Source organism: Prionailurus viverrinus, chromosome B1 (assembly GCF_022837055.1).
Source record: "Prionailurus viverrinus isolate Anna chromosome B1, UM_Priviv_1.0, whole genome shotgun sequence".
Lineage (NCBI taxonomy): Eukaryota > Metazoa > Chordata > Mammalia > Carnivora > Felidae > Prionailurus > Prionailurus viverrinus.
The window spans coordinates 133,138,040-133,426,397 of record NC_062564.1 but is presented as its reverse complement, the minus strand read 5'-3'; the positions used below and the strand labels follow the sequence as shown (position 1 = coordinate 133,426,397).

At 39.2% G+C, this 288,358-nt stretch overlaps 4 protein-coding genes across 11 annotated transcripts; 2 read left to right on the top strand and 2 right to left on the bottom strand.

Annotated features, from left to right (window-relative positions):
• The first annotated feature begins 11,092 nt into the window (after nt 1-11,092).
• On the top strand, nt 11,093-62,377 carry PKD2 (polycystin 2, transient receptor potential cation channel). Its single transcript, XM_047854966.1, has 15 exons — nt 11,093-11,784; nt 19,481-19,594; nt 29,909-30,042; nt 31,895-32,145; nt 36,793-37,017; nt 39,560-39,788; nt 44,073-44,240; nt 47,131-47,312; nt 48,446-48,566; nt 52,420-52,518; nt 54,999-55,120; nt 55,380-55,497; nt 56,601-56,764; nt 61,089-61,236; nt 61,606-62,377. Exons 1-15 carry the CDS (start codon nt 11,184-11,186, stop codon nt 61,840-61,842), a joined length of 2,913 nt encoding a protein of 970 aa, XP_047710922.1. The 5' UTR covers nt 11,093-11,183; the 3' UTR covers nt 61,843-62,377.
• A 10,273-nt stretch (nt 62,378-72,650) lies between these two features.
• On the bottom strand, nt 72,651-211,313 carry ABCG2 (ATP binding cassette subfamily G member 2 (Junior blood group)). 7 transcript variants are annotated; one of them, XM_047854971.1, is made up of 18 exons: nt 201,623-201,703; nt 201,365-201,486; nt 201,081-201,226; nt 115,659-115,880; nt 108,896-108,955; nt 108,162-108,276; nt 107,423-107,575; nt 104,100-104,257; nt 97,665-97,816; nt 95,912-96,016; nt 94,417-94,664; nt 88,999-89,081; nt 83,542-83,631; nt 82,285-82,409; nt 80,895-81,049; nt 75,430-75,519; nt 74,462-74,544; nt 72,651-72,855 (listed from the first exon to the last, which is right to left on the bottom strand). In XM_047854971.1, exons 4-18 carry the CDS (start codon nt 115,859-115,861, stop codon nt 72,708-72,710), a joined length of 1,968 nt encoding a protein of 655 aa, XP_047710927.1. In that variant the 5' UTR covers nt 115,862-115,880; nt 201,081-201,226; nt 201,365-201,486; nt 201,623-201,703; the 3' UTR covers nt 72,651-72,707. The 7 variants fall into 7 exon arrangements, 6 of the variants coding, with proteins under 6 accessions (XP_047710927.1, XP_047710925.1, XP_047710926.1 ...); XM_047854969.1 differs by lacking the exon at nt 201,623-201,703 and adding an exon at nt 210,764-211,313 and having other exon boundaries at nt 201,081-201,486; XM_047854970.1 differs by lacking the exon at nt 201,623-201,703 and having other exon boundaries at nt 201,365-201,612.
• Nucleotides 211,314-215,857: 4,544 nt separating this feature from the next.
• PPM1K (protein phosphatase, Mg2+/Mn2+ dependent 1K) lies at nt 215,858-241,023 on the bottom strand. Of its 2 annotated transcripts, XR_007151725.1 has the most exons (8): nt 240,846-241,023; nt 234,104-234,622; nt 232,894-232,994; nt 225,027-225,192; nt 224,730-224,874; nt 222,385-222,519; nt 219,369-219,622; nt 215,858-219,127 (listed from the first exon to the last, which is right to left on the bottom strand). XR_007151725.1 is itself a non-coding variant. In XM_047856991.1 (7 exons), exons 2-7 carry the CDS (start codon nt 234,541-234,543, stop codon nt 219,491-219,493), a joined length of 1,119 nt encoding a protein of 372 aa, XP_047712947.1. In that variant the 5' UTR covers nt 234,544-234,622; nt 240,846-241,023; the 3' UTR covers nt 215,858-219,490. The 2 variants fall into 2 exon arrangements, 1 of the variants encoding a protein (XP_047712947.1); XM_047856991.1 differs by having other exon boundaries at nt 215,858-219,622.
• Nucleotides 241,024-277,307: 36,284 nt separating this feature from the next.
• Nucleotides 277,308-277,697, top strand: LOC125163572 (voltage-dependent anion-selective channel protein 1-like). The gene has a single exon (XM_047855520.1). The coding sequence runs from the start codon at nt 277,308-277,310 to the stop codon at nt 277,695-277,697; it is 390 nt and encodes a 129-aa protein (XP_047711476.1).
• Nucleotides 277,698-288,358: the final 10,661 nt, after the last annotated feature.

Below are 288,358 nucleotides of genomic sequence, written 5' to 3'. Positions count from 1 at the left end.
CTGAATGCTTCTACTCTAAGAACGGGAAAAAAAGAATGAATGTCTCCTTTCACCATTTTTATCCAACATATAGCCTTGGAATTTCTAGTCACTAAAATAGGCAATAATAATAATAATAATAATAATAATAATAATATTAAATTAAATTAAAAAGTAAAGAGCATGCAAATTAGAAAAGAAAAAATAAAACTACTTTCAGACAACATGATTTGCTGTGTACAGAATACCAAGAAACCTACAAAATGCTCCCAGAACAATGAGTTCAGTAATACTGTAGGATTTAAAATTAACATACAAAAATCAATTCAATTCTTGTATACTGACAATAAACCAGTTAAAACCAAAATTGAAAATGGTGCCATTTATACTTGCTCCAAAAAAAGAGAAATATTTAGATATAAAACTAAGAAAACATGTATAAAATCTGTATGCTGAAAATTACAAAATGCTGACCAAAAAAAATGACCTAAATACTTGGGGATTCACAAAATGCAATATCAAAAAAAAACACCAAGCAATCTAATTAAAAAATGGACAGGAGAATGAATAGACATTCTTCCAAAGAAGATATACAGATAGCCAACTGGTACATGAAAAGGTGCTCTACAGCACTAATTATCAAGGGAAATGCAAATCAAAACCACATGAGATACCACCTCATACCTGTTAGAATGACTATCATCAAAAAGACGAGACATACCAAGTGTGGTGAGGATACAGAGAAAAGGGAACCCTTGTGCACTGTTAGTGAATATATAAATTGGGAAAACAGTAGGGAGTCTCCTCAAAAAATTAAAAACAGAACTACCATATGATCCAGAAATTCCAGTTCTGTATATTTACCCAAAGGAAGTAAAATCACTATCAATTCATCAGGAAGATATAAAAGTTATAAATATATATTCACTCATCATTAGAGCACTTAAACATATAAAACAAGTATTAACAGAACTGAAAGGACAAATAAACAGCAATAAAACTATAGCAGAGGACTTCAATATTCCACATTCAACAATGGATAAATCATCAAACATAAAATCAATAAGGAAACAGTGGGCTTGTATAACATTATAGATCAAATGAACATAACAGACATTTATAGAACATTACTTTCAACAGCAACAGAATATACATTCTTTTCAAGCACAAGTAGCACATTCTCCAGATAGATTATATGCTGGGCCACAGTACAAGTCCTAACAAATTTAGGAAGACTGAAATCATATCAATCTTTCCCAATCATGATGGTATAAAACTAGAAATCAATAACAGAAGGGAAGTTGGAATGTTCACAAATATATGGAAATTAAACAACACACTCCTAAACAACTTATGAGTCAAAGAAAAAATTAAATGAGAAACCAGAAAGAATCCTGAGAGAGATAAAAATGGAATAACAACATGCCAAAACTTATAGAATACAATAAAAGCAATTCTAAGAAGGAAGTTCATAGCAAGATGCCTGAATTAAGAAAAAGAGAAAGCTCTCTAATAAATAACCCAACTTTACACCTCTAGGAACTAGAAAAAAAAAAAGAAAAAGAAAAAACTAAGCCAAACTTAGCAGAATAAAAGAAATAATAAAGATTAGAGCAGAAACAATGAAATACTCTCCAGGTGAACAATAGAAAAGATCAACAAAACTGTATTGGTTTTTTGAAAAGATAAACAAAATCAACAAACCTTTAACTAGACTGACCAAAAGAGAGAGAGAGAGAGAGAGAGAGAGAGAGGGAAGACTCAAATAAAATAAAACTATAAATGAAAAAAGAGACATTACAACTGATACCACAGGAATATAAAGGATCATAAGAGACTATTATCAACAATTATATGCCAACAAATTTGGATAAATTAGAAGAAATGATTAAATTCCTAGAAACACACAACCTACCAAGACTGAATCATAAAGAAATAGAAAATATGGACAATTCAATAACAAGTAAGGACATTGAATGAGTAATCAAAAATCTCCCCCCAAAAAAACCTCGGGCCCAGATGGTTTTATGGGTGAATTCTAACAAACACTTAAAGAAAAATTAATGCTAATCTTTCTCAAACTCTTCTAAAATATCGAAGAGAAGAAAACACTTCCAAACTCATTTTACAAGGCCAGAATTACTATAATAATGGACATATGTCATCATACATTTGCCCAAACCCACAGAGGTACAACACCAAGAGTGAACTCTAATGTAAACTGTAGCCTGAATGATGATGTTGCATCAGTGTAGTTACATCAGATGTAACAAATGTGCCTCTCAGGTGGGAAAAGTTGATAATGGGGAAAGCTATGAATGTGAGAGGGCATGAGGGACATGGGAAATCTCTGTATCTTTCCCTCAATTTTGTGTGAACTTATAACTGCTCTAAAAAAGTAAAGTCTTGGGGGCACCTGGGTGGCTTGGTCAGTTAAGCATCCAACATCAGCTCAGGCCATGATCCAACAGTTCATGAATTTGAGCCCCACATCAGTCTCTTTGCTATCATTGGCTGAGCCCGCTTGGATCCTCTGTCTCCTTCTCTCTGCCTCTCCCCTGCTTACTCTCTCTCTCTCTCAAAAATAAATAATTTTTTTTTAAAAAGCAAAATCTTTAAATAGGGGGAAAAACCATAATAGTAGTGAAAAGTTTTAGCATTTCACCTAGGATCACTTAGATCCTAGAACAGAACATGCAGAAATCAACTCACACATATATGGTCAATTAATTTTTAAAAATGGTGCAAAGATGATTCAAGAGAGAAAGGATTGTCTTTTCAACCAATGATGCTAGAACAACAGGACATTCATATGTAAGAAAAAAATTGATTCATACCTCCCACCAGATGCAAAAATTATCTCAAAATGGATTATATGCCTAAATGTAAAACCTGAAAAACTTCTAGAAGAAAAGATAGGAGAAAATGTTCATGGCCTTGGATGAAGCAAGGATTTTTTTAAGTTGTTTTTTAATGTTTATTATTTATTTTTTGAGAGAGAGAGAGAGACAGAGCACAAATGGGAGGGGCAGAGAGAGAGGGAGACACAGAATCCAAAGCAGGCTCCAGGCTCTGAGCTGTCAGCACAGAACCTGATGCGGGTCTTGAATTCACGAACTGTGAGATCATGACCCAAGCCAAAGTAGGACACTTAACCAACCGAGGCACCCAGGTGTCCCTGAAGCAAGGATTTTTTTAAAAATATTACACCACATGTACAATTCATAAAAGAAACAATTTATAGACTGAACTTGATCAAAAATAAGAACTGCTACTGAAAAATACTGAGAATGAAAAGACATTTTTATTTATTTTTTATTTTTTTTAATGTTTATTTATTTTTGAGAGAGAGAGCACACATGGGCAGGGAGGGGTAGATAGAGAGGGAGCACAGAATCTGAAGCAGGCTCCAGGCTCAGAATCCAACAGGGGCTCAAACTCATGAGCTGTGAGATCATGACCTGAGCTGAAGTTGGATGCTTAACCAACTGAGCCACCCAGGCACCCTGAAAAGGCATTTTTAAAAGGACTTCTGGAATGTTACAGCAAAGATTTCAAAGCTGTAATTTAATTATATAAAAAAAGAAAGGTAAGGTTTAACATCCTCTAAAGTTGCTAATCTCCTAACTCTTGCAGAGTGGGAAGCCAAACAAGCCACCCTATATGCTCAGACAAAGGGGCCTGATCATGTGGTCATATAGCATCTTATGCACATAACTAACATGAGTCTTAACAGTCTGTATGGCTCACTTTTATTGAAATCTGTTAATTTTTTAATTACAAGGGACAGAAATCCTAACCTAAAATAAATTAATCAGAAAGGAAATGTTAGGGCTAATGAAGTCCAGGGTTAGATCTGCCTTCAATTAGTGCTGGTTCAGGGGCTCAAATGATACCATCAGAAGCTGGTCTTTCCTCATCTCCTAAGACCCACATAAGACATAATAAATCAGAATCCTTAGGAGTCAGGACTCCAGAATCTTAAAAACAACAACAAAAAAACCCTTTCCAGATGAGAACCATAAAGCACTTATCAGTAATTGTGTTATCTGTGAATAGCTTGTCTTTGCAATTTAATTACAAGTTTCTTGCATGCAAGGACAATTTCCTCTGCACCCTAATTATATCATCTAAGATTGTGCTCGATGGATATTTAACAGGTAATCTGTAAATTCCGATAGATCTAGGGATGCTGTAAGTCTCATTCATGTCAGCATCAAAAGGCATTTGAAAAAAAAATTCTGCTATCCTTTTGGAAAATCTGGGCTACTGAAAATACAGTGGGATTCAAAGTTTTTTTAACAACTACATCCAAATGGAATTAGTGAATAAATTTGAGTTGGTAAAGAAAAAAGCTTCACACAGTATTCCAAAGCATTCTATTCTTAGCCCTACATGGTTCAAAATTCTTTTGAACTTGGATAAAGATATAGATGATAAATATCATATCTGTCACTGACAAAACCAGAAGATGTCAAATGATAAAAATGTATTTCACAATGTTCTTGAATAGCATGGCCACCCAAACATTACCACTAGATCAATTTTGGTATTCTTCCGGCCCTCACATTATACTTATTTTTATGTATGTATAATATTTTTGGCTCCATTTCTCCCATGAGTATCAACATTTTGGCTGCCAGCTTGTCTAGACTTATATCCTTTGACTCTAAATCTAGCAGGAAGAAAAGCTTTTCTTTTCCACAACTTGAAAAAAAGTTCTGTCCTGATTTCCATTGAACAGAACCAGATCCCACACCTGTTCTTAAATACCATTCACAGGGGCCAAGAGTTCATGATGCTCTGGTTGGCACGCCTGAGTTCCACGTTCATCACTTAGGAGCCAGTGCTGGTGTCAGCCCCATCTGAGGCATGCATGGACTCAGAACAGGGGAGCGTGGTTCCCCCATGAAAAACTGATTACTGTTTTGATAAGAAAGGGGAATGTCTGCTGAACTGCCAAAAAACAAACCAAAAAAGTCAGGGTCTCTTCTTCTCTCTAGGAACTTACATTCTACTCAGGAAGACAACTGTTCACAGATATTTGTAATATAAAATGACAAACGTTGAGATAAAGTTTTACAGTGTAGAGGGGCAAGTAAATTCAAGCTAGGGGCCAGGATTATGGCTACATAAGTTTCCAGAAGGAGACGATGCCTGAGTCCAGAAAGATTTTAAGTCTTTACAAGGTGTAGAAGAGGGCTTGGGAACGATGTAAGGATGTTTCCAGGCATCTCTGACTTAGATTTTATCCCCTTGCAGGTAGAATTATGTCTTATCCTTTCCCGCCTTGGGATCTCCCCCGTAACATGGTGCCTGGTGTCTAGTGGATGAACTTGTCAATATTCCCTCATTATATGTTCAGCAAAATTCTGTGGGAATTCGTAAATTAGATATTTAACCACATTATCACAGAAGGCAACTGAGATAGAGAAGTTAGGTCATCAAAATCACAGTGTTACCCAACAACAGTGCGAAGGTAACCAGGCCCCCACAGAAGAAGGGACATATCCAAACCAAACTCTAGACATGAAGAAGAACAGCACAAACCCTAGCCTTGTATTAGTAGTGCAGTAAATAGAGAAATAAAAGCAAGTAAAATTTTCAGTATGCTTAGCAGTTCTCACAAAGCCCAAAACACCAAATTTTTTTCTAATGATTTCAGATGTCAAGTGGTAAAAAATTTATTTTACAGTGCTCTTGAATAAATAAGGACTGGGAAAAAATTGAGAGGGAAACATGTTTGTTTGGGTGGGTTGCTAAGCAACACCACACATGCCAGAAGCTCCTTTTGGATTTCCTTTGGAAGGTGGAATCTGCAGGACCAACGGTCCTTCTGCTGTGTCTGCTTCGTCTGTTCACATGGGGAAATAAAAGCAAAATAGGAAACAAACAGGCAAGGCTGATAATACAGAAGCCAGAGGTGTGGGGAATACTAAGCGTTAAATCAGACCACACTGTTTGTAAAGTTGCCTTTTAAATGGCTTTTCTAAACGGCCACCACGGCACTGAGACAAAGAGATGGGGTTTGTATAACATGTTCCAGAAGAACGTAACCATGCAGATGAAATAAAACCAAATAGTATCCAGCTCTGTTATCTGCCCCACACAATATTTCAGGCCCTGTAGATTATTGTAATATATAATATTATAATAATATTATAATATGGCAATAGGCAATAGGATTGTGGCAACTGGGTGAAGAAAATTATGAGTGTGTGCACCTCATTTATTTTATAAAGGAAAACTTCTTATGAGAAATAACGTTTTAAGATGGATATTAAAGGAAGGAATTCTGTAGTAAGGGAGAGAAATTTATAGCTTCAAGGTCTGCTAGAGGAAAGGCAAGGAGCTCCGAAGGGGAAAAACATGTCAACGAAAAAGCACAGAAGAGAACATTAGTAAGCCAGAAAGAGTGAATGCGTATTTGAGCAGGAAACATATTGCATGGCTGGTGGAGGGTTGATGAAGATGAAGATTTAAATTCGCAGTGAAAGTCCTGGAATGTAGGATTTAGGATGCAGTGCATTAAATACCATCCAAGTTATATTACACAAATAATTCTGTGAGTTTTTAAAAAATCACATTTCTTGTGATAATTTGTAATTAAAACTTGTGTTAAGCACACATTTAATTCTGAATTATCTATGGGTGAATGCATTTTTGTCCAGTCTGAATTCTTTTTTTTTAATCTTTATTAATTTTTAAGAGACTGAGCATTAGCAGGGAGGGGCAAAGAGAGAGGGAGACACAGAATCTGAAGAAGGCTCTAGGCTTTGAGCTGTCAGTCATCCCACAGCCTGATGTGGGGCTCTAACCAGTGAACTGCAAGATCATGACCTGAGTCGAAATCAGACACTTAACTGACTGAGCCACCCAGGTGCCCTGGTCCGTCTGAATTCTTTTGGAGACAATGGTATGGTCTTTAAAAGAATGTTTCAGATTTTGTTTTAAATAATTGACACTGTAACCAAAAAAAAAAAAAAAAAAAAAAAAAAGGAGGGGAGAGCACCTGGGTGGCTCAGTTGGTTAAGCGCCAGACTCTTGATCTCAGCTCAGGTCTTAACCTCAGGGTCATGAATTTAAGCCCCCCATTGAGCTCCATGTTGGGCATGAAACCTACTCTAAATGAATGAATGAATGAATGAATGAATGAATGAATGACACTGTAAATGAAGACACACTATTATCATTATTAATTATAGAATACAGGCTATACTCTTGAACATGCATCTGAGACTTTCCATGATCTAGCCCTGCCTACCTTCCTCTCTCATGCCAGCCTGAGTAGTCTCTCTGCCTCAATCCTTTCTTGTGTTGAAAGCCTTCATACAGACTTAATACTGTAGGGGCCAAGGGCAAGCCACCCCAAAATGTGCACTTCGGAGAACTGATTATTTTTTTTAAAAGTTACTTAATAAATAGCAGGTTACAAGGACACTCAGAAACTTCTCCATCCCCTGAAAGCAGGAAATCCTTCCTGGGGCTCCTGGGTGGCTCAGTTGGTTAAGTGACCAACTTTGGCTCAGGTCACGATCTCGCAGTTCAAGCCCCACATCAGGCTCTCTGCTGGTGGCATGGAGACAGCTTGAGATTCTCTTTCCCTCTCTCTCTCTCTCTCTGCCCTTCCCACACACTCTCTCTCTCTCTCTCACTCTCAAAATAAATAAATAAACTTTTTAAAAAAAGATACCCTTCCTGTACTAGGCAAAAAGACATCACCAGAGATAGAAACTTTAAAGCTGAGAAAGCTGTAGCAAAAACCTCATTACTTTTTTTCTAATCTACTACCTCACCCAAATTCCACTTAGAATTCCTTGTTAATTAAAGTTCCTAAACATCTGTTTTCTTTATCCTGCCAATTCCTCACAAATTTATTGTCTCTTTGTCTAAAGGGTGCCTGAGTGGCTCAGTTGGTTAAGCATCCAACTTCGGCTCAGGTCATGATCTCACAGCTAATGAGTTTGAGCCCCGTGTGGGGCTCTGTGCTGACAGCTCAGAGCCTGATGCCTTCTTCAGATTCTGTGTCTCCCTCTCTCTTTGCCCCTTCCCTGCTTGCACCCTGTCTCCCTCTCTCTCTCTCTCTCTCAAAAATAAATATTAAAAAAAAAAAGGAACTCTACATGAAGAATTAGAAAACCCAGTCTTAATCAAAGGTCTGTCTGTGTGACTGCAAATGATGACACCCGACTAGGTTCACTCAGTCCCTCAACAAGTCCACAGGGAATGCAACTCCCCCGGGGCTGGGCTGTTTGTCTGCTGCACCAACTGCATTCTCTCCTAGTGTTGTGCCTGGTACATAATAGGCGCTCAAGAAGTATTTGTTGGAGAATCCTCTGTGCTAGGCAGCAAGCATCTGTCTTAAGAAGCTCATAATCCAGTCGTGGCAAAAATTTCCAAGTGAGTTATTGTAATAGATGAAAACATTTATCATAATTAAGATATAAGAGCTAATAATAGCTTGCACTTGAGCATTTACCACATGCCAGACAGCGTTCCACCGCCTTACATGAACTCTTCACAACAACACCATAATGGTAAACACTGTTAGTACTCCTGTTTGTCCAGGCACAAGGAGGTAAAGTGACTCACCCAAGGTTACACAGGTAGGAAGTGGCAGAGCAGGATCTGAACCTGGCGTTCAGATTTAGCACACTGCAGGGACAAGACAAAGAGTACCTTTGACTCAGGAACCGTGGAACTTTCTTCTTGGCCTGGGATTCCACACTGATGCATCACAGGTGATAACAAAGCACTAGGAATATGGGAAAATGTTTCATGAAACCCCATTGGCTTGGAATATATTGGTGCTTCTCAAATTCACAACACCCCAGAATCCTCTATGATTCAGAATTTCAGGCCTGTAATCCTGGAGTAGAGATTCAGAATCCATGTTTTTAACATTTGCTGTAAGTAGTGCTAAAGGTCTTCTGATCACACTTTAAAATACTGCACGAGATCTGTTCCCCAGCGGAACCTGTTAGCCCCGATCCTATACTCTCTTTTCAGGCCTGGCTCTCTTCTGGCATGTGACTACTAAGAATCCTTTGACTACAAAGCCTGGTTGTGCTGTTCAGGGCATTGGCATCTTTAGAGGTTGCTTAGATGGCAGCATCATAACCCTTACCCAGGACAGTTATTTGTGGTTTGTCTATTTCCTCCTGAGGGCATGGGCTATCCAGGAAATATCTCGGGAATTAACTGATGGATAGGATGAGCCAGGCCTGTTCTCCAGACCCGCCACCAGCCTTGTCTTTAAGAAGCTCAAAGTTAAGTAAAGAACACAGATAACTAAAGCGATAAACAGCAGAATCGGTGATAGGCAGCCGTGATCTCCTAAATAAAATCAGCATGTTATGAGCACATGGAGAACCAACAAAGGATGCTACTCAAATGGATATACAAGATGGGAAACAATGCTAGAAAAGTAGATTGGGAGCTGTTATGGCCTGAACTATGTCCCCCTCAAAAATTCATATGTTGAAGTCCTAACCCTCAACAACCCAGAATGTGACTGTATTTGGAGACAGGGTTTTTTTCTTTTGTTTTGTTTTGTTTTTGTTTTTAAGATAATTAAGTTAAAGTGAGGTCATTACAATAGGCACTAATCCAATGTGACTAGTGTCCTTATGAGAAGAGATTAGGACACAGACACATATAAAGAGATGACCAGTTGAAGACACTAGAGGAAGACCACCATCTACAAGCTAAGGAAAAAGACCTTGGGAGAAAACAATCCTACCAACATCTTGATCTCACACTTTCAACCTCTAGAATCGTGAAAAAATAAATTTATGTTGTTTAAGGCAGCTAGTCTGTGGTACTTCATTATGTCAGCCTTAGCAAACAAATGAATACAAGGGCAGATGAAGAAAATATACTAACCTAACCTACAGAAATTAAATTTTATCCTTTAAGCTGTCGGAAGCCCCAAGAGGTATCTAAGCATCATGTGACATGAACGGTTTTGGTTCTGAATACAATTTGGGCCTGAGGACACCTTGAAGTGGAGAATGGAGGTGGAATGGACACGTTTGTTGTTCCAATGAGAAATATACAAGAAAACACGGATGAGAGACACAGATCCGATCAGAGATTTGTGGGGCAGAAGTAACAAGATTTAGGGAGATGAGGTGAAGGACGAGAAGAGCAGACAGATGAGGGTATCATGGAGAAGCATAGCTTGGCAAGCTTCAAGTGAGGACAGCGATGCCTCAAATCTCAATTGAGATTACAGGAGGTGACGCAGGCTTAAAAGAAGAGGGGTGAAAGGACAGCATTTAATTTGAGACAGGTTAAGTCTGAGACCATTGCAGAACATCCAGTTGGCTGTGCTCTGTAGAGTAAGAACAAAGTTCTGGCCCCGGCCTAACGGGAGATTGAGACCTGGAGGCCAGACTGGCTCAGGGCAACAGCGAGGAGAGGGGATGGATGAGCTCATGCTGGGAGCCCCAGGGATCAGAGAGTTCCAGGACAGAATCCTTGGGGTCTCCACAATGTGTGGAGAGAGGAGCCGACCAAAGCTTGAAGAAACCATCCAAAAGGCAGCCGCCAGGGCAAGGGACAGGCGGCTGCCAAAATCAGGGACAGGCGGCCGCCAAAGGGCAAGGAAGTCAGCGTTAGTAGTTTGTTGGTAGTTTTCAAATGAACTGAGGATTTCTTTGCCCCTACTGCAGACCAGCGCAGACTGGATATCGCTAGTCCACACCATCTCACAAAATGGTTTTCTCTCTTCTCTCTGTCTCCAATGTGGTAAATCGAGGCAGAAGGGGCTGGCGGTTAAGAGGGACCCAAGCATTATGTCAGGGTCACGCACGCAGCGACAGCTCCAGAAGCCCTGCCCCCCTCCCCGCCCCGCCTCCGCAGGCCCCCCTCCTGTCCAAGCCCCTCCACCCGCACGGAATGTGGGCGCCCGCCCTGGGCGCCGGCTCCACTTGGAACGTGGGCCCCGGCGCAGCTTGCCAACCGCGCCGTCCGCGGGGGCGGCTTCCTCGCACCTCCCCCTGCCGCGCGCCGCGGCCGCTGGGCCAGGCGAGGCGAGGCGAAGGCGGGCCGAGGGGGCGGGCGAGGGACGCGGGACTGCGGGGAGGTCGGGGGCGGGGAGCAGGAGGCGGCGGGCCCCGGGAAGAAAGGAACATGGCTCCTGCGGCGGGCTGCGCCGAGCGCGGCCCGGGGCGAAGGCGCGCCGGGCGCCAGTGACCGCGATGGTGAACTCCAGCCGCGTGCAGCCGCAGCAGCCCGGGGACCCGAAGCGGCCGCCCGCAGCCCGAGCGGCCGGCCCCGGCCGGCTGATGACGGGCGGCGCGGCCGTGGGCGCCGGCCTCGCCGCTCCGGGCGGCCTCCGCGAGCAGAGGGGCCTGGAGATCGAGATGGAGCGTATCCGGCAGGCGGCCGCGCGGGACCCCCCGGCCGGAGCCTCGGCCTCTCCCTCCCCGCCGCTCTCGTCGTGCTCGCGGCAGGCATGGAGCCGTGACAACCCGGGCTTCGAGGCCGAGGAGGAGGAGGAGGAAGAGGAGGTGGAAGGCGAGGAAGGAGGAATGGTGGTGGAGATGGACGTGGAGTGGCGCCCGGGCAGCCGGAGGTCCGCCGCCTCCTCGTCCGTGAGCTCCGTGGGCGCCCGGGGCCGGGGGCTGGGGGGCTACCACGGCACCGGCCACCCAAGCGGGAGGCGGCGCCGGAGAGAGGACCAGGGCCCGCCGAGCCCCAGCCCGGCCGGCGGCGGGGACCCGCTTCATCGCCACCTCCCCCTGGACGGGCAGCCGCCGCGAGTGGCCTGGGCCGAGAGGCTGGTTCGCGGGCTGCGAGGTAAGAGCGCGACCTGCAGAGGCTGATGCACAAACCAGCTGCGGGCGGCTTTCCGGGGCTCCACCTCGCATCCCTCCTGTGTCCCCGCCTCCCTTGCAGGCGCGTACCCCACCTCTGCTACTTGTGCCCTACTTCCGGTACCCATGGCGGACCGCCACTGCGCCCTTGTAGGTGCAAATTTATGGGATACCTCCTTCTTCTAAAAGAAGAAGGTGTGTCAGCACATTTTTACCGCTGGATCTACGTGAAAGCCGTAATAGAATGAAAGGGTACCTCTGGAGATTTTTCTTCTTGTAGAGAATGAAAAAACATTCTAATACAACTGACTGTGGTTGCAGCTGCATATCTGGGGCTTCCACTGGTCTGGATGTCCTATTGCCCCTCATTCCATTCTGGAAAGGGTTAACGGTAGTGTTATCCAAGTTATGGGAGGAGTGTCACTGAGTTGTCACTGATGTTTTGGTGATGTGTGTGGTTGTTTTGGGGAGAGCGAGCTGTTGAGATCACCACAAACAGAATAAAATAATGTCTGAGAAAAACAGTTGTGCAGCCACTTCTAATCTAGGCATTTTTCTGAAATAGTTGCAAAGAACAAGTTACATTGTCTAAAAAACTTGGTAGTATGTTTCTAAATAATTAAATCAATGTTCTTTGAAGTTCCAACAAATCAGTGGAGTCACCAGATACCAGCAGCGTGTAAATGTGTCAGAGTTCGGTGCGCCCAACTTTCCAAAAGGCAGGAAAGGAATTTTCAGATTTGCCAGTGTCTATTTAGAGGACACAGATTTTCCAGAAGCAGATAGGATCCTGTTTTTGCAAAGTTTTGTCAGAGGCATCCTTGGAAAAGAGTTGCATTTGCTCTCACCGTTCAAATTATTTTAATCTCCACTTTTAAGAGTTTCCATGCTCAGTTCTTTTGAAAGTTTCCCTTCCCCTCTCTTCCCTGTCAGTTTTGAAAATCTTGCACAAAATAACCCAGGTGTTTTTACAGCAATGTGATTGAGACCAAGTCAGTCCTTTACCCACATCCTAGTTCCACCACACATTGACCCTGTGACCTTGAGCAAACTGCTTATCCTCTCTGATCCCCAATTTTTGTTTTTCTTAAGAGATCATTATAATACTTAGTTCTTGAGTGGGGAGAATTAAATGAGATGAAACTTGTAAAATGCATAGCATGTCTCTGTCATGTTGTGAGTGCTTCATAAATATAAGTTAAATCATAAATTTTTAATTGTGTACACTTGGGTACTTTCATGTAGGTGCTTATGCTAGGTAATCTGACTCATGGTGTGGCAGGGAACAAAAGATCCTTTTTGAACAACCTATGTGAGTTAGGAAAAAGCCCTAACACTTTTTAAGGTTCAAAACTGTATCCAAACAAATTATATATTACTTTACCTTATTTTAAATGTGCATATTCACTGATGTGAGAGAAGTTTTTTATAAGCTAATGAATAATAAGTCATGATCCTTTTAACTAAGGTTAAGCGTCTGATAACACATTTAACCTTCTTTGAATAAACTAGATAAAAGAATATAATGAAGTGAAATATGTATCTTTGTATGAGTTTATATACAAGTTTATTTCTTCAAAAATTTTTAAATTTTTTAAATTTAAAGAAATTAAAAAGAAAATTGACAATGTATAAGCTCATAGTGAACTTCTGGTCAATGGTCTAATTAGTAGGGGAAGAGACTCAGGAAAATGTTAATTTTAGAAAATTTTAGAATAAATTTTATTTTCTTAAATGTTAAATATATTAAAAATTAAACATATACTTGTCACTTATTAAATAAGTGACATTTGATTTGTTGAATAATTAGCGCTGCATTAGGTGCCTCCCTTCCCCCTCCCCCCTCCCCTCACACACACAAAAGAACTAAACCAGCACCAGCACCATTTTCTTATGGACAGAAACCAAGAAAAGTAAACTAAATACCATGAATGAGTTGTGATTTTTTTTCCCCCTCATGGATACCAATGACAAAAACCTCACATGCAATATGTAAGTAGTACCCTAGGATCAAAGGCAGAAAGTATCTTGCAATTTATAAAGGTAGGAGAGATTACTCAAGCTTGGAGTGGTCTAGAGTTTCCCTGGGGGTCTCCTGCCTTCGTGGTTTTATACACTCACTCAGATTTTCTGGGCCTCAGTTCTGATTTATAAAGTGGAAGAGTTGAACTTAATCTCCAAAGTCTTTTCCAGCTTCAACATACTCTGTGTTGTTCTTTAATGACATGAATCCAATATGGACAACAAATGGTCATTTTTGCTCTTTGTACAGTAGATAGATCTACTTAGCAGAAGTAGGATAGTAAAGAAGAAATGTTTGAGGCCTGGTTGTGGGACACCTTGTGTCCAGCCAAGGAATTGAGAATTTATTCCTAAATATTAGGAAGTGGTTGCAAGTTTTTAACAGGACCAGAACATGCAGAAAGGGGATATCAGGGGGTGTGCTGTGCAGGAGATCTTGCACAGGGAGACAGACAGGAGGGCCATGTAGGAGGCAGCCAGTGAAGAAGTGGTAAAGATCTGGACCAAAGGCAGTGAAAGATGGCTGAAAGATTTAAAGACTGCCCCCAAACTTAAAGACATCCTCACTGGTCTTGCTTACTTTTTTTTTTTTCTTCAAAATCTTTAGAGCAAAAATAAAATCTGATACTTTACATGAGTTATCAAATTTTCTGAATTTCCAGAGTTGAATGTGTTCTATGGATGTATCAACCTGGTAAAGTCATTTCCTGTTTGTTATTTTAAACACCTATGCTTGGGGTTTGGGGTTTTTGTTTTCCTAGAGAAATCCTAAAGTACTGATTGTATTGGTCAGGGTAGGCTAAGCTACTATAAGAAATAGATACCTCCTCTCCCATTCACTATGTTGTATGATCACTGTCCATTTCCAGAACTTTTTCATCATTTCAAACAGAAACTCTACCAATTACCACATTCCCCTGCTCCTGGTGACCTCTATTCTACTTTCTGTCTCTGAATTTTTCTAATGTAGGTACATCATATTAGTGGAATCATATAATATTTGTCCTTTAGTGCCTGACTTATTTCAGTTAGCGTAATGTTTTCAGGATTTATCCATATTGTAGCATGTATCCACATTTCATTCCCTTTGATAAATGAATAATATTCCATTGTATGTATACAACACATTTGTTTATCCATTCGTTAGTTGATGAACACATGGGTTGTTTCCACCTTTCGGCTATTGTGACTTTCCCTTTGTTTTTAATCTAAACCTCACTCTATCACTTCTTCCTTTTATTATTTGCACTATAATTTTGAACAAATGGGATTTTGTATTTCCATAGCTGTGGAGAATTTTTTGAGGGAGGGTTGCTACTGTGGGGTTTGTGGAAAGGTTATGCTAGTAACAGAATTTGGGCAATCAACAAACATTTGATGAGAGTCTCCTTTGTAGTGGGTACTAGGAATACAAAGGTGAATTATCATTCACCCAACTCTCAAAGAGCTCAGTTTAGTAGGAGAAACAGATGTAAGTAAATAATTGCAATGCCAGGTGTCAGGTTTGGAAGGGACCCAATGAAGAGAGGGCCAGCTTTACCTGGAGAGGTCAGAGGAAGTGAAACTTGAGTTAACATTTTGAAGGATGAGGGGAGAATTTAAGGAGGGAAAAAATAGCAGAAGTAAGACCAAGCAAGCCTGTAGCTTCTTGGTATTTTTCCCTCTAAAAAGTTAGAGCTCTTGAGGGCTTTACATGTCAATCTGAAGATGATTCTAGCAAGAATGTAGAGAATGGGATGAGGTGCATAGTACTGGTTGGTGGGAGAATAGGTCAGGAGAGGCTTAAGCAAGAGACAGAGGGGTGAAAAGGCTGCATCCAAGGCATGTGAACTGGGATAGAGGGAAGCTGGCCTGGAGACAGAAGCCATCAGAATTGTGGACCAATTCCATATGAGGGTTAAGAAAAGGGCCTGTTTTAGGATGAAACCTATGTTTCTGGCTTGATACCATTAACTCAAACAGGGCAAGTAGGTTTCTAGACAAAGAAAAATCTCAGTGCATGGGGCATATGAGTATGAACTATCTGTGGGATATACGGTGGAGCTGGCTGTTATCTGTGGTATCTGCTTGTCTGGACCTCAGGAGAAGGCTAAGAATTCAAGATTCAGGAGTCAGTATCATATAAGGTAGCAACTGAATCTTCTATATTAAATGGCCCAATAGTAGTAAAAAGTCTCTTCCTTTTTTTTAAAATATTTTATTCTTTTTTTTAATGTTTATTTATTGAGAGAGAGAGGGAGAGGGTGAACACAAGTGGGGGAGGGGCAGAGAGAGAGAGAGAGAGAGAGAGAGAGAGAGAGAGAGGGAGAGAATCCTAAGTAGGCTCCACGCTGTCAACATAGAATACAACATGGAGCTCGAACTCACCAAACATGAGATCATGACCTAAGCCAAAATCAAGAGTCAGATGCTTAACTGACTGAGCCACTTAGGCACCCATCACTTCCCATTTTAAAGGTGGCCACGAAATTCAAGTAACTATTAGGAAGGATTGTGTTTGTCTTCCTAAACAAAGCCCACAAGTATCTAAGCACAAAAGAACAGGATTCTTTTATGATATAAATGCAATGAGAATTTGGTCAGGCTATTCACGGTGAAATCCAAATTCATATGGATTTGGGCATTTACACTGTTCTGAAATTTAGACCAACTAGATGTCAGAAGTAGGACATTTTTTCAGATTTGCACCTGTTTCTGGAGCTGTAGACAGGCCTCTTCCAAGCACTTTATGTGCTTTACACATAATATTGTAATTCCCAGAGCAACCCCACAAAGAGGTAGTCTTACCCCATTTTCAGATGAGGAAATGGAGCCTCATGATGTTAGATAAGATCTCACAGTTCTGAGCCCTCATTTGAACACAGCCGACTCCAAAATTCCACATTATTCCTCATTATTCCTCATTGTCATGATCAATGAGTCACGAGCATTCAGTGTATTTCAGATGGGACGGGGTTAGTGTAAGGCAAATGATCCACACTGAGTCCTATAACCATAGAACTGAAATATTCAGGATGAAATGATATGATAGCTGGAATTAGTTTCAAAATTCAGAGGAATGGGTGAGGGTTTAGATGAATCAAAGTTGGCATTGAGTTGATAACTGTTGAAGCTGAGTCAGAGATACATAAGAATATGAGGAGTTCATTATGTCATTCTCTCTTTGTGATTTTTTTTTTAAATATTGCAAAATAAAAAGGTTTTGGAAGTATGTGAATAAGACAGTTGCAACAATGACATTTTTTTCACAGTTATTTATGTTTGAGACACCTTTGGTGTTTTGGATTCTCCATCTCAGAGTTCCCCTATATTCATATCAGTGCCACTGCCCAGGGGAATATACACTGTTTAGATAATGTGCTCCAATTTTGGGCTCTGAAATTGAATAAGTGCCTTCTTAAACATGAGAGAAGTTGGATATTGTCTGATTGTCCCCCTCACAGCATGTTCTCCCTAACAGCTGGAGACACTTTATGTACTGAGCGTGAGTACCTAAAATGCCAGGCAGGTACTCCCTCTGTAGCTGGGCCAATTGTGGGAAAAGACAACAGCTGATTCTGAAGAATGCTGCCATTTGGGACATGAGCTCTGTCTTTATTCTTATTTTATCAGCTGTGCTAAACATGGAAGTAGTTGGTTACAAGACAGCAATTATTTTCTATTTGTGGATGTAGCCATTTCTCACCCATCAGAATATAAACAGGTCCCTGTGTTCTCAGACAGACCCTATATACACACCCAGTGGGGGAATTGGATGAAATTTTTAAAGCAATAAGCATTTGAGGAAGTAGACTAACTTAGAAAAAGTCAATGAAATGCATAAAGTATATTAAAATATAAATAAGGGGACTTTGTTTCTTTTTATTTGAAATGTTTCATTTGAGGGCTAGAATTAAATTGCAATAGGCCCTTGCAAGTTTAGCTTGAATAAAATTTGATGGGAGTTTGGTTTTTCTATTTATAGGTCGCAATACCATTTGTAAATATTAAGAACTGTGACTATTCCTTAGTGCATAATTGTTTATAAACCATGGGAAAGAGTGAAATCACTGACCAAGTGAGGCAAGGCAACAATCTTTCCTGATGATAAAGAGACTAGTAATCCCTACTTATGTGTATACTTTAGGTCTGGCCTCCAAAAGAAATATAACCAAAGAAAGAGTGTGATTGCATCCAGGGCTACTGAGCCTAATATTTGGCTGCCTCTGTGTTATTCTGAGTTGTAATTTTCCATGTCATCTAAATTTGTAATAATTTTTAAATATGATAGAGTTTGAGCGAACAAACATTCTGCTTGCTGCATTTCTTCTGAGTGAGTAATTCCCTGACAACTACCAGATCTTGGCAGAAGCAAACCTGGTCATAAGTCATGCTCCACTTTCCGTGTGTTGAAACCTGTGATGCGTAACACAGTGTCTTTGAATTCCGATGTTGATTTTCCTAAAGGAAATTTGAGAGAAAAAAGAAAAGGAAATGAAATATCCAAATTTAGGAGTAAAATTAATGTATTATTCTAAGGCTTAAAAAATACATAAACACTAGTGATGAAGTCATTTTTATGAAGTAAAAGCCTGGATACCGTTTCTCCCTGTTCTCTGTGTGGTGTCATGGTGGCTCCAGTGGCTGTGTGAGTTTCAGTGACTGAAGGGGTTCAACTCTGTGGAATAGGAGTGTGAGGCAGAATGCAGGGGCCAGGTTGGCTGCCATTCATAGCCGACCTAATCTAACTGAGAGGATTGAGAAGTTTGTCTTTTTTGGAAAATACTAAGTCTCTTCCAAGTAACCAGAAATGTGACTTTACCGCACTGTTCATTAATGGGGGTTTTGGATGGCCACCATGTCTGTCTGCTGGCTGAGTCCAAAACTGCGGTAACTGCCTCCAGCAAGCTCACGGAGGGTTATGTCATCCCACTTAGCCAGCCGAACACTTTTTCCATCTGCTAAAATGTGGAACATGGTTGCTGATTTTACTCTTTCTCCAAAGAGAGAGAGAGAGAGAGAGAAAAGTTGGATGATTGTTGCTTTTAATTTAAAGATGATATGTTAATTAGCATTTTAAAAATCTGTTAAGCTTAGCATGTTTAGTGTAGTCAGTCAGCATTGAGTTTCTTAAAGGACAAAGATGGGTACAGAGTAGAGAGATTTTATGCCAGCGTGCTAGAAGTTTAATGGATATTCCCCTAGTGAAATGATGGTCCAACCAGCCCTTCTTTTCATCAGGGTGACCTGAAAGGTATCATGTGCCATGTAGTTACATCATGTACTAACGGTTCAGTAATAGGATAATTGCCAGGTTGCGTCCTCCCCCCACACAGGAAGAGGTGATGTGTTTGCACAAGTATTTAATCTGCTCTTCTAGGCTGCCCTCATTTCCTGTTCTCTTCCTAAATTTTTATTAAGCCATTTTCTAATAGGATTGGGAGTTTAGACAATGATCAGATTGTCGCCTTGTGATTTGCATATTTGGGGGGACAGTAGAGGTTGATATATTCTAAAGTAAAAGGCACTCCTGCTAAACAATTTCCCAGTTACATTCAGAGCATGCCAAAAAAAAGTGCAAGAGAATCTCCCTGAAAGGTTATGCTATTTATTTTATATGTTTTCTCTGCCGTTCGTTATTTGAAAAATAAAATGTCATATTTTTCATTATTTTAAAGGTCTCTGGGGAACAAGACTCATGGAAGAAAGCAACACTAACCGTGAGAAATATCTTAAAAGTGTTTTACGGGAACTGGCCACATACCTCCTTTTTCTCATAGTCTTATGCATTTGTAAGTAGAACATTTCCTCCTACTAAAAGAAAAGTTTTGAAAATATTTGACCTGTCAAAACTATAATTGAAGGGAATTGTGTATGCATCAGAGGGGTTAATTCAGAAGTTCTCTGTTTTCAATTTCAATTTAGAATTTAGTAAAGCCCTCCTCTCTCCTCTGGTAAAGGTTAATTAAAATTCAGCATTATCTGGCCAGTTCATTGCCAGTTGTGACCATTTTCACTATGACACGCATCTCGCAAACTGCCAGACACCAAGAAACCAAGTAAAAGGATTTTTGCATTAGATTTCCTGGTAAATACACAGTCACTATTTTTACATCAATTAATGTAAAGTCTACATAAGAATTATTTTTAGCAAAACGGCTTTCCAAGTGTAACTTTCAGGAAATACAAATAATGTCACCTAATATTGGTGACATTTTATGGATATACATATACATATTTAAAAGTCCCAGTCTTTTGGATTTTGATGTGTTAAATGTGTTCATTTAGTTCTTAATATCTTCCAAATCTTCAGTGAGCACTGGACCTGTACTCTAAGGAAACTTACTGCAGTCTCACCTCTTTCTTCTTCTCTTCTTTCATACATCCATGCGTCCTTGGGGAAAGGAGGGGAGTCCAGACTTAGCCAGAAACAAGTCTTAGAAACCATTTGCTTCAGAGTCCAGAAGGTCATAGACAATGGGTTTTATCTTCTCAGTCAAAGAGCACTGAATGATGGGAGTCCTGTCCTGTTCTCTCGAAAGCCTTTTATGAGAACAGACAAGGAAGCAGATTTATGGCAACCGGGACCTCTTACCATACTCCTGGGAAAGGAGTTCATTCTTACCGTGCACACTTAGAAATGCTGAAAAATTAACGCCAATCTTGAAAGGACTCCCCTTCTTTTTATATGGAAAAAATCAAAATTTAATCAACAGTTTGATAATGCCATTCCTAGTACATTAAAATTGACCACCTTGAATTCAGTTGACTAAGTGCAAAAAGCTTTTTGAATTTATCAGATTTATAAAAGGAATAAAAAAGGTTTCTAAGTTGAACATAAAGGATTGAGGAAACATTTAAGTTTCAGTTGTAATTTTAAGAAATTGAATATTGATTGGGGTGCCTGAGTGGCTCAGTCAGTTGAGCGTCCGACTTCGGCTCAGGTCATGATCTCGCAGTTCATGAGTTTGAGCCCCACATCGGGCTCTGTGCTGACAGCTCAGAGCCTGGAGTCTGCTTTGGATTCTGTGTCTCCCTCTCTCTGCCCCTTTCCCACTCATGCTCTGTCTCTCTCTGTGTCTCAGAAAATGAATAAACATTAAAAAATTAAAAAAAAAAAAGAAATTGAATACTGATTTATTTACTATTCCCACACACAGTTTTTATTAATGCTAGTCAGCTCTTGACGAGCTTTAACAGGGAATGACTTCTTTTTATATTTTCTGAGACTTTGCATTTCCAAGTGGGAACTTAAGCAAAAAAGAAGTTATTTAAGCTACAAAGTTTGTATGTGTCAACAACATCCATCTTCTTGGTTTTTTTTCTGTTACTTGTTTAGAAAGGAAATGTCATTAATTATTTTTTATTTTTATTTTTTAAGTTAATTATTTTGAGAGAGAGGGAGAGAGAGAGAGAGGAGAGAGAGAAAACACGAGTGGGGGAGGGGCAGAGGGCGAGAATCCCAAGCAGGCTCCATGCTGCCAGTGCCAGAGCCCGACTCGGGGCTTGAACTCAAAAACAGCGAGATCATAACCTGAACTGAAATCAAGAGTTGGACACTTAACTGACTGAGACACTCAGGCACCCCTGTCATTACTTTTTAAAACATTCTATCTACGATAGAAATGCTGAAAAGCCTGAAAAGATCTATTCATTACAATAAAAGTTGTAAAGGCAGAGATGTGGTATCTTTAACTTTTATGTTCTAAGCTGTTAGAGCTTAGAATATTGAAGGAGATTTTGCTCCCTGCATAGGAGCTTAAATATTAAGCTACAGTGGCCTTAAATATTAACAGGTTGATTGGGATCATTGTTAAGTTTTTTTAAGCGTGACATAGACACATACATACATATATGTCTTATGCAAAATGTAAGTATCCCTGTAAGTAAGTCTAGGTTTTCTATGCCCACCCCCCGCCCCCATACCAACTGCTTGAGCATCAGAATCACCAAGAGAATTTTTTTTTAAATTGCTGTTTTCCCAGATCTGCTAAATCAGAGCCTTCTAGATGTGTCCCAGAGAAGTGAGTTTTCAGATGCACTGACAAGTTTGGGATCTAGGCCAGATAAATAAACCAAATAGCTAGAGTTTTAGGAAACATGCCTTAAGGCATATAATTAGGGTTCTCTTGTTTATTGTAGAATTTTTAAAGCTTTTTTGTTCTTTTTCACACTAATCACATTTTTTTCTTGTACCAGTAGCTACATATTTTACATAGGCAAAGTTTTATTTTCAGAATATTGTAGAATCTCTGGTTAAGAAGGGATCTTAGCAACCATATGATCAAACCTCCACTGAATGCTAAAATTGCACTCCAGCGTTCCTCTCAAGTGGTCAGGCATCCTATGTCTGATTGAGTAACAGTTTCAAGTTAAGGGACTTACTTCTTTTAAATAATTCATTTCATTTTTCTATGGCTATGTTAGAATGTTCTTCCTTATATGAAGCCAAGTCTACCCCTGTCTAACTTCCTCTCTTAGTGCCCCCTCCAAGCCCACCTTTACCAAGTACCTTTACCAAGTTCTCCAATTTAGCCTATCAGAAGTTTGGAGACAGCCATTCAAGTCTCCCTTAAGACGCCTCTAGGTTAAGCCTTTTCAGTTCCTTTAACTGTTAATCATGTCATTGGCGATATGCCTTTGAGTACCCACACGATAGAAATTCCCCCTGCACATGTTCTGTTTATCAGGTCCCTTTGAAAGTACAGTAGCTCCTGCCTGTGTGGCTCAGTCCATTAAAGCATCCAACTCAGCTCAGGTCATGATCTCACAGTTTTGTGAGTTCTAGCCCTGTGTCAGGCTCTGCACAGCTCCAAACCTGCTTGGGATTCTCTCTCCTTCTCTCTCTGCCCCTTCCCCACTTGCACTGTCTCTGTCTCTCTCAAATAAATAAACTTTAAAAGAAAGAAAGTATAGTAGGAACCTCATGATGAAAGAATGGAAAAAGTGGGACTATGAGTGTCCTTATTCAGATACAAAGCTGTGGCTCCTGCGCCCTCCCATCACCTGACCCTTCACGTAAATGATTCCTCAGTCTCTTCCCCCCAAACTATAAATCACTGTGTCCCCCAGCTAGTATTTGAACACTTCTTCCTGGAACATAGTCCTGAAAGGACTTCCCTTTCAGCTCTGTTAAATTCCATCTTATTAGCACCTGCTTATCATTCCAATCTGTTGAAATTATCTTGGATCTGGAGTCATTCATGTCAGTATCAGCTATTCCTCTTGGCTGCACTGGATCAATAGAGTTGATATCATCCATGTTCTTATCCTGATTAATTAATAATAAATCAAAAAAAGTTTGGTCTAAGAGCATCATCCATTAGTGAAAGCTCTTTGAGTGGAGTTCACTGAATTATATTATCATCTAGGTCAGAATGTTCAAGAAATAGGTTAATAAGAAAGACTTTTTCTTATTAATGCCCATCTGAATAACTCCATCATTCTTCTGCTATCAGCTGTTGGCCGAATCAAAAAGGAAATGAGATAAGTAGACATGATTTATTCCTAGCAATGCCTTACTGGCTCCTAGTGATTGAACCCTTTCCCCATTGCTCAGAAACCATCTCTTTAATTTCTAGTTTTAAAATCTTGCCAACAGTATCAATATCAGATGGCCAATAATATCAAACTCATTACTTTGTGGGTATATGAGAGAATGTACTTAGCCCTATGCCTTGCACATGGGAAGCTCTTGATATGAAATAGATAGGGATCTGGAAGGCAGTTTGACACAGTAGGAAAAGTATAGATTTTTTTTTTTTGCATCAACAGAGATCTGAGTTCAAATTCCAGCTCCACTACTTATATAGTAGGTAAGCTTGAACTAAGTTATTTAACCTTCCTGTATCTGTGAAATACTTATTTTGAAAGATTTTGTGCAGGTTGGGAATAATACACCAAAAGATCCTAGGTACTGTCATGTGAGAATAGTAAAAGCAAAATTCTTCCCAGAGATCGTTGACCGCGGCCGAACTCTTTTATCAGTAGGTTCTAAGAAGTATAGGTTCTAATTGTTTGAGCATTTGAGCCTAAGTGTCCCTCAAAGCTTATCTTCCATTTTATCAGTGTTAGTTCTAAGCGCTTGTATCTTTAAAATCAGTCTGCATAAACCCAGAGGAGAGAAATAACATGGGGACTAGGTAATCCTATTTTCTCTGTAATTTAGAATTTATTCTTACTTGAAACCTAAGGTTGCTATGAATCTACCATCAAAATATTTATTTTTATATGGGTTACTGTTATAAATAGTAAGAGTATTTCTTTGTGTGACTTAGATGCTAAAGTTAAGGAAAGGAATAAATATTATTAAAGATCTTTGGAAACGGCAAAAAAAAGTCTTTGGTGAATCTGTGATAAAAATACATTTGCCTCTTCTTTTTTTCTGCTCCCTCCAGTCTTTAAAGTTTCTCAAATTTCCTATGTTTAGACATTATAATGGAAATCATAAAGAAAAGTTAGTTGAGTTAGCATCATAGAAATGTAGTTTTTGTACATGTCACAGAAATAGATAAGATTAAAAGGCAGAAAACAATTGTAAAGAATATTTACAAGAAATATTACAAAGGGTTAATACCTTACCACATTTGTAACCCACAAGTCACTGAGAAAAACACCAAGGCCTCAGTAAATGTTTTACAGAGTAGAAAATAGAACATATTTCATAGAGTAGAAAATGTAATCAGTTATTGTGAGGAAGTCTTTAACTTTAAACTCACTAGTGTCCAAAGAAGTAATGAAATTGGAGAAATGAACAACATTGTCCTAAAATAGCATGATGTATCTTAGGACAGGAAGAGCCCTTCTAAGAAGTAATCTGTGTGTCTCCATTTCTTCTTCTCTGGAAGAAGATATTCTAGTATTCTAAAAAAATGTTAGTATTCTAAAAAAATTAAAATTAAAAAATGCTTCTTTAAATTTTTTTATTAAAAAAATTTTTTTTCAATATTTATTTATTTTTGAGAGACAGAGAGAGACAGAGCATGAGCAGGGGAGGGGCAGAGACAGAGGGAGACACAGAATCCAAAGCAAACTCCAGGCTCTGAGCTGTCAGCACAGAGCCTGACACAGGGCTCAAACTCATGAACGGTGAGATCATGACCTGAGCCGAAGTCGGACACTTAACCAACTGAGCCACCCAGGCGCCCCTAAAATTAAAAAATTCTTAAGAAATTAATAGTATCAAATCAACACATTGTACACCTTAAATTTATACTATATTATATGTCAATTATATCTCAATAAAAAGGAAATGAATATTTTATTTTACTTGTAAAAATCTTGCAAGGATGGTTGTCTAATCAAGATAGTTTTCCTCATTGCAAGAGAATCCATGGAGACTCACTGTTGATAACTAGGTCAGGGAAATCAAAGGCCATGGGTTAATCATCACATTGGTGGGAAGCTAGTTCAATTTCCGGTGACAAACATTCCAACAGCTTCTCACAGCAAACATATTCAGTCCTAAGATCACAGGCTGTAGTCCATGGAAAGTAACTGTTAAAGACTGCCTATGCCCACAAAGCTCTCTGTCCTTTTCAGTAAACTGAACAAAAACCACATGACAAGAAATGTGTATTTATTTTTCTATAAATATTAATTTATACATAGTCTGTACTCCATGTGCATAGCTTTCTCTTCTTTATGTCTTTGTGATAACATTTATTAATACTACATATCTTTCTCTTGTTTCAAAAGAAGAAGTAATACGAGCTCAGTATAGTCATTTGCAAAAGCACCTGTGTCAGCCTTTATCCCTCAAAGATTTCCATCTCAGTGTGTTACTTACTATTTCCTTCAAATTTTAACCAAAACTGAATTAAAATATTTGGAGGTTTTAGTAACGTTTTTTCACCTCTCTTGTTTATTCTGTGGTCTCACTTCTACTTCTTGAAAGGCCTCACCAAAGTCACTTAGGGACTTTTTTTTTTTTTTTTTTTTTTTTATTTATTTTGAGAGAAAGCACAAGCAAGGGAGGAGCCGAGGCGGGGGGGGGGGGGGGGGGGGGGGGGGGAGGAAGGGGGGAAAAGAATCCCAAGCAGGCTCCGCACTGTCAGCGCAAAGCCCAACATGGGGCTCAAACTCACAAACCATGAGATCATGACCTGAGCTGAAATTAAGAGTCAAAGACTCAACTGACTGAGCCACCTAGGCACCCCACTTAGGGACCTCTTAATTGCCAAATTTTAGAGCTCTTTTCAGGTTTTTCTGGCATTTGGCTTTCTAGAAGCTTCTCTTTGGCTTCTAGGACTCCCTCTCTTTCTGTGTTTCTCCTTGCTCTATTCACTTTTAGTTTTTTTCCTTATGAAATGTGTTTAGCCAGTGTATTCTCTGCAACTGGATCTTTGGCTTTCTCTTCGGGGATCTTTTCCACATTCTCAACTGGTACTTGATGCTGGTGACTCCAGGTCCCCCCTAGACCTTGCTCATGAACTACAAACATTGTGCCAACTTCTATCAGGCATCTCCACTGGTGTATCTCCTAGCAATCTCATCCTTAACATTTCTAACCCTGAACCCGTCATCCTCCCCATCCAAACTTGTTTCACTCATGTTCTCTCTGAGTTAATGTGAACATTGCCCACATGATGCCTCTCCCCAAAGCTACACGTCATTCTAGATGCTTTCCCTCACTTTTCTCATTTTTCCTCTTTAGTGCCTCTCAAATCTGCCTTCCTTCATACATCACTGTTGTTCCTATTTTAACCTTTATCATCTCTGTCCTGGATTATTCATTTATTCATTCAGTCAACTGTTCAGTAATTTAATTAAAAACAGATTTAGGCCCTGCCCTTAAATGCAGAAGTAATATGAAACAAGACAATCGGGGAGGAGGATTCCCCTACAGACAAGGCCTCTCTGGGACCTAAATTAAGAGTGGGAGCCAGTCAGATGCAGAGAGAACTTTATGAGTGAAGGTTCTGAGGCAGGAAAAGCTCAGAACATTCCAGAAACTGAAGACAGTTACTAAAGAGAGTACTATCAGATAAGGATGGAAAGGTGGTCAGGGGCCAGACCCTATAGGTCTGGTAGGCTTTGTAAGGGGTTTACAGTGGAAAGCTGGGTTTTTTAAGTAGAGAAGTGACAAGATTTATTTAAGTTTTAAGATGACTCAGTGACCTTAGACAACATTGTTTAGTATCTAATATCTGCACTTTTAGGACTCCCAGGCACTGCTCCAGATTACTGTCTCTGAAACCAGATTAACCCAGGTCATTCTTCCATTTAACATGCTATAATCCCTCAGTTTCAAGATAAAGTTTAAAATCTTTACATAATAAAGACATTATACAGTCTTTGCTTACCTTCTTCAGACCTGCCACTCCCTATGACTTCTGTTACTTCAACCACACCACACCACTGTGAGTCTCAGAAAGGCCTTGACCTAGGCTGTCACCTTCTTGGTCTGTTCAGTTCTTCCTCATCCCTCAAGATCAGCTCAAGAGGCAGATCCAGTGAGAAGCCTTTATCAACTATCCCACCTCCCTGAGCTGTGCTGAAGTCCAGGCCCACCTCTTTCACTGCAATCCTCACCTTGGATTGCCAGACTGGTTTATGCACCTGTCTCCCTCAGCACAGAGAGGGCGAAAGGGATGCTCTTAGGCACATCTCAGAGATGCCACATAGGTGCTCTTACAAAATGTTGACAGCTTTGCGCATTTTCACTCTCTGTCTTGTTTGCTAGTACTTCTTGCTCCCTAACACAGAACTTTTCCTAATATGGACTCATGGTACAGCTGACTCCTGGAGTGTATGAAGCTGTCTCTCAGAGATATCCCATGGAGAGGGTGCCTGGGTGGCTTAGTTGGTTAAGCATCTGACTCTTGATTTCAGCTCTGGTCATGATCTCAGGGTTGTAAGACGGAGCCCTGCATTGGGCTCTGTGTTGAGGATGGAGCCTGCTTGAGTTTCTCTCCATCTCCCTGTGGCCCCACTCCCACTTGTGGGCACACACTTGTAGATGCTCTCTGTCTCTGTCTTTTCTCTCTCTCTCTCAAAAAAAAAAAAAAAATTAAAAAATAAAAAAGATATCCCATGGCTTATCCCAGGGCCTGGTACAAGGGAGGAACTGAGTTAATATTCGCTGATTCAATGTGTTAGAATAATCATCCCTTCAAAGCTAGATGGCATTGTTTCTCTAGATGTCTGACAGATGGTGCTAAATAGTCAAGGGGACGCATCACTTCCCTTTTAGTGAAGCGTGAAATTTCATACAGGTCCTGAGAATTTCAAAAGCAATCGATATTAAAAATATAGGAAAGTAAGAGAGCTACAATGTTTAATCAGTGGCTAAAATACTCACATTTATATACATAGAGAACTATTGCATATTTATACATCAAAATATTTAAATCATCTGTCATAAATCTTTTTAAACAATAAAACCCACAGGTAAAAAATTTGAGAATGATCTATATTAATGAGTCAATCCAAAGCAAATTCAAATTTCAAGTTAACTGAAAAAATCAACTTAATAATTTTTTATTCAGCTTCGGGCATCCTTCACTTCTTTTCTTTAGCATCATATCAGCTTTGTTCCCTCAGCTGTCTCTGGATCCACAGAAAGCTTCTGTAGAGTTTATTGTACCCTGTCCATCCCTCTATGGGAGCTGGCTGGACAATGCTCTTCCCAGGGATACTTAATAGCTTCTCTTCTTGAGGACAGAGATCACACCTTGCTTATCTTCATAAGCACTCTGTCCCATAAATATGAATGGATTAAAAGTCTAAACCCTTAACTGTGGCCCAGTACAGTTTTGAGAGGTGGCAAGTCATGGAGCACTTGAAGAGGAATGTTCTTACCCTAATTTGTGGGTTGCAGGAGGACAGGTGAGGGAGCCTAAAACTAAGGGGACTGGAAAACATTCCTTTCCCTCCAGATAAAATAGATATGCCGCATGATTGTATGTATTTACTGATCCACTGACTGCTCGAGGTGGACTCTAAAACACACTTATGTTTGAATCACTATTATCTGCTCCTCTTTTTAAATAATCTTAATTATCTATGCTGCTCAGGTGGAGAAGCGAACTATATGAGGAAGAGATTTTATTAAATAGCACTTAATCCCCCTTTTAGTGAAGGGATTACAGGGATAACCTGTAAGTTATCTTCCTACCTCCCTCTAGGACCATTAAGAATGAGCTGATATAATCAGAAAATCTTTATGGAAGGAGTATAGCTTGAGTTTAGAGGGTTCCATACAAGATTTGATAGGTAGATGGGAGGAAGATGTGTCTGTGCTAGCATCCTGCCAGGAAAGGGATGGAAAACTCAAAGTGGTAATTAAAGAACGTTTAATGAAGGCCCTATGTCCAAAGGTGGGGCAGGGTTATGGGAACCAACAAGGGGAGTGAGGCCCTCAGAACAGTTACCACCTCCAGGCCTGAAGGGACAAGGGGAGGGAGTGGCATGGCATGAACCCAGTAAGGCTGTGGGAGGAGAGATTCCCCCAGCAACTATGGCCAAGGTTAGAGGGTCCCCTGCCAAAGTGCATCCAGGTGGTGAGGGAATGGAGGAGGGGTGGAGGAAACAAACCCAATCTATTTTTCCTCAGCCCCCCCCCCCATTTCCTGTTCTGCCCCCTATGGGCCAAATGCATGGGATGTCAAAGGTCAAGGGAGCCTATGTGGTACCATCTGTAGAGGTCAGCCACAGTATGCAGAGCAGAGAAGGGTGGAGAATTGATGTAGAACAGAGAATCGCCTGCCCGTTTTATTGTAGAGAGAATAACAGCATATGCACAGCCTCAGGACGAGACACTCAGCATGGCTTCAGTAGGAACCCATGCAGATCAGCCTCCCTGTGTTGAGGGGCTGATCTAGGTGGGGAGGGGGAGATGAAGTTGAATAGCCATGTCCCAGATGTCAAGTAAAGGCACTTGATCTTAATGCTCTTTAGTAAGCCAGTTTTGTTTCACATAAGCCAATGTTAATTTATTTCTTTTATAGGCTTGAGAGCTAGGGAGAGATCCTAGAAGAATGGTGAAGGGAAGGAAGGCAAGGGACAGAGCAGACTGTTTGTGGATACCTACCCATTCAGTGGGAGTGTACTGGTAAGTGTGTGGGTTCCCTCACAGGGTTTATGTGGCTCTTTCTGTGTTCCAGTGACCTATGGGATGATGAGTTCCAGTGTGTACTACTACACCCGGATAATGTCACAACTCTTCTTGGACACCCCAGTGTCCAAAACAGAGAAAACAAACTTTAAAACTCTTTCTTCAATGGAAGACTTCTGGAAGGTATTTACAAATGACTTTTCTATTTTTGTTTTGTTTTGTTTTGTTTTTGTAAATGACTTTCAAAGTACCTCTTTATCATTGAAAATTATTCATTTGGCTTCATAAATTAATTCACCAGTATATATAGGATCCACTGTGTGCCTAACACCGAGTGAGATGTAGGTTATGGTGAGTTGTTGGAAGTTATGGTCCAGTTGAGAATCTTGTATGTTTCTTGCAGCATGTTGAGTGTTTCATACTTTACCTTCTTTAGTGCCATAGTAACCACACAAGGTAAGTGCTAATGTTGTGCCCCGGGTGGTAGATGAGGAGACTAAGACTCAGCATGCTTACACATGGCTAGGGAGTATGAAAAATGGACTTTTTTTCTAGCCTGACAGGAACTTCTTCACCCTAGTCTATAATTCATTCATCCATTCTTGATTCAATAAATATCTGTTGAGTATCTCCTAGATATACAGCCTAATAAGGGAAAAATTTGGTTATTTAGTCTTGCTTTTTTGTTTGTTTTTGTTTTGTCTTTTGTCTCCTTGTTTATGATGGCATATACTCTAGAACAGCACCTGATATAAGGCAGGCACTTTCTTTCAGAGATCTCTAATGTGAAACTCAATCCAGCCTTCCCAAATTGCACAAGATCCAACATAGTAGCAGAGGATAAGCTATGAGTGATACCATAGGAAAAATGTTAAACTGATCTGGGAGGTATGGTGCTCAGAACCTAGGAAAATTGGAAGGGAAATTAGAAAGGAAACAATTGTTTCTTCCTGCAGAGATGCTTTCTAAAATTTTTATTAAATGCTGGGGTCAGAGCTGGTGGTTGTAAAGATAGAGGAAACTGGACCATGTGGACCCATTAATATTGATGCCTAATTAGGCATCAGGAATTAGAGTCTATTACACATCTTGGCATCCAAATACTTGCATCCAAAGCCACTCTTGTATAATATGAATCTCTCCCCACCTCAACAGAGCAAAGCAATCCATCTCTGTTGATTGTCTGATAAGGGTAAGACACTGAGAAACAGCTTCTTTTTCCCTACAGGCACACTAATGAGAGACTTCTCACATATACACAATTCCATGGTAAAGCAGGGGGAGGGGCAGTTAGAGTTCACAATATGACAAAATAGTCCAGACACTTAAAAGATCCACCAGATGGCAGACTGGTAATCAAAACTGTAGTCTTTTCCTCTCCAAGCAAGTTTGGAACCATGGTTGTGTGGGATGTTATTTTAATAAGGGAAAAGTAAAATGATCACAGTTGTGGATTTATGTAAACCACACCCCCCACCTTTAGTCCTAGGCACCAAGGGTAGCAACCATATAAAAAAATGGATATATATTTTTTTAATGAGTATTATAGATGCAGGAACCTTGGCTCAAAGTTGGATCCTGCTCAAGGCCTCACAGCTAGTAAGCAGGGGAGCAAGATCCAACCCTAATCTTTCTGACAGAGAGACCCACTCTTGTCATGCTACCATGTTCACAGAGTTGCCAAACTGTTGGTCATGCAAACATTCCAGGAAAGTGCAATGCAAGCCGCTAAGCTTGGAGCTTTTCAAAAAACTTTTCAAAAAATGTTTCCTTCACGGGGTGAAGCCACCTGGGTGGCTCAGTCCGTTGAGCATCCAACTTTGGCTCAGGTCATGATCTCATGGTCCGTGAGTTCAAGCCCCTCACTGGGCTCTGTGCTGACAGCTCAGAGCCTGGAGCCTCCTTTGGGTTCTGTGTCTCCCTCTCTCTCTGTGCCACCACCCCCCACCACCACATTCTCTGTCTCTGTCCCTCTCTCTCTCAAAAATAAATAAACGTTAAAAAAAAATTTTTTCAATGTTTCCTTCACTTTCAGTTCACAGAAGGTGCCTTATTGGATGGGCTTTACTGGAAGACACAACCCAGCAACAATACTGACGCCGACAACCGGAGCTTCATCTACTATGAGAACCTCCTATTAGGCGTACCACGTATACGGCAGCTCAAAGTCAGGAACGGGTCCTGTTCTATCCCCCAGGACTTGAGAGATGAGATTAAAGAGTGCTATGATGTCTACTCTGTCAGTAGTGAAGACAGGGCTCCATTCGGTCCAAGAAATGGAACAGCGTAAGTGTCTGTGCCCCGTCACCATGCGTCCTTGCCTCTCACTGACATACATTCATTCATTCATTCATTCATTCATTCATCATTTGTTCTCTAACCCCAACCAAGGAGAAGATGCTGTAAGTGAGCCTTCAGTGCTTACAGTTGAGGCGATAGCCAAATTGACTTTTGGTTTCTCAGGTTTTCTCTACTTTTTACCCCCTTCAATTTCTGCACACAAATTTTTCAACAGGCTAAATTGTTGACACATGGCCCACAAGAAAGAGGCTATTTGGGCCTTTGGTGGTTTCTTTTAAGATGACTCGTTCCTGTTTTTCTAGATCCATTGATATAATTCACTAGGTTATTACTGGAAATTATTCTGGTAGAGAAATTCTCATCTTACTAGAATTTACAAATATATCTTTGTTCATAGTACAGTTATTTAAAGTGTCTAATAAGCTTGGGAGGCAGTTTTTTGTCTGGTTTAAAGCCTGTCCTCTCAAAGATGTGTTTATGATGTTGAGTATGTATTGTCATTGTGGGTATTTGCAGGGATTTTTGGTATTCTTTTGTAACCATACTTAAAATATCTTGTGTATTAAGGGAGGATAGTCATTACTTTTAGAATTATGGTAGTTACTATAAAGATTTAAGAAGAGCTCTCAAGCGGTCCCAAGGTGGCCCTCTTAGGGTCACTGCCCCTGAGTGAGTCATTATGGTTAGAAGTGTCTTCTAAACTTTTCTAACCTAATTCTGTCAGTTCCCCTAGATCCCTTTCTTGGGAACTGAGACACCCACACTCCAGATTTGTCAATTATACAGTGGGGGCAAACAGCTCTCCAATGATCAGATTCTTTGTTTATCATCCGATGCATATTTTATTTAGTCCCAGGGTCCGTAAGGAACAAACTAGGTAAACGTCAGAAGATTTAGCATAAAGGGATTGAATCATCCCAAAGACATTTCTTCCAGGTTTGGTAATGATTTTGTCTACTGCTCCTTTTTCTAGTTCCTGCCCTTAAACTATGGTACCTTGTCTAATATTTTACTCAATTTCATATCATCAGTGAGAGAAATGGATACAGCTACTACCAGACGCTACTTAAGAAGGGATTTCATGCATTATCTCATCTGCTTTTCACAAAACAACTCTGAAAATAGGTGTCATCTCTGTTCTGTAGATGAAAAAACTGAAGCTCACTTACCCAAAGTGTCACAGCACTTAAACCAGTTTGACTCCAAAACCCATGTTTCTTCTAAACCACATTGCTTCTTCTCTATTAATTACACTGTTAGGGTGGCTCCTTGCCACCATCAGCTCCTTATCAGCACTCCTGCTTCTTGAGGGTGGGGACTGTATTTTGTTCACTGCTGTATTCTCAAAGCCTTGAGCACTGCCTGCTGTCTCAAGCTACTCAGTAAATGTCTGCTGGAGGCATGGGTGAGTGGGTGATTTCCATCTACCATGGATGGACTGCCATGTGTCTAAACCACCCCTTGATTCTGCCCTATTCTCAAATTACTCCCATTCCTCCTTCCCTTGAACTCCAAACTTCTGGCAAGAATAGCCTTCACTCGCCACGTCCATTTCCTTACCATTGATTCACCCCTTAAAGCTTAAACCTGTGCTTTGGACATCTCTCTTGGAAGCCACCAGTGGATTTATTGAGTTTGCCAACCCACTTACCCATTCTTGATGTACATCGCATTTGGCATCTCTGCAGAACTTGGCGGTGTTGATTGCTCGTTCTTGTGACTTCTGAGAGTGATGCTTGAGTTCCCTTCATTCTGTAATCCTCCTCTTAACCCCTCCCACTTCTGTCTTATTCCTACGTTCATTCTATATTCAGATCTTTTCTTTCTGTACATTTTTTCCCTTGACACTCAGTTGACTTCCTCTCTCATCCCTATTTGATAATTTATCATTTCTTCATCAAATGTACCGAGCGTTTACTTGTGCCAGGCATTTTCCCAGTGAGGTCTCTTTTTTCTAGAAACGCCCTTGGTGCTGGCTAGGGCAACAAAACAGCAAGAAACAAAACAGAAACAAATCCCCTGTCTTCACAGAGCTTGTGTTCTAGTGACAGAAAACAAAAAATAACACTATATCCCACCAATGTCCCACCAGCTCCTATAATTCAGTCTGACCAAACTGAATTCCTCACTTTCTTATCGGGTCTGTTCTCCTTTGCATTATTCAAAGAGTCTCCAATCATTTTTCAGATGTCACTTCTCCCTTGCCCCAACTTCCAAATCAGAGGCCAAGTTCTTCTGATGGTCACTGCAGTGTCCTATCTCTGTCCTTCCTGTCTGTCTTCCTATCTTCCTATCACTGATCTGGCTCAGGCCTCATCATGTCTGGCCTATTGCAGAGACTGCTAACTGAGCTGTGTTAGGTTCCCCAGGCCCACACCCTGGTTCAGGGATTTGTTGGAAGGATTCACAGGATTTATCATCTAGTCATGTTTGTGGCTAAGGTTTAATGCAGTGAAAGGATAAAAGCAAAAGCAGAAAAAGGTACAGGCATGTGGGGCAAAGTCTGGAGGAAACAAAGTGCAAGCTTCCAAAAGTCCTCTCCTGGTGGAGTCACATAGGACATGCCAAATTCCTCCAGTAAAGAGTCCTAACAATATCTGTCAGAGAGGCTCATTAGAGACTCACTGCCTGAGGTATTTATCGGCTCCTGATCACATAGGCAGCCACTGTCTGGCATGTACCCAAATCCCAGACTCCCAGGAGGAAAGAAGGTGTTGAGCATAAGCCACTGTGTTTGTACAGACAGGCTAGGCACAGTTAGCCACTCTTATGTATCAAAGTTTTATGTCAATATAGGGAGCTGTTTATTAGTCAAGGTTCAGAACAGCCAAGGCCCAACCTTGCAAGCAGGCCTTCCTAATAAAGGGCCATCTCAGACCTGCTATGGCAACTTTTCTGCACATGAGCTGTCTATTCCTCACCACTCCAGTCTTTCCTGCAGCCACCAGAGGAAGTCCGTTCAGTGCCTCTCAGAAACCTTCCCTCAGTGATTCCTTCGTGCTTGCTCTTCACAATCTGATCACAGTCTACCTTTCAACGTTTCTTTCTTCATCATATGGGAGCTGAACTCAACTACCAGCTGGATGCCTTGTACTTCTCCGGCCTCACCTGGCTCAGGCTTGAAAATGCCCTTCTCAGCCACTTAAGCCTGCCTGAATCCTACTTATCTTTCACAGCCAGGTCTGCTGCAGCTTCTTCCCAAAGCTTTCTCTATGCACCTTTGCTGTCGCCGGACCCCAGACAAGGATCTGCCAGAGCAATTTCTCTATACTTCTCTGTTGGATTTATCATCCATCTACCTTGTATTTTAATTGTTTAATTACAGCTTTTATCTTCCTACTTACTATAAATGTGACAGGGAAAGGAACTTGGTCCATCTTTATATCCCTGTTAATGCGAAAGAAGCCTCTGGTTCCTAAGAGAGCCTCTCTCAATACTTGTGGATTAAACACCCAAATGCCCTGTGGAGTATTGTTTAGTTCAGTTGCCAACAGTGGTACTTGATGAACTTGTACCTCTTGGCTGCAGTTTTCTCTGGGAGCCTAGAGTCATCTAGCCCCTGAGTATAGTTACCCAGGGAAGGCAGCTACATAAACTAAGGGCTAATAGCACAGGTTCTAGAGATAGTCCTGGTGTAGGCTCCTGACAATACCTTCAAAAGCATCGAGATTTAATTGACCTCACTAAGCTTCAGGACCCTCATACCTAAAAGGGGGATAATAAGTGTATAAGAATTAAATAAGGGGGTGCCTGGGTGGCTAAGTTGGTTAAGCCTCTGGTTCTAGGTTTTGGCTAGATTTAGTGTAAAGGGATTGAATCATCAGGTCATGATCTCACAGTTCGTGAGCTCAAGCCCTACATCTGGCTCTGTGCTGTCAGTGTAGGGCCTACTTGGAATTCTCTCTCTCTCCCTGTCCTGCTCACATACTATCTCTCTCTCAAAATAAATAAATAAACTTAAAAAGAAAATTAGAGGCACCTGGGTGGCTCAGTCAGTTAAGTGTCCAACTCTTGGTTTCGGCTCAAAGTCATGATCTCTTGGTTTGTGAGTTCAAGCCTCACATTGGGCTCTGTACTGACAGTGAAGAGCCTGCTTGGGATCCTCTCTCTCTGTGTCTCTCTTCTCTCTATCTCTCTGCTCCTCCCCTGCTTGTGCTCTCTCTAAAAAAGAGAAAGAAAGAAAGAGAGAGAAAGAAAGAAAGAAAGAAAGAAAGAAAGAAAGAAAGAAAGAAAGACAGACATTTATGAAGCACTACTCCAAGCACATTACCCAGCTTGATAAGATTTACAGTTATTTATTACATACTCTATCTCACCAGGAACCAACTATCTTTATAAAAAAAATTTTTTTAACGTTTATTTATTTTTGGGACAGAGAGAGACAGAGCATGAACGGGGGAGGGGCAGAGAGAGAGGGAGACACAAAATCGGAAACAGGCTCCAGGCTCTGAGCCATCAGCCCATAGCCCAACGCGGGGCTCGAACTCACAGACCGTGAGATCGTGACCTGAGCTGAAGTTGGATGCTTAACTGACTGAGCCACCCAGGTGCCCCCCAACTATCTTTATAAATGCCACAAGTGTTCCACTGATTTTATCTGTTTGTTTTGTTTTCATTTCATGTTTTAATTAGTTGGATATACACAAGTGAAGAAGACTTGAATGGGAGTAGCCACTGGGGAATGATTGCAACCTATAGTGGAGCTGGCTATTACCTGGATTTGTCAAGAACAAGAGAGGAGACAGCCGCTCAGGTCGCTAGCCTCAAGAACAATGTCTGGCTGGACCGAGGAACCAGGGCAACTTTTATTGACTTTTCAGTATACAACGCCAACATTAACCTGTTCTGTGTGATCAGGTGTGTACCAAGGGCGCTGGTCCCTCTCACCTCAGTGTCTTTGTATGTACATCCTAGTCTTGAGATAGACCAGGAGACCATTGCCTCCGGCTGGCTAAAGGACTGCCAAAGATCAGAGCTGACAGCAAGGGAAGGGTGAAAACCAAAGGCTCAGTGGGATAAATATATTTGGGGAAAGGGAACTAGAATCCTAGAATATTATGAGTTGGAAAGAACCTTAAGACTGGTCCAGGTTTATCCCAAAGCTGGAACCTTCTCAGAAAAAAAGCACTATGTTTTGCTAACATCTCTTTTTACTCATTATAATGATCAATGCTATATGATCTGTTACCATGGCCTCTGGCCATCAAACAGTGACTTGTTTCCCTGAGCTTCCCCCTCTCAAATGATGCCCATGCTATCAGAACACAAGCACAGTAGTCAGAGGGTATGCCTAGGTTCAGTAGGATACCCAGGTACCTGTTAACACTGAGATTCACCAAAGGCACATAAAATTCCTTCTACAGATCCTGTGACATTGCCACCACGATCACATTGGTTAGCAGTGAGGAAACTAACAAAGACCTACTGGCTTGTCTGGGGCCTATTGTTCATTCATCCACTTATTCAGCAAACATTTATTGGACACTTAATATGTGTCAGGTACTGTTCTCAGCACTTGGGCCACATCAGTGAACAAAATAAAGATAGTTGCTCTAGCAGAGCTTGTGTTAAACCAGGAGGAGATAGATAATAGACAAGAAACAATAAACAAAAGAAACAAATAGTAGGTTAGAAGGTAATATGTGCTATAAAAAAAGAAAAAAGCAGAACAGGGCAAGAGTGCACCCACTTTAATCCTCCTGGTGAATGTATCAGCAACACCCAGACATCACTGGCATGACTTACTTTCACATATATCTACCTACCAAATAAGAAGCATGAATTCTCATCCTTATTTTGTGATCATTTTTGAGGCTTAACTCAAATCTGCTTTACAAGGCCAGTTGGATTTTCCCAGACCACTTATTTAACAACTTTCACAGGAAATGATGTCACATTAAGTCAAATAACAGCTATTACTAGAAATGATTGAATAATGATTGCAATTATTATTGAACTTGTCCTAATGATTTCAGGGCAAATAGAAAGAGGATAAAAACAGTCAACTCAGGCAGTCAACTCTGATTGACATTTAAGGAAATATCTATTTATAGAAGGTCTTGAGTATGTCTTTCACTTCCTTCCCATACTTTAAGAGTGAATATTGTCAAGGCAATTACTTCTTTTCTGTATGTTGCTGCCTACGTTTCTGGAGAAGTTAACAGATGCAGGGCCAGAACAGGACAAAAAGAGATTACTTCACACACACAAGCTACTTTCTGCCTTCCACATTTACACTGAGGCTATCACGAGGCTCGCTGTTTCTGTATTGCTCTCCCAGGTTTTTGTTTATTGCCCCTGGTCTCCAACACATCAAATGAGAAAAAAAAACAAAAAACAGTGATTGACAGTGAAGAGGAAGGAAAAATTTTCATACTTCTTTGACCAGTTCTAATTTACCATTGTCTCTGCCTGGACCTGATTATTGCTCATGCTTGAGTCTTAGATACTCAGGCTCTGGGTGTGGCTACCCATCCTGTAACGGAAGAGAAGGTTACACCTGGTAGTTAACTAAAGGTCTTTTCAGAATCTTAACATTAAGGAGGTAGATATTCTATTTCTAGTTTGATAGGGGAACTGCACCATTAAGTGAATCATTTAACTCTCTCAGTGTGACACCTATAAAATGGGAAGTTGGCAAGAAACATCCTCACTTCAAATATGCTAAAGCACTAAGATTCGGTGCCATCAGTATGAATGTAAAAAAAAATCTGTGTTACTGTTTTAGACTATCAGACATTACTGAGCACCTATTAACTATAAGGCTCTGGGAAGGGAAGCAAGAATAGTCCCCAGAACAACTTACTCAATGCCAGTTAGGTGTTACCAAGTGAATGAATGAGAAGCTCAGTCTGTGTATACATATATATATATATATATATATATATATATATATGTATGTGTGTGTGTGTGTGTGTACACACACACACACACACACACACACACACACACACACATCCTATTTCTCAACAGGCCATACATGTTCGAATGCATGAGTTATATTTCTTATGTTCTTCATGCCTACTAGGATTACTTGTATTTAATAGGAGTCCTAGAAAGGCTTCTTTGTTGATTAACTTCCACATTAAAAAAAAAGAACTATAGAGCATTTTGAGCAGTATAAGTAACAGAAAAGTAAAGGGGAAACTGAGGAGGAATAATCTCTTTATGAGGACTTGGGGAGCCTTGTTCTTTTGGGGGCACAGAATTGTACAAGAACACAGCTGTTAGCTGTGATCAAAAATATTCTGCCACTAGTTTGAGGTGACTTGTGGTTACAATTTTAGGACCTGTTAGTACAGGGACAGAGTAGATGGATGTCCTTTCCTGGCTGCATCCATGTGCTGTTGTTGTTGTTGTTGTTGTTGTTACTGTTTTAACTGTTCTTATTGTAATGCAGGTTATTGGTTGAATTTCCAGCAACAGGCGGTGTGATTCCATCTTGGCAATTTCAGCCTGTAAAGCTGATCCGCTATGTCACGACTTTTGATTTCTTCCTGGCAGCCTGTGAGATTATCTTTTGTTTTTTTATCTTTTACTATGTGGTGGAAGAGATACTGGAAATACGCATTCACAAGCTACACTATTTCAGAAGTTTCTGGAATTGTCTGGATGTTGTGATTGTTGTGGTAGGTTTGAGAATAATAGAAAAATCCATACTCTGTTATAAAAACATGTTAATTAGAGTCCTTGATCTATCTCCTCTATCTATTGTGGATCCTGATATTCCTGAAGGAGAATCTAAAAGTTCTCTTTCCTATATATCAACTTCAGTGTTACCAATTATTTTCTCATTTTGTATGAGTAACCCTTCTGAATATAGAAGTGGAGAGGTATTTATAATAAGCTATCAATTAGCCACACAAATAACCAGAATAATGTGGCTGGCTCATTTGGAAGAGCATGCGACTCTTCATCTCAGGGTTGTGAGTTCAAGCCCCACTTTAAGAGATGACTTTAAATAAATAAATAAACTTGAAAAAAAAATTAAAGTGATCGCTATGTGCTGATACACACAAGTTCCAAGACATAAAAAAAGAATAACTTAGTAATTCACATTTGGCTTTGGCATGCCATATGACATGGGACACAGAAAACAATGTTTTGTCTATTCTGTTTTTTGTTAATTATATTTTTCTTCACTGCTAACAAAAATTAATTTGTATTTTTCTGCACATATGTAAAGTTAGAGCAAGAAGAAGCATCTTGAAAATATTTGGGGTGGTAGAGAAAATTTCCTTGTAGTTTAAAATTTCCTGAAAATAGTCCACAGTGTACAAAATACAGGTGAGGGACCATCAACATTTTCTGTATCCGGTGCAAGAAACCAGAAGGCAGCTAGGATAGAGTCGAGACTATGACACCTTGTAGATCCCCTGCGTGCTCTTGACTCTATTATAACTTCTTACACTTGTTCAATATGGTTTCCCTTCCACATCAGCTTAATCACTTCCTTCCAGGGGCTTCCGTAGAGAAATGCATTTTTGCAAACTTTTCTCCCATCAATGAGAACACGTAACTTTTGCGGAGTCCTGTTACACATTGAAGCATATAAAGACATGTTTGTTACATGCCTAAAAGTCCATCCTTTCCACCATCATCCTCCGTCTGATGATAGAGATGCCCCTCTGAAATCTCAGTTAAGTGATGCATTATCCTATCAGGGTGCCCTTTTCTGTTACCCTACTTCTTGGCCACTATTCTCCCCCAGACCCCAGCAACCAAAAATTCGTTTGGGCTTTGTGAAGCATTTACATCAAGTCATTATCAGATCATCACTAGAATTAGTTGGCAAAATAGGGAAAAATATTTTCTGAAATATGTTATTAATATGTTTTAAACATAGAAAAAAATCCTCATGTTTGAATAAAAGAATGCTTAAGACATTGAAAAGAACTATATAGATTTATACTGCACAAATATTAACACGAGCAATAATAATAATCATCATCACTAACACTTTAGAAGTTATGTGTGTCAGACACAGTTCCTGGTGCTTTTCATATACAGAAGTATGTTTAATCCTCACAATAACCCTCTTAGCCACTCTTCTGTTGCCTCTCAAGCTACATGCATGTGCTCTTCATAAAGAGTTTTTACTTAAAATAAGAATTCCTCCAGAATACTGTGTGGAAGCCATTCCACCTTGATGCACAATGGCTTGTGTCACATCACACAATTCCTGTAGGTAAGCTCTTGATCCCCAGAGTCTCAATACATTAATAATAACAGAGTAACAAAGACATTTCGCTATTTAAGGAGGGAGGAAAGGCCATGAGACTGGAAGAATTTTTCAAAATATTTCTGTACTACATGATGGAAGAGTGCAGCCCATCTACATTAAAAACTATTCTAGAAAACAATTATTGTTTGGGACTCCAAGGTTGCAAACCCTGCTTTTTTAGTTTATATGGGTATATTTATAGTTCAGGTCGTTGAGAATAATGGTAAAAGTGTGATAGTATGCTGGTTAGTGGCAGGTTTGTTTGGGTTTTAACCAAATACCTTTAATATCAACAAAAGACTAGTCAGTGGCAATGAACCTTTTTGATTATGTACACCTATACGTGAGAACTTTGACAACACACCCTAATGTATTCCATATATTTGTAGCGTGTGTGTGTGTGTATACACTTGTACAAACATACACAACATAAAATTTGAAAGATTTGGTTAAAAATAAATACAAATAGAATTCTAGCACTTTCTTTTCACTTGGATAGAAGTTTTAATATTTTATTCCCACACCTCAGTGAATCACCTTGTACCTGCTTTGGAGAAAATAACTGATGATGTCATGGAAATTAAGGATAGTTTATTTGGCTCAGCAGCCACAAGATTTTGCAAGTATTTCTTTGAAAACTTGCTTCACTGTGCTATTGTTCTTTTTTTTTTTTTTTTTAACTCTTAGTACTGCCAAGACAACAATTCAGACAGTGTGCTTTTGTAAAGAACAAGGAAGGGCTACTGGAATCCTACTTCTCCTTTGAAACCTTCTCTGACCTTGCAGAAATAAGGGCATGCTTTCTGCTCATCCCCAAAACAAGTCCTGTGCTCCACTGGACCTTCAACCCCATGAAAAAAGCAAAGGTGTTTTTATTTTATCTGGCCCAAATATGCTAAAGCACACCCGAAACTTGAAAAGTAATTATGTGATAAATATAATTACAACATCTTGGAACCACTCGAAATCATTTTTTGTATTTTCCTTTTGTTTCTTCCAACAAAGACTTCGAAATCTGTAGACTTAATTTAGTCAACCGTTTGACCTAAACAATGATCTTTCAAAACTAGTGGAATTACTGAAAAAAGAAGACTGTTAAAAAGTCTAAATTCAAATAATTTTGTTGATTGGTAGGTTTCAAGGGTGATAATTATTAATTTATTCAACAAGGATTTTCTGAGCACCTGCTATGTGTCTGGCATTGTTCTAGGCATTGGAGATATAGGAAAGAACCAAACAGCCCAAACTCCTGCCCTTATGAAGTTTATGTTAAGGAAGGAAAGTTCTTTCGTAGATAAGGATGACAATCCCAAAGAAAACCCAGGACATAACTCAAATGCTTACAAAATCTCTTTTCTCATCTTTTCTCTCATTCTCTATTTTGAAGAAAACATCTCAAGGAAATTTAGTATATTGATATGATATTGATATTGTATAAATGACCAAAGCAACTATACCTAGTGAGAGCTGGGTAAAGGGTTATTGTTATTCAGTCAGTCAACCCTTCCCTCTCAACTAAGTCAACATAGAGAAACATTTTCAGTGTATTCAGAGAGCTCAAAGAAAATAATCCTACCACCAGCACAAAAATACAAGATTTGCTCTGGAAGTTCTTCACAGAAAACAAAAGATGGTAAAGATTGGCATCCAGGCAGGTTTCTGCTATGATAATCACCTGGAGTCATGATCAAGAAGCCATTTCAAGAAGGGCTAATGAAGTGGTCTTTGACCATCATTCATGAGAAGAGAGAAGGAATGGACAGCAAAGGTCTCAGCACCTAGGACAGCACACCTGCTGTGGATTCAGATCCCATTAGGAAGCCCAGGTTGTGATGGTTAACCCCTAGCACTTTCCATACATATACCTTAATCCAGTGATGATGGATGCACGTAGGGACCAATGTTGTCAGTCCGGAACTGAAGCAAAGTTGCATGGTCGTGGGGTAAGGAACAGAAACGAGGGAAACCCTTGGCTCACACATATTCCCACTGCAAGCCTTCTGGAGCCCTCTCTGACCATCATTCATTCCCACCATCCTTTAAGACCAAGCATATTCTTTTTCCTTCGACCACCCCTTTTAGAATGTCTTGTTTCACCCTTCACCTTATGTTGTACAATGCCAACTCCTTAGTAGGCTTTTGGGTTGCTTATTTTTGTGTGTGTACCTGGTCTTGAACCAGAGTGTAAGTTTCTTAAGAACAGAGTTTGTGCATTTTACTTCTGTTTGTTCCTCTTAGCCCCTGGCACAGTGCTGTATACATAGATGTCCACTTATGTATTTGTTAAATAGTATAAGGAATGGATGGCTGGCAACTGAAAAAAAAAAAAAAAAAAAAAGCAAGATGGGGCTGAGAAAGCAGAAGGGTGGAAAGTGATTTAAATGAGAGTGGCAGAAAAAACAAGGCATCCTATTTGAATTTGATTTTGTAATACAGCAACATCTCTCATGTGTTTGTGCACATGGACACATGCATTTATTGGATTTCCGTTCCTAGCAAAGGGAATGCAAACAGCTCATTGTTTTACTTGTATTATGGCTGTGCTCAGCATTTAACATTTGTATGAGTGATTTGGATAAGTAGATTGCTGAGCCCTAGGAGTAATACATGGGTAAAAAAAATAGTCATTTTAAGGTAAGTTGCATATTTCTAAAACACTGTAATAATATATAAATCTTTTGTTTTCCAGCTGTCAGTGGTAGCTATAGGAATTAACATATATAGAACATCAAATGTGGAGGTGCTACTACAGTTTCTAGAAGATCAAAATACTTTTCCCAACTTTGAACATCTGGCATACTGGCAAATACAGTTCAACAATATAGCTGCTGTCATAGTATTTTTTGTCTGGATTAAGGTAATTTGCAAAGTTCATGTTCTGGATTTTCAATAATATTTTTCCCTTTCTTTTTTTATTTAAAATAAATTTTAATGTTTATTTATTTTTGAGTGAGAGGTGGAGGGAGAGTGGGGGTGGGGGTGAGGCAGAGAGAATGGGAGATACAGAATCTGAAGCAGGCTCCGGGCTCCGAGCTATCAGCACAAAGCCCCACACGGGACTCGAACTCATGATCTGTGAGCTCATGACCTGAGCCAAAGTCGGACGTTTAACCGACTGAGCCATCCAGGTGCCCCTTTCCCTTCTTTTTATTAACATGAGTCACACAAAATGTTGGAGGACTTGAGTGTGCTTTTGTGGTTAAATTCAAATGCCAGCCAAAGCTGCTTCATATTTTACAAGTAAGCTAGCAGGATTCATGTGATCTTTCATCTGTGTATGATGCTTCCTACTACCTGCAGTTTTGCAAAACCAGTCCCTGCAGATTTGTTTCACAAATGCAATAAGACACCTTCTCAGTGTCCTTTGGGTCTGTGGCCCTCAGCTACACTAACACAGGGACAGGTTGAGTTTTACCTGATATCGGGTGACCAGGTGAAGGAAAGGGAACTAAGAACAAGTTGGGGAGAATGGGGAGGGACAGAGAGATGCACTGGAAATTATCTGTGGAAGGACTGTCTCTTTCCCAGGTGGAGGCCATATGGCCATATGGCTTTACCTAGAATTGAGGTTGGGACAAATACATACACTTCTGAGTAGTACCTTTATGACTCATCTCCTTTTCCAAAACAGTGTGCATTTCCATGTGTGTGAAAAGTTAGGGCATTTCATACACAAATGAGCCTCAATTCTGGAGATGCAGAAAATTTTAGTAATAATGGGGGTAGCTCCCCAGCTGTCACTTGTCAAATTCTATGTTCTGCTATCAAGACAGTAGCTACTAGCCACAAGTGGCTATTGAAATTTTAATTTTAATTAATTAAAATTACATACAGTTAAACATTCAGTTCATCAGTCTCTCTGGCCACATTTTAAGATCTCAATGTCTGTATATAGCTGATGGCTACTATATAGGGCAATGGAAATAAAGAACATTTCCATCATGTCAGAAAGTTTGATTGAACAGCACTGTTCTAAAAGGTAGTCACCAGCAGTTATTTATTTTCCTGAATTGGTATTCACACCTGAAAGGCTTGAGATTTATCAGAGGATATAGATCTCATCCTCTCTTCCTATTTATTTAGTTACATGCTTGTTCAGGAAAAACCACCACTAATACACCAAACCTTTATCATAAAATAGTAATAATAATCCACATCTAATAGGAATTACATAAAGAAATGTGATTACCACAACCCTCAAAGAAATTTTATTGTGGCCAGAAACAATTTGTAAGAGTTCTTTAAGTAAAATTCTAGAGATTCCCTTTCAATGTGTCCCTCAGGTTGAGCATTTTATTTAGTGTTTTGCTTGTAAACATTCTCCCAAAACTTTAAGAACCATTAAGTTCTTTAAGGCAGGGATTGCAACTTGACTTCTGATGTGTCCTCCCAGCGTTCTTCCCCCAAGACTTATGCCACAGGTTGTCATGCCCCTGGGCTGTGAGGAACATCCTGAACAGCCATCCTTAGTGTCTCGTTTACAGAAATGCTCAATATGATTTTGCAGTCAGATAGCGCTGGGCTAGACGGCTGGCTCTGAGCCCTGGCTGACACCTGGGGGTAGAATACCAGTATTTAAATCATCGCAAAGACCTGAAGCAGTGTACATTGCTCTTTCCACCGTACCTGGCACATCATTGCTAAACAATAAATGACAGTTAATAACATGTGATGAATATTTCCTGGAGGGATTTTTTTTAACTAGTTTTCACTTGTGGGGTTTTTTCCCTCTTTTAATTTATTTTCTTAAAAATATTGATTTATTTATTTAGAGACAGCAAGGAGGGGAGGGGCAGAGAGAGGGAAAGAGAGAGAAGCCCAAGTAGGCTGTGTGCTGTCAGCACAGAGCCCAATGTGGGGCTCAATCACATGAACCTTGAGATCATGATCTGAACTGAAATCAAGAGTCAGATGCTCAACTGACTGAGCCATCCAGGTGCCCCTCCCCATTCCTCTTTTATTTCAATCTTCCTTGGGGTAAAAATATCACTAATCATCTTAATTATGATTTAAACCTATTTTTACTGTATTGTAACCATGTAAAATGTAAGCAACATCAGGGGAGGAGCTTTGTTCTGTGCACTGCTGTTTGCAACTCCAAGAATAGTGCCCGGCACATGGTAGGCATTCAACAAGTACTTTTTGAATGAGAAAATAGAAGTTGCTGGGTTTGGGGACAAAAGCAAGTCATTATTCTCTCTCTTAAAAAAATGTTGGGAAGCTTGGGATTTTCTCTTCCTTTCTCTCTGCCCATCCCCCCACTCATGCTCGTTCTCTCTTTCTCAAAATAAATAATGAACTTTTAAAAAAAATGTTGTAAAATACACATTAACATAAAATTTATCACTGTAACCATTTTTCAGTGTACAATTCAGTGGCATTAGTTACATTCACAATGTTGTGCAACCATCATATATATTTCCAGAAGTTTTTCAGCATTCCAGCTGAAACTGTATCTAGTAAAAACTAACTCCCAATTCCCGCCTCACCGCAGCCCCTGGTAACCTCTATTCTACTTTCTGTCTCTATGAATTTTCATATTCTAGCTACCCCATGTTACTGGGATCATACAATATTTGTCTTTTTATGTCTGGCTTATTTCACTTTAGCATAATGTTTTCAAGGTTCATCCATGTTGTGGCATGGATCAAAACTTTATCCCTTTGTAAGGCTGGGTAATATTCCACTGTGTGTATATACTATATTTGTTTACCCATTCATCTGTTGATATCTTCCCTCTCTTACAGCTCTTCAAATTCATCAACTTTAACAGGACCATGAGTCAGCTCTCCACAACCATGTCTCGATGTGCCAAAGACCTCTTTGGCTTTGCAATTATGTTCTTCATCATCTTCTTAGCATATGCTCAGTTGGCATACCTTGTCTTTGGCACTCAGGTTGATGACTTCAGTACCTTCCAAGAGTGTATGTAAGTATATATGAAATTATAAAAGAAAAATTTAATCAGAGCTGTCCTTGCCTCCTCAAGGATAAAGAAATCTTTATGGTTGCTATTTAACCACCAAGTAGTTTTAAATAGTTATTTAAAAATAAGAATTAATTATCTTTCCCAGAAGCAATTACCCACCAATGTAAAGATGACAATGTATAATACTGATAAACTTAAGGTAGCAACTCTAAAGTCATAAGAGATAGAACAGCTACAGTAAACCAATATGATTACAAAGACAGAGGTCTTCTTAGCACCAAGAGCGGATGGTAGCTTTTAAGAGACCATTTGCCTAGATTTTCATTCTTATTCAATATTGTTGCCATGTATTTTAAACTTCAGGTTATTTTCTAGAAAAAAAATAGTATTTCTAATATTCTACGAGAAACTCAAACCAATGTAGGAATTTTCTGTCCTTTTCCAAAGTTCTCATATATGATATTAAGACTAAAAAAAAAAAAATAACCAATACTACATTTCCACGCCATTTGGAAAGAAGTCAGTCAGGAAAGGAGAAGAGGATTATGATAATGGAAGTTAAAAGGGCTTTTTGTGCTGGGGGATACCAAATTAATGTTGCTGTTCGATGGAAGTCGGAAAGGGAAATGATTTTACTGATTAAGACCCCAGCATTGGCAACACATGGCCACTCAACACCACTTTGAGAGCGTGTGAGGATATTGGATCTTTGAATGCATACAATTTTGGCTATCTTTCAAAGTCTTTTTTTAAAGAGGTTTTAAATTCAGACCCAGGGTGACTGTGGTGAAGTTTAGAGTTAACCATCCATGTTTTAGCCAGATTATGGATTAAATTCTTGTAACTGGTTGCTTTATGAGTCATCTAATAATTATTGTATTTTCTTTTTAACCAAATGGAAATAATGTATTTAGCACAAAAGTATATGATTTTTATTCCAGAAAGCTTCAATTGCTTGAATAGTTAGCAAGAGTTTTCCAAGGAGACTGACAATTTTCTATTATCTGGCAGCTGTGCACACTGATAAAGAGGTCCAAAAGTGTGAAATCATCTTTAGGAAATGTTACATCAATGCTGAACAGTCTTTGTTTTTGTATTGTAGTGTTTTGTTTTGTTTTGTTTTGTTTTTATAGCTTCACTCAATTCCGTATCATTTTGGGTGATATCAACTTCGCAGAGATTGAGGAAGCTAATCGAGTTTTGGGACCAATTTATTTCACTACATTTGTGTTCTTTATGTTCTTCATTCTTTTGGTATGTACACTTTTGTTTACAGTGAGGTGATTTAAACTTCATAAATCACCATCTTCCTTTTTCTCTCATGCTCTAGAGTCCTTATTTTTTAAAAGACTCAGGAAAAACTATAGATGAGAATACATATTTTATTTTACTTCTCATTGATTCAGTTTTAAGTCGCCACCAAATAATCTTTTGCATTGTCTTTCATTTATCCATATATATGTCTATTCAATGTAAGAAAAAATTAGGTCACATGCAAATTGATAGTCACCTAAAATAATGCTTTGCCTAAAAAGTAGACTACTTACATATTTACAGCCTTTTTTTAACACAGATGTCAGCACTTTCGTGATCACTTGCTAGCATGACTTTTCATTCCTCTTTTTCCTCTTTTCTTTAAAAAAAAAGAAATAGGAACTGACAAAGCAAGCTAGATCCAGGATGTCAAGAGTAATATATGAGTTAATTATTGCTTGTCAAGCTTAAGATACTTTGTCTTGAATTACTTATATTTAACACATCTAGAGACTGCCCACAGAGAGTATTCAAATTTTAAATTTAAAACTAGCTAACAATGGATGGAAATTGCTTTAAAAGTTACTTTCAAAAATAACTTTTCATTCTCTTGATTTGGTACAAATGAACATTTTTAACATTTTGACCCTAAGTTAATTAATATTTTTTAAAAGGCATTTTGTTCTTCATCTTAACATTTACACATTTTACTGAGTAATTATTCATTTAAGTTAGCTTAACCTAGGCAGTGGGTGTTTTTTTTTTAAGTTTATTTATTTGGGGCGCCTGGGTGGCTCAGTCGGTTGAGCATCCGACTTTGGCTCAGGTCATGATCTCGCCATCCATGAGTTCGAGTCCTGCATCAGGCTCTGTGCTGACAGCACAGAACCTGAAGCTTGCTTCGGATTCTGTGCCTCCCTCTCTCTCTGCACCTCCCCTGCTTGCACTCATCTTTCTCTCAAAAATAAATAACCATTGAAAAAAAAATTTTTTTAAGTTTATTTATTTATTTTGAGAGACAGAGAGAGAAGGAGGGAGGGGCAGAGAGAGGGAGAGACAGAATTCCAAACAGGCTCCAGACTATCAGCACAGAGCCTAACACAGGGCTTTGAACTCAGTAACCATGAGATCATGACCTGAGCTGAGATCAAGAGTACGGTGCTTAACCGACTGAGCCATCCAGACACCCCAGCGTGGGTGTTCTTTATCCAAACACTAATATTTAAGTCTTTCCTTACATTAATCATCATCATAAGAAAACAACAAAATTGTCTCCGTTTTCAATAAATTTTATAAGATCCTTTGTGTAAAGTTCAGTAATTCAGCATAATATTCCCTAAGTTTGTCCAAGCATTTAGTGGTTATTTACAGATTGAGTATTAGATCTACCTTGGTAGGATTGAAAGAGTCAGCAATATCACGCAAGTCCATTTGTATCTTGCACAAATGTGTTATTAGTTTTAAAGTTAGGCCTCTCTAGTTTCTTTTTTCTATCATATGTTAAAGAAAAAAATGGAACAGTAAGCCTTTTTCATCTCTAATATTGGTAGTACTTTGGATTCTGGAGCATCTGAATCCCCGAATCTCTACTAGGAAAACAAAAACCAGGAATTGAGAGCTCTGCAGTGGACCCTTTAGTTAACTGCTGGCCACCTAAGTTTTCTTTGTGTGTCCTTCTGCCAAATGAGGAACATACCTGTGGCAATTTGAAATGGTCAAATGTGGACTTGTTTGAATGTTGCTTCTGGTAGGCGGTGCCCTGCAATTGTTCAGTCATTTCGTCAAATCAATCACTAGAACATGAAAAGAAGCGTTCAGCTTCTGTCTTTATATTAAAGTAATTTTTTGTGCTGTTACACAAAAAGGAATTGCTCTCCCTGAACTCCACTCCTCTACCCCTCACTCCCCCAGAGACAGGTGGGGAGTTACAGTCAATACAGATTTTTCTTTAAAGAAATGACAAGCCGAGTGCAGGGTTGGCCATTTTTCTGTGATGACTGCCGGGTGTTAATTTATTGCCCTGGCTGTAAAAGAAGCTACCGTGGTGAGAGGTGGCCCAAATGAGCCAGGAAGCAAAATCCTGTCATCACCAGGAAAAGACCTCTGATTGCACAATTAAGCAAGCCTTCTGAGACAGGGTGGAGAGGAGGGGGGCTTCCTCTCCCCACACTTTCAGTAGTCTTTCTCAGCCACTTTCAGTTTTTTAAAAATCTCTTCAGAGGACCCACCCTTTAACCCTACACCTAAGATATTTGCAGGCATTAGCTAACAACCATTTGGAAACTTTTAAAAAGAGAACATTAGTTGCCTGGGTTGGGAGCGAGAAGGTGGGAATGTTGCTCCAACTGCAACGGTCTGTACTCGGAATTAAACATTAAGCCACAAACTTACATGCATCTTATATTTTATTCTCATTTCTGCTACAGAATCTTAAGTAGTGTTCCCCCTTAACTTGCAATGATTTAGTAGCCCATTAAAATAATAGAGCTCCCATTTGTTCATTCATCCATTATTCAATAAATACTTGCTGAGCCACTATTTCCAGGCAAGCTGCTATGTACTGGGGGTACAGTGGTAAGGAAAATAAGAGACCAGCTCTGCCCTCATGAAAATTCCACAGATTTGTGGGGGAAAACAGACATAATCAAACACACAACTCTGAGTCCAAACCATAGTTATGTGTCAAAACGGAAAAGTGAAGGAAGAGCGTGTTAAAGAAGGACTGGATCAGTTGGGCGTGGAGCTTCAAGAAAAACCTGTTGGAAATACAAACCATTATCCTGGGGAGAGGAAAAGTTAGGAAAATGAACTAACCGTCACTGAATAATAATAGCTATAAATATGTAGCACTTACCATGCGTTAGGTCCTGTCCTAAGTACTTTTACATAGATTATCTCATTAATTCTTGTAAAAATCTGTACTATTATTTCTCCCACTTTATTAATGCAAGAACAAATAAATTTTAAAATAAAGATTAGAAAAAAGTTTTTAATGTTTTTATTCATTTTTGAGAGACAGAGAGAGACAGAGTATGAGCAGGGGAGGGGCAGACAAAAGAGGGAGTCACAGAATCAGAAGCAGGCTCCAGGCTCGGAGCGGTCAGCACAGAGCCCGAGGCAGGGCTCAAACTCACAAACCATGAGATCATGACCTGAGCTGAAGTTGGACACTTAACTGACTGAGCCACCCAGGCACCCCTAAAGATTAGAAAATTTGAACAATATAGTCTTGGCAGTGCTAAGACTGAAACCCTAATGTGCTTGACTCCAAAGTCTTTGTCTTTTTCACTAAGCTTTTCTTGACCCTCTTCTGTGAAGCCTACTGTATTTCTATTTGGAGAGATCTTTTTTTAACTCTTCAAAACATGGTCTGTAAATCTCAAGTAATATATAACAACATTTGGAATAAGCATAGGATTCCACTTGTCTGTATTGATTGTTGTAATTTGAAGAACTATGTAGAGTTCTAAATTTCTAATAATTTATGTCAAATGAAAAAAATGTAGAGAACATAGACAAGCAAAAATAATAAAATAGAGTAATACCACCATCCATAAGTAAATACATCAATATTTTGTTGTATTTCATTCTTATCTTTTTTTGCAAAATGTATCACAATATATGGTTTGTAAGTAAGAAAATATATTGTATTTTCCTCTGGCATGACTTAATGGAAAAAATAATTTTCCCAAAGAATATAACAGCAAAACTATTAATTTATGACTTCTTAAGACATCAGATTACTTAAAAAAAAAAACTGAACAAAAATACATATGTCAAATTTTGGATTGATGTTTGGAAAGTATATTTAGGTTTCTTCTTTAATCTCAACTTTCCTCTAATTTACAAACAGAATATGTTTTTGGCCATCATCAATGATACTTACTCCGAAGTTAAATCTGATTTGGCCCAGCAGAAAGCTGAAATGGAACTCTCAGATCTTATCAGAAAGGTATGACAAGCCCTAATTCTCAGAATTGTTTTCATCCTCTACATATAATGAGCATTGTTTCAGCCAGATTTCCACAGCAACACTGATCCATTGTCATTGTTAAAATAAAGAGTAGATTGCTACATTTCAAGAATGATTTAAAAGTTCTCTGTCTCAGAGCTAGAGATGGGTATGCTGTTAACTTGGACTTAAATTCTGGGAACCCGTAAACGCCCTAGAATTAAATTCTCAACAATCTCTTTCGACTCTTGAGAGCTGAGCTGCTGGCTTCATCACCTTCACTTATTTTGACAACACCTCCAGGTGGCTCTCACTTGCAGTTCCAGAATTCAGAATAAATTGGAAGAGAAAAATATAGACATCTCTGCTTTTTTCTATCTCAGATGCAATTTAAAAGGAGAAAAAAAAAGTTTAGAAACAAATATTTTGTAGTCCACCCTTTACCCTTGATCTTCCAGAGAAGTTTTTAAATAGTCAAAGGAAAACTGTCCATGGCATCAGGCCACAGCCTAAGGGTCTGAGGACTTTCACTTAAGCACGCACCCTCTCAGGAAGTTAATTGTTAAATGGAAGGGCAGGACAGGAAAGCTGGGTAACTTTGTTCTTTTCAATGTGACTTCTTTATTTGGTCTAAAGTATAAAACTTAAGCAACAACAAATAACTACATCTGAAGTACACAGCTTGTTCCCTAACATCATTTTGCTAAGATACCAGCGGCTCCTTGACTGATCTTTTTCTGTTGGTTCAAGTCATAGGACTATGTTGTCTGTCCTGTTTGAACAGAGAACTTCCAGTTCTTTTTTTTTTTTTAATTTTTTTTTTTTTCCAACGTTTATTTATTTTTCGGACAGAGAGAGACAGAGCATGAACGGGGGAGGGGCAGAGAGAGAGGGAGACACAGAATCGGAAACAGGCTCCAGGCTCCGAGCCATCAGCCCAGAGCCTGACGCGGGGCTCGAACTCACGGACCGCGAGATAGTGACCTGGCTGAAGTCGGACGCTTAACCGACTGCGCCACCCAGGCGCCCCAAGAGAACTTCCAGTTCTTAAAACAAAATCCCTTCCATAGGACCTGAGATGTGTGTTATCCTGAATTTTGCAACGACAGCTTATTACACGTTAGTAAATCTCCAACGTATATACAAACAGTCCTTACTTTGCGCTCTGGTTCTGGTATGCACAGATTTCAATTAGTTCAGTTAAATAACACCAGCCTCTCAATGCAGTTCATATATCAGTTATCACAGTATATTGACTGTGAATAATAGTATAGAAGTACAAACTTGCAATTCTCACAGAATATCTTAGTTATCACAGTATATTAACTGTAATAGCATGACTATAAACTTCACTGCTGGCTCTTCAGTCTACAAATCATTACATAAGTAACAGATGTGTATCATAACCGGTGAGCATAACATCACTTCTTACAAAGTCTAGGATTGGTCCCTGAGCATCTGCTGTTCAGTTCAGGCACAGAACATGTAGTTGTGTTGCTTCTGTATCTCCCTGTGAAAAACCCATATGACATTTTGCAAGAATGCGTGATGGAAAAGGAGAATGGGCCAGCAAAGATGAAAGCATAGCAAAGAAACAAAGAATGACAACACTGAAAGTGAAATTCAAAACCAGTGTAACAGATTTCTAGGCTATGTAGCTGGGCGTGGAAATGTTGACATTACTACCCTTCAAGGTCTTGAATATCAATGGATAGACAGATATACAGTCAAAGAGCTTAGTGAAGCACATTTATCAACATGAACGAGGGCAGTGGTTATGAGGAAAAGGCTGACAATGTCTTCAAGGAAGTGACACTGACAAACAACTTCACATTAAAGGAATTCTTGGAGATATGTTATGACATGGAAAATGCAAAGGATAAAATGTTGGGAGCTGACCCATATTAAGAAAAGATTATGAAAGCTCCCCAAGACATAGAAAAGATGTTTACTCCATATCCTACGTTATACAGGAAGAAAGCAAGCGCTGTTCAGACTACTCTGGATAAATTTTTTACAAAGAAATAAAACATTTTAATTTTCAGTGTTTCTGAGGTTTTAAATTTCAGTGTACCAAATAAATATTCACCTTACTGTTTTTAAAATTTTCCTAATAAGTTTATAACCAACACCAAGAAAATTTTAATGCTTTGATAAAAAGTTGTTTTTTTAAGTTTGTTTAATTAATCCCCACACCCAACACAGGGCTTAAACACATGACCCCACAATCAAAAGTTGCAAGCTCTTCTGACTGAGACAGCCAGGTGCCCCTCATAAAAGGTTTTAAAGGTCATGGAGCAATCATAATTTTGCCTGTTTATTATTAACATCACTTCACATAGTTCAGGCTTGCATGGTCATTTTTATAATCCTGCAACTACCATGCAAAGCAAGGTCTGCACAGGTAGTTAGTTACTACTGTAAATGGATGGTAAAGCGCATGTAAAAAGAGAATAAACTAAACCAAATCTTTTCAACAGGGCTACCATAAAGCCTTGGTCAAACTAAAACTGAAAAAAAATACCGTGGATGACATTTCTGAGAGTCTGAGGCAAGGCGGAGGCAAGTTAAACTTTGATGAACTTCGACAAGATCTCAAAGGGTAAGAATCACTCTTTCTGAGGCCCAGGGAAATTCTTAATGGAAAGATAAGTTCTTGGTGATAAGGATATTTTTGGCCCAAGCACTTACTCATAGAGATGCTCTTTTTTCAGAGTAGGTGTCTTTCTGGCACATATTAATAAGAGAAGGGCTGGCCCTGATTCAGCAATTTCTCCTTTATTCCTGCATTTTGGTGTCCCTTTGTTTTCACTGTACTATGTACACAAGTGATTTCATCTGTAACCTCTCAATAATTTCAGGAAGGGCCATACTGATGCAGAGATTGAGGCAATATTCACAAAATATGACCAAGATGGAGACCAAGAACTGACCGAACATGAACATCAACAGATGAGAGACGACTTGGAAAAAGAGAGGGTGGGTCTCATTTAGGAGAACATGATTTGATTCAGTACCCACAGTGTTTCAGACACCATGCTAAGTCATGGATTACTGAGAGTCTGTCTTTCTCCTCTCTCTGTCTCAATTTATGTTGTAATACCCAGCTTGTTCCAAAAAGGATATATAACATAATAATATGTAAAAATGCAATAAGTTGGCATCAGTGTAAAACAATCAAAATGAAAAAAATGAAGTAAAACAAAAGTGAAATATAAAACTAGACTAGGAAGCTAAAAATGCTTCCATAAAAATACATGTATGTTGATTAAAGATTAGGCTATAAATCTGGCCCTAAGTTTTCTGGCCATCAGCTTCAAAAGGGAAACCTGAATAGTCACACACCTCACTGTGTCCATGAGAGTGGAGGAAAAAAGATTCCTCAGGAGATGTAAAGCTAATTGTTCTTTAACATTTATAATGAAACAAAACTAACTACTGCCTTCCATTTGAATACTTCTTATGAAATTGTTAGAAGTAAACTCCCATGGTCTTTTATAATCAGAAAGGATAACTAAAAGCTTTAACATTAACATTAAAAATAAATGGTTAAACGAACCAAAAAATATCCATTGTAATTGAGGTACAGAGAATGCAGGTGAATACTATATACCAAAGTTCCTTCTCTATGAGGAGTAGTTTCTAAACTCTGCCCCACCGAATGGTGCCAGCAAGTGAAAAACTTCGCCAGGCATAGTGAAATCACCTTTCACAAGGCTGCATTTAGTCAAAATTTTTACTGTAAGATTATATCCTTCCAACTTTGTAGCTATTAAATGTGTTATCTTTTATGAAAAGGTGATAATATATTTCTTCCTCTATCTTTTTTTCTCTGCTTTGTTCTATTTTTAATGTTCTTTCTTGTCCAAACAAGTTAGCAGTCCCTTGCTGGTCATTAAGACCTGTTTTGAAAATTTGCCAATCCATGAAATTTACAAGTGTGGGAATCACAGTCTGGTGTTAGCCACAAAGAAATCCTAGGTAATTGGTACATACCCATTTGCCATTTGCCCAAGCCCTCAGTGAAGCTCTGTGGGGACTGGGTGTTCTTGCTCCTCACCCAGTGATCCAATGTTCTTCAGGAGGATCTGGATCTGGATCACAGCTCTTTACCACGTCCCATGAGCAGCCGAAGTTTCCCAAGAAGCCTGGATGACTCTGAGGAGGATGATGATGAAGACAGTGGGCATAGCTCCAGAAGGAGGGGAAGCATCTCCAGTGGGGTTTCTTATGAAGAGTTTCAAGTGTAAGTATAAAGGAATTGGCAGGATTTGTGTTGACAAGAGTTTAAATGAGATAAAGCAGTTTCTCCCACCTCTCTCAGTTTAATTCTTTCCATTACTAATCATCAGTTCTTTTTTTTTTATAACTTTTAATGTTTTTTTTTCAATAGAAGTAATATGTTTAAGTTAGCAAGTAAATAGAAGAAAACATTACGATCTCTCCTATTCCCACTAACCCAAAATGTAATTTTGGTGTTTGTATCTCCATTTACATGTTTTTTGTTTTTCATGTGTTTTTTGTATTTATGGCGTAGCACAAGGTATATCCCAAAGAATGTTCCATGAGCACCTGAGAAGAATGTATGTACTACTGTTGTTAAGTGGAGTGTTCTATAGGCGTTTTTTAGGTCTAGTTGGTTTGTAGTGTTACTTAAATCTCCTATTTCCTGTTGTTCTGCCTAGTTTCATCTACTTTTTAAAAGTAGGGTATTAAAGTCTCCAACTATTATTATTAAATTGTTCCTTCATTTCTGTAAGGTTTTGCTTTGTGTATTTTGGAACTCTGTTGTTAGGTGTATAAATGTTTATAACTGGTATATCTTTCTAATAGATTGACCCCGTTTTCATTAAAAAATGTCCTACTTTATCTCTAGTAATTTTTTTTTGTTTTAAAGTCTTTTTTGTCTGATATTACTATAGCAACTCCAATTTTCTTATCATCGCTTTTTGCATGATACACCTTTTTCTGTTCTCATTTCCAGTCTGTTTGTATCTTTGAATCTTAAGTGTGTCACCTGTAGACAGCATATAGTTGGACCTGGTCTTTTCATCCAGTCTGGTAATCTTTGCCTTTTGATTACAATATTTACTTCATTTACATTTAATGTTATCATTAATATATTGGACTTACAACTACCATTTTTCTTCTTGTTTTTTAAATGTTTATTTTTGAGAGACAGGATGTGTACACACATGTGAGCAGAGGAGGGTTAGAGAGAGAGGGGAACCAAGGATCCAAAGTGGGCTCTGTGCTTACAGCAGACAGCTGGATGCAGGGCTTGAACCCATGAACTGTGAGATCATGACCTGAGCCAGAGTCGGATGCCCAACTGACTGAGCCCACTCAGGGGGTCCCTTATTTTTCATTTTCTGTAGGTGTCATATCTTTTTTTGTCCCTCTTTTTCTCCTTTGTTGCTTTCTTTTACATAAAGTAATATTTTCTAGAGCAACAGTTTAATTCCTTTAATAATTTTTTTCACTACATTTTTTAGTTATTTTTTTAGTAGTTTCTCTAGGACGTAATATATACAAATTGATTTATCAGGATCTACTTCAGATTTATATTAACTTAATCCAAGGCGATATAGAAATACCATTCCTATATAACTCCTCCCCTGTTTTGTGCCATATTATACATATTAATCTATGTTACAAATCCAATACAACATTGTCATAATGATCACTTCATATAATTTTATGTCTCTTAAAGGAGACAAGAAAGAAGAGAAAGTATATATTTATAGAGTTTGTTATATTCTTTTTCCTACTTACCATTTCTGGTTCCCTTCATTCGTTCCTGTGGGTTCAAGTTACCATCTGGTGTTATTTCCATATTCCAGTACAACTTTGCTCTTACCCCCCTTTTGTCCTGCTCCTGTCAAATATATTATTATATTTCTGTATGTTATGGGCCCAACAATACAATTGTGTACATATTGTCTTACACAATTGCTTTTTAAATCAGTTAAGAGGAAAAAAAGGAGAAGAGATATGAATTTGTACTGCCTTTTATAGTTACATAATTACCTGTACCCAGTGCTCTTCGTTTTTTCATGTGGCTTCTGATTACTATCTGGATCACTTAATGTCAGCCTAAAGAACTTCCTTTAGTATCTATTCTAAAGCAGGCCTGCTAGCATGAATTCCCTCAGTTTTTTTTGTAATCTGGGAATATTTTTATTTCCCCTTCATTTTTTTCTGGTCTCCATTGTTTCTGATGAGAAGATAGCTGTTAATCTTACTGCTAAGATTAGCAGTAAGATCGTAGCAGTCTTAACCTCAGCAATCTAACCTTAGCAATCTTACCTCAGTGTTATACATAATGAGTCACTTTTCTCTGATACTTTCAAGATTTTTTCTTTGTCTTTGTCTTTCAGTATTTTGACTGATCTGAGTGTGGATCTCTTTGCAGTTATCCTATTTGGAGTTCATTAAGCTGCTACAATGTGTAATATTTTCATCACATTTAGGAAGTTTTCAACCATTATGTCTTAAAATAGTTTTTTGCTGTTTTCTCTCCTTTCCTTCTGGGATTCCTACCCTGTGTTTGTTGGGGTGCTTACAGGTATCCTACATTTTTCTTCACTTTTTGCCTCTTCGGCCCTTCAGATTACATAGTTTCTATCCATCTATCTTCAAGTGTGCTGATTCTTTCTACTGCCAGCTCAGATCTGCTGTGGAGACCCTTAAGTGACTTTTTCATCTCATTTATTGTACTTTTCAACTCCAGAATTTATATTTGGTTCCTTAAAATAATCTGTATCTCTTTGTTGATATTTTCCAGAGCAGACCAGCCTCATCTTAACTGTTTATCACCATAATCTCCATTGTTTTCAAAAGCACTCTTAGGCTTAGTGCTTTGTTCCAAATAAAGCCAGTTGTCTTGGGGGGAAGCTTTGGAGCTCTCTGTTCTGTGGCCTGACTATCCCCTGGGCAAAACCCCTGTGCTACTGCTTCAGAGAGAGGAGCAGGAACAGTGGTCTACTTCCCAGAGTGATACCCCTGTTTCATGAATCAAGCACTGGGCTGGGATGGCAGCCTTCGGTCTTCTCAGCTTGCCTCTCCGGGCGTGGAAACTCCACCCTATAGTTGGCAGATGAGTGGAGGAAGAGAGCCTTATAGCTCGCTGCCACTCTTGTCTGGATTAGATCCTCTGCAATATGGATTCGGGGGTGGAGGCACAGGGATGAGAACTGTGCAGCCCACCCCTTCCTGTGAGATACCAGAGCCCCCCACTGGGAGTAGAAGGGAGTGGGAGCCCTGTGTTCATTGCCTAACCCAACTGGAGTGGCACTTCTGTCACACTGAACTGGGGGAGAAAGAGAGGGAGCAGACTCTCTGAAATTCAGTGGATTTTCTTAAATAAATGCTTCTTCATTTGCTGTGTACCCTTAAGAAAATGTCCAGAGTTTTGAAAAAAAAAATTTTTGATAATTTTCAACAGTTGCAGTTGTTTCACTGGGAGAGGGCTTACAAAGCCCTCCTGTCACCATTCCAGAAGTTGTCTCCTATTTCTATGTTTTTAAAGCATTTACATAAATTTTTTTATTCAAAATAATGGGATCACTAGTGAACAGTGTTTTCCAACTGCTTTATTTACTTAATATATTGTGAATACCACTATTCCGTTAAATATTCTATCACCGGGGCGCCTGGGTGGCGCAGTCGGTTAAGCGTCCGACTTCAGCCAGGTCACGATCTCGCGGTCTGTGAGTTCGAGCCCCGCGTCAGGCTCTGGGCTGATGGCTCAGAGCCTGGAGCCTGTTTCCGATTCTGTGTCTCCCTCTCTCTCTGCCCCTCCCCCGTTCATGCTCTGTCTCTCTCTGTCCCAAAAATAAATAAACGTTAAAAAAAAAAAAAAAAAAAATATTCTATCACCATACAATTTCTGGTATCTCCATAGAATTCCATTGTATAGATGAAAATAACATATTTGAAAATTTTTCTATTAATTATTTAATGTAACCATTTTTCAGTGAACCACTATTAATAAGCAGAACTCTAATGAATATGCTGGTAGCCCAAAAAATCACATATATACTTACTTCCTTCCTTTGGAAAATTTTCAAGAAATGGAATACCTGAATAAAAGCTAAACATACATTTATAAGACTTCTAATACAATGTTGACTTGCAGAGAAGTTGTGCCAGTTAGCATTCCCATCAGCAATATATGAGTTTATAGCTAAAGTTTGAGACTGCTGATTATCATCTTGTTTAAGAAAAATATCTTAGCACTTCCATTTGAAAAGCCAGCTGGGGAGCACCTGGGTGGCTCAGTTGGTTAAGTCCAACTCAGCTCAGGTCACGATCTCACGGTTCGTGGGTTTGAGCCCCGTGTTGGACTCTGTGCTGGCGGCTCAGAGCCTGGACTCTGCTTCAGATTCTGTGTCTCCTCTCTCTGCCCCTCCCGCACTCATGCACTGTCTCACTGTGTCTCTCAAAAATAAATAAATGTAAAAAAAAATTGTTTAAAACAAATTTTTTTAAATGAAAAGCCAGCTGGGCTGAAAAGACAGCCCACCACATGAGGTGGCTTTCCCCCTCTCACCTGTGGTTTCCTGCAGCCTGGTGAGACGAGTGGATCGAATGGAGCATTCCATCGGCAGCATCGTGTCCAAGATTGATGCTGTGATCGTGAAGCTGGAGATCATGGAGCGGGCCAAACTGAAGAGAAGGGAGGTTCTGGGAAGGCTTCTGGATGGGGTGGCAGAGGTAAGTGGTCATCTGACACAGAAACACTGATTCTAGAAAATATCAGGGTAGTCATATTTTGTAGTGTTTCATCTGAGAGGGTTTCTGAGATGTCTATAACTACAGATCAGTGCAGATCAGATGATAGTCTGGAGGTGTTACTTTCTTAATACTGTTCTGATGGTTCTGCCTTCACTGAATGGTAGAATTAAGTCAAAAAGTCACTCCAGTAGCTCAGAGAATTGCTATATATGCTATAAATCGCCAGTGTTATTTAATGTTATTTAATGTCGACAGATTATTTGGCCCCCTGATTTCCTAAGGCAATTTCTAAGTACAAAAGTGTGCATCCCCAACCCCCAACATCCTGATCTCTTTTTCCTTTGTTAGGATGAAAGACTGGGTCGTGACAGTGAAATCCACAGGGAGCAGATGGAACGACTAGTGCGGGAAGAGTTGGAACGCTGGGAGTCTGATGATGCAGCTTCCCAGATAAGTCATGGTTTAGGCACGCCGGTGGGACTGAATGGTCAGCCGCGCCCCAGAAGCTCCCGCCCTTCTTCCTCCCAGTCTGCAGACGGAATAGAAGGCGCAGGTGCAAATGGGAGTTCCAATATCCAAGTCTAAGATGTGTGTTAGTGTGTGTTCCTAATAGGGGAGAAAGGGCTGTCCTGAATGGCCAGAGCAAGTACACTATTTATATGCCCTGACCACCATATGATGCTGGTCTTTGTGACCAAATGTTAATTCTTCTGCACTTTAATTTATTTTAGATAAACTTTGCCCATGGATCAAAGAAGATTTTTTTTTCTCATATAAGAAACCTAGGTGTAAATATTGAGTACAGAAAAAAAAAATCTTTGTAAAGTACATGGAGTGGTCTTCCCACTTGCTACCATGGATGAGTCTTCTCAGTGGACAACAATGTAGCCTTTAAAGCTAGGAGAGAATTGTCAAAAGCCTTCTGAGTTTTATTTCCAGTCACAAAAATCAGTATTGTCATTTTTGCCCAGTGCGTGAAGGGAAAGTAGGGGCATTCTTTCCCACTCGGGCTTGGTTTATGGACGTAAAACATAGCTTGCTTTAAAGAAAGGAACCCTTTGTTTCAACTACCTTCCTGGGGCAAACATTTCCAAAAGATGAGCTGGAAAAGAACTATGAACCATGGAATGGGTATGTAGTCATTATGCTAGAATGTGTATGAATGGTGAAGATACATGTTGAATACTGTGCTTTTTTATCATTGTATTATATTTCATGTCCGTGGGAATAACTGTTTCATTTATTCATCCTGTTTTCACTCTCATTTAAAATGAGCTGCGTGATGGGGCGCCTGGGTGGCTCAGTCGGTTGAGTGTCCGACTTCAGCTCAGGTCATGATCTCGTGGTCTGTGAGTTTGAGCCCCGCATCGGGCTCTGTGCTGACAGCTCAGAGCCTGGAGCCTGCTTTGGATTCTGTGTCTCCTTCTCTCTCTGCCCCTCCCATGCTCATGCTCTGTCTCTCTCTGTCTCTTAATAATAAATAAACGTTTAAAAAAAAATAAAAAATAAAATGAGCTGCGTCAAACCACCAGATTGATTGTAGGTTAAAATGTCATCTCTAGCCATGACATAGGAAAATTAGAAGGAGCCCTGTCACTCAGTTTGACTTTTTCTTTCTTTCTTTCTTTCTTTTTCTTTTTATGTTTATTTTTGAGAGAGAGAGACAGACAATGAGCGGGGGAGGGGCAGAGAGAGAGGGAGACACAGAATCTGAAGCAAGTTCTAGGCTCCGAGCTATTAGCACAGGAGCAAGTTCCAGGCTCTGAGCTGTTGTTAGCACAGAGCCTGACGTGGGGCTTGAACCCCCACACCCTGAGATCATGACCTGAGCCGAAGTCAGATGCTTAACTGACTGAGCCACCCAGGTGCCCCATCAGTTTGACTTTTTTTTATAATTAGTTTAGTATAAAGATTCGTCCATATATTCTCTTCCTGCATGGTTCAACTTACTTGCAACTGAAATGAACGTTGTAACTGGTCTGGGAAAGCCGACTTCCTAAATGTTTTCATTATGTACTGAGGGTTTTAACTCAGCAGATATGTTCGTTTGAAACAAAAATTTACAGGAGTTTTGAAATTCATATGCAAACATTATAAAACTGAACTTTGAGTTTTATGCTGTTTTAAGAATATGGAACTCAAATAGTCTGATTCAGCAGTTCAAAACTTGAATGTATAATCTAAATGGAGCTCAATTTTAATGAGAAGGAATTTCTGGTATTGAAAATTCATTCATGATCAGAACGTATCAGCCACAGATTGAGCTTGCAGCAGTTTTTGGTTGGTTTGTTTGTGTTTTCATTAGGAGAGGGTCCCACCAAATTTATAGAGAAGAGATTATTTCTCAATAAAAAATAAAAAAATCTTATTTTTCAAAAGTGTTGAATGAGGTGGCCTTTTGAGAGAGCTAATGGGACAAGCAAGAGAGAATGCGTTGCTGGTGAATTAACTCTGACTTGGAGAACAACAGAAGGGAGGCCTGTGTTTGAATGCCTGGCTTTAAGTCGTTTACGTGATTGATAGAATAGGTCAGTCAAATCTTCAGTGAAAACCTGAGCAAACAAACCTGCCTAAGCTGGCTTCTATAGAAGTGATACACATTGGGTTTCTTTAATAGTTATTTCTCATGCTTTATTTCCATCTTTACTTTCTTTTGAATATGCTACATGAAGTTCTTTATTACTAGGTACTGAAGTTTGCATTCCAGGGATATTGAGTGTACGTATTTATGTGTGTGTACCATGTTGTTACATGTAAACAAACTTCAATTTGAAGTGCAGCCATTATGTGGTATCCATGTGTATTGACCACGTGCCATATATTAATTATGGTCACTAGAAAATCTTTTTATGTACTTATTATCATCTTGTTTCTCATTTCACCTGTACGATTTTACAAAATTCTTTCTTTTTACCCATAAGTTACATACTTTTTTTCTCTTTGGTCATGGAGAATTCCCTCCTTTTCCCTTCCTATCATCTTCCCCTCTATATCTGTGATTTTAAGAAGATGTTACATATGCAAGTCTCTCGACAATTGAGAATTTCATTAATGTGTAATATTGAGCACTTTACTTCTTAATAAAGACTTGGTATATTACAGATGTAATAGTTGTCTGTTTCCTAAGTAGAAGCAGCTGGGTAATTTGCCTTGTATCATGAGACCAATTACTAAAGGTTTAGACTTTGAAACAGGCATCTTCTCTTTTATGTCCAAAAAATATGATTGACACATTACTTCTTCAGCAGTATGTACCTTCATTAAGTTATTCTGATGACCGTATAGTATTCCCTAATGTGCAACCACATTTTACTTATGCATTTCTATAGTGAATAGTTGGTTTTAATATTTCTGTTATTTCAAAATCTTTGAACGTCAATGTTAATTCCCTCGTTGACTTTTCATGAGTTCCCCCATGGGTATATAACAGGAGTCAGACTGCTGAGTGCCAGGCCTATAAATATTTAATTTTATTCGGAACTCTCAGGTTGCCCTCTGGAATGACTGCATCCGTCCATGATTCCACTACATGCATGAGATTCCCAGTTTTATACATCCCCTCACCAGCACCGGTCCCATCCAGCTTCCTGCTTTTTGTTAATGGCATGGTTTTAAAGTGAGGTCTCATTTTATTTTGCATTTCTCTGATTCCTAATTCCTAAAGTTGAACATCCCCTCATATAAATGTTCAACATTTGGATTTCCCTTTTGCTAAGCTGCCAATTCAAACCTTGAAACTCTTATACTTTGATCTGATGGGAAACAAGTATGTTTTTGTTCATTGCTTATTTTTCTACTGGGTCATGGTCTTTTTTTGTTGATTTGCAGAAGTTCCTTGCGTGGTTTAAATATTAATACCTTATCAGTATTGGACTCTTGTTAATATTTGCTTGTTAATGTCTCTCAACTGACAACTTTGTCAATATTTCCTTAATTTTTATATAGTAAAATCAATTTTTTTTTGCTTTATTGTGTTTGGGGTTTTAAAGAGACCTTTATAAGATCAAAAACTTTTATTTATTAAACTTAGTTTTATCTTTCACATTTAATACATCCCAAGAGTAAATTTGTATAAGGCCCACAGGTATTTTTCTCCAAATAATGAGCCAGTTTTTTATTAAATAAGTCACTTTACCTTACTGGCTCATGATGTCATTTCAGGGTCATGTATAAACTCTTTAGCCTTTTGCAAACTGATCTATGGATATTCTTGCACAACAATTTTTTGTTGGTAAGGTCTTTTTTTTATTATGAAATTGAGCTACTTTTGTGAAACTTTATTTTTCCATGCAAGTGTTCGAACAAGTTTGGTGGGCTCCTATTAGAGGGCGGACAGAGAAAAAGTTCCCATTGGGATTTAATTCGAATTGCATTGAATTTATTGTTTAGTTTGGGGACAACTGACATCTTAACACTATCAGAAACAATTCTTCACTTATTCAGAACTTCTTTAATGTCCTTTAAGTGTTTCTTAAAATTTAATGATCCTATGTATTTATAATATGGTTTTATTGGTACTGTGAACAGAATCTTCTATTATATTTTCTAGTTGGTTACTGCTGATATAAAGGGAAATTACTAATGTTGTATAAATTAATCTTACATGTAGCACATGTGTTGAACTCCTTCACTAGTTCTAATAGATTCTGTATTGATTCTTTGGGTTTTCTGGGGGTAAGGCTAGCTCATTTGTAAGGACAGTATTATGTTGGAGAATAGCAGTAAGACTACACATGCTTGTTTTGTTTCTGGTATTGATGGGAATGTGTTTTAGTGTCCTAAAATAAAAGTCAAGACAAGGACTTGAGTCCACGTAGTTTATTTGGGAGGTGATACTAGGAAACAGGAGCAGGAAACAGAGTGAGCCAGGAAAGGAGGAGATACAAGCGTACTGGTGTGTTAATGAGGTTGCCTCTGTAGGCAACAGAAGCTCAGTTCCGCCTCTGGGAACCCTACAGAATGCCTCTCATAATTCCCCGTCTGAAGAATGCTGGGCTGAGGCTTTGTCCTGATCCCTACCAGTGGAGGGGTGAACCCCCCACACTTTCAGGCTACACTTGCACTGGGGCTGAAGAGTTTCTTTCAGCTTTGGAGGCCTCACAGCAGGAAAGTGAAGAGATTTGTGGTGCAGGTTTGAGGTGGGATGCTATCGACGTGATCTGAGCTCACTTGAGCTATCCACTACAGCTGCAGCTGCAATCAGAGGTGCCAAGGAGGTATGCCACAGAGCACCAAAAACATCTCCTTCATCCACCCCTTGCACCACTCAGATCCACTTGTGTCCACATAAAGTCCACTCTGGACTTTTTTAGGGAGCCCAGCTATGATCTCTAGAAAACATACTACAGGAGGGTTAGTGGAACTGACTCGTCCCCATTGCTGCTGCTGCTCACAAGGCCATAGTTACTCCTTATCTCCTCTACCACCCTTCCTAGAGTTCCTCATTCTTGGCCAATACTTCAGCTCTACAGCATTGCTTGTTTGGTGCAGTGATCCACACCCTCATTGCTGAGGGCTCAAAGTCCTTGTCCTTTACCAGGCTGTGATTGCCTGTTTAGCATACCAGGTTACCTCTGTGAATTCTCTGCCCCATTATACAGCAGTAAAGTCTAGCTTCTCCTAACGGAGTTGACTAATGTGATACCTGCTTTCTTTGCCTACTGATCACCAGTGTGCAAATCTCAAAGTGTCTAAGTGGCAGACAGTTTGAGGTTCAGTGGAACCCTCACTATATTCCCAGGTAAAAGTGTGCTCGCTTCATGAGGATTTAGGAGCTCCAAAAGAGCAGAGCCTCCAGCTGCAGACAGGGAAGCACAAATCCTGCAAATGGGCTGAAGGAAATGATACTGAGAGAGGCCAATATCACTACTATGTAGACCTGTATAGTGTGACTATACTATAAATGCTGGGAACAGGAACTCTTGGTCTAATACAGGGACTGGCAAACTTTCCATAAAGAGCCAGATAGTAAATACTTTAGGCATTATGGGCCACAATAGTCTCTGTCATAACTCCTGTGCCATCATAGTGCAAAAGCAGCCATGGACAATACTAATACGAATGAGCGTGACTGTGTTTCAATGAAGTTTTATTTACAAAAACAGGCAGTGGGCGGGATTTGGCCTGCAGGCCATAGTTTGCCAACTCCTGGTTTAGTGCATAGAACATGTCCTGGAGAATGGTGCTCTTGTCCCTGCACAGGGTGTCATCCGTGAACTGGCACTAGCATGACGCTAATAACCAGTGTGATGTCCTATGGGATGTAGCAGTAATAGCGAAAATGTATTGAGGACATCCTATGAGCCAAGTACTTCCAGGCACTTTACATGCATTACCTTATTTGATCTTCATAACCTCTAGAGAGATAGAAACTATTAGAATCCCTATTTTATGGATAGGAAAGATACACACTGGGGCACCTGGGTGGCTCAGTCGGTTTAGCACCGACTTCAGCTCAGGTCATGATCTCACAGTTTGTGGGTTCAAGCTCCACGTCAGGCTCCATGCTGACAGCTCAGAGCCCAGAGGCTACAGCCTGCTTCAGATTCTGTGTGTGTGTGTGTGTGTGTGTCTGTCCCTCTCCTGCTCACACTCTGTCTCTCAAAAATGAAAACATTAAAAAAAAATAAAAAGAGAAAGATACACATTAAGCTAAATAAGTCCATCAAGGTCACAAACCTGGGTGACACATGAGTAACTGTAGAGAGGCGGCCAAATCATCACCAGCTGTCACTTATGAGAGTCCCATAGGTGCTGTTCTTGGGGGATTTACCAGGTGGAAGAATGATTCCTCAGCTTAAAAAAAGTTTGAAGATCAGGTGATGTTAATGAGCTCATTTAGTTCTAGATGTGAGTCCAGTATTTAGGTGGATACAAAATATATGCCTTTAAAGGCAATTGCCACACCAATTAGATCAAGATCAAATTATAATGAATGTAGGGTTAAATGACCTTAACTGGTTATTACAATCCTAAATCAGTATAATCCCAAAGAATCACCTGGAATTCCTATGCTCACTCCTCAGAGATTTCTCAACAGATGGGGAAAAAATACCTTTTTCTTTCTTTCCTTCCTTCCATAAGCATCCGGATGACCATTGATTCTTACCAGGCAAGCTTGGGAAACCCTGGGTAACCACAAAGAAATGTGGAATCTCACAGTCACAGAGTTACTCCAATTTAGAATAGAGGTATCTTATAGTCATATTGTTCAATGGGGACAGAAAGTAGGCTGCAACATGTGAGTCAACCATATAACAAGAGACAGAAGGCCAGCAGGTACAGCAAGACAGTAGCTATGTTTGGTGGGGTTCCAGGTTTTCTTTGGGATCTTTATTCCACTGAGAATAAGCACAAACCTCGGACGGTGAGGCAGTTACGGATTACCTCCTGCATGGACTTGGTGAGGATGAGCTCTTGCAACGATTCAGGTTTGCTTGACACACAAATTCCTATGGATGTAGTGGACATTGTCTAAATTAGCCTTAAATCCTAAGCCCAAAGACTCCTCTGATTTCAGTTTCGCACCTGAGAGAAGAATGTCACAGGTAAATGGCTATGTAACATTTTACTGTTTAAATTAGTAAACTGGTGCTCTGGTTTACCAATCCCCTTCTGAGGATGGCTCATGTGAATTAATTCCTCAGAGCATAATGCCCCTTGCATACACTGAAAAAAATAAAGTCCCAATTCCTAAACATGCAAAACAGACTCTCCCACAAACCCAGTGAGGCCTCCCTCATCTCAACTGGTAGCCAAATCTCTTATGGAAGAGTAAATTATTAGGAGGCAACATATTTGTTCTGTAATACAGAAACAGGGTTTCAATAGAATATCTTGAAAAGTATCTTAGTAAAATTACCAGAAAATTTCTTAGAAATCTGGTTCATCAACATTTTAACAGCTGAGGCATCAGGAGTGGCCATCAGGACATCAGCATTGGCGAGAGCCCAAGCTTTTGGACCCAAGAATGGCATCTGTCCCAGCTCTGCTAGTCTGATCTGGGGCACACTGAGCAGGCACTGGGGAGGCCTAAAGATTTCACATAAATACGAGTAATGCTGCTTTTCAAATATATGTAAACATTGAGGTATTGAGGTTAATATAATTCAAATCTAAAGACCATGAAGAATGGCTTCCAAGACGAAGAAACAGAGGAGTATGTCCACTGCCCCTTCAACAACTCTCTTCAAGCCACCCATTTTCCTTTCTGTTCTTGCTGCCTCACCTAACACACCACGGAGCCTTCCACAATGAGTCTTCCTGCACTCTTTTGTAAAAGCCCCATGACAGCAATGGAAAGGTATAAACAGTAGCTAACACTTTTCATTTATTCCTGAGATTTCTTTTCCTTTCTTTTTAAAAATTTTAACATTTTATTTTTTGAGAGACAGAGACAGACAGACTGTGAGCAGGGGAGGGGAAGAGAGAGAAGAGACACAGAATCTGAAGCAGGCTCCAGGCTCCAAGCTGTCAGCACAGAGCCCAACTTTGGGCTTGAACCCAAGAACCACGAGATCATGACCTGAGACAAAGTCAGATGCCCCATCAACGGAGCTACCCAGGTGCCCCAGGTTTCTTTTATTTTAAACCAAATTAATATATCTTCTCCCATTACAGATTAGTTCTTCTGACATCCAAGAAAATAAAAACAAAATTCAAAGCGATATAGACATAGTCTGATTTCTAAATTTCTATAAATTAGTATGTTCTTTTATACTTTATAGGATATACGCTTTTACGTTACTTTTAAAAATGGTCCTTAATTTAAAAACCGTTAAGATGGCAAATTTTATGTTATAGGTTTACCATAATTAAAAACAGAATTATATAAAAAGGATATAAGGAAATTGCACTATAAAAGGATGATAGGTATAAGAGGATACATTTAAATTCTTTTTTATTTCATTTTTTAAATGTTTATTTTTGACAGAGTACCAGTGGGGGAGGGGTAGACAGAGGGGGACAGAAGATCCAATGTGGGCTCTGCTCTGACAGGCTGACAGCAGCAAGCTGGATGTGGGGCTCGAACTCAATAACCACGAGATCATGACCTGAGCTGATGTCAGACACTGAACCATGACCCTCTTTCTTATTTAAAAATTTTTTTTTAACGTTTATTTATTTTTGAGACACAGAGAGACAGAGCATGAACGGGGGAGGGTCAGAGAGAGAGAGACACAGAATCTGAAACAGGCTCCAGGCTCTGAGCTGTCAGCACAGGGCCCGACGCGGGGCTCGAACTCACGGACTGTGAGATCATGACCTGAGCCGAAGTCGGACGCTTAACCGACTGAGCCACCCAGGCGCCCCCCTCTTTCTTATTTTAAAAGTGAGTGTTAATATATTGGACTGTTTTGTTTCTTCTGTTAAGTGTATTTTGTGTGTGAAGCACAGATATTACTCTCTGTATGATGGGAGAAGAGTGTATACAGAGAACTATGAGGAAGCCAGAGTTATACACCAAGAACAGGAAAAACTGATTAACCCTAATGGTCACATAATAGGGTAAAAAGAGTGTGTGACAACATGTTACAAGACAGTGCATTAATGAAACATCATTAAAAAAAGTTTCTGAAAAATACAATGTTATGAAATATATATATATATATATAATGTTATGTCCCTCCCTGGACTGATATTGTGACAATATGGCAGGGCACCCAATGACACTAAGTGATACTCCAAGATGACCAGTTGCAAAGGGTCCACACTGGTGATCCTCAACCTCACTTAATTCTGAAAAATGTTTACTTTCATAAAAAGGAGGATTCATTGCAATCCGATCCCCTGAAGTGGATCCTGGAATGACTAAGCATGTTAGTGTAATCTGAATAAAGTGTGTAGTTTAAGTAATAATAATGTACCAATGTTAACTTCTTCTGACATGTACCATGATATATAAAATGTTAGTAAGGAAAGTTGGGTAAAGTGTATCTGGGAATTTTTCCATACTATCTTTGCAACTCTTCTGTTAAATCTAAAATTATTCCAAAATTAATACTTCATTAAAAGGGGGAAGAAAGGACTTAAGTAAGGCTGGACCTATGCACACAGGAACACAAAACATGAGAACAGCAACAAAGAGGAGTATACAAGCATCATTTCAGAAATAGCACAGAGAGAAGGAAGTAGTGATCGGGAGGGGGCACGCGGGGGGCATCCATGTGCTGCTAACATCCTGTTTCTTTGCCTAGATTGGTAGTTCCACCGGCATGTTCCTTTTTTGATACTTCACTGGACTATACTTTTCCCCACATGACCCTTCAATAAAAAAGAAGTTAAGGGGCGCCTGGGTGGCTCACTAGGTTAAGCGTCTGACTTCAGCTCAAGTCATGATCTCACAGCTCATGAGTTTGAGCCCCATGTTGTACTCTGTGTTGACAGCTCAGAGCCTGAAGCCTGCTTCAGATTCTGTGTCTCCCTCTCTCTCTGCCCCTCTCCTGCTCCCGTGCTCTCTCTGTCTCAAAAATAAATAAACATTAAAAAAAATTATGTATAAAAAAAAGAAGTTAAGAAATAGTTCCCTATTACTGATAAGGGTTAGAACAAAGAGAAGATCCATGAATAAGAGATGTATATGTAGCAATGAAAAAGTCTATACGGGGCAGTTTGACAGGTAGTGTATCATAACTAAGTTTTCAGAGGCAGAGAGGATCTTGGAAATGACCAGGTCCTGGCATAGGCGGGGCTTTCTGGAGTAACCCTGGAGATGCTGATGCAGCGGGGCTCACAGGGCCTGGCCATCTGTATTTGAGCAAAGTGCCCCAGGAGGCTCTGATCCTTGCCCTGATCACAGGCCACTGAACTGCCCCAGCAAGGGTCACAACTCCCAGTCCGCCACACCTACAAAGGCCAGCAGAGACCCCTGAGGGGCTCTGATTCCACTAGAGAAATCTCAGTACATTCTAATACTCTTAAAAGGCTCATCAAAGCTTTTTCTATCACAGTGGGTTTTGTTTTTTTTTTTTGCCCTGTAAATAACACTGGGTTTTTCCAACATAGATTAGATTTCATACTTCCACCACTGCATCTATACATTTGTTATTATGATTTATTAAATAATGGCAAATCACAGATTCATCTAATACTGGAGCTGAAGAGCAATGAACCCTCTATTCATTTTAAAGATGAGGAAACTAATACCAGAAATATTAATAACTTGTCACAAGTTCCCAGTATTCAGTTCTGTTTTAGGTTGATAAACTAGATGTCTTCCCCATGGTTACTGTATGACCAGATGAACTAATACACAGTCCATAATATCACTAGTTTATGACTTGAGTTCTTTCATGTATAAATCAGTTCGCTGCGGTTTCTGGAAAAATAATTCTTGCTGAACAGTATGATGCCAAATGAAGAGACGACAAAAACACTTCATTGAATGCTTAAAATAAATCAAGACACTCCCTATTTAATGTGCACATAAATCATGTAAATTCAAGAAGAATTTAAGAAAATTTTTTAAGAAATAACAATTTTAGGTAGGCAATTATAAGGAAGATAACAATCATGCATGCCAAGGCTACGTGATTCTTCCACAGGCCCCAAGGGGAGATATCGATGCCCTGGTTTACCAAAAATTCTTCGCCAGTACATCTGAAATTCAACAGAAAAAGAATATAACTTTATCCTTAGTTATCTGTCAAGTTTTACTCTCAATGTATTCACAGTTCCCATAGGTTCCAAGTCTTAAAGAACTATGCCTTTATATATAATGGGTAACAATGAGGGCTTACAATTCTGCTGGATACTATGCTAAGCAGTCCATATGTAACAGTTTAGTTAATCCCTGAAACAACCCAGTGAAATAAATATTATACCCATTTAAAAAGATGAAGAGACTAAGGTTTAAGGAACTTGGCCAAGTCCACCGATTCACACTTTGAACCCAGTCGCTAATCTCTGCAAATTCATGTTTTCAGATCTCTGATGCTGCTCTCACTCCTGACAGGGAAAACCTCAGTTTTAACAGATGACATCTAAGGCCCCTACCAAGTTGATCAAAGCTCTTTCCAGAGCTCACTACCCACCAGCCAGATGTACAAAGAAACACACGCTAAGAATTCTAAAGCTAGGAAAAGAGGTGAGCGAGGGCTTCCTGCCCCCGCTGCTCTCGCAGCAGGGCTGGAATGAGCACTGCAGATACTCAGCAGCAGGACATCACCAGCAGGCCCACCTAAGCAGGTGTAAGCCTCGGTGGGGGCTGAGCTAGAGCAGGATGGAGCGGCCCTGCCACAGTTTAGAAAAGCGCCTGGTCCTAAAACTACCTGGTGCAGCCATACTGACTACCTGGTACGCCATGTGTGTGCAGCTCCTCCAAAAATGTTATACCCAGACAAAAGAGAGTGGGCAGAAAACTTCTCCTCATACAGGTTTTTCAGAAATACTTCAAAATAACAATTTGCCCTATTACTAAGAATTATTTCTATTCTACTTGAGAATAGTTCATGAGATTCTGGATACCAGCATTCTCTTTTCTTTCATTGATCGATGTAGCAAAATCAAACCATTAACAACAATCATCGACAAGAAAAGGGTTATTCAATTTTTAAAACAACATCCTCTGATTTTATCAAAATCTGCATTTCTGTTTGACATTATGCAAAACAATGGGACTTCTTTCTCAGCTTACTGAAAGGTGTTTCCTCCTTTGGAGGATACATCCCTCAAAAAGGATGTTCTGGGTCAGTTTAAAAGAAAAAAAGATATTCATGTAGACCTCGATTTCATAATGTTTCCTAGTAAATGCAGGAGGAAGAGGCAAGTGCCAACAGCACGGCAGGACAATGATCCTCCCCTCTGCTGCCCTCTTAGCTCTTGCTCCTGGCCTTGGGTTGAGCTTACAGGAAGCCATAAGTTTATGGATCTGTACACTTCACACACTCCATACAATTCCAATATTCCAAGGCTTTGGTAAAATATCAAAGCAGCTCATTTCAAACTCAAGTGTTCAGAAAGTCAAAACTAAAACTCACAATCAAAACAGCCAATGAATCTTTTTTAAAGGCCCCCAATGAACGTATCAGAAACATTTCTCCATCTGAAGTACAATTTTCACGGAAGCAAATGCCAAGGAGATGGGCACTGGTGTACAACCCAGAGAAGTCAGTGAAAGGACTTACACCAGCCAAGCGGCCCAGTGGGCTTTCTACATACACCACAATAGTAAACAAATCCATTACGACACTGAATATGAACTTACGTCGCATAACTACAGGTATTATTTGTTGTTATGTTGAGTCCTGGGCAGAAGTTTTGTCCCAAAAATTCATTATGCTGCAAAGCCTATAACACAAGGGGGATGGGGCAAGGTAAACAGTTTTAAATTTCAAAAAACTTCAAAGAATTATCATGTCCTCCTAGTTTAATCTTTATTGCTATTTCTACAAACAAACCAAGCTTCACGTTCACAGTCTCTGCCACACCAGAGCAACTAAAATTCTTTTCCTTGGCAACTGAGTAGTCTAAGGTTGAGATTTTAGCTTCCAAAACAAAGGGAAGTAAAGTAGTTGGCAAAGACGGGAGACCTCTGGCTCCTTCCTTCTTCTCTCCCCAATTTTATAATCCCACAGTGTACTCAAAATCATACAGCAGTACTCAGTGACTATCGTTCATTTATGGTGAGAATCTTTTGTATTATTCTTGTTTATTTTCATCAAAACCAGTGCTAATTCTTGGGAGTTAGAAACCCAATTATACTATATTAAGACAGTTTTCTTTGGAGTTGATTAGCTTTCTAAAACCAAGATAGTGGCTGTATTATATGCTCTTTTTTTTGGGTTTTTTGTTTTGTTTTGTTTTTTTCTGAATTCAATATAAAATACGTATTCTAGGCCCCCCCATCCTCTATTTTCATAGTGAACTGAAACACAACTATATTTCTTTATATCAATTAGTCAATCTTTCTCCCTCATGAGGAGTTATCTCCCCACCCTTCACCTCCTCAGACAACTGGGTAACTGGGGAAACCTCAGGTGATTATCAAGGTGATCTAAGGCTTAATAGAAAACTCTCCTTCATTGCTCCTAAAAAAGAAACCCCTGGAGACCTTCACAGTTCACAGCGGGAGACAAGGTTGTTAGGCTTTATTCTGGTTGTCCCTAGCTTGGGAATCCTAATCTTAGAATTAATCCTGTGCTAGGATCACAGAGACAGATGAGGAAAACTCACCGCAAAGCCATATCGAGGAATGCTGAAGTACTGAAGCCATGATAGCCAAGGCTGGATGGTTGTGAGATTTACCAACAGCCCTGAAAATATCTACAAAAAGAAAGTACCAAGAATCAGACCTGGTGAGGGGATTTCATGAAGAATTACAGAGAATACCTCCTTTAAGTCCCCTACAACCTTTATAAACATTTCTTTTAAGACCAACTCTGGACATTCCTTCCATTCCTCTTTGCATGAGTATGCCTCTCTATCACTGAGGCTGTTTATGGTTCTCAGGGAATGACAATATATAATATATGTGCCATTTAATTGGAAGACCCTTAAATTTCAAGGCTTCTACTTTCTGTAACTGCACACAATGAAAGGTCAAGAAGTACTGACTGTTCTCACGATACAGACACTATATGTTCCCACCAATACATACACCAGATCATATCCTGAACATCTCATTCCTCTATTTCCAAAACACAGTATGATTTGTTATTTAAAAACGTTTGCATTCTATCTCTGCATGACTATAGAAATAGTTTGGGGGTCAGGATGCATACTTAACCTACAGCCTGGAACTGGTATATAGCACAATGTGGTGAAGTGAGGCATAAAATATGGTGAATACCTTCATTTAAAGCTACCAAAAACCAGGTGACGGGGTGGCTCAGTTAAGCATCCAATTTCAGCTCAGCTCATGATCTCATGGTTCATGAGTTCAAGCCCTGCATTGGGCTCTATGCTGACAGCCTGCTCTAGATTCTGTGTCTCCCTCCCTCTCTGCCCCACCCCTGCTCTGTCTCTCTCTCTCTCAAAAATAAACAAACATTAAAAAAAAAAATTTAAAGCTACCATAAAACAGTATGACAATGAAGATCCCAGGAAGGATTACTCCAGCAACAGATGGCTACATGAGAAGAGGTTCATATAAAATTTCTAACTGGCCCTAGGAATGCTGGGATAGACATTAACCTGATGTCACTGAGGGACTACATATTTTTGAACTCCACCTAACCAGGTGCTTAATATACCACACACTACGTCTCTAAGTAACATGGTTTTATGACTGGTTTTAAAAGTTCTATATACAAACATTTAAATAATGAGATGAAGCATCTAATATAAAACACAAGACATTTTTATATATTGATGACATGTTATTTATTGGATAATATAGAAAATACATGCAAGGTTTATCAATTTCTCAATAATGTTTAGATTTCAAACTCACAAAGTTTGCCAAAGTTTGTGCTGATTATTTTCCTTTTAAAGACATCTATTCCTATTCTAGCAGAAAGAACATGTATATTAATAGACTAAGCATTCCTGTTTACTTCATGTCGTAGGGGGCAATGTGGTAACTAGTTGATTCATGTATTGATTCATCTATGTGCATGTAAAATTAAGGGACATGTAAGATTAGGATTCAGTAACTACTTAAAAAAAAAAAAGGTAAGTAGAAATATATTCATATAAGGGAATGTCAGGAACCCAGAAAGGCAGAGACACAGTACTGTGTGGGCTCTGGAATGTTTCAGTATTTTTAGACACTCCTTTTCAAAATACAGGAGGGACCCAAGACAGACTACCCACACTGCAGACCATTTTGTTTCTCATGGAACTTAGCTATTCCCTTGGAAAGGAGTAGATACATCCAAACCATTAAGTTATTGCTTAAACCAGTCAGCAGTTCTCTAACACTAGCATAGAAGTTGGGCAATTGACTGCTGTTTATATAGGGAATCTTAAAATCAAAACTTTTCTGTTTTTTTTTAAGTTTATATTTAAATTCTAACTAATTAACTAACATACACTGTAATATTATTTTCAGGTATGCAATTTAGTGATGCAACACTTGCATATACCTGGTCCTCATCACAAGTACACTTCGTAATTGCCATCACCTATTTAACCCATCTGCCCACCCACCTCCCCTCTAGTAACCATCACATTTTCTATGGTTAAGAGTCTGTTTCTCAGATTGCCTCTCTCTCTTTCGTTTCCCTTTCCTTGTTCATTCTGTTTCTTAAATTCCACATATAAGTGAAATCATATGGAATTTGTCTTTCTCTAACTTCTTTCACTTAACGCTCTCTAGCTCCAACCATGTCATTAAAAATGGCAAGATTTTATTCTTTTTTATGACTGAGTAATATTTCATTGTGTATATATACCACCTCCTCTTTATCCATTCATCAGTTGATAGACATTTGGGATCTTTCCATAATTTGGCTATTGTTGATAATGTGGCTATAAACACAGAGGTGCATGTATCCCTTCAAATCTGTATTTTTATATCCTTTGGGTAAATACCTAGGAGTACAATTATTGGATCATAGAGTAGTTCTATTCTTAACTTTCTGAGAACCTCCATACTGTTTTCCAAGTGGCTGCACCAGTTTGCATTCCCACCAACAATCTAAGAGGGGTCCCCTTTCTCCACATCCCTACCAATAACTGTTGTTTCTTTCATTGTTAATTTTAGCCATTCTGAAAGCCATTTAGACATTCTTCACAAGATGAAAAGGAAAATTCATTTTGAATTTGTTTTTGTGTATGGTGTACAAAAATGGTCCAGTTTCATTCTTTTGCATGCAGCTGTCCAGTTTTCCCAGCACCATTTGTTGAAGAGACGGTCTTTTTTCCATTGGATATTCTTTCCTGCTTTGCCAAAGATTAATTGGCCATATACTTGTGGGTTCATTTCTGGATTTTCTATTCTGTTCCATTGACCTTTGTGTCTGTTTTTGTGCCAGTACTATGCTGTCTTGATCACTACCGTTTTGTATTATAACTTGAAGTCCAGAATTGTGATGCCTCCAGCTTTGCTTTGCTTTTTCAAGATTGCTTTGGCTATTCGGGGTCTTTTGTGGTCCCACACAAATTTTAAGATTGTTAGTTTTAGCTCTGTGAAAAATGTTGGTGGCATTTTGATGGGGATTGCATTAAATGTGTAGATTGCTTTGGGTAGTATAGACAGTTTAACAATATGTGTTCTTCAAATTGATGAGCATGGGATGTTTTTCCATTTCTTTGTGTCCTCTTCAATTTCTTTCATCAGCGTTCTATAGTTTTCAGAGTACAGATGGTTTTACCTTTTTGGTTAAGTTTATTCCTACATAATCTCATGGTTTTTTGGTGCAATTTTAAATGGGATTGGTTGCTTGATTTCTCTTTCTGCTGCTTCATTATTGGTGTATAGAAATGCAACAGATTTCTGTATGATGATTTTGTATCCTGTGACTTTACTGAATTCATGTATCAGTTCTAGTAAAATTTTTTGGAGTCTTTCAAACTTCCTATATAGAGTATCATGTCATCTGCAAATAGTGACACTTTTACTTCTTCCTTATCAATTTGGATGACTTTTATTTCTTTTTGTTGTCTGATTGCTGTGGCTGGGACTTCCAGTACTATGTTGAAAAAAAAGTGGTGAGAGTGGACATCCCTGTCTAATTTCTGACCTTAGAGGAAAACCTCTGTTTCCCCCATTGAGGATGTGGGGTTTATGTGGCCTTTATTATGTTGAGGTATATTCTCTCCAACCCTACTTTGTTGAGAATTTTTATCATGAATGGATGTAATACTTTGTCAAATGCTTTTTCTGCATCAATTGAAAGGATATGGTTCTTATCCATTCTTTTATTAATGTGGTGCATCATGTTGATTGATTTGCAAATACTGAACCACCCTTGCAACCTAGGAATAAATCCCACTTGATTGTGGTGAATGATTCTTTTAATGCACTGTTGGATTCAGTTTGCTAGTATTTTATTGAGAATTTTTGCATCCATGTTCATCAGGGATATTGGCCTATAGTTGTCTTTTTTAGTGGAGTCTTTGTCTGGTTTTGGAATCAGGGTAATGCCAGTCTCTTGGAATGAGACTCTTAGAAGTTTTCTTTCCTTTTCTATTTTTTAGAATAGTTTAATAAGAATATATATTAACTCTTCTTTAAGTGTTTGGTAGATTTCTCCTAGGAAACTATCTGGCCCTGGACTTTTGTTTGTTAGACTTTTTATAACTGATTTAATTTCTTTGCTGGTTATTGATCTGTTCAAGTCTTCTATTTCTTCCTTTTTAAGTTTTGGTAGTGTATATGTTTCTAGAAATTTATCCATTTCTTCCAGGTTGTCCAATTTGTAAGTATATAGTTTTTCATAATGTTCTCTTATAATTGTTATTTCTGTGCTGTTGGTTGTGACCTCTCCACTCTTTTTTAATTTTATTTATTTGGGCCCTTTCTCTTTTCTTTTTGATAAGTCTGGCTAGATGTTTATCAATTTTATTCTTTGAAAGATTCAGCCCCTTGTTTCATTTATCTGCTGTATGATTCTTTCTTTCTTTCTTTCTTTCTTTCTTTCTTTCTTTCTTTCTTTCTTTCTTCTTTTTAGCTTCTGTATCATTTATTTCTGCTCTAATCTTTATTATTTCTCTCCTTCTGCTGGCTTTAGGCTTCATTTGTTGTTCTTCTAGCTCCTTTAGTATAAACTTAGGTAGTTTATTTGAGATTTTTCTTGCTTCTTGAGGTAATATACTTTCCTCTTAGAATTACTTTTGCTTCATCCCAAAGGTTTTGGATCATTGTGTTTTCATTTTCATTTGTTTCCATGTATTTTTTTTAACTTGTTCTTTGGTTTATTGGTTGACCCATTCATTGTTTAGTAGCATGTTATTTAACTTCCATGTTTTTGTGCTCTTTCCAAATTTTTTCTTGTAGCTGACTTTCAAGTTTCATAGGGTTGTGATATGAAAATATCCATGGTATGATCTCAATCTTTTTTATTTGTTGACCCATTTGTGATCTATTCTGGAGAATGGCCCATGGGCACTTGAAAAGAAAGTGCATTCTGCTGCTCTAAGATGGAATGTTCTGAATATATCTGTTAAGTCTATCTGGTCCAGTGTGTCATTCAAAGCCATTGCTTCCTTGTTGATTTTCTGCTTGGATGATCTGTCCATTGCTGTAAGTGAGGTGTTAAAGTCCCCTACTATTATTGTATTATTATCAATGGGTTCCTTTATGTCTCATTAATAGTTATATATTTTTGGGTACTTTCATGTTGGGGGCATAAATATCTACAATTGTTAGATCTTCTTGTTGGATTGTCCCCTTTATTATGATATAGTGCCCTTCTGCATCTTAGTCTTTCATTTAAAGTCTAGTTTGGTTTTTGAAGTTCCAGTTTATCAAGGTTTCACTATACGTCACCAAGAAGAATCCTTTAAAAACTCATCTGCAACAAAATGCTAACTAAATTTATAGCAATAATATTAGAACAGTAGCCAAAAAGGCTAGGGAATGTCAAGAAAAAGCTGTACATACTCTAATATAAGCTATCCTTCAATACATGGCCTCCTTAAAGCAGAGAATCTAATTTACAGAATCCTCCAAGCTGGTTTCAGGTAACAGGTAAATTTTCAGGAAAGAATAAGGGGAAATAATTTATTCTTAGCGAAGCACAGTTTCTACTCACCATCATAAACACAAAGGAGATGGTCATGAGAAGTGTTGCTATGGATACCACACTCTGGCCTGCTGCTATGGCCAGTGCCATAGAACTGGCTGAATAAGCCACCATCATCAGGGTAAACATCATGATGAAGAAAGCCTCCACAACTGGTTTCAATCCTTGGTTGGGAAGAAAAGAGGGGGTTGAATCCAACCACCTAGATAACAGTGTATTTGAGATTGCTCTGTGCAAATGGCACTATAATATTTTGAGAAACAAATATCAGAATGAAGAAAATTCATCCTCTATCCGACCACCCCATCCTACTGTATAAAGTTATCATACACTTTCTTTTTATACTTACTGTATAAGTACATTTCTATGTAACATCTATGCTCCTTTATATGTAATTATTAACAATTTCTGAGTGCCTGAGATGGACAGCTGTAGGCAACACAAGTGGTCACAATTCTACAGCCATTTCTTCTAAGAAGGAAACTTGTCAAGAGCACATTCGTTCTACCCAGACATCACCACATGACTACTGGCTATAACTGCGTTGTGTGAAGAAACTGGGAAGATGAAGATTATGTGACCTTCCAGTGGTTTCACTATCTGGGGTAGTGTCTCTAAAAGCCAAGTCTCCCAAGACAAATCACCATATAACTCTGGGATTGAGGGTGGGGCTAAATAAATTTCATAAGACTACTTTACAAATCATAATGGACTAATATTATGGGTCATATAATCTGAAGATTTTGGAAGGAGCCTGAGGATCTAGGTTCTATGCCTAAATACTTGACACACCTCTTATTTGTAAAATGGAAGTTTAATTCAATCAGTGAATCTTCTTGGTGCTTTAGTTATGTATATATTTTTTTTTAATTAAAATATATATTTCTGATGTGTATGTGTTTATGTGTATCAGTAAAATACATGGAAATTCTGATGCAGTGAGCCTGGGGTAAAGCCTAAACACAATGCACAAATGAATCTAATAACCACACCTATCAAACAAGTATTTGTATTAAACTAAGAAGCCCCAAAAGTCACATCTTTCACTATCTTCACACACAAACACATGCATACACACAAAAATATAGAGGGTATTAAATATTCCAGCTCCTCCAGCATAGTGTCAAACAATCTTGTGACTTCTTTCCATGTTTGTAAATGATACATAGCATCTCACAGTAAAATACAGTTTTATAAAAAGTTTTAAAAGTTAGTTTGGGACAAGTCTTGAAAAAATGTCCTCAGAGAAGTTATTGAGAGTGTGCACAATGGATAGATGTCTCCTTATCTCACTGGCGTGGTTTAGAGTTTGAGAACCAAAAACATGCTGGTATAAACAAATTGGCCTACCCTCATATCCAAGACTAAAGACACACATACCTTTTGTCATGTTGCTTACCTAACAAGAAGTATATTATACAAGTAAATATAATACTTGGTAATAACCTCATGGGTAGTAAATCAGATATCAGTTTTCCAAAGAAATAAGATGACACTCTGTAGTATCCACTGATATATTCATGTCTGAAAAAGAAAAACTCATCCTACATTAGTTTAGGAAGGCAGAGAACAGATTAGATTGCTCACTATACAGACTTCTGCTGCCACCAGGGGTCTAACAACTACAGCTTCTCACATCCTGGAGGTGAACACCCAGCCTCCATCCTTGTCAGCATCAGGCACCATCTTAGGTGGGGGCCTCTCCTGGGATGTCACCTCCATGTGGGTCTGTGCAACACCCTTCTTCTCATTATAGAACTCCCTCTGAGTGCCGCCCATTCTGCTCCCTGAGCACCTGCTCCCAGTGAGCAGATCTGTCTCTTCCCTCTCTCCCAGCACTGGAGCTCAGCTGTGGTATCAGCTTTACTTTCTCCCCACTTTTGATTATGAAGAAGGTGACACTGCTATCCTCTGAACTTCCTAATGCAGTCTTGGATCACTTCTTCCAACCTCATGATAAAAAAGTAAATGGCACTTCTTCCTTCAGTGATCATATCCTCCAACCATACATCCCTGTCAGCTATGAAATCCTGTTTTCTTTCCTTTCTACTTTTAGATCCCTTCCTCTTCCTGACATCTTCCTCCTATAATTCTAAACTCCTCCACCAACATCTTTATTCTTTCCCTCTGGAAGGATTCCTTTCCTCAGCATGTAGATATGGGCAAATTTCTTCCAACTTTAAAAAACACAAGAAACAAAACAGCCCATACCTTCTTTTAAGGCTGCCCTTTGCCTTCTTCTAGTCCCCCTCCCATTGAGGGCTAAGCTGGGTTCACATTCTTTGTCAACTTTACCTCCTTACCTTATATTTACTGGCTCAATCCACTACTTTCTCTCTACCAAGCCCCTCTAACTTTTCTTGTGAAAGGCCATTAAGACTTATCATTTGCTAAAAACAAAAGCTCCTTTTCAGCCTCTTGATTGCTGGCTTTATCTGCAGCATTTGGATTTGCTGGCTCTGCCCTAATCTTGAACTCCTTTTTCCCTTGGTATCAGGTCCCACAGGTTCATGACTGCCTTTTCAGTCTCTGGATGCTTTTTCTCAACATTGGCAATCCCTAGGAACCACCCTGCAGCCCAATACAGGATATGACCAGTTTGACCAACACCCCCTGATACCAGACAGCCCCCTTCCTGGAACAGAGACCTACTCACATAAAGAGCTTCTTCTCAACCACAAAAAGCTCCACAGCTGAGATACTGCTGAAACACTGGTTGGTCGTGAGGAAGAAGAGCACCCCTGATCTGCAATGAGAGAAAGGAAAAAAAAAAGCACTGCAGTCGATTAAACATTCTTAGATCAATTTTCTACCCATGAAACTCTCTCCTCAAATCTCCACAAATCTCCTGTGCATCGGGCTGTACAGAGTGCTGGCAGTGCAGAGCCTGCTTGGGATTCTCTCTCTCTGCCCCTCCCCCGTTTATGTGCTCTATCTCCTCAAATGATACCTTATAACATCAAATAGAACACTGTTCTGGTTTAAACAGAGGGAACTATGAGCTCCATCAGCTCTCTCCCTACCATCTCTCTGTAGACACAGTGGTACCCCTGGGACTCCACAGAGCACAGTTTGGAAGTCACAGTCCTGGATTGCTATGGATTGAATTGTGTCCTCCCCAAATTCCTATGTTGAAGGCTAAACCTTCAATGAGATGATATTTAGAGACAATTCTGTCTTTGGGAGGTAATGAGATTTAAATGAGACCATGAGGGTAGAGTCCCCATGACAGGATTAGTGTCCTTAAAAGAAAGGGAGAGACACCAGAGTGTGCTCTCTCTCTCTGCCATGTGAGGACACAGCAAAAAGGTGGCCATCTGTTAGCCAGGAAGAGAGCTCTCATCAGAACCTGACAACGGAAGCACCCTGATCTCCTCAACTGTAAGAAGTTGTTGTTTAAACTGTTGTTGAAGCCACCAGACTATGGTTCTTTCTGATGGCAGCCTGTGCTGATGAATACACAGGTCATAAAAATATTATTTTGAATTTTACCTAACAAAACAACAGGTATCATTCCTAATGTATGAACAAAGAAATAGTGAACCAAATAAAGTCTGTAGAGCTTAAAAAAAAAAGCCTCCATTAGCCACATTTTTAAAGTAAAGAAGAAACTAGGATATGAAGAGGCAAAATGACAGGGGAGGAAAACCTCAGTTGACACATTATTATAGACCTCCACCACACAATCGTCAGTACAGCCTTGATATTATCCTTGGTAGGCCATCACCAAAATGGCTTCAAACGTGCTCAGAAAACAAAATGATGCTTATAAAGGAAAAACTTATTTTTGCATCTGTAAGAAAAGGAAGACTACTAATGCTTGTTTCTCAGTAAAATAACGAAGGCTCAAAAAGGAAAGACACTTGGATAGACATATGCATCTTACAAAAGCATGCTAACATCCCTCAGACAGTGTTGGGCTGCCCTTCATAACCAAACCATTTAATTGACATGAGGATGTGAGCTGAAACTGAAAGAGCTGAAGTGACCCATCATTTAAATGATGCAAAAATAAGAGAGAACAAATAGAAACTCAAGTGTACAGCCTCTCAAAAAAAGAAGAAAGAAAGAAAGAAAGAAAGAAAGAAAGAAAGAAAAAAGTCCAGATACTCAGTAATTGTTTTCAATGCCAAAAATAAATAAAACAGAAGACAGAAAACAGACTGTTTTAAAAGTAAATATTTAACCTATAATTAATAAATAGGAAATAGCCAGACCTAGTACAAAGGCCGCTATGCAACCTTCTCCACACAAATAAGCCTACTATCAGAATAAAAGCTGATTTCAGAAATATGGGACATGCAACAATTCAGCTCAATTTGTCAGATCTTATATCTAATCATACTGTTTGTTCATCAGGATTCTGAACTAATAGATAGTGACATTACTTCTAAATCATAAGATGATTTATTTAACAGTAAATACAGCTTTTATTACTAAAGAATTTAAGGTATTCTAATACTTTTCAAGCGGGTAATCCATGTCTGTAATATCTCCTTATTATCCAAATATTTTTAAAACTATCTTTTTTCTTAATATGCATTAATTTGTTTAGCTATCACCACAACCCTGTAAGGTAACTATTAGGTCAAAGAAGCTCATACTCAGGGAGCCTAGGTGGCTCACTAAGTTAAGCATCTGGCTCTTACCTTCAGTTCAGGTCATGATCTCATGGTTCATGGGTTCGAGCCCTGCATCGGGCTGTACAGAGTGCTGGCAGTGCAGAGCCTGCTTGGGATTCTCTCTCTCTGCCCCTCCCCCGTTTATGTGCTCTATCTCTCACAAAATAAATAAACATTAAAAAAAAAAAAAAGCTTAAACTCTATATACTAATAAAACCCAGCTTGTCAGTTACACAGGTTAGAGAAAGAGCAGAGAGCGCCTCTCTGGGATAATTCATTCCCAAAGAAGAGAACCAAACCCCCAGCCTCTTGAGCAATTTCAAATGATGAAAAAGTGGCAGCAAGTTTAAGTCAAAAAACACAAATTAAGGGGCGCCTGGGTGGCTCAGTCAGTTGAGCATCTGACTTCAGCTCAGATTGTGATCTTGTGGTTCACGAGTTCAAGCCCCATGTCAGGCTTGACAGTTCAGAGTCTGGAGCCTGCTTTGGATTCTGTGTCTCCCTCTCTCTTTTCCCCTCCCCTACTCATACTCTGTCTTTATCAAAAATAAATAAAATATTTTTAAAATACCACACAAATTAAAATAAATCCAATGCCCTATTTCTCCAGAATAAATTTGAAGAAACTGCTAAAGCTCTTCTTTATTTCTTTGGATTCTTCTATCAAGAATTTTAATGGTTAGATTTCCAGTTTCCCTTTAAAATGCCAGTTAAGGACAGGTTTTCCAATATTTATTCCAAAAGCTTCCAACTGCACAACACAAAAGGTCCACAGGCTCTATAGATCTTGTGACCTATACTCTGTGCTTGGTAAAAATATGGCATTTACAAAAAGTACAACTCATCAATTACTAGCAAGCTTGGAAGTGACAGAGCACTGTCTGCAGGGAAGAGGTAAAGAGAAAAACAATGACATAACTCTGTAAATGAGCTGCCATAATAATCTCAACGTAGAGTAACACTACTTAATTCCATTTATTTTGGAGATCATTTATTTTACTTGAGTGAAGAATTGACTTTTATGCTTATTCTTTCTTTCATAAACAATCAGCTTTCTCCAGACATCAAAACAGATTCAACTTAAGCTACTGCACCTTCTTCATATCCTTATGGTAAAATGGGGATAATATCACCCATCCCTCTGGGCAGAAGGGTAACCAGAGTCTGTGATTTAAAGCATAGAGCACGGGGCGCCTGGGTGGCGCAGTCGGTTAAGCGTCCGACTTCAGCCAGGTCACGATCTCGCGGTCCGTGAGTTCGAGCCCCGCGTCAGGCTCTGGGCTGATGGCTCGGAGCCTCGAGCCTGTTTCCTATTCTGTGTCTCCCTCTCTCTCTGCCCCTCCCCCGTTCATGCTCTGTCTCTCTCTGTCCCAAAAATAAATAAACGTTGAAAAAAAAAATAAAAAAAAAAAAATAAAGCGTAGAGCACAATGCCTGGCACAGAACAGTTTTACACATGAAGTATAAAGAGAACTCTACAGTCCTGGACATCACTGAGCATCTACATTTGGAGCATGCTAGACCTCATTACAAAGTCTCATTATGAAAACCTATTTTTAAGGGCACATAATGACTAAAACTCGCTAAGGTAGACTAATATAAGTGCTAACCATATAACAGAAAAACCTAAGTCTCATCCACCTCCTTATGGCAAACAAATCAAAAAAATAGAGAAAAAAATTACTCACAAGCAACAAAAGAAAAAAACAGATGGGGTGTCTGGGTGGCTCAGTCAGTTGAGTGTCAGACTCCTGACTTCAGCTCAGGTCAGGATCTCAGGGTCATGAGATAAAGCCGTGCATTGAGCTCTGCACTGACAGTGCAGAGGCTGCTTGAGATTCTCTCTCCCAGTCTCTCTGCCCCTCCCCCGCTTCCACACATACACATCTCTCCCCTCTCTCAAAATAAATAAATAAAAATTTAAAAAAAGACAAAAAAAACCCCAGACAAACTGGACTACATCAAAATTTAAAACTCACGTGCATCAAAGGACACACTCAATAGTGAAGACAACCCACAGAATATCAGAAAATATTTGCAAATTTATACACGATAAGGGGTTAATATCCAAAATATAAAAAGAACACTTACAATTCAACAATAAAAAGAATCCAAATAAAAAAATGGGCAAAGGATTTGAATAGCCATTTCTCCAAAGAAGATACACATGGCAATAAGCATATTAAAAATGCTTAACATCACTAATCATTAGGAGAACGCTAATCAAAACCGCATGAGATATCACTCGACACCAATCAGGATGGTTATTATTATTATAAAAAAGAAAAAGAAAAAAACAGAAAATAACAAGTTTGGTGAGGTTGCAGAGGAATTGAAACCCTTGGGCACTGCTGGTAGGAATGCAAAATAATACAGCTGCTGTGGAAGACAGGATACTTGATAGAGTTACCAAATGATCCAGTAATCTTTCTCCCAGTGTATCCTCAGACCTTACCCACCCCTCTCCTTAGCTCACAAAGGCATCATGTTGCCTGTTTTTGGAATTTCATGTCTGTGTGGATTCCCTGTTCACATGCTACTGAATTTGATTTTCTCCTGTTAATCTGTCTTATGTCAACGTGATTCTTAGTCCTACTAGAGGAACTCTGAAGAGCAGAGTATTCTTCCTCCCCAAAATTCACAACAGCCAAAAGGTAGAAGTAATCCAAGTGTCCAAGACAGATAAATGCATAAACAAAATATGATATATCCATACATTGGAATATTACTCAGTCTTTAAAAGGAAAGAAATTCTGACATGTGCCACAACATGGATGAACCTTGAAGATACTATGTAAAGGAAATAAGTGAGTTACCAAAGGACAAATACTGTAGGATTCCACTTATATCAGTACCTAGAGTAATCAAATTGGGAGACAGAAAGTATAAATGTGGATTATATGGAATAATGGAAATATGCAATAATGGAAAATAATTAATGCCACTGAACTGTATACTTAAAACTGTTTAAGAAGGTAAATTTTATGTACTATGTAAATTACCACTATATATGTATTCATATGCACACATACACATATATATATATAATTACCACTATATGTATACATATGCATGCACACACACACACACACACACACACACACACACATACATATATCCCTCCAGCTTTCAATTCACTGACTTACCCTACTCTTCAGTTTACCTTGTCTCAAATTTAAATTTTTTTTTTTTTTTAATTTTATTTATTTTGAGAGAGAGTGTGTGTGTGTACCCACAAGCGAGCACAAACAGGGAGGGGCAGAGAGCCATGGAAAGAGAGAATCCCAAGCAGGCCTGCACTGTCAACACTGAGAGCCCAATATGGGGCTCAATCTCATGAACTGTGAGATCATGACCTGCCGAAATCAAGAATCAGACGTTTAACCGACTGAGCCACCCAGGCACCCCTCAAATTTAAATTCTTAATGGATTTTCATAAGCTTGAAAGAAGTAACAACCCTTTCTCAAAATCAAGATCCAAATTTACTTACCTATTCTGGATTCCTGTAGAATCATTTTTTAAATCATAGAAAATGGCACCTATAACCAATCCCAGGATGATTGTTACAATTATCTTTTCAAAAAGAAAAAGAAGAAAAGTCTTAATTAAAGGCAAAAACAACACGCCATTTATGATTATTATATGGCTACATAACCAAATTTCTCCATTGAGATAGATACTTCAAATCGTTCAGCCAAAGCCCTTGGGAGAATATGGAACAGTGTATGTTATTAGACCACTTTCTAAATTAAAAAATAATTTATCTGTGTGTTGGGGAGGCTGACAGTAGAACACAGTAAACTCCTAGAACTCTAAGGATCCCCCCACTGATTCACCAGGCCGGTTCAAGGTCTAGTTCAAACTACCAGGCCTGGGAAGGCCATATAGAGTAGGGAAGCAATGCAAGTGCATGGCTAAGTCATTTGAGAAATAAAATAAAGTCCAAGTGGCTCAAGAGTTCTGACCTGAACTTTCAACCTTTGTGCTAGTGAACATGCAGTTTTATATTTGAAGAGGCTCAAGTAAAAACAGGATATCTTTACTCTTTTTTTAAAATGACTTTTAAAAAAATATGTTTATTTATTTTGAGAGAGAATATGTGCGTGTGTGTGTGTGTGTGTGTGTGTGTGTGTGAGAGAGAGAGAGAGAGAGAGAGAGAGAGCAGGGTAGAGGGGCAGAGGGAGAGAGAGAGAAAGAGAGACAGAGAGAGAGAGAGAATCCCAAGCAGATTCCACACTCAGCACAGAGCCCGACACGGGGCTCAGTCTCACAACCGTGAGATCAAGGACCCGAGCCAAAATCAAGAGTTGAACACTTAACCGACAGCCACGCAGGCACCCCAGGATATTTTTACTTTTAACATTAAAAATAAATAAAATGTTTCAAGCACATATAAAACAATTCTAACAATGTTATTTCATGTGATAAGGAAGCAGCGTTAAGCTGGGGCCCGCCTATCTGACCCAGGGGACAGTCTATGCCTGCACTGGAAAAGTGCACTGTCACGGCCACCAAAGCATTCAACCAGCTCTCTCTGAGGGTACCCAAGTACTTTCACTACCCATTCTCTTGTCACTGCTTCTCCAGCAACCTCAGCCCAAGGGCCTGCAGCCAAACGAGTAGAACTAAGCTGCCAGTTTTTTGCCACTCTTACCTACCTTCACTTACTCGGTCTGTTTGAGGACTCAAGTAGACTGGATAAATATCACTTTTGTTTTTAAGATTGACAAAATATCTCTTAAGGACACTTCTATAAGCAAAGGATTAAGGGTTATACTATGACACAATTTATTTAGGAAAGTTCTACGTATTGTACTTTTATGTTGTATTAAATTTAAAAAATGTAAGAAATGGTAATCTGAAGAAAACAAAATATCCTACCATGTATCTTGGAACCTTCAAAGTTAAAAAATAAAATAAAAAATCTCAGTACTACTACAGTACAATGGTATCAAGACTTGAAGGAATTTTTTAAAGCATATTTTGGCATGAAGCAAACCAAATGGGTAAACAGGATCATGATCTGTGGAGGCTAGTTTGTGAAAACCACAGTCTGGAAAAAGTATGATCTGAGATGTCTTTAAAATTCCCTTGCTAATAAGACAGTCAGAAATTTGGAGAAAAAAATCTATTACCCTGGTATATTTTCATTACCCTCAGAATATGCTGTACTTCATGCCAACAGATAAGCTTCCAAAATAAATGATGATGGCTCCATTACCATGTGTGCATGTGTATATATACAAGTCTCTATGTTCACCCAGTATAGCTTTAAGAATGTCTGGACTTTTTAATCTGGACACTCTACATGCTTGTTTCTTTTGCATATAAAAGATACTGTCAATATTACCATTAGGATGTTCGCTAAAGGTTCGATAGTCAATATTACCAAAGGATGTTCGCTATGATCAATCTCATAATTTTGTCATGCTTTTAACAAGGTGAATCCACGTTATTCTTTCTTGGATTACAGAAAAGAGAAAAAAAATAGGCAAACTAAGCATTGCTCAACAGAGCACACAAAGAGGAGATACTGTAAGTCTTGTGCACCTGGGCTCTGTTCCGAACAGAAGGAAAAAAAAAAAGAAAGAAATTCCCTAAATATGTTATTCTGTCTTATTCAGCTGTGTTTAGCAATATATCTCAAGGTGAGTTCTGAGGGATAATTATGGCCGTTACTCAAAAAACATCCCTAGTCAAATGTAAAATGTGCCAGTAGAAAAAATGAATCTTTAAGAGATACGATAGTGTTTTCCAAATTGATTTGATCAGAAAAACCCATTGCACATTAAATGAACATTAAATCCTTCTATACAGATGATCCATTCACTCCCAGATCATTCAAATACAACCTTTGGTTAAAGGGCATTATTAGAAGCAAAGTCTGAATCATGGAAGTGACTAGTTGAAATCTAGGTATGGCTGTAATACAACTGATACAGGATTTATCAGTGGGAAGCCATAAAACAGTTTAACAGCTTCATGTTCAAATACTTTAAAAAGTAAACAACATACATGAGGGTGAAACCACTAAACCGAAGGTCAGCAAGCTAGGGTCTACAGGTCAAACATGGCCTGTCACCTATTTCTGTTCAGCCCTCTAGCTAAGAACAGTTTTTACCACTTTTTTAATGGTTGGTAGAAAAGAAAAGTGAGAGAAGAGTATTTCTTGCCACATGAAATTTAAATGAAATTCAAGTTTCAGTATCCATCAATAAAGTTTTATTGGAACACAACTGTGCTCATTTGTTTATATATTATCTATGGCTCCTTTCAAGCTAAAATGGGAAAGGCTAGAGACAAAGACCACATGGCCCGCAAAGCCCAAAGTATTTACTACCTAGCCCCTTACAAAAAAGGTTTGCCTGCTCCTGTTCTAAGCAAATATTCCAGTATCTACAAATCTGAACAGCAGATACTCAGAGAGATGCAATGTTCTATCTTTATTCTAGGAGACTGCCACTACTCTGAACACTGTTGGGACTCCTTTAGTGGAACTGAGTTCATTGAGGAAGCAAGTAGGCTGAATATGCAACCTGGAGACACTAGGCCTGGGTCTACATCTGAAGTAAGCCTAGCAACAAAAGATGCAGAGTCATGGTGTATTAGAAATAGTTTCACATTTTAGAAAAGGGAACCCTCTTACACTTTTGATGGGAATACAAACTGGTGCAGCCACACTGCAAAACAGTATGGAGATTCCTCAAAAAGTTAAAAATAGAACTACCCTATGATCCAGCAATTGCAGACCAGGTATTCACCCAAAGAATACAAAAACACGAATTCAAAGGGACACATGCACCCCTATGTTTACAGCAGCATTGCCTACCATAGCTAAATTATGGAAAGATTCCCAAATGTCCACTGACTGATGAAGGGATAAAGAAGATGTGGTATATATACACGTAATTGGATATTACTCAGCCAAAAAAAAGAATGAAATCTTTCCATTTGCAATAACGTGGATGGAGCTAGAGTATTGTGCTATGCAAAATAAGTGAGGGAGAGAAAGACATATGATTTCACTTATATGTGGAATTTAAGAAACAAAACAAACAAGAAAAGGAGAAAAAAAAAGAGAGAGAGAGGAAAGTCAAGAAACAGACTTTTAACTATAGAGAACAAACTGATGGTTACCAGGGCAGAGGTGGGGGGGCGAGGGGTTGGGTTAAATAGGTGAGGGGGATTAAGGAGTGCAGTTGTGGTGATGAGCACCAGGTGCTGTATGGAAGTGTTGAATCACTAAATTGTACACATGAAACTAATATTACACTAAATGTTAACTGATTGGAATTTAAATAAAAACTTTTAAAAAAATAAAAAAAAAAATACCTCCACATTCTAATCATATTCTTCTCAGACTACCATATTGTGACTTGGACAAGACACTTGTAAATCACTTTCAGAGGCAAGAGAAATTTAAGTTATTTTCCAAGTAAAAAAAAAAATCTATAAATCACACTAAAGAACCAACTCCATCACATTCCAATAGTGATGTTGGAACAATGGGTAACCAGGTTGACTTTGTTTACCAGACTTGTACTCAAAAGACATCAAATATACTATAAAAGAATAAAAATTTAACCTTGATTGCTAGTACACAGAAGTGTGCATATTCTGACAGAAATGTCAAATAACAAGTAGTAAAAATGTTTGGAGCAACTGGCAGGGTATCTCAAAGAGGGATACAGATTCTTGGTATTAATACTTACAAAGCAATTGTACTGAAGTATGAAAAATATGGTGCACGTGGTAAGAAGTCAGTAATACCTTATTCGTGCCAACAGCACATCATCTTTTAGTACTTGACAGAAATTCAACGATTGACAGTAAAATCAATAAGCCCCAAAAAATAACTAGCTAAACTGACTTCCTTGAAAAGAATGGTCCAATAAACTGGGAATACTAGAGTTTTATATGACAGAGCACCTGAGAATTACAGAAAAATAAAAGAGTAATAATCAACAACTCTGAACAGAGCCAGCCAAAATAGAAAAAGAACAGGACTTCATTATTATTAAAAGAAAGTCAATCTGACAGTGAATACCCTTGTTTAACAGAATTAAAGTCTGCTTACTACACTGTGGTAACTACAAACTGTTGTAGGTATCTTAGTGCTCTCCTAAGATTCAAATCCCAAAATGAAGGTCAATTATAAGGAACATTTGTACACAGGCTCTTCCCTCAGAAAGCAGCTGGCCCCCATGACCTTTTAAGGCATTCAGTGACTTCCAGATCCAGGCTTCCCCGGCCAACCGATTTCAAATGCAATCAACTCCTTTCCACTCTCTCCCTCTTTCCCCCTCCCTGTTCCTTCTACCTTTTTCTCTTCCTTTCTCTGCTTTTCTGCTTAAAAGTTCTCCACAGACCCTTTTACCACCTGACTTGCTATATAGTTAATTTCTGTATGAATTTGTCATCTGTTTTCCTCATTGGAAAATAGGCTCCATGAGAACAGAGGTTTTATTTTTGCCCATTTTGTTCACTGCTGTATATAAGCTCCCAAAATGCCATATGTGATCAGTAAGAACTTTTGTTGAGTGGATCAGGAAATGAATGCATGCAGCTATCAGAAAACTATAGATGTGGCTAAACATCTCCTTTACTTCAAAATTTTGAAGAAAACAAATTTCTACAAAGATTATCCATTACAGCTTGTCTAAATCAACAAAAATTCTAAGTTAGGTAGTAAAAAAAAAAACCCATAAAAAAAGAAAATATTTTCCTTAAGTAAAAATTTCATTGTGTTTTACTTGTTCTGTTGGCTGTTTCTATATCCTAAATGGAGTGGGGATAAATAAATAGAATGTTGAGTAGAAGATAAGCATAATCCTAAAATAGATTATATTACAACCTAATATTCCCACATGATATGTCTGAGCATAATCAGAAGAATCTGTCAGGTTACCTGAGCTATAGAGGCCTGAGGGTTACCCAGTAAGTTTTTGAATGAACGCTTGGAAATCCATCTGAGTTGATGACAGAAGGAGGTGGCATAGGTGATCTCCCGAAAGGCTGAGCTCTTCTTTTTCTGACCCTCTGAGAGTTGATTTAATTCATCTTTTGTTTTTCTGGAGAAGGCAGAGTTGGCATAAAACTCAGCTATTTTTTCAATGAGTGGAATATCTCTCTTGGAAGGTTCTTCAGTCTCCTTGGCTTTGGAATAAAAGTAGATAAAGAAGGGAAACTTTATTAATAGAGTAACAACTGATTTAGCCCATTTTTCGGCAATCCTTTTCTTAGATTCTTCCCTAATACCTTAATTCTAATGCTTGAGTATAAAAAATTATTAGATCTGTCATTGCTCTACAACATTAGAAAAATACAGTTAATTGGGGTGCCTGGGTGGCTCAGTCGGTTGAGCGTCTGACTTCGGCTCAGGTCATGATCTCATGGCTCATGAGTTAGAGCCCCACATCAGGCATCGGGCTCTGTGCTGACAGCTCGGAGCCCGAAGCCTGCTTCGGATTCTGTGTCTCCCTTTCTCTCTGTCCCTCCCCCGCTCATGCTCGCTCTCTCTCTCTCTCTCTCTCTCTCTCTCAAAAATAAACATTCAAAAAAAAATTTAAAAAAAAAGAAAAATACAGTTAATTGAGTGACTACTCCCATAAACTTATGAATACAGCAAACCTACTGACCTTTTCCTAACTATAATATTTGAACCCTAATTCTTTTAAAATAGACATCTTATCGTAGCAAGTTATAATTCCTAATAGAAAAATCTTGCCTTTGTTTTCTTCTATATGCAAATACATAAATTGCCAAGTTTCTTATTTCAAAACACTATAAAATCCATGGGCATTTTTTAAATAAAAATTCCCCTTAGAACTGATACTATCATATAAATGCTTATTTATAAATTAAATCAAAAATATTCTCAACAGTCAAGGAAAACAAAATCTGTGTTGACCAGTGCCATAGAGTGAATGTTTGTGATCCCTCAAGATTCATATGCTAAAACTCAATCCCCAATGTGATGATATTTGAAGGCGGGACCTCTGAGGGGTTAATTAAGTCATGAGGGTGTTGTCCTCATTAATGGGATTGGTAAACTTATAAAAGAGGCCTCAGAGAGCTCCCTCCCTACTTCCACCATGTGAGGAGGCAATGAGAAGATGGTGACCCATCTCTGAACCAGGAAGCGGGTCCTCAACAGACAATGAATCTGCAGATACCTTCATCTTGGACTTCCCACTCCAGAACTGTGAAAAATAAATGTTTATTGTTTAAGCCACCTGTCTATGGTATTTTTGTCACGGTAGCCCAAGTGGACTAAGACAACGGTTATCAGAGGACAGTATTAATATAAATTCACAAAGCCATGATTTAATGAGTTGCCACATTGCTAAACTTCAGCTAATGCAGTGAAGCAATAACCTGTGACTCTCAACAGATTTTCATACCTTCACCCGCCTGGTCCTGTCTGTTTAATACCACAGCAGAGGAGTCTCCATTAATGACATCCAGGAAGAAGTCTGCAGGGTTATTATAGGGCTCACACTGGTAACCTACAAAAGAAGGCAACTCAGGTACACAAACTTGATGGTCTTGGAAAACAGAAACTCACTTACAGGGTGAGAGAGGTGAGGGAGAGGGAGAGAATCTGACAACTTCTCCCTCACTTTTTTTTTTCTCTTCTCCCTTCACTAATTTACCTTTTCTTTTTATACATTCAATCACACAACATTTCAGCAATGCTCTGTCTCCCAGAAAAATACACACTTAAAACCAACCTAGGACTCTCAGAAAGTTCATACTAGGTCCTTACCCATCTTAGTTCATGAGACCTGAAACAGCTATCCTCAGTATGCTCTGAGGCTTATCAGAACTTCTTCAAAAATAGAAATATAGGTGCAAATAAAAATAAGTTAAAAAAAAAAAAGCTGTAGCTGGAACTAATGCTCTTCAAAGCAAGGCCACAAGCAAAGAATGCTACAGCACAGCAGGACTGTCCTTGGGAGAGGCCAGGGGTGTGTTCTGCTCTCCAAGTTCACCTGGGGATGGCCAAATATGCATTCATTGTGCTGTCATAATTCCAATAGGGAGAACAAATCACCAGAGCAGCACTCCCAAGAGAATGTGACTGGCACAACACAGCTGAATGCTTATCTCAGCTTCTGTGGCACAATCCTCTGGACTCAACTTGGCCTCCAGTTTGACTCTAGGTTCATCTCCCCTAAACTCCTTAGACCTGTGTGTGCTTATTAACTTTAAATGATGGACATTAAATGGAAATTTTTAAAACTGGCTAGTGAATATTTAAAACTATATTTGGAGTCATGGAGCATCATCTATAATCGTATCCAAATATCTCTAAAATGAAGCAGCGGCGCCTGGGTGGCTCGGTTGGTTGAGCGTACGACTTCGGCTCAGGTCCTAATCTCACGGTTTGTGAGTTCGAGCCACATGTCAGGCTTTGTGCAGATAGCATGGAGCCTGCTTCAGATTCTCTGTCTCCCTCTCTCTCTGCCCCTCCCCGGCTCATACGTGCACTCTCTCTCTAAAAAATAAACATTTAAAAATTTTTAATAAAATAAAGCAGACAATGTGAGTATTAAAAAAAAATTACATACTTCCATTCTAAATAGAACCAAGCAGTCCAAAACTGTCAGAAATGTCGGTCCCTCAAAGACAACTAGTCATTCTATTAACTGGCAAGTCACTCACACCCCCTCAAGGCCTAAATCTGCAATCTAACGTTACTAGAAAATTTTAAGTAGCATCTTATGAACCTCCACCAAAGGAGACTAACATCTTCTACGAGGGAATACAGTGATAAAGCCTGATCCATAATACAGTCAAGAAGATAACTGGAGGATACTATTAGGCCTTTCCCAAAATGTTCAACAGACATAACTGGCTATGAAGCCAACATATATCCTGAACTGAAGTGGGAAGCAGATCAGGTAAGGCCCAGTAGAAATACTCCTGCACACACATGCAGGCATACTCAACCAGGTCAGGAAAAAGACCCAAAGAACAGGCTAGTGCTGCAAAGAGAAGAAAAATTCTAGCACCAAACTACCAAAGTTGTGTTGGAATGGGGGAAGCCATGGTATGTCTACTCAAAAATCAACAGCATTCCTATAGACCCCTTTTACTCTCTTTAGGATTCTCTTAATAAAGGATCTTACTACATGAAAAAGTCAAGCATACCCATTAATGTAAAGTAACCCAAGGCCTCCTGGGCAGGCCCATGGAACATTAGTCTTCCTGAGGCCAACAAGGTGAGGCTATCAAACAACTTGAAGATAGAGTAACGAGGCTGATGAATGGAGAAAATGATTGTTCGTCCCTGTTCAGACATCCTAAATTAAAAGTGAAAAAAATAAAAGTCATTAAATGTCTGAGTCATTAAACATGTGAAATGTGAACATCGTGGCAACTTTATTCCTGCCTCTAGGTTATCTATTCTTAGTTCGACTTGATTTTCTCTTACTAACTTCTCATTTCATATTATCTATCTGATAGTTAGGAGACCTCAATTCGGTGCTTCTATGAAGCACTAGGGTTTCTAAAGTGTGTTCCATGGGCAGTCTACATCAACCAGAAGAGTAATTAAAAATGCAAATCTCCAGGGTCACCTGGGAGGCTCAGTCAGTTAAGCGACCTACTTCAGCTCAGGTCATGATCTCATGGCTCATGAGTTCATGCCCCGCATTGGGCTCTCTGCTGTTAGGACAGAGCCCGCTTGAGATCCTCTGTCCCCCTCTTTCTGCCCCTCCCCAACTAGTGCATGCACACTCTCTCTTTCTCTCTCTCTCAAAAATAAAGAACCATTTAAAAATGCAGATCCCGGGGCGCCTGGGTGGCGCAGTCGGTTAAGCGTCCGACTTCGGCCAGGTCACGATCTCGCGGTCCGTGAGTTCGAGCCCCGCGTCGGGCTCTGGGCTGATGGCTCAGAGCCTGGAGCCTGTTTCTGATTCTGTGTCTCCCTCTCTCTCTCCCCCTCCCCCGTTCATGCTCTGTCTCTCTCTGTCCCCAAAATAAATAAACGTTGAAAAAAAATTAAAAAAATAAAATAAAATAAATAAAAATGCAGATCCCTGAACATTCTCAGACCTATTGGGCCTAGTGAATCCATACATCTAACAAGCACCCAGGTAGTCCTGTAAGTACACTCAAGTTTGAAAACATATTATAGACTAAATATTAAAACAATGATTGCATGCCCCATTCTCACTGATCATTTAAATCTCTTGGCTCTTTAGGAATTGGTTTTCATTCTTTTCCCTTAATGATACAATTAACATTACTGAGTACTTACTATGTCTTTGCTACTACATACTTTATAGATAGCCTTATCTAAATTTTCACAATATTGTTACAAGGTAGTACCAATATTACCATTACCTTTATTTACAGATAAGACTTAAGAGAGCTGAGCAACTGGCCCTAAGTGTCACAGTTACTTAAGGGGTGGGGCTGGGAATTGATCTAATTCCATGGCCAAAACATTGTTAAACTACCTTTACACAGGAGTTACTACTTACGGGTAGAAAAAAAAAAAAAACAAAGGCCAAATCACTGTTAAAAATCTGTTATTATTGGAAATATTTTATGAGAGGTATCATGTCAATTTAGGCATTTTCTAAGTACCTACTTACTATATGCTAGCAGTGTCTATAATGTTCCTTCCGCCCCAAATAGGAACGGGCCAATAGATCAATCATTTCAATACAGTGTGGAATAAAAGAAGCTGAGGGTTTCTTATAAGCAAAATAGAAGACTATAACCCAGTCTGAAGTAGTGTATCAAAGGGGCCAACCGGAGTAAGCCAAGAAGAGAAAGTGTAGTCAGGTGGAAGGAACATGACAAAAAAAGTATGCAATAACAAGGTCTACTAAGGAAACTACAAGTAGTTCAATGCCATTGCAGAGCCCAGAGGTATGTGCAGGAGTTGGGACTGGGGGAGGGGAAAAAGTTAGTAAGAGAGACTGCATCAAAAAATAAGCCCATGATGAATCCCTTCACTCAGAAGCTGCAGCTTTAGTCAGACGGTAAGAAAGGGCTGGTGAAGCACTGGAAGCAGGAAAGTGGATTGGTGTGAAAGCCTTGTGGTCTGAGGCCCAATGACATCAATATCAGTATCTCCTATTAGACATGTAGACTCTTGGACTCCATGCTGTAGAAACAGAATCTGATTTTAACACAATCCTAGTGATTAGTGTGCACAGTGGAGTGTGAAAAGGACCAGGTTAGAGCCCTCCAACAGGGGGAACGATGCTTGTGTGCTAACTAGAACAAAACATGATAAAACATAACACAGTCAAGTATGCCACATCAATTCACCATTCTCTAATAAATGCTGTTAACATACTTACAGATGACAAAAATATCATGCATTCTCTAACTGAACCCGAACCCCAGACCCATTAGTTGGCATCTTCACTTATATGTGCAACTGACATCTCAAACTTAAGATATCTAAAATCTTCCTATTGCTTCTTATCCTAGCATAGAGACTTGCTTATGAGGGCATGGACATCAGAGGTAGCAAGGTAATGACAAGGAGGGGATGTCATTAAAGGTGATGTGTTTGGTAGCTTTTAAAAAAGTGGGGGTTAGGGAGCAGTCCCAGAGGTAGTGGGCAGAGGAAATGGCCAGAGTGACTAAGAGATTAGTAATATTTAACAGTTAAGTTACTTGGCTGACCAAGTAAGTAAATATATTGAGATAATGACAGCTAAGACTTTGTCTGTCTAAAAAATCATTTACAAACATGGAAAGGGTGGGGCACCTGGGTGGTTCAGTCAGTTAAGTGTCTGACTCTTGATCTCAGCTCAGTCATGATCTCACATTTCGTGAGTTCAAGTGCTACACCAGGTTCTGCTCTGACAGCACGAAGCCTGCTTGGGATTCTCTCTCTCCTGCTCTCTCTGCCCCTTCCCCACTCATGTGCTCACTCTCGCTTTCTATCTCAAAATAAATAAACATTTTAAAAAACAAACATGAAAAGGGAAAAGACTAAAAAGAGGACTCATGTTAGACTAGATTGGAAATTTTACACATTCTTGAGTTTTTTAATACACACATACTAACAGAGCAATAGTTACAGATGTATGTTTGTATCTATCATTCTATTCAAAAAATATATATGTATACACATATGTAATTAATATTCCATATATTTTCCAAATAGAAATAGGTGTCTGGCTGGCTCAGTCAGTGGAGCATATAACTCTGGATCTCAGGGTTATGAGTTTGAGTGCCATGATGAGTGTAGAGATTACTTAAAAATAAAATCTTTGATAAAAACAATATAAAAATATATTTCTGTGTTATATATATACACATACATAACGCACATGTACACAAATATTTCCTAGGTATGTCTGCTAAGTGGGTCTGGAAGCAATGAAACTTCCAGTGTAGTAGCAGCAAGCACACTACACTAAGTAAGCAGATCTTGGTTTCTAAATTCTGACTACACCAGAAGGTACCGGGGCTCCTTAGAGAAACATCTGACACAGGAAAAGGACAAGATGAGCCTGGATCATCTTGTTGACCAGGAAGTAGAGAAATGCTTGAAGAATGATTAGAAAGCATGTCAAAAGGACACAAAGCCAGACTGAAGGGGCTTCCAATGGCCAAATCAGGGCTAATTTAATCATAGAAAATAAGTAATAGCAGACTATAATCTATTGACTAAAATAATATGAGTAAAATGAATAGAGAAGGAGGAAAAGTTCTTGGTAGTAGAATGCCAACTAATATATGTAGAAAGAATGATGTAAATAGAAAATCACTTGGCAACCATCACACCAATAATTGATCGAGGCAGAAGTTGTGAGTACATGCTAAAACTGGTGGGTAGAGATTTGATGAGAAACAGGATATGGACATAATAACCAGTTATCTCCCCTGACAAAATATTAATCAATTACAAAGGGAAAAATAATTACTTCACAGCAGGTACACCCAGCAGACACCAACATGACCAGCTGATGGTCGTGAACATCACCCATGGAAAAGTCAAAACCATGCAGCCCCTCTCCTCGTTAGGGAAATACAAATCAAAACCACACTGAGATACAACCCCACACTGGTCAGAGTGGCTAAAATGAACAAATCAGGAGACTACAGATGCTGGTGAGGATGTGGAGAAATGGGAACCCTTTTGCCCTGTTGGTGGGAATGCAAACTGATGCATCCACTCTGGAAAACAGTGTGGAGGTTCCTCAAAAAAATTAAAAATAGAACTACCCTATGACCTAGGAATAGCACTACTAGGAATTTACCCAAGGGATACAGGAGTGCTAATGTATAGGGGCACATGTACCACAATGTTTATAGCAGTGCTTTCAACAATAGCCAAATTATGGAAAGAGCCTAAATGTCCAACAACTGATGAATGGATAAGGAAGATGTGGTTTATAGATACAATGGAATACTACTTAGCAATGAGAAGGAATGAAATCTGGCCATTTGCAGCAACGTGGATAGACCTGGAGGGTATTATGCTAAGTGAAATGAGTCAGAGAAAGACAGATACCTTATATTTTCACCCATATGTAGATCTTGAGAAACTTAACAGAAGACCATGGGGGAGTGGAAGGGGGAGAAAAAGCTATAGAGAGGAAGGGAGGCAAATCATAAGAGACTCTTGGATACTGAGAACAAACTGAGGGTTGATGGGGGGTGGGGGAGAGGGGAAAATGGGTGATGGGCACTAAGGAGGGCACTTGTTGGGATGAGCACTGGGTGTTGTACGGAAACCAATTTGACAATAAATATACAATAAAATAAATAATAAAATAAAATAAAATAAAATAAAATAAAATAAAATAAAATAAATCACACAGCCCCTGATTTTTGCACAAGAATACAACATCATTTCTGTGGTATCCCTACCAAGAATTCATGGCCTGAGTCTAGTCATAGAGAAACACTGGATGCATCCAGGTTGAGGGCCACTCTACGAAATGTACTCTTGAAGACAGATAAGGACATGAGAGCCAGAAAAGACTAAAGAACTGTTCAGAATTAGAAAATATTTTAAAAATCATTCCTGGAGAAAATTCTAAGCCAGAAAGGAGAAAGAGACACTTTTGGGACAACTGGTGAAGTCCAGCTGGAGTCCATGGGTTGGATGGTGGTGCTGGCAGCAATGTGGACTCCTTGGCTGGGAGGTGTGTAAGATGGAATTGTAGGAGGAGTGTCCTTGTTTCTTAGAGATATACTCCAGAGTATCTAGGGGTGATGGTACATGATGTCAGAAAAAGACTATGTGGGGTGGAGGGACGGAGGGAGAGCAATGCACATAAATGGTAACAGTTGGGGAATCTAGGTAAGAGGACATGAGATTTCTTTGTACTACTCTCGTAACTTTTCTGTTAGGTTAAAATTTATTTTTAATTTTTTTAAATGTCCAAAACTTACTTTTGAAATTTCTCCTACAAACATATTCTTCCCACTGGTGGAATAAATATAAATGCAATTCTTTTCTCCATTCTTCCATTTTTCAGGTCCCAAATTTTAGAAACTCATTCTTTCAATAATCACTTCCCATGTCCAATTCATGAACTAATTCTGTTGGTTCTATCTTTAAAATTGATCCAGAATCCATGACTTCTCACCAACTCACCACTACCATCCTAGTCAAAACCAGCATCCTATCTCCACTGAGCTAATACAGCCTCCTGACTGCTTTCCTTATACTCACCTTGCACTACAGTCTTTTCTCTACACAGCTGCCACTCTTCTGATCTAGAACTCTCTAAAAGTTTCCCATGTAACCTAGAGACAATAAAAGCCCGTTCTTACAGTGGCCTACAAAGCCTTTGTAATCTGCCACCCACTCAATTCCATCTCATGTCCTATTCTGTTATGGACTGAATTATGTCCCCCACCCAAAATTCATGTTGAAGTTCTAACCCCTATGACCTCAGAATATACCTGTATTTGCAGACAGCATCTTTACAGAGGGACTTATGGTTAAACAAGGTCATATGTGGGCCTTAATCTAAGTGAGGACGCAGATTGAAGATAACTATGGACAAGCCAAGCCAGGGAGAAAGGCCTCAGAAAAAACAACTCTACTGACCCTCTTATCTTGGGCTTTTAGATTCCCAAGAATATGAAAAACTAAACTTCTGTTGTTTAAGTCACCCAGTCCATTGATACCACGTTATGGCAGCCCTAGCAAACTAATCGATAAGCAGTCCCCATTCTACCTAGTTCACCAGCATCCAGTCCCTCTGGCCTTCTTGATATTCTAAACACATCAGGCACACTCTGCCTCAGGACCCACTGGCTCTTCCCTCCAAGGAGGACTCTCTTCTCCCAGACATCCAGGTCCTGCTTACTTGCTCGCAGCTCACATATCACATCATTGAGGTCTTCTCTGACCATCCTGCTGTTTAATATAGCACCCCCACCCCCACTACAGCCATCTTTTGCTATGCTCTTACCGTGCTTCATTTTTCTTGAAACGCTTCTATTTGTCGATCAACTGTTTCCCTTGAACAAAGACAGAAGAAATTGCCCTCACTGCTGAATTCCCTACACCAAGAAGAACACCTGATATACAGCAGGTGATCAGATATTCTCTCAGCATGGATGAGAGAATAATGTTCCTATAGCATTTACCTCTTCAGGAGCAAAAGGACAGCATTTGCTGTGCTTGAGTCTAAGCCAGTTGTGGGCTCATCTAGGAACAGGATGGCTGGATCAGTAATAAGCTCCATTCCTATACTAGTCCTTTTTCTTTCTCCTCCAGACACACCACGGATAAACTGAGTTCCAACCTAAAACACAAATATCATTATTAACAATTACAACCACAGCCACTATTGTTTGTGGAGGTCCTACAATGAGCCGACCCTGTAAGAGGCAATATCTCATCCCTTGCTTATTCAAAATAGCAAGTAAATAAAAATATGGGAAAAGAGGTAGGTTTCTCTTTAATAAAATGAGTAAACTGAAGCTCAAATCAGCTAAGTGGCTAAGACTGCTGTGAAAGCCATGCTTAACAGTGCTATATATTCCTTACCAAGTCAAATTAGAATAGTAAAAGATTTGGCCCTGGCATACTGAAATCACAAACCAAAAGGGAGATAAAGGTAGGAGAGAAGAAGGGGAAAGCATCTATAATTTATTAATCTTCTTACACTCTCCCTCCTCACCCCTCCAAAAGTCCTCAGTGTGGTTTGGGAAACAGAAAGTTCACTTTCTATTATACCACATTAGCACCTCTTAAATCACCATAAGGCTTCCCAAATTGACCCTGCATATATCCCAACTCACTGCAGAATTCCTCACTCGTTCTTTCAGACAAATCCAGAAGACAGAACATTCTACAGGGCAACTGTAGTCTTTTCTTTTGGCTCAGTCTTTTCAACTAGTCGATGTCATTGTATGTAGTGGGGATCGAGGGGACAAGAAAGTTTGGGGAGAGGTAGGAAGCAATTCCTACATTAAGAGTCTTCAAAGAGATAATCAAGTGCTACTGATGCCCTTGGCTGAATCTTGTAACAATTGAGCCATAACAGACATTTTGGAGACAATTGGGAAAATGTGAATGAATAGGGGCTTAACGTAACTGATATTAAGACATTGTTAATTTTGTTAGTCAATAATGGTATTGTGGTAATGTAGGCAAATGTCTTTTTTTTAAGATGCATAATCAGTTTTCAGGAGTGAAATATGATATTTATAACTTTCTCTAAAATACTTCAAAAAATACTTCAGAAAAAAAGCTGAAGCACATATGGGATAAGATGTCAACAACTGGGAGATCTAGGTGAATGTTATTAGTATCATACCATTATATTAATTATACCATAATCATACAATTAGGATAGTAATCAGACTATTCTATGTTTAAAATTTCATAAAAAGTAAAAAAAATGTTGAAAGTATTTTCAATCAATTAGATAGATAAATTCTAAGAAGTGAACAACTACCTTCAGCTCATTTCCCAGGAATTCTATGCAAATAAGTTAGGGCAATGGCTGTCTATTTGTAAAGAAGTTTTACCTAAAAATAAAGATTGGAAAGCACCTTACTAAAAAGACAAAATGAAAAACAGAGCCAAAGCAAAGGAAACCCAAACCCATAAACTCATAAAACAAAAGTAGTAAATGGTGGCATCCCGGAGTGCTGCTTCCAAGCAAAATATAGCAAAATACACTTAACCTTTTTTTTTAAATGTCAGTATCACATGAAGCAGCAGCCAGCAGAATGCCCCCTTTCTTCATTATCTCTAAGTCGAGGATAGATTTCACAGGGGGATTAAACTATTGCCACCACAGGCTCAGTTAGTAGAGGGTACAATTCTTTTTTTTTTTTTTTTTTTTAATTTTTTTTTTTCAACATTTATTTATTTTTTGGGACAGAGAGAGACAGAGCATGAACGGGTGAGGGGCAGAGAGAGAGGGAGACACAGAATCGGAAACAGGCTCCAGACTCTGAGCCATCAGCCCAGAGCCTGACGCGGGGCTTGAACTCACGAACCGCGAGATCGTGACCTGGCTGAAGTCGGACGCTTAACCGACTGCGCCACCCAGGCGCCCCTAGAGGGTACAATTCTTGATCCCAGGGTTGTAAGTTCGAGCCCAAAATTGGGTGTAGAGATTACTTAAATATAAAATCTTTAAAATAATAAAGAATGCTAAACTACAGCCACCACAATCTAAAAAGCTCATCTTCACCCAAAGCTTCAAATGTCTTCCCAGCAAATCTTTCATCTCTAGTCATCAACTGTAAAGTTCTCTCATTCATTTCATTTCTTCCTCCTGACTCTGCACAACCACAAAAGGAGTTATTTTTGTCTGTCTGGCCCCAAACTGTTATCTCTAAAACCTAAGAACCCAGCACATAACAGACAATATGTAAGTAAATATTGGCAGAAGAAAGGAAGATATGAAGAGGAGAGGGGAATAAGAGACAAAAGTACCAAAAGAAAGGCTATAGAAAAACGACTGGGATGCTACACAAACTAGAAATAAACCCTAAGTTAGGGGTGCCTGGATGGCTCAATTAGTTAAGCATGTGGCTCTTGATTTCAGCTCAGGTCATGATCTCACGGGTTCATGAGTTTGAGCCTCACATTGGGCTCCTTGCACTGACAGTGTGGAGCCTGCTTGGGATTCTCTTTCTCCCTCTCTCTCTGCCCCTCCCGTGCACACGCTCTCTCTCAAAATAAATAAGCTTAAAAAACAGGAAGAAAATTCTACTTTGACTAAATATAATTTTGAAAGCCAAATTATATGGGGCGCCTGGGTGGCTCAGTCGGTTAAGCGTCCAACTTCAGCTCAGGTCACGATCTCATGGCCCGTGAGTTCGAACCCCACGTCGGGCTCTGGGCTGATGGCCCAGAGCCTGGAGCCTGCTTCCGATTCTGTGTCTCCCTCTCTCTCTGCCCCTCCCCATTCATGCTCTGTCTCTCTCTGTCTCAAAAATAAATAAAAACGTTAAAAAAATTTTTTTTAATGAAAGCCAAATTATAGCAAAGTGAAACGTAGAGCCAGAACCCTTGGATTTTTGCCATTTAAGAATTCCAGAAATATACCTCAAAAGCAATGGAACAAAGTCTCCTGGAGGAAGAGGAAGAAGAGCTAAAAGGGAAAGAAAACAGGAAGAAGGAAAGTTAGTGTAAAGACAGTGGATGACCCATGACAAACGGTGTGGGAAAGCGTCAAGAGCTATCATCACATGGAAAGGGCCTCGTGCTCTTTGCAAAGACACTTCTATATACTAGAGCACACTGCCACACTTCATTTGCAGGGTTCAAACACTTTTAGTTTTTTTCTGGCTAATTTCCATCTCCATATTATGCTTTTCTCATCTTTACACAAAGCAGTCACTTTTGACCACACATATTATAGAAAACTTCTGAATAAGAGTTACACTATCTACACAGGTAAGATCCTATTTGCCAGCTACGATCCTGTCTGTTTTTTCCACATTACCTTGGAATCCGCCACTTTATCCAGACCTAACTCCTGAATGACCCTGTTAATCCGCATATTTTTTTCATTAGTCGTCATAGTTGTTGGAAGCCGTAGAGCTGCTGAGAACTGTAAATTTTCTCTCACTGTCAGAGTGCCCATCACGACATCATCCTTAAAGCAAAATGGCATTTGAATAACACATATTAGGTCTTTTCTAATACCATCACCCTTAAGTACATGTAATATAATCCACAAGAATAACACACTCAATTTAAAGTCCTAGCTAATGATGTATTTGCAATCATACAAATGACAACAACTTCACATACAGACAGCTGAAAAAGCCTGATGGCATAATTTTCATTCTGTATCAGTACACCCAAAGAGACACAGGTCATTATGATTATTACCAGCAGACATATCAGACTGCTTTATACAGGATTTACCAGAAGATCTTTCTAAGCTCGAAGAAGGACAGGGGTAAAGGTAGGGCCAAAAGGGAATTCAGTAATGTCTTATGGAAATGATAACTAGAATGGATACCATTGCCCTTACCATGGTTATATTCCAGATTCTCCCTGCCTTTTCATTTCACACTACTCTGAATCTTACGGGGGATTATGAAAAGCTGGTGGAAAGAAAACTGGTTCTATGAGTATGTCATATAGTCAGTTGGAAGTACACTGAACTATCAGCCAAGGTGCTTGCCCACATAGAAATAGAAGCAAGCTAAAAAAAGAAATGCATAAATACTTACTTGTACCACATAACCTGAATTACATTTGAAATTGGCAGGTCGAGGTGCTCCATTTATCAAAACATCCCCAGATAATCCATGTGGATCTTTCCTTGCAGCTAAGACATCTAACAACCTATGAGAGGACATATACGTTGTGGTTTTTCTCCAATTCAGGCTGTATCTCTCAGCTCCACTGAATCCAAATTCTGCTCAAGTTAGAAAATTAACTGATCAAGAAATTCTATAGATTACCTAAAATTATGTATATTTTTAAATTCTTACCTTCCCTTTTTTAGTATATGCTACAATAAAGCCCAAAGACACGAAACCGAGGCACTGTTGGCTGATCCAGCACAGACTTCCGAAAGAACCTTCCAGGCTGTGACCTTGGGGCGTCTCAAGGCAAGCAATGTGCTCCTTTGTCTAAGACACAGGCCTTAACTTATGCCTTTGGCTCCATCTCCCCACTTTCTATTTTCTCCCTCCTTTCTCTCCCCATAGCTCAAATCATAGCCAATAGCTGTATGCCAATCATGTCCTGTTATCATGTCCTTCCTGTTAGTAAGCTGACCAAATAAGATTTCCCGGTCCTTGAGACAACCACAAGCTAGCACTATTGCACGTTACCCACAGAGCCTAGAACCAGACTCGGTAGGCTGCAAATGCTCAACAAATACATGCTCACGTAAAAATAATCTTGAAAAGCACATTTAAGCTGCAAAGAAAAACCTGACTTATATTATTATACTCACGAAGATTTGCCTCCACCTGTGGGTCCCAGAATGGCATTGAGGCCAGGTCTCATGATGCCACTGTAAACACAGAGACATACCAATTTAATGGCTTGTTTCAAAACTGGTTCTATTAATTTAGGGTCTGCATTTAATACACTCAATGAAAGTGATTAACAAAAAACAAGCACAAACCAACTCTTAAAAGAAAAAGACACTGAACTGTCAATTAACATAAGTCCCACATACAAACGATGTTAATCAATACTCAAGACATCTAAGAAAAATGGCTTGGGTCCCTCTAAATTCCTTTCACTTCTTCTCTAAATCATTTATATTTTTTGAAAAAGGACACAAGGGAGTTCAAGTTTCCTCAGAGTAGCAGAGTCTAGTGAAACATCTCTGTTAACATTTATCCCCCCAAACACAGTGTAAAGAGCTTCAGTCTTAACTAATGTTCAGTGACATTAATTATCTTCAAGTCACCTCATTTGCTACTCAGTCAAGTTCTACACAATTAACGAGTCAATGGACTTCTAGAATCCCCAGTAAGAGTGTTCTCACTGCTTAAGTCTACTCAGACTAAAAAACAATATATCTGAAGTAGAAAGTCAATGGCTAGAATAAAACACCTCACAGGTAAAACAAACAAAAAACACATCACCCGTTCTTAACCCTCACAAATTTTTTACTAAATTAGAAATAGTAAAATATATATTCTCAATATGTATCATTTTCTTCCTTATAAAGTTTCAGGTAATTGGACTGGGAAATTCTCAGTGTAGAAGTGATAGATGCCACTTTCTGTAGGGGACAACTTAAGTTGTCACAACTGTAAAATGGCTGGTGGATGCTAGGGTGAAATGTAGCTTTCACTCTGTTACTCAACTGTGGTGCCTCGCACAGAAACACTGCACAAATACAATGAGTTTGGTAAACTAGGAACAAGCTGTAGAACAGAAAAATCTCTTATTCTTTCAATGACCTCTTCTCCTCCCCCCATCCCCGAAAGTAAAAAGACATACTGGCTGAGTGAACTTTCAAGATGCATTTATCTGGAGCTCTTGATTCATCTTCTTTATTAATAGCTACCTAGTAACTGTTTCTAAAATGACCAGAAATAAGCTTGTCATTCACTAAGACTTCATTATCAGAAAAAATCTCCAGGTTTTTAAAACATTTACTCAAGTAAAGACCAACTAATCCTAAATGATTAGCCCAAAATTGAATGTGAATGCTCTAGGACAATTTTATAGGTCCCCAAGCTGGGCTTACTTTGGCACTAAACCCTAGCATTACAGAAAACAACAATAACATACAACCACAAATGCAAGAAAGAGTTCCAGTTGGGAGCAGTGGCTAATTCTCCCCCCATTCATTCAACACAATTATCCAGTGACTACTACGTATGTACAAGACACTCTTCTAGGACATAGGACAGAGAATAAAACAAAGTCCTAGGCCTCCTGGAGTTTACAGTCCAAGGGCCAGCAAAAGAGCTGGTCACCTGTTTTCTGTTTTCATAAACAAAGTATCATTGAAACAGAGCCACACTCATTCATTTACGTCCATGGCTGCTTTCACACTACAATGACAGAATTGACCAGTTGCAACACAGATGTATGGCCCATAAAGATGAAAATATTTACTATAAGGCCCTTTATAGAAAGTCTGTTGACGCTTGTTCTGGTTTATGGTCTACAATCCCCTTGTTTCCCCACCCTGCCCTCCACTCTACTATCATCCCTCCAAACTCATTTCCCACCCTTATTTACTGCTTTACAGCATGTACATGCAGGAAAATCTCCCTCACTGTATTGTAAAACTTTGTCAACAAGATGGTGCAATCTTGTGTCACCCCCCACCCCACCATAGCATGCAGCACAGTGGTACAATGGGCAGATCACTGAATACATCAGATGAAACCTAGCTAAAGGATTCATGTCACATCTATCACATTTTAGTGCATAATGGTTAATCCTCTGGTTTCATTTTATGAAGAGGTCCATGCCATTCCCACTGCTTGGAGCTACCTTCCCTCCCTACCTTGTTCTACACACACACTCTTCACTCTCTCTCTCATTCCCCCGGGCCTCCAGTTTAGGATTAGGGACTTCCATGGTATCTTCTAATCCCCCTATCTGTCCCTCTAAACAGTAAAGTCCTCTACTTGTATGAATCCACCATTAGACTAGAAGGTTTCTGGAACAGAGGACATAACTGTGTCACTAACATCTTATACAATGTCAAGCACCTCATAGACACTTAAAATTTATTGAATAAATGAGTCTCTACATTTTTATAAATGACAGTTACTTACAGGAAAGCTAAAAAAAAAAGTTTTCAATAAAAACAAATGTCAAAAGACACCTGGGAAGCTCAGTTGGTTAAGTGTCTGACTTTTGATTTCAGCTCAGGTCATGATCTCACAGTTCGTGAGACTGAGCCCCATGTGCGCTCTGCATTGTCAGTTTGGGATTGTCTCTTTCACTCTCTTTGCCCCTCCCCTGCCCCCACACATGTGCTCTTTCTCTTTTTTCTCTTGCAAAAATAAAAACAAACTTTAAAAAAATGTAAAGAAGTAGGAAAAACTTCTTGACAGCTGTAACAGAACACAGGCTGTGAAGGGAGATGGAAGGAACAGAGGTGACAGCTAGAGGGCAGGGTAATTACTTATATTAAGGAATAAGAAAAGTAAGCAAATCAGTAAGTATATTAAGGATAATGAGAACCAGGTTTTTTACTTTTTGAGATATTTTATAAAAATAGAAATGTAGAAAGAACCCTAGGTATAAGATTAGAATTGAAGGTATTACTGAGAAGTCATGAGTTTTAATCTATATACACAAATAGATATAGAAAGCTTTAGGTACATGTATAAGCATGTGTGTGTGTGTGTGTGTGTGTGTGTGTGTGTGTGTGTGTGTATATATATATATATATATATATATATATATATATATATATATTCCCTAGGTCTACCCACTGAGAAGGCCTAGAAGCTATGACATCCCAATGGCAATGAACATTCCAAACACCCAGATCTTGGTTTATAAATACCATCCTCCATGAAAAGGAACAACACCTAGTTCCAGGTCTGAAGCAGGGTAAGTATTCAGGGAGTCTGAAACTTCTTGCTGTGCCAAGAAAATACTCAAATGAGAAAATATATCAAAAGAACAAGGTAAAAAAAGCAAAGGTCTCCCACTGACCCAATCAGGAACAGTAAGATTATCAAGAAGAATAATGATAATAATGCAATACTATTGAATGGTATTGAATATGAAATCCATGAGTCTATACTGATATACAGAAATGAATGAAGAAAGGAAGAATAGAGCTTTTTTTTTTCTTTTAGTAGACTACAATCTAATCCATACTGAAGAGTTGGATGAAGACAGAAAAATCACCTTTTGATAACTATCATAGTGATTGTTACTGCTGACTTGGGAAGGAGGAATCAATGGGGGCTAAAGCTGGTGGGCTGAAGATTAATGAGGACTACAGTTTTGGAATAATGTCAGAGTATCTCCCCTCATAGTATTTATCAATTACAAAGTAGAAATGGTAACATTACGGTGGAAAAGGCTGGTAGACACCAACATGACCAAGTAATCACGGTTCAAGGGTGAGACAGAAAAATACCAGGTTGGATGAGACAAAAGAGACATGATGTGGTGGTTAGTTAAGTATGTTAAGGGCGTGGTTGACTGACAGTCCCTTAGCACCCACCACTGCATTCACTATGAGGCTGCACTTCCCCTGGGCTGCTCCAAAACAATGACTGAGTCGCTATATAAAAGAGGATCCTTAAACACCATATGGACAGCTTGCTTTTAGAAAAATGCTAATGATAATGGGTATATAAAGAGTAAAAGTAACGAGCAAATGCAGTGAAATGTTGACAGGTGGGGCATCTGAGTAAAAAGTGCAAGGTTTAAGTTTAAAATTATGTCAAAATAGGGTCACCTGAGTGGCTCAGTCAGTTAAGCATCTGACTTTGGCTCAGGTCATGATCTCACAGTTCATGAGTTCAAGCCCCACATCGGGCTCTTTGTTGACAGCTCAGAGCCTGCAACCTGCTTTGGATTCTGTTTCCCTCTCTCTCTGCCTCTCCCCCACTCAAGCTCTGTCTCTCTCTGTCTCTGAAAAATAAACCTCAAAACTTTTTAAAATTATGTCAAAATAAATTATGAATTAAAAAAATCCTGAAACAGTATAACAAATTTCCCTGGAGATTAAAAAATATCCACACATCTACTGGTATGGACCATTTTTTCCATAGATCTTCAACCTTCGTGAAGGAAAGCCCAAATACTGGGTATGGGGACAAACTAAGTGTAACAAAAAGGTTTTTCATGAGGAAGTAAAATCTTACCTTTTTTTTTTTTTAATTTTTTTTCAACGTTTTTTATTTTTTATTTTTGGGACAGAGAGAGACAGAGCATGAACGGGGGAGGGGCAGAGAGAGAGGGAGACACAGAAACGGAAACAGGCTCCAGGCTCTGAGCCATCAGCCCAGAGCCCGACGCAGGGCTCGAACTCCCAGACGGAGAGATCGTGACCTGGCTGAAGTCGGACGCTTAACCGACTGCGCCACCCAGGCGCCCCAAATCTTACCTTTTTGAATGCTAATGGTCAGATTTTGTTTTGTCTTCTTCCCCGACAGAGGAAATCAGGTTCTAGTTACTTAGATCTACAAATGAGATTACAAAATGTCCAAAGGAAAAACAAAACTCAAGATTCTCATCAGATTTCTTGAAATACAGTTACTACTGTGAATGCTGGCAGTGCTATCAAACACAAATCAAAAATTAGGTTTATGGAAGCAATCTTTCCCCATCCCAGAAACTCTACTTAGTTGAAATCAACAGATAGGGGAAACATAAGAATCACCGAAGCAAAAACAGGGATGACCTTTCTCAGTGATCCCTAAACCAGACATGTGAATAAACAAGGAAACCAATCCCACCTGTCCTTTTAACTATAAAATTATAAAGAATTACAAGATTTGACTGAGTTTTTATGAACCTAGTTCTGCACGCAAAGATGAACTCATCCATTGCTGAAATGCATACCAGTGAACCATAAAACTTTATGAAGCCTTGAACAGATGACACTTTTACAGTACCAAGTTACTAAATCTAGTAGTTTTAAAACATAAGCAAGATAAATATATGCTTGCACAGCACACATTTTAAATCTATTCAACTTGCACATATTCAGGTCCTTTGTTACCTTCCACTTAGCACAAAATCTGAAGTGACCAACATTTTCTTTTTTGAGTATTAATTCTTTTAAGTTTATTTATTTATTTTTGAGAGAGAGAGAGAGCACAAGTGAGGGAGGGACAGAGACAGCGAGAGAGAGAATCCCAAGGAGGCTCCACATGGTCAGTGCAGAGCCGGTCATGTGGCTCAAACCCACAAACAGTGAGATCACAGGCTGAGCTGAAATCGAGAGTCAGACACTCAACTGACTGAGCCATCCAGGCACCACATGACCAACATTTTCTTGATTATGATGTTCCACAAAAAAATTATCAGCTTTTTAGAAAGGAAACTTTGCATCTACCATTCTTCTCCTATTTTCCTACTCAGGGTTTCTCAACTAACACACAAAAGCAACAAGGAAGTAAGCTTGACAGTAGGTATTACTCCATGGACAAAGTTTTATCTAATCCTACAAAGCACCTGGCCTCCTGGTAACCCAGTCGATTTCAGATCCCCAGAGTCTCCCTGCCCACAGATAAAAGAGCCCGAAAAAGTTACTTTCTTTGTCTAGGAGTAGTTATTGCCTCTATTAAACAAACAAACAGACTATGCTGCCTGAGCATACCTAGACTCACTCCCCCCTCCACAGACAGGAAAAATCAAGCTCACTTCCGTAGACATCAGAAAAACATTAAAACCCTGATGGCTATCATTTGTGAAAGAGTAGAGATATCTGGGACCAATTAGATTCTACATAAATGCTCATTTTTCTCTCCCCACTCTACCGCCCACTCCACCACAACATGATGCATTCGCCCTGCATGAAGAGAATGAAAACCATAGTTTTGTACTGATTTGGATTCTAAAATACAGTTAAATGTATTGATTTGGTTCCTAATTTCTCTAATCACTTTGGAATTCCACTGCATCACTTAAGCTAAGCCATAGTTGTCTTATATTTAAATAGACTCTGTCTGCCTGTGTAATGGGGAGAAGCATTAAGTAAATGGTACAAATTACTGTATAAATGGAACACTCATTTAAAACAAGTGTATTTGAAAACCAAAGTACTTTTACAATATACTGTCATTTCCACTACCTGGCTCTTGCATCTAGGACATAAAGGACATAAGTACCGAAAAGTGTCTGGCTCATAAGGTACAATAGCAGGTCTTCTCTCTGTTCCACAGATGAGAAAACTAAAGTTCAGAGATGATAATTATATCCCCACAACCAGGAACCAGTAAATTATACAGCCATTCCCATTCAGTAAACCACAGGGTGTACCCAGAAATAATTAAACGACACATTAATTGTTCAGTTTCTCAAACAAAAGTTGATGCACATAGAGCAACCACTTTCCCAATTTGGCAGTTCCTTTAAAGTTAACCACACACCTAATATGTGATCCAACCACTTCACTCCAAGTTCAGCCACAAGAAATAAAAGCACGTGTCTGTATGTCTGTATAGAGTTGTACACAAACGTAATTCCTTTATTTGCAATAAGCAAAACCTGTCAAGCTCACTGTAGGTCAATAAAGCTGTTTTAATACTAGTTCATGAACATACTTGATATTTGTTAATATTTCTTTCTCAACTGTTTTTCGACCAAGAAGAAAGCCACTCGTCACTTTTACTCGATAGTTGATGTTATGAAAACTTAACACAGCTACTTCGGTAAATGTCTTCAGGTCATTGGAGGTTGTCCTGGGGAGGTCGTTGGTGTTTCTTCGTGACATTGGGATAAAAACTTCGTCATTACCGGGAGACATCTGGAGAGTTTCTGCCTTTCTGTAGAGGGAAAAGCAACAATAAGTTGATAGTCCAGACAAATCAGATTGTAAATACCAGTTAATAGTACACTTAAAACAAGTCATTTCGGTACACATTTCCAATTACAAAATAAATAAATCCTGGAAATGTAATATACAGCATGGTGTCTACAGATGATAACACTGCACTGTATGTTTGAAAGTTGTTAACATGGCAGATCTTGAAAGTTCTCATCACAAGAAAAAAAATTGTGACTTTGTGATAGATGTTAACCAGACTTACAGTGATCATTTCACAATATAAATAAATATTAAATCATTATATTGTACACCTGAAACTAATGTAATGGTATTTGTCAATTTTATCTCTATTCAGAAAAATTAAAAATAGAGATCTAAATTTTTTAAAAGAATGTAAAATACCCAATTAGTCCTTTTTTTACATGCTTAAGTAAAAGTATTTTAGGTACAGTGGGTTCAATAAAATACACTATTAAACATGTTTTAAAAACAAGTCGATTTTAAACTACAATGCAATAAATAGTTCCATTTCCAATGAACAGGCTATATTGTGATAAGAACAACCATGGGACCTATATTAGGGGGGCAGACACAACTCCAAATGCATAAATTTCAATTAGTTGTTAATTAAACACCTAATAAGTCAATACAGACAATGAAAATTAATCAAAAGTCACAAAACAGGAAAAAGATAAGTGGGAGTTAGACTTGCCTGGTTTGAAAATCATATTACGATACATCTCAAGATTAGGGGCAGACCACATGATTACCATCACCTGTTTTTGTTGTTTCATTTTGGGGTTCTTGACATAGTTATTATTATAAAAAGGGAGTTAATCCAGGCAGTCAGGGACAAGAGAAATTTCTCTGAATTTATTGCTCCAGACTCTATATCCCTGACTGTTATGCTCCCTCAATCAGCCAAGAAGAGAAGCTCCAAAACTGTTTGAGATGACATAATCATTTCCATGATGGGTGAACATATTTAAATTCTAGGAAGTTTTAGAATTAAGTAGAAAAACTATTAATAAAATCAAACCAATAATGAAGCAGGTATAGAATTTAGAACAAAAACAGAGTATTAAGTTTATAAATGGAGTTTAGGGGCACCTATGTGGCTCAGTTGGCTAAGCACCCAACTTTGGCCCAGGTCTTGATCTCGTGGTTTGTGGGTCTGAGCCTCACATTGGGCTCCTGTACTGACAGCTCAGAACCTGGAGCCTGCTTCAGATTCTGTGTCTCCCTCTCTCTCTGCCCCTCCCCTGTTCATGCTCTGTCTCTCTCTGTCTCAAAAATAAATAAACGTTAAAAAAAAAAATTAAAAGATTTAGACTAAGAGTTAAGATGAACTTAACAGCTTGTGAACTAAGTTTGAAATGTCAAATGACCATCAACTTAGTGTTCTGTTTTATTTGTTTTGTTACAGTATAGTTGACATCCCAGTTTTAATTTTTAAAAATCAAAGTTAACAGGGCACCCGGGTGGCTCAGTCTCTTGAGCATCTGACTCTTGATTTCGGGTCAGGTTATGATTCCAGGGTTGTGGGACGGAGCCCCACATCAGGCTCCATGCTGAGCATAGAGCCTGCTTAGGATTCTCAATCTCTCTCTCTCTCCCCACCCCACCTGCCCCTCTCCCCTGCTCACGCGCACTCTCTCTCTAAAAGAAAAATAAATTTAATTAATTAAATTAAAAAAAAATAAAAATGAAAGTTATCCATGAAGAACTTTCTCTCTGGCTATGATGGAGCAGCTGTTCCAAACCGAGCATCCTCCAAAGAGAACATTGTAAAAGTAGATAAAATGTAACATGCAACTATTTGAAGAGCTCTGTGTGATGAGAGTAACCAAAGCAGCCAGGACTTGCAGAAGCAAAATCCTGGAAAGGAGAGAATGCAAAGGCAAACCCAGCATTCTGTGCCCTTTCCTCTCAAGGCAAATTGCAGACACATGGGAAAATTTCAGAAAAAAAAAAACAACAAAAAAACGGGCAGAAAGAAACTGCTAGAGGCTAAAAATCTGAGCAAATATTTAAGCAGCCAATGATAAAGAAAATTTTTAACTTTTAACATTTGTGGACCCTGCTCCTGGGCTCTCAGGGGAAGCTATACTTTACATTTCCCACCAAGGTCAAAATGACTTGGCAAAACCTCAAAGTATAGGCTCTATGTCTGCCTGGAGCACACATTGCATGCCTGCTTCATTGAAAAAACAACCAAAAAGGAACATCAAACATATAGATAGGAAAAACAAAAGAAACCTCTTGGTTCCCATAAGATTAAAATCATACAGCCTTGCACATGCTGAAAACATAAAACAAAGTCTGTAACTTTCTGGAATGCCCTTCATCATCATGATGTGTAACTCTTCATGTAAAAAAACATGTATAACACTGCACCAAATGTTCCTTCCCCAAAGCACTCTCTTCTTTGTCAAGATTATGTATCCTGGGCTATTGTGCTAACTTGGGCTCGTCTTTCCTTTTCTCTTTAAAAATTTTAAAAAGATTTGTTCATTTTGCATCAATGTTACTTGGCATAGAAGGACAGGATATTAGAGAAACTCTCGCAAGACCTCCGAGCAACTCAGGCGCTGGGTACCAGCACAGGTACCCCTGTGAACCCCCAGCACCTCATAGATATACCGGGTGAGTTCTCCTGATATCCGCACCTCCTCAATTTGAGTTAATGGTCCTGACTTTTATTCAAGCTGTTGAGAGTTACAGGAATGATCTCTAGGTGGGAATAACCTACAGGGGTTGGAATTGATGGGCTGGATGTTTTAATTTGGCATTATACTAATTGCTATACCTTCAGTGTAAGGCTTGAGTAAATTTTCTGGTTAGAAATATGAGAGACTGAATCACTCAGCTCTAAGCAGCAAGGGACATTTGCTACTTCTGGCCAAATGATCCTTTCAGATGACTGAAAGCCTGTAACGGAAGTGTCAGAGGATATTCCTCAAGACCTGCAGGGGTCCCATAGGAATGTTCCATCTAATAAGGTAATTAATGATTGGATGGTCCAGGGACACAGACATAAAGACAGATCATCCAGTGCTCCCAGCCCCTTCGATGGTTTTTACCTCACTGAGAGAAATCCAGAGACATCAGAAGGTGTATCACGGTCCTTGGAAGTAACTCTCACAAGCAGCACCCTCTCAACCCACCACACTTGATATCCTTAGATCTTAGTCAAGCCTTATTCTACAAATAAAACTGAAACTAAAACGAATGGGGAACCATGCTTCAAAAGCCTAACACTGCTGGAAAACCAACAACCACCCACAGGAAACTCTGGCAGGCTGTACGTACAATACATGTGGAGCCTACACATGCAAGTGCTTACTAATGGGGAAATTTAAGGATAGCCTGAGTCTCAAATCCCAAATGGGGTTCTTCGACATGTCTGGATTAGTTTTCTTGTGCACACTATCAGAGAAAGCCAGCTATAAGACTAAGCAGCTAGAAACTAAGAAGCCATTTGGTGTAATCAGTGAACCCCTGGCTTTGGGGGAGGACCCAACGCTCACAAAGGTACTCTGGGCTTCATTCGGTTTGTTCGTTGCTGTAGCTTTTCATATCTTTGGACAAAACCAAAACCATTTTGGTTTGGACAAAACCAAAACCATTTCTTACTGGAAATGGAAAATAACTAGTTAATGGATCCAGAAATTATCCTGCTGTCTTGCAATCAGATTTGTTTTAATAAAAGGAGGATATTTGGAAGTTGGGTCTTAGATGTCCTCTCCACAAATATTACTGAAACAGAGGCTAATTATGTGTGCACCTTGTTTGTGTAAATGTCTATACGCGTTACAGATGAGGTATTTTCTCTACCTCCAGTTGGTATTGCTAAAATTAATCTGTAAAGGAGTTCTATTTAATTAGTTTAAAAGCAAGAGCTCTAGAAACTGGGCATTCTAAAACTCAGAAAGATAAAAATAACTCAAATGTTTTTCAAGTTCACATGATCTGGAATAAAATTCCCTACCCTCTGTCTTTTACATTACTCCATAATAAAGATGCCTCACAGCAAGGAACCCAAGTGATGGGCCAAAGAAATAAGGATAGACAAAGACTTAAGACACCTGACCCACTTCTCAATAGTCAAAAAAATGAAGAAAAAGGGAGCAAGACAGGCAGACACCGCAAATCCTAAAAACACCTCTTGAACACAAACACCAGGACCAATGCCCAACCAACCCACTGCCTGCTCCTCCACCTCCTCCAGTGGCCTGAAAAGCAACCAGAGAAAAAAAGCCGGTTTTGCAGGAGGAAAACACAGGAGACGGAGATACAGTAATGTTAGTCCAAACTTTGGCTATGCGTCTGACCTTGCCAGCAGCACTCCTGCCGCCTCCGCCCCGTCCTGTTACTGTACCACCATCCGGGTCTCTCACATAGGCGGCTCCTATACCACGGCCTCGTGCGCTATCCACTCCTGCTCATCCTACCGTCACTGTCGAGGAGCACAAAGCACCGCAAGCTCTTGGGCCCCCTCCTTATGAAGGTCCAAACTGGAGCAGCTCCCAGATCAGCATGAAGAGGCCCGAGGGCTCCCTTGGACTTAAACCACTCACTTGAGACTTCCCCACAGGAGCCCCAGGTAAAACTGACAGTGGGGAACAGGAACAAACTGATTGACTTTTAAGTGAACACAGGTGCAACGTATTCGGTATTAAAGCTAACTCAAGGTGGCTGCTTTAATTAAAATAGACACGTTTTTGCAGTTATCAATATAAAATGTAATAATCAGCTTTTATTCTACCTGAATTTATTCAATTCATGCTCTATCTGTTGCAATTTGTCAGCAAAAATAACTTAAAATGCTATTGGATTTTGTCTGTCTCATGAAGTTCTCATGGGTAATTGTTAAAAGCAAATAGGTTAAATACATAAAAAAGTTTATAGCTTTCAAAATCTCTGGTAAGTTAAAACTTTTGCTAGGCTAAATGAAAAATTGGGTTGAATTCATTGGGTATCTAATTTTCCAAATAAGATAAAATCCAGAAACATTTATTACTAAACAAGGCTTTTCTGCTTTTGTATTATTACCGAGAAACTAAAAATACTTAGATCTGCTGCTAAATGATTTTATCCTTTATTGAAAATTATACTATGAAAAAAACACGTTTCCAAAAACTATGAAATGTGTTCATAAATTTGCCAATGTAAAGAATTCTAGTGTAACAGTTCAAAATCCTAACTACTTAGTTTTCACTGAAGACTAAGGTTTCTAAGAGTGAAAATTCTGCTAAATGTAATGGAGACTGCTGGAAATGACAAAGAAAGCAACTCTGTATGTAGGAAAGTAGAAGATGTGCAAGAAAGATATAAGGAATGAGAATACATTTTTGTTGAGAGAAAAAAATAATTTTGTCCTAAAATAAGACTGATTGTTTTACAGAGGGAAAGCTTACGACAAAGTCTAAAAGAAAAGGAAAGTTGTAGAAGGTCTGTGAAGGGGAAAAGAATTTGATGCATGGTCAGGAATGACTATGATCAGAATAAACAAGTTTAAAAGTAAACTTGTATAGAAAATGAACAACAAACAAAACCTAAAAGCAGAAGGAAGAACATAATAAAGATTAGAGCAGACAGAAATGATATAGAAACTAAAAAAACAATAGAATGAGCTGATTCTTTAAAAAAAAATAAAATTGGTAAACCTCTAGCCACGCTTATCAACAAAAAAAGAGAAAGGACTCAAATAAATAAAATCACAAATGAGAGAGGAGAAATAACAACCAACACCACATAAGTACAATTATAAGAGAACATTATGAAAAATTGTATGCCAACAAATTGGACTACCTAGAAGAAATGGAGAAATTCCTAGAAATGCATAAACTACCAAAATGGAACAGGAAGAAATAGAAAATTTGAACAGACCTGATAACCAGCAAAGAAACTGCATCAGTAATCAAAAATCTCCCAACAAACAAAAGTCCCAGATCAGGCTTCACAGGCAAATACTACCAAACATTCAAAGAAGAGTTAATACCTATTCTTCTCAAACTATTCCAAAAAATAGAAAAGGAAAGAAAACTTCCAAATTCATTCTATGAGGCCAGCATGACCCTGAAACCAAAACCAGACAAAGGCACCACACAAAAAAGAGAACTACAGGACAATTTCCCTGATGAACATAGATGCAAAAATATTCAACAAAATACTATCAAACCAAATTCAACAATACATTAAAAAAATCATTCCCACGATCAAGTGGGATTTATTCCTGGTGGTTCACTATTTGCAGATCAATCAACATGATACATCACATCAATAAAAGAAAAGAACCGTATAATCATTTTAATAGGCACAGAAAAAGCATTTGGCAAAGTACAACAGCCATTCATGAGAAAAACTCCCAACAAAGTATAGGGATAGTGGGAACATACCTCAACATCGTAAAGGCAATATACAAAACACCCACAGCTAACATACTCAATGGAGAAAAACTGAGACCTTTTCCCCTATGATCAATAACAAGACAAGGATGTCCAACTCTCACCACTTTTTTTCAACATAGTACTGGAAATCCTTGCCACAACAGCAGAGAACAAAAAGAAATAAAAGGCATCCAAATCTGTAAGGAAGAAGTTAAACTTTTACTATTGTCAGATGACATGATGCTGTATATAGAAAAACAAAAGACTCTACCAAAAAACTGCTAGAAGTAGTATATGAATTCAGTAAAATCACAGGACACAAAACCAATGTGCAGAAATCTGTTGCATTTCTATACACCAATAATTAAGCAACAGAAAGAGAAATTTAAAAAACAATGTTATTTACAAGTATCCATTAATTGGTGAATGGATAAAGATGTTTTATATATATATATATATACACACACACACACACACACACACACACACACATACACACACACACACACACGTACACTGGAATATTATTCAGCCATAAAAAGAATGAAATCTTACCATTTGCAATGACATGGATGAAACTAGAGAGTTTCATGCTAAGCAAAAATAAGTCCGAAAAAGACAAATACCATAGGTTTTCACTCATATGTGGAATTTAAGAAACCAAAGAAATGAGCAACGGGGAAAAAGAGAGAGACAAATCAAGAAACAGACTCTTCACTAGAGAGAACAAACTGATATTGACCAGAGGAGAGAAGGCTAGGGAGGACGGATTAAATAGGTGATGGGCACTTGTGATGAGCAGTGGGTGATGTATGGAATTGTTGAATCACTACACTGTATACTTGAAACTAATATAATACTAGATGCTTAGCTAACTGAAATTGAAATAAAAACCTAAAATGAAAAAAATTACACCAGTATAAAATTAAAATTTGGTTTTTCTCTCTGTTAAAAAGATAAGACTTAGATTATTGATCTGCTCTTGATAAGAAATTACAACATTTTTTTTCTTTATCTGCTTAGAAAAACAAGGGTTTCTATATTTGTTTTTATCAGGTCTCTAATTACCTAAGAAAACTAAAACTTGTCAATATTAAAGGAGCTGAGTTTTGCTAAGAATTATATAACCTTCTATAGAATCTCTTAGTGCCATTTTGGTTAAAACTTAAAACTTAAGTTTTGTAATGATCTGTAATCCTATTTAGGCATGTGCTTTCAAACTTTTTGATATTTTTAACAAACTTCCCAAAACTTTAAATTCTAAATAAAGGTTTTCACAAAAACTTTAGCCTTGTTTATTTGGATGTTAAGTTACATGGGAAGCACTGTCAAACAAATAATGATAAACCTTCTTAGATTGTATTATGTGGGTAAATGCTATATAACTGTTCCAGAAATTATAGAAAATTCCTAAAGTTTTAATATGTCCTGGTATAATGTCATCACTTCAAATTCTAATTATTGAAACATTAAACTGTTATGTGTCACAGAAATAACTGGATTTCCTTGTCAACTGTATTATAATGAACTTTCATCAGATCTTTAACCGTCTCCATCTTTGAGTCTTTTGTCATTTATAGTTATTGTCTGATGCTCTTACAAAATTTGTTTCATCTTCAAGGAGATTCACGAAAAGGACTTTTGACAAATATAGTTTTCTGATACCCTTAAGATCACAAAACTAAACTAAGAATTTCCAGGACTAACCAAAAAAACTGCACTCAAAACAGAAATTAATAACATGGGACTAAGTGAATTAAGAAAAAATGATTATAGTTTTTACAACTCTAGTTTAAAACTGCTGGTTCTCTGCTCTTCCAGATTTAAGGAAACTTCTTCTCTTAAAATATCTATGATTTACAAAAATATGATAAAATATTCCTTTGTGAACACATAAAAACATTTATCTTTTCTCCCTACCTGAACCCTCCAGAATTTAGAAACTCTCAATAATTATTCTTGCTTTCATGGCAATTATAATTATTTGCAAAAGTTCAATAAGAATCTGTTCTCCTTGTTACAGGACACCATTGGAAACACTGGTTATATTACCAAGGCTCTGACTGGAATGTCGTATTTGAGAGACACATGTGTAGACTCAGATATGACCAGACAGCTTTAAGGAACTGAAATTGACTTTATGGAGCCGATAAAGCCCCTAGGAGGTGTTGGCCTGATACCGTGCTTACAGAGTTCCCAGCAGCTTTACCAGGCGAGTAAAGAATATCACTTCCTGACAGAAGCACGAACCTCAGGAAATGTGGGGGACCTCAAGAAGACAGGAATTCACCCAAATCTATAGGTATTATAGTAGAATCTTATGGCAAGTATTTGGTTTCACTCTTGGCCTTAAAAAATGTTAAAGGTTCAAACTGAAATTCATTACAAAAGTTCCAACAAAACAGGTTTAAAAGAATCTATATATTCAATTACTATTCCTGCTATAAATTCCTATGTAAATACTTAGGTAAATAATTGGGCCAAGTTTGTTAAAACTGGAGTTACTTTACAAACAAATTAGTCTTTATTGGGCTATTTCTGACAGGAATAAAGGTGACTTTAGAGAAAAAGGTTATATTTCAAAAACACACCTTTATAGATGTTAGATTCTAGTTCTGATTAATTATCTTTGAGGGTTTGCTGTTTGCCTATAAAACTGGGCTGGATCCTGAATTCTGGTTTCTTTGACTATCTGTCTATTTGGAGCTATCTCTCCAAACTAAGGTTTCCTATCTTCTCCCATTCTTTTATCTTAAAATCATTAAGAACTAAAACTGCTCTTCTTCCTGAAGTCCTGCAAACTGAAGCTGAACAACTTATGATAAACTTTAGAGAAATTGCCATATATATATATATATATAGACAATATTAGTGCCTTTGCTCTATGGGCCACTCAAAAGGATCACCAGAGACATGTTAACTATAAAGCAGAAAAACCCATCAGGTTTCTGCTGCCTGCTTCCATTCCATTTCTGTATGTTGATTTTGTATCCTGTGACTTTATTGAATTTGTGTATCAGTTCGGGCAAATTTTTATCAGAATCTTTTGGATTTTCTATATAGTGTCATGCCATCTGCAAATAGTGACAGTTGTACTTCTTCCTTATCAATCTGGATGCCTGTTATATCTTTTTGTTGCCTGATCGATGAGACTAGGACTTCCAGGACTAAGTAACAGTGGTGAGAGTGGACATCCCTGTCTTGTTCCTGACCTTAGAGGAAAAGCTCTCAGTATTTTTCCATTGAGTATGATATTAGCTGTGGGTTTTTTGTATATGGCCTTTATGATGTTGAGGTATGTTCCCTCTATCCCTACTTTGCTGAGGGTTTTTATCAAGAATGGATGCTGTACTGTATCAGATGCCTTTTCTGCATCACTTGAGAGGATCATATGGTTCTTATCCTTTCTTTTATTAATGTGGTATATCCAGTTGATTTATTTGCAAAAATTGAACCACTTTGCAACCCAGGAATAAATCCCACTTGATTGTGGTGAATGATTCTTTTAATGTACTGTCAGATTCAATTTGCTAGTATTTTGTTGAGAATTTTTGCATCCATGTTAATCAGGGATATTTGCCTGTAGTTCTCTCTTTTAGTGGACAAATTAGATTTTAAACTAAAGACTGTCACAAGAGATGAAAAAGGGCATTATATCATAATAAAGGGGACAATCCAAGAAGATCTAACAATGATAAATATTTATGCCCCCATCTTGAAAGAACCCAAATATATAAAACAATTAATAACAAACATAAAGGAATTCACTGATTATAATACAATAATAGTAGGGGACTTTCACACCCGACTTACAGCAATGGATCATCTAAGCAGAAAATCAACAAGGAAACAATGGCTTTGAATGACACACCAGACCGGATGGACTTAACAGATGCATTTAGAACATTCCCTCCTAAAGCAGCAGAATACACATTCTTTTCAAAAGCACATGGGACATTCTCCAGAATAGATCATATGTTAACTTCCAAATCAGGCCTCAACAAAAAGATTGAGATCATACCATAGATATTTTCTAACCATAACGCCATGAAACTTGAAGTCAACCACGTGAAAAATTTTGGAAAGACCACAAACACATACAGGTTAACAACATCCTACTAAATAATGAATGGGTTAGCCAGGAAATTAAAGAAGAAATTTTTTAAAAATGCATGGAAACAAATGAAAATGAAAACACAATGGTCCAAAACTTTTGGAATGCAGCAAAGGAGGTCATTAGAGGGAAGTACATAGCAACACAAGCCTACCTCACAAAGTAAGAAAAATCTCAAACAACCTGACCTTACATCTAAAGCTAGAAAAGAACAACAAATGAAGCCCAAAACCAGCAGAATAAGGGAAAAAATAAAGATTAGAGCATAAGTGATATTTAGAAACCAAAAACAAACAAAAAACAGAACAGTTCAATGAAACCAGGAGCTGATTCTTTGAAAAAATTAATAAAATTGATAAACACATATCAAAAAGAAGAGAAAGGACCCAAATAAATAAAATCATGAATGAGAGAGAAATCACAACCAATACCACAGAAATACAAACAATTATAAGAAAATATTATGAAAATTATATGCCAACAAATTGGGCAATCTGGAAGAAATGGGTAAATTCCCAGAAACATATAAACTACCAAAACTGAAACAGGAAGAAATAGAAATATTTGAACAGACCAATAACCAGCAAAGAAATTGTATCAGTAATCAAAAATCTTCTAACAAACAAAAGTCCAGGGTCAGATGACTTCACAGAGGAATTCTACCAAGCATTTAAAAAAGAATCAATACCTATTCTTCTCAAACTAGTCCAAAAAATATAAATGGAGGAAAACTTCCAAACTCATTCTATGAGGCCAGCATTACCCTGATTCCAAAGCCAAATGAAGACTCTCTGAAATTTTTAAAAAGGTTTGTTCATTTTGTGTTAATAGCTCCCAGGGCTAAGAAGGTAAACTTTGGAGTTGCAAGTTATCAGCTGGAATCCCCAAGCGTTTCAGGTCCCAGGAAGGCTATGCCGCAGGAATACAGGCAACCCAGAAATAGACCAACTTCTCCTGATCCATTCATACTTGATTTGTCTGCAAGGAGAAAGTTAAATCCGCTCTGAAAGACATCATCATCCAAATTTTCAATAAAAAATTACCAGACATGCCAGTAAACAGAACCTAATGTTCTAACAACAAGAAAATAGAAATAGACCCACAGGTAATGCAGACTAGAATCATCAGACGGTGACATTAAAATAACTGAGTAATATGTTTAAGAAAATGAATAAAAAGATATTATCACCAAAGAACCAGAATCTATATCGAAAAACAAAAAAATCAATAGATGAGCTTAATAACAGTTTAGACACAGAAAAGAGAATTAGTGGAATTGGTAGACTCATATGCAGCAAACATCTAGTTTGAAACATGGATGAAAATTATCAATATGGTGTGTGTCGGGGGGGGGGGGTCCTCCAGACTGAAAAAGATGAAACCTACATAAAAGAGTCTAAGAAATATATGGGATATGATGAAAAAGGTCTGGCATACATGTAACTAGAGACCTCAAAGTGGAAAAACTGTAGTAGAATCAACATTTTAAGAAATACTAACCATGTATTTTCTAAAACTGATGAGGTTCTCAAGCCACAAACTGAAGAAGCTCGAGGAACATTAAAGCAGGATAAATAAAAGAAAACCAACCTGGGCATATCATAGTAAAGCAGCTAAAAAACAAAGGAATAGCTGAGTAATTGTTTCTGCACCCAGAATCTGCTCTACTGTCATCACATTTATAACACTCCATTCAATTTTGGTAACTGGTAAAGTAGGAAAACACCTAAAGACTGACACTCAGGAAATTAAAGGTAAATAGCTTAGTTTTAATCTATGAACACAATGAATGGTAATAATTAGCCAAAATCCTATTCTCTTAAAGCAGTGAAAGCAAAGGTATAAGGTACAAGTAATCTATAAACTTTACATCTTGACTTTATAAACTTCTTAAGCTATCTCCCCATGTCTTCAGAAGCCAAAATATGCCAGTTCTAATGCCAGCAATCACTTCTACAGTCGTCCTCATTTAATGTTTAGCACTGAGGAAGCCGCTAATCTAAGACTCATTAAGACAATCAAATAACATACCAAATCTAAATAGGACATTGGCTCAAGATGGAAATTTGTAAGAGATTTTTTGAGATTTTTCTACTAATAAAAGGCACCAACTGGAACTAAAGTGCCCAAGAAAGATCATCTATGTCCATACAAGGCAGATGGTTAAAACTTATCAATACAATCACATTTTAGAAGGGTGTGCATACAGAGCGCCTTCATTGTGATAGGATTAAGTTTGTGATTCACACTGTCTAGAAGCTGCTCGGTTCCTCATTAGGATTCCAACAATCTTCCTCAGAGAGACGGCTTGGCTTCAGAAATTCTCCTGAGTCACAAATCAAGAGATTAGACAGGTATAACCTAGGCATACCATCCAGCTAAAGCACATCACACACACACACACACACACACAAAACAACAAACTTTTTATTTCTAACACCATTTGGAACAATGCATTACTCCAAGATGAAACAAAAAATATATAGTAATGATCATAAAATAAAGAAAATACAACAACCTCAGTACCGTATTAACTTCAAAGTGCTGGGTCACCAGTTAATATCATATACTGAGTTTAGATGGGTCACCAAAAGAAACTGCTTCCAAGTAAACATTAATATTTCCCTATGTTCAGAAGCTTTCTGAGCATATGTGTTGCTACCAGTGAATTAGCCTTATCTTCTTTTATATATAAAAAACAACCTAAATCACCTCTAGATTTCCTTATCACAAAAATCATCTTCCCAACTTGCTGCTGCTTCCTTTCTTCCAGAGCATCTGCTGGTCCTAATTGGGTTCTTATCCCTTTCTGTGTCCTAGACCCACTGCAAAAACATTTATTAAGCTGCAATTTTAACAATATTTTAATTCTGTTCTGAAATTCATCTGCAAATACCTTAATGTAACATTGAAGCCAGTGATTTAATAAACAAGAGGCATGTATATATTACTGTGCAAAAAAATAAGCCTTACACATTTATGTCTATATATGATATTTGTAAAGTCAGTTTCCCAAGGCCCATAGAACTAAAGTGTGCACACAGCACATACACACACATCACCAGATTCAAATCAAATGGATTTATATTAAGTGTGAAATTAGATGATATAAAATTTACAACCAGATACACAAAATATGAATTGAATTATAAATACACTGTTGATAATGGGTATAACAATATAATAAAAATAAAAGAAGTATCCAAATGGCTTAAAAATTCACCTGAACCCAGCCTACTCTGTTATCTGGCTTGATTATGTCCCTTAGCCAGGTGGAAAAGCTCTTTCACATATGACTGAGGGGCTTTAATGAGATTCTTTTCCACTTTTCAGCTGTCCCTTTTCTGGCGGTTTACCTATGTCATCTTTACTCTCTTCTTACGGTTTTCCAACTAGTGAAGCCACATTTTTACTTTTTTAAAAAGTTTAAACAGTCTCCTGCCATGGATGCTGGCATATCTATTATAAGAATGATAACCTGCATTTAAAATACCATTCTTCTCTATTTTACTCTTCACTACACTCATAATCTGATAGTCTACTATAAGCGGAATGCATAACACAATGGAAACTGCACATAGATAAGAAAAGCACACAAGTTAATTCTAAAGTTCTCAGCCAGACACCTGTCCACAGTCGTAACTATTGCTCATGCTGGGAGAAGCCAGAGTAGCCTCAGGTCAAGAATTCAGTGCTGTCCTCTTACATTTTTTTCCTAGGGGTAATACTAGTAAATGGAGAGTTTTCAACTCTGCTTCATAGGCATAAGGACATGCTATCTAAGCACATACCTCCTGCAAACATTTACTATAATGCTAAGAGATTAAATCCTGACAAGGAGTTAGGAGTCTCAAGTCACTATCAGGTGATCATTACAAAACTTATGAATGGACAGAAAGCAGAAGCTAGCAGAGTATTGAGCACTGTTAGAAAGGGAACTTTTCGAAAGTATCAATCAATGGATTTTAATGTTATCTAATTTGACACATCCACTTTGAACCATCCAATGTTGACACTATATTCAGGTCCAAAGGCTACTCAGTAACAGAGAGTTAGAATCAGATCGCTGAAGTCTTCAGGACAAGGAAACAATCCCAGTCTGGCACTCTAGGCCCCCACAGCATCACAGCAGAGTGATCTGGGAAACATGGCATGAAGGACAAGATCAGCCAGAGAGGAAGAGACCCCATCATGGAAGGTCTGTACAACCAATTAGACCCCACTGAGGCCTTAGAAGCAGGACTACAGATCTAACTATGTTTTTAAATGACCACTCTGGCAGCACTGTGTGGCAAATGCAGCAGCAAGAGCCATTAGGTGGCTAGTGCAGAAACTAGGTAAAACATACTTGGACAAGGAGATGAGCTGGGTAATGACAGAGGGGACATCAAAAACTCAAAGACTCGGGGCGCCTGGGTCGCTCAGTCAGTTAAGTGTCCAACTTGGGCTCAGGTCATGATCTCGTGGTTTGTGGGTTTGAGCCCCACATCAGGCTCCGTGCTGGCCGCTCACAGCCTGGAGCCTGCTTCAGATTCTGTGTCTCCCTCTCTCTCTGCCCCTCCGCCACTCACACTCTGTCTCTCTCTCTCAAAAATAAATAAACATTAAAATTTTTTTTTTAAATTTTAAAAAACCTCAAAGACTCTGTTCCAATGCAGTTAAGTTTTAGATGTCTGTGAGATATCTGAGAGAGAGATAGCTACCTTTGGTTAAAAACAGAGCCAGGAGCACCTGGCTGGGTCAGCTGGTACAGCATGTGACTCTGGATCTCGGAGTTATGGGTTTGAGCCCCACATTGGGTATAGAGATTATTCAAAAATAAAATCTTTAAAAAAAACCTGAGAACCATAAATAAGACTTGTGGATGACAACCCCCCACCCCCAGTGTCTTGGGGTCTTCATCATGCAATAATGTATTATTTTTTTATTTTTTAACAAAACGCTACAGACCCACATTTGACTGAGCATCCAAATATAAACTGTTTTCCAAGAGGCATTTATGCATTGACCCTGTCATACACGATTGTAAAGTTTAGGATCTTGGCAGCTACACTGAATTTTTAGCCCCTTGACCTTCTCTCCCCTAATGATCTTGTCCTTCCTACTATCTTAGTCCTGCATGCTCCCAACACTGGCACTGTCTTCACATCCACCTATCTTTCTCATCTTTTATCCATCCCCTATCTTTCTGGAGCACTGCTTCTACTTATCACAGGACAACACCCCTAGGATTCCCTCTGATCCCACTGAAAGTTAACCCTCTACTCTCTTCATAATTTCTTTAAAGACATTTGCACATCACAAAGATATGACCTATGCATATCTTTAAGCTACAGAGCTAAAAAAACAAAACAAACAAAACAAACAAAAAAAAAATCCTGCTTTCTTACCAGAGCCTAATAAATAAAAGTTCACGTGTTCACTGTGTTTGCTTCCTAAGCACTTACAGGTCATCATTTGAGAAAAACTGGGAACTTTTAAAAAAACTCTGAACCCTAAAAATTGTATGTATTTCCCATGAGACTAAACCCAAACTGGCAACTACAGTGAGGTCTTCTATAATGTTTGAAATTGAAGGCATTATTCTTTCTGTAAACATGCACTTCTAGGTCACAAATCTAGTAAACTTAAAAAGCCCAGAGTGACCCCAATAACATAGCTAGTGCCCAGATGGTGGTTTCTAATAACATTCTCCAAAAAAGGAACCCATGTCTTGGAGAAATGGTTGATTCCAGGGTTGAGACATGGAAAATATTGAGCCTGCAGCATTCTGTAGTATCAGAAAGTAAGGATAGGGGTGCCTGGGTGACTCAGTCAGTTAAGCGTCTGACTTCAGTTCAGGGCATGATCTTGCGGTTTGTGAGTTCAAGCCCCACACTGGGCTCTCTGCTGTCAGTTTGGAGCCCACTTCAGATCTTCTGTCTCCCTCTCTCTCTGCCCCTTCTCTTCCCTTCTCTTCCTCTCTCTCTCTCTCTCAAAAACAAATAAGCATTAAAAAAAAAAAAAGTAAGGATAAAGCTTTAAAGTTGGGGCAAGGAGGCAGGGGGAATGGTAGTATGTCAAAAGGGCACATAGACCAACCTGAAAGAAAGTTCTAGTGGCCAAGGCTGGAACAGGTTGAGCAGCAAATTAAATAATGACAATATTGAATTATAACCCATAAAATAACAAATAGCCATGAATTTTTACTGATACAAATAGTTGAGTAACTAAATGGGTAAGAAGAATTAGTAAACTTAGAAGGAGAAAAAATTTTAAATCACTATTAGAACAACATAGTACAATGTACATCAAGTTCCACCAATGGATGTTAAAATTAGTGAACAAAGTTTAAAGAGAAAGAAGATATTTGCATAGTCCAAATTTAAGTCTAAGGAGAAACCGGGTATTCGCATAGTCCAGGTTTCTCTCCCAAGATACCTAATAATTACAAAGAGAAAAATAACTTTCCACTGAGGACCTGGCGAACAGCACCTTAACCAAGGTTTACGTCAGCAAACGTAAGATGTCATGTACCTCTGACAAAATGTACTGAGATTCCTTCTGGTATTTTTTTCCCCAAAATGCATAACCTCAATCTAATCATGAGAAAACATCAAGTACTAACTGAGGAGCATTCTATAAAATATCTGACCAGTACTCTTCACAAGTTCCTGGAACTGGATCCTGAATGGAAAAAGGATAATGAAAAGCCAGTGAAATCCAAGTAAGTCTATAGTTTTGTTAATAGTATTACAGTATTGTCCCAATGTTAATCTATCAGTTTTGACAATTTTACTATAGTTATACTAGATGTTACAGAAACTCTCTGTGCCATATTTTTTTGCAACTTTTCAGTAAGCCTAAAAATTATTTCAAAACAACAAATTAAAATCAATAACGAAATAACCCCCAATTTTTTCAATGTTTATAATGGAAGCATGATGTCAGGCTTAAAATGCCATCTTTGTTCTTGAAAACCTCATCAAGAGCTATGCAAACCCAATCACAGCTTTTCAATGCATTCTCAAAAGCATTGTTTTATAAAGGATAACACATCAATAACATCTTTTTCTTGTTACCCTGTCATAATTATGATTAGCTGAAATTCATGATATGAGAGTAATGAGATCCACCTAAAAACCAAGCTTTAAGGGCTATCTCTATAGCACTGAGAAGGGAAGTAAGAGCAGGAAACTTACCTTTTCTAAACTATTCTCCAGAAGTGATTTGTGCCTCTTCCTTATTTAGGTGGAAATTGTGGAGGGAGAGAAGCACAGCAATTTGCCTTTTGTGGAAAAATTCGAACCACTTCAATTTGCCTCTGGGATAGGGTAGCATTCTACCAGGTAAGATGGAATATATCTCCCTGGGGGTGGGGTGGGGTGGAGAGATATGTATCTACATCTGAGGTCAGAACACAATGAGTGGTCCGTAGCTCCAGGGAACAGCTAAGTAGCAAGACCAGATCTATACTGTAGCAACTGGAGTGGGTCAACTGGCCCTAGGTTGCTGGTAATATCCGCATAAATCAATGCTGCGTGTGTCAAATGGATTCTACTCCTAACTTAGATTTGATATGGAAGTGGTGAGTGATTTGGCATGATATCAATAGTACTATTAGATTTAGGTATGAGTGAATTGATATCATTAGATTTTTAACTATAATTAGCCTACTGCTTTATGATTTCTGAAGTACACGTTTTATTTGAGGTAACTATTATGAGGTACACTGGGAAGACATACAGTATCCCCATATGATGGAACAGGATAAAGGGATCAGAAAGGTTATAAATCAAAGTCAGGTGGTAGGTTTGCAGAACCAAGACTCCAGTCTCTAGACTTCCTTGCACAGAGTACGTATGCACTAACATAATGACAAGTATTATTTCCTGGATTCTTGCATTTCCTGCAGTTTTATTCCTTCTGTTTTTATTAGTAACAGGTAGGTATTAGGAACAAGTTATTAGTTACTAAAAGCATTATTTTCAGAATAGACAAGGCATCACCCAAACCAGCTTCTACCAATGTATTAATTAATGCTGCAGACTTGTGCTACCCAATATGGCAGCCACTAGCCACATGTGGCTACTAAATACTTGAAATGTGCATAGTCAGAATTGAGATGTGCTGTACATGTAGGATACCCACCAGATTTCAAATATTTAATATGACAAAAAGAATGTAAAATATCTCAGTAAGTTTACATTGATTGCATACTGAAATTCTATCTTGAAGATATTGTTTATATAGAAAGAGAGACAGATATAGACAGTGTTTAACAGTTTCCAAATAATAGTAAGCTTTATAAGGATCATTTGACCCTCACAAATTGGGCAGTTATTCCCATTTTACAGAAGAAGCTATGCTGGGGTGACTACGTGGCTCAGTAGGTTAAGTGTCAAACTTAACTTGGTTTGGCTCTTGGTTATGGCTCAGGTCATGATATCACAGCTGTGAGTTTGAGCCCCGTGTCAGGCTCTGTGCTGACAGTGCAGAGCCAGCTTGGGATTCTCTCTTTCTCCCTCTCTCTCTCAAAATAAATAAACTTAAAAAATTTTTTTAATTTTTAATTTTTTAATTAATTTTTTAATTTTAATAAAGTTCAATATGGTCTTTTTGTCCCCACTATGAGTAACCCAGTGAACTCTCAGCTTCCTCCTCTATAAATATGGGATTGAAATACTCCCTGGAAGGTTTAGTCTGAGCATCAAATGAGAATGAATATAAAAACACCTGCACAGAGAAAGCACTCAACCACCCATTAATGGCCACTTCCTTTTATCCAGAAGACCTAATGACCTTGTCTTAAGGCATTCCAAACTAATACAGGATGGTTGAATAAAAGGAGGAAAATGAAGTATTTTCTTCTCCCTTTCTAAGTATTCTTTTGTCCCTCCAACTTTTCTATCCCTTCTCTCCCCTGTCCTAGGATACAGTCAGTGTGGAGCCAGGGTTGGGCTGTGCAGGTCAGGAAGCAGATAGGGCAGGACCTCCTGTGTGAAAGTATCCAAACTTTGGGTACCTGTCAGAGAGTTTTTCTTCTTACCTTGTAAGACACTCCACTCAAATGGCCCCAGAGGGAGATCATAGGCTTATTACTTTCTAGAGGCTTCCGGTTTTGCCTTTCCAGATAACTCTAAGAACTTAATACCAGAGAAATGACAGAGAGTTACCTAATGCTACCTGGCCCTAAGTACTGATTTCCACCCAGCTCTTGTCTAAAGTGTAAAATTTTTTTCTGGTTGCAAACCCAAAGAGATTGGGCTAGTGATCAGCAAAAGTGTAAGAAACTTTGTTCAATGGGGTGTCAGATACTGCCAAGATTTGACTGTACCCTTCTGTCAAAATCAAAACTTCTTCATTGAAATCAGTACGTTTGCTTTACTCACATCCACTCACCTTGGGTTTCAACAACCAGTGTGCTACTAACTTTCAATGTTATGATTCTCTGAATGGGTATTTTATTTATCTCTATAAATAAGCTAACTGTGTGGCTCAAAAAATAGATAGCCACTTTGTAACAGTCACTCAGTGAAACAGAATATCTTGCTTCAAAAAAAAAAAAAAACTATGCTGGGGGGTATCATGAGAAGGGGGAGTAACTGCTAATGGGTTTCTAGGGGAGGGGATGATGAAAATGATTCCACACACTGTGCACTTTAAATAGGTGAACTGTGTAGGATATGTGAATTATTTCTCATAAAGCTGTGTTGGGGGGGGGTTGGGAAATGAGGCTCAAACCACCAAGACAATTTATCATTACTGGTTCACAACCTAGAGTGAACGGAGAATGGATATTTTTTGTGGGTTTTTTTTTTTAATGTTTATTTATTTTTGAGACAGAGCATGAACGGGGGAGGGTCAGAGAGAGAGGGAGACACAGAATCGGAAACAGGCTCCAGGCTCTAAGCAGTCAGCACAGAGCCCGACGCGGGGCTCGAACTCACGGACCACAAGATCATGACCTGAGCCAAAGTCGGACGCTTAACCAACTGAGCCACCCAGGCGCCCCGAGAATGGATATTTTAAAGGATAAACTTTAGCTTTCTGTAGGCAGACTTACAGATCCTATATCCTATAGAGATGACAGCCATTCGGTTTTTTAAATTTTCACTAAAAAATCGCAACCCTATCCTATAACACCAGTAAGCAACACAGAATAAGCCTTCCCTCTTGATATAACCTGTATCTGCTGCCAAACTTCTATCAAAAACTCCTGACATAGAAATACAGGGTACTTGAAGAACATTAGGTCCATCTATCCCTCTAAAAAGTCTAGACTCATCCCTGAATAAACCCCAAACCATCAAACAGCAGCATGTATGACCATAAGGTCTCAGCATCCAACAAGGGCTTCTCACAACACTTAGGGCAAGGAAAATTGCAACTACAGCTAGGAAATGTACTACTGCATGGACTACTAGGATGGGCACACGGATGCTCTCCCACTGCTGTTCTTCAATCCCCTCTGCACCTTCTGTAACACAAGACATTTCCCTCAGAAATAAATGCCAAGAAAAGCTTTTCTAAGGAGCTGGTAGGTTTCCGCCTTTATCCTCATTGAATTGTGTGACTATTCATCCCTTTTTATTGTGGCTCCCAGGAGGCAATTTTAATTTGCATAGCATCTGTCCAAGTCCATTTTAACCTGCTTCCCTTTACTCTTGATTGCATTTTATTTTCCACTTGTAATACTTATGCTCACCTCAAGTGCTTCATGGAAGCTTAATAAAAATAAATGCAGAGACAAATTTTGGCTCTAAGTGTATTTTAATGGCATCTTAATACAAAAGAATGTGTTTCCTAATCTTGCTGAATACTCAGGGTTTGGAACAAAGATAACCAATACATATTTGTTACTATAAATCTATTTTTTTCTAAAAGTGGAATGAGCTTTTGTATTTTTACTATTAGGCAAGAAAATAAAACTAGGCAACATTACAGTTCTTGTTTTTAACTGCTATATTTACATTTTGGTCTTGAATTTTTCTGTATTGTTCTAACTTCTTCAGTACTATTTCTAATAAGTATTGTAATAAGCTGGTTAATTTTTTTTTAACTTTTTTTTTCAACGTTTATTTATTTTTGGGACAGAGAGAGACAGAGCATGAACACGGGAGGGGCAGAGAGAGAGGGAGACACAGAATCGGAAACAGGCTCCAGGCTCTGAGCCATCAGCCCAGAGCCTGACGCGGGGCTCGAACTCCCGGACCTCGAGATCGTGACCTGGCTGAAGTCGGACGCTTAACCGACTGCGCCACCCAGGCGCCCCTAAGCTGGTTAATTTTTTGAAGTCAATCATTAAAAATCAACTATCCACAGAAAGAAAATTACAAAAGGGAACTCAATAGCTCTTTAACAAGCCAGCCATCCAAAGTTAAAGTTAGGGACAAAAATTTATGCCCTGAAGATAAGAAAAATACATAAAATATATTGGTTAATCCCTTTAAAAATACTAATAGCAACAAATTTCTCTCCCACCTTGTATTAACTTCCATGTTCAATAAGTTTTTATCCATCTTATACCAACTCTTGTTTCGTACATTTGGAGAAAGACAAGAGTTTCACCCACCGGCTCTTAACACACACCACCAGACACAAAATCCGTTTGCACCAAGACATGGATTTCTGAAAAACCGATGTGAATTCTCAATTGGTATTTCACACTCGTTTTTCAAACGAAAGTGGGAGGGACTAACTCAAACCTAGTCATCTCAACTGAACAGTTTTCTATTTTCAACCAAATATACATGCAATACCCACGGACCACTCAAGCCACACAACATCCCCAGTAGCTTTCGCCATTTACTCACTCGGGTTAATAGTGGTTCAGCTGAACCGAGGGCTTCGATCTCAGCGTCCGTGTGCTCAGAGGAGGAGCACTAACAGTCATTTATATAAACGCCGAGCTGAGTGAGCCAGACCTTCCAGCACACCCTAGGGAAGCAGCTCCTAACAATGGCATCAAGCATCTGTCCTGCGCTTTCTAAATCCTGAAGAGCTTTTCCAAAATCTCCCCGGCTCCTTTCCAGGTTGCTTCCTTCCTGTGACTCCGAAACTCTGCGGGATGGTCCAGGACTCCCACTTCCCTCCTGCGGGCTCTCAACTCGTTGTGTAACGACGGAGGACTCAGGACTCAGCTGGAGCGCGCGGCAGAACCCCTCCTTCTCCCTCTCCCCCTCCCCGTCCCCGTCCCCGTCCGCGTCCCCGTCCCCGTCCCCCTCCCCGCGGGACTACTTTCCGCGCTCTCAGGCCGCGGGCAGCCCACCGATGGTGTCGGCGCGCTGGCGGTGGGCCGCGCACTCACATGCGCCGCTGCTGGCCTGGAGAGGCGCCCGCTCCGGGACACGGTGCAGGTCAGGGGCGGCTGGCAGCGGGTCGGGGTGGCCGGGGTCGGGCGGGGGGTAAGGGTTGCGAAGAGGCGAGCACAGACAGGGCGCACGCGGGCCCCACCTCACTACCTTCGGCCTGCAGGCGGGGAGAGCGCTGGGCGGTGGCTCCCTCGGGGTAGGTGCCCGCAGGCGGACAGCAGGAGAGGCGCCGCCTGCCTGGCTGTCCTAACCGCCCGGCGCCCGAGCGGAGGGCGCGAACGGGTTCCGTGTGCTCTGAGCTGGACATTGGATCGGACCGCTACCCTCCCGCGGGGCCGGGTCACGGAGATGACACTCCTGGAGAGAGCAGAGTTGAACCCAAAACTCCCCAGGGCTTGTACCAAAGGGACAGTGGCAGTTAGCCCTGGTGATCACAGGACGCTACCCAAGCTGATCAATACCTTCTCTGGATTGGGTCACTGTCTGTCCCGCGCCCCTAAGCACCAGGGGACGCTAACACAGTGGTTTTTTTCTCTCACACCCGTTGCTCACCCAGAGAGCAAGTAGGTCGCTATTGAAAGAGTTTATGAGAAATTAGGTGCCTGCGCCCCAGGACAGTAAGTTCAGGAACTGAATCTAAGGGGGAGAGGAGCAGATTTTTGAATAAAAATATTACTATGAACAGTTCAATTGTATTCTTCACACTCCTGTAATAAATACTTCTCTGCAGCAGTGTTCGTGTGGAAAAGCCGGAAAGTGTGCATATTCGAGAAAGAGTTTGGTTATCAGGCTTCATGAGTGTATAAGATTATCCCAAAATTTGCCTACTGCATCTACCCTTGGAAATTAGTACTTTCATCTGTTTTCTGGTTTGTATTTACAAACAAAAATCGTTATTGAAAGCAACACTGGGAATTACTGCTAATTCTTCACCCGTTGCTAGAAATCTTTAGCTAGGGGGCACCTGGCTGGCTCTGTTGGTGGAGTGTGCAACCCTTGATCTTAAGGTTGTGAGTTCAGGCCCTGTGTTGGGCGTGGATTCTATTTTTAAAAAGACAAGTTTTAGCCAGGAAGCCTATATAAGAAATCGATTTGGGGCGCCTGGGTGGCTCAGCCAGTTGAGCCAGGACTCTTCTTTTTTTTTTTTTTTTAAATATGAAATTTATTGTTAGATTGTTTTCCATACAACACCTAGTGCTCATCCCAACAGGTGCCCTCCTCAATGCCCATCACCCACTTTGCCCTCCCTCCCATCCTCCATCAACCCTGTTTATTCTCAGTTTTTAAGAGTCTCTTATGGTTTGCCTCCCTCCCTCTCTTTTTTTTCCCTCCCTTCCCCCCCCCCCCCCCCCCGCTATGGTCTTCTGTTAAGTTTCTCAGGATCCATATAGGAGTGAAAACATGGTATCTGTCTTTCTCTGTAGGACTTATTTCAGTTAGCATAACATTCTCCAGTTCCATCCACGTTACTACAAATGGCCAGATTTCATTCTTTCTCATTGCCAAGTAGTAGTCCATTGTATATATAAACCACAACTTCTTTATCCATTCATCAATTGATGGACATTTAGGCTCTGGACAACCTGGAAGAAATGGACAAATTCCTAAGCACCCACACACTTCCAAAACTCAAACAGGAAGAAATAGAAAATTTGAACAGACCCATAACCAGTGAAGAAATTGAATTAGTTATCAAAAATCTCCCAACAAATGAGTCCAGGATGGCTTCCCTGGGGAATTCTACCAGACATTTAAAGCAGAGATAATACCTATTCTCAAGCTGTTCCAAAAAATAGAAAGGGAAAGAAAACTTCCAGACTCATTCTATGAAGCCAGTATTACTTTGATTCCCAAACCAGAGAGAGACCCAGCAAAAAGAGGACTACAGGCCAATATCCCTGATGAATATGGATGCAAAAATTCTCAACAAGATACTAGCAAATCGAATTCAACAGCACATAAAAAGAATTATTCACCATGATCAAGTGGGATTCATTCCTGGGCTGCAGGGCTGGTTCAATATTTGCAAATCAATCAATGTGATACATCACATTAATAAAAGAAAAGATAAGAACCATATGATCCTGGCAATCGATGCAGAAAAAGCATTTGACAAAATTCAGCATCCTTTCTTAATAAAAACCCTCGAGAAAGTCGGGATAGAAGGAATATACTTAAATATCATAAAAGCCATTTATGAGAAGCCCACAGCTAATATCCTCCTCAGTGGGGAAAAACTGAGAGCTTTCCACCTGAGATCAGGAACACGACAGGGATGTCCACTCTCACTGCTGTTGTTTAACACAGTGTTGGAGCCAGGACTCTTAATATCAGTTCAGGTCATGATCTCTCAGTGGTGCGGCTCTGTGGGTAGAGCTGTTTAAGATTCTCTCTCCCTCTCCCGCTGCTCCTCCCCAGCTTGCTCTCTTTCTTTCAGAAGGAAAGAGAGAGAGAAAGAGAGGGAGGGAGGAATTGATTATACATAATTTTTTAGAATATTAAAAATACCATACTGTATACTTTTAAAGGATTTTAAAGTATATATCCATGATGTGCTCAAACATTTGGGTGAAACTGTTTTTTTGGATTAATTTTGAGACCGTTTAAAGATGCTTAAAGACCCATATACAAATATATTTGTCACTTTAAGCCAAGGCTGAGTAAAATTTTTCAAAGCTCGCTCTTGATAACTGCAAAATTTAAAAACGCCCTCTGAAGAATAAAGCTTTACTGGTATCAGTAAAGATTTTTAAAGTTTCCAGCAAACTCTGAAGGCAATTCCAAGAGGGGAATTATAAAAATGGAAAAAATACACATGAATCTGATTTAAAAAGCACATAAAAAAAGAATAAGTTGAATATAGCATTCTGCAATTACGTAAAATGAAAACAAACCAAAAACTTATACCTAGAAAATAGCTAGCAATACAAGAAAGTGTTATTTTTCTAGGTTATGACATTACTGTTCTTTTTTTCCTTCTATTTTAGTGTAATTTTCTATATTTGTTTCATGCAGATATGCAACCTTTATATTGGGAAAAATAATTTTGTTTAAAAGTAAAATAAATCAATGAAATGTCAGTGTTTTAGTCACTAAAACGTATGTATAAAGACAATGACAATACTTAGAGTCATAACCTCACCCAAAATAGAGCTAAAAAAAAAAAAAACACTAAAAGAATTAAAACTTTCTGCCTGTTTTTAGTCTAATTTTTAGAATAGTTTGATTTTTTCGTATTGATATGTCAGTGTATGTGCTAGTTAACGTTACATTAATTCCTAATCTCACTCTAATACACTCTAAAGATCCACCTAAAAACCAAGCTTTAAGGGCTGTCTCTTTTGCACTCAGAAGGAAGTAAGAGCAGGAAGCTTACCTTTTCTATACTATTCTCCAGAAGTGATTTGTGCCTCTTCCTTTTCTAGGTGGAAATTGTGGAGGGAGAGAAGCATAGCAATTTGCTGATTTCTCTAAAGCTGATCATTGCCATCAATTTGATAAATTCAGACTAAAGCCAACATTTAATAAATGTATTGCATTGTTAATAAATGAGTCATTTTAGCTTATAAGTTAGCATTTTATTTTTGGGCTAGTCATTTTTTTTAATATTTATTTTTGAGAGAAAACATGCACATGTGTATGCAAGCACAAGCAGGGGAGGGGTAGAAAGAGAGGGAAACAGTGGATCTGAAGCGGTCTCTGTGCTGAGAGCAGACAGCCCAACGTGAGGCTCAAACCTGGCTCAACAATCCAGCTCAAACCCATGAATCCTGATCATGACCTGAGCATAAAACCAAGAGTCATTGCCTTAACCAACTGAACCACCCAGGTGCCCCTGCACTAATCATTTTCAAATGCCCTGTCTTCTGTTTTGCTGTTTGGGTAGTTTAGGTTACAAAATATAGGGAGGGAAGAACCTAAAGATGACCTTCCTCATTTACAGGTGAGTCACCTGGTGGAAAGGAGACCAGTTTGCACAGGGTCAAAAGTTAGAGTAAATGGGGAACTCACAGCTTCTAAGACTGCTACTCTCTGCCCTCCACCTTGTAACCTTCCTTTTTTATATTACCAGAGAAGAGTAACTGCCCAGTATTTAGAGAGCCTGATATTGGAATTCTCACTGAATGCATTCTCATTCTGGCACTTTTTCTTTTTACCATATAACTAAACTTATTTTTCTCTCTTGTTGTAATATCAAACAAGATGAAAAAAAATGACTTGGAGGGGCGCCTGGGTGGCTCAGCACAGAGCCCACTTCAGATCTTCTGTCCCCCTCTCTCTGCCTCTCCACTGGCACACTCACTCTCTCAAAAAGAAACATAAAAAAAAAAAAATTACTTTAACCCAGCAAGCCCATACCATCTGCTTTTAGTCTTTTTTTCTATGCATACACATTTTCTTAAAAAACAAAATGAGCTTACATATAATAGGTACAGAGATGAAAGTCATCATCCCAGAAGTCAGATAGCCTGCATCTGTATCCTGGTTCACCCAAACCCTGGAGATTTCTGCTTGTACTAATTACTTGATCTTCGGGTGGTTATTGGTAATCAGTGGAAACAATCTCTTAGGGTAGTTAGAAAGAGTAAATGAGATAATGTGTGTAAAGCCCTGAACAGAATTATTATCACTGGTTAGCACTCAATAGATGGTAACTATTATTATTTTGTAACCTGCTACATTGTAAACTGAAAACATGGTTCCCTGTCATTCAATATCTTTCTACAACTTTATAATTAATAGCTGCATGGTATTCATTTGTTTGTTATATACCATAATTAACTAATCTTCCTATTAGTCACAAAACATTCTTGTAGCTATTTCATCGCACACATCCAGATAAATTCCAGAAGGTGCCTTGCTCAGGCAAAAGGTATTGCTTGTTTTAAAATTTTTAATGCAAAAAAATTTTTCTAATGTATATAGCCAGATTTCCCACAAAATTATTTGTGCCAAATTCACAGTCTCCCAAAATTTAAAAGGTTGTTTGTTCCTCTAAGCTCTCACAAATGCTGGATGGAATAATAATTTTAATCTTTTAAAATTTGATACATGACAAATGTCAGTGTTTTAATGTACATTTCTTTGACTTAGTGAGAGTAAATTTTTTTAATGTTTAATGATCGTTTGTGGTTTATTCATGAATATTCTATGTAAGACCTTTGCCCATTTCTCTCTATTGATTTCTTAGGCTGCAGAGCAAGTAAACAGAAGGACACTGGATCTCTGATAAACATTGATCTCCTGAACTCTCTCCAAGCTAGTTGAAGTCACTGTCATATTTTATGAGCCTTATAATCAAACCACAGAATTATCAAAATTAAGATTTCTTTACAATCCTAATTGAAAGCTTTGGGGCCATCTGGAGTCCACACCCATTAAACACACATTGAAGATCTAAGTGGGCACTGGCAGGGGTGGGGTGTCACCTTATGTTTTTGTAGGCAGTATGCATGGACACGAACAGATAGATAAGGAAGGTGACCTCAGGTGAAGGGAGCAAACAAACTCATTCATGAAATCACTTGAGCCTCACTTTTTTTTTTTTTAACATTTATTTTTTGAGAGAGAGACAGAGACAGTGTCAGCGAGGGAGAGGCAGAGAGGGAGATGTAGAAGCTGAAGCAGGCTCCAGGCTCTGAGCTGTCAGCACGGAGCCTGATGTGGGGTTCAAACTCACGAACCACGAGATCATGACCTGAGCCAAAGTCAGATGCTTAACAGACTGACCCACTCCTGAGTGCCCCTTGCTTTTTGAAAACTCCAAAAATAACTGGAAGTTTTTCTTTTTTTGTGGTGGGCAGGTGGTAATACTCCTTTTCAATAATCACACCAGTGAGGGACTTGCCTGTATGGTTTTCACAAGGGTATCAGTGCTTAATGGAATGTCAGCAACAGACACAGGCAAAGGATATAAATTTGTTTAATGTTGATTAAGGGTATGGCTTATTATACAGAATGGCAAGCCAAAGCAAAATCAACAACAGTATTCTCATTAAAGGATCAAACTTTCTGGGCCTGTAATTCCATGAATCAGTCACCCTACTATCAAAGCTCCCATATAGACGTCTACTATGAGAAGCTCTGCTCATCCTTCTCACAGGATTTTTAATGCCTTCTTCGCCTTTCCCAGCTGTCCTGAGCTCTCAGTCTAATTGCCAGCCTGGCCACCAAGTGCAAGGAGCTAGTGAGGGCTCAGTATATTCCTTAATGCTCACTCGAAGGAGTGAGCTTCTCAGAGTCAATTTTCCCCTATTGAGTCCAGGTTTCATACAGGACTTATTTTATGGACGTGGGGCATTTGGGTTATGTATATAACATCTGTAATGTGTCCAAGGTATATTTATTTTCACTACTTCCAAGATAAAGCAAATAAAAAACAGTGCAAGCAGCTATGTACACCATGCTCCCCCGTGAAGTCCGTGACAGGAAGGTCAGTCTGTAATGACTTGAACACCCATGAGTAAGTGAAGGAATGGAAACAGAGTACAGATAACTCCTCCCAAAGTTTTCACTATAACAAGAAGGTGAGAGAAAGGAGTATCCCTTAAGGCCATCTTGGGTTCAAAGAATATTTCTTATTTGATTGGACAGGCTGGAATGTGTGTGCATGCCAAGATGACAAGTCATAAAGAAGAAAAGATGGTTAACTGGTATAATCAGGTCCCTTAAGAAGGGAATGGAAATGAAATCTAGAGGAATTCACATTACAAAAGAAAAGGAAAAAAGAGGTTAAAGTGGGAGAGAGCCAAAGCATAAGAGACTCTTAAAAACTGAGAACAAAGTGAGGGTTGATGGGGGGTGGGAGGGAGGGGAGGGTGGGTGATGGGTACTGAGGAGGGCACCTTTTGGGATGAGCACTGGGTGTTGTATGGAAACCAATTTGACAATAAATTTCATTAAAAAATAAAAATAAATAAAAATAAAAATACATTAAAAAAAGAAAAGGAAACTTTTTTTAATTGTGGTGGAAGGAAAGGGAGTCAGGATGAGTCATGCAGATTCATGCAGATAAATATTTTCATTAGGGAAAAGAAAGAAAATGGAAAGAAATGTACTTTCTCTCCTAAGCGGGAGGATCTGCTGAAGGTACAGTGTGAGGAGACCAGGGATTTGAGAAAATGATAAACCCTGGAATAGAGCTATATTTGTTTCCTATGGCTGCCATAACAAAATACCACAGACTTAATGGCTTCAGACAACAAAAATTTATTATCCTACATTTCCATAGGTCAGAAGTCCAAATGGGCCTGACTGGGCTAAAATTAAAGATGTCAGCAGGTCTGCACTCCTTTCTGGAACTTTTCCAGCTTCCAAAGGCCACCTGCATTCTTTGGCCTATGGTCCCATTCCTGTAGCTTCCAAGCCAACAACAGAGCATCACTCTGCCCCTGCTTCTGTTATCATATCTCTTTCTCTCTTATCTTCTGCCTCCCAATTCCACTTTGAAGGACCCTTGTGATTGCATTAGACACATGGGATTAAGCCATGATAATCTTTCTATTTTAAAGTCATCTGATTATCAACCTTAGTTTCATAGGCAACCCTAATTCTCCTTTGGCAGGTAACCTAACACACCCACATTCTGGGTATTAGGACATTACATCTTTGGGAGGCCACTATTCTGCCTACCACAAGGGCCTAAGGAAACAAATTGGATACTAATGTAGGGACCCACCCAGCCCCATGGAGTTGGTCTAAAGATGATTTTAAACTGAAGATATTTGAGATGCAGTCAGTGGATGCTGAAAGAAGCCTTCTCACAGCTTCCCTTATCTGACCAAAGACAAAATCTTCAGAAAGTAAAACAGCCATAAAGCCCCTCTCAAGGGAACTTCACTGCCAGGAAAAGGACCAAGCCCTCCCACATGGATAAGAAATTGCATGAACAAACATTATCACAAATGGTCATACTTTCATTTGTTTCCCTAAAAACCCATTTGTCTTTCCTAAAAGTCCTTTGTTCTCCCATGGAAGCCCTTTCTCCTGCCTCCCCCCCCACCATGTGCCCTATTAAGTTGGTATATAAACCCCATAAACCCCATCTTTTCTCCTTTAATCTGTTGTCGGTTAACTTTCAGCTCCTTCCCCACCCCAATGGAACTAAATTGGTAGAGGGAACATTTGTCCTCCCAGTAGTAATAAGGGACCTAGAGAGAGACTGCACAGCAACACTAAGGACCCCTAAGAGTGGATTATACAAATATAGCAGCATCAAAGCCACAAGTGGGCATGGTTTTCCCATTCACAAAGAATTCTCGCTTATGAATTCCCACTAATAAAGATAGAGAAGTTAGAAGGTTGAATAAATCCTAGAATGTGGTTTTGCTAGGTGGATAAAGCAATAGAAAATGGAGCAAGGAGTTGAGTGGGTGACGTGATTCATCAGAAGAAAGTGAAACCAGAGGGATGCCTGGATGGCTCAGTAGGTTAAGCGCCCAAATTTGGCTCAGGCCACGAACTTGCAGTCTGTGAGTCTGAGCCCTGTGTCAAGCTCTGTGCTGACAGCTCAAAGCCTGGAGCCTGCTTCGAATTCTGTGTCTCCGTCTCTCTCTGCTGGCACTCTGTTTGTCTTTCTCTCTCTCTCTCTCTCTCTCTCTCTCTCTCAAAAATAAATTTAAAAAAATTGAAAGAAAGAAAGAAAGAAAGAAAGAAAGAAAGAAAGAAAGAAAGAGGAAGCCAGGAAAAGACAGGTAGAAAGGGAACCCATGGAGGCATCACTTGGAGGCTAAGGAGTGGAAACAGGAGGATGAGATCACTGCACAGGAAATTGGCATTTAAGACTAGAATTCCAGGTTTTGACAAGGTTGCATGGTTTGGACATGACAATAGGATTATGGAGGTGGAAGGGAGGTTTTCTATCAGTTTAACATCTTAAAACAACACTCATTTATTATAGTTCTGGAGGTCAGGAATCTAAGGCAGCTAGGCTCGGCTCTGCTCTGTATATCATGGGGACAAATCAAAGTGTCAGCCAGCTGGGCTCTTACCTGAAGGAAGGCTCTTATCTGAATAACCTGCTTCTAAGTTCACGTTGTTGGCAGAACCCAATTCTTTGCAGGACTGAAGTCCCTGTTTCCTTGCTGACTGTCAACCAGTGCCTCCAGGCTGCCCACATTCCTCCTTATGTGATTCCCTGCATCTTCAAAGCAGGTCCTTCTCAAACACTGAATCTCTCAGACTTCCCCTTCTGCCTTTTAAAGGGCTGGTGTAATGAAATCAGGCCCATCTTGATAATCTCACCATTTAACGGTCAACTGATTTGGGACTGTAATTATAACTGCAAAATTCTAAATAAATAAATAAATAAATAAATAAATAAATAAATAAATAAATAACTGCAAAATTCCTCAGAGCCGTACCTAGATTCACATCTGGGTAAATAACCAGTGAATGAACTGGAATCTTGGGGTTTGGGGAAAAGAGGATCTTTAAAATTGTGCCTACCCTTGGGGAAGTTGAGATCAAAGAGCACAAAAGCCAGGGTGGTGGGTTGATCATCTAAATAAACAGACTTTGCCAAGGTAGTGACCATCTTGGAGAGAAGGGAAATGCCAAAAACCAGTGGTCAAAGTCTTAAAATCATAGAGAAGACAGAAGGTGGCATTAATACAGAAAAAGACAGTGTGTGTGTGTGTGTGTGTGTGTGTCTGTGTGTCTATGTGTGAGTAGCGGTGGGGGCCAGGGGGTGTTAAGAGCCCAGATGTGGAGCCATACTACCTTGGTTCATGTAATTTGTTTCATACAGCAGACTAGAGACCCAGTAAGAAATAATTCATTTGGGGGCGCCTAGGTGGCTCAGTCGGTTAAGCCACCAACTCTTGCTTTTGGCTCAGGTCATGATCTCATGGTTAGTGGTTTCAAGCCCCACTTCAGGCTCTATGCTGACAGCATGGAGCCTGCTTGGGATTCTCTCTTTCCCTCTCTCTCTCTGCCCCTCCCTCATTCTCCCCCCCCTCCCCCCCGCCACAGTCTCTCTCACACGCTTTCTCTTTCTCTCCCTCTCTCTCAAAATAAATGAACTTTAAAAAAAAAAAAGAAAGAAAGAAAAGAAATAATTCATTTGGTTATAAAGTTCACAGAGGTAGCCAAGCCCTAAAAAATGAGCACAGCAAGGAAAAAAAATATGATTAGGTACTGATAATTGACCTCCAGAGTCAGAAAGTGGAATAATAACATTTGTCCTGCAAAATAGGCTAAAATGTTAAAAGTTGAGAGTTCAACAAACTAAATTCCACATATCCATAAAGTCTTTTAAGTAATCTTTTTAACTGAAATATAACATACATCCAAAATAAGTACAGAAAATCTCAGTAAACAGCTTTATGTATATTTACAAAGTGAAAACACCTGTGTTTCTGCAACCCCGATCAAATATATGTTTGTTATATGTCCATTATATCTCCATAGAAACAAACAAAAACCACATAAAACTCATGTATAATGATAAAAGTCAAAACAGTAGTTACCTTTGGAAGGGACAATGACTAGGGTGGAGCATGGAGACTTGGCAGTGTTGATAATGAACAAATGCATATACATATATATGTGTGTGTGTTTGATCTGGGTGGCAGATATACAAGTGTGTTCACTTTATAACTATACATTAAGCTGTTTACTTAGATGGTCTGTACTTATTCTGTATCTATGTTATACGTCAATTAAGAAGTTTACTTAAACAGGGGGTGCCTGGCTGGCTCAGTCAGAGGATCATGTGATTATATCTATCTATCTATCTATCTATCTATCTATATATATATATACATATATATATATGTACACACACACATATATATACATATATATACATATATGTATATATATACATATTTCTTAATGTTTATTTATTTTTGAGAGAGAGAGAGTGTGAGCAGGGAGGGGCAGAGAGAGTGGGAGACACAAAATCCGAAGCAGGCTCCAGGCTCCAAGTTGTCAGCACAGAGCCTGATGGGGGGCTAGAACTCATGAAACATGAGATCATGACCTAAGCCAAAGTCAGACACTCAATCGACTGAGCCACCCAGGTGCCCCAAGGAACGTGTGATTCTTGATCTCGGGGTTATAAGTTCAAGCCTCATGTTGGGTATTTATTTTTAAATAAGAAAAAGTTTAAACAAAAGACTTTATGGATATGTGTTATGAGGAAAAGAAGGATGGGGAAATGCCAGGTTAAAACAAGTGAATTAAGTAGGCTTCATCATTACTGAACAGCATTTATTCATGGAACCTATCCCCCAAGAAGCATCTCAAAGGCTGTATTCTTGGTAACATACTAACAGAAATGTGACAGAATCTTCTGGAACCAAATTGTGGAAGCCTTGAGAGCCAAACTAAGGAGTTTAAACTTATCTTGAGGGTGAGAAACTAATGAAATTTTAGTGTAGATGGATGACATTGTCAAAGTAGTGTTTTCAAAAGATTAATCTGTTCACATACAGAATGGATGATGGGGTGTGAGAAGGCAGAGATCAGTCTGAAAATGAAAAAAAAAAAAGACTGAACTAGAGCAATGGTGGAAAAATTTTTGAGGAAAGGGGCGTGAAAGAAACATTGCAAAGGAGGAGTTTATAGCACCTGGTAACTGGTGGAACATTGAAGGTAAAAGACAAAAGAGCTGGAACTGACATCAAGATCTCACACCTGAGAAGCTGAAAACCTCATGGTGTTGTTAATGGAAATGATGAGAAAGTAATGTATCTGTCCTCAGTGTGTGTTCTAAATATTGCCTCTCTCTGGCCTTGAACACAACAGATAATTGATAAAACTTGATTGATTGAATAACAAAAGTGGGTTTATCTTATGCAATTCAGGGGCCTATCCACCCTTACCTGACTTTGCCATGTTGTTAAAATGGAAGAGGGTTTCATCAATGACTGATCTCTTTCATATGATACATTACTGACTACTATAAACACTTCATTGTCTGCAGAGATAAGAGTTCATTCTTGGGAATGAATGAAGTTAAAGTCTAATGGGCATTAAATGACACATGGTTCATTATACAATGTGTTAGAGTTTTTTTCACATCTGACTGTCATGTTTAATATTATAATGGATGATGTCAATAAAGCCAAACACTTATAACTTCACCCAGAACCCATATTAGACCCAAGAAACATACATTCAATATTCTATGTGTGACAAAGACATAAGTCAATCTAGATGTACCCATGTTTTATCTCCTCTTTAGAGTTTTTGCTATTTGATACTTGGGTGCCTCAATTTCTTTCCACAAATTAGAGGTGATAATATCCATGCTACGGGGTTGAATAAAGATAAAATAGGGGCGCCTGGGTGGCGCAGTCGGTTAAGCGTCCGACTTCAGCCAGGTCATGATCTCGAGGTCCGGGAGTTCGAGCCCCGTGTCAGGCTCTGGGCTGATGGCTCAGAGCCTGGAGCCTGTTTCCGATTCTGTGTCTCCCTCTCTCTCTGCCCCTCCCCTGTTCATGCTCTGTGTCTCTCGGTCCCAAAAATAAATAAACATTGAAAAAAAAATTTAAATAAATAAATAAATAAATAAATAAAATAAAATAAAATAAAATAAAAGATAAAATAAAATAATGTGGGGATGCCTGGGTGGCTCAGTTGGTTAAATGTCTGACTTTGGCTCAAGTTATGATCTCACAGTTCATGGGTTCAAGCCCCATGTCGGGCTCTATGCTGACAGCTCAGAGCTTGGAGCCTGCTTTGGATTCTGTGTCTCACTCTCTCTCTGCCCCTTCCCCACTCCCTCTCTGTCTCTCTCTGTCTCTCTCTCTCAAAACTAAGTAAACATTAAAAATTTTTTAATAAAAAATAAAAATAAAAATAAAACAATGTGCATTTGGAAAACATAAGGTAACCTCGATGTTTACTCAATGCCAATAATAACTTACTGATTAATACTTATTGAGAACTTGCTACTTGCCAGGCAGTATTCTAAGTGCCTTTAAGTTTTGTGAGGTTTTTAAAAAACTTTGTTAATCTTTACAACAATGACCTTAGGTGGATTCTATTAATATCTCTATCTTGTAGATGATAAAACTGAAGCATAGTGAGAGTAAGGAATTTGCCCAAGGTGATACAGCTAGAAGACAATTTATGTTCGCATTATGTCTCTTTACCTTAGTGCTGATGTAAGAAACAACACCACTATTTCCTGTAAAAACTGTTCAGAAAAAAAAAAAATTTTTTTTGGAGAAAGAAGGCAGAATGAATTTGCTCACCCTTCAAAATCCCCCTCCTCCACACATACCAAAGTAAAAGAAGAAAAATAGGAAAGTCTAGGCAGTGGTGAATCCAAGATAGGAAACTCCATGAAAGAAACCCCAAATGATAAGAATTTTACTAAAGCCTGCAGGTTGAGGGACTTGGGGCTGGAAGCAGGTGATGGTGGTAAGGAGTTTGGCTAAATAAAAGGAACTCAAACCACACAAAGCAGGGGACTGGAGTCAGGCTCACTTTTTGAAGCCTCAGGCAGGGATGCTGCTGCCCAATTATAAAAGGGTAGAGGTGGTGAGAAACAATGCTGTTCAACTCTGCCTAGGGATGTGTGGCTGTATTGTGTGGATGGGGATATTGAGGCAGAGACACAGCACATTTGCAGGGGAACCTCCCCAAGCTGCCATCTTGCATCCCTCCCTAGTGCCTCTAGAGGTCTATGTGCCCCCTCTCTGTAAAGAGGGCAGTGGGCACTGAGAGCCACTGGGGTGGACCTTTAGCTATGAAGTGCCTGGTCTCACCGGCTGCCTTTGGGAAGGTCTTCAACACTGCTGGATAAACTCGGGCACCTCCACGGCTCCCTGCTCAGTAACAAGACTTCCCAAATTAGATTCCTCCACAATGAAAGTGTGAGCGACCCAAGCCACCATCCTGGCCTTCCCACCCTCAGCAGTGTATAAGACTGATAATGAATTAAATCATGTTAATCCTGAAAAAAAGGCACTACTAAGCTCTGGCTAGGGATGTAGCCTATGGGCTGCTCCATTCCTAGTACACTCTTATGGGCCTTCTTACATGTCTCTTAGCCCTTACATATTTTCCACATCTTTATCTCTCTGTGTTGGATCTTGCATAATTTCTTCAGATATGTCTTCCAGATGTCTAATTCTCTATACAGTTGTATTTATCTTCCATCCAAATTCTTAATTTCAATGATTAGGGACACTTTTCATTTCTAAAAGTAGTATGTTGTTCTTCAAACTGGCCTAATTATTTCATAGTCTCCTATTCTTGGTCATGTTTTCAGTATCTTTTTTTTTTTTTTTTACATTTTAAAATACTTCAAAGAGAATTATTTTTCATTTCAATTCTGATAATTATAATATCTTAAGTCTTTATGGTTCTGGTTCTATTCTCCATGGCTTGCTTGATGTTTGTTTTGTAATTTTTTAAGTTTTTTGGGCAACCTATATGAAAGAATTCTTTGAGCCCTGGAAAAGTCTGAATTTCCCTCTCTCAGACACCTGGGGATTTTACCCATCCTCATAGCCTTTGAATTATAGGCTTGTGTTTTTGGATCATGCAAAGAATGTACATTCAGGTCCCAAACTACATAAGATTGGGCCAGTGGCTACAAATTCTCAGGGGAGGGTTTTTTTTTTCCTTCTTTTTAAAATATCCGTTCAGGGGCGCCTGGGTGGCGCAGTTGGTTAAGCGTCGGACTTCAGCCAGGTCACGATCTCACAGTCCGTGAGTTCAAGCCCCGCGTCAGGCTCTGGGCTGATGGCTCAGAGCCTGGGGCCTGTTTCCGATTCTGTGTCTCCCTCTCTCTCTGCCCCTCCCCCGTTCATGCTCTGTCTCTCTCTGTCTCAAAAATAAATAAAATGTTGAAAAAAAAATTTTTTTAATAAAATAAAATAAAATAAAATATCCGTTCATAGTGTATGCCAAGATAGCAATGTTGTCTTGTGGTTGGCAGAGTGGGTTTCCTTTCTAGTTTGCCCTATCTGAGGGTATACCTCTCCTGGGTCTAGGTGTTACATTTCCATTTTATGTGAACTCAAGGCTTTGACCCCATCCTTTCTGTGCGATGCAGCTCAGATCAAAACAACCACTGTAGATCTCAGATACCCAATGAGTTAGCTTACTTGCTTGGCCTTTGTTCCATTACTGATTTTAGTGAACTCACCTAATCATTTAAAAGTGGGTTTTAATCTTTAATCAAATATTTTTAGATATTATGTAGCTGGGTAGTTTCAGGGTCTCAAATGCTGAAGTAGTGCTGAAAATACAAGTCCTCAAATATCTCCATCATCTTTTTCATTTTTTCATGGAAAATGGAAAATTACAACATTTCACAAGTTAGAAAGAGATATGCTGAGACTCAATGTAGATATCGGCAACTAGTGGCCAATCTTCATTTCATTCATATTCTCCTTTTCTCCCCCTTTCCCACAAATTATTTTGAAACAAATTTCAGATAGCAAATAATTTTATTCATAAGTATTTTCATACGTATTTCATAAATATTTTCATAATGTGCCCCCCAACCCCGAACACACAGAGTATGTTTGGAAATGTCCAGTAGTCTTTTTGTGGTCATGATATCTGAGAGTTGCCATTGTCACACAATGATCATAAGCCAAGGATGGAAAACATCCTGTAAAATAAGCAACAGTGTCACATCCAAGAAATCATTGCCAAATCCAATGTCATAATGATTTTCACCTGTTTTCTTCTAAGGTTTTACACTTTTAGCTCTCAACATTAGGTCTTTGATCCATTTTGAGTGTTTTCTGTTTATGGTATAAGGAAAAGATCCAACTTCATTCTTTTGCATGTAGATATGCAATTTTCCCAACACCATTTCTTGAAAAGATTATCCTTTTCCTATTAAATTGTCTTTGTACCCCTGTTGAAAATCAGTTGACCATATATGCATGGGTTTATTTTGGGACTCTTTATTCTATTCCATTGGTCTATATGTCTGTCCTTAACACTCATGATTATAGGAGCTTTGTAGTGTGTTTTGGAATCACAAAGTGTGAGACTTCTAAACTTGCTCTTCATTTTCAAGATTACTTTGGCTATCCAGGGTCCCTTAAGATTCAGATGCATTTCAGGATGGGTTTTTTCTACTTCTGAAAAAAATGCCATTGGGATTTTGATAATGATTACACTCAATCTGTAAATAATTTTAGGTAGCACTGTCATCTTAACAATATTAAATATTCCAATCCATGGGCACAGGATATCTTTCCATTTGTTTATGTTTTCTTCAATTTCTTTCAGCAATCTTTTGCAGTTATCAGTGTAGAAGTCTTTCACCTTCTTAGTTAATTTTATTCCTAAGTATTTTATTGTTCTTATACCATTGTAAATGAAATTGTTTTCTTAATTTTCTTTTCAGATTGCTTATTGCCGCAGTACAGGAAAGCAAGTGATTTCTGCATGTTGATTTTGTAGCCTGCAACTTTGCTGAATTTGCCTATCAGCTCTAACAATTTTTTGTGTGTGTGGAATCTTTTGGGTTTCCTACGTATAAGATCATATACCATCTGTGAACAGAGATGATTTTACTTCCTTTCCAATTGGGATGCTTTTCTTTTTCTTGCCTAATTGCTCTGGCTAAAATGTTGAATAGATGTGGGAAAAGCAGGCATCTTTGTCTTGTTCCTGATTTTAGGGGAAAAGTCTTCAGTCTTTCACCACTGACTATGATGTTAGCTATGAATTTTTCATATATGGCCTCTATCATGTTGAGGAAGTTTCCTTCTATTCCCAGTTTATTGAGTGATTTTTTTTTTATCATAAAAGCATGTTAATTTTGTGAAATATCTTTTCTGCAAATATGTTTGCTATATGAGATGATCACACAGTTCTTTGTTTGTTTGTTCTAATAATGTGGTATAGTACATTGTTTTTCATGTGTTGAACCATCTTCACATTCCATGGTTAAATCCCACCTGGTCATGGTTTATAATCCTTTTAATAAGTTTGAATTTGATGTGCTATTATTAAGTTAAGAATTTTTGTGTCTATATTCACAAAGGATAATAGTCTATAGTTCTTTCTTTCTATTGTGTCTGTGTGTGGCTTTGGTACCAGGGAATGCTGACTCCACAGAGTGACTTAGGAAGTGTTCCCTTCTCTTCAATTTTTTAGAAGAGTTTGAAAAGGATTTGTGTTAGTTCTGAAAAGATTTGGTAGAATCTATCTGTAAGCTAATTGGTCCATTGTTTTTCTTTGTTGGGAGGTTTTTACTACCAATTCCATCTCCTTGCTGGTTGTAGATCTATTCAACTTTTCTTTTTTTTTTTTTTTTAAGATTTTAAGTAGTCTCTACACCCAACATGAAGCATGAAGTCACAAGCCAGAGATCAAGAGTCACACACTCCACCAACTAAGCCAGCCAGGAGCCCCTCAGCTCTTCTATTTCCTCATGAGTTGGTTTGGCTGATTATATGTTTCTGGGAATTTGTCCCTCTTATCTAAGTTATCTGATTTGTTGTTGGACAATTGTTCATCGTTTCCTTTTATAATATGTTTTATTTCTATAAAATCAGTAGCAATGTCCCAACTGACGTTAATAATTTGAGTCTTCTCTCTTTTTCCTTGGTCAATCTAGCTAAAGGTTTGTTTGTTTTATACTTATAAATATACCTATAAAACTTGTTTTAGTACTTAGTCCATGACTTTATAACTGCTTAGTTAAATATTTGCCTTAAAAGAGTGTGAACTACATTTTAAGGCCAGTTTCTAGATTTATAAGAGATACTCAACAAATTCATTGTTAAATGAACAAAAGAGGTAAGTTTAAAGGAGTGTACAAAAAGAAATGTATACAAATCATGTGCAAAGGAGGCATGGGGTGGCTTGAGGTAAATGTGCAAAGTTGGCCCTTCTATACTGAACACAATACAATTTCCTTAACAGCATGAGTTTTTTTATTGTTGTTATTATTTAAACAACAGCCAATGAGGTGGACTTCTATTATTAAAGCCTGGTTCCTACAGAGTTCTTCCTCACTTCTCTTTAATGTCTAAATTTCTTTATCATGAGCCAGCAAATAAAACCCCAATCTTAACAGGAAATACTGACTCTCTCTCTTTGTACTCCTGCCTTAGCTAAACTCAATGACTCTTGATGTTTTTGTTTATCTTCAATTTAAGCTCCGCCTCCAGTGTTCCATAAAACCTTGCATACAGGCATTGCAATTAAGCTATTGAGTTTATTTACAAAGTTAGAAGGGCATTCGGTTAATTGTAAGATTCCTTTCAACTCCACCAGTCAGTGATTCTGCCGGAGATGAGTTATTCAGCTTGCTGAGTTTAAAATGCCACTGAAATGCTCACTAGCAGTGGGTTTCAAATTGTGGTCTGACAATCCTAGGATACCACAGAGAGGCTTCAGGAACTCCACAAACCATTTATGTAAATGTTGTTTTTAAAATATTTTAGCCATTTAGAGAAAATATTTGCAAATCATATTTCTGATAACTTGTATCCATAGCATGGATTTTTTCTTCCCACATAAATAAATACATAACATGCATACATTTTCATTCCATTCTGTAGTGAAACTAAAAATGTAAATGGGGAACCTAAGTGTCTGACCATTGTTTTTGGCTCAGGTCATGAACTCACCATTTGTGAGATCCAGCCCACTGTTGGGCTCTGTGCTAACAGCATGCAGCCTACTTGGGATTCTCTCTGTCCCTCTCTCTCTTTGCCCCTTCCCTGCTCTCTCTCTCAAAATAAATAAATAAACATTTTTTTAAATGTAAATACTGCATGTCTTTTTTTAAAACACGTGTACTATAGAACAACTTGTATCCAGAATTTATAACACAACTCAATATCAAAAAATTAACCTAGTTTTAAAAATAGGCAAAAGATTTAAGTAGAAATTTCAGCAAAGATATATGAATGGTCAATAAGCACATGAAAATATGCTCAACATCATTAGTCATTATGAAAATACAAATTAAAGTCACAGTGAGATACCACTTCCTACCCTAAAATGGCTATAACCAAAGACAGACAATAACAAATGTTAGCAAGAAAATGTGGAAAAACTGGAATTCTCATACATTGCTGGTAGGAATGTAAAATGGTACAATTACTTTGGAAAATAATTTGGCAGTTTCTTTTTTTTTCTTTTAATTTTTAAATGTGTATTTATTTTTCAGAGATAGACACAGAATGTGATGGGGGAGGGGCAGAGAGAGAGGGAGACACAGAATCCAAATCAGGCTCCAGGGTCTGAGCTGTCAGCCCAGAGCCCAATGTGGGGCTTGAATTCATGAACCACGAGATCATGACCTGAGCTGCAATCAGACGCTTAACTGACTGAGCCACCCAGGCTCCCCCATTTGGCAGTTTCTTAAAAAGTGAAACATAAATTTACCATATAACTCAGCAAATTCACTCCTAGGAATCTATGTGAAAGAAATAATAACACATATTCACACAAAAGTCTGTAAACAAATGTTTACAGTAGCATTATTCATAATAGCCCAAAACTGGAAACAACCTGAATGTCTATCAACTTGCTAGAAGATGAACAAAATTTGTTGTATCCATACAATAGAACCCTATTCAGGAATAAAAATGAATGATTCATGCTACAAGATGGATGAACCTCAAAAACATGATAAGTGAAAGAAGCCAGGGTAAAAAGAGTACAGGATTCCATTTAGCAAAATGCCTAGAGAGGGCAAAGCTGTAGAGTCAGAAAGTAAGTTAGCAGTTTTCTGGGGCTTGGGGTGGAAAAGGGGAATGACTGCAAATCAGCTTCAGGAATTTTTTTTAAGTTTATTTACTTATTTTGAGAGAGAGAGAGAGCAGGGAAGGGGCAGAGAGAGAGACACAGAGAGAGACAGAGAATCCCAAGCAGGCTCTGAGTTATCAGTGCAGAGCCCGACACGGGGTTCCATCTCACAAGCGTGATCCATGAGATCACGACCTGAGCAGATATCAGGAGTTGGACACTTAACCAACAGAGCCATCCAGGCACCCCAAGGAAGTTTTTTTTTTGTTTTTTTGTTTTTCTGTTTTTTAAATATACTTCCTATAATGCATTTGGCATTCTCAGTTACATCTTCTGTATATTGGCTTAAAAGAGCCCAGCCATAAACCTGCGTCAGTCCATAGTCTAATTTGAGATTTGTTTCCACATCCAAAGTAGATTTTGACTGTGCCAATGGGGACTCTAAGAACCATGGCAACCTGTGCCCCACTGTCATCAAGTTCCCAACACACTTTGATCAGTGCATAAATCCTTCAGTTCCAGCTAGAGAAGAGGGGCTGGACTCCTGCCCTAGGCCTGTTCATTCTTTTTTCTTTTCTTTCTTTCTTTTTGTTTTTAAGCATTTTGTTAGCATTAAGAACCTCCCTCCACATACTTTCCCCTCCACATACCCTTAGTCTTCTCCTCAGCTCTTCTGCTGAAGAATTTGGCCTTCATGATGACAGCCTGTTTTGGGAGCTTTCCTGTCCCCAGAATAGCCTGATTGCATCACCTCGATGATGGCAGCAGCTCCAGTCTTGTTTTTGGCAGCATTTACATGTGTCTGCTCACTAAACAATGTCTACCATTTATCAAGGTTGACAGTTAGGCAGAAGCTCTGCTTCCTCTTTAAGTGGTGATGCCTCATATCAACTTTCCCAAAGTAACCTGGGTGGTAGCTGCTTCAGTCGATCTGGTGGTGATGCATGCCACCGGCATTACACCAACCTCTTGGTGAGTCCCAGTGCTTGCAGGTACGGCAATGGCAGTGGCTCATGTGGCTCTGAAGTTTCTGGGTCTTCCTCTGTCTGAATGGCTGTGTGGAAAACGGTGCTTAGTGAGAAGGCCAGAGGGAGGTGGGGCAGGGGATGAAGCCTGATGGTGTTCAAGGGGCCTGTAGACCTGGGGAGGGAGGATCTGCCCTGTGGCCCACTCAGCAAAGCTGATATTAGGGATTGGCCCCAGGGCTGTTTGGCCTCATCAGGGCTGTGCCAGAGTGCACCAGCCTGCCAGTCTCTGAGGTCTGACAGGGTCTGAACATGCAGCCTCAGGCTCCCAAGCCCAGGCCAGCCCCCTGCCCTGAGGCCCACTGTGGGAGATAGGCAGGGGTGGGGGGCGATGGTTGGGGTGCAACCTGAGTAGAGCTTGTGGCCACACCAGCAACCAAGCAGGGGCACATTTAGAATCCAGGCCTGTTTGTTCCTGAAAGGATAAAAGTATGGGTAGGGAGGTGGTACTGAACGCATTAGGTGAACATCAATCCACACTGCACTGCAAGGGGGCCTTTCCTCTTGGCCCCCATTTCAGCAATACGGTCTTGCAACATGGGGCCAGCCACAGAGAACTTTGTGATCTCCACTGCTGGCTCTCCCGGACAACTGGCAGGGCTCCCTCATTTGCTAGTCAAGGAAGAAGCCTCTGTAGTCTCACTGGGCTTTTGACCTTTATATGACTTCTCCAACCTACCATACTAGTAGGCCATGGTACGGGTCATATAACCCACTGCCCATGGCCACTAAACACTTTATGAATGAGGTCTGTTTCTCTTCCCTAGGGCCTGTTTCCTACTTGCTTAGTCAGCCTACCAGATAAGTGTCACCTGAATTTTTTTTTGAAAGAGCATTGTCACTTTAACACCTCCAGGAAAAGGGAATTTTAAATCCCATGGAGTCAATCTGCCAAAAAGTACTAGGCGGTGTTGCCTCTTTTACCAAGAGACAAATAGGCTGACTTCTGTAGCAGTTTTACAGGAACAACAAGTGTTCTCTCAGAAACAAACACTACTAGAGTTTGTGAAAGACAGCAATTATTCTTTGACTTCATATGGGATTCTGTGTGTGAACCCACTAACAGAAGTTTAAGCATCATAACTGGTGGGGTGCCTGGGTGGCTCAGTCAGTTGTGCCTGTGACTTTGGCTCAAGTCATGATCTCGTGGTTAGTGGGATCAAGCCCCACATTGGGCTCTTTGCTGATCATAGTTCCTGACACAGAAGAATCATCCCATAAATGGTGTCTTTATTAGTAGTAATCACAATTATTAGACTAATAATAACATTGGATCAGAACAGTGTGAAATTTCCAGTCCCTAGAGAGGTTTTTCTTTATTATGGGTAGAGACAGCTCACCAAAATTTTCCATTACTTGGATGACAAAGCTCTTAAATGTGCCCCATTTTCTCTACTCTGATATCTAGAAGGGCCCACTTGGAGATTTGAGTTTCTAAATCATACAGAAGAATGTACATAATAAAATCAATTGTCATTCTAATTCATACCTCAATTTCTTGTGAACTTATTATGAATCAGCAACTTGAGCCCATCAGCACAAGCACATTGAGAAGATCCAGTTTCTAGACCCAAGTAGGTGAGGCCCAGCCTCTTAACTAGGTTGATGTTATGTCAGTAAGACATAAGCACTTGAGCAGCAATTGATCATTTGAGAACTAATTCACACATAGAAACAAACATGGCTGTTGAGGACAGAATTTGGTAGTTAAAACCATTCAAGCAGACTTCCAATGGCCAGTCAGGCACATAAGGACCTTGGAAGTCACCACACTCCTTTAACACCAAATAAAAAGCTGAACAAACTGAAAAATCAATAGCTTTTCTTAGCTCTGTCAGAGAAGTGAGGACACGGAGCAAACTGCTTCCCCTAAAATGGGAGACAGACAGGTGAATAGACAATCACAACTTAATAGGACAAAAACTCACAAACAAAAACTCTGGGAAACCAGTGCCAAGGTAAGAAAACCTGAATTGTAATTGATAAATTGCTGGTGGACAGGTCTATGAGCTAAAAACTCCAAGAGGATCACCTCATTTTTGTGGGTTTTAGCTCCTGAAGTTCTACCAGGTGCTCACAGTAAAGATCAGAGAAAAATCCCCCTCAGGTTCCCGTAGGAAGAGGAACAATTTTGAAGCAAACCAGAGCATTCTGTTCTTAACAAAGCCTGTCTTCAAGAGATACTATTTTATCAGACCCTAACCACCTATTAGGGTTTTATCAAAGTTTAAAATTACCTAGGAAGAGATAAATAACCAACTCCAGCCCCCTCTAGCCATCTTGTCTTCTCTAAGGCTGGGTGGTAGGGACTGAGAAGCACTTGTGAAGTTCAAACTAAGAGCACAGGCTCACTAAAAGACAATTGTAGGACTACAGGATGCTACCCCTCGTCCCACACCTTACCAACAATGCTGTTTACCAGCATTCCTTTTACCCAGTATATAATGTCTGGCTTTCAACAAAAAATTAAAAGGCACACAAAAAGGCAAAAAACAACGTTTGAAGAGACAGAGCAAGAATCAGAACCAGTCTTAGATATGTTAGGGAGGTTGGAATTATCAGATCATGAATTTAAAACAACTATGATCAATATGATAAGTGTTCTAATGAAAAAAGTAAAGCTGAAAAAACAAGTAGGTAATATAAACAGAGATGAATATTCTAGAAATTTAAAAAAAAATGTTAGGGAATAAAAACACTGTAACAGAAATGAAGAATGCCATTACTGGGCTTATTGGTAGACTGACCACAACTGAGGAAAGAATCTCTTGAACTTGAGGATATGGCAACAGAAACTGAAAGCAAAGAGAAGAAAGAGAAAAAAAGGAACAGAATATCCAAAAACTGCGGTGTAACTATAAAAAGCATAGCATACACATAATGGGAATACCAAAAGGAAAAGGAAGAGACAATGACACAAAAGCAATACTTGAAGCAATAATGACTGAGAATTTCCCCCAAATTAAGGTCAGACAGCAAACCATATGTCTTAGCTGTCTGCTACAACAAATTGCTATAGACTGGGTGACTTAAACAGCAAAAATTTCTCTCTCAAAGTTCTGGAGGCAGAGAAATATAAGATTAAGGTGCTGGCAGATTTGGTTCTGGTGAGAGCCAGCATCCCAGTGTGTAAATGGCTGTCTTCTTACTGTATCCTCATATGGCGGAGAGTAAGAGCAATCTCTCATGTCCCTTTTTATAAAAGCACTAATCCTCATTCATAAGGGCTCTACTCCCATGACCTAATTACCTCCCCAAAACCCCACCTCTTAATGTAATCACATTGGCTTAAGATTTCAACATATGAGTTCTAGGGGAAACACTAACATTCAGCTTATAACACCACAAAGCCACAAGAAATGAAGAGAACACCAGGCAGGATAAATACCAAATAAAATATGCCTAAGCATATCATATTCAAGCTGCAGAAAATAAAAGGCAAAGAAAGAATCTTGTAAGAAGCCAGAAGGAAAAAGCATCTTTTATACAGAGAAGTAAAGATAAAAATTGTGTACAACTTCTCTGAAACCATGCAAACAAGGAGGTAGGGTGAAATATGTGAGGTACTGAAAAAGAAAAAACACAAAACAGTAACCTAGAACGCTGTACCCTGTAAAATCATCCTCTAAAAGTGAAGAAGAAACAATTTCTCAAACAAACATTGAGGGAATTTGTTTCCAGTTTACCTGTCTTGCAAAAAAAAAAGTTAAAAGAAGTCCTTTAGAGCGGCACCTGGGTGGCTCAGTCGGTTAAGCACCTGACTCTCCATTTCAGCTCAGATTTGATCTTGGGGTAGTGAGTTCAAGCCCTGCATTGGGCTCCAAGCTGGGCATGAAGCCTACTTAAAAAAAGAAGAATTTCTTTAGAGAGAAGGAAATTGATATAGATCACAAATTTGAAGGTGACCACTAAAAAAAGTTGTTTAAAAAGATATAATTTATATACTAACAAAGGAGAGAAAATATAATTATATAAAATGTTCAATTAAAGCCATAAATGCCATAAATGGCAGGGAAAAAAAGTGAAAGACAAAAATGGGAACAAAGAACAGGGCAATAAAAAGAAAACAATAACAAATAAGATACATACTAATCCAAATATAGCAATAATCATTTTAAGATATCAATGGTCCAAATACAAAAATTAAAAGATAGAAACAGTCAAAGTGGTTAAAAAAAAAAACAAACAAGCCCCAACTACATGTTGTCTAAAAGATAAATCCCCACTTGAAATATAAAGACACAGAGAGATGAAAAATAAATGGATAAATAAAGATATACCATGCTAACACTAATTAAAAGAAAGTCGGATTACTTATATTGATTTCAGACAGAGCAGATTTCAAAGCAGGAAAAATTATCAAGGATAAAGAGGGACATTAGATAATGATAAAGGGGTCAATTCTCCAAGAAGACATAACAATCTTTAATGTGTACACACCTAACAACAGAGCACGAAAATACATGAAGAAAAACTGATAGAACTGCAAGGAGAAATTGATGAATCCAGAATTATACTTAGAGACTGTAATACCCTTTTGTCAGAAATGCACATATCCACAAGGTAGAAAATAAGTAAGAATGTAGTTAACAGCACCATCAATCAACTGGGTATAATTGACATCTACAAACTACTTCTTCCAACAACAGCAGATTACACATTCTTCTTAAGCTCATAGGGAACAACCAACAAGATAGACCACATTCTGGGTCACAAATCACATCATTAAAATTTTTCAAGAAAAGGGGCACCTGGGTGGCTCAGTCAGTTGAGCATCCGACTCTTGATTCTGTCGCAGGTCATGATCTCATGGTTGAGATCAATCCCTATGTTGGGCTCTACACTGAGCATGGAGTCTGCTTGGGATTCCCTCTCTCCCTCTCTCTTTGCCCCTCCCCTGCTCATGCTCTCTCTCTTTCTCTCAAAATACATAAATAAACAAACATTAAAAAAAATGGTCTTTTTTGTGGTGTCTAGGTGGCTCAGTTGGTTAAGCGACCAACTTCAGCTCAGGTCATGATCTCGCAGTCCTTGAGTTCAAGCCCCATTTGGGCTCTGTGCTGACAGCTCAGAGTCTAGAGCCTGCTTCAGATTCTGTGTCTCCCTCTCTCTCTGCTCCTCCTTTGCTCACACTCTGTCTCTGTCTCTCTCTCAAAAATAAATAAACATTAAAAAAAATTTTTTAATAGTTTTTTTTCCACAAAAACAAATCATACAATGTATGCTCTCAGATCATAATGGATTTGAACTAGAAATTAATAAAGAAAGACAACTAGAAAATCCCAAAATATTTGAAGACTAAATAACACTTTTAAATTACATGTGGGTCAAAGAAGAAATCTCAAGAGAAATTTAAAAACATTTTGAGCTAAATGAAAATGAAAATACAACTTATCAAAACTTATGGAATGAAGCAAAAAGTGCTTAGATGAAAATTTACAGCATTAAATGCATATATTAAAAAGGAAAAAAGATATAAATTCAGTCATCTGTTTCAACCTTAAGAAATTAGAAAAAGAAGAGAAAATTAAATACAAAGTAAGCAAAAAAGAAAAATAATACAATTAGAGCAGAAATAATGAAATTGAAAATAGGAAATTGACAGAAAATTAATGAAGGACAAAAAAGCTGGTTCTTTTAAAAGAACAAAAGGGTTTCTATCCTTTAGATAAGATAACTAAGAAATAAAAATAAACAGAAATGACACAAAGCATTAACATCAGAAAGTGTGAACATTACTACAGAACCCATGGATATTATGTAAATAATAAAAGATACTCTAAACAACTCTCTGCCCACAATTTGATAATCTAAATGAAATGGACAAATTCCATAAAAGACACAGTCTACCAAAACTTACCCAAGAAGAAATAGACAATCTCAACAGGCCTATATCTTTAGAGACACTGAATCAATAACTAATAATTTTCAAAAGCAGAAAGCCCCAGGCCCAGGTGGGTTCATTGGGTAATTGCACAAAACATTTAAGGAGAAAATATACCCATTCCCTACAATCTCTTTCAGAAGATAGAAGCCAAGAGAATAGAACTGACCCTTGACCTTCAAACATGGGTTTGAACTGCAGGGGTCCACTTGTACATGGATTTTATTTCAATAAATACAGTATTATAAGTGTCTTTTCTTTTCTTTATGATTTTCTTAATATTTTCTTCTCTAGCTTACTTTATTGTAAGAATACAATATATAATGTTATCAGTAAGGCTTCTAGTCAACAGTAGGCTATAAACAGCCTTAAAAGTAAGTTTTTTTAATTTATTTTTTATTTAAAAAAATTTTTTTTAATGTTTATTTATTTTTGAGAGACAGATTATGAGCGGGAGAAGGGCAGAGAGACAGGGAGACACAGAATCTGAAGCAGGCTCCAGGCTCTGAGCTGTCAACACAGAGCCCGATGTGGGGCTTGAACCCACAAACTGTGAGATCATGACCTGAGCCGAAGTCGGACGCTTAACCGACTGAGCCACCCAGGCGCCCCCAGTAATTAAGTTTTTTAAGGAGTCAAAAGTTATACGTAGATTTTCAACTGTGCAGTGAGTTGGTGCCCATAGCCTGCACATTGTTCAAGGGTCAACTGTCCTTCCAAACTCAGTCTATGAGGCCAACATTACCCTAACACCAAAACCAGACAAAGATATTACAGGAAAAGAAAATAAAACATTACAAGAAAATACAAAACAAGAAAAAAGACCAATATGTCTCATGAATATAGAGGCAAACGTCTTCAACAAAATATTAACTGAATCTAACAAGGTATAAAAAGAATTATACACATTTGGATCACGTAATATACATATGATCCAAAAACAAAACAAAACAAAACTTACTACAAGTCTATAGTAATCAGGACACTGGTAGTGGAGAAAAAAATAGTCAAATAAATTGTTCATGGAACAGAACAGAGAGCCCAGAAAGAGACCCATACAGTCAACTTATCTTTGACAAAAGAGCAGCAGCAGTACAATGGAGCAAAACTAGTCTTCAACAAATGGTGCAAGAACAAATGGACATCAACATGCAAAAAAATGAATCTAGACACAGACCTACACTGTTCACAAAAATCAACTCAAAATGGATAACAGACCTAAACAGAAAGGGCAAAACTAAAAAACTCTTGGAAGATAACATAGGAGAAAATGTAGGTGACCATCAGTATGGTGATAACTTTCTAGACATAACACCAAAAACATGACCCATGAAAGAAATCACTGATAAGTTGGACTCTATTAAACATTAAAAAACGTCTATTCTGCAAAAGATACTGTGAAGGGAATGAGAAGACAGGCCACAGACTGGGAGGAAATATTTGCAAAAGATCTGAAAAAGCATCAGAATATACAAAAAACTCTTAAAACTCAACAATAAGAAAATAACCTAATTAGAAAATGGGCCACAGATCTAACATCTAACAAAAGATATACAGATAGCAAATAAGCCTATGAAAAGATGCTCCACGTCATATGTCATTATGGAATTGCAAATGAAAACAATAATAAGCTACCACCACACACCTGTTAGAAAGGCCAAAATTTAAAATACAGATGACACCAAATTGTCTCTGGTGAGAATGCAAATACACATAGCCACTTTGGAAGACAGTTTGGTGGTTTCCCACAAAACTAAACATCCTCAGGGTGCCTGGGTGGCTCAGTTGGTTAAGCATCCAATTTTGGCTCAGGTCATAATCTCATGGTTTGTGAGTGCAAGCCCCATGTTGGGCTCTGTGTTGGGTTCTGTGCTGACAGCTGGGAGCCTGGAGCCTGCTTTGGATTCTGTGTCTCCCTCCCTCTCTGCCTTTCCCCCACTCATGCTCTGTCTCTGTCTCTCAAAAATGAACAAACGTTAAAAAAAATTTTTTTAAAAGAAAAGTAAACATCCTCTTGCTACAGGATCCAGTAATCGTGTTCATTTACTTAAATGAGTTGAAAACTTAGGTCCTCACAAAAATCTGAACACGGATATTTATAGCAGCTCTATTCATAATGCCTAAACTTAGAAGCATCCCCCAAAATGTCCCTCAGTAGGCTAATAGATAAATAAACTGTGGTACATCCAGATAATGGCATATTATTTGGCACTAAAAAGAAATGAGCTATAAGGGTGACTGGGTAGCTCTGTTGGTTAAGCATTCGACTCTTGGTTCGGGCTTTAGGTCATGATCTCACTGTGGGTTCAAGCCCCATATCAGGCTCCACGCTGACAGTGCAGAGCCTGCTTAGGATTCTCTCTCTCTCTCCCTCTCTTTGCCCCTCCCCCACTCATTAATTCTCTCTCTCTCTCTCTCTCTCTCTCTCAAAAGTAAATACACTTAAAAGAAAGAGAGAAAAAGAAAGAAAGAAAGAAAGAAAGAAAGAAAGCTACCAAGCCATGAAAAGACATGGAGGAAACTTAAATGCCTATTAAAAGAAGCCAATCTGATTCCAAATATATGACATTCAGCAAAAGGCAAAACTGTGCAGACAGTTAAAAGATCAGTGGTTGGAAAGGTAGGAGGTAGGAGAGAGTGAAGGATAAACAGTTAAGTTACAGAGGATTTTTAGGGCAAGGAAACTATTCTGTATGATACTATAATAGTAGATAGACATCACTGTATACTTGTCAAAATCCATAGAACTTTCAACAGTGGGAGTGAACCCTAATATAAAACTGAGGACTTTGGGTGATAAGTGATAATGCTGTGCCAAGGTATGTTCATCACTTGTAAGAAATGTACCACTCTTTTTTTTTTAATGTTTATTTATTTTTGAGAGAGACAGACAGAACCGAGTGTGAGCAGGGGAGGGGCAGAGGGAGAGAGAGAGGGAGACACAGAATCTGAAGCAGGCTCCAGGCTCTGAGCTGTCAGCACAGAGCCTGATGTGGGGCTCAAACTCAAGAACTGCGAAATCATGACCAGAGCTGAAGTCAGATGCTTAACTGACTGAGCCACCCAGGAGCCCCAGAAATGTACCACTCTTAATCGGTATATTGGTAGTGTGGGAGGCTGTGCATGTGTGGGGGCAGAGGTTATGTGGAAACTCTCTGCATTCTCCGTCCCATTTTGCTGTGAATCTAAAACTGCTCCAAAGAAATAGAGCCTATTCAAAGGGAAAGGAAGACATACAAGCATTTAATGAAGAGACATATAGAGGTAAACAATAACACTAAAACGAGTATGACACAGAAATCATGCAGCAAGACTGCCAGGCTTTAGCTACCCGTCTTGCTCATCATGGTTTGCGACCTTGGCCAAATTCTTGCTTTCCTTATCTGTCAAAACAAAAGGACATTTATCTCCTAAGTTGCTGGGAGGAAACAATGAGTTAAACCACCAAGTGTGTGGCAGTTAGTAAGTATACAATAGATGTTAGCTATTATTAAAAGAACAAAATATCAACACAATATTTTATAAAGTCTATCATGCCAGGAGATGTATCTGTCTGCTGAGGGGGGAAATGTTTAGATTTTCTCACTATAAGACAAGTATGGGCCCTAAGATATGACTGAAAATAGCATACAGGAGCACCTGGGTGGCTCAGTTGGTTAAGCGTCAGACACTTGGTTTTGGCTCAGGTCATGATATCATGACTTGTGAGTTTGAGCCCTGCATCAGGCTCTGTGCTGACAGCATGGAGGCCTGCTTGGGATTCTCTGTCTCCCTCGCTCTCTGCCCTTCCCCCACTCACTCTCTGTATCTCTCTCTCAAAATAAATAAATAAATAAATAAACATTTAAAAAAAGAAAATAGCATATAATGACAAAATATGATCTATAGACCAGATAATCTCTTTTGATATACTTAATTAAACAAGGCTATTTGGTGATATTATTATAGTTTTAAGTAGAGTCATCCTTAAAATATGGAGAAATACCATATATAACTATAAGCTTCAGGTTGAGGAGATATAAGACTGAAAATTGAGGGAGATAAAGATTACTGCATAACATGAGGCAAAATGAGATTTTTGCAAATAAGATGTCAAACATACTTGGATGTTTGGCAGGACATATCTGCCACATGACCCATTCTTTCTTTTTGAAATTGAGTAATGCATTTTGTATACCCAATGTTAGACTGCATTAAAATCCATTATTCTGATTTTTTAGTTTCTTCTGGTATTTTTTTCTAGAATTTCAGAAGGTACAAAAAAGGAAACAAGAGAGGCCACAAGAAAGTTACAACAGGCAGGGCAGTCAGACAGCTCAGAATCCACAATAGACCAGGGGTTCTTATATCTTGACCTGCATCAGAATCACCTGGAAGCTAACAAGAATCACAGAGTCCCAGCTTCTTTGAAGCAGGAAGAGGCCTAGGCCTTTGTAGTTTTACCAAATTCCCCAGGTGATTGTGATAGGGACCCAAGTTTGATCTAGACCCTATGACCTCTCCCTTGCTACTCAGGGACCAGAGAGAAGTGGCAGGAATATCACCTGGAAAGCTGGTTAGAACTGCAGAGTTTTGTGCTCCACCCTAGATCTACAGGGTTAGAATATGCATTTTTATCAAGATCCTTAGGTGATTTATATGCACATTAAGGATTGAGAAGAACTGGTTCTCAACCTGTCTGCACTTTGGAATCTCCTGGAATAAAACTCTCCTTGTTTTCCCTTTTCTCTTACACTACCACCCAAATTCCTTAACCCTCAGAGGGTAGTTTCCACTTAAATGTCACTTTCATGAAACTGGTGTTCAGCCAAGTACCAATACAGTGAGATTCCATTCATAACCAATGAAAATTTGATTTAAGAGATTGTATAGCAGGTTATTCAAGAACTAGAGAGGTGAGAACAGAAGGAAGGATGGAACTGACTAGAAGATGAAGATGTGAAAGAACTGAGGGGCGGGGCACCTGGGTGACTCAGTTGGTTAAGCTACCGATTCTTGGTTTCTTCAGCTCAGGTCATGATCTCACAGTTTGTGAGTTCAAGCCCTGCAATGAACCCTGCATTGGGCTCCTCGCTGACAGCTTGGAGCCTGCTTGGTATTCTCTCTCCAGTTCCCTCTCTCTCCTGTTTGTGCTCTCTCTCTTTTTATCTCTCTCTCTCAAAATAAATAAATAAGCAACAAAAAAAATTAAGAAAGAAAGAAAGAAAGAAAGAAAGAAAGAAAGAAAGAAAGAAAAAGAACTAAGGGTAAGACTAGAGAAAGGGAGCATTCTCCTGTTCTTGTAGGTTTTGTGAAGTTAACAACTGCATTCTAGCAACCAGAGTCAATGATCCAAGGCTATAGCTAAGTGATAACCATGGCTGGTTTCCAAAGAAAGCTGTAGTTAACAAACTGTAGGACTGTTGCTTCAGAGTGGTTTCATTAGAGCATTTCAAAACTGGAGCTCCAAAATAACTCGAGAGCTACACCTAAGAAACGAGGTTTTCTTTAAATTTGAGAAAGAAGAGTAACTAAATGTTATTGATGGTATCAAAATAAAATTTGATATCATCGGCACAAGGATCATGTCTACAGATGACCCTGAAATACTTATTCTCTATTTTCACACAAGAAAGTCTTAAAATAGCGCTGGACCAAAGGTTTTAGTTCCAAACCTGAAGAGGTTTGGTTCCAAACCCTCTAAATACAATGATTTCCTTTTAATCACTTTGCAAATCGTCTCGTTCCTCTTCTCTATTTCTCTAGTTTTCTTCTTCTTCAAGTAAGAAAGAATTTTGTTTCTTCTAAAAAACCCCACATCCCCCACCTAGAAAAGAATTTAAGCAAAGCAGTCCCCTGCTGCAAGAATAACAGGTATGTAAAATTGACTTTATTTGGTTAGCGTAGCATTTGGACACAGAGAATGATTTTGCTACAGATGTTCAACAGTCAACAGCCTGGGCATAAATTTGCTCACCCACAGTTGCCACATGGGTCCAGGTGTTTGTAAAAGTTTTGTACATATTCAGTATATTTTGGGTTTTGCATCATTTGGCCTCGCTTGGCTAAGCAAGAAAGCATCATTTTATTTTATGTGTTCTGTTGCCTACAGATAAAGGGGGTAGTTGACAGTGCTTTGAAGGAACAAAGGGCTTCGGTTGCTTTTTGTAAAAGGGGATTCATTACTCACTCCATCAGAGGGACTCATTGCATTGTTTTAGAGGCATTGGCTGTGAGGATTAGGATGCTAACAGGACTACTTGATTTCAGAATCAGAGGAGTGGATTCTGCATGGAAATTGACTTGAAATCCAGGCCCTAAGCTGCTACAATATTTGCCAGTTAAAATCAAAAAATGTTTGAGAAGCCCACAAAACAGGAAGCCCAGGCTGGCCTGAACAAAGCTAGCCAGCCTCTTAAGAGTACTGCCAATTCTTTGTTTTGGCTTTGCTTTCTTTAAAGCAGCTTCCTCCTTGGCCAGGAGCTGTTCATCCTTTCCTGAAGCATATTTACCAGCAGTGACACATTAAAAAACATGCAAAAAATTCCTGTAATTGTGTTTCCCTTCACTTGCACTGGCAGAGTATTTGACAACCTGTCCTCTGTCCTGAAGGACAATCTGTTTATGTCTTGAGCTCTTCTCTACAAAATGGTTGAAACGTCTTCCAAAGCCCCCAGCCGACTGCAACATTCCTGTTCATCAGCACACTCATCCCTCTAGGTATGGGTTGCTTAACTCTCACGAGGTTTATTTGGAAAAGCCAAGATTCTAATCTTAAAATACATAAGAGTTAAACCCCCAGGAATAACGTGTTCCAAAAACATTGTGAGTTGCAAATATTCTTTTCTGTTTTTGAAAAAGTACACTTTTGTCCACACTACCTTCTGATGTAGACACTGATTCCAGCTCACTTGGTGTAAAAAAAAAAAAAAATTACAACAAAACAAAACTAAAAATATAAACAACCTATAGATGTATACTTCATTCTGAAAATTGACCCTCCTCTCTTACTTTCATAAAGACACTCTTAGCCCTCCTTATGTAGTCACCATCCCATGACTTCTTCCTTTACAATGTCTAAGGAATCTCTTTCCATAACCTCTGATCTTGTGGCTTAGCCCTTTCTTATGTTGTATCTGTTTTCTAACTATTTTCTGCCAACAACACTTACTCCTCCAATCCAACCTAAACCATCCGACTAGCCCTTGTCCCCAGTATAATCTTTATTCTAGAATCACTGAAGTCTTTCTTTAGAACACTGCCTGTTGAAAAACCATTCATTCTTTTCCTTACTAAAAGAATCAAGTCCAGGGGCGCCTTGGGTGGCTCAGTCGATTAGGCATCCAACTCATGATTTCGGCTCTGGTCATGATCTTGTAGTTCATGAGTTTGAGCCCCACATTGGGCTCTGTGCTGGCAGCATGGAGCCTGCTTGGGATTCTGCCTCTGACCCTCCCTTGCTCTCTCTCTCTCTCAAAATAAATAAATAAACTTAAAAGAAAAAAATTTTAAAGACATTTTTTAAAATAAAAGAATCAAGTCCAAACTCCTGAGCCTGAGAAGCAGGACCACCACAACCTGGTGTTAGGAGGCTTCTCCCTGCTCTTCTTTTTTAAGAGGGTGAGGTGGCCATGCTAGAGGGTCAACATGATCTCAAACTCATGCATCTTATTTTCTGACTTCCCTTCCTTGGCTCATACTCTTGCTTCTCATGCCTTTCCCCACCCATCTTCAAATTCTAAATATTTTTAAAGCCAAGACTTTCTAAGACTAACCTTCTCCATGAAGCTTTATTTGACCCGTATAGCCTACAGTGGTCTCCCCCTACTTTGAGTTCTTAACACTTTTCTCACTTCCATTCACTTGGCAATTTATCACTTACTGCTTCTTATGTCTCCAGAACCACTGCCTCATATTATCATTTAACTTTGAGATGTTTACATCTTAATGCCCTAAGTAAATCAATAGTTCCTCTGTTACAGGAGGGTGGGAGAGATGCTGGTCCTTGTCTTGTGGAGTCAAAGACTGAATCTCTCAAATAGAGAGTGAGCAAAGTGATAGAGTTTGTTGAGGGAAAGTATACAGCTCTCAAGAGTGAGAGGGGTCCCAACTGGGTTGCTGCTGAGGATTGTTGTCTCTGACTTTTTACTGGGAATTTATAAGAAAGTTTGTGAGACTCCACTCAAGGCACCTTGCCCAGGCAGGTCTGGAATGCGTTTATCCTTCTGCTTTTCCCCAAGCCCCACTCCTGCTTTAGCTTTCCACTTGCAGCTGAAGCCTTATCTATCCCTGCCTAATGTTAACCCTTTCCCCATTCACCTCCATTCATTCAACAAATATATAATAGGTTTACTAAATGCCAGGTACTATGCTAGGTATAGGGGGGAAATCTCTATTTTCTCCTTATACTGTAGTGTTGTTTTTTTATGTTTATTTATTTATCTTTGAGAGAGAGAGAGAGAGAGACAGCACAAGCACACAAGTCGGAGAGGGGCAGAGAGAGAGAGGAGAGAGAAAGGGACACACAGAATCTGAAGCACCAGGCTCTGAGCTGTCAGCATAGACATAGATCCTGGGCTCAAACCCAGGAACCATAAGACCATGACCTGAGCTGGAATCAGCCGGTTAATTGACTGAGCCACCCTGTTGCCCCTATAGTGTTGTTTTTTTAATGCATAACAAGTAGGTTTCAGGCATGACTGTTCTACTAGAGACCCCTGCCACACTCTTCATCATCCAATGGAGAAATATGTCAAGGGTATTAAAGAATATTAAAGGACTAGTCTTTATTAGCTTTTCCTGGGTCTTTAACACCATAGAGTTACCAGCTGTTACATGAATTCAACTTGACGCCCTACCTACTTGATGCTTTTATAGATCACATTTTATTTTAATATATTTTATTTTGAAGTTCATTTATTTATTTTGAGCGGGGGAGGGGCAGAGAGAGGGGGAGAGGGAAAAACCCAAGCAGGTTCCACATTATCAGTGTGAAGACCAACTCGGGGCTCAATTTCAGGAACCATGAGATCATCACCTGAGCTGAAATCAAGAATGAGACGCTTAACAGACTGAGCCACCCAGGCGTCCCTAGAAATCACATTTCAATATCACCATCAGAAGCAGATTCTGCAAGATGATGTGATACGGTATCCTATCAAATGGTATACATAGGGCTGGATCCTAGGCTCCTTCTTTTTAACTGAAATCTTAATGATATGGAGCTATGGACTGTTTGAACAGATGCCTTTCTGCCATTGAGACTAGGAGGGCAAGCAGTCTGCTCCAGGCTGATGAGATATATTAAATTTGAAGGTTTTTTGAATCCTGCTGAGGGACATCTTTGTGAGCTGTAAAGCGTATTCAGGTTCACCTGGGTTTTAGAAATTAGTATTTGACAATTAAAGTTACAAATTTCAGACTCTAGTTTTCCTCAAGCCCTTAAATTCAGGTTACAAATACTATTTTTCTATTTCTAAATGTAGCACATTTTATTATCCACTTCTAAGAGATCTTTCAATATTTGATCTAATTTATAAACTTAGTTATTTAAAATACTTCCAAACATTTAAAACTGCACTTGGAAGAAAAATATACCCTTTGCTTAGTGTTTTGGGGGGGGGTCCCCTATATTCAGAGATTCATGGAAGGATTCTGTATTCATGGAAGGATTTACAGAACTCAGTATATATTTCTACTCACAGCTAAGATTAATCATAGCAACATAGCATGGATATACACTTAGGTAGATCATAAGGAAAAGACAGAGTCTGCAAATATTTTCTCCCAGTCTGTGGTCTGTCTTCTCATCCATTTGATATTGTGTTGTGCAGGACAGACATTTTTAATTTTTATGAATCCCATCTTATCAATGATTTTTCTCATGAGTCATGCCTTTGGTGTTATATCTAAAAGGTTATTGCTATATCCAAGGTTACCTACCTTTTCTTCTGTTATCTTCTAGGAATTTTTTGTTTTTCATTTAGATCTATGATCCACTTTGTTAATTTTTGTGTACGGTGTACAGACTTTATCTAGATTATTATTTTTGTATGTGTGTGAAGGTCCATTGGTTCCAGCACCACACTGTTAACTATCTTTGTTCCATTGTATTGCCTTTGTTCTTTTGTCAAAGATCAATTGACTATATTTATTTGGTTCTCTTTCTGGGCCCTCTATTCTGTTCCATGATCTATTTGTCTATTCATTCACTAATAATACCACACTGTCCTGATTACTGTAGCTTCATAGTAAATCTTGAAATCAGGAGTATCAATTCTCTTACTTGTTCTTTTTCTTCAATGCTATGTCAGCTATTCTGGGTCTTTTGTCTCTATACAAACTTGAGAATCAGTTTGTTGATAACCATAAAATAACTTGCTTGGATTTTGATTGCAACTGTATTGAATCTATAGCTCAAGTTGGGAAGAACTGACATCTTGATAATATTGGGTCTTTCCATCCATAAACGTGGAATATTTCTCCATTTATTTAGTTATTCTTAGATTTCATTCATCAGACTTCTATAGTTTTCCTCATGCAGATTTTGTTTATATTTTGTTAGATTTATACCTAAGGACTTCATTTTGAGGTTGCTAATGTAAATTGCATTTTGTTTTTAATTTCAAATTCCACTTGGCTGTTGCTGCTAAGTAGGAAAGTGGTTGATTTTTGTAGACTAACCTTGTATCCTGCAACTTTGCTATATCACTTATTAGCCCTATGAGTTTTTGTTGTTGATTCTTTGGATGTTTTGCGTAGACAATCATATCACATGCAAACAAAGACAGTTTTATTTCTTCCTTCCCAATTGGCATAACTTTTATTCTTTTTCTTGTCTTACTGAATCATTAGAACTTCCAGTATGATGTTGTAAAGGAGTGGTGAGAAGGGACATCCTTGACTAGTTCCTGATCCTACTGGGATCTTATTCTAGTTTCTCATGATTAAGTATGAAGTTTGCTGTAGGCTTTTGTAGATGTTCTTTATTAAGCTGAGGAAATTCTCTTCTTCTTTATTTATTTTTAACTTTATTTTTTATTTTTTAAGATTTACATCCAAATTAGTTAGTATATAGTGAAGCAATGATTTCAGTAGATTCCTTAATGCCCCTTACCCATTTAGCCCCTCCCCCCTCCTACAACCCCTCCAGCAACCCTCAGTTTGTTCTCCATATTTATGAGTCTCTTTTGTTTTGTCCCCCTCCCTGTTTTTATATTATTTTTGTTTCCCTTCCCTTATGTTCATCTGTTTTGTCTCTTATAGTCCTCATATGAGTGAAGTCATATGATTTTTGTTTTTCTCTGACTAATTTCACTTAGCATAATACCCTCCAGTTCCATCCACATAGTTGCTAATGGCAAGATTTCATTCTTTTTGATTGCCGAGTAATACTCCATTGTATATATATACCACATCTTCTTTATCCATTCGTCCATCGATGGACATTTGGGCTCTTTCCATACTTTGGCTATTGTTGATAGCACTGCTATAAACATGGGGGTGCATGTGTCCCTTCAAAACAGCACACCTGTATCCCGTGGATAAATGCCTAGTAGTGCAATTGCTGGGTCTAGGGTAGTTCTATTTTTAGTTTTTTGAGAAACCTCCATACTGTTTTCCAGAGTGGCTGCACCAGCTTGCATTCCCACCAACAATGCAAAAGAGATCCTCTTTCTCCACATCCTCGCCAACATCTGTTGTTGCCTGAGTTGTTAATGTTAGCCATTGTGACAGGTGTAAGGTGGTCTCTCATTGTGGTTTTGATTTGTATTTCCCTGGCGATGAGTGATGTTGAGCATTTTTTCATGTGTTGGTTGGCCATCTGGATGTCTTCTTTGGAGAAATGTCTATTCATGTCTTTTGCCCATTTCTTCACTAGATTATTTGTTTTTTGGGTGTTGAGTTTGATATGTTCTTTGTAGATTTTGGATACTAACCCTTTATCTGATATGTCATTTTCAAATATCTTCTCCCATTCTATCGGTTGCCTTTTAGTTTTGCTGATTGTTTCCTTCGTTGTGCAGAAGCTTTTTATTTTGATGAGGTCCCAGTAGTTCATTTTTGCTTTTGTTTCCGTTGCCTCCAGAGACATGTTGAGTAAGAAATTGCTGCGGGCAAGATCAAAGAGGTTTTTGCCTGCTTTCTCCTCAAGGATTTTGATGGCTTCCTGTCTTACATTGAGGTCTTTCATCCATTTTGAGTTTATTTTTGTGTATGGTGTAACCCAAAGTGGTCCAGATTCATTCTTCTGCATGTCGCCATCCAGTTTTCCCAGCACCACTTGCTGAAGAGACTGTCTTTATCCCATTGGATATTTTTTCCTGCTTTGTCAAAGATTAGTTGCCCATACATTTGTAGGTGCATTTCTGGGTTCTCTATTCTATTCCATTGATCTGAGTGTCTGTTCTTGTGCCAGTACCATACTGTCTTGATGATTACAGCTTTGTAGTATAGCTTGAAGTCTGGGATTGTGATGCCTTCTGCTTTGGTTTTCTTTTTCAAGATCGCTTTGGCTATTCAGGGTCTTTTCTGGTTCCATACAAATTTTAGGATTATTTGTTCTAGCTCTGTGAAGAATGCTGGTGTTACTTTGATAAGGATCACATTGAATATGTAGATTGCTTTGGGTAGTATTGACATTTTAACAATATTTGTTCTTCCTATCCAGGAGCATGGAATCTTTTTCCATTTCTTTGTGTCTTCTTCAAGGAAATTCTCTTCTATTCCTATACTGAGAGTTTGTGATCATGAATGAGTGTTGGATTTTGTCAAATGTTTTTTGTGCCTCTATTGATATGATCATGTGATTTTTCTTCTTTAGCCCTGTGATGTGATGGGTGACATTAATTTATTCCAAATGTTAAACTAGCCTTTGCATATCTGGGATAAATCCCAGCTGGGTATAATTTTTGGTGTATAATCCCAAGTGATGTAATTTCTTTCTACACATTGTTGGATTCAACTTACTATTATTTTGTTGATAGTTTTTACATTTATATCATGAGAGATATTAATCTATGGTTTTCTTTTCTTGCAATATCTTTGTCTGGGTTTGGCATTAGGATAATGCTGATCTTATAGACTGAATTAGGAAGTATTCCTTTGGCTTCTATCTACCAGGTATTGTAAATCATTGGTATAATCTTCCCTTAAATGTTTGGTGAAATTCCCCAGTAAACCCATCTGGGCCATGTACTCTGTGTTATGGAAGGTTATTAATTACTGAGTCAATTTCTTTCAGATATAGTCTTTTCAAATTGTTGACTAGGTCCTTGTTTTTCCTAAAGGGAAGACAGTTTTATTGTTTTGGGTGGTTTCAATATGTAGTCTTGCTATCTACTTGTTATCAAGAAGAATTCTCAATATCAAATATTCTAAAATTAAAATTGCTATCTTGGGCATACTTAAAAAATTAATTGATTTATGTCTAATAACTAGATAATCTATATTTAGTGACTGATTATAGTTAATATGTAGACATTTTAATTAACAATGTATTCATTATTTATTCACTTTGCTATTCCTTCAAGCTTATAATTTCATTAGCAAGCGGCAATATTTTATAAGTTGAAACAAAAAAAATTATAAGTTAAAACTGATATGATCCTAGCAGTTAACACAGCCTGCTTGGAAGAAAAAGTTGCTGGGTCAAATTCTCCTAGAATGTGCTCTTTGCCCCTTTTAGGAGATGTTTTTATTACAATATTCTTTTTTTTTTAATTTTTTTTAACGTTTATTTACTTTTGAGACAGAGAGAGACAGAGCATGAATGGGGGAGGGTCAGAGAGAGGGAGACACAGAATCTGAAACAGGCTCCAGGCTCTGAGCTGTCAGCACAGAGCCTGATGCGGGGCTCGAACTCATGGACCGCGAGATCATGACCTGAGCCGAAGTTAACCTACTGAGCTACCCAGGCACCCCCCCCCTTTTTTTTAAGTTTATTTATTTTGAGAGACAGAGAAAGTGAGCAGGGGTGGGGCAAAGAGAGAGAAGGAGGGAGAGAGAATCCCAAGCAAGTTCTGCACTGCCAGCATGGAGCCTGATGTAGGCCTTGAACCCACAAACCATGAGATCATGACCTGAGTGGAAATCAAGAATTGGCCACTTAATCAACTGGGCCACCCAGGTGCCCCTCATTTGGCAGATTCTTAAATATAACTGCTGACACACTAACTAAACTTAAACTGATACAACTAATTATAAAACCATAACAGTTGAGCTTAGGCTACATCAGAATCACTTGTAGGTGCTTTTAAAAAATTAAGACTCTTAAGAAACACACACGTCCCTAAACATGATTCATATTCAGTAGATAATAAGTCAGAATCTAGATTTAAACAGGGCACCTGTCTGGCTCAGTTGGTAGAGTATGCAATTCTTGATCTTGGGGTTGTGAGTTTGAGCTCCACATTGGTTGTACAGCCTGCTTTAAAAGAGGGAGAGAGAGAGAGATGGGTGCCTGGGTGATGCAGTCAGTTAACCATCTGACTCTTGATCTCATCTCAGGTCATGATCTCACAATTCATGAGTTTGAGCCCGACATAGAGCTCTGCACTGATGGTGTGGAGCCTGCGTGGGATTCTCTCTCTCCTTCTCTCTGCCCCTCCCCCTCTTGTGTGTTCTCTCTCTCTCTCAAAATATAAATAAATAAATAAATAAATAAATAAATAAATAATAAAAAACAGACAGAGAAATCTAGATTTAAACAAATACTTCCAGGTGTCCCAGGAGAAACAATGTATAGGGGTAAGACAAGGTAGACTTGATCAATATTTCCCCCCTCTTTAGTGTACTAAAAGGGACCCCAAACTGATTCCTAAGAAAATAACTGGCTTTGCCTTATACAGCCTGGTTTCCTTAACATCCATAAAAAAATTTCAGTACTAAATGGTGAATACGTGTGGGCTACATAGAGAAGAAACCTTAAATACACTCTTAATTGGAATGAATGAAAAGAAAAAAAAATATCTGTGTTGGTCAGGAAAGAGTAGAGGTGGGAAACAGAAATAATGTAGTATGTCATGCCTGAAGCTATAGAGGAATGCCAACTGTCATCATTTTGTAAATGAGTCATATTCATTTAAGCTTATTAAGTGTGCGCATGGCTTGGTCAAAATACAGGTGCAATTTTCCAAAGCATTTGCCAACATGAAATGAAAATGAATCTATTTTTTACTAGCAGTTCTCAGAGTCAAGCCTTTCCGAAGGTACCCTCTAGAGAAGAAACCCTAATGAATGATTGTATCTGATGATTAACTACAACTTTGTTTTTCAGTAATTTTATATAAATTTTAACTATTTTAAGAATAAAATGCCCCTATAACTTTGTATTTTATTTCCAACATCATTCACTGTTTTCTGGGTTGTGTCTTTGATGTTCTATGGAAACTATAGTCCAGATTAAACTCCTTTAATTTAACAAGGCAAAACCACTATACTGGAAAGAAGTATAATTAGTCTGGTATGACTGATTCTTACAATCTTTGTCCTAGTCCTCATTCTTTCTGTGGCCCATATACCCATGTACTATCTCTTCAGGAACTGCTTCAGCATTCTGACAAGCCAAGCTTATCAGCTATGTTGCTTGGACTGTGTACTCTTGGCTATTGGCATAACTTGAAATTTCACCAAGAAGTACCAGTGTTAGGGTACAAATAAGGACACATGAATGGTGATTATTTGAATATCACTCATTTATGCCCCTATCTCCATGATGCTTCCAATATTGTCAAGCTAAGGTTGTTTTTCCCTCTAACAAAGCATTAAGACAGTAAGGAGTTCCTGGGGAAATGTTATACTCCACCTGTCTCAACTATTTGTCAATGGGCTACAGGGTTTAAGGAAATTTAACGTTATCTGCCATTTCCTTCTGCCTTTGTTTCCCACATCACTACTGCTTACATTAAGCCCCATTAAGTGATGATGAAGGATGCATCTCCAAAACAAAAAGAATGGTAGAAATAAGTTCCATAATGTTAATACTGCATTACTGACAGCTAGAGATGATAGATAGATAGATAGATAGATAGATATAGATATAGATAGATAATAGATAGAAAAACATACGCAAGAGTTAATTTTTTTTTGAACTAAGAATAAAGAACAGTTTGGCTTATTAAGAAATGAGAGAATGTGATAAACAGAGCGCTTAAGAAGAACCATTTTTAGCATCAATTTCTTAATGTTTTCAGCCTATAAATCATGTTTAAAAGAAGAAATAAACAAGTACAGAAATAATTACTGCTGCTAAAGAACAAATATTCAACCAAGTACGTCTTAAAGACTCTAATTGGTTTTATTAATGGATTCATGAACTAGGCAGCATCCCACCCAGAGAGGGCAGTCCCACTGAGCTGCAGAAAAGGAAAGGTTTTTAAAGGCAGAAAAGGAGCAGGAAAGGGAAAATTATTAGTAAAGAAGCACTGTTCCTCCAAAAGAGAACAGAGGGATCTATGAGTAAATTTCCTAGGACCGACCAGGAAAATATATGTTGACTGGTTAAAGATCATATTCCTGGTGGAGCTGAAACTACAGTTAGGTTGGGTATTAAGTCTTGGTTTACTGACCTGGGGCTCTTAACGTAAGTGACTCCATTTTGGGCCTGTGGTTTTCTTTTCAAAACTACGTAATATAGAAGATAAGGGATATATAGAAAAGAACTATAGGAATTTTTTTTTAGTTTTTTAAAATTTTTAATGTTTATTTATTTTTGAGAGAGAGAGACAGAGCATGAGCAGGGGAGGGGCAGAGAGAGAGGGAGATACAGAATCTGAAGCAGGCTCCAAGCAGTGAGCAGTGAGCACAGAGCCCGATGCGGGACTCAAGCTCACAAGCCCACAAACCGTGAGATCATGACCTGAGCCAAAGTCAGATGCTTAACCAAAGGAGCCACCCAGGAACCCCAAGCACTACAGGAATTTAAAGAACACTTTGGATTACTTTCGAATGGCTGAGATTCTTTGGGGGACTACAGCAATTGGCTTACTTTAAAGTCAAACTCAGATGCCCTGAGGGGAAAAGTGGGAGAGGCAATAAACATCACTAGGGAGGTGGGGTGGAGGAGAAAGTCTTTCTTGATCTCCTCTTCAAGATAAAAGTAGGTCTGGTAATTTTTGTCTTTCTAATCTGTGTGTCAAAAATATTTACAGCAATTTTTGGAATTAGAGCTCTTAGTGTAGACTAGCTCATAATTAAACTGGCCATGCTTATATAGTGCAGAGCAGAGTGTGAGCATATGTGCCAGTTTGCATAGGAAAGTCCCAGTTTGCATGTAGTGCCCCAAGTAATTATTAATTGTGTCCGCTTTCACTCTCAAAAGTAACTGTTGTCCTGGCTTTGGCAGGAGGAAAGGCAAAAATAATCCTACCCTTGCTAGACTCTGGCGCCCTCTTGTGTTTAAAGCATGAAAAGGCTTTACGGAAACCTTTTCCTTGAGGTTACATTGGGGAATTTCACATTCTGATATCGCGTGTTCACACCACAAACCACCACATAATGTGAACATCCCAAAGTAGATCATCTACTACTAATTTCCACACAAAGATCTCAGCTTCGAATTACATGTCATCAGACTTTATCACTGACTGCCTCTCACAGTTGCTGCTATCTTTAGACTCCAGGACTCGCCTGCCCCATTTATCAGTAACTTTAGTCCCTGGTACATGCCCACTGTCTCTAATGCTACGTCTGTCTTGCTTCATGGTAAATTCAATACACACATAGGTAATTTTCCCACCACGCTGACCTCTGACTACCTTAACCTCTCCTCCAACGTCCTTGCTCTCCACCTTGCTTCAGTCAGACACTCCCAGTCACACCATAGACACTGTCATTACCGGTGCCATCTTATCTGTCTTGCTCTCTGACAGCCACATCCCATACTTCCACCTAACTCCTAGTAACCCCACTCCAACAAACCTTTGACCACCACAAAATGTACAATCCATTAATTTTGCTAATACTTCACTGTGCCTCATCCCTCACTGTTCACTTTAGTCTCCATACCAGATGAAATTCCATGATCATTCATTATAATAATACCCTAGCAAACACCCTCAAACTCCCTTGTTCTTCTTTTGCATTGCCATTTGTGTGGCCAAACCACAAACTCTCCTTAAATCCAGATCTCTCCCACTCTTCGCCTATATCCTTGCCGCCGAATGTGCGGGGAGAAAAACACATAAGAATAACAATTCATCTAATTTTTTTTTAATTTTTTTAAGTTTCTTTATTTATTTTGAGAGAGAGTGTGCACACATGTGTGAGTTGGGGAGGGGTAGAAGAGGAGGGAGAGAGAGAGAATCCCAAGCAGGCTCTGCACTGGCAGCATGGTGCCCAATGTGGGGCTTGAACTCATGAACTGTGAGACCATGATCTAAGCCAAAACCAAGAGCTGGATGCCTAACCAACTGAGCTATCCAGGTAGCTCAGCTGATAACCTTATTTCCTACTTCACTGAAAAAACTGAAGCAAGCAAAAGAGACTTCTAGATTCTACCATATCTGCCTATTGACCAGCATACTCTGCCTTCCCTCTTATCACTCTGGCCTAGATGAATGTCCATGTTCCTGTCTAAGGCCTGAGACAATGTCTCCACTTGTCAGTAAATCCCATCTCCTTTCTCTTATACATCATCGCATACCGATATTGATATGGATATAGCCAATAGGTATATATACTATCTATATCTATATACTATATACTGATGTATCTATCTCTTACTACTATATCTATCTCTTACTACTGGATCATTCCCAGCAGCATACAACCATGCTGGTTTTTTCTTTCATCTTCAACAACATATTTCTTCATCTCACATCTTATGACCACTGCTATATTGCTCTGCTCTCTTTTACAACAAAACTCTTCAAAAGAATTCTCTATATTCCCTTCTCCAATCAATCCCTCTCCCATTCTCTCTCACATCCATTTAATCAGAACCATGAGACATAACAACAACTTTCTGTTTAGGCCTCTAGGTTTTAGAGAGTTTGGTCATGCAGCAAAAGAAATTGGAACGATACCTCCAAGAGAGCAGTGGGAGCCTGGCCTAGGCAGGGGCAGCCTATTCCCTAACAGAGTTACATGATTTTGCCAACATGTTATCAGCAGAAGTCTGGGGAGCAGCTGAGCATATAGATTCTAAAAGTGTTAAGCCAATGGGGATAAAATATATTCAGTTAAGCCAAGATCATTGATGTAAGTGCACTCCTCCAGGGTTACGAATATAACATTTTGACTGGAATACTGGGGATAGTGCTACCTGTTTGAAACTGTCGGCTAATGAAAGCCTGGATTCAACAATAACACAGAGTTAATGAGGTTGAAATGCCAGATATTCTCTAGCATACTCTTGGCAAAGGAATGCCAAGTAAAGGGAAAATAAGAATGATCCATTATATGCAACCTCCTCAAACACCCCCTGACTACACCCCTCTGGGAAGGTCTAAAAGACACCAAGACATTAGGAAATGCATTAGTGAGGCAAGCACCAGCATCCCTGCAGAGCTCTGCAGTTCAGAGATATGGGCAGATGAGGCTGCAGTGCAAATGTACCCTTATATCAATAGGGATCGAGGGATTCGGTGTGGTAAAGGCCTGGCAGAGTGCTGGACTGTTAGAAACAATATGGGGCAATGACTTCAACAAGCCACAGATGAGGCATATAATAAGTGTTTTGGGGCGCCTGGGTGGCTCAGACAGCTGAGTGTCTGACTCTTGATTTCGGCTCAGGTCATGATCCCAAGGTTGTAGAATCGAGCCCCAAGTTGGGCTCCAGGCTCAGCGTGGAGCCTGCTTGTGATTCTCTATCTCTGTCTCTCTCTGCCCCTCCCTGACTCACACAAATTAAAAAATTCTCTCTCAAATTAAAGAAAAAAAAAATTTAGTAAAAAAATAAGTTTAAAAAATCAGTGTTTTGACCTTCTGTGCTTTGTGCCAATGGCTAACTGATTTTGGAGTCCCAAAAGTTCATAAACTGACAGCATGCTAAGATGCTGCTTGACATACATATGTGGAAAAAAAGACCTAAGTCTGTTAGGTGAAACCTAACCCAAGTTGCCAAAGTATGCCTTGTGCCCAATATCCAGACCTAAGTCATTTTGGAGACTAAGAGCTTCAATGAAGGGGAAAATCTGTATACTTCTGAGAAAAGATCCTGCAACACAGCCATAGGTGTATGCCACAAATCTTCTGCCAAGCTAGCATTTCTCAGCCTCTGTACTACTGACAGTTTGGCCTGGGTATTTCTTTGTTGTAGGGGGTTATCTTGTACATTATAGGATGTTTGGTAGCATATCTAGTCTCTACCCACAAGATGCCGGTAGCACACGTACCTACCCTCTTCCCCAGTTGTGACAACCAAAATGTTTGCCAAAACATTACCAAATATCCTCTGGAGAGTAGGGTTACCAGATTTAGCAAATAAAAACACAGATTAAATTTGAATTTCAGATTCAAACTATTGCATGGAGATATCTATACTAAAAAAAAAATACTTGTTCTTTATCTGAAATTCAAATTTAATCGGGATCCCTATATGTTATTTGTCAACCCTACCTGAGGGGTAAAATCATTTTGTAGAGAACTACTGATCTAAGACACTGCCTCTTTAAATGTGCTGGGAACTCATTACAACACTGATTCTTAAAGGCCCATTCCCAGGGATTCTGACTTACTGGGGCTGGTGCAGTGCCTCTGAATTTTCATTTTTAATGAGTTTCTAAGTGGTGCTAATGGTCGCTGGTCCAGGAAGAAGCCTTAAAGAGTATTGCCCCAGAGATTTTTGCTGGGTGACTATACACTAGAGGAAAGGAAATACCCAATGATTCTGGGAATCATTAGATATTGCTTCCTAAATGACATTGACTCCCAGGGACACAGTGTGCCACGAGGTTCAAAAATTCAGAGTAGCAACTTATGGAGATGAGCAGATAGATGGTATCTTGGCCTAAGTTAGTCTAAACTTGGACCCCACATGGAGTGACAACAATTATGGCAGGAAGCATCAAAGAATCCCCTGGAGCTGCCCTCCCACTCCTGCCTCCTCTGTACCAAGACATGGACCTAAAAGTAACACCACATCCTGAGAGAATTGCAGGGATTAATACCAACAACAAAAATTTCTGATACTGGGGTGGTGATTCCTCCACCCTTGCTAGGTAACTCACCTGTTTAGCTGGTACAAAAGTCAGATGGATCATACTGAATGACATTAGATGATTGTGGCCTTAATCAGGTAGTAATCCCAATTTCAGCAGCCACTCAAGATGTTTTTTCTCTAGTGAAGACAATCAACACAGCACCTGGTACCTGGTATACAACTCTTGACTTATCAAATGTTTTATTTTCCTTTCTAATCAATAAGGAAAATTAAACATAATTTGCATTTATTTCCATATCAGGAAAAACAGTATACATTTATGTTCATTTCCCAGGGCTATAGCCTCTCTCCCACCATCATAATTTAGTTGAGAGGAACCTTGATTGTCTTGATATCCCAGAGGACATCAGGCCAATTCTGTATATTAATGTCATTATGCCAATTGGATCTGGCCAACAGGAAGAAACAAATATCAAAAATACCTTATTTACATATATGTCAAAGGATGGGAGTTAAATTCCATAAAATTTAATAGGTCTACTACACCAGTGATATTTGTAGAGGCTCCATCATTTGGGGAACGTTAGGATAGCCCTCTATAAAATGAGACGTGAGCTGCTGCACCTTGCACTTCACACCATGAAGTAGAAACAAAACAAAAACCCACCATACTTGCTTCTTTCAAATTTGGAAGCAACACATGTCACATGTAGCATGTTGCTCCGAACCATTTCATTTGATAATTTGTAAAGCTACCATTTTTTTTTTATCTTTTTTTTTTTTTTTTTTTTTTTTAATGAGGCACAGACTGGGCCTTTTATTTATTTATTTATTTTTTATTTTTGGGACAGAGAGAGACAGAGCATGAACGGGGGAGGGGCAGAGAGAGAGGGAGACACAGAATCGGAAACAGGCTCCAGGCTCCGAGCCATCAGCCCAGAGCCCGACGCGGGGCTCGAACTCCCGGACCGCAAGATCGTGACCTGGCTGAAGTCGGACGCTTAACCGACTGCGCCACCCAGGCGCCCCTGTAAAGCTACCATTTTTGAGTGGAGTCAGGTATAAGAAACTTCTTGAAGTTTCAAAAGAAGCTGTCTTGCTACTTGAGCCCTAGGACATGGAGTGACAACAATTTGGTAGACCAAATGGTAGTAGAAGTATATTGTTGTAGAGAAAGATTGTATATATGGCTTGAGGCAGGCTCCAGTGGGATTGTCACAGCACAGACCTCTAGGTGTTTAGTAAGACCACACCTCCTCTGATGACAAATATTCTCCCCTTGAAAAGGTGCTCCTGGTTTGCTACTGGCCCAAGTTTTTGAGACTGAACACATTACCACACACTACCACATGGCTGCATACACTGAACTTCCCATGATGAGCCACAAAGCTGGATGTGCACAGCAACTTTTTCACTGTCATATGGAAGTAGTATATAGGAGACCAGGTCCTAGCAGGTCCAGGAGCACAAGGAATGTGCATAACCACTTGGCTACAACTACTAAGATATATTTTTCTACCACTTTCTTGCCTTTTCCTCAGCCTATGTGGGAGTCATCTTGGGGACTTCCCAGTGAGCATTTCACAGAAGGGAATGAAGCATGGGCCTAGTCTTCAGATGGATCTTTACCTGATACTGCACTGACAAAAAGTGAATGTTCACTGTACTATGACCCATTTAGGCATGACCACAGAAAACCATGATGGAGAGAAATCCTCCAAGCAGACAGAACTTTGAGGAGTACATCTGGTTGATTGTTTTATGGCCTGAGGTACAAAGACCTATAATTATTTATGGGCAGTGGCTGTTGGATTGGACAGACAGCTAGGAGCTAGATGACAAGATGGACTGCATATGGGCCTCTTGGAATGTGAGAATATTTAAGTGTCAAGTATATATCCAACAGAGGGTATCCATGATTGCAAAGGCTATCAAAAATCAGATAATCAAGAGGATCTATTTTGCGAATGTAAGGAAGCCTCCTTCTCCAGGCATCCCAATGCTTGCTTAACACATCCACACACAAAGTGGCCATAGCAGCATGGAAGGAAGTGTGAGATAACAACATGGTTTTTAGCTCCCCAAGACCATTTTGCCTTTAACTACTGCTGAGTGCCCAATCTGTCAACAGCAGAAGCCAATACTAAGGTACTGATACAGTACCAATGTCCAGGGTGGCAGGTGACTACCTAGTAGCAGTTGATTATGATGAACTCTCTTCATCATAAAGGGAACCATTATTTATGTTCTCGGGGATAGCTTCATATTCTGGGTAAAAATTTACTTTCCCTGCCTACAGAGCTTCTGCCAACCCTAGTATCATGAAGTTACAGGATGTCTAATCCATTGCTATGGTATCCCATATAACTGTTTCTGACTATGGTCATAGGTTATGAAAAAACAGGTTTAGAGATAGGTTCATGCTTTCAAAGTCCTCCATCTTGCAGAAGCTTGATAGAACAGTGATCTGGCCTGTTGAAGTTTCAATTGTAGGGCCAGCTGGTACCCAATGTAATGCTAGGATATTGTCCTACAGCACAGGATGCATGCTATAAACCAGCAGCCAATATTGCACAGAGCCACAGTGCATAGGTGTGGGGACCATGGAAAAGAATGGTTCTTCTATCCACACTGACTTCCTAAGGTGTTTCTCTACCATGCTAGACATTCTCCTGCCTCCATTTCCTCTACCTAAATTCTTTCCTCCACTCTATTTTTTATTTTTATGTTTTGTTTATTTATTTTGAGAGAGAGAGAGGGCATGAGAAGGGGAGGGGCAGAGTGAGAGGGAGAGCAAGAATCCCAAGCAGGCTCTGTGCTGCCAGCACGTAGCCTGAGGCAGGGCTTGATCCCACAAACTGAGAGATCATGACCTGAGCCAATATCAAGAGTCAGATGCTTAACTGACTGAGCCACCCAGGCATCCCACCTCCACTCTATTTAAAATTGCAAAATCTCCCTCTGTCTTCCTGATTACCCCTTCCCTTACAATGCTTTTCTCTCTAGCCCTTCTCACCTTCTAACATACTATATTATTGATTTCATTATTGTTTATTATTATCTGTCTTCTCCCAGTAGAAGGTGAACTTTACAAGAGCAGGGCTCTCTATTTCATTCGCTCTTCTACCCTTGGTGCCTAGGACAGTGCCTGAAACATAGTAGGCACTCAAAAAATATTTATAAATTGATTTGAATGAATATCATTAAAGTTCTTGGGGAATAGTAAATAAATATATCCAGTCTATTATCTTTCTCTACATTAGGGATTAGTTGGCAAGCTTTTTCTGTAAAAGGCCAGAGAGTAAACACTTGAGGATTGTGGGCCATGCAGTTGCTGTAGCAACCACTCCATTTTGGCACTGTAGCATGAAAGCAGCCATAGACAGGAAATAAATGAATAGAGGATACATGCAGAAGAAGGAGAGGAATTGCTGAAGGTCTAGGAATTGGGAGACTGAGAAGGGAGTTAATATGGAAAGAAGGGACTTCATACGGAAATACTTTACAGAAATATGTTTGATTCATTTCTTTCTCAGGCCCTTTCATGCCACCATCACAACTAATACTACTGAAGTTAGATTTTCAGTTTGGCTTTGATTTTTGAATATTGTACTTTTATTTTTTTTAAATTTTTTTTTAACGTTTATTTATTGTTGAGACAGAGGGAGACAGAGCATGAACGGGGGAGGGGCAGAGAGAGAGGGAGACACAGAATCAGAAGCAGGCTCCAGGCTCTGAGCCATCAGCCCAGAGCCAGACGCGGGGCTCGAACTCACAGACCGCAAGATCGTGACCTGAGCTGAAGTCGGTCGCTTAACCGACTGAGCCACCCAGGCGCCCCTGAATATTGTACTTTTAAAACTCCCACAGAATCCACTTACTAATACGACCTCCAGGTGGAGCCCTTTCTCTTTTTCTCATTAAGCTGTTTTTATTATAATGGATCCCTGAACATCTTGACGGTTGGGGGTACCCACCACCACTGCAGATGAAAATACCACTTTTGACTCCCCAAAAACTTAACTACTAATAGCCTGCTGTTTACCAGAAGCCTTACTGATAACATAAACATTTGATTAACACATATTTCATACATTATATACAACAAAGTGAGCTAGAGAAAATGCTATTAAAATCATAAGGAAGAGAGAATACATTTATAGTACTGTACTGTATTTATTGATACTCTAAGTTTACATTGTTTATAAGATGAAAAATCTCTCAGTGTCTACATCAATATTGCCTTTTCTTAAAAGTTTTTATTTATTCATTTATTTACTGAGGCAGGGGGAAAGGCAGAAGGAGAAAGAGAATTCCAGGCGGGCTCCACACCCAGCACAGAGGCTGACATGGAGCTCGATCACACGAACCATGAGATCATGACCAGAGCCAAAATCAAGAGTTGGACCCTTAACTAACTGAGCCACCCAGGTGCCTCTTAAGTTCTTATTTAAATTCCAGTTAGTTAACATACAGTGTAATATTAATTTAAGTTGTACAATACAGTGACTCAAACTTCCCAACAGCACCCAGTGCTCATCACAAGTGCACTCCTTAATCCCCATCACCTATTTCACACACACACACACACACACACACACACACACACACACACACATCCTCCCTCTGGAGTGATCATTTTGTTTTCTATAGTTAACAGTCTGTTTCCTGGTTTGTCTCTCTGTCTGTTTCCATTGCTCATTTCTTTGTTTCTTAAATTTCACACATGAGTGAAATCATGTGGTATTTGTCTTTCTCTGACTTAGCATTATTCTTTCTAGCTCCATCCACATCATGGCAAATGGCAAGATTTAATTGTTTTTTATGGCTGAGTAATATTCCACTGCATTTATATACCACATCTTCTTTATCCATTCATCCGTTGATGGCCATCTGAGTTCTTTCCATAATTTGGCTATTGTTGATAATGCTGCTATAAACATCAGGGTACATGTATCCCTTTGAATCAGTATTTTTGTATCCTTTAGGTAAATATCTAGAGTGCAATTGGTGGGTCACAGGGTAGCTCTATTTTTAACTTTTTGAGGAACCCCCATACTGTTTTCCAGAGTGGCTGTACCTCAATATTATCTTATATGATACAAAACACTACAGATGTTATATATATATCACTAAAACTAGACTTTAAAAATGCAAAGATGGGGCGCCTGGGTGGCTCAGTCCATTGAGTGTCTGACTTGAACTCAGGTCTTGATCTCACCATTTGTGAGTTTGAGCCCCATGTCAGGCTCTGTGCTGACAGCTCAGAGCCTGGAGCCTGCTTCGGATTCTGTGTCTCCCTCTCTCTCTGTCCCTCCCCCATCTGTGCTCTGTCTTTCTCTCTCTCTCAAAAATAAATGAACATTTCAAAAATTAACAAAAATGAAAAGATAATGTGAAAAAGAAATTATTTTTATTTATCGATATACTCATGCATTGATAATGAAGAAGCAGCAGTATGATTGCTTTGTGGTAGCCTAGTGTAACCAATATGATTGCTTCGTGATAGCCTAGCTAATATACTAATGAATCAATCACTATAAAATTTTTATGGCATATAGCATTATAGTCATATTCATAATACAGTATTGTCCCCTTTTTTATTTTTTATTTTTTTTTGTCCCCTTTTTAAAAAGTAAGCTCTAGGCCCAATGTGGGACTTGAACTCATGACCCCAAGATCAAGAATCACATGCTCCACCTACTGAGCAGGTGTCCCCCCCATAATACAGTATTGAAAACAGTGTTACATTTTTTTAAAAAAACACTTACTTGTAATGATAGGCTGATATATACTTATTCTGACTGAGAGACACAGACAGAGACAGAGAAGCATCCAGTACAGTAATGTAATTTGCTGAAGGCAAAGTTGTAAAACAGTAAGAAAGCCAGCACAATATTAATTTTATGTTAAATATCACTCATGTTATGCCTGTGTAAGGATAGGCTAACCACTTCCATACAATTCTTGCACACAATGTTCTACATGATGAACGATGAACGCTCAGGCAATGATGATAACGACACGAAATGTCTCAATACAGCTCTTGTTATACAGTTACTAGATTTTCACACAAAGACACGCACAGACATACACAACAGATATTTAGTAACTGTACATCATGATGATTATTTCTATTCATTAAGTGGATGTGGATCATCACAGAGGTCTTCCTTATCTTCACGTTGAGTAGGCTGAAGAGGAGGAAAGAGAGGTCGGTTGGTCTTGTTGTGTCAGGGGAGACACAGATGGGGGAGGTGGAAGGGAAGGCAGGAGAGGCAGGCACACTAGATGCAACTTTATGGAAACACATGTAATTTCTGTCCGACTTTCATGCTTCTTCCTTTCTCTAAAAATGTTTCTATATACCACCAGTCCTCTTCCACCATTTGTTTTAGTTTCAGTGCCCATATCACAGAGGTTCCATGCTGTAAAAGAACTCCAAAGCAGTCTTGAATAGTCAGAACTTTCTGCCCGATTGTTTAATGCCAGCTTGTTTTCTGGCACTGCTTTTTTTACATCTTCCTCCTCGTCATCTGGCACTGGTTTGGAAGCACTCATGTCCATTGAGTCATCTTCTGTTAATTCCTCTGGTGTGATGTCTGTTAGCTCTTAAATTTCCCAAGATCCAGATCTTGAGACCCTTCACCACAACCACCCTCCACCTTTTTTGCCATATCTACAATCTCTCTCATGATTTCCTTGGCTCTGTTGTAAACTCTGTGAAGTCAGGCACAGCATCTGGGCAGTTTCTGTAGCAGGAATTTATTGTTTGGGGTTTGATGGCTTTCGTGGCTTTTTCTGTAACAACAATGGCATTTCCAATGATGTAATCCTTCTAGACTTTCATGATATTCTCTCTATTGTAGTTCTATTCCACAGTATTGACAATCCTTTCCCTAAAGTACTGTGTGTAATGAACTTTAATGATCCTTATGACTCCATGATCTAGAGGTTGAATTAGAGCCATTGTGTTTGAGGGCAAGTAGACCGCTTCAACATCTCATGGGGTTCTGAGTAGACAGGGCATTGCACAAAATCAAAAGAATGTTAAAAGGCAGTCCCTTACTGGCAAGGTACTTCCGGACTTTAAGAACAAAATATTGATGGAACCAATCCAAAAAAAGGAACCAATCCTTGTCCAGGCTTTCTTGTAGTACAACCAAAACAGTAGCAGCTGGTGTTTATCTTTCCCCTTCAAGGCTTGGGGATTATCAGCTTTATAGATAAGGCAGTTCTGATCATAAACCCGACTGCATTTGCACAAAATAGAATTAGCCTATCCCTTCCTGTCTCAAATCCTGGTGCTTGCTTCTCTTCCTTACTAATAAATGTCCTTTGTGACACTTTTTTCAGAATAGGGCACTTTGGTCTGCATTAAAAACCTGTTAAGGCAGATGTCCTTTCTCCTCAATGACTTTTTTTTTTTAAGTTTTATTTTATTTATTTGAGAGAGACAGAGACAGAGTGAGTAGGGGAGGGGTAGAAGACAGAGAGAGAATCCTAAGCAGGCTCCACACTGCCAGTGCAGAGCCCAGCACGGGGCTTGAACTCACAAACCGTGAGACCACAACCTGAGCTGAAACCAAGGGTTGGATGCTCAGCCAACTGAGCCACCCAGGCACCCCCTCAGTGATTTTTTAAACTGTGTCTGAGAATGCATCTGGCTGCCTCTTGGTTGGTGCTTCTCCTGTTTTCTTGACATTTTTCAAGCCAAACTTCTTGTTCAAATGATCAAATCATCCTTTGCTGGCATTAAATCCTCCAGCTTTAGATCTTTCTTCTTCCTTTTGCTTCAAGTTTTCATATAATGACCTCACTTTTTCTCAAATCATATTTGAGTCTATAGGTATGCCTTTCTTATACTAATCCTGTACCCAAATAAGAGCTGCATTTCAATAGGAGATAAAAAGGTATTTTGCAACAAGTACAAAGTTTTCACCCCCGTTGGTGTAGCTCCAGTGACAGCTTCATGAATTTCCTTTTTTTTTTTTTTTTTTTTACTATGTTCCTTACACTGGATTCATTTATCTTGAAATGCAGGCAACCACACTGCAGACCTCAATCTACATGTAGTACATATCAAGCAGCTCAACTTTTTCTTGTCATGTCATGACTTTCCTCTGCTTCTTAGAAGCACTTTGAGCATCACTAGTGGCACTTTGCATGGGTCCCATGGCACTATTCAAGGTTTATAGTGTGGCACTAAGCATGGTGAAAAACATGCAAGAACCTCGAGAGAAAACATTTTACTGTGATTCACAATATACTGGAGAGAAAACCCAGTCATATGAAGACCATCATCACCAACAGCATTTGAAGTGGATACTGGCAACACTTAAGCTCACCATCACAGCTAGGAGAGATGGATACAAAATTCTTGCATAGTATAGTATGTGCTACAGTTAATTTTACGTAGTTATGATTTAATCCTGCATCTTCGCATTTGGTTACATTTCTTTTGACCGTAAACGGCACCATGTATGGTCTGCATTTGTGTGCATCAGTTTTGATAAATTTTAACCTTTTATAATACATTTGTGTATATTTTATGGTAGTGACAAAATAGTATCTACATATATTTTATGCTTTCATGACATATCTAACTTCTTTATTTTTTGATATATATAGGCAATGCAGTTCATCTATGAGTTTTTTTCGAATTGTTACAAATCTCCAAAAATTTTCCAATATATTTATCTAAAAAATCCATGTATAAGTAGACTCCCACAGTTCAAACTCATGTTGTTCAAGAGTATACTGTAGTTTATTCCACAAATATTTACTGGGCATCTATGATGTGCCAAGAACTAAGTGTTAGGATATAGCTTTGATTTAGACAAAGACCCTATCCTCAGGAAGCTTACATTCCATGAAGACAGATAATCAAATATATATATAGTCACTTCAGAGAGTGATATGTGATACAAGGAAGTTACAAAGAGTAATGGGAGTCCTCCTTGAAGAAATACCACTTTTTAAGCTGAAAACTGAAGAATAAGAACCAACCATGCACTGTGGTAAAATATCTACAACATAAAATTTACCATTTTTAAAGTTTATTTTATTTTGACAGAGATCACAAGTAGGGGAGGGGCAGAGAGACAGGGAAAGGGAGAGAATCCCAAGTAGGCTCCACACTCTCCATGAGGAGCCCGATGTGGGGCTTGAACTCACAAACTGTGAGATCATGACCTGAGCTGAAGTCGGACGCTTAACTGACTGAGCCACCCAGGTGCCCCCAAATTTACCATTTTTTAGGAGTAGAGTTTTGTGACATTAAGTACATTAACATTGTTGTGCATCCATTACCACCACCCATCTCCAGAACTTCTCTCATTTCCCCAAACTGAAACTCTGCACACGCTAATCAATAACTCCTCACTCCCCAGTGGCCCCAATGGCAACCACTATTCTCTTTTCTGTTTCTATGAATTCAACTCCTATTAGGTACCTCATATAAGTATAATCACACAGTGTTTGTCCTTTGATGACCAGCATATTTCACTTAGCATAATATCACCAAGTTTCATCCATGGGTCAGAACTTTTAAGATGACTATTCCATTGTAAATTTATACCACATTTGTGGTATTCTTCTGGTGTTCATCTTTGTGCTTTTGTGAATAATGTTGCTATGAATAGAAGTATAAAATGTCTATTTGAGTGCCTGCTTTTAATTCTTTTAGTGTATACCCAGAAGTGATCATACGGTAATTGCATGTTTAATTTTTTGAGGAACTGCTAAACTGTTTTCCATAGCAGCTAACACTGTTTTACGTTCCTTCCAGAAAAGCACAAAGGTTGCAGTTTCTTCAGATCCATACCAGCTCTTGTTTTGTGCCTTTTATTATATTATTATTACTATGGCTATCTATTGAGTATGAAGTGGTATCTCACTGTGGTTTTGATTTATATTTCCTTAGTGATTAGTAATGCTAAGCATCTTTTCATGTGCTTATTGGCCATTTGTATATCATCTTTGGAGAAATGTCTGTTCAAGTCCTTCGCCCTTTTTTAATTGGGTCGTTTGACTTTTGTTGTTAAGTTGTAGGAATTCTTTATATATTCTACATATTAACTCCTTATTAGATGATTTGCAAATATTTTCTGCCATTATGTGGGTTGTCTTTTTACTTTAGTAATGTCCTTTGATACACAGAAGTTTTTAATTTTGAAGAAGTCCAATTTATCTAGTTTTTCTTTTGTTGCCCGTGCTTTGGTATCATTTCCAAGCAATCGCTGCCAAATCCAGCATCATGAAGCTTTTCTCCTATGTTTTCATCTAAGAGTTTTGTACTCTTCACTTTCATGTCTAGGCATGTGGTTCATTTTGACTTAATTTTTGTCTATGGTGCAAGATAAGGGTCTGACAGTCCTTTTGCACGTGGATGTCCAATTTTCTTAGCACCATTTTTTCCAAAAGACTGTCTTTTCCACATTGAACGGTCTTGACACCCTTGTCAGAAATCGTTTGAGCACACACATTAGAGCTTATCTGGGGGGCTCTCCACTCTATTTCATTGGTCTGTATGTTCTTCTTTATGTCAGTACCACAGTTTTTTGATTAATGTCGTTTTGTCGAGGTTAGAGTTTTAAATCAGAGGTCACAGCAATTTCAAAGAACTAGAGTAGGGATCAGCAAACTTTTTCTGTAAAGGGCCAGATAGCAAATGTCTGGGGTTTCACAGGCCATGTGGTCTCTGTCATAATTACTCTACCCTGCTATTATAACACTAAAGTAGCCATAAACAAGACACACTCAAATGGTCGCAAGTGTGTTCCAATAAAATTTTATCTATAGTAACAGGTGGCAGGACAGATTTGCCCCAAAGGCAGCAGTTTGACACTCTGGGCTGGAGGCCACAGTTGGGCCATTTTCAAAAGTCCAAAGGAAGGCAAGTGTGACCAGAATAAAGGTGAGAGAGGAGAAAGGTGAGATTGGAGAGATAAGTAAGAGCCAGATCACAGAAACCTATAAACCACAAGAGGATTTGATTGTTCTCCCTCACCCATTCACTCACCAAACATCTATCAGGGGCCTACTGGGAGCCAGAGGCTGGGACTACATAGGAGTTAGGCTCAGTCCTCAACCTCAAGGAGTTTCAATATAGGGAAGAGGTGTAAGCTAAGGAGTTTTAGTACAGATCAAATTTCCTTTCTGATTCATGACATATGCTCCATTCCATCACCTGAACCATGGGAGCTGCTCTGAGTTTACCCTACTGCTTTGGTTCAAGCCTTTATTAATTCTCTCCAGGATGATCACAAACAGTCCATTCAAACAGCCTCTGCCTGTAGCCTCACCATCTTCCAAACTACCCTCCAAACTGCAGCATTAAACTCCTAAAATGTAATTATGATTGTACTCCCCACCTTCAAACTGTATTGATGGCTTTCATCACTATTAGAGTTAAGTCCAAATCCTGAGGATGACACAAAAGGCCCTGAATGACCAAGCTCTTCCCAACTTCTCGGCATCATCTGCTCTCTCTCCCCTTGGTGGGAAGTGCTAACTGACAGCCTGGGACATCGACTCACACAAATAACACAAGAGCACGTTTGGGTCATGATTAAGTCATGGGTAACATCTACATCAAAGAACATCTGATATGTGTGTGAATTCTTGTTGCTCGTGTTTCCATAGTAAAGTATAATTATGAATTGAGCAAGACTTAGTAATAAAAGAGCAAATTTGTATAGAGAGAGCCTAGCACTGCTAAGCCATTTAATCCTCACAACTCTCTTCTAAGGTAGTAGTGTCATTGTCTCCATTTTACAGATTAGGAAACTGAGGCACAGAAGGGTTAACTTCCCCAGAATTACACAGCTTGTATAAGTGAGGGCATCAATATTCAGACTCAGGAATTCTGGCTCTATAATCTGTGCTATTAAGCACATTAAGCTCCCTCACTAAACCATGAAGATGTTATTTTAAAATACTGACTGCGGCACCTGGGTGGCTCAGTCTTTTGAACATCCGACTTCGGCTCAGGTCATGATCTCATGGTTTGTGGGCTCAAGTCCCGCATCAGGCTCTGTGCTGACAGCTCAGAGCCTGGAGCCTGCCTTGGACTCTGTGTCTCCCTCTCTCTCTGCTCCTCCCCCGCTCACTCTCTGTCTCTCTCTCCTTCAAAAATAAATAAACATTAAAAAATATATATTAAAATACCTACTGAAGGGGTGCCTGGCTGGTTCAGTCAGTAGAGCATGTAACTCTTGATCTTGGCATTGTGAGTTTGAGCCCCATGATGGGTGTAGAGATTACTTAAAAACAGAATCTTAAAAAAAAATTAAAAGATAAAATAAAATAAAATAAAATTAAATTAAATTAAATTAAATTAAAAAATACTGAAGCCGTGCCCATAGTCTAAAAGCATGGTCTCTGGCTAGCAGCATTAGGTTCATCTGGAAGCTTATTAGAAGTGCAAATTCTCAGGCCTGACCCCCGACCCACTGAGTCAGAGTCTCTGGAGGTAGGGCCCAGGAATCTGAGTTTTAGCAGGCTCCCCAGGTGATTTTTAAGCATGACAAAGTTTGAGATTCACTGCTCTAAAACATTTATTCCTGTGCAGTAAAGGCCTTAATGGAGGTAAAGCTTAAGACAAACATGAGAATAATTTTGACAAAAGAAGTAGAAATCGAATTCTTTTAAATTTACAAAGCTTTCAAACTGTGTCATAAAAAAACGATCCTACTACAGAACAATATAGGTTGTCAAAGGTCCTGAGAGGATGCTTGAAAGGATGAATAAAAGTACATGATAAACCTGAACGTCAAGCAATCAGGCCCAGGTCAAATCCACACACCTACTAACCTGCTGTGTGTCTTTTCGCAATTGCTTAACCAGAGCCTCAATTTCTTAACTGACAGGGTAAAATAGTAATCCCCTTGACCTATACCCCATGATGTTTGTGAAAATCAAGTGAGATAATGTATGTGACAATGCTTTGTATGGAAGGATAACATGGTTCATTTTCTGCTGCAACTCGTTACAATAGAATAGATGCATCTTCCCTGCTACTCAGGAAGTGGATAGGAGTTTGAGTCTTGCAGTGACTTAAGAGAATTCTCTTTAGTGTAGGTTGTAGGAGATACACAGCTGGAATGAGGGGTTGCTCTGGCCTTGACAAGACAGGAAAAGAGGGAAGTGTCCTCACTGAGAAAATGGGGCCAGAGCATCGGCAGATGGTGGTAGGAATACCATTATATATCTCTGAACTCATCGGTAGCTTTATAATTTCTCCTCTCATAAATATTTCATTAAAACCTGTAATAGCTTAGGCCAATATTCAGTCCTGAGCATTCTTACGGCCTAGCATTTGCTATTATATGGGCTGTTTACAGTAGCTTCTGTTCTGATTGGTCAATGTTTGTGCCTCTCAGGTTGTTAAAATTTTAAATATCACCTCTGGTTATACTCCATAATAGAAAGAAATGTTATTTGAAGTTTATTTCAAACAGAAGCAATTCTCCCCTTTCTGGATGGTTTAATGGGTTCATCCTGGGCTTCACCAGGCCTGTCTATTCCTCTGAACTTTGATTCCATTGCATAATCGTCAACTTAATGACAAATAGTTTCAGCATGTTCATTCATCAAAACAACAAAATGTATATTTACTTATTCTGTTTCTAGCACATTTCTCTGGCTGAGGAAGACACAAGCTACCATTCTGGAAGGACTCTCATGCATGTGTGGGTAAGAATTTGATATCTAGGGTGGGTTTCTTTTATTCATTTTGCAAAGCTAGGATATCCCAGGCCACCACTCTCTTTTCTTTCCCCCTTCTTTTCTCCCATTGCTATTTTCTCCCTTCAACTAGGGACAGAATAGGTACACTTCCAATCTATTCATTTTTTTCCTTTTGGATTGTCTCTTGGATGAAAAGTGACTTTCAGATAAATGTGAATCACTTAAGATGGAGCTACTACTGGGAGAGTTTAAAGGCCTCTCATAAGAAAACAAAACCTATTAATTATATTCCTTACTCGAACTGACTTTAAGCCATGTAATAGATTCCTGTATCTTACAATCTTCACCTCGAAATGGTAGGTGGTAGGGACACCAGTTATTTTTCAAGCATGCATAATTTTTAATTGAAGCTGAAATGTTCAAAGTGACCAGTAGCTATACTGGTTGAGGCATGACATGGACACTTAATCCCCAAAATTATAACACTTAAAGATGTCTGGCTCTGCTGAATGCGACCCATGCAGTGTAAGGAGCAGCCCAACATTCTCTCTCACTTGGGGTGACTTAGCTTCCCACAGCTAGAACCTGTTTAACAGAAACCCCAAATTCTAGAGATAGTCTGCTAAAGCAGGTACAATCAGGGCAGGGAAGGTGACTGATTTTCTTTTCAGGTGCTCTACATGAATCATGTACTGGGTTAAGTCCCTTCATTCCACCAGCATCCCCCAATCCTTTTCCCCTGAAAAGTAAAAAGCCTAGAGGATTTAAGGCCTTGTTACTCAAGGCATGGTCCATGAACCAGCAGATCTGAGGTTGCCTGCAAGCCTGCAGAAATGCAGGGTCTCAGGCCCAAACCAGACCCACAGAACTCTGCTTTTTAACTAAATGTCCAGGTGATTCATATTCACGTTAAAGTATGAGAAGTACTGGTTTATGTGACGCATTTGTTAAAGCCCATACCAAAACAGAACCAAGATTCTCTACTTAGTTTGAACACTTGAAAAATTAAAAACAGATGACTCACTTCACTTTTGATGTGTGATGCTCGAAGGAAAGCAGCCCGAGCCTTGGTAGAGAGGAAGTGGTGATACTGAGAAGACTTCTCTCCTTACAGGTTCTCCCATAGACACTGCAGCTCTTTAAAGTTCCAGGACCTTCCCTTTGCCAGTCCTCAGGAGGCAAGAGAAAGAATCAGAGAGGAAATGGAACAGCTCCTCAGCCAGGTCCTGCAACAACCAGGAAGACGGAGGCTTTCCAGAAAAACTAGCCTTGAGGAAATGTCCAGGGTAAAATGAACGGTTCTCATACCTCCTTGAGTTCCTTTCTTCTCCACCATCAGCTAGTTACTACCCACATTTCTTTCTCGACCACTGGGATTCAAACTGACGACCTAATGCCTCCAATCAGCCTGGGATCCATTTCCAGCGTTCCTGGCAAGAGGATGGGAAAGGGAGAAAATGCACGAGTCAGAAAGATATTTTTATCTTTCTCTTTGCACGACAGAATCCTGACAACAGTATCTCTGACACAAGCAACAACTTGAGGAAGGGTCAAAACCAATCCTACCAAATAGTTTTGCTCTGTGTAAACTTCCTGTCTTTTGCCAGCTCTGACGAAATCGGGGGGTCTCCTCTCATAGGCCCTGCCTTCTGGCAAAAAAGTACAAGCAGGAAGACAACAGATCTGAAAGGAAGTGAAAGAAAACAAAGCAAAGACAGTGTTAGGTTTCAGGGCAAAGACCCACCAGAGATCCGAAGAGGAGACAGAGGCTATATTTAGAACACGCTAGCCTGCTAATGTTCTCCTTTTCTAAGCCAGAAATAGAATAGGAAGGTAAGACCATATTAGATAGGCATTTTGTATTCTGAAAACATGATGATGTCAAGTGAAATAATAGGACATTTGCACAGTTGACCATTTTGCTGTGCTGTAAGCATGGCAAAGCAGAGGTATCTTGTCTGGAATATAATTAAGCAAAGCATGTGTGCATTATACTAGTAATGTGATTGTATATGGGCAAGGCCTAAAGGTAAAAAGTAGTGCAAAATTACGAACTTCCTCATCAATGGTACGTTTAAAAGAAATGCTGATAAATCCATAGACATGGCTGAAATTTTATTGCAAGGTTTATTCTAAACCAAATAGAGCTAACTTTGCAAATACAATTTTAAGGATAATTTAAATACATATTAAAAATAAGTAATGATGATTCTAAGAATCAGCTAGGCACTGTTGGGGAAAAAAAAATGGAATGTAAGACATGGTCCCTGTACTCCAGGAGCTGACATCAAGTTTGTGTAGAAAAGACTAACACACATGACCTATAACAGCCAAGCTGGCTGAATTCCATATTGGTTCAGGTGGTATCGAGGGGGAGAAGAGACAACCCAGCATAGACTGTGGACCCTGGGTCCTCACTTCCCACTGATACAGACCTCTGGTCAACTTGGCTAAGGTGACCCAGTGAACTCTTAGCAAGGCTCAGAGTAACTGGACTCAAGCTCTCATGATTTCCCCTTATTACAGAGCAATAAACGTTAGATAAATCCTTGCTTAAGAAGTCACTGAAGCTTCTTTTCCACTGAGGCAGATCTAAGTGATCCCAATTTAGGAAATTCATATTGCTTTTTTGACAAAAGGGAACACAAATTTTCATTTTAGTTTTCTCCCATGTTTCATGTAATGTAATTTTATGTTATTAAATATACTATGAAGACAATAGTAATTCAATAAGGAAAGGAGAAAAAGAAAAGGAAGGAAGGTAGCAAGGAAGAGAGAGGTCAAAAGAGGAAGGGAGGGAGGAAAGAAGGAAAGAAATTAGCATCAAGTTGTTTACCAGAAAGGATATGGTTAAATAAAATGTAGCGCAGGCATACAATGGAGTATTCAACAGTTTAAAAGAATGAGGCAGAAATATATGTATTGTCTTGACAAAGAAAGACCTCCAAAATAAATTAATTGTAAAAAGCAAATTGCTAATTAACACAGGACATACAAAATGTTAAAACACATGCACATCCTCACAAAACAAAATTACATGTTTTTATAGGTACCCATACAAAAAAACTTATATGGGTTTTTTTTTAATGTTTATTTTTGAGAGAGAGAGACAGAGTGTGAGCAAGGGAGGGGCAGAGAGAGAGAGGGAGACACAGAATCCGAAGCAGACTCCAGGCTCTGAGCTTGTTGCACAGAGCCTGAGGTGGAGTTCCAACCCACAAACCATGAGACCTGAGCCGAAGTCTGGCGTTTAACTGACTGAGCCACCCAGGCACGCTTATGTGGGTTTTTTATTAAAAAAACAAAAACAAAAACAAAAACAAAAACAAAAAAACAACTTCTAGAGAATCATGACCCAAAATGGCAGCAATCTCTGGGCAGTATGGGATTAGGAGGTGGGGATGCTTTGTTGACAACATACATCTCTGTTGTTTAATGTGTATTCATACTTTCCTATTTCTCTTAGAGTAAAAGCCAAAGACCTTTACAATCTGTATCTCCCACCCCTACTTTTCTGATCTCATTTTCCCTTTGCTAGCTGTAATATAGCCAGACCTATCTCCTTGCTGCACCTCAAATACACATACACTGACCCATCTCAGAGTCTTTGCATTACCTGTTCCCTTTGCCCAGGATGCTCTTCCCCTATTTATATATATGGCTCATTCCTTCATTCCCTTCAAGTTTTTCTTCAAATGGTAACTTCTCAATTAGGCCTGCCCTGACCTCCTAACTTAAAATTGCAATTCCTTTTTTTTTTCTTTAATTTATTTTGAAAGAGAGAGAGAATCTCAAGAAGGTTCCACACTGTCAGCAAGGAGCCTGATATAGGGCTCAATTTTATGAACCGTGAGATCATGACCTGAGCCGAAATCAAGAGTCAGTCAGAAGCTTAACTGACTGAGCCACTCAGGCGCCCCTACTAACAATCTTGATCTGCCTCATCTTATTTTTGATGATAGCACTTACCACCTTTTAACATGTAATTTCCCTATTAATTATGTTTGCTTTTCTCCTTCCACTAGCATGCAAGCTCTATGAGGGCATGGATTTTTATTTGCTTTGTTCATAAAAAAAATCCTTAGTCCCCAGAATTGTGCCAAGTATACCACTGGACAGAGGCTGGATAAAGTGTACTTAATAAAGTCACAAATTTTCACAAGAATATATTCATGTATTATTTGTATATGCTTAAGAATCAAAGATAAACACCAATCTCAAACAAAAAAACCAACTTCTAAAAACTTAGAATAAAATGCCTGAGGCCCTCCTGGGTTCTGTGGAACAAGATTTGAAAATCGCTGGCTCCAAGCTAAATAAGATAGAACACAGGAGACAGAAACTTACTGAATGGAAGTCCTTCCATTGACTTACCACACTATCTAACTATGTGTATTATTTTGCAGTCAACTAGGAGTAAACTGACCATTCCTAGAACCTCTGTGAAATCACCAGCTATTTCTTTACGGAGACAGAGGGTAAGTATTTCTTATAAGGGCAACACTGTGCCAAAGGTGACAAGTTGTGGCAAAAATCATCTTTATTAATTCTTCATTTCTTTCAAAAAATGTATAAGAATGTAGGTGCAATTTAATCCCCAATCTTGTTTAAGCAGGTTGACCGAAGTCCTTAGAACTGGAAAGAGGGAAAGGTTGAAAGCAGCCAGCACCATCCCTGCTTCAAAGAACAGAAATCTTTTACATACACAGGTGATTCTTATCAGAATCAGTAGCATGGTGGTGGAGAGGAATCCACTCCAAGTTACCAAGGGACGGAAGTAAGGAAGGCGGTCCCAGATAAATATTTTGCCAGTCCTATTTTTTCTTGTCTTTAACCATTTCTCAGGGGTCTGAGAGGCAGTAACAGAGACCACTTCTTAGCTTAGCCATTGGAAATTACGAAAGGGCCTTTTTCTAGTATCCCAAACTTTTTGTTTTCTAGCTACTGGCTTGTAATGGAGTCTTCAGAATTCTGTAGAATGAATCCAGAGAAATTTGTGATAATCTATTCCTATGTTCCAGGGTATGGAACAGTTGCTCCAAATTTCCTTTAAGGCTTACAAGTAAACCAAGACTTAGCAACTGTTTATTAAGAGTCAAAAATTCTATGTTCCATATCTTTATTATCAAGGCTCAAAATGATTATTTACAAGTTCCTCAGAACTTACAGCTTTGGTTTCTCATTTTGTCAATTATAAGCTTCTGAGAGTTAAGGACCTCATTTGGGGCTTTTGTAGTCTAACAGCATGGTTCTATTCACACAGTAATTATTTAACTAAGGCTTTATAATCAGCATTATAAAACAAATGACAATATAAACTGAGCCTATAAACATCACTTAAAATAAAATCATACTTGGGGCACCTGGGTGGCTCAGTCGGTTAAGTGTCCAACTACAGCTCAGGTCATGATCTTGAGGTTGGTGAGTTCAAGTCCCGCATCGGGTTCTGTGCTGACCGCTCGGAGCCTGGAGCCTGCTTCGGATTCTGTGTGTCCCTCTCTCTCTGTCCCTCCTCTACTTGTCCAAGCACTCTCTCTCTCTCTCTCTCTCTCTCTCTCTCTCTCTCTCTCTCTCTCAAAAATAAATATATAAACATTCGAAAAAATAAAATTACACTTGTAGCAGAATCTCAAAATGCCAGATCTGCCTCGGTGGCTGCTTCCAAATTTTAAAAGCCAAACAGCACACTAGAAAATTAGTAACTATGACAAATTGTCCTTGTTAACTCTTCATACTTGTTATGTACTGAACTGGTGACACAAGAAGCTCTAAGAAAGGAAAGCTCACATCAAAGGAAGTATTTTTATTTGGCAGACTGACCCCACCTCTCTTTATTGCCTGGTACATTTGTGCTGTTAATAAACATTCAGAATCTGAGAATTCGAGGTACAATAAAGTTTATGATTGGTGTCTAGATCAGTTCCCTAGAGAAGAGAGACTCTCTAGATGGCAACACTGCCTGGTTCTTCCTTTTCTTCGCAAGGCTGAAGGTCTAGACACGAAATATAGTACATTTCATATATATTTCATATAATCATGCATTTGTGCGTTTGTATAGATCTGCTGTGGCAGAGAAGGCAACGGAAAGTGGCATAAGGGAAGGAGAGTTTGAAACAGCAAAAATTAGAAACAATGTGCCCCACAAGAGGGGAACGCAGCATAAACTATAGTATATGATATCACAATCAACAAAAGTTAACAAGTAGATGGTCTACATTAACGCATGGCATATGAACTGTCTGGGGAAGAAAACCTTTTGCTTCCCTCTAAGCTATAGTTCCTGGGGACCTGCAAACTATACTGACAAATGACAGATTAACAGGAGAAAAAAGGTTATTCATATGGAAGTAACTAGAAGCTAAATGGTTAAAGTTAGAAATTTTTCTATTGAACTAGGTAGGGGAATGAGGAGAGTGGAAAAAAGACCTCTTTGGGAAGAAAAAATAAGTTTCTTTAGGAAAGACAAATGGGTTTTTAGAAGAACAAACTGGAGATTAAAAAGTTTGTGATAATATTTGTCTATGAATGTGTGAGTGGTCATTTCCATCTTCTTCATGGCCATGAAGGATTTGATTTATGGCAGGATTACTCTTGGTCTCTCTTCTAGGAGTAGACCCATCCTGGAGAGGGATTTATGACAGCCTCATTTCTAAGAAGTTTCTGCTTTTAATGCGATACAGGAGGCACCAAGAAGGCTTCTTTCTACATCTGTTGATTTTCAGTTTTCTTCAACTCAAAATAATCCTTATGTCAAAGTGGCATATCCTGATCCCCTTCCACATAAAGTTATGTGAGATGAAGAAAAACAGAACTAAAATAACGTAAATGTATTCACTGACTTTAAAATGTTAAAAAAAAAAAGATGCATGATCATGGCAGATATCAAAAATTCGTTTGGAAAAAAGAAAACAGGGTTTTAACAGTTATTATTAAGTTTCTTGTTCTGTAGATATACTAAAGTTCATAGCCATCAGTCATTTTTTAAGTGAGGAAGAGGTATTAGAATATTAAGGATAGGGGCCCTTGGGTGGCTCAGTTGGTTGAGTGTCCAACTCTTGATTTTGGCTCACATCATGATCTCGCGGTTCGTGGCCCTCACGCTGAGAGTACAGAGACTACTTAGGATTCTCTCTCTGCTTCTCTCTGCCCCTCCTCTGCACTCCCTCTCTCTCTCTCTTAAAATAAATAAAAATTTTTTTTGTAAAAAAGAGTATGAAGAAGAAATTCAGTCAGGCAGAGAGAGAAATAAATGAAGAGAGAAAAAGTAGAAGGTTAGTGAAAGGAAAAGAAAGGCACACAAGGGAAAGGGGAAAAAACCATAGAAAGAAAACATTTACCAAAAGCAAAACTAACACCTAGAGAGACGGGAACTAGTGGCAGAAAATGGGCATATGACTGTGTAGGTTGTGTGTATTTCACTGTTTCATGACAACCCGATGTGCTGTTATTAGCCCCATTTTGCAAATGAGGAAACTGATTCATAGCATGGGTTAAATAACCTGCTCAGTTATGTAGGTGAAGAGGGCAGGATTCAGGCAACTGGGACTTCACACTCAAGCATTTTGCCCCTATGCTTCTTATGCAGACATGTCAACATTTCAGACGATGATTTTCCATCATCCTTTTTTTTTCAATTTTTTTTTAATGTTTACTTATTTTTGACAGAGAGAGAGAGAGACAGAGCATGAGCAGGGGAGGGGCAGAAAGAGAGGGAGACACAGAACCTGAAGCAGGCTCCAGGCTCCGAGCTGTCAGCACAGAGCCTGATGCGGGGCTTGAACTCACAGACTGCGAGATCATGACCTGGGCAGAAGTTGGACACCCAACCGACTGAGCCACCTAGGCGCCCCTCCATCATCCTTTGAAATTAGTGACAAATTATTCAGCAACTTAACATAGACCTTTTTGACATCCAAAACATTTTTCGTCCTTTGTTTTGATAAAGTTTACTTTTGAAATAAATATCTGTGTCCCCCTAAAATTCTAAATTTTCCCATCTTTGGAGAAATGACAGTGCCCTTCCCTTACATCTACACCACTATAATAGAGCACATTCATTCATTCCCTCCTTCATTCAACAGATTGAGTACCCACTGTGTGTCTGTCTATGCCTGAGTAAAATTACCTGTCCCCTGTCCCCAAAGAACTACACAGCAACCTCTGGGGTACGGCCTGGAAGCCAGTTCCTGGTTTGGCATCTAACAAACTGTGTAATCTTGAAAACAAGAGGGTTAGATTAAAAAACAAAAAACAAAACAAAACAAAAATGGATTCTTGGCATACCTGGGTGGCTCAGTCAGTTGAGCATCTGACTCTTGATTTTGGCTCAGGTCATGGTCTCACAGTTTGTGGGATTGAGCCCCATGTCTGGCTGTGTGCTGACAGCATGGAGCCAGCTTGGGATTCCCTCTCTCCTCCTCTCTCTGCCCCCTCGCCCCCTTGCTCATGTTCTCCCTCTCTCTCTCTCAAAATAAATAAATAAACATTAAAATAAACTTTATAAGAAAACAGATTCTTATTTTCTCTCAGTTTCTAAATAAGAACTTTGGGGCAGGAATTCCCTCATGAGTTGGGCTTTAAGCTTTGGCATTAGAAATGTGTCTCACATTTATCTGATCTCTAAAAGCAGGTTTAGCATCAGAGAAACATCACAGTGGAAAGATGTTCTTCGCAGCACCTAAGAAGACTCTTAGATTGGGATCTTCTTACATCATAATTGTTTCTCACTTTAAGCACTATAGTCATGCTTTCTCAGCTATGCCAGCATAACTTGCCAACACCGACTGAACAGGATCTTAAAACAATGGTGCTCAGCCCACCTATCCAATTGGGTTGTAACTGAAGAAATTGAGGACTTCACTCCTCTTAGTAATACAGTGATCCTGCTTCTTTCCATCATTCATCTTTTGGGAAGGGGAAGGTACTCTCAAGTTTTAAAATAAGGCTCAGGAAGGAGATAATAACTCTCCCCTATTTGAATTATGTCATTCATGCATTCCAAACTTCTTTGAAGGCCTATTATGTTCCACTCAGCGATAACCGTTAGGGCTATATAGGAAGACCAAGTCCTTGCCCTTGAGGAATCCACAAACTAAAGGTGAAGAAAGGGAAGGAAACACAGTATTATAATATTGGGTAGTAAGTGTTAGGATAGAAGTTAAGTATTGGATGTCATGGGAATAAATAGAAGGGGAACTTAACTCACACGGGAGGAGTCCCAGAACAAACATCCTAGAGGAAATGATGTCTGAATTTTGAACTTTGCCTGTGAAAGAAGTAGGGGGATGTGTTACAGAGAGAGAGAAAAATAGACCTACACTTGCATAAAGCTTAACATAGGAAGGAGATTGAAAGTGGAAGAAATTACACCGGAGCAGTAGCAGAGAACAGACCACAAAGAAAGGGTCTTTCATGCAATGCTGAAGAGTTTTAATTTATCCAGGAGGGGAGACTTGTCCTGCAGGACATTTTGCAGGAAAACCACAAAAGAGGCAATAAGAAAGCTAAGAGAGGAGACTGAATGCCAGGGGAGTAGCCAGGAACACTGAATGCTGAAGAGAGGTCAAATAAAATAAAAACAAGGGGGCGCCTGGATGGCTTAGTCGGTTAAGCATCTGACTTGGTTTCAGCTCAGCACAGGTCATAATCTTGTGGTTGTTGAGTTCAAGGCCCACATTGGGCTCCATGCTGACAGTGCAGAGCCTGCTTGGGATTCTCGCTCTCTCCCCCTCTCTCTCTGCTCCTCCCCACTTGCACGCTCCCTCTCAAAATAAGTAAACTTAAAAAAAAAAAAAAAAAGCTACAAGGAATCGGTGTATTTATCCAAGGAGGTCATTGTGGACCTTTGAAATGAATGTTTCATTGGTGTGGTGGAGACAGTAGAATGCAGTAAATGAGAAATGGGGAAGTAGGAGCCTCAAATGCAGTCAGGCATGTAGCATAGGAGTTTGGTTAACTTTTGTCTTGGTCTGGTGTGCTTTTACTATGTCCTCTCTTTCTTGCCCTGACACATTTTCCCATTATTCTATTCTTCCTGGCTTCCAGTAAACAGCTGTGGCATTCTCAGGTTCCCTATGAATTTTTTTTCCCCATCTAATTACTAATATATACATGCTGATTATTTCTGCAGTGCAAAATAATGGACGCTGGGATGAAATAGTGTTGGATTTGAATCCCCAGCCAGCACCCTCAAGTAGTTACTTTTTGTATTTTGTCATGCAGGAGTTTTGGTCTGTATAGCAATTCTCTCAGATTAGCCATGGGTTTGGAATGGAAGCTCTGTGGGGATGGAGGCAGCTCCTCCCTCCACTTTCCTGTGCACCTTTGGGGAAGTATCTTCTCTCTGCATACTCACACCTAAAAAAAACAGCCTGCTCAGCTTGATCCTAGCTCCTCCCCTTATACAGTCAGAGAGCCCGCCCATCCCTTAATACAGATTTTAAAGACAGAATCTGATTGGTTGTTGACTAGCTAAGGATTGACTCTATTCGGAATGTTGTCCAAACCGCAACTAGTGTCCATTGGCGCAAACATAGCCACCCAGGCCATACATTTTAACAAATTATGAATCGGGCACAGTTCCTGGGAATGAGGGTTTGAGCTGGTCAGAAACCCCCGTGGGACCCTGGGCAAATCCCTCTATCTTTTCAGCCTTATCTTAGTGTTGCTGACACTTAGTGGATGCTGCCTTATGCTTCCAGAACCTACCTTCAGGACTGAAGAACCTATTCCTCCAGCCGCTGGGCGCCCTGCCAGACCACAGCTCTCATCTGCCATCCTCTCCGAGTAGCCCCCTAGGCAGAGGACAGCCTCCCTGCCGACAGCTGACAGTCGTGTCCTCTTTCCGAACAGCCCGCATCTGCTGACCGCTCCGTGCTGGGCTGTAGAGGCCTGGTGCCCAAAGCGGGGCTTTGGAGCGGATGCGGGGGCGGTTCTCTCCACTTCAGTTAGAGGTCTGAGGCGGAGGTTTCGTCCCAGCCGCCTCCCGGGAAAGAAAGAGAGGAAGGAAAGAACTAGGAAAGGAAATAAAAGAGAAAAGAGGAGTCGAAAAGCCACTGTCTGTCCGGCAAATGCCAAGGGAATTAAGGAAATGAGGCTCGGGCGCCGCAGGGCCGGGGAGCGGCCGCGGGGCGCAGTGCCCCCGCCCTGGGAGCGCGGGGAGCGCAGGGAGCCGGCTCAGCGCGCAGCCCGCCGCCCTGGCTGCGGTCGGGTGCGGCTCCCCGCGGCCTGCTCGGCCCGCGCGGCCCGGCGCCCGGCGGGGTGGGAGATACCGCCAGTCCTCGCGGCGGCTCCACCTCAGCAGCCCCTCAGAGCCAGGCGCCAGAGGGCGTGCATCTTCCGCGCTGCAGAAACTGCCGTGGAAAAACGACCTCTGTGCCCCGGAGCCAAAATAGAACACGAAGACAGCGTTTGGGGTACAAAGGAACAATAGTTTCTGTTTCCTTGGCAGGCAAAGGAGGCTGCAGCAGACTAATGCCTTCAAAGCTGCAGACCCGTCGGGGTAAAAGGCTGAGTGGTTTTAGAGGAAAATATGGGATCTGGGCGGTTTCGATAGTAATCTGGTCCCAGCTGCCAGCCCTACGTCTTCAAGGTGGTCTCATGACTAGCGCTGCCACGGACCGTCTAAGTCTCATCACTAAGTATACATTAAGGTCAGCGAGATGTCAACATTCATACAAAGTTCTTGGAACAAAGGAATCTACAGAAAAACAAAGTGGAGGGGAGAGGGGGGCTCCAAGAATGAGGAATAGGGGGAAAAGAGTGTTCAAAGTCAGGTCTTAGTAAAGCATTAGCGTGTGCATCTTAATTTCCATCCGTTTTTACATTTTTTTAGTGGTTTCAAAGGTTTTAGGAGTGCAATGAATGTGGGAAAGCCTTCCCTGGAAGATTGAACCTCTTTAAGCTTCAGAAACCCACACCAGAGAAAAAAGCCTTATAAATGCAACCAGTATGGAAAATTCTTCACCCACATCTTCATTTTCCTTTAACACCAGAGAATTCACACTGAAGCAAAGCCTTGTAAGTGCAGCAAATATGAAAAACTCTTTGGCCAAAGCTCTAGCCTTATTGTACAAAAGAGTTCACACTGGAGCACGGCATAATGAGTGCAGAGTATATGGGAAACTCTGTACCGGTAATGGTGACTTCATTCAACACAAAAGACTTCACATGGCAGGGAGGCGTCATGAGTGTAGGGAATGTGGGAAATCCTTTAGAGCCAGATTTGCTAAGCACCAAAAAATTCCCATCAGAGAAAGGCCTCACAAGTGCAACAAATGGAGGAAGCTTTCAGCTGAAGGTCTAACATCATTCGGCACCAGAAAGTTCACCACCACACAGAAAGGCCTCATGTGCATGGCAAATACAGGAAAGTCTTCAGCCAATGGTCTGCTCTGATCCAGCACTAGAAAGTTCACAAAGCAGATAGGCTTTATGAGTGCAGTGAATTTGAGAAAGCCTTCAGCTGAAGGTCTCACCTCGCTGGGCACAGGAAAGTTCACATGAAGCAAAGCCATAGACATACAGGAAACATGGCAACATGCTATCTCCTTGTTCAATATAATGACACTGAAGGAGAACCTTTATAAGGGAGACATGTTCCTGAAGTTGAAACTCATACATCTGAATATACACAGTGGGGAGATCTCCCTATAAGTTCTAGATATGTGGGAAGCTTCCAGCAGTTGTATTGTACTTCCTAACTTGCCTGGGGCCCTTGCCAAAATTGTCACTGCCAGTTTCTGTGACACAAGTCATCTCAGCTCTACCTGCCACATCTTGGTGGTCACCCTCAACCTATTTAGGGAAGTAGACATCTGTGCTCTCTCTAGAGAATGTAATGAGCAGCCTGAGGCTTTATGGGGACCTGTACCTTTCTCTCTAATGAGGGCACATGCCTAACCCAGTTGTGTCCTAAAGGACCTTATCTCAGTTCTGCTGGCCACTTGCAGAAGAGAGTCACTTTCATAGACATTGTTGTTCTCCAATGATGCTCATGATGTCACCAACCTGTCGCCTACCTCACCTTGCTTTGGTTTGTGAAATAATAAAGGCCTCATTAGTTAAGCCAAAATCAAACAAAACAAAGCAACACTAAAGGGACATCCCAATTTCAGAGCTCCCTGTGGAGGGCCAAGGGTCTCCCCATCACAGCCCAACTTCTCCCCTGCCTCTTTCCCATCCCTGGTACATGTGTTGTTGCCAAGAGCATTCCCTAATAAACTCCGAATATGAACTCTGTCTCAGAGCCTGCTTCCTAGGGAACCCAATCTGTAGCATAGCTTAGTCTCACCTTTCAGTATTTTAGAAAGGAATAAATAAGACAATGTAAGTAAAGGTGTCTTGGACAACTCCTGGGCACCTTTACTGAAAGTTAGCCCTTTTGGCTCTCATTATGAAAAGTTTTCTATCAAGACGTTGTGCTGTCCTAACTGGTATACATTTTTGTGTTGTAGCGTACTCTTCTTGCTTTGCTGATGTGCTCCTTTCTTTTCTGTGCTCTGCATTAACTTGCAAATGTTGCTCTTAGAGTATTTTCACTCAGGTCAGGGCCAGCTTCATGGTGCACAACCTTAGAAGGGCTCCACACTCGGGTTAGTGTTCTGTGTTGTTGTCTTTGAAATTCTTAATACATTTTGAATAAGGGCCTAGCATTTTCATTTTGTACAAAATATATAACTGGTTCTGCCTTTGTCCACTTGCCTTCTTAAGACATGACATAGGTCTCCTGGTCCTTGAAAGAACCTACCCTTGACATGTGACCAAAGGCTTAACGACTTCATTGGTTAGATCTCTTTTGGCTCCAAACATCTTTGCTTTACCTGTCCAGGTGAACACTAGCTTTCTGGTATAACTCGCTTCTCTCACTTCTCTGCCTTCTGACAAAGTTCTTCTAGGGAGATAAGCAAGCAGCTACCTTCCCCAAGCCCTGGTAGGCCCACCCTGCTGTCATACAGATATATGAAGTAGGTTCTCAGTAAATGCTTGTCATTGGTCAACTGACTTATTAGATATCCATAAGTAGTCATCTAAATCCTGTACTGATTAAAGCAGAAATTCTGTTCATTCACTCACAGTTACTCCCCAGTTATACTTACTTGGCTTAGACATAATTTAGTTCTCTACCCTAATTTATCTTTGTGGTATATGCTCAGTTACTAACTCTAATGTATTCATCCATCCACTAAGTTAGAATTTCTGGATCATTTCTTGTAATTCTTTTTCATGTCCACCAGAGAGCCTTCTGCAAAAATGGATGTTTGGTAGTAGTGAATTGGTTTTGTTTTTGGGTTTGTTTAGGGTAGAAAAGAAGTAACACAGATTTTGAAGTCAAAGAGGTCTGAATTAGATCTTGCCATTATTAGCTACTCAAATGCTCCATTTCCTCATCTATAAAAAGGATAATTAGAAAGGCTTCCCTGTGTGATTGTTGTGGAGAATAAGTGACATAATATATTCGAAAGAGACACTTAATATTCATTTCCCCTCTCAGTCTCCAAAAAAAAAAAAAAAAAAGCAAGGTTAGAGTCGTTCATGCAGCACTGCTCTTTTAGGTTTTTGTTCGGAACAAGCCTCTGAACCATATATATACAAATGCATAACTGACTATCGCCTAAGGACACACCAAAAGAGGTGAAATATCATTCCTTCATCATTAAATACTATGTTTTGTGGGGCGCCTGGGTGGCTCAGTTGGCTGAGCGTCTGACTTCGGCTCAGGTCATGATGTCGCGGTTTGTGGGTTCAAGCCCTGTGTTGGGCTCTGTGCTGACAGCTCAGAGCCTGGACCCTGCTTTGGATTCTCCCTCTCTCTCTGTCCCCCACCCCCACCCCCCCGCCCTCACACTCTGTCTCTCTCTCTCCTTCAAAAATAAATAAATATTTTAAAAAAATTTTTAAATACTATGTTTCGCTTAATATTTAACATATCTAATGACTATTTCCCCACTAACATAAAATTAATGGAAGTATAATCCAGTGCACTACATTAACTTATTCAACAAACATTAATGATCAGTGATTCAACAAACATTTTCTCCTCATTGCAAGACCTATAAAGAGCGCTAGGTATGGAGTTTGAACAAAACAGGACAAATAGATCTCTAATGCCACGGAGTTTCCCAAGTTACTTTCAGGGAATACCACCTAGAAGAAATTCTTGTGCCTATGGAGTGCAACTATTCAGTCAACAACAGGGTATGGAAAATTGCTTATGTCGGAGTGCCTGGGTGGTTCAGTTGGGTAAGTGTCTGACTTCTGCTCAGGTCATGATCTCACAGTTCCTGAGTTTGAGCCCCACATCAGGATCTCTGCTGTCAGCACAGAGCCCGCTTCAGATCCTCTGTCCCCCTCTCTTTCTGTACCTCCCTTCCTCTCTCTCTTAAAATAAATAAACATTAAAAAAAGAAAAAAGAAAATTGCTTATGTTAAATGCATAATGCTGAGGTCTGCAGTATCACTGCCAAACACCTATTTCTATTTTTTTAATACAAAGAAATGCTACAGTGAAATATACCACATGCAAAATATTAAAAAATGATCATGACCATTTTCCTCTGATGTACCAACAAATATTTTGGAAGAAGGAACTAAAAAAGCCATATTTTGTTTCAGATCAAATAAAAAAGATTTGAACAGATAAATGTATATATACACTTTTTTCAAAGATTCTTCAAGTTAATTTTGCAAGCATCCTCATTTTGTCTACTAAATTTCCAACCATTCATTGACTCTTGTATATCAGTGTCACAGGAGCACATAATAAATGTTGGAACGTCTGGATTCCAAATAAACACACTTGGATTTTAAAAAGGGCTTAATGGATATACTTTATTAAAATGGTGTTTTGAACACTGAGATATATGATTTAAGTCTGCTCACAATTACTCTAATACATACATTTAAAAGAATGGTCAAAGCAGCAATCATATCAACTCACTGGGAAAAGCACAAAGTACACCCAAGCAGCACTTTGGTTAAATTATAAAACAATGTACACAAGAGCACTTCAGCAGAAATTAAATTAATTCAGAACACATTAAGCTGCTAAATTTTGTACTGGCATCCAGTGGTAGAACCATGGTAGAATTCCATGGTTTCACAGCCCGGAACACTCAGTTGACCATCACTGGACCATTTCAACCATCTAACAACCAGTGGGAGCTGCCAGAGTCAGTCAGTCTCATTCCAGATGCCAAAAGCAACAGGCAGGTCATCACATTTGGCTTCTAAAGACATGACATTTTATTTCTGCTGAGGTCATCCAGATAAGTGAATCTCATGAATACAATAAAATGTAATCCAACCAAAATTTTATGTCGCTTTCTACAGACAAGGGTATGTGAACAACTGAAATGCTAAATTCAAACCCATGTTTGTATTTAACTGTTTGATGCTAAACTTTAACCATTCCTTCCCCTCACCCTGCCTTGGCTCATTTTCTTACTATCATATTACCATGAAATAAATCCTTGTCCTTTTTTAGAAAGGAAATTAAATGTCCTTTCTGATATTGAGGAGTTCACATAGGCCTAATCATTCTCTGCCAGGATTCTTAGACAAAAAAGAATCAAATTCCACTTTGAAAACATAATTTCTATTTAGATTATGTGCTAATAATTCTTCAATGCAAGTAATTTTTTTTTTTTTTATTTTGGAACTTGAGAAAAGTTCACATCGTAGAGTATAGAGATTCTAAACTGATCCCTTCAAAACTAATTTTTTTCAGAAAAAAATTCATAAGACTTTGAAGCACTTCAGAAACACAAAAATCTACAACAAATGAACAGTTGATAGAGAGCAGGACTGCATTTACTTGTGAATATACAAGGTACTTAAGAACTTATACTTGTGAAAAATCACAATGATTTTAAGCATATTTTGCCAAATAAATGTTGGCAAATAGTTTGGCAACACGTCTTATAAAGATGATTTATGTACTACACATAAATGAAAGGCAAACATAAATTACAATGGATTTAAATTTAATTACATTAATATAATCTGCATTATACCTACACCCACATGTTAATAACCACATAGCAAATTCACAGTTATAACTAAAAGACTATATTTAGAACAGTTCTTTTTTTTTCACTACTGTTTGCATAATTCCTTGTAATAGGCCTAGAAGCTGAAAACATGTAAGCTTATTATCTTTTGTGGATTATAATAATCTACAAATGATACTTTAACATTGTGGCTTGAAAAACAAACACCAATATGTTTTTATGCTTAAGAAAAGTTGACTGATTTCTGCTTTTTGGGTAAAGCAGAGCAAAGCCCACCCCAGACCAAGGCCGACACAGCCCTACAAATTTGTCTTTGTAAACCTGGCAATCCACCTCGATGAATCAGTGACTTCTGAGCTTGACGACATCACTCCCACTCTCAGTTTTTAAAGTAAAAGAGAGGAATAGTAATGTGAAGAATTCAAATCAGAAATGAAACCTACATTTTCAGAATGTCATTTTGTGCTTTAGAGTTTTCGTCTGCTTGTTACTTCCTAAGTTCTCCATAGTCCTAAATGACGCTTCTACATTTAGGTGCCGGGACCTAACTCAGCAAGAACAAGAAAGTTTTCCAGCTTTCTTAGCCTACTTTTGGTTCCTCACTTCCCAGACAATGAACAGAAGACTGTTTTCTTTCCTGTAATGTTCTTTACTTTTCACTAAGCTTCCTTGAAAATTAAAAAAAAAAAAATTCAAATATTTCTTTGTCACCTTTTTTATCAAAAGAAAATTCCTGATTAATATATGCAGGAAAACTCAAGATTTATTTTCTTCCATTCCCAAAAAGGTGAGAAGATGTGAATATTTATATTGGGCCCTCTTCCTTCTAACAAACCTTTAAATAAAACATAAAGACAGAAAAAAAACTCAACCATGAAAACCCAAAGTGAAAGGAATAGACTATATCAACTTGACCTTCTTGGTTTCTTTTTTTGTTGTTGGTTTCTACAACAAAACTCCACGCCATTCTTAACACTCAGCATTTTTATTACATCCTATTATTTTATTTGCACATTACCTAGAGCAATGTAGCTTCAAGATGCTAGTCTGCTTCTGTGTTTTCTGCATAATTTACCTGCCATAAAATATCTCTGCCATTTTCAATCTATTTCTTCACCTGCCAATAACCATTTGTTCTCCGCTATAAAGCTGTCCTCCGTCTGTCAAGAGCCCTTGCGATAAACATATTAATAATTTAAATCTCACTGGTGAAGGAGCTATGCAGGATTGTTCCCTTTAATTCTCTATTACTCCAAAATTTACATATGTACATACCTCCACACATATAACAAACTTACATTGTCTGCAAAATAAACTGCAGATATAATTTCAAACACGCATGTAGAGATTCACATTTTAACAGCAAACTTACATGCAGATATAGAGTTTTACATTCCTAAATTACACTAGCAAGCTGAAATATAGAATGCTTTAATGTTTTAGATTTATTCTTTGCTTTGAATCTTAGAAAGAAGCAAAAAGGAGACATAAACCTCACGCTCTCTCTCTCATATTATCAGACAATGTGGTATTATTTTTACTGACAAATTATCCAACTTGCTTATTCTATACAAAAGGTGATATAAACATACTACATATAAAACACAAAAAACAGAGTTAAAGATAACAAATGGAAACTTCATACAAAATACTGGATCCCATCAGTATTTAAGTTTGTATGGCTTTGACCAAAAGATTTGGCCTGTGCATACTCTTCTGATATAAAGAAGTAGTCTATGTATCTATATAACATTCTTAGCTACAGAAAAAGAGGCAATGAAGGGGGTTGGGGGGGAAGGGGGAAGACCAAGTGACACAGCTGACATTCATAACTGCACTGTTGTAAATATGCATACAATTTAGCAGCGCCATATTATCTGAATTAATGTCTTTTGCATTGTGAAATTTACCAGTAAGTGGTCCAGAATACAAAATATAGTCACACAGAACTCTGTTTTCACACTTACTCCTTGGTAGAACTATTGAAAATAAACACTTGCAGCTAACACATTGCAGAGCCGTCAAAATATCTACTAGTTTTGAAGAACTTGAAGGCAAGAATCTGTTCAAATGAAGAAAGAACAGAAATGATCAGACGAAACTCGTAGCTGCCTAAGAGTTTTAAAAATTAGAAATTTAACATTCAGCAAGTGCGTCAGAACCACTTTTCATTTGCTCACTCAACTTAAAGATTCACCACAGTTGAATTACACATATATTTATACTGAGTACATACAGTTGAACATAAATATAAGTTATTAATGAAAAACTACTATGTAAATGGTTACTTAGTTTACACTGACTTGTGTACTGATCTAGTGAGTCACAGAGGCATCCAGGCACAGCTGACTTGTTTGATCTAGTAAGTTTCTTGACATACTCAGTGAAAAACTGTTTCACAGAAATTCAAAGTCCCAGCAAGCAGTCACGCCCATCGTCCACTGGAGGCAAAGCTTCTGCTGAATGAGAAGTTGATTTTAGAGCTCTTGTATTTCCCCCAGGCACCAAAAGGCACTACTACTGCAGTACTGTTATCTTCAGTACCAAACTGTATTGCCTGCAAGGTTTGGCAGGAAGGAAGAGAAAAACACAGGAAATCAGAGTCCGTACAAAGAGAAATAATTGTTCCTCTACAAGGCTATAAACTCATTCAAAATATAGTTACTGGGGCAGCTGGTGGCTCAGTTGGTTACTCATCTGACTTTGGCTCAGGTCATGCTCTCACAGTTCGTGAGTTCAAGCCCTGCATCAGGCTCCATGCTGTCAGTGCAAAGCCTGCTTCGGATCTCTCTACCCCTCCCCTGCTGTTTCTCTCTCTCTGTTAAATTTTTTAAAAATGCGGTTACTAACCCAGATACTTCACAATGGTTTATGATTCATTCAACATGTATCAAGGTCCACACAGTTTATTAGATTGCACATAGAATAACAGATGATTCCCTCCCCCCCCAAACAACCATATTAACTATATCCCACTGTAGCAATTTTAGCAACAGAAATACCAAAAGGACTAAGGTACAAGATATACAGCTCTTGAAGAAAAATATAAAACATTTAGCACAAAGACTAATACAAGGTAAGAATTCAGTGTTAGCTTTTACCTGGCAATTCTGCTTCTAGGAATTTAGCCTAAAAATTAATACCCTAAGGAAATGGATGTGTATAAGATATAATGACAATAAAGTTTATTATGCTCCCTACAAAATGGAAAAGTGGCATAAACTAAATTTTCCTACAGTAGGAGAATTATAAATCAATTTTAGGGACTAATTCAAACAGGAAATGACATAGTCAGCATTGTAAGAAGTGCTTGGGATTATATTCAACAGCAAATGTATTTTAAAAGAATTCACAGCCTGAGGCCAAAACTGTGAAGGAAAGGGTTGATTAAAAATATCTGATATAAAAAGCATCAAAATATAAAAAAGTTTTACAAACAAATTGAAAGACAAAAATATATATACTTAACATATAGGAGGTTTTTAGAATAACTATGACAAAGACAAACATGTCTATAAAAGAATGGAAAACAGCTATCCACAGACAAGAAATACAATGGCTAACAAACCTGTGCAAATCGTTAGTTTCACTAACAAAGAAAAAAGATGCAAACCAAAAACATTAAAATTTGATTTTTTTTTTACCTATCAAATTGGCAAAAAACTATGACAAGAATTTGGAGAAACAAACTTTATAAACATGCTAGAGAAAAGTATAAATTGGAATATCATTTCTGGAGGGCAATTTGGCAAACTTAGTAAAAGTTCTAGATGGAGCGCCGGGGTAGGCTCGGTCGGTTAAGCATTCGATTCCTGATTTCGACTCAGGTCATGATCTCACGGTTTGTGGGTTTGAGCCCCAAGTCAGGCTCTGCACTGCTGTGGAGTCTGCTTGGGGTTCTTTCTCTCCCCGTCTCCATCTTTCTCTGCCCCTCTCCCTCTCAAAATAAATAAATAAACTTAAAAAAAAAAAAAGCTTTAGAATACATTGTATTCTTTTTGCCTAGCAATTTTAAGAACTTCACCTGAGAAAATAATACATGAAGGAAGCAGATATGCACAGAGATACAATAAGGTTTATACGGTGCTCCCCCCCACCCCCCATAAGATGGAAAAGTGAACATAAACTAAATTTGCTGATTAGGGGAACTAGTAAATGAATTATGGCACACAAATATAGTGGAATACCATGGAGTCATTAAAATATCACTACCTATGTGAATGAGAACACATGTATCTCAAAACAGGTAGGTGAAATTAGGAGAGAAGTGATCATCCATGGAATTGGGCCCATTTCTTTAATCTCATGAACACACATAGTAACCAAGAGAATAATTCATGCTCACCCGTCTATTTTCATGCAAATAAAAGTAAGGTATTTTTAAGTAAGGTTTCATGTCTTAATTACAAATATTAGCACATAAAAGCTTGGGCTAAATATGCCTTACTGGTTGCAAATGTAAGAATTGGGAAATGTAAAAAATAGCTGTTAAATTAAAGCATATCTCTAATGATTAAGCAATGGCTATAACTTAAAAGAGCTATTGAACCAAACAGAATATTAAACAGCACATGGAAATTTTGCATTTTCTTCATTGGGTATTACTGGATATTCCCAGTTTTAGCTCTGACACACTAACACATAACCTATCCATATACCTTTTTAAATTTGTTTTTTTTTTTTCACACACCCATTTTTAAAAACCAGAAGTTGCCTATGCTATAGTGTTCTTATACTGGATATTTATTTGGAACAGTTTAGTTTGGTCCAGTGGTTGAATTCAGAAGCTTAACTGGCTGGGTTTGAAGCCCAGTTCCACAACTTGATGGTTTTGTGATCTTGAATAAGTTACTTAACTTCTCAGCTTCTGTGCCTCAGTTTTCCTCATCTGTGATAAAGGATAATACTAGCTCTAGCCTCAGAAGGTTACTGTGAAGATTGCATGAGTTAAATATGTATGAACAGAAGAGTGTCTGACACATACTGATATTACTATTAACTATGATTATAATTTACTGCTGCTATTACTATCTTTTCCAGATGTGTACAAATCCAAAAAATAAACATAGCACATTCCTTGGCATACTAGTTTTACTTAACTATTTGGGAGAATTGTAAAAAAAAATTTTAATTGGAAATATTATGGAGTCAAGTGTAACATTCATTGTAATACTCAGGCTAAAACACGAAATTTCAAAGAAATCTCAAGCCTGTGGCAGCCCCTCCAGGCTGCACCAAGACCTGCATCTGGGTTGTTCTCTCCTCCTCTCCCCCACCACCCACAATTGGGACTTTCTAGCAGAAGCTTTGCTGTGTCACCTGTTCAATCACTGCATGGGCTGCTTCGTTGGGATCATGGCACTGATTGACAAAGTCACAAATCTCTTGACTGTTCACCATGAAGTTAATTCCATCTGTAGTGAGGACCAGGAAGCTGTCATCAGCGTGATGGAGCTGCAATCAGAACCAAATGCATAGACTCAGTCTTTGAATAACCTTCAAAATCCACAAAATTTTTTTTTGTTTGCTGAGTGGTCATCTGTGTTTAAAAGCTTCACATCCAGGCGAAGGGGCGCCTGGATGGCTCAGCTGGTTAAGCATCCGACTCTTGGTTTGGGTGCAGGTCATGATCTCACGCCTGGGGGGCCGTTCAAGCCCCGCATCGCGCTCTGCGCCAACAGCGCAGAGTCTGCTTGGGACTCTCTGTCTCCCTCTCTCTCTGTCCCTCCCTTGCTCACGCGCTCTTTCTCTGTCCAAAAAATAAACATTTTTTTTAAAAAGCTTCACAGTGAAAATGGAAGGCCTATAATTTGGACAAAATTAGCAACATTTAGCATCAACCACCAGGGACAAACCTAACGTTTACTTAGTATCACCACAAAGGAAGAAGCTAGATAGCCAAACGATGAGAGACAGCACATTGTAATGGTTGGGAGCACTATCTCTGGAGCCAGGCTCCCTGGATTTGAAATCTGCCTCTACTTTTTGGCCGGGCAAACACAGGTAAATTCACCCATGCTCTAGAGTTGTTTTCTCTGTAAAATGGGGTGGGGTAGCTATCCTGAACAGAGCCTGGCACAGAGTAAACCCTATGTAAGTATCTGTTTGACAAAATGAATACAAGTGAACTAACTAGAAGACAAGGAATCATTCAATTAACAATCATTCGCTGCCATTATTGGGAGCCTACACTATACTGTGCTAGGTACTAGCACATGCAGAGAGGGAAGTGTCAGCTCACAACTGGGTGTGTGTTAGGGGAAGTGTAGTGTAATGGAGGCACTGATTAGTAGCATACAAAAGATGTCAGAGAAACAGAGGTGGGGCGATTATTTCGTTTGGTGGAAAAGGGAAGTGAGGGTCACATTCCAAGTGGTGGTGACTGGATGATCACGTGTAGGGGAGGAAGGGCAGTAGAGCCATTCTACCAGGTGAATTCCAGTGCAGAGTGAAGCAAAACCAAACCTCACTTCATCGTACAGTAGGCCAGTATCTTATTTTATTTGAAAAGTTCATCTATCCTTCCATAAACTCCTCCTTTCAAAAGCCATGTTGGGGGCGGGGGGGTGCCTGGTGGCTCAGTTGGTTAAGCCTCCGACTTCGGCTCAGGTCATGATCTGGCGGTTCGTGAGATCGGGCCCACATTGGGTTCTGTGCTGACAGCATGACAATCCTGCTTCAGATTCTGTGTCTCTGTCTCTCTGCCCCTCCCCTGCTCATGCTCTGTCTCTCTCTCTCTCTCTCTCAAAAATAAATAAACATTGGTGCGCCTGGGTGGCTCAGTCAGTTAAGCGTCCGACTTCAGTTCAGGTCATGATCTCACGGTCCGTGGGTTCGAGCCCCGCGTCGGGCTCTATGCTGACAGCTCAGAGCCTGGAGCCTGTTTCAGATTCTGTGTCTCCCTCTTTCTCTGACCCTCCCCTGTTCATGCTCTCTCTCTGTCTCAAAAATAAATAAATGTTAAAAATAAAATAAATAAACAAATAAATAAACAAACATTAAAACAATTAAAAATAGGGGCGCCTGGGTGGCGCAGTCGGTTAAGCGTCCGACTTCAGCCCGGTCACGATCTCGCGGTCTGTGAGTTCGAGCCCCGCGTCAGGCTCTGGGCTGATGGCCCGGAGCCTGGAGCCTGTTTCTGATTCTGTGTCTCCCTCTCTCTCTGCCCCTCCCCTGTTCATGCTCTGTCTCTCTCTGTCCCAAAAATAAATAAAAAATGTTGAAAAAAAAAAAATTTAAAAAAACAATTAAAAATAAATAAATAAAATAAATTAAAATAAAACAAAACAAAAGTCATGTTGGTCAGGGGGCACCTGGTGACTCAGTTGATTAAGTGTCTGACTCTTGATTTCAGCTCAGGTCATGATCTCATGGTTTGTGAGATGGAGCCCTAGCTGGGGTTCTGAGCTGACAGCACTGAGCCTGCTTGGGATTCTCTCTCTCCCTCTCTCTCTGCCCCTCCTCCCCACACACTTGCTCTCTCTCTCTCTCTCTCTCTCTCTCTCAAAATAAATGAATAAGTTAAAAAAAAAAAACAAGTCATGTGGCTGCAATTAACAGCCACATGACTATGGCTTTCTTTCCTTCTAAGAAAGCTTGTAGCTGGGAACAATCCTGCATCCATTCTTTGCATACGTAGCAAATGTTTGCAGGTTCTTCGTTACCTTGACCCTCTTTGTTTCTGGTTCTGCTATCACACCGCTGGTTTTAAGATCCAAATCTCCAAGACTCCTTGTCATTGCAAGTCTGCCATTCACATGAGGCTGTCCCAAACTATTCCAAGCCACAAAGCCACCACATTTCTTGATCCTGGTCCAAGAAAAAAAAAAGGCTATGACATGATACCCCAGGAACGAAGGCATGGTTAAACTTAAGATGAAATCAGTTTAAAATTCGAGGTTACATTTCTATCTTGAACTATATAAACATGATCTTCACAGAATGATCAGTGGAGATGGTACCTTTCTTTTTCATCTTTTCTTTCTGGAGTATGGTCAATGGTCAGCTTCATGGATTTTCCTTTTCTACACAAAATAGCCCTGCTGTCCCCAACACTGGCTACAACCAGCTCAATACCGTCTCTCAACAGGGCTACCGTTGCAGTAGTCCCAGAAGTCAGAAGGGTTGCTGCAAACAGTATTAAAAAGAGGGTAAGTCAGTGACAGTCAAATGATTGGATATGGAATTTTTATTACAAAATAAAACACAGGCATGTTAAACTAACACTGAAATGTATCATTCTAACTTAACTAGAGGTATGCAAATAAAATGCAAATGAACTATGTAAGTAAGAGCATGCAGAGAAAGAAGTATTTAATTCATTAACAAGGCTCCATGCAAACAGAAAAAGTTGCTAACCTAATTTGGTAAAAAGTGCATCACTGTCTCCAAATGGCCTCTATATAAAGTAAAACTGACTTGAACATATAATAATTATGACAGCCTGTGTCTACGTCAGCTGTCAGGATTAAAAGTATTTTAATGAAACTGGTTAATACAGCAGGATTACTTTTAGGTATGAGCCCATTCAGGCAAGCTGACTTTTCTATAATCTATGCACTCAGAAGATTTTCTCTTCCATTTCTTACTCCTATCCAGTGAAAGTATTACCGGTTAATAAGCTAAGCAAGAATGCCAAGGGCATACCATCTGCTCTTAAAGTGCTGTATTTTATATTCTTTCCTTTTACAATGGTTCTAATATTATAAATGTTCACCAAAAAATCCTAAAACAGTTAAAGGTTCACATTCTTTTCTACTTATCTTTGTCCTTCACACACATGAAACAAAGTTACAGCCATCATTATATTAGGAAAGTATGGGAGGGCGGAGAATGAAGTTCATTCTAGCTTCCCATATGCTTCCTTGGAGTTCACATTTAATTTTCCCTGACCAAAATCAAAATTAAATGTTACTTGGCCTGAGGTCGTCATTGTTTCCTTCATCCAGTCCAAACTGCATTTTTGCATCTTTCTTTGATTTATTCGAACAGTGTCTGCCCTACTTTCTTTATCATTTGTTACAAATTTTGAAGGTGCATTGAGCCTTGCCAAAAGTGAGAATAAGGGAAAAGTGAAATTAAGGGCTAAAAAGTAAAGCATACTGGAAGAAACTGAAAAAGACAACTTATTTAAAGCAGGTATTATCTTCAATAACATGGTTAATTCTTTAAAGCATCTACATAAAATACTCAGGTGATCATCCAAAGATGTCTTCTACAAAAGTAGGTTTAGGAAAAATGAAGTGCTACTGATTTGACTGCATAAGGCTCAATCTTACCGATTTTTTTTTTCAAAAAGACAATTTAAAAAATTTCATCAGTAATGCATTTTGGAAGGATATATATATACTTATATACATATATATTTATTCCAATTGGTACATTAAAATGCCTGCTTTAATCAGAGAAGTAAAATGGAAAAAACATTAATAAACCCTACTTAATCTTTTATATCCATGCTCAATCTACTTTCTCGAGAAATAGCATTTATAGTTGCACTATCTTCCCATTTATCTTTTGATTTTGGAACTGTTGTGCAAGGTAATATCTCTGCAATGCTAAAACATATTACATATTTGTCACTGTATAACGTAAATGTCTTAGCATAAGTATCAGTGATGTTTACATTATAAAAGTTAACTTCTGAGTTTCCCAAAACATTATGTGATGCAATCTTCACAGTTTCACTACTGTGATTTTTTTCCAATGATGGGAAGAGCCAGGAAGAGAACACAGGCATTTACTTAGATGCTACCTGTCCAGGGAACTTAGTATTCCTCTCCTTTGTCTAAATGGTCAGCAGCAGCTGTTTTAAAAAGTGGTTTTTAATTAGTTACATCAAAAGAGTTAAAATTTCATAAATAAAAACTTCCAAGTTTAGCTGTTTAGGATTCTATTGTAATTCATGGCTCTGCCCCTTAGGAATTTAAAAGAGCTTGATTTTAAGGGCACCTGGGTGGCTCAGTTGATTGAGCATGCTCAGGTCACGATCTCACAACTCGTGAGTTCGAGCCCTACTGTCCGCACGGAGCCACCTTCAGATCCTCTGTCCCCCTCTCTTTCTGTCCCTCCACTGCTCTCTCTCTCTCTCTCTCTCTCACACACACACAAATAAAAGAGCTTGAGTTTTTACCATCCCATCTTTACAGTTCCAAAATCCCAGATTTATGGGAAAGTTTTCAAAACTGACTGTTGATTCTGGCTTGCTAAGCATCTAAGAAGTAAATATTAAATAAGCATTTATTTAATTTAACATTTAACATGGAAGTAAAAAGTCTCACTTTTGCCCTAACAACAGAACTATGAAACTAAGACATCTGTCAATAAGGTCTTAACACTCACTGGACATTTCCTACTGCAAGTCATCTCAACTAATGGGACAGAGAGGATGTGGGAACCTTCCAGTAGTCCAGGCTAGGAACCGCTGGACTCCTTCACCTGGGACAAAATTAAGCAGATCTCTCTTTCCACTGAAGCCCAGCATATAGTGTCCACGGGCTCCAGGTCTAGAGCTGCTGACCGGGCACAGTTCTCTGCCACAAATAACACGCACAGAGGCAAATAGGAAATTCACCCAGGAATTGTGCTCAAACATTACAAACCTGCAACACAGGGGAGGACAGAGAAAGAGCTGCAAAATAAGGGCAAGGGTTTTTATTTTGGTAGAAATTTCACTAGCAAATTATATAATATTCCAGGAGATGCCAAATCAGCGATTCCAAGACTCAGTTTGCCTAAATTGATGGTATTTTGTAGTTGAGTCTATTTTTTCATCAGAGTAAAAGTTCTCAGTTTTACAGCTTCCCAAGGCAGGAAAAACTATATACAAACACATGTATGCAAAACACATATGTTGTATAACACAGTCACACATCTATATACTCATTCTCTCTCTCTCTCTCTCTCTCTCTCTCTCTCTCACACACACACACACACACACATGCACGCACACACACACACACACACTTCAACAGTCCTGAAAAATAAATCAGTACCTTTACTGAGTTGAAAGAAAAAAAAAACAAAAAAAACAAAAAAACCTGTCAATTTGTTTTGTGCTAATATCAGAACGGTCCCAATAACTAACAGGAAAATTCATGGGAATAGCAGTGAATAATTTGATTCTGACAATTTAGAGAGGATGTGAACTACAGTATACCACCAAATTAACTGGGATTTAAATTTGTATCAGGAAGGAATCAAAGCACCTCCTATACCAAGATACAAGAAGTACCATATTTGTTAATGAGGCTTGATGCATTGTTTTGGAATAGAATGATTAATTAAAATTCCTTGTTTGAATATAGGCTAGTGAGGCTCTTGAGTGCTAATGCATGTTTATAAGTTCATGTAATTCATAAAATGGGTATTTCTGCAGCTCTCTCTTTTCCCCGGTGTTGCAGGTCAACATATCAAAAGAAAAATGATCAAGATTTTGAATGGCAACATAAGAGTAAAAGCTGTACTTTTCAAAGTATAACCCCCCTGGCAATTACTGTTTATTGTGTAAACAATTATCTGTATAAACCAATACACTTTCAATATTTATTAAACATGGGTGTTCTGGACATGTATGACTCACGAACACCAAAATCAAAGTAATGAGCTGAAGCAGTAACAGCACAGTAAGTATCTCTTCCACATTGTCCCTATTGTTTTTCCTTTTGGCTGCCCTCAGTGTGAGAAGGGTAGTCAAAAAACCGCCTTTCTAACACTGGTTATTTTGTAGAGATCAGATAATGTGAAGAGCACGGAAGTTTCCAGTGGAACTCATGATGCTATCACCAACATCTCACACTCTGAAATCAGAGCAAGACTTCTCTTTCTGATTCATTTGTCTCTTGGGGAGCTTTGCGGCTTTCAAACCTTATGCAATCTAGAAACCCTTGGAAGAGTTTATAGGACATACAATATATAATCTTAGTTTTCTACCATCCCATTTGTTTTAAGTGATAGTTTGTTCATAAACAGTAGAGTAATGGGATATCATTTGAATTTACTGCCTGGTTTCATTAATTGTAGTAATATATATAACTGGCATGAATTACAAAACATTTAAAGACGATGATGAAATTAGCTTCATAAATAAGGGTGATTTCAAAATGTGTCAACAACAGATCAATAAAAAGAGCCAGCAAATTTGTAAGGTCAAGATTCTTGCAGTTTCTTCATAGGTGGCACTCTGATTTTATTCTCCTCAAACCACCCCACTTTAAACTGAAATAGTAACTATTTTTTTTTAATTTTTTTAATGTTTATTATTTTTGAGATAGAGACAGAGACCAAGCAGGGAAGGGGCAGAGAGAGAGGGAGACACAGAATCAGAAGCAGGCTCCAGGTTCTGAGCTGTCAGCACAGAGCCCGATGCGGGGCTCGAACTCGCAGACTGCGGGATCATGACCTGAGCCGTAGTCAGCCGCCCAACTGACTGAGCCACCCAGGCGCCCCGAAATAGTAACTATTTTAAATGCTAATGGGATAATTGGAAGCACTTTATGCAGATGTGACAGCTTTGGACCAAAGTATTGAAAAGAGGAAAATGTTTTACGTTCACTTTATTTCTTTTACTTCCCCTCCAGAACGCTAATATAGTACAATTTAGGGGTACTTCTCCCATTTATACCCCCAAATTCCACCATTAGTGATTCATTCCTAGGTTTTAACCTGTCTCTTTTCAGGCTCCCCTTACTTAAAATTCAAATCCACCCAGGAGTGATAATTCATTAAAACATATATGTTATATTAATAATTTGGTTAAATCGGCTCCAGGATAATCAAAGAATAAATTATAATAACTTTGGTGAGTGGGGTGCCTGAATGGCTCAGTTGCTTAAGCATCTGACTTGGGCTCAGGTCACAATCTCATGGTTGGTGACTTCAAGACCTGCATTGGGCTCCGTGCTGACAGGTCAGAGACTAGAGCCTGCTTGTGATTCTGTATCTCCCTCTCTCTCTGCCCCTTCCCCTCACACTCTGTCCTTGTCAAAAAAAAAAAAAAAAAAAAAAGAATAAACATTAAAAAATACTTTAAAACATAACTTTGGTGAGAAAGAGCAGGCATGAAGATCAGTTCAGTCCAAATAATCATTGAGTGCCTTCCAGATTCTGTACAGGGTGTTTGTTGAGCACTGGAGATTCAAAATGAGTAAGCCATGGTCCCTACCTTTAAGCTGCTCATTGGAAGTGTTCAAGGACAGGAAATGGGACTGATGCTGATAGAAAAGGTAAAAGCAACTGGAGGGGGCAAACTGCACTTACTTCACCATTTTATTTTATTTAACTAGCCCTGGGTCCTAATATAACTTTGCTAAAAGGAATATTATCCACTCTTATAATACTGGTACCGCTTCAGTTCTTACTAAAAACCAAAACTAAAGTGTTTTAAAGAATAACTTTGAAATCTGAAACGAGGTATGTTCTTTTAATACACAAATGGAAAAGTTAAACAACTTACAGCGTTCTGTCTTTCAGTGGTTTTAACATATTTGATAAAACGGGCCCCAAATATCAAAAGGCAATTTTTAGCAAGGTTGAAAGCCTTGACAACTTACTACGAATAAATCTCAAAGTTGTTTTCAAAATACTTATTTAAACACACACACACACACACCAAGTGATCTATAGGAATACATATAAAACGAGATTTAAGAACAACAATGTCACAGTAGACCCCTTTCTTTTAGCAGCACACTAGGTATCATTCTGTTGTGCCCCATTATACTTGCAAACAAATAAATGGCCATTAAACAAAAGTAAATTTTAAAATATCTTATGAAAGGTCTGAGATAATTAACTCAAAGCATAGGATGGATGAACTCAGTTAAATAAATACAGTTTAAATTTCTTATTCAAAATTAATTATATTTTTATGATTAATTTCTTTGCACAACTGTTTATGAGTAAGGCACCTTTAGAAAGTTTCTTTTAAGGTAGGCAAGTTAAACAAATTCTTTCCCTAAGTTCAAAATGCTCTTTAATTATATTTATTATTTAATAAATGAGAGGGCTCCTCTCATCTTTTGCACCGAATCTATCAGTTTTAAGCATCTTTGTCAATTAGATCCTTCATAGAAGGGCTGACTGCACCCATAAAGGGTTAATGTTTTGACTGTGGGCCACATTCCCAGGATAAACTTGTCTGCCTCTGAAAACCTTGCCCAGCAGGCTACCTGTTTACAGAACAGCCAGGATACCCACTTGCACTACAGCCAGCAAACATTGTGGTGTGAGATACAGCCAACCTGGTAATGGATGAAACAAAGGCACACCAATATTCAGAGTTATAAAGATAAAACTATAACTGTTTTAATGTTCTCTTACATGTTGTTATCCATCAGGGACAAGAGCTAAATCTTCTACCTAAAATGTACCTTCTCTCAACCTCTCTTTTCAAAAGTAAGGAGCCAGCTGGAAGGGAAAAAGTCCAAAGGCATGAAGAAGAGAAAATGGTCCAAGTCAATCTACCAATGAGAAAATAAATCCCTGAACAAAGAGAGTGGAATCTAATGCTTTTCCAAGAAGTACGATGATGGTAAGGTTCTCAAAAAAGGGCAGGAAAAATCTCGTAAGATGGCAAATAGAGCCATCCTAGTCATCTTCTGTACGCTTTATCAATAAACATGCCCATGAGAGAGGCCACTGTGGGTGCCAGGAAAATCCCAGCCCTCACTCTGCAACTGGCCTTATCTGCAATTTGAGGAGAATTTCCATCCCTATGCTCTCTCACTGAAAATTGTGAAATGTTATTTCTATGATGCTTTGACTTCCTTTAAATAAAAAGATGAACCAAACACTGATTAATATTGCATGATTCGCTTTCAAATCAGTTATGAGGTCTGTATGTGTACATTTACATGATCACTGCAGAAGTTTTCAAGATTATCTTTATGAGCAAAAGATTTTAGGGCCAGCTAACTAGAAAACACTAGCTACATTTTTCTGAATGCTTTTGATAAATTTAGTCAAAATCAGAAACATTTTACTTTCCAAATTTAAGGATAGCACACAAACTTTTAAATTGAGCTGACATGCCCTTGTGTTTAACAGATAAAAACAAAAATATCACTATTTACCACAAAGCTGCAAGAGCAGGCTTTTTCAGAAATGGGAGAGGGGCACCTGGGTGGCTCAGTTAGCTAAGCATCTGACTTTGGCTCAGGTCATAGTATTGCAGTTGGTGAGTTCGAGCCCTGTGTCCAGCTTTGTGCTGTCAGCTCAGAACCTGAAGCCTGTTCAGATTCTGTGTCTCCTCTCTCTCTGCCCCTCCCTGCTCATGTTCTGTTTCTCTCTCTCTCTCAAAAAATGAATAAGCATTAAAATAAAAAAGTGGGAGAACACAGATCTTTCTTCTAATTAAAGAAAGTAGTGCATATTAGCCATTGTCTTTTCTTATTTAGGACCAGTTAGTAATTTTTTCTTATCTTCTACCTGGCTAAACAAGACTACCCAATAGTGTATTTCAGTACTTGCTCATCAGATTCATCTAAAAAAACAAAAACAGTAAACCCTCTCATAGTATGGACCTTTTATCCATTAAAAGAACAAAGTTTAAAAATCTTAAATCTTTTTAAAATTTAAATTCAATATCAGAACCATTTTAGAGCTTCAATTTTTGAAAATGTCTCCAATATACTTCATTTAAAAGTGAGGTGCTAACATTACCTTGGATTCCAAACAGCATTTAAATTTATCCCTTATATAAAATCACTTTCAACATAAGCATCCTTACAAATAAATTTACATTAAAATTCCCACCCCTAAAGGGTTTAAGTTGTTTCCTCTGTACTAGACATTCCCCAGGCCCCTACAGAATGTGATTGTTTTACTTACCATCAGCAGACAGGTGGGCATGCCTTGCAAAGGCTTTATCTATTTCTAGAAAAGCCAAGGTCAATACAGTTTCCAAGTTCTTCTCCTTAGGAAGCAAATCCCTTGGTGGGGAGAAAAAAAGAGTCCCAAAGAATCATTTTTTAATAGGTTTCTCTTCTTCCTCTAGCTAGCTGACTAGCTATTATTCCATATAAGGGACCTTCATGGTTCACCTTTCAGATGGACTCTTAAAATCCACAGATTAACAAATCAAATTAGGAAATAACTAAGCACAGACATAAGCCTTTAAGAACGGTAAAATGTAAGTCCAAGTCTTAATCCTTAAAAGATTAATCTAATCCTCTCTATCCACAACCCTGAGAGGTCAAGAGTTCTTTCATATTAAATTAAGCCACGGAGTTCAACATATGAATAAATCAACTGATGAGCAGCATGAATAACTAAACACAGGAAGACAAGAAATAGTCACATGTTCTCCCCCTTTTAATTCAAGCAGTAGTGTGATCCCCTAAAATACATTAATAATAACTGCAATAAATAAACTATTTAAAGACCTCCAAAACAGCCTCGTTAAATGCATTTTCCTCATACTAATGCCAATCATTTAAAGCTATTCTTAACAAATATTCAAAGCTATTCATACCATTTGCAAGAATAATTACCATTTATTGAAGTACTATATGCCATGCACTGGTAGGAGTTAAGTGCTTCTCATGGCACATGAGATCATGTACTTTATGCTAACTCACTTGAAATGATCACAAATCAAGGGCTGTTGATTCTGGTCAATGGCCTCACCAGAGGAGTTGTTAAAACATACATTGCCTCGGGGCACCTGGGGGGCTCAGTCAGTTAAGCATCTGACTTCAGCTCACGTCATGATCTCACGGTCCATGAGTTCAAGCCCCCCATTGGGCTCTCTGCTGTCAGTGTGGAGGCTGCCTCCGATCCCCTGTCCCCCTCTCTTCGGGCCTCTCTCTCTCTCAAAAATAAATAAACTTTAAAAAAAGAAACATACACTGCCGAAATGGTAATAGCCATCAACCATCAGTTATAAGTGGCATGCTTAAGCTACTGTTTGTTCTTAAAGCAACACAATGGAACCACTCAAATAACTAGGTTAATAGTGAATGTTTCAGCCAAAAGCTTAAAGTTTAAACATGAAGTACAAAGCAAACTGCAAAGTGAAGAATTGAGTCATTGTACGTACATGATGCATTTCTCCATGTGGGTGTGACAGAAATCAGCGGCGGCAGGTCCTCCGTGTCCATCATACACGGCAAAGTACAGGACCTCATCGGTCAGCTGAGCGCTGTCAAACCGGTCTTCGTTCTCTTTCCGCCTGCCAATATGCGAGGCGCAGCCTACATTTTCCAAGCTGATTTTGGGAATCGGCTTGCCATACTTAATGCTGGGCGGCAGCAGAATCGGCTCATCAATGCGGTTATCCCAGATCCCAAAATTGTCCCAGGTGGCTGGACGCCCACTGCCATCTGGGTCAAACCGCGAACACCTAGGCTCTGAAGTGGAGCTGTGGCACGTGGGCGTCACCCGCCGGTCGTCCTGCAGAAGGCGGGAGCTCAGCAGCACTCTCCTCCTCACGTGGTTCCCGCCACTTCTGACCAAAGTAATTAAGGCAGCTGTTGACATAACTCAACTCCAGAGGACTCGGGAATGAGGGAAAGGTCGGTAGAACAATAATGGAATGTCTTCAAGAAAAATGATGCGACTGAGGACACACAGAGAGAGAGAGAGATGCAATAGAGAGACAGAGACTCCATCAGTAACTTCATATATAACTGATATATCATTGGATATTACCAACATGTAAGGCCATAAAGAATATGGCACCTAACAGCCTGCTCCTAAGAATAGCAGATGGAAAACGAACTGATTTGCCTACCCCTTTCACAGTGTTTAAATTCTATTAAAATGTGCCAATGTATATATATCATATAGAACGTGTTTCTCAAACTTTAACCTACAGTCACCTGGGGAACTTGTTCAAATGCAGGTTCTGGGGGTGCCTGGGTGGCTCAGTCAGTTACCAGTCCGACTCTTGACTTTGGCTCCGGCAGTGATCTCACCTTTTTGGGTGTTTGAGCCCCACATAGGGCTCTGTACTGACCGCATGGAGCCTGCTCGGGATTCTCTCTTTCTCCCTCTCTCTCTCTGCCCCTCCCCCACTTGTGCACAGCTGCACACAAATATATACACTTAAAAAAAAGTAAATAAAATGCAGATTCTGATTTAGTCTGTCCAGGGCGGAGCCTGAGATTCTGCATTTCAAGACAGTAAGCTGCTGACCCAGCAGGCCCATACTTTGAGTAGCAACAATATAGAACACGGGTGTGAGTGAATAGTCTTCCTTCATTAATTCCATTGCTCTGAAGAAAAGGTAGGGGCAAATGTTAACAACAACAAAGTCTCTTAAGGGGGAAAGAAATAAGAAAAGTAACTGGTTAATAGAATAGTTATGACAGCTCTGTACTCAGAATGCCCAAGTTTTAGCAAAGACACAATTTAGGATCTAAATTCCATTTTCTTTGAAGATTTGTCAGCTTACTAAATTTCACATACTTTATTACTATGGTTAATGTAGAATGGTTCATGCAAACACTCCCAGAGGCTCCAGCATAAGCCATTTCTGATGTGTGTGATCGCTGGGACTGAAGAGAACCACGTTTGTGACTTAAAAGCAACTGATTTATTCATTTACACTACAGCTGCAGGTTTCCTCTCTACAAGCCCAGCAGCCCAGCCCTTCCAAGTACCGCCTGCTGACTGCTGCAGCAGGAGACAGCACCTGACACTAGACTATGTTTCTTTGAAACGATTACTCTGCACCCCATTTCTGGACTCTGTCCCAAAGTTGAATCCAAAGGCCTCCCCTGGGTGTTGTCAGGGGGAATTCCTACACTCCTGAAGGAAGGGCAGTGTTTCTGGCAGTTTTCCATACAAATAAGGTCCTAAATAAGAATTCAACTCCACAGTACTTTGTTCTGTTCCTTTACGTATTAGAAACCAACTTGAAAAGATTTTATAATGCTGGTGCAGGGTATACAGGTATTATATTATTCTCAGTTGTATGTTTGAATTATTTCACAATAAAAAGTGAACTTGAAAAACTGTATCTCAGCAAAAGCACAAACAAAAACACACTCACAAAGCCCAATTTGAGTGAACCCATAAGTAAATGCATTAGAGATTTCAAACAATCATTTTCAAATACATTTTTGGAAATCAGTCTAGCTCTGTATCAGAACAGCCATTACTCCTTTCATTAAATAAAACAGTAGAAGGAAAGGATGAGTTTCCAAAGAGCGCCCTTGATATCTAGGGCCCAGTGAACAATATATGAGCCCTGCCTCCACAGAATTTAGAATAAAGATGGCCTCCCAAAGAATTAATGTATCATGAAAGACTTAGGAGACCATTCCTTCTTGGCCTTTTAGTTAATATCTTTTAGTACAAAAGACCAAAACTCACTTTTTTATGACAATATTAGGGGTGGAATAGACATAGTATCTCTGGTTATTAAGTATCAAAGAGAAACAACACATTATATTACCAAAAAGAAGTGTTTATAAAGATAATGACTTGTGAAGAAATTTCAGGCTGTATTACAATCTACTCTAGAGAACTAAGTACTGATTACTGATAGAGATAAGTCACAGAGCAGCTTTATACCACATAGAAAAAAATAAAACGTTTAAAAAATAAACTTTTAAAATAAAAATTTTAATAAAAATGTGTTAGAAACCATTCACATTTGAAGAGTGCACCAGAAATTAGTGAAGTACTATTCTTTTTTCTTTCAAACTGAGGTATAACTGACAACACAACATTATATTAGTTCCAGGTGCACAATATAAGGAGTCTATTTTTGTATAAACAAGTAGTATTCTTTTGGCTTCAATCTGAAATCATGCGTGCCATATTTGGCCTTGGGCTATTTTGTAGTTGTTCACCTACTTTAAACAAGAGTTCTAGATTTAGAAACAAATACTGAATAAATTTTTTTACAGCTTTTCTAGGTTGCTCTTGTCTTTCCTCTCTCTCTCTCCTCCAAAACTCAAAAAATAAAACAGAGCTGCATTTTAGCAGGAAACAAATATCAACTAGAAACACTTAAGAGTGAAGTAAAATGCAAGTTGGGCAGTTTCTTTAAGCCTGCATGGACTAAAATCAATCATCAACCTGGCCTCCTTCCTCATTTATTCTTTGCACAATCATCTCAGAAAGTAAGCAGAATAGTCATAAGAAATCATTTATTTTATAAGGAATACTATTAGCAGCGATGACATGTGAACCAGATATATAGCTGGTTTACAAAACTAGGTCAGCACCACTTATGCAAGCAGGTGACATTGCATATTTCCAATGCAATAGAACTAAATCATTTAATCTCTATATTCCTTGGGAAACAATTCAAAGAAGACCTGTATTCCCAAGCTAAATAATGACTTTGAATTAAACCAGCACATCAGGAAAAGTTTCCTCCAGAAATTCAAAAAGTAATCAGCCATTAGCTGCCCCCAGTTCCCCAGATGCCCATGGAAATGACTACACCTTGACTAGCAGACAAAAGAGTATAATTTATGATGTGAAAAAAAAAACAACCCCAAAATCTGAAAAAAAAAAAGGCATCAGTGTTCTTCATAACAAAAAGAATGGAGAACTGACAAACACCTAAGAGATATTTTTATTATTTGTCAGCTCAGCAATTATAAATTCGCATGCATTTATCATTCTGCAAACTAAAAAAGTTTTTCAGGAATCCTTTATGTCAATCTCTCAGTCAGAAGTCAGGACCAGCTTATATTTTTATAAACCATTTTAACATTCATATTCAAGCTTTGAAAGTAAAAGTCATCCAAAAGAGTCAAAGGGCAGAAGTAATTCTGCTTGAAAGCCATCTAAAGACAAAAATGTCAGAGCAAAAGTTAAAGAGCACAAGAACACATTACCCACACATCATATTCTACTAGCCAAAATAAAATGTAAAAACTATGCTAAGCAAGAAAATAAAGAACTTGGCTGGAATTCTAGTGACAGAACAGGTTATACATAACAGCAACCTGAACTATATTGATAGTCATATACCAAAAGAAAAAAGAAAATGGATAATCTTCCCTCTAGACCAAACTTTGCCATAATTCCTTTTTATTTCCCAATCAAAACAAAAATGCATGACCCACAGATTTACTTTAATCACATAATTTTTTTAAGAGTGTGAGTATGCACACACACAGAAACCCAATATAGTCTACATATTGTCAATAAAGAAATGCCAAAAAGTTTTCTGTTTTCATCATTTTCACAATGACTTTTGTGACCGAGACTTCTCCATCTTCCTCTTTAATGCTTTAATGGCTTAATCTGATACTTTAAAGTCCTGACATATGGGGGCAACTGGGTGGCTCAATCAGTTAAGCATCCGACTTTGGCTCAGGTCATGATCTCCCAGTTCATGGGTTTGAACCCCACGTTGGGCTCTGTGCTGACAGCTCAGAGCCTGGAGCCTGCTTCAGATTCTATGTCTTCTTCTCTCACTGCCCCTCCCTTGCTCACACTCTGTCTCTCTCATTGAATAAACATTTAAAAAAAATTTGTTTTAAGTCCTGACATAGAACTCTTTGCCCAGTGAAAAATGTTGGCACTTGGTTTAACAATTCTCACTAGCAGGAGGGATTCTCAGCAAAGAGGTTTAAGTTGGAAATTCGCTGTGAGACCACGGGAGTAGACAGAGATTCTGCATGAGCACACTGCTGAAAACCCACACCCTGAAAGTAGGAAATCTCAGGTGAAATGCATCAGGAAGGAAAAAAAAAAATGCATTTGGTTTGTAGTAAACTTTTGAAGTACATACTTGATTTAAAGATAAAAGGTGGTGAAGAAAAGCCACATATACAGCTATAAAATTGCTATGCCAATTGTACATTTTCATCTCACTCCCATTTTATTATCCCTCAATGGTTTAAACACCTCAGAGCTGTCCAAATTTATTTTTGGAAAAAGAGAGACATTCACTATCTCTGGCAGGAGGGTGCATTTGGGAATTTAAACAGTTTAAACGGTTTAAACTGTTGACTGCTGAAAGCAGGTCAAAAGGGCAATTTATGGTTGTAGCTTTAAGCACATGCCAAAATTATTCAGGTCTTCTAAGGTTCAGTTTACAGAAAGGTGTTTAGATCTATCCCTCCAGCAAAAATATTTTAGAAAGTATTCATATTTGTCCATTATAAAGCAGCATTCAGGTATCTTTACATCAGTAACTTCCACAAATGAAACACAAGGTAATTTTAGCATTCTCAAAGCCAATATTTCTTTTGTCTACTTTTTTAAAGACAACCACTGCCACCCAATACATTCAAATGGTATGGAAACTTCCAGAAAGTATTTCAGGAAATGTGGACTCCAATACCTTCTTTATCAGTACTCTGTAGGGGAAAGGAAAAGAAACTGTAATAGTCTACATGAGGGAAACAACAACAACAAAAAACCCCAAAGGATTCCCCTTAGGTTTGATGTGAACATGTTTGGATGTGTGAATAGAGGAAAGAACGTGGGAGTAGTGAAAAGTATTCAATGTTCTAATTCCATATATCTTTTAAAACATCTTAGTTAATGTGGATACAACTCACAGACCACATTCCAAACCTGTACCTTTACACTTCATTTAAGAATTTTCCTTTATATTCTATACTACATCAACAGCACCTCTCCTCTCGTCTTTCCGCTTCTTTAAGATTCCAGTCAAGGGAGGTGCCTGTGTTGATCGTCAATAGAAAGTGACTAAGGTTGCAAGAAAAAAAATTAGTACTCACTACTCAAAAATTATAACTGTTTTATTACCCAGTGGTGCATCTGTTCTTCTCCTCTAATACCACGACACCACTACTCTTTTTTCAAGGTCATTATAATTTGTCACTTTAGTCACTCCATCTGAAACCGACGACAATCTCATTCCTCCTCCGCACTGGAGGAGGATGGGTGCAAAGGGCTGAAGAGGCCTTGCTGCTCATTTTCAGTCTGAAGCTCAGAAAAGCCGGTGGAGCTTTAGAGACTCCAAATTCCCCGTCTATTTTCACCGGAGTCTGGTCTTTGTCGCCTCCTATGAAATCTCTAATCTACAATAAAGCGGCTGCTAAAAAAGACACCACCAGCCACAAGGCCTCTCCTGGCAAAGCAAAACCCACATCCTCAGATCGACAGCAACCAGTTGTCTACAACCTGCTCTATTCTGGTCTCCTGAAACGCTCACCCTTGGACAGTTCAGAATCCTGGGCTCGCGGGTAGCCAGTGTGATACACCTCAGGAAGCACACCCTCCCGCCCGCGCAGCTTTGCAGATGGTTGCGCTCACCCCAGCACCTTCCGCCGCCCGGTCTCCGCCTCCCTATCACCCTCGCCCCGCACAGATCCTGGATGTCTCCACGTCACCCTCACCCCGGCAGCATGTGCAGCGACGATGCGGGGCTGACCCCTGCAGCATCCTAGAATCCGGGGTTCGAGCAGGGTGACTGGGAGCTTAGCTACAGGGAAACGCGAACGCGCAGCCTCCGCCCTTTCCACCATCCAGTCCATGGTCTCTCCTTCCTCCCAACCTTGTCCCACTCCACTCGCTTGGGTGGCGCCTGCAGCTTGCAGTCAAGTTCAAGGCCGAGCGCGGGTTTCTCAGCAGAAAACGCCTGCTGCCCGCCGTGAAGCCCGAGTGGGCCCAGCCGGGACATGCTACTCATGACCTCCAAAGGGAAGAACGTGGTGCACAGAGAACCCAGACACTGCTTGTCAGACTGGGGGATTCAAATCTACATTTCCCCTCCCCTCCCTGACGAACCCTTCGTTTACTCTCCATTCCACGGACCGGGAGCGGTGGGATGTGACCCTGCCCATAAATAATATCATAAACTGTTAGAAATAAATGAAGTGCACTCTCTAGGCTCTTACCTCGCGATGGCAATGTCCCTGGAAATTTTCTAATTAGTTAACGGAGGGCGGGGAAGGGGCTTTCCTGGTAGGAAAATAAGATTGCCTTCCCCGATGTTTCTGATTTCTGGAGCAAGCAGCTAGAACAGCCACTGGCCCTCCTGCTGGAAAATCTCGAGAATTTTTCTCCTGCAGGGAACCAGATGGAGAGGGGGAAGTCTGTTCTTGTGACTGACGGCAAGCTCTGGCCAATCCGCGTTCGGAGAGGCGGTTCGCCGGCCACGGCCCTTGATTTCAACCAATCATAGATTCCAATGGGAACGAGCCTCTCCGCAACTACAATTTGGTTTGGCTGACTTTTAGCAGCTCTCGGTTGAGCGACGTCGACTTGGGCCAGTAGGGCTCGCAATGACATCCCGCCCTCCCGAAGGCCTTAACACTCGGGCCAATGAGGGGGCGCCTGGGCGTTGGGTGGGATCCGGAGATGGGGTAAGTCAGTCAGCTGGTCGAGGAGGGGTGCGTGTCTCTTGTGGCAAGGCAGCGGTAGTTGTGACAACTGGAAACCGAGAACGAATGCCAACAGTTTTTCTGGGCAAGGAGGCTTGAAAGGCATCTGGTTATACTGCTATTCTTTGGAAAACTCACAGAGCAATGTTCTTCATGACTGAACAGGCGTCTTGTGATCCCTTGGGAATGTCGATTCATTCATTTGACAAGTATTTCCATGTTTATGGAGGACCTTTTGTTTGCCAAGCACTGTGCTAGGCATTGGCGCTACAATCCTGACACAAATAGACGTGATTTCTGCCTTCACAGAATTTACAGTCTAATGAGGAAAAGGAAAAACAACAACAACAACAGGTAAACAAGCAAATAAAACAATAATCACGTCAAGGACGGAAATAGACAAACTGTGGGTATAGAGAATAAATACGAGGTTGATATTAGATAGGGTTGTTATAGGAGAACTTTATAAGAAGCCATCTAAACAGAGACTTGAAGGGTGAGAAGGAAATCAATCAACCAAGGAATCTGAAAAGTGATGATTGTTCTGGGCAGAGAAGAGAGCAGCACAAAGATGTGAGGTCCTACATTTTGAGGTTTTGGAAGAACAGAAAGAAGGCCAGTGTGGCTCTAGGAAGAGGGAGGGGGAGAGCAGCATGACATGAGTTGGGTGATATAGCCACAGGCCAGACCATGCACCTTAGAGTTGTCATTACATTTTCAATTTACTGGGATTCTACTGAGGCCTTTTAAGCAGGAAGTAAAAGGATCTAGTTTAGACTTTACATCACTTTCCTTAATATGTAGAGAACAAGCAGAATAGGCTATTGGGGAAACTGTTTAGGAGACCGTCTCAGATGAGATTCATCTGGCTTACACTATGGTGATATCACTGAAGGTAGAGAAAAGCAGAGAGATCGGAGAATTCAAAGGTAAACTATTAGCTTGTTTTGACATATCAGGTATCCTGCTCCTGGGCAATTGTTCTGAATCCAGTTCATTGAATACTCTGTTTACAGAGTGATTCATTGGTGGCCCACAAATTCTAGTAATGACATTGAGGATTATTATGTTGGGCCGAAATTCACTTTTCATGGGCTTCCTGGAATTTTCTTTCTTTTGTTAACTTTTTAACAGAAAGTACACACACTCCAAGCTGTGTATACAATTCTATGAATTTTCACAATCTGAACACAACTTGGTATGCTATCCAACAAAGATAAAAGAAGAGAACAGTATTAACATGCAGGGACCCTATCATACTGCCTTCCAGTCATTGTCTATCCTGCCAACAACATAGACTTAGTTTTGCCTGTCTTTGTACTTGACATATAAAATCATAAAGTTTGCATTCTCTTGTGTTTGGCTTCTTTATTAAACTTTATGAGATTCTTCCATATTATTGCATATAGTTGTAGATTATTCATTTTATGCCATTCTGTGAATATACCACAATTGATGAATTCATTCTTTTGACAGATGTTAGGGTAGTTTCCAGTTTGGAGCTATTACAGATAGCACTACTATGTACATTCTAGTGCATGTCTTTTGATGATGGCCTTTTATGGCGATGGAGCATTTTGGTAGCTGAGGTTTAATTTTTTTTAATGTTTATTTTTGAGAGAGAGAGAGAGAGAGTGCGTGTGGATGCGCAAGAGGCAGGAAGAGGAGGGGCAGAGAGAGGGGAACAGAGGATCCAAAGCGGGCTCTGCGCTGAAAACAGTGAGCCAATGCAAGGCTCAAACTCAAGAACGGTGAGATCATGACCTGAGCCGAAGTCCACCGCTAAACTGACTGAGCCACCCAGGTGCCCCAGGGGTGGCCGAGGTTTAAATACAATGAAGTTATTTTTGACTGTTCAGCAATAAATGTAGTATCATGTATTGCAATATCGCAAACATTTGGACCAGATAATGAAAGACTTCACACTCACAAATGTGAACATTTTGGGCAACAACAAGAACTGTCGACTTGGGAAATTTTAGGTTTGGAAGTCTAACACGTTTTGAATTTGCTTGGCTTTTTGACCTTCTTTTTAAGCTCTTGCAGACTGCATGCCCAGCATTTGAGAACATCATGACTTTACTATATCCTTTTTACTGTAATACTCTATAATCCACAGTCATGTGATAAACAAGATCAGTTAGGCTGCCCTGAAGAATATGCATATGTTTGATGTTATTGCAGTCCTTGGAATTACATTTGAAAACCATACCATTCCATATCTTACCACAATTGATAACAAATAAAGCCAGTAGTTCCTTTGAATTATAAACTTCTGCTGTTTGAATCTCCGAAGCATAGCTAAATGTAGTACAAATGTACATGTACTTGGCAAGAGGGATCATTTCATAATGTCCAAAAGAATCAAGTTGAGTTCCTTTGTATTTCACTTTATATTTTAAAGAAGTGAACTGGTTGATAGTAGCAACTATCAGGAAATTAAACCCAAGATGGGTCATGAGGCTTTGGGTAAGTGGGTGGCAAGGGGGCTTATAAAATATCAAGTGAGGACGGATGAGTCTTGAGTAAGCCTTTTGAGATTTGGGCTAATGAGCCACCAACGTGGAACTATTAAAAGGTAAACTGATACATATTAAGCATTTTAAGAGTTTATTTGAGCAAAAATCAATTGGAATTGTGGAGCTCCGGACAAGAAGTGGTTAGGAGTGCTCCAACAATAGGAGCTAGAGACAAGATTTCATAGATAAGAGAGGAAAGCAAAGCAAGAAAATTATTTGGCTCTAGCTTAAGCAACTACTTTACTTGGGGGAGTTTAATTTGCTGTTTGCGATTGGTTGTCCTTAGGTTTTTATTTCTTAACCTTCAGGCAGTACAGACTTAAGTTTTTGATTTGCTAGAGTTGCTAAGGAATTAAAACCACCTCAATCAGAAAAACAAAACAAAACAACTTTTTTTTCCTTGTAATTTATCTTTTGCCAGTTTAATTTTTAGGTCCCCAGCCAGAGAACCTAGGACAGTAAAGGGAAAACACTATTCTTCTCCTACTTCAGAATCAGCAATTTTTCAGGTAAGTATCTGTATGCTACTTTTGGTCTCATGCCTAAAAGGGGCCAGGAGTACTGGGATGTATTTTTCCACAGTGCAGCCTGTTCAATCCAGAATTGCTAGCCCAGATGTCCCTTCTCTGTATCACCAGAATGATATCCAAAACACTGACATAAAGAATTTTTAAGTTTTGTCTTTGGACCCAATTAAAACTTGCAGCAATGATTTTATTTTGGAATAAAATATAACTGTTGCTTTTTTTTCCCCATGTGTAATTTATCTCTACAGATATGGAATAAGTAAGCTTCATCTAGTACCAGTTGTATCGAGGGGTGCCTGGGTGACTCAGTCAGTTAAGCATCCAACTTTGGCTCAGGTCATGATCTTGTGTTTCATGACTGATCTTGTGTTTCGTGAGTTTGAGCCCCACGTCCGGCTCTGTGGTAACAGCTCAGAGCCTGGAGCCTGCTTTGGATTCTGGGTCTCCCTCCCTCTCTGCCCCTTCCCTGCTCACACTCTTTCTCTCTCTCTCAAAAATAAATAAACATTTAAAATTTTTAAAATAAAATTAAAATTAAAAATAGTACCAGTGGTATAGAGATTTGAATTATCTTTCTATTTCCACCTCTGACTTTTCTATTGACCTTATTTAAGTATTTAATTTCACTATGCATCTTTCTTATAAAGGGCTGTTATGAGGAAAAGTATATTTTATAAATGTAGGAAAGCTTATAAACAAAATTGTACTTTATTATTTCAATCACAAAAGCTCAGAATCAAGGAAATGAAATCTGGTAGTTGTTAGCACCATTTGCCAAGTATTTCCTGCTCTCCACCACCTAGGCAGCTTCTGGCCCCTAAGTAGGTGATGCTATGGGAAGCTGGGGTACCTGTGACTAGTCCAGGTCAATGAATATTTAAGTGGAGGTGATGGTGTTTCTTAGTTGGAACATTTGATATTCTTCTGCAAGACTCTCCAGGGCCACTTCTGTCTGTCTTTGCCACCAACACTGTTCTAGATCATGTCTGCTCCTTCAAGCTGGATCCCTGAGTGACTATGAAGAGCATAATTCTGCTCCATGATGGCCAAAGAGCATGAGCGTGAAACAAACCTTCATCATTTTAAGCCACTGATATTATTGTTACTGCATCTGGAGCTAATTGAACGTATCAGCCTATCCCAACTGATACAGATAGCAGCTCTGATTTAAAATCATTTGGTTCTGTTTTTCTTGGGCAATTTTTAGTGTTAAGCTTTTCAATAACTATTTGTGAAATTCCTGCTGTACATCAAGTACTATGTACATTAGGTTTATACCAAGGACTGAACAATGTGAACATGATCGCTCCTCTTACGAAAATTGGGAGGAAGGAGAGTAGACAGTACATATGCACCTACGTATAATGAATGCTACAATTAGAAAGTATGTCGTTTTCTAAATATTATCCTAGGACTCTTGTGGCTCACATTCTCCTTTCTGTCTCTGTCTCTCTTTTAAGTTAGGAATTATTCAGTTGCTGAATGTTATACAAGTCTACCTAGAAATAATAAGAAAGAAAAAACAAATTTCTGACTCCTGAGAGGTGTTTTGGAATCAAAGAAAATGTACCTTGCTTAGGTCTGGAGCCTGGACTCCAACATTGCTTTTGACTAGTGTGTGGCCTCAGATAAGTAGCTAACTTCATTGTGCCTCTGTTTAATCAGATATAAAATAGCACTAAATATAACCTTTCCAGGCCAACTTACATAATTGCTGCAAGAATTAAATTAGGTAGAGAATGTAAGTGTCCCATAAAAATAAACACTGTTATTACTCTGAAGATTTTACAGTGCATTGGAGGAGTCTATAAACAGCTAGGCTAAATATTAATAATAATAATAATAATAATAATAATAACAATGAAAACACTTGGTCCACCTATTAAGCAACATATAAACAAAGTAATATGACACCCTTCTAGCTGTGGGAAATGGTACAGAATAACACAGTGAAAATTATAACTTCAAGAATCTAAAACTCAGTGTTTACTGGTAAGTAACATCTGCTAATGTACTGTCATTCAGATATGTCTGAAACAGGCCAAAAATCCCCTTGTAATCTTCATAAAGAATATTCAATACATTTCTTGTCAGTGGCATGGACTGAATGTGCAAATAACCAGCTTTATACAAGTGGATAAACAGAAAAATGCACGCAGTATTAAGAAAAACTGCCATTGTCTTCAAAAGCTGTAATCAGAAGTGTGTATGCCTATAACCTATAGAAATGGTATCTAATTTTCTAAGCTCATTCCTCTTTTCTGAGTCTCATTTAGATTAAAGTTCAGAATCTCAAGGTAACATTGTAAGAGATGATGAAAGGCACACTTGTCACTGGTTGTCAGGCAACCAAAAGCATGAGTTATTGGCATGAACAAACACACCTCCTTACTTGCTACAGAGTGGGTGTAGGTGCTGACCTGCTCTTCTATTGGTCAGTTTCTCTACCAATAGCAGAAAGGAAAGTATTCTTTTTTCAGCTCATTAGCATACCCTGGGAAAGTACCCAACTGTGTTTCTTTCTCTGGCAGTGTTAAATATAGACTTTAAAACCAGGGTTAGCATTTACCACTTAAAAAGTTACTTTGGCTTTGGGTGATCTAGATTTTATATACAAAGACCCTCCAGAAGAAGTTTTTAAAACTCAAATAAACTAAGAGCATATAATGGTTATGCTATAGAAAGAAAGCAAAAGACATTTGTTTTCTTGAAGATGCTTTAATATAAAGAAAATAGGAATTGACACTCCAGCTCCCAGGTTGAAACCAGGAAAGCTCTCCCCAGGTCACAAAGAAAAACAAAAATGGGGTTCCCTATCCCTACCTTTGCATAGACTAGGGAACAGTCAGGCAGATGGGACCTGGGAAGAGAGCAGAGTTACAGCACAGGAATAAAAGGAAGGGGATCAAGAGAGGGACATCAGCCTGCTCACATGAGGGACTACCATATGACTGAAAATGTGACTCAATGAAAACAGTAAGGAAACAGATGCTTAATGCTCTTTGGTGATAAACTGTAGATAACTGCATAATGCAAGGTTACATAATATTTTCTACCTGTTCTCTCTTTCCCTGATTGCTCCCTCCTCCTAACTAATCCTACACCATTGATATGTATTTTTAATCTAATTGCCATTTTCACAAAGCTTCAGTAGCTCCCCATTGCCAGTAGGGGGAAAAAATCCTGAGCTTCTAAGGCTGGTATTCAGGCTTTCCTTCCTCAAACTTATGACCCACTAATTCCCTAAGTGGACACTTAGTCCACCCAAACACATCATTTTCTAAACCTGCCATGAACAATCTTGCCTCCTTGCTTCCTTGCCTTTTTTATTTAAAGGGCAAACCTTTTCTCCTCCTACTTTTCTTAAATCTTCAGAACTGGGAGGATTAAAGTGAAGATTTGCCATTTGATTATTGATTGCTGTGCTCTTATTGAAGGACCAGTATAGAGTATCACTTCCTGCTACAAACAAAAAATAATAATTGCTAACTGTATTAGGGCTCTCCAAAGAAACAGAACCAATAAGGTGCATGTGTGTGCAATGTATGTGTGTGTATGTGGTGTGTGTGGGGAGGGAGCAAGCGAGAGCGGGAGCGAGAGCGAGAGAGAGAGTGAGATTTAAGAAACTGGCTCACCATATGAGGGCTGGCAAGTCCAAATGTGAAAGGAGGGAGCAGACCATGGATGTATTTGAAGGAAAAGTATTCAAGGCAGAAGAAAAGGCAAGTACAGAGGTCCTGCAGCAGAGTGCAGAGACCCAGGGAAGAAATAATCTTGTAGCACAAGTCCCAGGGCAGTCTGGAGCCAGAATTCCTGCTTCCTTAGGTGATGTCAGTCTTTTTTTCTTAAGACCTTTAACTGATTGGATGAGGCCCACCCACCTTATGGAGAAGAATCTGCTTTACTCAGTCTACCAATTAAATGTTAATCCCATCTATAAGTACCTCCACAGAGACATCTAGACAGATGTTTGGTCAAATATCTGGGTACCCTGGCCAAGTCAAACTGACTTAAAATTAACCATCACACTAATACGTATAAATGTTTATTCTGTCCAGGCACTGTTTTAAATACTTTACATGTATTAACTCTCTTAATCTTAACAACCCTATGAGGTAGGGTTACTATTATCATCCCCATTTTACAGATGAGGCACAGAGAGATTAAATAACTTGCCTGAGATCATATAGCTTATAAGTGACAGTGCTGGAACTTGAATCCTGGCAACATAGTTCCAAAGTGTGTTCATTTTTTTTTGTTGTTTTTTTTTTTAATCTTTATTTTTGAGAGAGAAAGAAACAGAGTGCGAGCAGGGGAGGGACAGAAAGAGAGGGAGACACAGAATCCAAAGCAGGCTCCAGGCTCTGAGTGATCAGCATAGAGCCAGTGTGGGGCTCGAACCCACGAAATGTGAGTTCATGACCTGAACAAAAGTCAGACACTTAACCCACTGAGCCACCCAGGCACCCGAACAGCTTGTTCTTAACTACTGTGGGATTTTCCTGTCAAGGAAAAGAAAGTGAAAGCTGAACTCATTGATGCCTTATCTGTTCTTCCCACTGTCCCCATAGACATCTTTGTTTCTCTACCATTAACATCTATCTGTTAGATGTCAACTTTTTCCAGGACATTTAGGTATGTCCACACAAGAGCCCTTTGATGTAAGTAATATTGTCCCTACTTTACAGATAAGTAAAATTTGAGGCACTGAGAGGCAAGTGGCTTGCCCTAGGTCACACAATATCGAGTGGAATAGCTGGGATTTGAACCCTCAGTCTTCAAATCATATCACCTTCCCACACTGTTTATAGTTCATCAATATGTTAAATATGTTCCTACTCATCTCTGTTTTGAAATCTTTAAATTGTTTTATCAAAAATTGGCTTTGCAGATTACTCAACACAAATTAGTTTTCTGTTTTGACATGCTCCACAAGTGAAATACACTGTACCTATGAACATAAATTTCTGACTACTTCATGCACTAGGAAAGAACATAGATTACAGCTAAAGTAAATGGAAAGAAAAGGGAATAAAAGCATTTTCTGTTTCACCAGGTACAGATTATATAGTATCATCCACTGGGGGCCTTATGTGTTTAGAGAAAGCACAAGGGGAGAACACATCACTTTGAAGGACTGAAGTGGGAGAAAATGAGCAGTTAAAGCAGAATATAAATTGAATCTGAGGGCGGAATTTACCTAAGACTAGCCAGCTGGCACGGGCTTTGACTGGGAAGGAAAACAGAAAACAGAAATCATCCATTTTGCAGTGTTGGCTTGCTTCCCTGGAATTAGGTAAATTTACTTTCCATCTGCTTTTAAGCAACTGATGTAGAAAGTTCTATTCCAAAAGGAGGTTGATTTCCTAACAGGGCCCATGAGAAGGCAGAGCAACCTGCAGGTTTACTGTAGATAAGGATCATCATAGAGTGGTGTTGCCAACCGAGGACCTTTCGCCTTTGTGTTTTTTTATTTGTTTGTTTGTTTTTTTAAAGTAGGCTTCCTTGGGAGCCTGGGTGGCTCAGTCGGTAAAGCAAGCATAAAGTGTCTGACTTTGGCTCAAGTCATGATCTCATGGTTTCTGAGTTCAAGCCCTGCATCTGGCTCTGTGCTGACAGCTTGGAGCCCGGAGCCTGCTTCAGATTTTGTGTCTCCCTCTCTCTTTGCCCCTCCCCCGCTCATGCTCTGTCTCTGTCTCTGTCTCTGTCTCTCTGTCTCTCTGTCTCTCTTACTCAAAAATAAATAAACATTAAACTTAAACATTAAAAAAACCTTATAAAGTAGGCTTCATGCCCAGCATGGAGCCCATCGTGGGGCTCAAGAGATCAAGACTTAGGGGCACCTGGGTGGCTCAGTTAGTTAAGCATCTGACTCTTGATTTCAGCTCAGGTCATGATCTTATGGTTCATGGGATCAAGCCCTGTATGGGAGACGTGTCTTGGGGTTCTCTACCTGTCTCTCTGCCCCTCCCCTGCTTGTTTTCTCTCTTTGTCTCTCTTTCTCTCTCTCTCATCTCCAAATAAATAAATAAACTTAAAAGAGAGAGAGAGAGAGAGAGAGAGAGAGAGAGAGAGAGATCAAGACCTGAATGCTTAACCAACTGAGCCACCTCAGTTGGATACCTTTGGAGGGAAAAGGCCCAGAAATCTTTTTGCCTGACTGGAAGTCAATGTGATCAGGATTTTAGAGCTGAGAGGTATCATTGAATTTATTTCCTCCTCGTCCTCTCCCCTTCATTTTTCAGAGAATTAAATGCAAACTCTGAGAGGTGATAGGAGTATTCTCAAACTCACAGAGCTACTATAACTACAGACTGGAAGTAATTATAGGCCAAATTTCCAGCATCCCTGTCAAGTACTAATTGAATCTCTTCATATCATATGCAATCACAACTCCTATGAACAGGCAACAAAGTCAGAGATTCTAGCAAGGACATGCCAATCGGCAGAAGAGTTTTGCAAAATTAGATGTATTTCTTCTGCAATACCTGTAGGAAAGACACCAAGACTATACGTAGGATTAACTCTGGGCAATTTTGTGAAGGAAGCGAAATGTAAATTCGGTGACCTCATACTTGCCTCTTCTGAGAGGCTGTGTAATATAGTGGTGGAGAGTAAGACTCTGGAGATACCCAGCCTGTTTGAATTCTGGTTCTACCATTTATGAACTGTGACTTTAGGCTAGTTTCTTAACCTTCCTATGCTTACTTTCCTCATGTGTAAATGGAGATGGTAGTATTTCTCAAATCATTCTTTCTGGGGGAATTAAATAAACTAACATGTGCAAAGTCTCTAGAGTCATTCTTGACTTAAAATTTTTTTTTAATGCTTATTTATTTTCGAGTGAGAGAGAGAGACAGAGCATGAGCAAGAGGGGCAGAGAGAGAGGGAGACAGAATCTGAACCAGGCTCCAGGCTCTGAGCTGTCAAAACAGAGCCTGACACGGGGCTCAAACTCATAAACCATAGATCATAACCTGAGCCAAATTTGGACGCTTAACCAACTGAGCCACCCAGGCATCCCCATTCTTGGCTTTAGATAACCTAGTAAATGTCAGGAATTTGTATTATTCCCTGCCATTGCCTAAAACACCTTATCTTATTCTGGGCTTGCTTGTCTCTGGCATTGTCCCCTGCTCACAGAATGTCTCTGTTCTTCCTCCTCTTCTCCTTTAAAACTCTCTCTCCTTATTTGTTCAATAAGTGGCTGTTCACTCACTCAAATAATACTTATGTAGTACATCCCCCTACGTACCAGAAACTTCGGAGAGCTGAAGATACAGCAGTGAATGAAACAGACAAAATTTCTGTCCTCATGGAACATACACTCTAGAAAAAGGAACAGAAGAGAAAAGTAATATATTCTTTGCTTTCTGTAACAATGAATGGTCTGTAGAAAAAATAATAATGAATAATGAGATAGAGCAGGGAAAATGTGCTATTTCAGGTGCGAAAGCCAGGGAAAACCCTCTTAGAGCCAGAAGTACTTGGGAGCAGAAACCACAATAGAAGGGAGGGAACAGACCCTGCATGTATTTGAAGAAAAAGTATTCCAGGTAGAGGAATGGACAAGAACAAAGACCTTGCAGCAGAGTGACAGGGAAGCCAACATGACAGGCGCATAGTTAATGAATGAAATTAAGCAGGAATGAGGCTGGAGAAAGGCTGGAATCTGTAAGGCATTATACACCAAGATAAGAAATTTGGATGTTATTCTCATAAATGAGAAGACCCAAGGAGAGAGAGCAGAGGAGTGTCAGGAATGTGTTTGTGATTGAAAGGGATACTCATGTTGCTGTGCAGAGAATAAACTGAAGGGGCATCAGGAGTAGCAACAAAGAAACTAGGTAGAAAATTCTTGAGGTGGAGCTGAAGAAGAATCAAGAGTTTCACCTTGGGGATGTTAAATTTCTGACACCCAGTAAGCATACAATGAAGATTTTGCTTAGGCACTTAAATGTATTACCTGTTGTTCTAGGGAGCTGTCGAGTTGAGAGACACAAATTTTGGAGTCATCGGTCTGTGCATGGAACTGAAAGCCGTCAGGATGTGATCACCTAAGGAGTAAGTAAAGATGGAGAAGAGAGGAGGCTGGAGGCCAAAGCATGCGATTTTGCAGAATGTAGAAGTTGGAAAAAGAAAGATGATTGAGCAAGGAGACTAAGAAGGAATAGCAATGAGGGGCACCTGGGTGGCTCAGTCAGTTAAGAGTCGGTCTCTTGATCTTTTCTAAGGTCATGATCTCACAGTTTGGGAGCCCAAGACCCACGTTGGGCTCTGCGCTGGCAGTACAGAGCCTGCTTGAGATTCTCTCTCTCTCTCTTTCTTTCTCTTTCTGCTCCTCTCCCACTTGCACATGTGTGCTCTCTCTCTCTCAAAAAATAAAATAAAATAAAATAAACAATAAATACACTTAAAAATTTTTTTTTAAAAAGGAGTAGCAATGAAGTCGGAGGGAAACCAATAGAAAGCAAGAGAAAGGCAATAAAGAAAATTTCAAGAAGGGAGGTGTAAGCAGCTCTTTCAAATGTAGTTAGTGATTAAATGAGATGAGGCCTTTGGTATGCAACAATAGATAAATAATAGATATGCCTAAGCCCAAAGTCAAGAGACAGAAGTACACTCTGCATCACATAAGTATGTGCATGACTGTAGTGTATATTACCTGAATTTAACTGTAGGTTAACTTTAAACTATTAAATGTAAGTTGCTCTTTAGTTGTTGGTGGCTTCTGACATTTTACATCTGTTTCCTAGTTCCCAACCAATTCTATCTTTATGATAGCTTATCTCCAATTCTTCTCTTCCCGGACTCACATGCTGTTGCACTACCAAGGGCAGAGCCTATTTCTTGACCCTTGAATCTGGGCTGGCCTGTGACTGCTTTGACCAATAAAATACAGGGAAGCAACAGTCTCAATTTCCAGGCCTTTAGAAGACTGGCAGCTTGTATGTCCTGCCTCTTGGAAGTCTGCCATCAGGTAAAGAAGTACATTAATCAGAGACTACTCTGCTGCCAGAAAACGGGTTTTTGGTATATCTTGCAGATAACGGATCACTTTCATATGTTTTGTAGAGTTCATATGTCTGCATTTTCAATTTTTTTAAGATAGTAGATGCAAGATTTTGTTTATCCTTTCATCAGTTGATGGACATTTAGGTTGTTTCCACTTTGGGGCTATTATAAAGAATGCTGCTACGAACGTTCATGTGCAAGTTTTTATGTGGATTCGTGTTTTCATTATTTTGAATATACACCTACAAGTAAAAGTGCCAGGCTATATTGTATGGTAGCTACTGCACATCTTTGAGTCTCTTTCCCTAAGATAATTTTTTTTTTTTGACATCTGAATCTGTGACACAAAATTTAGAGGACCAGACTTCCCTGGAAAATACAAGTCATCCATCTATTCAGAACACTGCATGTTGGGGGACCGCAAACATAGAATTCCACGATTGGAAAGCTCATACCTATCATAGAAAGCATAAAAACAAAAAACAAAACAAAACAAAAACCAGAAAGGAAGCTAGGAATAGAAAATGTGGGTCCAGGGGAGCCTGGGTGGCTCAGTCGATTAAGCCTCCAACTTCGACTCAGGTCATGATCTCAGTGTTCGTGAGTTAGAGCCCTGCATCGGGCTCTGGGCTGACAGCTCAGAGCCTGGAGCCTGCTTCAGATTCTGTCTCCCTCTGTCTCTGCCCCTCCCCCACCTCTTAAAAATAAAGTAAGACATAAAAAATTTCTTTAAAAAAAGAAAATGTGGGTCCACCTCTCTGGAAGCAGAAAAGAAAATAGAAGTGAAAATTACCTAAATACTTCGGTTCTCACTTTGCGACATGGTTTCTGTTGCTTTCCTCAGCAGCTCTTCTGGCCTGTTACACCCCTCGGTGTTCACTATTCTTGACTCTCTTGACTCTACTTCACACATCGTGTGGCACAGAACAGTGGAGCTGATGTAAAAATCTCAGATCTACTGAAGCCTTTTAAGTGTTGGTGCAGAAAGAGCTCAACCTGATTAGCTCTAGGGGAATGCTTTTAAAAATTCCAAATTCCTAGGGCAGGTAACCACAGGCTTTCCCCTCCAGGGTTTCTTTATCTTACCACTGGTCTCCTTGATCTTTTCTTAAAGCCTTTTTTCTCAACTCCCTTCATTTCCTTCACATTTATCTTCACTTGTTCCATCTTCTGCCCCAGTAGAAACTGAAGGACTAATGCTGACAGCTGTAGCAGGAGACGTCTGGACTTTTGTGTCACTTTCTATCTTCTGCCGTATCTTTTAGATATGAACTTACCTCAGTTCAGTTATATTGAGCAAATGTTTGTGGAGCAACTCCTGTGCCGGACACTTGCTACAGTGGAGCCTGAAGACACTGAAATGAATAGTTTCTGCTTCTAGTATTTCACAATTTTGGCAGTCTCCATTCCTTTCATTTATGTTGTGACTCTAGCTGCTTAAAGTTTCTCTATACACTTAGAATAGCTTGCACAGAGATAGTAGTTACAGGTGTGGGAAGTAAACTTAATTGATAATCAACCTGGAATCTGTTTTCTTCCTTCCACCCCTCTTCCATCCAATCTGTGTCGGATACAATAAGAATTATATATTTGGTCTTTGCCCCCAGCTCCTGACACAGAGTTCCTAAATCCCTTGGAGCTTCCTGAGTGGTAAGAGTCACTTCCTTTGTCTAGTGAAATGACTCTTGGTGGGCCCCTAGATAGATAGCGTCAGGCCAAGACTTGATTTGAGGATTGGAACTTTCAATGAAACTCCCAACCTCCAAGAGGGGGAGAGAGGCTGGGGATTGAGGTAATCACCAATAGCCAATTATCTAATCAATCATGCCTAGATAATGAAGACTCCATAAAAACCCAAAATGTTGGAGTTTGGAGAGTTTCCAGGTTTTGAACACATGGAGATTCAAGAAGAGTGATATACTCCATTAGGGATTGGAAGCCCTATGCTCTTTCTTCATACTTTGCCCGGTGGATCTCTCTTCCATCTGGCTGTTCCTGAGTTATGTCCTATTATAATAAACCAGTGATCTAGTAAGTAAAATGTTTCTCTGAGTTGTGTGAGCTGCCCTAGCAAATTAACTGAGCTTGAGGAATGGGTCACTGGGACCTCCCATCTATAGCTGATTAGTCAGAAAGTACAGGTGACAAGCTAAAGTAGGGGCAGACTTGTTGGACTGAGTCCTTAACCTGTGGGGTCTGTGCTGACTCTGGGTGGCTTGTGTCAGAATTGAACTGACTGGTAGGACACCTACTTGGTGTCCAGAGAGTTGGAGAATTAGTTGGTATGGGGGAAAAACCCCTACACATTTGGCATCAGAGTGTTGTGAGAAAAGACTCACAGATTACCTCAGAAATGTGTGACTAGTGATAGCAGCCATTACATTTGTAACATTGAGACTAAGCTAATAGGAAATTAGCCCCCCCAAAATATCTTAAATCACATATCTCATAAGAGACTTGTAGCTAATGTATATAAAGAATTCTTGTAATTCAATTATTTTATTATTAAAATTACTATTATTTACTAATTATTAATAATTTTTAAATAATTCTTGTTATGAAAATTATAAACATTATAGACATTTCCCCAAAGAAAATATACAAACCACCCATGAAAATCTATCATGAAAAGATGCCCAACAGCATTAGTCATGAGGAAAACTCAAATCAAAACCACCATAAGATACCACTTCACACCCATGAGGATGACTATAACAAACAAAATGGACAATAACAAGTGTAGACAAGAATGTGGAGAAATTGGAACCTTAGTACATTGCTGGCAAGAATATAAAATTGTGCAGCCACTGTGGAAAACAGTTTGACAGTTGCTCAAAATATTAAACATAGAGTTACCCTCCTTAGCAGTTCTTAGATATATACCCAAGGGAAATTAAAATAGATCCATACAAAAGCATGTACATGAATGTACATAGTAGCATTCTTTATAACAGTCAAAAAGTGGGAACAACCCCAAATCCGTCAACTGGTGAATAGGTAAAGAAAGTGTGGTACAGCCATACAATGAAGTATTATTCAGAAAAAAAAAAAAAAAAAAAAAAAAAGGAATGAAGTACTGAAGGGCTACTACATGGATGAACCTCAAAAACAATTCTTAGTAAAGAATCCAGTCTCAAAAGACCACATATTGTGTGATTCTTTTTATATAAAATATCCAGAATAGGCAAATCTTCATAGACAGAAGGTAGATTCATGGTTTCCTAGGGCTGTGGGGGAATTTGGGGGGTAAAGGGGAATAAATGCAAGTGGGTGCAGTGTTTCTTTCTGAGGTGATAAAAATGTTCTACAATTGATTGTGGTGATGGTTGTACAACCATGTGAATATGCTAAAAACCATTGAATTGTGGACTTTATATGGGTGAATTATATGGTATGTAAATTATATTTCCATGAAGCTGCTTAAAAAATTATATTCGGGGTGCCTGGGTGGCTCAGTTGGTTGAGATCAGTTGGTTGACTCTTGATTTCAGCTTAGGTTACAATCCCAGGGTCATGGGATCGAGATCCAAGTCAGGCTCTGCGCTGACAGCACAGAGCCTGCATGGGATTTCTCTCTCTCTCTCTCTCCTTTTGCTTTCCCCCGCTTGCACTCTCTCTCTCTCTCTCTCTCTCTCTCTCTCTCTCTCAGCAAATAAACAAACAAAAAAGATATTGGCCTAACCCAGGGAACAGAACAAGGTGTGCAAGAGGAACCTGAAACAAGGTCAACCTGACCCTTCTCAGCATATCAATTTCACTCTGGGCTAGTCAGTTATATAAACATGAATCAGTAGTAATCAGAGAGATGCAAGCTAAAACATTCACAGAGGTATCAGTTTACACCTCTCAGACTCACAAAAAATCAGAAATTTGGATCTTGCCAAGGGTTGGAGAGGTGGGGGAAAGGGAACATACTGTTCTCCACTGTTGGTGGGCATCTACCTGGTGCAGCCATTCTGGGGAGTGATCTGGCATAATTTAGTATAATGAAAATGTATTCTGTGACATAGCAATTCTGCTCCTAGTAAATATCCCAAAGAAATTTTCACATGGGTCTGTATGGGATCATGGACAACGCTGTTTCCTCTATCATAGCCAAAGATGGAAGGGAATTAAGTCTACATCTTAGGTGCATCTCACAGGTGCTCATCCCTATGAGAGTAGACAGGTAAAATGTGATCCACACACTGGAGTCTAAAGCCTCTGTGAGTAGCATCAGGTTAGATGTAGGCACAGCTTCCTTGACAATTCTTAAATACACAGAGCTGAGTGGAAAAATATAAACACCAGAAGGAGATATATGATGTGATACTGTTTCCATAAATTAAAAAATTTGCACACGGGGCACCTGGGTGGCTCAGTCAGTTAAGTGACTGACTCTTGATTTCGACTCAGGTCATGATCTCACAGTTGGTGAGATTGTGCCTCTGTGCTGACAGGGCAGAGCCTACATGGGATTCTCTCTATCCCTCCATCTCTCTCTCTCTCCCTCTCTCTCTCCCTCTCCCCACTGCCTTGCACCCTCTCTCTCTGCCCTCCCACACTCCCACACTTGCGTGCTCTCTCTCTCTCAAAATAAATAAATAAACAAAAAAGTGCACACAGAAAACAATATATTTTGCAATAGTACATTTAAAAAGATAGCCCACTCAAATAAAAGTAGCAATTAGTTCTGTGCCTGCAGTCTCTTCCTCCTAGAAGTTCTAAAAGGTCACAATTTATTGAGCTAGAAATGATTTAAAAATATCCAGAGTAAGACTGTAGGAGAGATTCCTGCCTTGTATAGGAGATTTTATCAGATGACCTAAAGCTACATAGGCCCAAACAACTCTTTCCATAGGATAACAGAGGTTGCAACATTATGGCCACATCCTGAGATGATCTAGTTCCTTTACTATTTTAAGGATCAGTAGTCAGGGGAGATTTCTCCAAGACAGGATTCATACTTTGGTTCTCTGAAATTGAAAATGTTTGGTTTTGCTCTGAACTGAGGTTGAACCATCGATTCCATAAGTGCAGCAATGTACCATAGCTCAGTTTCCTTAAAACGAACGTACCCCTTGCTCACCCCACACCACCAGTTTTTGCATCTTTCTGCCAGTGGCTCCTAGTATGCCCTCACAGACCTTGTCTGCCTAATGTTAAAGTGGACTAAGCCAGGTTTCATGCCAGACAAATTTGGTTTCATCTCCTGGATATTCATCGTTTATAGCCGATTGTTCTTGACTACGTCATTTAACTTCTCAGAGCTGTTTTCCCACATGAATTAGGGAAATAATAAAACAAGTCAGCAATTTCTAAGTATTTTCTATGCAACTACAAACATCCAAGTTACAGCTCAAACCATATCCTAGTTATTATGTATATTCTTCTGTTAATTTTCTTTTTACCCAAAATATATTATGCATAGCTTTCAATGTCAATATAGATAAATAATAGGTGTCAGGCATGTGTGGGGGCAAGAAATCTCTACTTCATACTCAATTTTGTGGTACACAGAAATCTGCTCCAAAAATAATCTATCTTTTAAAAAAAATGAAAGTTAGGGGCGCCTGGGTGGCTCAGTCGGTAGAGCATCTGACTTGGGCTGGGGTCATGACCTCGCAGTCTGTGATTTTGAGCCCCGCATTGGGCTCTGTGCTGACACCTCAGAGCCTGGAGCCTGATTCGGATTCTGTGTCGCCCTCTTTCTCTGCCCCTTCCCTGTTCATGCTGTCTGCTTGGAGCCTGGGGCCTGCTTCAGATTCTGTCTCTCCCTCTCTCTGCTCCTTCCCCACTCATGTGCATGCACTCTCTCTCTCTCTCTTTTTCTCTCAAATAAATAAAATGTTTTTTAAGAATTAAAATACATTTTTTTAAAGTTTATTTATTGATTTTGAGAGAGAGAAAGAGAGAGCAAGTGGAGAAGGGGCAGAGAGAGGGAAAGACAGAATCCCAAGCAGACTCTGCAAGGGACAGCCTGATGTGGGGCTCAAAAAAGGTAAAATCATGACCTGAGCCAAAGTCAGATCCTTAATCCACTGAGTCACCCAGGTGCCTCTGAAATACATGTTAAAGAGTTTCACAATATAATCATTGTTATTGACTCTAGGATTGTACTACGTTAGATTGTATTACCAACATATTGTTTTCGTATTTAAATAGTACACTCAATGAGAGAAATTATCTTAATATGAACATTTAATAAATAATTTAAAAAATCCATTTTATTTTATTGATTCTTTTTTAGTACTCTGCACACACAACATGGGGCTTGAACTCATGACGCCATTGAGAGTTGCATGCTCTTCTGATTGTGCCAGCCAGGTGCCCGTAATAAATAATTTTAAATTAATAAACAATAGCTACCATTGTCAGTATATCCTTTAAAAAATAGTCATTAAGGGCGCCTGGGTGGCTCAGTCGGTTAAGCATCCAACTTTGGCTCAGGTCATGATCTCACAGTCCGTGAGTTCGAGCCCCACGTTGGGCTCTGTGCTGACAGCTCAGAGCCTGGAGCCTGTTTCAGATTCTGTGTCTCCCTCTCTCAGACACTCCCCCGTTCATGCTCTTTCTCTATCTCAAAAATAAATAAAAATTTTTTAAAAAATTTAAAAAAAATAGACATTACTTTTGAGAGTACTTTTAGGTTCACAACAAAATTGCATGTAATATACAAAGAGTTCTAGCATATATCATGGCCACCTCACACCTCACACGTGAACGAGTCTTCCCCACTACCAACATCTCCCATTAAAGTGGCATGTTTGTGGGGCGCCTGGGTGGTTCACTCAGTTAAGTGTCCGACTTCAGCTCAGGTCATGATCTCACGGCTTGTGAGTTTGAGCCCCGCATCAGGCTCTGTACAAATACATACTTCTTTTTTTTAGTATATTTGACACACAATGTTACATTCATTTCAGGCATACAACAGAGTGACTTTTCAAGTTTATACATTATGCTATGCTCACAGCACTATTACAACATCATTGACTATATTCCTTATGCTGTGCCTTTGATTACCATGACTTACTCATTCCATAAATGGAGGCCTGTACCTCCAACTGCCCTTCACCCATTCTGCCCATCTCCCCACCCCCACCCCTCTGGCAACCATAAGCTTCTTCTCTGTATTTATAGGTCTGGTTCTGCTTTCTGTTTTTGTTTATTCATTTGTTTTTTTAAAATTCCACACAAGTGAAGTCATATGGTATTTTTCTTTTCTGACTTATTTCACATAGTATAATACCCTCTAGGTTCATCCATGTTGTCTCAAATGACACAATCTCATTCTTTTTTATAGCTATGTCACATTCCATTATATATATGTATGTGTGTGTATATATATATATATATATCATACACACACACACACACACACACACACCATTATCTTCCTTATACATTTGTCTATTGATGGATACTTTGGTTGTTTCCATATCTTGGCTATTGTAAATAGTTCTGCAATAAACATGGGGGTGCATATATCTATTTGTTTTCTTTGGGTACATGCCCAGTAGTAGAATTGTAGAATTACTGGATCATTTACAAAAATGTCTATTCAAGTCCTCTGTTCATTTTTAACTGGTTTGGGTTTTTTGGTGTTGAGTTGTGTAACTATATATATATATATATATATAATTTATTGTGAAATTGGCTAACATACAGTGTGTAAAGTGTGCTATTGGTTTTTGGGGTAGATTCCCATGGTTCATCGCTTATACAGCACCCAGTACTCATCCCAATAAGTGCCCTCCTCAATGCCTATCACCCATTTTGTCTTCTACCCATCCCCCACCCAGTTTGTTCTCTGTATTTCAAAGTCTCTTATGGTTTGCCTCCCTCTTTCTTTGTTTGTAACTATTTTTCCCCCTTCCCTTCCCCTGGTCTTCTGTTAAATTTCTCAAGATCCGCATAAGTGAAAACATATGATATCTGTTTTTCTCTGACTGACTTATTTCACTTAGCATAATATCTTCTACTTCCATCCACGTTGCTGCAGTTTTTATATATTTGGGGTATAACTCCTTATCAGATATATCATTTACAAATATCTTCTCCCATTTAGTGGGTTGTCTTTTTGCTTTTTGAGAGTTTCCTTCGCTGTGCAAAAGTTTTTTATTTTGATGTAATCCCAATAGTTTATTTTTGCTTTTGTTTCCCTTGACTTACTTACGAGACATCTAGAAAAATGTTATAACTGATGTCAAAGAAATTACTGCCTGTGTTCTCTTCTAGGATTTTTATGGTTTCAGGTCTCACATTCAGGATTTAATCCACTTTATTTTTGTGTATGGTGTTATAAAATAGTCCAGTTTAATTCTTCTGCATGTAGCTATTCAGTTTTCCCAGCACCATTTATTGAAATGACTATCTTCTCCTCCATTCTATATTCTTGCCTCCTTTTCCATAGATTAATTGACATATAAGCATGGGTTTATATCTGGGCTCTTTATTCTGTTCCATTGATCTATGTGTTTAATTTGCTTTGATACTGCTTTGATTACTACTTTGTATTTTATTTTGTAGTATATACTTTGTAGTATATGTTGCAATCTAGAATTATGATACCTCCAGCTTTGTTTTTCTTTCTCAAGATTGTGTTGGCCATTCTGGATCTTTTGTGGTTCCATGCATATTTTAGTATTCTTTGTTCTAGTTTTCTAAAAAATAATGTTGGTATTTTGATAAGGTTTGCACTGAATCTGTAGATTTCTTTGGGTAGTAATAAGTATATACTTTTTCATAGCTGCATGGAGTACCATGTTATGGATTTTCCATGAATACTTTAAACAACTGTTTGAAAATAAAGTTCATTTTCAGTTTTTTCCCATTGTATACCAAACAGATGATGCAATATTTGTTAAAACTCTTGCTATTTTAACTTACCCATCAACATGAAAATAAGACTGATGCATAGAAAAATCAACAGAGGAATGAAGAGGCAAATTATAGAAGATGAAACATAAATGGCCAGTATGAAATGAGAATTGCTCAACCTCATTAATAATCAAAGAAATGGGAATTAGAACAAGACACAAGAGACACAAATTGGTGAAGATGAAAAAGATTGATAATATGAGGACTGTAAACTGGGGGTGGGAGGGTTAATTATTACACCCTTGTAGGAGAGCAATTTAGCAATATGTTGCAACAGTCAAAATGAACAAGTCTTTTTGATTATTTTGAATTTTTAAAATCTGTGATAATAATATTGTTACATTAAGCGGTCCTTATCTTTTAGAGATAAATATCAAAATATTATGAATGAAATTTTCTGATTACTTGGATTACCTCAAAATAGTCTCCTTAGGGGATGGGGCAGCCTTGTGAGACTGTGAGGTCTGTGCTAACTCCAAGTGGTTAGTGTCAAAATTGAGTTAAATTGTAGGGCACTCATTTGGTGTCAGAAGTGTTGTGAGAGGGGTGCTTGGCTGGCCCAGTTTGTGGAGCATAGGACTCTGGATCTCAGGGTGGTAAGTTTGAGCCCCATGTGGGGTGTAGAGATTACTTAAAAAAAAAGAAGAAATGTCTGAAAACAGTTCAGGCTGGATGATGGGTACATTGAAATTCATTTTACTATTCTCTTTCCTTCTATGTTTTAAAAAACTTTTCCAAAAGGAAAAAGTTTAGAAAAAAGAAAAAAGGTGTGCTTAAATCTTTTTTTAAGATTTTTTAAAAAAATGTTTATCTGATTGAGAGGGGAACAGGGGATCTGTGCTGACAGAACAGAGCCTGATGCAGGGCTTGGACTCACAAACCACAGGATCATGACCTGAGCTGAAATCGGACCCTTAACCGACTGAACCACCCAGACACCCCTGGTGTGGTTAAATCTTAACATAGCATTTATTTTTGAGAAAATTTATGCTAAGGAAATGATAAAAACTAGTGGGAAAAGGATGTAGCTTCAAAAATATTCAATATAGCTTTCTAATGGAAACCTCAGTCTGGGTATTTAACTTTTTTTTTTTTTTTTTTTATCTGAGCCAAGAACTACTTTGACAGTATCCTGAAAGGTGAGCAAACTAGTAACTCTAGCTCAGGAGAAGAAATGCATTTCACCCAATCACTTTCTGGTAAATGATATCTAGCAAATGACATTGAGCTTACCTGTCTAATAAGCTAAAACTCAAGTGGTTGCTAAAGAAAGATAGCGTTCAGAGTGAAAACCATAAACAATTTCATACAACAAAATTATGGACGTAAGTACAAAAAATTGGCTCAGTTTTGCTGTGTGAGTATACTCAGTGGTCTTCATGTGTACTGTGACTGCTCAGTCCTGAATCTTCTCTTTATGATGCACAGTTGAAGCTCTTAGTGAATTGGTTGCAAATAGCTCCCAAAGCCATTGCTCATGTAGGCCTTTAATGGGTCAGGAAAATATTCAGATTTTTAGATAATGTATAATGTACATATATGCTTTAGGAAAGCTTGCAATAATGGCACATGTCCTAGTGATTTGGGGACAGAACATAAATAGCTTTTATCTGTAAGATTTCAATGAAGATATAATGAATAATGCATAGAAGTTAGTGAGGGTTAACTGTGCCGATATATTACTGTCTTGGTCAGAGTTCTCTCAAGAAACCCTTTATATATGTATAAAGAGATTTATTATGAGGCATTGGCTCATGTAATTGGAGTCTGAGAAGTCCCACAAATCTGCCTTCTTCAAGCTAGACATTTTGGAAAGCCAGGGATATAGTTCGAAGGCCTGAGAGCTGCAAGACACAATGGTGTAGATTCCAGCCCAGGTCTGAGAGCCTGAGAACCAGGAGTGCTGAGGGTAGGAGAGGATTGTTGTCTCAGTTCAAGTAGCAAAGCCTTCTTCGGCCTTTTGGTTCTATTCAGGCCTCAACAGATTGGATGATACCCACCCACACTGGCAAGAGTCACCAATTCAAAAGCTAATCTCTTCAAGAAACACTCTCACACAAACACCCAGAAGTAATGTTTCACCAGCTATCTGAGTATCCCATGGCCCAATCAAATTGACATCTAAATTAACAATCACAATTAGTTATCTATTGCTACACAGAAAATTACTCCAAAACTCTGTTGTGAAGAACAGTAAACATTTATTGGTGCACATAATTCTGAGAGTCAGGAATTTGGGAGCAGCTTTGCTGGGCAGTTCTGTTTGGGGTCTCTCATGAGGTTGCAGTCAAGATATCGGCCAGAGTTGCCATCATATGATGGCTTGACTGGGGCGAGAGGTCCTCTTCTGAGAAGCTTGTGTCTCATGGCTGGTAAGTGGTTGCTATAGGAAGCTTCAGCTCCACAACACATGTACTGTGTAAGAATCCTCATGACCTGAGAGCTAGTATCCTCCAGAATAAGTAATCCAAGGCAGAAGGCAGGAGCCTCGATGTGAACCAGCTTTAGAAGTCACCCTCCATCATTTCTGCAGCTGGAATATCAAGAGCTATCAATAGCAAGAACTACTGGAGGCTACTTTGGAGGCTGGCTACCACAGATAATGACAGAATGAATGTAAAAAGAGTGCCAATGGGGGTGACTTGGTGCCAATGGCTCAGTTGGTAAAACATCCAGCTCTTGATCTCAGCTCAGGTCTTGCTCTCAGGGTCATGAGTTCAAGCCCTGCATTGGGGTCCACTCCCAGAGTGGAGCCAACAACAACAACAAAAAAGGGGGCCACTGAAAGGGATTTTATTCTACTCCTTTATTTGCAGTTTAATTTCAATATTCTTGCTTTTATATCTTCTGTTTGTCCCTCCAAATCTACTCTTCACCATTCCCTGTCCCAGGAGGCTCACTTGTATGAACCACACCAAAGGTTGTGGTCCTCTGGCTTCATAGGAAGGAAGAGAACAGGAACATTAACTATCTTTGTTCCTTTCCTCAGACTCTGTCTCTTGCCCAAATGTGAGAGTTCATTTGGCGGCCTTTGCATTCCTTTCAATAATCACTCCCTCCTCTCATCCCTTCAGGCCTAGGGGTGTTAACTGCCCTGCTGCTACTGACCCCAGGTTAAGTCATTGTCTTGTGGTTATGCTACACCCTACAACTTTGTGGACAGTTCACTTGCAAAAAAAAAAAAATTCTTTCCTCAGATGATCTAACTTGAGTGAAACCCAGTTTTCTGTTGAGATTCTGACTGATACAGTACTAAAGAGGCAAATGGCAAATTTATGTACAGTTCTTACACCCAGATAGCCTCCAAAAACAGTGTCTCTGATGTTTGGGGTTATTTCTGCTGCTTCTTAGAATTTTGCTTCCTTTCTTCCTCCTTGCTTCTCCAGCTCACATCCAATATTCACTTGACCTTTCGCTTGCCTGGTGGCTCAGATTGGTCTTCAATAGTCAGTCTCAGAGGGTTTAAAGAAAAAGGAAGGTAAGATTCCTATCTAGAGTAGGATGCCCCTAGCCCTACTGCTGTTTACTTACTACCTTCCACGCTTTGGGTAAGCCCAGGAAAATCTGTGATTGGGTATTCTCTACGACTTGGACACCTAGGTGATTTTAAGGTTGGTATTCATGTGCTGGGATGGTGGGGCAGAAAAAATAGAAAGGGCCTGGCTCTCTGATGACTGTGGAGCCTCAACACAAGCACTGCCTACCTCCAGACTTCTTTGATGCACAAGAGAAATGAACTTCTCTCCTGAATAAGCCACTATCATTTCAGGTTTTTTGTTACAGGCAGGTGAACTTAATGCAAATCAATAGGATGTCCTTCAGATGAGATATCCTGGGTATAAAATATCTGGCTACTCCAGTCACTGCAGCAAATCCACAGAATGGTTACACTCAATCTGCACATGCGCCTTTTTAAAAGTCTTCCATAGGACTGTATGTGTCCTGTATGTGTCAGGGACAGGCAAAGCTGTAAGACTTCATTCTGTCCTCCAGTGGCTTATAGAGGAGAGAGACTCTAGTCAGAACACAAGATAGTGGTAATAAAAGAAAAGTAGGCAAGTCCATTTTGGAATTTATAGAAGAAAAGTAAAGTGGTAAAACCTCAGACTGAGAGCAATCCTGGGGGTTATACCACCAGAGTTTCAGAGCCCAGAGCACCTCATCTCCAACCTAAGACCATCAAGTCCCTGCTTCTTCTTTTCTTTAACTACAGCCTGCTCCAGGCTGTACTCAAAGCACCCAGTACTGCTGCTGGGAATTCCTGATACCACTGCCCAGCAATAGAGACCTTGAGAGAGAACAAGTCCTGAGGTGGGGACCAGTAAATGGAATCAAAGGGATATAAGTGTGGAGATGGAGAGAAGATGTGGCCCTGGTTCTGTATTTTAAATAGATGGATGCATTTCTCATAAAAAACATTCCTGCCCTTGTTTGCCAGGCTTTCTTGGTTACACTGCAGGTTGGAAAGATATGTCTGACCAAAGAACTACCTACCATAATTTCTAACATCACTTTGAAGAGAAATGCATTCCAGTTAACAACCAATTAACAAAATCTTTCTTAAAACATAACCATTCATTCATTCAGTAACTATTCCTTAAGAGCCTACTAGTTGCAAGTACTGTTCTAGGTGCCAGTAGTAATGCAGCAGTGAAGAAAATAAAGTGAAATCCTTCCTGTTAAGAAACATTCTTGTGGCGCCTGGCTGACTCAGTCAGTAAAGCATGCAATTCTCAATCTCAGGGTTATAAGTTCAGGCCCCATGTTGGGCATGAAGCCTACTTAAAAAAAAAATTCTTTAAAACTTGTAAATAAAGCAAAAACAAAGGTGGCAGTTCCTTTTAATGTCATGGGAGGGCATTGTTTATCAGGATCACCCAAGGATGATTTAATATTCTAGGGGGAATATACTTTGTTCAAATCACTGTTCCGATTAAAGGTCCCGGTCTTAGTGAAGTTACATGTTTCCCCCCCCCCCCATAAAGATGCAAATAATTTCTGTCCAGTATAAAAGACAAACACAAAGGTTACAATTAATTGCCTTGAAGAACATTAACCAGTTTTGTATCTAACCTAGCAATTTTACTCTAACATTTCTTTATTAAATTGGAGCCAACGTTACCAATTTTCTGGGTCCCTACTAATTACTTAGTTGAACAAAATCTTTGGTATGTGTTCATTATATATTTGTATGACAACCATTTTTTTTAACTTTTTGAAAAATTATACTTCAATAATCTTTTCATGGAGTTTATAATGCAGTTACATAGCTTCTCTCTTTGCTCTTTTCCTTCTCGTTTGGAGTTCAAACTAGTGGGCTACCATGTCATAATGCTTCCTATTCAATTTTTTCTTTCCTTAGGCTTTTTTGGATAGCAAATGGAGGAGACTAGAATATGTCACCTTTAAATATTCCTCTTTGACATAAAAATTGTTTCAAGCTTAAGGCAATGAAGAAGCAGCAAACTCTTCTCTCTACTTGCCCTCTTTCTGCCTATAGGAAATTCTCCTGTAGGAAATTCTCCTTTTTCTGCACACAGATGTATCAGCTCAAGAGCAATAAAAAAGAAATCTGCAAACAAACCTTACTCCATTAGCTTCCTCCCACATATTTACCTTCCCTCAGTTTGCCACCTTGGAAGCCTGGAATGACTTTCCTTTGTCCTGTCGTTTCTCTATAAATTTACTGTTCTTTGTCGAAGATACTACACAAGCAAGAGTTCTAAGCCACTACTTTGAGTTACTCTTCAAGTTTCTCCTGTGTGATGTGCACTGCACACATTAAATTGTTTGCTTTTCTCTCATTAATTTGTTTTTTTGTAAAAAGCCCAGCTAAAAACCTAAGATGGGAAGACATAAAATTTTGCCTCCCCTACATAAAGAAACAGATCACTTTCTGAATGTTTGTGACTCCAGGGCACCTGGGTGGCTCAGTTGAGTATCCAACTCTTGGTTTCCACCTCAGGTCATGATCCCAAGGTCGTGGGATTAAGCCCTGCCTCAAGCTCTGCGCTGAGGGTGGAGCTGCTTGGGATTCTCTCTCTCTCTCTCTCTGCTCCTCTCCCCTGCCTTCTCTCTCTCTCTCTCTCTCTTTCTCTCTCTCAAAAATAAATAATTAATTAATTAAAAAAATAATGTTTGTGTCTCCACTCCCCTAATTCATATGCTGAAACTCTAATCATAATGTGATGGTATCTGGAGTTGGGGCCTTTGGGAGGTAATTAAGTCATGAGGGTGGAACCTTCATGATAAGATTAATGCCCACATAAGAAGAGGCCAGAAGAGCTGGCTCTCTTCTTCTACCATGTAAGGATACAAAAAGTCAGGAATCTGCAGCCTGGAAGAGGACCTTCACCAGAGCCCAAACCTGCTGGCACCCTGATCTCATATTTCCAGCCTCCAAAACTGTGAGAAATGTATCTCTATTGTTGATACATCACCCAGTCTATGGTAATTTGTTATAGCAGCCTGAACTAAAACATCCCCCTTACAAGTTTCATTTTGACTCTGTCTTTGCAAAGCAAATGGCAAACAATTATTGAAGCCACCATCATCTAGTCTGGTTGCAAGTAAGCATGCAAGTATTTAAGGTTTTATTTTTACAGATCAAGCAGAGGACCAAAAAAGGTGGTTTCAGCAGCAGGTAATGAATCCATTGGCTACAAAAGAAAAAACAGGCTTTCCTGGCTCTCAGTGTATTATTAAATCACTACTTTTATATGACATCCCTTTCCCCCCCTCACTGTCTTTAGAGAGAACACTGTAACTGAGGTGGGCAAAGTCAAAGTTCTTATGAGGGTGAAATGAAAGATTCAGAAACTCCAGGTGCACTTTGTCATGCAGCCCAGTAGTGAGGACCTGAGGTGACTTAGCAATATCTTTGTACTTTGTGCCAAATGCACCCATATTTACCTTTTGTGGGTTTTTTTTTTAACTCTCTTCTCTTTTGTTCTCTTTTTTATCATCATTTTTTTAAGTTTATTAATTTATTCTGAGAGAGACAGAGATAGTGACAGTGGGAGAGAGGCAGAGAGAGAAAGAGACAGAGAATCCCAAGCAGGCTCTGGACTGTCAGTACAGAGCCTGGAGCCCAGTGTTTAAGACACTGTGAGATCATGACCTGAGCCAAAACCAGGAGTTGGGTGCTCAAGCGACTGAGCCACCCAGGTGGCCCTTATCATTATATTTTAAATGTTTATTTATTTTTGTGAGGGTGGAAGGGGCAGAGAGAGGGAGACAGAGGATCTGAAGCAGGCTCTGTGAGCCTGATTCTCTTCTTTATTATTTTGATATTTATTCAAGAAATCTTTATTGAGTGCTTATTCTATATGAAGCATTGTGGCAGTTAGGAATTAAATGGTAAGTCAAACCATAATCCCTACTTCTCACAGAGTTTACAGTGATTCTCCATGAATAATATGACAATAACTAATACACATAAAATGATTATTATATGCTAGGCATTCTTCTAAGAACTTTAAATTTATTGTTTAATTCACACAACTAGAAAGGTATTGTCATCACCATTTTATAGATGAGGAAACCAAGGCACAGAAAGTAAGAAATTTGCCCAAAGTCACATGGCTACAGTGGTTGAGCTTGTATCCTACTTGCCACCCTTTTATTGTCTTTACTAATGCAGATGTCACCTGAGGGGTTATACTAATTCATTTATTTATTAATTCATCCACTCTTCACCCTGTTATTAAGCATCTTTGATGATTTAGGAATGTGGCCATGGTTTCCAGCAAACAAGGAATTAGGAAGTCCTTGTCATGGAGTCAATCACAGTTTCCTGAGAGGGAAAGGCCCATAAACACATAATTCCAGCACAACCTGTTAGGTACAAAGGCAGGGCTATGTACCAAGTGAAACATAAACAAAGAAGCAGGAGTGACTAACTTTTGTCTGGGGTTGTTGAGAAAGACTTTACAGAGGAGAGAAATGTTTATTAGTGTCTTAAAGGCTAAATAGCAACTCATTAAAGGCTAATAGGGAGATCAATCCAGAGAAAGGAAAGAACACAAGGAGAAGCCTGGAGTCATGCCAGGGCCAGGTGTGTGGGCGATGATGGTGCAGGTGGGTGAGGAGCAAGACTTAAGGATCAGAAGTCGAGTTAGGGTTGGCACTGCAGTCCCAGAGACAGCCACCACCCAGTCTGACGCCACTGACCCTGAGCCAGAGATGGCTGTGCCTCCCACGTGTGCTCATTTTGGCAAATCTGCGAGAGATGTCTTCACCAAGGGCTAGGAATTTGGCTTAATAAAACCTGATTTGAAAACAAAACCTGAAAATGGACTGCAATGTACAAGCTTAGGTTCAGCCAAAACTGAGACCAACCACTAAAGTCAGCATCAGCCTAGAAACCCAGTATAGATGCATCAAGCACGGTCTGACGTCTTTGGAGAAATACAACACAGACAACACTCTAGACATGTAAATATTTGTGGAAGACCAGCTTGCATGTGTACTGAAGCTGACCTTTGATTCATCCTCTCACCAAGCACAGGGTGGGAAGGTGGGAGGAGGATGCTAAAATCAAGACAGGTCTCTCTCCCCGGTATCTCACCGCTGCGTCAGTGCAGTTAGGCATCAGCAAATTAATGAGAGGAGAGAGGAGGCCCCTGCTCTTGGGCACCCGCAGGAACTTACTCCAGCTCCAGACACACCATAAACACTTTCATCTAATGGAAGATAAGCTGTGAAATCGGATTTCTGAACCACAAGACACTTGTGTAAAAACTGCATTCCATGCCAGGCCTGAAATGTTCCAAAGCTCAGTTCGCTATCAGCATCCCAGGTGGTGCAATTAATAAAGAGCTAGCGTGGGGCCACTGGCACAAACAAGGCAGCTCCTTAGAACCTGAACTTGCTATTTGTTCCATTCCTTGGGTAGATAACACCTGTTAATTACTCTGGAGGGGAGTCAGGAATAAATTCAAAACAGATACCCATCTGCCCATGTGCCTGGTGGACATTTCCAGTCAACCTGAAGCCTTCTGGTTGCTCTATGTTCCCTGGTTTTGTTAGAACATTCTATCTGGTCTCGCTGGATCAAGCTCTCCTCTCCAGATCGCCCTATATGGGGAACTGAAAATAATCCTCGTTTCAATGATTCTACCTACACCTACCTAAATAACCCAGAAAACCGCCAGAGGATTAGCAGAACGGAATCGCCAGAGCCAAGCGCAGACAAGAGGCCCACGGAAGAGGGTAGGAAGGGCCGCGAGGCAGTGCGCGCTCCACGGACTGGCGGGAGGGAGCCGGGGAGGAGGGGTGGCTTGCCAGCCAGGCAGAGCCCCCGAGTCTGGCTGGCAAAAGCGGAGGGGCCGGACGGACTGTGTTCCGACAGCAAGCGCGACTTAGCATCTGGGAGGTAATAAGTTAACAGCTCTGCTCGGAAAGCGGGAAGGCTGGAGGACAAAGGGAGGGAGAGCCGCTGAGCCCCCAGACGACAGAGCTCAGTTTGGTGGGGAACAAAGGCCCTCGCCAGCGCCATCTCCCCCACCCATCCCCCAGCCAAAATCCCAAAGGGAACCAGTTCCTGCCAGGGAACTTGCTCGCTCCGCGCAAACACCCAACTCTGTGCTTCTGCGGAGCCAAACCTCCGGCAGCGGATCTGACTCCCTCCCGCTGCCACAGGGCCCCTCCTGAAGTGGATCACCTAAGGAGAAGCGAGCTAAGCCTGCCCCTCCTGCCCCCGTGCACCTTGCCTACCCACCCCAGCTAATACGCCAGATCCCTAGCATCACAAGCCTGGCAGTGTGCAAGGCGCCCAGACGGGCCACGACACCCCACAGTGAATCCCGCCCCTAGGAGAGGGGAAGAGAAGGCACACATCCGTCTGACTGTGGCCCCAGCGGTGGGCTGGGGGCAGACATCAGGTCAGACTGTGGCCCCGCCCAACAACTCCAGTTATACACCACAGCACAGGGGAAGTGCCCTGCAGGTCCTCACCACTCCAGGGACTATCCAAAATGACCAAGCGGAAGAATTGCCCTCAGAAGAATCGCCAGGAAATAACAACAGCTAATGAACTGATCAAAAAGGATTTAAATAATATAACAGAAAGTGAATTTAGAATAATAGTCATAAAATTAATCGCTGGGCTTGAAAACAGTATACAGGACAGCAGAGAATCTCTTGCTACAGAGATCAAGGGACTAAGGAACAGTCACGAGGAGCTGAAAAACGCTTTAAATGAAATGCAAAACAAAATGGAAATGACGACAGCTCAGATTGAAGAGGCAGAGGAGAGAATAGGTGAACTAGAAGATAAAGTTATGGAAAAAAAGGAAGCTGAGAGAAAGAGAGATAAAAAAATCCAGGAGTATGAGGGGAAAATTAGAGAACTAAGTGATACACTAAAAAGAAATAATATATGCATAATTGGTATCCCAGAGGAGGAAGAGAGAGGGAAAGGTGCTGAAGGGGTACTTGAAGAAATTATAGCTGAGAACTTCCCTGAACTGGGGAAGGAAAAAGGCATTGAAATCCAAGGGGCACAGAGAACTCCCTTCAGACGTACCTTGAATCGATCTTCTGCACGACATATCATAGTGAAACTGGCAAAATACAAGGATAAAGAGAAAATTCTGAAAGCAGCAAGGGGTAAACGTGCCCTCACATATAAAGGGAGACCTATAAGACTCGTGACTGATCTCTCTTTTGAAACTTGGCAGGCCAGAAACAATTGGCACGAGATCTTCAGTGTGCTAAACAGAAAAAATATGCAGCTGAGAATCCTTTATCCAGCAAGTCTGTCATTTAGAATAGAAGGAGAGATAAAGGTCTTCCCAAACAAACAAAAACTGAAGGAATTTGTCACCACTAAACCAGCTCTACAAGAGATCCTAAGGGGGGACCCTGTGAGACAAAGTACCAGAGACATCACTACAAGCATAAAACATACAGACATCATAATGACTCTAAACCCGTATCTTTCTATAATAACACTGAATGTAAATGGATTAAATGCGCCAACCAAAAGACATAGGGTATCAGAATGGATAAAAAAAAACAAGACCCATCTATTTGCTGTCTACAAGAGACTCATTTTAGACCTGAGGACACCTTTAGATTGAGAGTGAGGGGATGGAGAACTATTTATCATGCTACTGGAAGCCAAAAGAAAGCTGAATTAGCCATACTTATATCAGACAAACTAGACTTTAAATTAAAGGCTGTAACAAGAGATGAAGAAGGGCATTATATATAATTACAGGGTCTATCCATCAGGAAGAGCTAACAATTATAAATGTCTATGCGCCGAATACCAGAGCCCCCAAATATATAAAACAATTACTCATAAACATAAGCAACCTTATTGATAAGAATGTGGTAATTGCAGGGGACTTTAACACCCCACTTACAGAAATGGATAGATCATCTAGACACACGGTCAATAAAGAAACAAGGGCCCTGAATGAGACATTGGATCAGATGGACTTGACAGATATATTTAGAACTCTGCATCCCAAGGCAACAGAATATACTTTCTTCTCGAGTGCACATGGAACATTCTCCAGGATAGATCATATACTGGGTCACAAAACAGCCCTTCATAAGTTTACCAGAATTGAAATTATACCATGCATACTTTCAGACCACAATGCTATGAAGCTTGAAATCAACCACAGGAAAAAGTCTGGAAAACCTCCAAAAGCATGGAGGTTCAAGAATACCCTACTAACGAATGAGTGGGTCAACCAGGCAATTAGAGAAAAAATTAAAAAATATATGGAAACAAACAAAAATGAAAATACAACAATCCAAACGCTTTGGGACGCAGCAAAGGCAGTCCTGAGAGGAAAATACGTTGCAATCCAGGCCTATCTCAAGAAACAAGAAAAATCCCAAATACAAAATCTAACAGCACACCTAAAGGAAATAGAAGCAGAACAGCAAAGGCAGCCTAAACCCAGCAGAAGAAGAGAAATAATAAAGATCAGAGCAGAAATAAACAATATAGAATCTAAAAAAACTGTAGAGCAGATCAACGAAACCAAGAGTTGGTTTTTTGAAAAAATAAACAAAATTGACAAACCTCTAGCCAGGCTTCTCAAAAAGAAAAGGGAGATGACCCAAATAGATAAAATCATGAATGAAAATGGAATTATTACAACAAATCCCTCAGAGATACAAACAATTATCAGGGAATACTATGAAAAATTATATGCCAACAAATTGGACAACCTGGAAGAAATGGACAAATTCCTAAACACCCACACTCTTCCAAAACTCAATCAGGAGGAAATAGAAAGCTTGAACAGACCCATAACCAGCGAAGAAATTGAATCGGTTATCAAAAATCTCCCAACAAATAAGAGTCCAGGACCAGATGGCTTCCCAGGGGAGTTCTACCAGACATTTAAAGCAGAGATAATACTTATCCTTCTCAAGCTATTCCAAGAAATAGAAAGGGAAGGAAAACTTCCAGACTCATTCTATGAAGCCAGTATTACTTTGATACCTAAACCAGACAGAGACCCAGTAAAAAAAGAGAACTACAGGCCAAAATCCCTGATGACTATGGATGCAAAAATTCTCAGTAAGATACTAGCAAATCGAATTCAATGGCATATAAAAAGAATTATTCACCATGATCAAGTGGGATTCATTCCTGGGATGCAGGGCTGGTTCAACATTCGCAAATCAATCAACGTGATACATCACATTAACAAAAAAAAAAAGAGAAGAACCATATGATCCTGTCAATCGATGCAGAAAAGGCCTTTGACAAAATCCAGCACCCTTTCTTAATAAAAACCCTTGAGAAAGTCGGGATAGAAGGAACATACTTAAAGATCATAAAAGCCATTTATGAAAAGCCCACAGCTAACATCATCCTCAACGGGGAAAAACTGAGAGCTTTTTCCCTGAGATCAGGAACACGACAGGGATGCCCACTCTCACCGCTGTTGTTTAACATAGTGCTGGAAGTTCTAGCATCAGCAATCAGATAACAAAAGGAAATCAAAGGCATCAAAATTGGCAAAGATGAAGTCAAGCTTTTGCTTTTTGCAGATGACATGATATTATACATGGAAAATCCGATAGACTCCACCAAAAGTCTGCTAGAACTGATACAGGAATTCAGCAAAGTTGCAGGATACAAAATCAATCTACAGAAATCAGTTGCATTCTTATACACTAACAATGAAGCAACAGAAAGACAAATAAAGAAACTGATCCCATTCACAATTGCACCAAGAAGCATAAAATACCTAGGAATAAATCTAACCAAAGATGTAAAGGATCTGTATGCTGAAAACTATAGAAAGCTTATGAAGGTAATTGAAGAAGATTTAAAGAAATGGAAAGACATTCTCTGCTCATGGATTGGAAGAATAAATATTGTCAAAATGTCAATACTACCCAAAGCTATCTACACATTCAATGCAATCCCAATCAAAATTGCACCAGCATTCTTCTTGAAACTAGAACAAGCAATCCTAAAATTCATATGGAACCACAAAAGGCCCCGAATAGCCAAAGGAATTTTGAAGAAGAAGACCAAAGCAGGAGGCATCACAATCCCAGACTTTAGCCTCTACTACAAAGCTGTCATCATCAAGACAGCATGGTATTGGCACAAAACCAGACACATAGACCAATGGAATAGAATAGAAACCCCAGAACTAGACCCACAAACGTATGGCAACTCATCTTTGACAAAGCAGGAAAGAATATCCAATGGAAAAAAGACAGTCTCTTTAACAAATGGTCCTGGGAGAACTGGACAGCAACATGCAGAAGGTTGAAACTAGACCACTTTCTCACACCATTCACAAAAATAAATTCAAAATGGATAAAGGACCTGAATGTGAGACAGGAAACCATCAAAACCTTACAGGAGAAAGCAGGAAAAGACCTCTCTGACCTCAGCCGTAGCCATTTCTTACGTTACACATCCCCAAAGGCAAGGGAATTAAAAGCAAAAGTGAATTACTGGGACCTTATGAAGATAAAAAGCTTCTGCACAGCAAAGGAAACAACCAACAAAACTAAAAGGCAACCAACGGAATGGGAAAAGATATTTGCAAATGACATATCGGTCAAAGGGCTAGTATCCAAAATCTATAAAGAGCTCACCAAACTCCACACCCGAAAAACAAATAACCCAGTGAAGAAATGGGCAGAAAACATGAATAGACACTTCTCTAAAGAAGACATCCAGATGGCCAACAGGCACATGAAAAGATGTTCAACGTCGCTCCTTATCAGGGAAATACAAATCAAAACCACACTCAGATATCACCTCACGCCAGTCAGAGTGGCCAAAATGAACAAATCAGGAGACTATGGAGAGGATGTGGAGAAACGGGAACCCTCTTGCACTGTTGGTGGGAATGCAAATTGGTGCAGCTGCTCTGGAAAGCAGTGTGGAGGTTCCTCAGAAAATTAAAAATAGACCTACCCTATGACCCAGCAATAGCACTGCTAGGAATTTATCCAAGGGATACAGGAGTACTGATGCATAGGGGCACTTGTACCCCAATGTTCATAGCAGCACTCTCAACAATAGCCAAATTATGGAAAGAGCCTAAATGTCCATCAACTGATGAATGGATAAAGAAATTGTGGTTTATATACACAATGGAATACTACGTGGCAATGAGAAAAAATGAAATATGGCCTTTTGTAGCAATGTGGATGGAACTGGAGAGTGTGATGCTAAGTGAAATAAGCCATACAGAGAAAGACAGATACCATATGGTTTCACTCTTATGTGGATCCTGAGAAACTTAACAGAAACCCATGGGGGAGGGGAAGGAAAAAAAAAAAAAGAGGTTAGAGTGGGAGAGAGCCAAAGCATAAGAGACTGTTAAAAACTGAGAACAAACTGAGGGTTGATGGGGGGTGGGAGGGAGGGGAGGGTGGGTGATGGGTATTGAGGAGGGCACCTTTTGGGATGAGCACTAGATGGGTGTTGTATGGAAACCAATTTGACAATAAATTTCACATATTAAAAAAAAATTAAAAAATCAAATCAAATCAAATCAAATCAAGACAGGGCGTAAGCAGGAGGCATTAACCTGGATGTGGATTTCCACATGGCGGGGCCTTCAGACCAGGTCGCTCAGGTGCCACATCAAAACGACTGGCTCCCTGGCTCCCAGATGAATTCTGAGACCACAAAGTCTGGAGGGACCCAGAGCAACTCTCCGGTTGGCTACAAGACTGATGAATTGCAGCTTTACACTAATGTAAATGACAGGATGGAGGCTAGTGGTTCCTTTTATCAGAAGGTGAACAAGAAATTGGAGACCAATGTTAATCTGGCCTGGACAGCAGGAACTAGTAACACTGACTTCGCAATAGCAGCCAAGTATCAGATGGACCCTGACGCCTATTTCTCCACCACAGTGAACAGCTCCAGCCTGACAGGGTTAGAACACATTCAGACCGTAAAGCTAGCTGTCAGACTGACTGTGTCAGAGTGATGCTGTCAGCTCTGCTGGATGGCAAGAATGTCACTGCTGGTGGCCACAAGCTTGGTCTATGACTGGAAGGCAAGCATAATCAAAGGCTATACAATCATTTCATTTTAGACTATTTAACAGCATAGCTACCCTCAGAATTTAGTGTAACTTTTAATGTTTGTCTGGAATGCAACAATGCTAAACATCATGTTGAACCTAATGATTCCACTTTAAGGTGTTACTCTTTCAGAGGTACAGAAGAAACCCAACTCCAAATGAGATCCTTTCAGCTGTGGACTTGGGGGGAACTTGGTGGCCTCTAGAAATGTCAGGTTTTTTTTTTTTATCTAGAAACAGCTGCTAGTGGAAGTTGATAATTACAAACTGTCATTAAGTAAATGAATGAAATTGTGACTTCCTGAGAAGTGAACCTTAGTTTCCTACCCCATGAAGGAGAGGCTTGTTGTTTGATGGTGTGTACAAACTCATCTGAAAGAGACTTTTTTAGACAGATTTTCGTGACCTGTTTCCACCCCAGTCCATCACTTCTTTTACACCAAAAATAGTCTGCAATGCATGGTAGCTGAGTTTTTTGTTTTGTGAGTGTGTGTGTGTGTGTGTGTGTGTGTGCACGCGAATGCCATTTTGAGATAGAGGTGGATGAAGCCAGTAATTCAGGACTTTATCTCCTTTCATGTTGTGTTTTTTTGCCCTTGCACCAGATGAAACAGCTTCTAAGAGTTCTAGCTGCAAGCAGAGAAGAGTCTCTGTGACTGTAATCACATGGTGACATCATTCAGAATCTAAATTGGACTTCTGTTATATTCTTGCCACTCGGTTTATTTTTTAGCAGTTTAACCGGTGATTTTAGAGTCTTCCATTTTGGGTAGAATAAGATCCTCCTTTAAAATGCTATAATTAACATAACTGAAAGTGAAACTTGAACAAAATATTAGAACCTCAAAAAAAAAAAAAGAAATTGAGTTGGAAACAAAGAGTGATTATTGACGATACTCAAAGGGGTTTAAACTGGGGATTAATGCATACGGATCTGTATTGTAGAGATTCTTTGGCACCATTTTGAACAAGATTAATGCTAGAAGATCCCAAGAAAGTTAGAACAAATTGGTAGCTATTGCAGCCATCTAAACATTATTTCAGTTATGGAACAGTATTAATTCAGAATTAATTCAATTTCTTCACACAACCCCCATAAAGTAGGTGTGACCATATGCCATTTTACAGATGAAGAACTCAGTGAATAGAGAGTTGCCAAATGGTATACAGCCAGTAAGTGGAGTCATGTTTCACACCCAGGCAATCTGTTAATACTGCATTTTTAGAGCCTTCGGGAATAGGGGTGGAGTGCTGTACTGGAGGTGGGGTTAGGGGATACAGCCCATTACCAGGGCAAACTTTCTTACAAATCCCCTTTATTTTATTTTTTTTAATTTTTTTTCAACGTTTATTTATTTTTGGGACAGAGAGAGACAGAGCATGAATGGGGGAGGGGCAGAGAGAGAGGGAGACACAGAATCGGAAACAGGCTCCAGGCTCTGGGCCATCAGCCCAGAGCCCGACGCAGGGCTCGAACTCACGGACCGCGAGATCGTGACCTGGCTGAAGTCAGACGCTTAACCGACTGCACCACCCAGGCGCCCCACAAATCCCCTTTAAATATCTTTCTCTCTTCCTAGAGTTTACACTCACTCTGGCTGCTAATCTCTCTGCTCTAAGGGCTATTGCTGTCACACTGCTTTTCTTGAGAACTTCTTCCTTCTCCTGCCTGGCTGTTTATATTCCACTTAGCTCTGAGAATGTGACCCCCGTACTCCCCTTGGCCTAAGCACCCTCCTAGGCTAAGTGAAATCTCCAGATTTGACGTTTTTTTTTTTCTGAAGAGAATCAAACCCTGCTTTCAATTCTGGAGAAAGTGGATAGGAGGAGAAGTCTAGGAACTTGAAGGCATTAAGATGTTGTATTTGATTTCGGGTTTGTTTATTTTTGTGGTGTCTCAGAGATATTCAAGTAGAGATGAGAAAAGAAACCACAGGGAGAGAAGCCAGAGGTTTGAATTTTTTCTTTTGAAAATACTTATTAAGTATTTGTTTGCAAACACTTAACAGGAGTTTTTAAATACCATCTCCCTGGCCATTACCTCTAGTATTTTGGAAGGCAGCCTTTGTACACAGCTAGATATTTTTTCTAAATAACTTTGAAAAGCAAACTAAACCAGTGAGTCAGTGGCCAAGTTCTAACAGTCTATTATTTTTAATATAGGATTTTTTCCAAAGATAGTTTATAATACATGTTCTGAAATTTGCAATTTCCTCAAGTTTGAAGACCCACATAGGGACAGATGTCATAATATTTGTACAAAAAATTTGATAAATACATGTAGGTAAAGGTTGTATTTTTTTATTTTTAATGTTCCCAATAAAGAAAAGTTGCATGTTTACTAAAGAGAATATAGAATACAGAAGTTAAAAATGTATCATACCGTCATATATAGCTTTATGAACATTTGTGCATATTCTCTTCCATATTACTTCCTTCTTTTTCTTTCTTTTTGATTACTGTATTTCTTTTATTTTATAATTTCAGTGTTTCTGGTGTTCCACTTCAAACATAGCCATTTCTTCCTCATAGTATATAAATTGCTACTTAAAAAATATGTATCTGTCGGAGCACCTGGCTGGCTCAGTCAGGGGAACATGTGACTCTTGATGTCAGGATGGTAGGTTCAAGCCCCATGTTGGGTGTAGAGATCACTTAAAAGTAAAATCTTGGGGGGCCTAGGTGGCTCACTCATTTGGGTGTTTGACTCTTGGTTTCAGTTCAGGTCATGATTTCATGGTATGTGGGTTTCGAGCACCTGCATTGGGCTCTGTGCTGATAGTGTGGAGCCTGCTTGGGATTCTCTTTCTCCCCTTTATCTCTTTACCCCTCCCCTGCTCCCGCACATGCATGTGCTCTCTCTTTCTCAAAATAAATAAACATAAATAAATAAATAAATAAATAAATAAATAAATAAATTATTTTAAAATATATATATACGGGTACCTGGATGGCTCAGTCAGTTAACTGTCCAACTCTTGGTTTTGGCCCAGGTCATGATCTCATGGTTCATGGGTTCAAACCCCTGCGTTGGGCTCTGCACTGACAGCCTGCCTGGGATACTCTCTCTCTCCCTCTCTCTTTTCCCTTCCCACGCCCATGCTCTCTTTCTCTCTCTAAAAATAAATAAATAAACTTTTAAAAATTAAATAAAAAATAGATATGCTTTAAAAATTGTAAAGGTAATACATTCTCATTACTTTTTAGGAAGTCATGCGATACAAAAGTATATAAAGTCAAAAACATAAGTCACCCTGCCTTTTCCCAGACCTATTTCCTGAGGAGGTACCTCAAATGAAGTTTTGATTAAATACTCAAGCTTTTACAAAAGTAATTCTTGGGGTTAATTTTTCCCCTCATATCTGTAATCTAAGTTAATAAAAATATATTTTCTCTAAAGTGTTGTTATTGATTTCTTTTCTAACTTTTTTCAGATTACTTTTTTGTGCTATGTTTTAAATAATTATGTATGATGAAATGTTGCTAAAACACTGGAATGTCAGTTCACCTTGCTGTGAATGAGTTGGAGGAAGATTTTATACCAAGGATATTGTTGGATTATAGTCATTCTTTGAATAGAGGCTAATTATGGCTTAGATTCTCTTCTTTCTTCACCTTTCTGAAAAAAATAAATGTTTTATTATGGGATAATTTTAGATCTACAGAAAGATACAAAGATAGTACAGATGATTCCTATATACACTTCACCCAGTTTTCCCTAATGTTAGTATCTTTTATAACCATGGTACATTTGCCAAAGCTAAGAAATTAACACTGGAACAACACTATTAACTACAGACTCCATTTGGATTTTATTAGTTTTTCCATTAATATCCTTTTTCTATTCCAGGAACCAATTCAGGATACCTCACTGCATTTAATTACTTCATCTTTTTAATCCCATTGTTTCATTGCTCTCCAAGAAAGTTTATGGGAAGAGAAAAAGGGGTTAGAGATAGCACATACTGACACATTTGAGATCATCTTAGCAAAATGAAGCTATAATCATTGGGGTTTTGAGATTCTTGGTGGATGTTATTTTACTTAGTTATCCTGCCTTCTTCAGGCAGAAGTATTTGAGCTGTACCAAATGTCATGCATGAGTGGAAATCTTCATGGCATAATTTGAGAGATGATGTCAGACATGACTCCATTCTCAAAAATATCTCCTACCCCACCAACCTTCACATGGAAATTACAGCAACAGGGATTTGATTACCACTCTGGACCACAGATACCTCCATATATCTTTATTAAAAGTGCAAATCCTCTGGGGCGCCTGGTTGGCTCAATCAGTGGAGCGTGTGACTCTTGATCTCAGGGTTGTGAGTTCCAGCCCCCCACTGGATATAGAGATTACTTAAAGAAAAAAAAATCTTTTTAAAAAAGTGTATATCATCTTCACATTAATTTATCAGGTCAGTTTCTTTGGTGGGTTGTCGGGTAAGCTGATATAAGCGAACAAGCTTGGGTAGGTATGTAAAGGAGATGCTCGAAGACTGGTTTGGCCACATAGGGAACAATGCAGAACACATTCAAGTTATGGTGTCAAAGGAAATCAGAGTATACTTGTGGGCACTGAGAGCCTAGCGGTGTGTATATAGGGGTAGTTGGAAGGCAGGAAACTTGGAGAGAAGGAAAAGTGAAACTTTAGAGGAGAAAATAAATTTCCTCCTGATGTGTGAGATGTGATAGGAAAAGACAAATCCAGCCTTCTTCATACCTTTCCTGCAGCTGAATCAGTACTATGCAGAACGTAATACAGGGAACACCTGTATTAGAAAGCACCTGCTTTAAAACAATAGTGATTCTCAGACCCCAGTACCAAAAATTCATTTAGTAAGTCTGGAAGAGGGCCCATAATCTGCATTTTAAACAAGTTCCCCCGGGGATCTTATGCATACTAAAGCTTGAGAGCTAAGTTCTAGGCAATTTCTCTTAAAGGGTAAAGACTATATCTGGCTTATTTTATTAGCATCTTTTTTAGCACCTAGTGCTCAATACTCAGTAAACCTTGAATTGAACAGCTCAAGTGACTGTATACCAGAAATGTGAATGTGTTTTCTCTTAATCTCCATGGATTTGGACAACTGGTTTTTTGAGTCTTTGCTTTTGTATGGCCAGTGTCTAGTCCTACTTCAGCTAAAAAGCATCTTAATCCTTTTCTTTGCTTCCCTGAAGAAACTACTTCCCTCCAAGCATTACATTATGTAGTTTAGATAGAGTTCAATCTAATCCCCAGTTCCAGAAGTGGGAATGTTATCCAGGCCACCCTTCAAAGTATAAGGAATTCTCCTGGCCACAATAATTTGCTTAGAGGTGTGCATACAACTGAAGCCGAGACAGGGAGTCAATCCTAGCACTATAATAAACTCTTTCTTCTGGGAGTGTTAAACTGTAATCATATAGCTTGAAGTCAACACAGAGACTGCCTGAGAATGAAGCCACCAAAGAAGAAAATGGAGCCAGGGATGCCTGGGTGGCTCATTCGGTTAAGCCTCTCTTGATTTTGACTCAGGTCATGATCTCACAATTAGTGAGATTGAGCTCTGCATGGGGCTCCCTTGCTGACAGCATGGAGCCTGCTTGGGATTCTCTCTCTCCTCTCTCTTTGCCCCTCCACCACTCATGCTCACTCTCTCTCTCTCTCTCAAAATAAAAACACTTTTAAAAAGATAAAAAGAAAAGAAAATGGAACCTAAAGATTGATGAGAAAGACAGTATGCTGAGGACATCATTTGAGTGCCTTGATCAAGCCTTGCCTGAAGTTTACAACTTGAACTTCCAGGTACTGGGTCAATTAATCCTCTTTCTAATTTAAACTAAATTGAATTGGCTTTCTCTTGCTTACAGCAGGAGTCCTGACACATAGCTTTTATATTGCCCTCCACCACTTGACATCGTGAGTGAACAACTTTGAGTCTTGGGCTCTCCCTAACACTCTGACAATGCTAAATATAATAAATATAATTTCACAACATGGCTCAGGCCTGTCAGACTTCTGTATTTCATTTGCATGGGTGTGATTTATTTATTTACCTTTTGCATTGGTGTGATTTAAATTCCATCAGAGCAGCCTTTATATAGTTCTGAGCATGAAATGAGTGCTCTATCAAGTTAGATGGGGGATATTCTAGATGTCATCTTTCCCGGAAAATTTCCCTGACTCCCACACTTCCGTATATTCTAGGTTAAGAAGATCTCTTTTAGTTTCTATGCTTACCCTTATTCCAGCCCCCCTTTTCCTGTTGTAATTGTTTCTTACCTGCTTTCCCAAGTGGAGTTCCTCTTGTCTTTTTTTTTTTTTTTTTTTTTTTTTTTTTTTTTTTTTTGTAATCTCCAACACCCAGCCCAGTGCTTTTGCACAGAGTAGGTACTTGACATACAAGTATTGAATGAATGGATGAATAATGAATGATGACAATTACACAAATCAGGGGAAACTTATTCCTTTCCCCATACTTTCACTAAGAAAGCTGCAGCAAATCAGTAACTACATTTAAGGCTTCTGCTTATCGATCTTTTTGCCTTATCTTCCATTCTATGAGCATGCAGAGAAGGACATTGATCAATTATTCAAAAGCTGGCCACCAGGTGTGAAGGGTTGAAAATATGGAAAATAAAGAACAATTGAAGAGGCCTGGAAGTTATCTCGGGAAAGGAAGATTTGGAGTAGAAAACAAAACTGTCTTCAAATATTTGAAGTGGGTGGGAACCAGGGCAATAATCAGGCCAATAAATTCTGAATGAAGTTCTTCTACAGTAAAGAATTCTAACGATCAGGGCCTCAGGACTTCCTTGAGCTCCCCATTCCTGAGGGTAATCCTGTAGAGCCTAAATATCATTTGGTGGAGAATCTATAGAACAGTAGACAGTGGGGGGGGGGGGGGGGGGTGTCAGGAATTCAAATACCTGCCTTTACAAAGGTCTTCTGCCACCCAGAGAACATTACGTTTTAGAATCTTTTTTAAGAATTCTAAGAATATTAGGGGCACCAGCATGGCTCACTCAGTTGAGCGTCTGAATTCAGCTCAGGTCATGATCTCACGATTTGTGAGTTAGAGCCCCACATCTGGCTGGCTGCTGTCAGCCCAAAGGTCGCTTGGGATTCTCTGTCCCCCTCTCTCTCTGTCCCTCCGCAATACATGCACTCCCTCCCCAAAATAAATAAACACTTAAAAAATAAATGAACTCTAAGAATCTTGGAATCTTTTAAGACTCTTTTTTAATGTATATATAATTTCACTAAACCTTTGCTCCTTGTATAATGAAACATTTGCGGATGAAGAATTGTATCTTCCTTCTGTTCCAGTGCTACACTGATGGACAAAGTGTTTTTGTAGCCCAAATGCATGGCTTTGCATTTGGTTAGAAATGGGCTCAGAGCATTGGATTATCCTACATATGTCCTGCATTCTAGTCAACCCCAATCTTAGGACTTTATCAGTGTAAACTTTGCTCAAGTATGTGTGCATGTTTGTGTGTGTTTTTGGGTAATTTTTGCTTATCATCCTAGGTGGTGACTGATTAATTAAGGATGCAAGCTCTCCTGTAAGAACCAAAGGCTTGGAAAAGGGTAAAGACCACTAGCATCAGGATCTCTCAGGATGTTTCAAAAATGCATATTCCTAGTTTCCACCCAGACTTACTAAATGAGATTCTTTGGGGGTTAGGCCCAGGAATCTGCATTATAACAAGTATAGGGGAGGAAAATGAATTTCCCCCTACCTTTCTGAGTTCTTAGCTGAGATCACTGTAACAAAGGATGGATTGACAAGAGAAGACCAAACAGGAGGTTGCTAACATGCATATTTCACATATACCCTTGGGAGATTCCAGGGAAAAAGGAATAACTCACAGAGGTAGCTTTAGAATTTGGACTTACATACCATTTTTATAGGGAAAGGAAGAGGGAGATGCAGACCTTAGAGGAGAGAGCAAATTATTTTTAGCAAAGATGAGTGGGCGTTTAGAGGATGGAAAGTAGGATACTTTATGACCAAGTATGTCTGGGTGTGCTATCAAATTTAATCTATCCTCTCCTGTGAGCAGAGTCAATCCTCCCTGGGTGATGAAACTTCCAGGAAGGAGATTTATAACAACTGAACCCCTTTTGGAGGTGCTGTCTTTAGGCAGATAAGGGGAGTGGGGAAAAGTCTTTCCATACATCTCCCTGCATTTGCTGTTTGCAAGTGCTTACAGCCCAAAAGAATCAACAAGCCAAAGTGGCATAATTTGTGGTGACCTGTCCCAAATTCCTACAGACATATTTTGGGGTGGCATATTGTTACCCTTCACAAGCAACCCCAGGTACTAACTGTGAATGCTGAAGTTTGAGGCGCATGACTTTAGGAGGTAGCGGGACAGTGAGAGGAACTTCTTTCTCCTGAAGACGAAAGTTCTCTTTTTGGGTAAAACCACTCTGTTCTCAAATGTCAAATGACAGACTGTCCATTAGGGAATAGGTCAATTGAATTTTTTCATTGCTAATTCTCAGAAAATATATGACTTTAATTAAAATTATAGATACCCAATTATATTTTAACTATTCATGTGTTGAAAAGATATTTAAAATTATATAATCATACAGTTCCATACATGTTAAATAATGCCTTTGGTTTAAAAAGAAATCAGGGACCACACACCATACAAAAGGTAATTATGTGAAGGTGTGGAAGTATTATCTGACCTTATTTTGCAATATATATATATATATATATATATCTTAAAGCATCATATTGTACACCTTAAACTTACATAGGTTATATGTCAATAATATCTCAATAAAGCTGGGGGAAAAAATCAGAGGAAAAAATCAGCCTTGACCTATTTAGAGTCTTCAAATAATATTATTAATTAATATTTTCTTTTTTTAATGTTTATTTATTTTTGAGAGAGAGAGTACATGCTTGGGGTCGGAGGGGGAGGGGCAAAGGGAGAGGGAGACAGAGAATCTGAAGCAGGCTCTGCGTAGGACAGCAGAGAGTCCTACGCAGGTCTTGAACTCACAGTCCACAAGATCATGACCTGAGCCAAAGTTGGACGCTTAACCAACTGAGCCACCCAGGCTCCCCACATTAATTAATATTTCCAAACATTTGTATGATAATCATGAAGAATGAGAAGTATGGGAAAGTAAATGATTTGCTTTATAAGCTCATGATAAAAAAAGTCTTATACCTACACTGGAAACCAGGCCAAAGGTACAGTGGAAAAGATATATTACTTCTCATTTTATGCAGACACATTGCATCTCCAAATGGGCTCTATTCCAGATCATAGAAAATAAGTTATGCTAGGAGCATCTGGCTTGTTCTGGCTTCAGTGGAGCATGAGACTCTTGATCTCTGGATTGTGAGTTTGAGCCCCATGTTGGGTGTAGAGATTTCTTAAAAATCATTTAAAAATCTTTCAAAAAAAATAAAAGAAAAGAAGTTATGCTGTACTCAAAAACAATTCCTGAAATTTACATTTTGTTTGATTTGAGACATACCTATTCACCTGGAAATATCTCCAGGTAAGTGGCCTTTGGAAAAGATTGCTACCCATAAACTGAGACATCAGATATACACTCTCTAGTAATGAATACAAAATTTAAAATGAACACCAAAAGCCTTCTGGAACTTTAAATGAAAAGACAACTTTTATTAACCACAGTGACATTCTTGAGACCTAGCATTTTAAAGAAGCTCAGAATAGCTAATCCATCTGAATCTCAGGATTATGTTTCAAAAACTCTCATGTTCTGAGGCGCCTGGATGGCTTAGTTGGTTAAATGTCCAACTCTTGATTTTGGCTCAGGTCATGATATCACAGTTCCTGGGATCGAGTCTTGCACTGGGCTTCATGCTGACAACACGGAGCCTGCTTGGGATTCTCTCTCCCTCTCTCTCTGCCCCTCCCCCACAGGTTTTCTCTCTCTCTCTCTCTCTCTGTCTCTCTGTCTCTCTGTCTCTCAAAATAAATAAATAAACTTTTTTTTTTAAAAAAAGAGGACTTGATAAATATGAATGCTATAAAACCTCTGTCTTTAGGATTAAAAATCAGGAATATCATGCTGTATTGTGTTGATAAAATATAAGAGGTAAATATAGAATTACATTCAACTTCATTTCTCCAGTGTACTTTAGATAATGTGTTGTGATTTACAATTTTAAAAATTCTTTTACTGAGGTATAATGTTTGTGTGTATATGTATATACACACTTACATATGTATATATGTATATATACACATATAAGTGAGCATATATTACATTAATCATAAATATGCAATTCAATGATTTTTTTATTAAATATACACTCAGGTAACCTCCATCCAGATGAAGATATAAAAAAGTTTCAGCTCTCCAAAAAGTATAACTTTTATTGCATTTTAAAATGATATATATAAATTATAATTCAAATAAATGAAATATATTTAACTATTTGACATGTGTTAAAAAGAAAACCATAGTCCTCAGTGGCATGACTTAGGTTAAGGTCCCAAGTCAGTAAACCAAAACTTAATACCTAACCTAACTACAGTTTCAACCCCCTAGAAATGTAACCTTCGGCCAGTCAACA

Coding starts and splice junctions, on each gene's coding strand:
- PPM1K (XM_047856991.1), bottom strand. CDS start 234,543: ATGTCAACAGCTGCCTTAATTACTTTGGTCAGAAGTGGCGGGAACCAC. Junction 222,520..224,729: donor CAGAAACAAAGAGGGTCAAG/GTAACGAAGAAC, acceptor TTCTGATTGCAG/CTCCATCACGCTGATGACAG. Junction 219,623..222,384: donor CCCATGCAGTGATTGAACAG/GTGACACAGCAA, acceptor CAAACCTTGCAG/GCAATACAGTTTGGTACTGA.
- ABCG2 (XM_047854969.1), bottom strand. CDS start 115,861: ATGTCTCCCGGTAATGACGAAGTTTTTATCCCAATGTCACGAAGAAAC. Junction 104,258..107,422: donor ATAAAGTGGCGGATTCCAAG/GTAATGTGGAAA, acceptor TTTGTGTTTTAG/GTTGGAACTCAGTTTATCCG. Junction 74,545..75,429: donor TTCCTCGATATGGCTTTGCG/GTGAGTTTTCCT, acceptor CTTGTGTTATAG/GCTTTGCAGCATAATGAATT.
- PKD2 (XM_047854966.1), top strand. CDS start 11,184: ATGGTGAACTCCAGCCGCGTGCAGCCGCAGCAGCCCGGGGACCCGAAG. Junction 32,146..36,792: donor GGTCCAAGAAATGGAACAGC/GTAAGTGTCTGT, acceptor TGTTTTAATTAG/TTGGATATACACAAGTGAAG. Junction 55,121..55,379: donor CTTCGACAAGATCTCAAAGG/GTAAGAATCACT, acceptor CAATAATTTCAG/GAAGGGCCATACTGATGCAG.
- LOC125163572 (XM_047855520.1), top strand. CDS start 277,308: ATGGCGGGGCCTTCAGACCAGGTCGCTCAGGTGCCACATCAAAACGAC.